Source organism: Cibotium barometz, chromosome 1, assembly GCF_041138505.1.
Source record: "Cibotium barometz isolate CiBa-2024 chromosome 1, ASM4113850v1, whole genome shotgun sequence".
In the NCBI taxonomy this organism is placed as follows: Eukaryota; Viridiplantae; Streptophyta; class Polypodiopsida; order Cyatheales; family Cibotiaceae; genus Cibotium; species Cibotium barometz.
In genome coordinates this window covers 12,395,830-12,603,925 of record NC_141046.1, presented here as the reverse complement: position 1 = coordinate 12,603,925, position 208,096 = coordinate 12,395,830, and the positions used below count along the sequence as shown (strand labels likewise).

The 208,096-nt window shown below is 44.5% G+C and overlaps 2 protein-coding genes and 1 pseudogene across 3 annotated transcripts; 2 read left to right on the top strand and 1 right to left on the bottom strand.

Annotated features, from left to right (window-relative positions):
* The first annotated feature begins 38,165 nt into the window (after positions 1 to 38,165).
* LOC147641611 (uncharacterized) lies at positions 38,166 to 42,097 on the top strand. The gene is made up of 5 exons (XM_086799793.1): positions 38,166 to 38,177; positions 38,298 to 38,434; positions 38,595 to 38,684; positions 38,769 to 38,949; positions 42,044 to 42,097. The coding sequence occupies exons 1-5, from the start codon at positions 38,166 to 38,168 to the stop codon at positions 42,095 to 42,097; spliced, it is 474 nt and encodes a 157-aa protein (XP_086655919.1).
* An 18,264-nt stretch (positions 42,098 to 60,361) lies between these two features.
* EMB3129 (GTP-binding family protein) lies at positions 60,362 to 160,065 on the bottom strand. 2 transcript variants are annotated; one of them, XM_086793917.1, is made up of 9 exons: positions 159,929 to 160,065; positions 158,892 to 159,044; positions 158,672 to 158,788; positions 143,489 to 143,632; positions 143,319 to 143,405; positions 133,886 to 134,001; positions 66,793 to 66,974; positions 61,715 to 61,772; positions 60,362 to 61,560 (listed from the first exon to the last, which is right to left on the bottom strand). In XM_086793917.1, the coding sequence occupies exons 1-9, from the start codon at positions 160,001 to 160,003 to the stop codon at positions 61,434 to 61,436; spliced, it is 1,059 nt and encodes a 352-aa protein (XP_086650043.1). In that variant the 5' UTR covers positions 160,004 to 160,065; the 3' UTR covers positions 60,362 to 61,433. The 2 variants fall into 2 exon arrangements, with proteins under 2 accessions (XP_086650043.1, XP_086650119.1); XM_086793993.1 differs by having other exon boundaries at positions 158,892 to 159,035.
* LOC147641610 (uncharacterized) lies at positions 111,468 to 113,303 on the top strand (annotated as a pseudogene).
* Positions 160,066 to 208,096: the final 48,031 nt, after the last annotated feature.

Genomic DNA, 208,096 nt, shown 5'->3' with positions numbered 1-208,096 from the left:
AACTCCGTGCGGTCCAAGGGATCTTGCCAATTCAAGGGGTTTGGTGGAGGGTCAACTTCCTCGTGCTCAAATGGTGGCGGTGGATGGATCTCGCCTTCTTAGAGTGGTGGAGGGGATGTCGATGATGATGGAGGTTGGGTGGTGAGGCTCGTGTCGAGGAACAGTGGGGGTCTAGCAGAGGTGGAGGGAATATCCCTGAATGCTGAGTGCAGACCTAAGTGAAGGGATAGTGAAGGTGGCAAGGGGGGTGTGGTTGATAGGGGTGGAATGGGAAAGTGAAGGGGGGGAGAAGAAGTTGAAGCACCAAAAAGTGGAAGTGTGGTGGTCCTCGAGGGGAGTGGTGGGGTTGGTGGTTGTTTGTGAGGGGATGCGGATGAGGGTCCTGATGGTGGAGGAGGGGGCGGTGGTGAAAGCCTTAGGGGTTTGAAGGTGGCAAGCTGACCTGCTCATCTGTGCAATCATTGTTATCATCGGCAAGGCCAACTGTAGCGGCAAGCTGAGGACCATGGGCGTAGACGAAGGTAACTGCAAGGGCCACCTCAGCTTCGCTGAAATCCCATGGAAAGACGATGTGCGTGTCATCAAATTGGCATATGCCAGTGGCCTCCATAACCTCGATTTGGGTGAAGCAACATTGGTAGAGAATGAGGAGGCCGAGTGCGGAGTAGGGAGGTAGAGAATCGTTGAGGGGAGGGAGAGGCAGGAGTCATGTATGAGGTGCGAGCCAGCGGTGCGGAGGTACTATAGTGCTTGGCTTGAGAGGAGGGGGAGATAAGGGTAAGGGCAAACACCATTTGGTAAGGATAACTCAATGAGGCTAGATGGGGCTGAGGTAGGGAAACCATAATGAAGTAACAGGCTTCAAGCGGTTAGGGTGGCTTGCAGGGGGTGGAAGGGGAGTTTAAAGAAGTCATGAGGGTGTTGGAAAGTGATCAGCCCCTAGAAGAAAAAATGGGGAATGATGCTTAGGGTATCGAGGGGGACTTTGGAGAGAGCATAGGTGAATTGTTGGCAGGAGAGGGACTCCTCAATATAAATATCATGCTGGAGGAGGTTGAGGCGGATGACTTGATACTGCAATTCGAGGAGCTGACTAGGGATTTGAGGGGGGAATGCCAAAATAGGGAGCTCAGCTGCAGTCTCCATAAGGGCGTCCACCTTATGATCGATCGAGCTATATGAAGGGGGGAATGGGGTGGTTGTCGGCTAGGTATCTCGGGCCTCTGCCTTGCCGAGCTATTCGCTAAGGTGATAAAGGGTGGCCTTTATCAAGTTACGGTGCCTTGCAAAATCCTCGGTTGTGTGGGTGAGTGCTTGCTTTGCAGTTTGGGCCGCCCAGCTCATTGCTCCTTGTTGATGCAATCCTTCGAGGACGGGCAACTCTTGGTGGGCTATCGCTCGCGGCCGTTGCATGGGCCTGGGTAACTTGTTACAAGGGCGATGCCCAGCTGTTATGTTTGTTGATCAAACTTTGCAGTTTGGGCCGCCCAGCTCATTGCTCCTTGATGCAATCCTTCGAGGACGGGCAACTCTTGGTGGGCTATCGCTCACGGCCGTTGCATGGGCCTGGGTAACTTGTTACAAGGGCGATGCCCAGCTGTTATGTTTGTTGATCAAACTTTGTTTGGAGCTCCATAAACTACACGTTTGTCTGGTATAACTCCTCAGACATTGTGTGCTCCTGGGCTTTAGCTAATAACATTTCCCTTTGTAACATTTGGGCCACTTCTTGTTGTTGCTAGGAGATGCAGTCGGTCATCTGTTGGATGAGCTATCGGGCCATTTTAGCAAAACCCTGGGCAAAATTGGGCACTTCTCCTTTTTGCGTAATTCTGGCTAGAGATGAAACTGCCACTAGCTCAGGCCCAACGGTGAGTGTTGACAGTGTTTTGGGTGTCAGTGGGGGAGAAGTGACCATGAGGGGGGGCATTTTGGTGAACTTGTCAGGGGATGGGGTCTCATAAAGACTTCTGTTTAAGAAATCCTGCCTCTGGCGATCTTCCTCAATTTCTACAGCCTTCTTGGCGGCTTCTACAGCTGCCTATGGTAGTAATCTCTTCTTGTGTGGGCTTAGGGCTTGGTGGTAGCTACGCCTGTTCAGGAGGTGCGGGTTCATGGTGGGGCCTTTTGGCTAGTGGGGAAAGAGAGGTGGATGGAAGGTATAAGTGTGGCATCTAGTTCGCTCAACTGGATGGCTCGTGGTGGCAGTTCTTCTTAGCCCACTGCATAATATAGAACCATGGTGAGTAAAGTGGTGACTGCCAACTTGCCTTGGGGGTTGGAGTAGACGGCATGGAGCTCCCAGAAGAGATAGTCGGCCAAATTAATCTACTGGCCCTGGTGCACACGAGCCAAGGTTATCAGACTACACCTGCTAAACTTGTTGGTCCACCTTGTCATGAGGAGAAATTGCAGGGCGCATGCTGGCACCACAAGGTCTTCCTAGGCAATGTTCCCCCACTCAACTCTATCCTTGTTGATATCGGCCACAAGTGAGCTTAAGGGCATTGACAAGGAGGACATATGGCTGCTCCACTTGTGCTAATGCCTCCCGCACAAGGCCTATGCTGAGCTAGACTGGATGGTGTCTTTCCTTGATATCCAAGATGATACATGTATGATAGTTTACACCATAAGTCTCTGGGAAGTGTAAGGTGTTGTACAAATCTGGCCCCCAAGGCTCCAGTGTGGGTAGTCAGCCGAGTTCGAGTAGCTCTAACTTTTGGACCACGACTGGGTTAGTAACAAGAGCTCCATAGCACGGCCCCCGGTGTAGTAAAGGATCTTGTGCTCAACTTTACAATGGTTCTTCATCAGGGAATGGACGGTGTGTCCATTAATCTGCTTCATCAAGGCTTCACCTAGATGGGAGATCAGGATGGGGTGCTTCACGTACTCCTCGAATCAACCCCGCAGTGGTAGGCCTCTTCCTCCACAAGGAAGTATGGTGAAGCACCATACTTCATCAGGGAATGGACAGTGTGTCCATTAACCTGCTTCATCAAGGCTTCACCTAGATGGGAGATCTGGATGGGGGGTGCTTCATGTACTCCTCAAATCAACCCCGCTGGTAGGCCTCTTCCTCCACAAGGAAGTATGGTGAAGCACCTCTAGGGAGTCGGAAGCTTCAGACATTGTGAAGGATGACTGGGAGGGTAAGGGTGTGTGAATTTTTTTTGCAAGAGTTTGGCTAGGCTAAGAGTGAAAAGTGAGATAGTGTGAGGAGGGGGCCCATATTTATAGCACTGTGAAGAAGACACGGCCATGGCAAGTTTAGGGAACAGGCATGCGAATGTAAGCGAATGGGCTTGGCAAGTGGGGTTGAAAGCGAACGGGCATGGTAGGAGGATCAAACGGCCACGACAAGATTATCGAACAGCCATGGGATTGGTTGGAGCAGCCATTCACTTTGCATAAAGAGTCCACACTGCATGGCCATCGCAAGGTGCGGAGTAGGGAACGACTGTTCCAAACTGGGAACGTCCGTGTGGCAAGTTAGATGTTGAGAAGGGAATGGTTGGGAACGGCCGCGGGCTTTGGGTTGAGAATGGAACAGCCATGGCACTTTGATTCTGAGACAGGAATGGCCATGGCACTCTTTTTTTTTGGGTGTGTACCCTCACAGGAGGTTTTGTACACTACTGACGCTATACTATCAACACCCCATTGCGGGTTTTGTACTGACCGCGTGCAGAGTTCGCCAAACAAAGGAGTTTATGCCAATTGGGTGATGGTGAAGTAGCACTTCTTGAAGAGATTCTGATGCAATTGGCAAGGAAGTAGCTGGGGCTGAGGGAGTTGAAGGGAGTTTCATAGTCCTGTCAAGCCTCTTAATGATAGTCGGAGGAATTGCTAACGTTGAAGGTATATCTGTAATGAAATTTGTCAGTGGTGGCTTGGGGGTGACTGTGTCACATAGGACTTTTTCCTTCCCTTTTTCTTGAGTGATCTTAAAGGCAGATGTTGAAGGGTAGGTGACTGAGGCATCACATGAGGTAGGGGTTTAGGTTGGAGAGGTTTGGGGATCCATAGGATATGATTGCCTTCATAGTAATGTTGAGCAAGAAGAAGAGATTTTGGGATCCACCGAAGGGTTACGTGCGTGGGTTTAGGGTTCGATCGAGGGTCAGAGTGCCTCTAGGAGGGCGCATAGATTTGTGTTGATCATGTACCTTGTAGGCTTGAGGTTGGCGAGAATGAGGGGCCTACGCTAGGGGTGAGACACTATGGATTCCCATTAGCGATGAGGGGGATGGTGGGACCTTTTGGGGATCCACAATGGAGATGTTCCCTCGTAGTAGCCTTGTCGTACAAGAAATTGCTTGGGCACCTAGTAGTGAGATACTAGTAGTGAGATATCGAACCTTGTGAAGATTTGTTAGGATGGTTTAGCAGTGTTAGTTTGGTTAGTATAAGGTGGTATGGCAGCAGCTGCTTGTGATTTGACCATGTGAGAGCATGCTGCCACCGTGTGTGGTGGTTGTGTGGGTGCGAGAGGCATTGGTGTGGATGGCATGTTGAGAGGCCTCTTTTTTGCGGGAACGAAATGATAAGAGTGGGGTGTTGGGGTATTTGTGGTTGGTGGGAGTGGGAGTGGGATTTCGTGGCATGGGGAAGTGACAGGAACTAGTTCTTCATCTGTTATTAGGATAATAACATGGCCAGAAGCCAATGGTAGGGTGGCCATCTGTGTATCCTAGCCGATGTTGCATCTCTTATGGCCCATCCATCCCCTAATGAGGATGATCTCTTTACTCATAGTTCGTGCAAGAATCACATAAAACTTCCCTTCTAGGGGATTATTTCCACTATGGAACCAAAGTGTGATTGTGCCGATGCAATGAATGTGTAGTGAGGTAACTGTGGTGACCACGGTGGTAGGTGTTTCTTTCAATGTGGGTCCCCTAAGGAATCACCATGTTTCATAAGACAATAAATTGTAACTAGCCCCTGTATCAACAAGAGCTAATTTTTGGGCAAAGATGGTTGATGTGGTCATTCCTAACCACAACCAAGCTAGCTTCACCTCCCAGTCTTCCTCTTCTAAGTCGATTACTTGGGCCATGTTAACTATGACATGTTTTTGCCTCCAGCTTGGCTTGCCTCACCTTGGCCTCTTCTCGCACAGTTTTTTATATATCCTCATGGTCTTGTTTTTGTTGTTTTTTATCATGGATAGCCTTCAAGGTGGCCTCAATGAGAGGGCCATAGTAGCATTTAAGTTTGCTACCATTGAAGTATCATGCCATCTCGACAGACACCATCAAGGGTTTCAATGTGCACAGAGCCCTCCTGTGGTGTGATTTCAAAGACTAGAAAAGGTTCTAACCCCCGAAGTTAAGCTTTTTCTTATGTGTTTTTGTGCTGAATAAAAGGACCATGTCGCCCTCATTCATCTTTTTATCCTTGAGCTAGCATCGAACCACTATTTATGCCTAAGCTTTTCAATAATCATGTTGTAGACTACAAGGAGGCAGGTTTCATCGAGCCTTTCAATTTCAAACCAGTAACAGCTTAAGGCATTTTCGATGAGTTTTTGGTGCACTACGACATGTAGGCTTGGGACTAAGAACTCCATGGGCATGACTGCTTCAGTGCCATAGGTTAAACTAAAGGGGGTAGCGTTAGTTTGTTGCTACCTTATATGAAGTTCTATAAGCCCAAAGTGCAACCGGCAACTTATGTTCCCAATCGTTGCAGCTGGCCTCCACTGTTTTGGTGAGAATGGCACACAAGATTTTGTTTGTACTTTCAAATTGGCCATTTGCTTGAGGATAGTAAGGGGAGGAATTCCTATGGGTGACGAGGAACTCTTGTAGAAGGAATTTGATTACTTTGTTGATGAAATGCACTCCATTGTATCTAACAAGCTCGAGAGGACACCTGAAGTGTGTGATTATAGACTCATAGAGAAATTTGGTCGTTGATCAAGCATCGAGACCTTGCGGGTGGTGTGAGCCTCTACCCACTTGGTGCAGTAGTTCGTGGCAGCAATTATATATCTAGCTTGGCTGTATTTGGCTATCGGACTGATGGGTCCTATAAAAACTATGCCCATTTTTTAAATAGCTGTAAGGACACAATGGGGTTTAGGGGCATGTGATCCATAAAACGAGGGATTGCTACGTGCTGGCATTCATCACATCGTTTGACATACTCAACCACGTTGGCCATTAAGGTGGGCCGCCATAACCCAGCTGTGAGAACCTTGCGAGCAGTGATGTCTGCTGGCAAAGTGCTCACTAGCACAAGAAGAGTGAGCCTGTTCAAGGATGAAAACATATTCGTCTTCCCAAACACCAACATCTTAGGATTTTGTCCTTACCCTGTTTGTAAAGTTGACCCACCGATTAGTTGGTACAGGGCTGCTTTTTTGATTAAGCAATGGGCACGGTCCTTGTTGAGGAGAGGATCGATGCAGACTATATCGCATCTCATTGAACCCTCTTAAATGCCAATTCTGGGTTTGACACGAAGTGATCCTAGGACATATCGTCTCTAGGCAAGGAATATCAACTGACGATAGTAAGGTGCTGCTCATAATCGAGCTGTCGCCACACCTACCAACTTCAAAGGCGTCCAGCACTTCAAAGGCATCCAGCGCTTCATGGGACATGTTGGCGATTATCGACGATTCATTTTTATGTGTGCCGATATTGCTAGACCCCTTTACAGACTCCTTATAGTTTTTGAGTGGACAGAAGAATGCCATAGAGCTTACATTACACTCAAAAAAGCCTTGGCAAGTGCGCCAATCCTTAGATCCCCCAACTGGGTTCTCATCTTCCATGTTTATATTGACGCCTCAGCATTTTCCATAGGGTGTGTGCTGGCCCACCAACCTAACCTAGCGAACACAAGATGGACTTTCCCATTAGTTTTGTTAGCCGCCAACTCAATGAAGCTGAGAGGAATTACACCACAATCAAGAGAGAAGGATTAGCTATGGTTTATACGGTTAAGAAGTTTTGCCATTATCTTTTGGTGACCAAGTTCGTCTTCTTCGTAGACCAGCAAGGCCTCTATACTTGGTTAATAAACCATGTATGACAAGCACAATCACCAAGTGGCTGCTTATCTTGCTAGAGTTCAATCTCATCATTATGGTGAGAAAAGGCCCTGAGTATGTTCTAGCAGACCACATGTCAAGGATTCCCACCAATGGTGAACAACCAATGGGAATAGATGATGATTTACCAGATGCTGCCTTATTGCAACTTTGCATAATTCTTGAATGGGGTGAAGAAGTGGCTCACTTTTTAGGCCCCACTGGCTTACCAGTTGCTCTCTTAACACCTTACGCAAACATACGAGATGCTCCTTCCAAGAAGAATTAACACATAGGTTGTCCATGAAGACTTCTAGGAATTTTCAAAGATATTCCTTGTAAGTAGTACACATTAAGCGTTGGAAGGTTTCAGGGGCATTGGTCAATCCAAAGGGCATGACTTTGTATGCGTATGTACCCCATTCAATAGCAAAAGAAGTTTTGTGCTGGTCTTTAGGGTCGATCGACACCTGGTTGTATCCTGAGAATCCATCTAGGAAGTTGTAGGCTTCCTTTCCTTCTACTCTTTCTAACACGTGTTCAATGAATGGTAAAGGATAGTGGTCCTTTATGGTGGTGGCATAAATCCAACATCAATGAGTCTTTTAATCTCTTCACGGACCATCTTGGAATATTTGGGTTTCATTGGGTAAGCTTGTTGCTTGAATGGCCTAGCTCCATCAACCATGGGGATGGTGTGATGTACCACTTCTAGAGGCATGCCCTTCATATCCATGTACTTCCAAGCAAAGCAGTTCGGGAATTCAATTAGGAGAGCAATGAGCTTTGCTTCTTCTTCCTTTGTAATATCTTCTGCAATGAACACGTGCCTCGGGTCTTTGCCTGGGCTTGCCAAGTTTACTTCCTTAGACCGTCATAGGAGGTCCTGGGTTGCCCACTATTAGACCTTTGAGCCGAATAATATTGAACAAAGTGGTCGGCCATTTTGAAGGTCTTAAAGTGCTTGGGCACTTGCCGTGTTTCTTCCACTTTAGCACTTTCCTCTTCAATTAGCCTTTTGGCTTCTTTTTCTATGAGTGCTAACTTTTTGTTATGTGCCTTGCATGCAAAGCAGCAAAGCTTTTTAGGGACTAGTTCTGGTTGAGTGGGTTCAATCGGTTGTGGGATAGTAATGTGGAACAGAAGAGAGTTGTTTGTAAACTCTTTTTGCCATACGTCATTTAAATGCTCATGGGCTTCCACGGCTCCCACATATTTCAACCAATAGGTTTCAGAGCTGTCTGGGAAGATGTACTACTTTGGCCCAAGAAATCCTTCAGGCTTATGAGTCTTATGTGAGCGTGTACTCTTGATGGCTTAGCTCGAACAACCTGATCCAACTCTTGCGTAGCTATATTGGGCAAATATGCTGAACTAAGCATATATAATGATGTAAGCTCTTGCCCATCTGTCATGGCAAATCTCATACGAGTTTTTCTAGGCAAAATGTCCAGTGTAGCAAGGATATGCATCCAGTTCTCAGGTCTTCTGGCTCTGGGAGTGGTGCACAATCCTCACTCTCCTTATCATCTTCTAGTGTTTTATGGCATGTCTGGCGCATATGGACTTCTGTAGTTTGTGTAGTTGTGACTGAGTCCTCCACAAATGGTCTGCCACTCATGGGGTGCACCTTTCGTGTGTGTGGATTGATCTTGAAGGTGAGATCTTTTCTCCGAATGTGGATATGGTCAGTATCCTAGTCGTGGAGATTTTGGATTCTCACATAAAGGGTCTACCAAGGATGTGGTCATATGAAATTGGTTGACGTTAAAAATTCATCACCACAAAAGTGTGGCGGTATGTGGTTCCTAGAATCTTAATTTAATATCCCATTTTTCCCAGCATTGTTTGGTCACAATGCTCACTCCGGCTCCTCCATGGTTCAAGGTATGCAGTAGGGGGGGTCAGCTTCCAGTTGAGCTTGGCACTCACGAACTAACTCTTGGGTGGCTTGGAGCATCTCTTTTTCCTCAATAGGATTTGGATATTCCTTAAGACTTTTAGATAGCTGACGAGGGTTAATGGGTTCTTGGGCGTGGGCGATTGCACGTAGCATACCTTCTTCTTCGAATGAAGAAGTTGAAGGATGAGTTGTTGTGCTTGAGTTGGAACCGCTTTTGATAAATAATCACTCACCTCTCTCCCTTCTCAACCTTGGCGGCCTTCTTTCATGAGCACCAAGTTATTCGGGCTTGTTCAAAGGTTCTTGACTTTGAGAGGTTAATGCCTCTACAAAGCATATACGCTACAGCCCTTTGCCTATCCTGCAATCTGGTTACTGCGTTAAGGGGGACCGCTTAAATGAAACCATCTCACACACTCAGCCCTTTGCCTATTCTGCAGTCTGGTTACTGCGTTAAGGGGGACCGCTTAAATGAAACCATCTCACACACTCAGCAGGTTAAGGCTGGTGCTGGGATTTGCTTCAAGACAATCACTTCTCTACTTGCAAGCTAGTGCCGCCCCACGGGTGTTCCTTCCAAGGTTGGCACGGGCATTCGCTTTAGGTTCAGGAAGGAACATACATGCAAGTTTATGAGCCGGTTTGAACGGGCATGGCAAGGTGGAAAGGGAAACTCAAATGGGCGTTCGCTTCTGGTGAGAGAAGGAACGGACGTTTAGGATGAGATTGATTGAAACGGGTGCAGCAAGGTGGTGCCGTAGGCATTCACTTTAAGGTTGGCACGGGCGTTCTCCTTCCGGCTCAGGAAGGAATGGGCGTGCAAGAGTTGGAACAAATGTGCGCTTGTGAGCGAATGACCGTGGCACTATCAGGCGGCAGAGTTTTTTTTCAAATTTGATTGGCTTATTGTGCAAGTCTGGCAGCCAGCTTGACAATACAAAATTCTCCTTATTTAATTGCACTTTAATGCACATGAGGCCTAATTAAATGCAATTAAACTCATTTTAATGCTCGCAAGAAGTCTAACAGATTTGGGTTACATGTAGAAGGAACGGGCGTGGCAGAGTTGGAACGAGCATTCCTTAAAGTTGCAACAGACGTTCGACTCTCAGAGATGCTTGGTTGAATGGAATTTCATTTGGGAACCTCTCCAATCAGCAAGCTGATTCAGGCACCTTCCCAAGGTCTTTTGATGTTTTTGTTTTTACAAGGAGCTAGAGCTAGTCTCTAGCTACTTATTGATGACTATAATGCATGTTTTATGCTAATGGATTGAGATTAAGTGAATGATTAAACAAAAGTGCAAACATGATGAAAAATGCAAAAACTAAAAAATGCTTGAATGTTGAGGGCAAATAGGGACACTTACTTGCTTCTTCCCTACTCTTGGTGAAGACTTAAATGCTCCGATGCTCAACCAACGATCCAATCTCCGACAAAACACAAAACAAACAATGTTAATCAACCAACCGGTGGGTTTGCATCCTAACTGGGCAAAATCAAGCTCTAGCTAATGAATCAAATAAAGGACCCTAAGCCAAATGCCAATACCCCAACAATGACACCAAAGATGTTAATGGTTTAACATGCTATCTCACAAATACAATAGAGAAGAAGAAGAGGGTTGAATCCGGTGACTTGCACTTGGCCAACCCTATTAGGGTTAACTTCCCAATGTGAGGCCGCTAGGAGCTCACTCTACACTCTCTTTGTGTCACCCAAAGAGAGATCCAAACAAGCTAGGTAGGAGCTATGGAGAGCTCAACCTCTACCTCATGCCAATCATTTGCGAACAAGACAAGGTGGAGAGCAATGAGAAGGGAGTGAAGGAGAGAAGGGAGAGCAACACCATTCCTATTCACATACACCAACAATCACAAGCAAGCAAGCATCACAAGCAAGCAAGTAAACTACCATAAACTCAAGAGAGAGTTAGAGAGAGAATGCAAAAATCAATTGAGACAAATGGGCTTGTCCCTTTTCATATTTCATAAAATGTCTTATTTACATGAGCTCACTTTTTACAATGTCCGGCCGCCCAATTATAAATGGGGGCCCAAAATTAGTCTTCCCAGTTTAACTAGCTCTACGTACATAAATTCCTTATGACCGGCATTACATAAGGCATAAGCTCGATCATCCCTTATCTCATTTACAATTGGCGCTTAGCGCGGTTACAAAAAAAAGATGGATTACAAGAGTAATGTGGTAGCCGCGCGAAAGGTCATGTTAACCGGAGTGGTTAACACTAAACTGTACCTTGGATCATATACATATGCAGCCATTGTTGTCCATCCTTACAAAAAAAAGATGGATTACAAGAGTAATGTGGTAGCCGCACGAAAGGTCATGTTAACCGGAGTGGTTAACACTAAACTGTACCTTGGATCATATACATATGCAGCCATTGTTGTCCATCCTTACACATGCTTAACGTAATCAAAACAAACCCAAGCCCTCCTCAAATCACCGTCTCCTATTTGGCGCATACGGTTCACAAAACCTCCAAGCCCTGTGGGTTGACATTTTAAACACGTAACACCGCTTTAACTCCTCCAAAGCTTGCCCATGAAAACGACTACCATGGAAGAACTCAAAAGCAAATTGTCTCTTCAATTCTAGGATACTTGACTCTACTCTTTACATTGAACCGTTGATTCTAGAAGCACGTAGCATCCTCCTAAATCTACAAGTGTGAGGTCCCTATCCCCACCGCGCAACGAGTTCAGGGGTTCTAGCAGTGGAAGTAGCACTTCTTGCGTAGGGCCTCGCCCACACTCGGGGCCTCGCCCACACGGATATCCGGAAAAGAGACTAATCCATCGGTTCTTCCAAAATCAAACCCGAAAAAACTTCCCTTGCCTGGAAAACACGGGCGATTCCTCCAGGATAAACTTTTCTCTAACGTAGTCAAAAGCCTTAACTAACTGAACTAATCTGACCGAACCCATAAGTCCCAAATCAGATCAAGGAAAAGATTGCACTTGGATCATAGAGACCAACGCTTTTTTCCTCATTAAGAGGCACAGCCGTTGATTCTTTTCCATAGAACAATTTTTGTCTTGGATTTACTTCATCTACATACCATAACAGAATTGAGTCTCAATTTAAGGATCCATCAATCCAGCCCCGTGGGTTAGCCAACCGCCCAACCACTGTAGTGATGGGATCCAATTAAGAATTTGGTTAGGTTTTGTCTTGGGTACTAGGGAAAAGAGTTCCCAGGCCCCCTAGCCGGATATTCATGCAAACTTAAAACTAGTCACATCACTTACACACCCAATATGAAATTGCCTTTTCTCAGCTATCTTTAAAACAATCATTTAATGAAACCATTGTGTTATTGATCACAATCCTCAAAATCTCTGGTTGAATCCTTATTTCCAATCATTCCTTCATCAGTGTACCTATGGCATCATTGGCAACTAGAATGCTCACCACCTGTTCACTCAGGGACCTTTTCTCGATAGTTTCTAGCTCATAGTAACCGACAATATATTCACATATCAAAATGGAATCTCCGTTGAAGATCAGTAAGATCAACCAACAGATCCATATAAAAGAGCCATGGACTCATCCGTTGAGGACCAGCAAGGTCAACCAACCAGATCCATGCCCGAATTCAGAAAACAACTCTTATTCCTTGTTCCAATATCTTCCCCGACATACGTGTGGGTATCTTCGGCGACCTAGAGCCCGAGCACCGTATGGTCAGCACCCTCTAGGATCCTTCACATGTCACCTAGCGCTTCACTCATAGGCCGCTTCCTTGGTCCCTCATCCAGTGTACCGGAAGCTCACCATCAAACCGAGGCTGGTCAAAACCTCGACCGACCTTGTTACGCAAGACGTCCTCCATTGACTCTCCGTCCAGCAATTGCAACTTTAACAGATAGGTCTCACGACCTCATTCACAAGACGGTCAAAATGCTTCCCCAGCATTCTTGACATAAAACAGTCATTTAAAAACAGATATCACTTACAAATACAATCCCAACAATATTTCCATCTTTTCTCATCACTCCACATCCTTTCACATTAGTCCCCATCTTTTCTCATCTTCTCACAATTTTTTTTCTTCATCGATCCCTATCACATCACATCATTCCCACATCAAATCGCATCATCCACACATCAATCCACATCATCCATACATCCATCCACATCATCCACACCAATCCACATCATCCATACATCCATCCACATCAATCCACATTATTCACATATCCATCCACATCTTTCATACATCCATCCACATCAATCCACACGTCAATCCACATCATCCATACATCCATCCACATCAATCCACATCATCCATACATTCATCCACATCAATGCACATTATCCACTCATCCATCTACATCAATCCACATTATCCACACATCAATCCACATCGTCCATACATCCATTCACGTCAATCCACATTACCCACACATCAATCCACATCATCCATACATCCATCCACATCATCCACATCATCCACATCATCCACATCAATCCATATTATCCACTCATCCATCCACATCAATCCACATTATCCACACATCAATCCACATCATCCATACATCCATTCACGTCAATCCACATTACCCACACATAAATCCACATCATCCATACGTCCATCCACATCAATCCACATTATCCACACATCAATCCAAATCATCCATACATCCATTCACGTCAATCCACATTACCCACACATCAATCCACATCATCCATACATCCATCCACATCAATCCACATTATCCACTCATTCATCCTCCACATCAATCCACATTACCCACACATCAATCCACATCAATCCACATTCATTTCATAAGTATTCCCATTCTCATCTAATCATATCTTTTTCTATCTCATCACTTATTTTCTCATTTATCCTCATCAGATCACATCTACTTGCATCTATGTATACATCTCATCACTTTACATACATTAACATTTATCCAGTTTACATCGCATCTTATCACATCCAATTCACATCACATCTCATTCATTCACATCCCGATTCACATGCTAACACATTCATTCACGTCTCTTATCGTTCATTCACATCCCGATTCACATGTTATCACAATCATTCACATCCTATATCATTCACTTACATCCTGATTCACATGACATCACATCTCATCTATTCATTCACATTTATCTGATTGGCATCACATATCATCACATCTATTTACCTTTCATTCTCATCACTTCTATTCTCATTCACTTACATCCTGATTCACATGACATCACATCTCATCTATTCATTCACATTTATCTGATTGGCATCACATATCATCACATCTATTTACCTTTCATTCTCATCACTTCTATTCTCATCACATCCATCCATCCATTCTTTCCCATCTATTTGATTCGCTTTACATCTCATCACATCTATTCACCTCACATTCTCGTCACTCCTATTCTCATCGCATCCATCCATCCATTCAATCCCATCTATCTGATTCGCATCACATATCATCACATCTATTTACCTTTCATTCTCATCACATCTATTTACCTTTCATTCTCATCACGTCTATTCTCATCACATCCATCCATCCATTCTTTCCCATCTATCTGATTCGCATTACATCTCATTACATCTATTCACCTCACATTCTCATCACTCCTATTCTCATCGCATCCATCCATCCATCCATTCATTCCCATCTATCTGATTCGCATCACATATCATCACATCTATTTACCTCTCATTCTCATCACTTCTATTCTCATCACATCCATCCACCCATTCTTTCCGATCTATCTGATTCGCATCCCATCTCATCACATCTATTTACCTCTCATTCTCATCACTTCTATTCTCATCACATCACATCCATCCATCCATCCATTCATCCCCATCTATCTGATTTACATCCCATCTCATCACATCTATTTACCTCTCATTCTCAAGACTTCTGTTCTCATCACATCCATCCATCCATCCATTCCCATCTATCTGATTCCCTTTACATCTCATCACATCTATTCACGTCACATTCTCGTCACTCCTATTCTCATCGCATCCATTTAATCCCATCTATCTGATTCGCATCACATATCATCACATCTATTTACCTCTCATTCTTATCACTTCTATTCTCATCACATCCATCCATCCATTCTTTCCCATCTATCTGATTCGCATCCCATCTCATCACATCTATTTACCTCTCATTCTCATCACTTCTATTCTCATCACATCCATCCATCCATTCATTCCCATCTATCTGATTCGCATCCCATCTCATCACATCTATTTATAGAATGTAAGAGAATTCTTATTTTTTATATAAAGATTCTTTACGCACCTATTTATGCATCAGAACAACTTCAGTGGGAAATAACACTTTTATAAAAATCCGTTTATGCATCTATTTATGCATAAATTAAATTTTAAGGAGAATAACACTTTCGAAATAAAAATAAATCTTTTATGCATCTTTCTATGCATAAATTCAATTTTAATGAGAATAACTCTTTTGAAATAAAAATAAATTTCTTTATGCATCTTTCTATGCATAAAATAAAAATTAATGAGAATAACTCTTTTGAAATAAAAATAAATTTCTTATTGCATCTTTCTATGCATAAAATCAAAATTTGATGAAAGTAACGTTTTTATAATAAAAAATTTCTTTTATGCATAAATTCAATTTTAATGAAAGTAACACTTTTATAATAAAAAAATTCTTTTATGCATCTATTTATGCATAAAAATCAATTTTGATGAAAGTAACACTTTTATAATAAAAAAAGCTTTTATGCATAAAAATCAATTTTGATGAAAGTATCACTTTTATAATCAAAATATTCCCAATATGCATCTTTCTATGCATTGAAATTAATTCTAATGAAAATAACACTTTTATTATAAAAATATTTCTAATATGCTTCTATGCATAGAATAAAAATAACACTTTTAGAATACACAAGCGATGGGGATTACTCTTTTTGAATAATAAAAGATAAAACTTATTTCACAAAATTTAAGAAAATTTTGCCATAACCTCCTTTGTATGGCTGACCATTTTTTAATTTTTTTCATTCTCAAGTTACTTAGAAATTATCCCAAATGGTTTAAAGCCTTCTAAACTAATCAAATTTCACTTTTTAAAGAGAAACAATATGAAAAGTTTAATTCTAACAATTTGATTACACATCTAGGATAAAGAAAGGATGAATTCAAGAATGAGGAGAGGGGAAAAGCCTTTCCAACAAGGCATAGCACCATTTTTCATTTTAAAGAAAACAGAAATTAGAAAACCATTAAATGGAATAAAGAAAAAGTAGGATTTCTAGCTTACATGAATTTTTGTGAGCTTTTCTTTGGCTTGATGGTTTGAGGGATCTACTCTTGTTTGCAACAAGAGTGGCCACCAATTCTTTTGAAGAGGAAATGGTCAAAAACTAATGAATTATCAATAAATTCACTGTTTTTGGCTCTGGGGAGGAGTAGAGTAACAGTGCATAAAACACTATTAACCATTTACAAAGGGGGAGGCTTCATTTATAGGAAAAAGTGAGCCTCTAACCAGGCAAACTGATTCTAGAATTTTTCAGATCAGTTTAGTCAATTTTTGACCATTTTTAGGTCAGTTTAGCTTACTTTTTGGATCTAGTTGAAGCAGGAGAGAGGAGATATGAAAATATCTCATTATTTGTGAGTTTAAAACTCAACCACACATCTGAAATAGGTGCCTCCTTCATGAGGGGAATTCCCCCACATTGAGGTGTCAAAAATACATCATTTCTTCTAAATATCTCTTCTTTTTTAACTAATAACCTTGTCCTTAGTCAACTCTTCATCTTATGTGAGTATTTACTCATTTTTGGGGGGATTTTCTTTTATTCTTCAATTTATCTCCTCCCTACATTTGGATTAATCTAATTGGTCTATAGGAACCTTAATTCAAAAATTTCAGAAAATCTGGATCCTTAGGCTAAGGTCCTTTTTACCTGATTTGAGTTTATTCCAATTGCACATTGAAAATTTCTTTTAAATATCTGTTTTTCAGGGGAAACCATTTTAGACACTAGGAGGATTTTTATATCCAAAAATATCTCAATTTTGAATTACCTCCCTTTAGACATTTTCTCTCTCTAGGCCAAAACAGGGTAAAACAGGAACTTTCTTTTATTTCAGAGAGGGGAATAATTATAAGATTATAAGGGGAGGTTTTTACACCTGCACACCTCAAAAGCCGGAGGGAGGAATCTTACATCCTACCCCACTTTAAAAACACGAGACGTCCTCATCTCACAAAATTAGAGGAGAACTTTTTTCCTTAAGATCCAACTGATTGTGGGGTTCCTTATAGTCTGGTGAACCCAACAGAATCCTGGGATAAATATCCCTTATATAAAGCAGTGGAAGTAGCACTTCTTGCGCGGAGTAGGGTCCCACGCTCGGGGCCTCGCCCACGAATATCCGGACAAGAGACTAATCCATGGGTTCTTCCAAAACCGAACCCGGAAAAACTTCCCTTGCCCGGAAAGCACGGGTGATTCCTCTAGGATAAACTTTTCTCTAACGTAGTCAAAAGACTTAACTAACTGAACTGATCTGACTGAACCCGTAAGTCCCAAATCAGATTAGGGAAAAGATTGCACTTGGATCATAGAGACCAACGCTTTTTTCCTCATTGAGATGCACAGCATGATTCTTTTCCATAGAACAATTTTTGTTCGGGATTTACTTCATCTACGTACCATAACAGAATTGAGTCTCAATTTAAGGATCCATCACTCCAACCTAACCCCATCCAGTCCCGTGGGTTAGCCAACCGCCCAACCATTGTAGTGATGGGATCCAATTAAGAATTTGGTTAGGTTTTGTCCCGAGAACCAGGGAAAAGAGTTCCCAGGCCCCCTAGCCGGATATTCATGCAAACTTAAAACTAGTCACACCACTTACACACCCACCAATATGAAATTGCTTTTTTCTCAGCATCAGCTAGCTTTAAAACAATCATTTAATGAAACCATTGTGTTACTGATCACAATCCTCAAAATCTGTGGTTGAATCCTTATTTCCAATCATTCCTTCATCGGTGTACCTATGGCATCATTGGCAACTAGAATGCTCACCACCTGTTCACTCAGGGACCTTTTCTCGATAGTTCCTAGCTCATAGTAACCGGCAATATATTCACATATCAAAATGGAATCTCCATTGAAGATCAGCAAGATCAACCAACGGATCCATATAAAAGAGCCATGGACTCATTCGTTGATGAGGACCAGCAAGGTCAACCAACCAGATCCATGCCCGAATTCAGAAAACAACTCTTACTCCTTGTTCCAATATCTTCCTCGACGTACGTGTGGGTATCTTCGGTGACCCAGAGCCTGAGCACCGTATGGTCAGCACCCTCTAGGATCCTTCACAAGTCACCTAGCGCTTCACTCATAGGCCGCTTCCTTGGTCCCTCATCCACTGTACCGAGGCTGGTCAAGACCTCAGCTGGCCTTGCTACACGCAAGACATCCTCCGTTGACTCTCCGTCTCAGCAGTTGCAACTTTAACACAGATAGGTCTCCACGACCTCATTCACAAGACGATCAAAATGCTTCCCTAGCATTCTTGACATAAAACAATCATTTAAAAACAGATTTCATATAGAAATACAGTTCCAACAATATTTCTATCTTTTCTCATCACTCCACATCCTTTCACCTTAGTCCCCATCTTTTCTCATCTTTCCACAATTTTTTTTTCTTCATCGATCCCTATCACATCACATCATTCCCACATCAAATCACATCCAATCGCATCATCCACACATCAATCCACATCATCCATACATCCATCCACATCATCCACATCATCCATACATCCATCCACATCAATCCACATTATCCACACATCCATCCACATCTTCCATACATCCATCCACATCCATCCACACGTCAATCCACATCATCTATACATCCATCCACATCAATCCACATCATCCATACATCCATCCACATTATCCACTCATCCATCCACATCAATCTACATTATATACACATCAATCCACATCGTCCATACATCCATTCACGTCAATCCACATTACCCACACATCAATCCACATCATCCATACATCCATCCACATCATCCACATCAATCCACATTATCCACTCATCCATCCACATCAATCCACATTACCCACACATCAATCCACATCATCCATACATCCATTCACGTCAATCCACATTACCCACACATCAATCCACATCATCCATACATCCATCCACATCAATCCACATTATCTACACATCCACATCATCCATACATCCATTCACGTTAATCCACATTACCCACACATCAATCCACATCATCCATACATCCATCCACATCAATCCACATTATCCACTCATCCATCCACATCAGTCCACATTACCCACACATCAATCCACATTCATTTCATAAGTATTCTTATTCTCATCTAATCATATCTTTTTCTATCTTATCACTTATTTCCTCATTTATCCTCATCAGATCACATGTACTTGCATCTACGTATACATCTCATCACTTTACATACATTAACATTTATCCAGTTTACATCGCATCTTATCACATCCAATTCACATCACATCTCATTCATTCACATCCCAATTCACATGCTAACACATTCATTCACATCCCTTATCGTTCATTCACATCTCGATTCACATGTTATCACATTCATTCACATCCTATATCATTCATTTACATCTTGATTCACATGACATCACATCTCATTCACATCCTATATCATTCATTTACATCTTGATTCACATGACATCACATCTCATTCACATCCTTTATCATTCATTTGCATCCTGATTCACATGACATCACATCTCATCTATTCATTCACATTTATCTAATTCGCATCACATATCATCACATCTATTTATCTTTCATTCTCATCACTTCTATTCTCATCACATCCATCCATCCATTCTTTCCCATCTATCTGATTCGCTTTACATCTCATCACATCTATTCACCTCACATTCTCATCGCTCCTATTCTCATCGCATCCATCCGTCCATTCAATCCCATCTATCTAATTCACATCACATCATCACTCCTATTCTCATCGCATCCATCCTTCCATTCAATCCCATCTATCTAATTCACATCACATATCATCACATCTATTTACCTCTCATTCTCATCACTTCTATTCTCATCACATCCATCCATCCATTCTTTCTTACATCTATTTACCTCTCATTCTCATCACTTCTATTCTCATCACATCCATCCATCCATTCTTTCTTACATCTATTTACCTCTCATTCTCATCACTTCTATTCTAATCACATCCATCCATCCATTCTTTCCCATCTATCTGATTCGCATCACATATCATCACACCTATTTACCTTTCATTCTCATCACTTCTATTCTCATCACATCCATCCATCCATTCTTTCCCATCTATCTGATTCCATCTATCTGATTCGCATTACATCTCATCACATATATTCACCTCACATTCTCGTCACTCCTATTCTCATCGCATCCATCCATTCATTCCCATCTATCTGATTCGCATCCATCCATCCATCCATTCATTCCCATCTATCTGATTCGCATCACATATCATCACATCTATTTACCTCTCATCACATCCATCCACCATCCATTCTTTCCCATCTATCTTATTCGCATCCCATCTCATCACATATCATCACATCTATTTACCTCTCATTCTCATCACTTCTATTCTCGTCACATCCATTCGTCCATTCTTTCCCATCTATCTGTTTCGCATCCCATCTCATCACATCTATTTACCTCTCATTCTCATCACATCCATCCATCCATTCATTCCCATCACATCCATCCATCCATTCATTCTCATCACATCCATCCATCCATTCATTCCTATCTATCTGATTCGCATCCCATCTCATCACATCTATTTACCTCTCATTCTCATCACTTCTATTCTCATCACATCCATCCATCCATTCATTCCCATCTATCTGATTCGCATTACATCTCATCACATCTATTCACCTCACATTCTCGTCACTCCTATTCTCGTCGCATCCATCAATCTATTCAATCCCATCTATCTGATTTGCATCACATATCATCACATCTATTTACCTCTCATTCTCATCACTTCTATTCTCACTACATCCATCCATCCATTCTTTCCCATCTATCTGATTCGCATTACATATCATCACATCTATTTACCTTTCATTCTCATCACTTCTATTCTCATCACATCCATCCTCTATTCATTCCCATCTATCTGATTCATATCACATCTTATCACATCTATTTATAGAATGTAAGAGAATTCTTGTTTTTGATATAAAGATTCTTTACGCATCTATTTATGCATAAGAACAACTTCAGTGGAAAATAACACTTTTATAAAAATCCATTTATACATCTATTTATGCATAAATTCAGTTTTAAGGAGAATAACACTTTCGAAATAAAAAAAAGTCTTTTATGCATCTTTCTATGCATAAATTCAATTTTAATGAGAATAACTCTTTTGAAATAAAAATAAATTTCTTTATGCATCTTTCTATGCATAAAATCAAAATTAATGAGAATAACTCTTTTGAAATAAAAATAAATTTCTTTATGCATCTTTCTATGCATAAAATCAAAATTTGATGAAAGTAACGCTTTTATAATAAAAAAATTCTTTTATGCATAAATTCAATTTTAATGAAAGTAACACTTTTATAATAAAAAAAATTCTTTTATGCATCTATTTATGCATAAAAATCAATTTTGATGAAAGTAACACTTTTATAATAAAAAAAAATCTTTTATGCATAAAAATCAATTTTGATGAAAGTATCACTTTTATAATCAAAATATTCCCAATATGCATCTTTCTATACATAGAAATTAATTCTAATGAAAATAACACTTTTATTATAAAAATATTTCTAATATGCATTTTTCTATGTATAGAATAAAAATAACACTTTTAGAATACACAAGCGATGGGGATTACTCTTTTTGAATAATAAAAGATAAAACTTATTTCATAAAATTTAAGAAAATTTTACCATAACCTCCTTTGTATTGCTGACCATTTTTTAATTTTTTTCATTCTTAAGTTACTTAGAAATTATCCCAAATGGTTTAAAGCATTCTAAACTAATCAAATTTCACTTTTTAAAAAGAAACAATATGAAAAGTTTAATTCTAACAATTTGATTACACACCTAGGATAAAGAAAGGCTGAATTCAAGAATGAAGAGAGGGGGAAAGCCTTTCCAACAAGGCATAGCACCATTTTTCATTTTAAAGAAAACAGAAATTAGAAAACCATTAAATGGAATAAAGAAAGAGTAGGCTTTCTAGCTTACATGAATTTTTATGAGCTTTCCTTTGGCTTGATGGTTTGAGGGATCTACTCTTGTTTGCAACAAGAGTGGCCACCAATTCTTTTGAAGAGAAAATGGTCAAAAACTAATGAATTATCAATAAATTCACTGTTTTTGGCTCTGGGGAGGAGTAGAGTAACAGTGCTTAAAACACTATTAGCCATTTACAAAGAGGGAGGCTTCATTTATAGGAAAAAGTGAGCCTCTAACCAAGCAAACTGATTCTAGAATTTTCCAGATCAGTTTGGTCAATTTTTAACCATTTTTAGGTCAGTTTAGTTTACTTTTTGGATATAGTTGAAGCAGGAGAGAGGAGAGATAAAAATATCTCATTATTTGTGAGTTTAAACCTCAACCACACATGTGAAATAGGTGCCTCCTTCATGAGGGGATATTCCCACACACTGAGGTGTCAAAAATGTATCATTTCTTCTAAATATCTCTTCTTTTTTAACTAATAACCTTGTCCTTAGTCAACTCTTCATCTTATGTGAGTATTTACTCATTTTTGGGGGATTTCCTTTTATTCTTCAATTTATCTCCTCCCTTTATTTGGATTAATCTAATTGGTCCATAGGAACCTTAATTCAAAAATTTTAAAAAATCTAAACCCTTAGGCTAAGGTCCTTTTTACCTGATTTCAGTTTATTCCAATTGCACATTGAAAATTTCTTTTTGAATATCTGTTTTAGGGGAAACCATTTCAGACACTAGGAGGATTTTTATATCCAAAAATATATCAATTTTGAATTCCCTCCCTCTAGACATTTTCTCTCTAGGCCAAAACAGGGTAAAACAGGATCTTTCTTTTATTTCAGAGAGGGGAATAATTATAAGATCAGAAGGGGAGGTTTTTACACTTGCACACCTCAAAAGCCGGAAAAGCAATATGGAATTAACATTACCTTTGACATTGAATTAGGGGATGCATGTATTCCAATATTAATGACAACTCCATGATTTTTTGATTCATTCTTCGTATGCTTCCTAACAACTACATCCAATACGAGTTGTTTGGTAATATCCATTTGTATCTTCCTTGGACCACTTGTAGCCACCTCTGAAACTGCCTCTTACACAAGATCTCTTTTCTTTTGCAATGCCTGCCTTGATGTGCGCCTTTGCACCTCATGCAAATGTTCCCCTTGTGATGTATCATCAATCTTGTCATATGCGGGTCAGCAGGCATACAATAGTACATTGTAACACCACACATTCTTTTACATACAGGTTTGTTCTTGCAGTAGAAACAAGCTAGTGATCCATATCTATCCGTTGTTAAGCCCAACTATTATGTGAAAAATTACAAAGTTCCAATAAATACTCTTATTAATCAAAGTTTATTGACATTGAGCCACGAAAATAAGCTTACCAATCTATGATGTATTTGGTGTGTTGTTCATAATTCTGCTTCCACACAAAGCATAAGTGTACTCAAAATAAGTCTCCATAGGAACTCTTTCATACAACTCCAGGAAACTTCACGTGACTCTCCGCAAGTTTCACCCAACAATGGCCATCGTCGTGTGCTTGCTCCATTCCTTGTATTGGAGAGGTTGAAGGATCACGTACATTCGGCAACTCAACAGCCACATTGCCATTATAGATTTGAGGAATCTCTTCTAGTTTCTCAATATGTGTGCTTGCTAATAACATTCTATGAAGAACACCAGCATATGATATTCCTTAGACAATAAGTATTTCACCACACCCTTCTGAAGTGGTGTACCTGTGGAAAAATCTTCTATTATAAGGTCAATGACTTCTTTTGGGGTGCTTGCTGTAGTGTTGCTAGACTCTCATATTATTGGAATAACAAGGTATTCTGTTGTTATATCTTTATCAAAGATATAACATAGTTCCTCTCTAGCGGGTCTAGTGACTAGTGGATAGATATAAGATGCTCTACACCATCATCTTGTGACTAGTGGATAGTCTAGTGACTAGTGGATAGATATAAGATGCTCTACACCATCATCTTGTGGTTTGATTACAAAAACCTTCAATCCAGAATGAGATTGCATCAAAATCATCAGCTTTAGTAATATAAAAACAACCCTATATAGGATCATTCTCCAAACTTCCTACAAAAATGTGAAAAGAAGTGTTCTCCATAGCAAGAAAAGCTCTTAGAAAACCAGCTCACAAACACACAAGCTCTCAGAAAACTAGCTCTTAAACACACAACAAACTAATGAGAATGAATTCATTATCTAAACACTAATTATATACACATTAGAAAATAAAGTTAAAAAAATATTTTAAAAAGTAATTATTATTTTAACAAACATAAAAACATTCTTCAATCATTATAAACAGTGTCATTAATATTAACCAACATAAATACGTTCTTCAATCCCATTTAATGATTATTCCATAACTAACTCCCATTTAATGATTATTCCTTTTTATGATTTCATCCATTTTTATTTCAAGTAAAGAGTACATGCCCTTGTATAGTTCTTAAGCCATTGATTTTAACCCGAAGTGCCATGTCCCACCCCCCAATTATAGTTCTTAATTGATTTGTTTTAATCCCTTGTATCTTTGTATAGTACTTAATCCATTCATTTTAATCCTAAGTAAAAAGTATAGACCCTTGTGTGGTTTTTAAGTGTCCATTACAAGTCTAATTTTTTACATTACTAAGATTACTTTTGTACTACTGAATAGAGGTAATTAAATGAAAGAGAAGATAAAGAGAGAGTAGGCCAATAACACACCAAATGAAGAGGATGACTTAAAGTGGAATTAAGAGGATGACTTCTCCACTGGGGATTGATCAAGGCTAGGTCCTCGTGCCTGGATGGAACTCATGTGTAGACTCATTGTAAAGAATACTAGACTGCTACATCATGCCACGTTTATGGTCATCCCCCAAGGAGTGGATGGTCAACTACGTCCCCACATGGTAAACAAGGCTAGTGCTCCTCTCATTAGGGGAAAAAGGAAGGGGCGGGGTTTGTCCTAATTTGGGGGGGTGTGTGTGACCAAGACAAAATGTGTGATCGAGGGGGGGGTGTGCCACCCATCACCCTCACTAAGGGCGACCGTCACACTTAGTGAGGGACCTTACGAAGGGCCCTCACCAAGGGCAATAGTAAAGGGCCCTCACTAACTAAGGGCCCTTACGAGGACCCTTACTAGGACCCTTACTAAGGGGCGACGGTCACCATTTTAATTGGTAGGGCGACCTTAGCCTTGCCCTCACTAAGGGTGACTATCACCCATAGTGAGGGTGAGGGGTGGCACACCCTCCACCCCCACTAAGGGCTATCATCGCCCCCACTAAGGGCAATGGTCGCCCTTAGTGGGGGTGGGGGGTGTGCCACCCCCCACTAAGAGAGACTGTCGCCCTTAGTGAGGGTGAGGGGGCGACCGTCGCCCTTAGTGGGGGGTGGGGACTATAGGGAGCCCCCCTCCCCCCCTCTTAAAATGCAAACGCGTCCCCCCCCTTAGGTGTTCAAACGCGTACATCTCCCCCTACTCAAACGCGTACATCTCCCCCTACTCAAACGCGAACGGCTCTCCCCCCTACTCAAACGCCATATGCCAAATGCCATTGCTTAAATGTGTGCGTCTCCCCCCCCCTTAAATGCAAACAATTGGTGCTTTATCTCTCCCTCCTTAAATGCAAACAATTGGTGCTTTATCTCTCCCTCCTCCTTAAATGTCCTCCTTAAATGCCAAATGCTTTTCTCCCTCCCTCAACTAAAATGACATCCCCTCCCTCCCTCCCTCTCTCTCTCCCTCCCTCTCTCCCTCCCTACCTCTACTAAAACGACAGCCTCTCTCTCTCTCTCTCGGATCCCTCCCTCCCTCCCTCCCTCTCTCTCTCTCTCTCTCTCTCTCTCTCTCTCTCTCTCTCTGACCAACCCTTTCTTCACTCTCTTTATCTTTTTCCTCTCGGATCCCTCCCTCCCTCCCTCTCTCTCTCTCTCTCTCTCTCTCTCTCTCTCTCTCTCTCTCTCTCTCTCTCTCTCTCTCTCTCTCTCTCTCTCTCTCTCTCTCTCTCTCTCTCTCTTTCTTTTCTTCGGTGTTTCTTCCCTCTCCTCTCTTCTTCTTCAAAACCCTTTTTTTTTAACATTTATCTTTTTTCCCTTCATTTATATCTCCTCTATTTTTATCTTTTGCTCTATTTATATCACCTCTTCTCTTTCTTATATCTTTTAGGACTTCTTTTGCCTTGTTCATCTCCTTCCAAGTGATTGTATTCGGCAATCTATTTCTTCTATCTCGTGCTACTTGTTCGTCCTCTTCTTTACATGGCGTCTCCTCAATTCCAAAGAGGGACACAAGTGTCCTTGATGTTTAACGGTACCAAGGCAACTACAAGGACCGTTTTGCATGTAGACCCCACTGTGGATACTGTCTATGAAATTGATTTGCCACTTGGTCATGTTGGCGTGTCGATAGAAGATGTTGAAGTGGGAGAAGTACCTCTTCCTTTTCCCCTAGAAGATGGTGATATTGACAAGTTAAATCAAACCAAAAGATACATCATTGTGTGGCCAACCAGAGATTGCGTAAGTGTTATTTCATCTCTCTCCTCCTTTCCAATTATGCTATTTTTTAGTGGTTTTTTTGAGAGCAATATGTCTTGTATATGCCAATGTGTTTAGATTGTTGCAAGCACATCAAAGAAAACCCCACATCTAAAGCGTGCAAAATGCGTAAAGAGCACACCTACAAGACAAGCAAGCCAAGAAGTGACAAGTACGAAAGAGAGGAAGAAAGTGCAAGAGGAAGATGACGATGATTGGACTCCTCCTCGAAGGAATCCAAGTAGAGTTGCTAAGTCTTCGAAGAAAGGTGCTTCTTAAAAATCCATTAAAGAAACTAAGGAAGTAGGAGAGGTGGACGAGGGAATTGAAAAAGAAGGTGAGAATGAAGAGGGTTTCATGTGGTGACGAATGCAACTCACTTGCGATTCGAACTCCTACAAGACAGTCTTAACAGAGTGAAGGTAGTTGTTAACCACTTTTTATTCAAGCTTACATAAGATATTTTTTGAATTACCAAGCATAACGTGTGTGTGTGTGTGTGTGTGTGTGTGTGTGTGTGTGTGTGTGTGTGTACATTGCAGATGGTGAAATTTACTCTTTTTCCACCTATTCCCTTGTGCAGACTTGTGCCTAACCCCTCTATACGAAGAGTGCAAGTTAGGTACAAGAATCTGGCAAAGGAATTTTCTACGAATGGCTATGTTGCCGATAGATGCAGGTTCATTTGCTTTATCTCCTCATCCCATAATCCTATTAGAGAAGTGACTCAAGATGATGTTATTGCATGTAATGAAATCTGGTGAGACTGAAAAACGAGGAGTTTTTGAATATGATCAAAGTGAAGGAGTGGGGGAATTCATGAGCAACAAGCTGTTGTATGTGTGGGATGGTAATTATCAAGTTGTGGCATAGATGGAGGAGATTAATAAATGTTAGTCTACTTAAATTGCCTACTTTTTGAATGTGGTCTTTTGTTTTATAAAATAGTTTTGAGACTAATTAGATTTGCACTATTTGATTGTCGCATTCAAGAATGTTGTATCAAGATATTCTTGTGTTGACGCTATCCTTATTCAATGAGGATAGCGAGGGGAAGGTTCTCATAGTGATAGCTTGCTTAAATAAGTAAGAGAATATATGTCTTAAGTCTCTTTGAATTTGGAATATTCGACATACTATATTTCAATCTTTCATCATAACCTTAAATTTTTTACCATAGGATGAATGAAGTGGGCTATGTTTCTTCGTCTCTTGTGGGGACAAAGCGTGCCTCATTAGAGCACTTGGGCTAGCAAACAAAGAAACAATTATGAAGCACACTAGAGAGATGAAAAAGGCATGGATGGACAAGCATACCTTGACACGGGAAAAAAGGGCCACCCATCATGGTATAACTACAAGCTTTCGGAATGTTCCCATATAGTATTCCAGGTAAACCTTCAATCTTTTGACACTTGCAAAATATATGATAAACATTTGCATATTATCCACTAATGTTGTAATTCGTGTGAATAATAGGATGAGTACCTCCTCACAGTCACGCGAGATATTGACCCCCTAGTAGGTAGCTTGCCTGCATATGAGTTTGAAGAGAAATGGAGAACTCCATTTTATAAAGATGAAAGAAAGTGGAGGCATGCTACAAGGTGGCTAGCGGTGATTGTAAAACCTGCACAAGGGGAAAGTTTCTTTGAGTAAGAAATCCTACACTCTTTCCTCTGTTTATTTTGTAGGCAACAACATTTTATGGTTTTAATGTTACGGTTTAATTTTAGTGTCATGTTGTAGACGACTAGTGCAAGTTAATTGGGACAAGAAACCGGATTATTGGACACAGGATAGGCTAAACAGCTTGGCAGCTAGCTTGTTGCCAAATGACCACAAAGCACAAATTTTGGATATTTTGATTGATGGCAATTTGCAAAGGCTAAAGGATTCACAAATCCCTAAACATAAGTTTATTCAAGGATTGTCTTCGAAGAGATGTCATATGGCATGAGATTGGAGCACAGGGTGTAGCTGTCCTTGCAAAAATATCAAAAAAGTACAAGGTAATTTTTTCAGCTATATTTCTGGAGAACCTTGTCGACCTTTAAGAGACTGTATTTTGGGAAGCTATTTGAGAAAATCGTGGGATACCTAAAGAAACAAGGTGCGGTAGCTTCAAACCCTGCTACTATCATCTCAAGGTTACCAAAAAGCGTGCTGTGTTCAGGTGCATAACATCCTACAAAGCTTACTTACTACTTAGTTGTACTCTTATATTCATAAAATGAACGAAAATAATAATGTGTAGATGGATTTGTAAGTGCCATGCAGAGAGATATATTGTAGATGGGTCTGCAATCTTAAAATATTGGCGCAATCCAAAACATGAGAGCACTATGTCATTAGGGAAAATTTGGACTCAAAAAGGGGCCTTGTAAGAGATCCCTTGGGATGGTGATGTGGACAAAGCAAGCCAATAAATCCACATATAATATTGGAGGGCACGTGCGTCGTTTTTGAGTTCTTTATTCCATTAACTGACATGTAGGGTGTTTTTTAATTCAAAACAATGCATCTTGAGTATAGTTTTTTATTCCCACTATGGTGCCTTATTTTATTGAAAAAAGACACCACTCTCTTTCTTCATTACACTTTTGAATGTAACGAAGCCAACTCTGCTAACCGAACTTAGTCCCTGCAACCCATCATCTTGCATTGTCTCCCTCATTGTCTTCCCGATTGCACAACCACTACCACTCCAAATCCGAGTTTTTTTGAGCGGGAGGTTTTTGATTTTCTCTTCTTCTCAAGGCGGCAAGTTTTGAAAAAGGATGGAAAAGTATTTGTTTTTCATGCGCCATACCTGCATGTGCATGAATAACAATTCCATTTCTTACCTTTTTCAAGTGAGGGTTGTGCTTACAAGTACTCTGTACATTTGGGTTCATCCAGGATACCAACAAGTTTGTTTGATGGACAAGGAGGTATTATTTAGTGATGTTGTCTTTTGGTTTTAATGAAGCAATCTTCTTCACGGGAGATAAGTGTAATATCTATGGTTTTTTTTGGTTAAAGTGTGAGTTCATTATGCTTTTTGGTGTTGTTAAAGCACAGAACAATGCAATGGAACCTGTGCAGCAAAAGAGGAAAAAGGTGGACATCCACTTCCAAGTAGAACCCGATTATGCTCCCTGCTGTAAAAGAAATTGGTCTAGGCCAGCATGCGAAGCCCGCATTACTGAGCTTCGAAATGAAGGAAAGAAAAACATGGACCTTTGGTTGGATGGTAGTATTTACCCACCAGATCCAACCTCCTCTCAATCTCCATCATTCTTTGGGTTGACAAGTTTCTTCAAGTTTGTGTGTGAGGGTGAAAATGGATTGCTTGGGTATTGCAAAAGACTGTTTGGCCAATGTCAAAGTATCTTTGAAAGACATTTGAGTGATAGAGATGCCAGGATAAAAATGCTTGAAGGTGCGAATTTTTACTTGGCATCGATCACAACAGCTTTGCAAGCTTCAAACGAGGACAAGGCAAAAGTTTGTGCTGGGTTACAAAAAGAGTTTGATCATTTGCAGCAGACTATTTGTAAGATGCAGGACACTATAAAGGAGAAGAATGAAATTTTGGCAGTTCGAGAAATCAACAATTTCACATTGGAGAGTGAGAATGCACACCTTCGAAAACAACTTGAAAAGTTCAACAGAAAATTGCAATATTTGAAAGACACGCCATTAGGTGCTCGATTACGCAAGAGAAAGATCAAACCATTGGAAGAACTCAATGTTGGAGGTGGCCAATGGAAGCGTCGTGTAAAAGCTTGCAGGTATTGGGATCTATAATTTCTTTGAGCTTAAATTTCTTTGAGCACTCACTTTCATTTTCATCTTTAGTTCCTTTCTTGGAGATGAGGGATTGGGTGTGGGGGTGGTATAGTTAGATGAATGGTGGACTGAAATAGCTATCGTTGTTGCTTCAGGATGGTAACAGATGTTGTGGGTCCAAAAGAGCAAGGTTCTGATATATTTGGCAAAGTTCTGACAAGAGACATCATGGAGTCAGCAATACAGCATCCTAAGTTTGCAAGACTTCGATCAGACATAGCAAAGCAATCCTTGCAAGAGGTGAGTGAAGCATTCACGCCTGCAGATGCACAAGGTATATGTGACATGGCTGGTATAAGCACAAAGTCTTACAGGATGTTGTTTAATAAAGTAAAAGAGGGTTTCAATTGCAAGCTTGGAAAAAAGACAGTAATTCCCATTCCAAAACCATTTCACGTAAACAAAGCTCGAAATATTCTCAACTTGGGAATGGTCGAACTTGTTGGAGAGCCTTGTCACGTGTCTAGCACATTGACAGTGACTAAAAAGAGCGGGGAACAGAAAATTATAGAGCTTACAGAGTTCAACAATTTCATCATGGATGTTCGTAAATTACAAATGGCTATGGTGAAATTTTATGACATCAGTGTACATGAGTGCAATGGAAGGCTGAAATTTGTTTTGAAACTTGATGAGAGTGAGGTGATCAAAGGACAGAAGCTGGAAAGGGTTAGCATTACTTTAATGAATAGAGCTTTGGATGCAAGTATCAGTAATGCTGATGAGAAGCACTTTAGTGTACAATCCGAAAATGAGATTTGGTGGCTGGCTGCATTTGAGGTGACGTGCTATCCATTTTTAAATAAAGAATATTATGTTGCTATCCTCTTGTTATGATGTTGTAGACAATCTAATAGTTGTTGTTAACAGGTTCCAACAGAGACCCATGAAATTCTGAAGTGGTACTTCAACCAGACTGAGCTTCCTTCCACTATCCAGCAGCAGTCGAATGGCGAAAAGCTTTATGTAGAAGGATATGGTGAATATGAGGTTGAATGGCACCTGGCTGCAGATCTTAAAACCTTGAAATGCATGTTTGGTATTTCCCAAGGAGCAATGGCCAAGTATCCTTGCCTGTATTGTATGACCGAACGAGGTGTCTCCAAAGGAGGAAAAGAGAGAGAATGGAAATGCCCAAATGCAATCAGTAATAGGCGTGAACCCCCAAATCGTGATGCTCCAGGAGTGGATCCTACTTGGGATCCAATTCTTCCTATCCCTTTGATCAGAGTTCATATTTGTGTTTTGCATGCGCTGGTTAGAATAATTGAGAAACTAGTCTACATGTACATCGAATTTTCATGGAATATGAAACCAGCAGTAGAGAGTGAAAGAACTATTAAAAAAATAGAGCAAGTGCTTTCAGATGCAGGTTTACATTGTGGTCAAGTGAAGATTGAGAAGGACTTGAGAAGATCAGGGAAGACCGGAAATGTTCCTAGCAAACCATGTTTTGGAGGTGCAAAAGCCAGAAAGTTCTTATCTAATCATACCCAGAGAGGTCATCTGGGTACAGATTTTGAGGTGTGGAGGAAGCTTCATGCAGCTGTACCTGACCGAGGCTCTTCAGGACAAGCAAGGGTGGCAAAGGCCAAAGCGTGGTTGGCGCTTGATCGCCTAGCACCTTTGTTGCAAAAAGCAAGGTTTGAAGATGGGGATGTTGAGAAATTTGAGGCAGTTGTGACAGAGTTCTACACTAGCTATGAAAAGGCATGGGGTGCGACAAACTTGACACAATACATGGTTATTACTTGAAAACCTACAGCTTTGAGTATTTTTTGTTGTTCAAAAAATATTGTACGATACTAAATGTCTTGTTGTTGTTGAGCATTTGTAGCACATTTTGCATGCACATGGAACCTTCTTTGCGGAAGAGTTTGGAAGCCTTGGGATTTGGTCTACCCAAGGCATGGAAAGATCTCATTGGCAAGCACGTTGTGCCTATCAAAGGGCCACTCAACATGGAGGAGGAATAAAGAAAAGTAATCCCATGAAGCAACTATGTCAGTGGTGGTATAGGCGGATTCAAGTGAGGGCTCGTGTGAAGATCAAACATGCTGAATCAGCTGTGTCATGTGCAATAAGAAAGGTTCAGGCTGAACGGAGACGTTCAATATATGTCTCCTCACAGGGAAAGCAGAATCATGCTGAATGGCTAAGACAACGACAAAGACAGGGCAGAGTGTGGAAGAAAATTGATCATTGAAATATATATTGTAAAACAGTGATGTAACTGAGAAAGATTTTAAAAGAACAAGAGCTTTCATCTATGTCCCATATAAATGTTTCCAATATATATACATTTCATAGTTTGCAATGGTAAACAAGAAGAGTATTGAGAAATATGACGAAACTTCTGAGAAACTGGAACAATCTAAATTTGTTAATCTTGATCAGAGACTTCCCCCAGCCGAGCCTTTTTTGTTGACGTTTCTGCATCATCTTCTTCATCCTCTATTAATGGCACAAGAGGGACCATTGGTCTTGCTGTTCTAAGAAGATGCTTCTTCCCGCAATCACTCAACAGATTGGGATCTGTGATTCCACATGCCAACCCGTAAGCAGCATATGTTAAATAATATTTACATCTTAACGAATATACTCCAGGTCCCTCTCCAAAAATTCGAACAGCTGCTTGCCGCTCCAGAAGTATTGCCTTGTTTGCATTCAGCCTTACGTGGTAGCCACCTAAATACCTGGATAAAGTCTTTATCGCCATCAGAGGAAAACTGGCGTTGTCCTTCGAGTAGCTAGCGTGGAATATCACAATTTGAGGGAATTTTAGGCGGTGTATATATGTTCCTAGTGTCGAATCGTGGCCCAATCCCGCCATACGCTTGCCTGAAGCACGTTTGAGGAATGTGTCTTCATATATTTCTAACTGAAAAAATAAAGGAGCATTAGCCAGAAACAACATCACCAAACATTTCAGGACAAAGTTGATAAAGCCAAATCCAGAACAAAAAAAAACTAACCTCTTGGTTCTCATCTGCTTCAAGCAAGGCGTCTTGCCATAAATTAGTGCTCGAACTAGGAACGTTTTCCGCTGACTTGTTTGGCACATCCCTACACCCTCCCATGTTGGTGATATTCAATCTGTCCCTTGCTTCTTGTAGCTCTTCCTCTGTGGCATCTTTTCCTTCATATCTAAGGGCATCAGCATAGATCATATTTAGTGTTGCTGCAGCAGAAAGGAACTCAGTGTCTTTTATATGGCTATCCACTAGTAGGTACTTGTCTATACCATCATCATCTACAAAATTGTCATCGACCTCCAGATTCTGGGCTATGAAAGCTATGCACTGATCTTCCCTTAAGTTAAATACACGTTGTATGTCTGTCAGCAATATATATTCTGAATCTCCTACTTGGTAGGAGGGGAGTAATGGCGTTGGAATGGGGGAGGAGTCATCTGATTCAATCACAAGCTGACCTACATCACTGTTTTGTTCTCTAACTGCCTCAATATCAACCACCGAACTAAGCTTCCTCTCTTCTTCAACATTGAACTCCTCAATGACATGAGGAGTGTCCTCCTCTTCAGCAGCATCCTCAGCGGTGGGACTTGCCTGACGAGAAATCGTGTCTTCACTTTCAATTTTTGCAAGCGGCTCTGTACCTTCTTCATCTGTTAATTGCACGTTCATGTGCAAGAAGCATAAGAAGGCGTAGGAGTATTCCATCAAGCGGCACTTTCTTTTGTGAAAAGGGCAAAGCAAGGCTCTCTTCTTGTCACATGGCACCTTGTGCCAATCCCTGTTTAACCTCTGCTTCTTATCCGGCGAAACCTTGAGATTAAAATGAATGTGACTTTTCCCATCAATCATCATTGGTTCTTCATTTGTGAGCTCGTCAAACTCTTGCTTTGCCTCTTCGAAGTATCCATGATGGCTAGACAATGTTTCCTCCAGAGAAAAATCGCTATTGAACATCAACGAAATTGCAGGGTGCAAATCATGATGTCGACATTTGTACAGGAAGTCATATAATAGAGTTGCAGGAGTTTCTTTGATCTCTTCGTCCACATCAAATTCGACTTGAACTTGCGACATGGCTGAATTCAAGTCTGTAGAAAAGACATGGAAATTATTAGTGCAGGCAATGAATCAAGAGACAGTCGATCTTAAACAACAAATCTCTGTGGTGTAAATGGATTCAACATAACGCGAGAGGAGATGCCAGAGGAATGCAGGTATTCCTCCTCGCATTGTAGTGAATCTATTTTCCCTAACGCAAATAAAATCACAGCTAAGTCAAGGACCTCTTAATCGATTCACCATAATGCGAGGAGGAGTATTGTGCTTCCTATGGGACCTTCGCTCGCGTTGTGGTGAATTGATTCACCGCAATATGACGACTTTATCATCCTTTGGAAACGCCTCTAACGTTATGGTGAATTAAAAATAAAGATAGTTCTCCAGTACCCATACTGAGAGAGGAGGTGTCAAACGAATTAAAATACTCTTCTTCGCAGTCAATTCACCGAAAGGCGAGGAGTCATAGGTTTTCAATTCACCTTAACTCGATGAAAAGACAAAGCAAGTAGTTCTCCTCGACTGAAACCAAAACAACGAAATAACAAAAGAAGAAAATGTAAATGGATTCAACATAACGCGAGAGGAGATGCCAGAGGAATCCAGGTATTCCTCCTCGCGTTGTAGTGAATCTATTTTCCCTAACGCAAATAAAATTGCAGCTAAGTCAAGGACCTCTTCTCGCGTTATGGTGAATCGATTCACCATAATGCGAGGAGGAGTATTGTGCTTCCTATGGGACCTTCGCTCGCTTTGTGGTGAATTGATTCACCGCAATATGACGACTTTATCATCCTTTGGCAACGCCTCTAACGTTATGTTGAATTAAAAATAAAGATAGTTCTCCAGTACCCATACTGAGAGAGGAGGTGTCGAAAGAATTAAAATACTCTACTTCGCAGTCAATTCACCATAACGCGAGGAGTCATAGGTTTTCAATTCACCTTAACGCGATGAAAAGACAAAGCAAGAAGTTCTCCACGACTGAAACCAAAACAACGAAATAACAAAAGAAGAAAAAAGCACAAAGGAGATAAAAATACCAGGAAAACGAATTGTACACAATCGTCGCAGGAGATGGAGATGAAGGAGGTTGGAGGTTTGTCTTTGACGTTGGATACAGGAGGATGATTGATGAAGGAGGGTTGGAGGAGATAGTCAGTCGTTGATGGAGATGAAGGCCGTTGGTGGGATAAATGAGAGGCAATAAATGAGATGAGTATCCTAGAAAATCCGTCTTTAATGCTACGCAACACGTCAGCGCCGCGTTTTCAACCGCCATTCCATGACTGCCACGTGGCATCCCGCCGTGTACCTAGCAAAAGAGGCAATAAATGAGATGAGTATCCTACAAAATCCGCTTTTAATGCTACGCGACACGTCAGCGCCGCGTTTTCACCCGCCATTCCATGAATGCCACGTGGCATCCCGCCGTGTACCTAGCACGTGTACAAGGTATAAAGTTTAATCAAAGCCCTTTTTAATGCTATACGACACGTTAGCGCCGCCTAGTCGCCCTGGCAGCCCGCCAGCACGTGTGTTCGCTCTAAAGACTAATCAAAGCCGTTAATCACGCCACCTTTTCGTCCTCTTATCGATTTTGCCTTGTCCGTCCTCCTGCTTGCCTCCAGCTGACTTCCGACTACCGCCACAGTACTGAGCCGACTTTCCAACACCTGCACGACAATCTCCATCCATTCACAAGCAAGAAATGTAAGTTTTTGTATAATACTTGATTGTTTTGTAAGTTTCTTGTATATTGCTTGTTTGTTTTGTTTTTTCTTCGACTGTTTGCCCTGTGCCATTGTTTATTCTTCGACTGTTTGCCTTCTACCGTGGTGACTCGATTCACCTTAAAGCACACGACGGGCCATTAGAATCTCAATAAGCTCCATGTCTTATGGTGGATCGAATCACCAAGGGAGAAGGCAAACGTAAGAGATTCGCGAAAATCGATTCACTATAACGCGAGGAGGATTGTTTTGCTTTGACTGGCCCTTAGACTCGCGTTATGGTGAATTCACCACAACGCATGACCAAAGGGCAAAGGATTCACGATAATCCACCTCTTATTGGTGTCAATTAAATCACCTCCTACACGACAGTCTCCATCCATTCCCACTCATAGAATGTGATGAAAGTGTATTACTTGATTGTTTTGTGTTTCTTGTATAATACTTGATTGTTTCGTTTTTCCTTCGACTGTTTGCCCCTGCCGTTGTTTTCTCTTCGACTGTTTGCCCTCCGTCATGGTGATTCGATTCAGCGTAAAGCAGACGACGAGTCATTAGAATCTCAATACTATTCGGGAGAACCCTCCTCCCGTTGTAGTAGATCGATTCACTATAACGCGAGGAGGATTATTTTGATTTGACTGGCTCTTAGTCTCGCGTTATAGTGAATCAAATCACTTTATGGCAAGATCGAAGTTCAAAGAATGCACGATAATCCGCCTCTTATTGTTGTCAATGAATTCGCCATAATGCGAGAAAAATTATTGTGCTTCTGTGGACCTTCATCTCTCGTTATGGTGAATGGATTCACCATAACGCGAGGAAGTGCATATTGCTTTCTTGGCCCCCCTCTCTCGCTTTATGGTGAATTGTTAATCGTGTACTACTGAATAGCAAAGTTTTCTGCTTTTTCTTGCGTTTTCAGATGGCTCGTGTAAGGCATACAGCTAGACCCATTGATAATGCAGCTCCCTCATCTACTGGGAAGAAGATGGGCGTTCTGAAAGCCTCAAGATCAAGAAAATCAAGCAGTCCTTCCCGATTGTCCAAAACGCAGCCTAGACTCAGGCGTTTCGCAGAGCATTCGGCAGCCCTGCGAGAAATCAAAAAGTTTATGAAGCACCCGACAGCTGCTATTCCCAGATTGCCTTTCCAGAGGCTTGCCAGGAGAATTTGTGAGCAGAATGGAATTTTGTTTAGGTGGAAGGCATCGGCCTTGTTTTGCTTGCAAGAGGCCACAGAAGATTGGATGATCGAATTTTTTTTGGATAGTTACGTTCTTGCTGCCCACGCACACAGGGTGACAGTAATGGACAAAGATTTTTTCAGCCTTATAGCCCTTCGTTTCAGATACGATAAGTCACTTAGACCAGTTACGTTTACTGATGAACGAATGTTACAAATTTTGGATGTCCGGCCTGTACAAAAAGTGAGAATTGAAGAGGTGACCGAGGGAGGTCCAGATCATGAGCATCAGACTCGGGCAAATTTAATGACAAGCGCTCAAAGGGAACATCAAGCTGCAATGCTTGCATTGCAAGCAAAAAGGGAAAATGTTCGCGCACTCCACGCCATGAATCGGGAGGCGCTGCAATTTTTGTTGCCGGAGTTCTATGTACCCTTTAATATTAGAGGGCATAGATGTTATTTCCCGATTCATGCTGAAGAAATCAACATTTTGTTTGATCCCAAAACTGAAGTCAACGACAAAGTGCTCAGATGTATTTTAAGGTATACGCTTTTCTCTGTCCTCCCACAATTTTTCATTCTTGGCTCTTAAAGTTGATGCCTCACTCTTGATATGTTTCCTTGTAAAGTTTTGTTATTTCGCTATTGCCCGAGGATGTACAGCAACGAGTGTTCCAGATTGATTCACTGGTCTCAACACTGTTGGTAGTAGAGGCAGTTCCGTACCTCGATGTGCTGAACTGGTTTCGGGAGGTCCAGCTGGACGATGCCCGAGTATTTTTTTTGGCATATCATGAAAAGTGAGTTTGTCTCTCTCTCTCTCTCTCTCTCTCTCTCTCTCTCTCTCTCTCTCTCTCTCTCTCTCTCTCTCTCTCTCTCGCATGATGTTTATAGGAATCACCGTACACGAGTTATGTAGTGCTTCCTTTGGATTGAAACTAATAGAATTCTATTGTGCAGTTCCCATTGGAGTCTTCTACTAGTCGACGTGCAAGAAAATGTCATTTACCTTGCAAATTCGACATCTGGTGTCCATGGAAATGTTTTGCTGTAAGTAAAAATCATTAAGATACATATTATTGTTTGAGTTAGAAGTCCGGATTGATCAGGATAATGATTGGTCTCTGTTTACAGTGGAGTCAGGAAACTAATGGCAGCTTACGAGAGCCTCAGCATGGACATCGACACCCTGGATCGATCGACCATCCGTAGGGTTAGTGTCCCCAAACAAGAAGATGGCTACAGCTGTGGGTGGAGGGTTGCACTTAATGCAATGTTGCTGCTACGAAGCATTTTCCAGCTCCCTTCAGAGGATGTAAGCATTTTCAGCTCCCATACGCATTTGTGCGCTTGTTTATCTTCTTATATATTGTCATGTTGATCTTATTTATGCCTTGATGAATTGTGATGGCAGTTTCCATCAATGTCTCGCTACGTGGACCTAGACGTCCAAACGTTTAGGGAGGAAACGATTGCGAAATTGATCGAGGTCGCTGAAGTTATGCCTCCAGACGGGCCAGTGGACTTCATCCCGCCCAATCCACGAGGGGGGATAGGCCCGTCTGAGCCTCTTTCATGGGCTCCATACTTAGGAGAAGAGCCCTGGCTCCATCCTGAAGCCGATACCTATGGGTTCCAGCCATAAATAGTTTTTTCCTTCTTCCAACAAATGTACGTTCGTAAATATGCAGCTATACATGTATTGGAGGGAGAACATCAAATGTAAATACACTTATCATTTGAAAATCAGAGGATCAAATTTGCTACTGTGTTCCTTCACTGCTTGCTTTCTTACTTTAAGCCTTTTTTTGTGTACATAAAAATTCAATTGGGGAATTCTTGCCTTCATTACATTGTTTAAACAATAAAGCATTACAAAAGCAATGTTCTGAATAGATAAGTTTATTGCATATGGAAAATACATTGTCACCGTATACATGGTCACATCATATATCTTCTAGTGCCTCCAATTCATGTGGGGCTGCAACATCTTTACAAATGATCTGATGCTCTCTTCTTTTACTTAGCTTCCGACCATCGAGCTTGAAGCAAAATTGATCTGGAGGATTCTGAATAGCTACTTCTAATTCCTTCCTAACATATTCGAGAGTCCAATTCTCTTCCACTTCCAATGTCAAAGATGGGTGACCCTGTCGAATCATAACTATATCTATCAAGCAAGAGTGGCTGCCATCTCTTGTATCTTGGTCCATGCTTTCCCAGTTGTTGTTGATCCATCGCCACCTTCTATAAGTAAATGACATGCACAGATGTTGCCTGGCAATATAGTATCTGATTCCAAAATATCATTAGGATAATTTTCCGAGAATAATCAAATAAGCGTTGTAACTGTTTCACAAAAATACATTTTAATGTTTTAACACTCACCGAAATGCAATGTCGGAGGTGTTCAATCGACATTCGATCAAATCATCTCCCTTTGATGATTTCACTCTCCAACCTTTGTCAAACAAATGATCAAGCCAGACTTCATCTACATCTTTGCACACAAAAGTTGTTCTAGTTTTTCTCAATTGTTTACAATCAGAAAATAAATGAACAAAGCATGCAATTGGAACAAACAAACTTAAGTGCACATTTCTTGCACCAATGCTAGGCTTCATAGCACATTTAATATCATTAAACATTTTGGTCCTGTATGACTCTATCACTTCTGTGTCAAGCAATGGCCACTCCGGACTATCAAGTGCGGGCAACGGAATACGTTCCAACTTTCCATGTCGACTCGATTGAGTGGGCAAGGTATAAAATGAGTCATAGAAATATGTTCTACTTCTTGCGAGATCACTTGGTGCACGACCTTCATATTGAAGTTCCCCCACCTCACCATGTACGACATTCAAGAACCCCGTCAAGCATTGTGCAGGCTCCCACTCCTGAAGGTTGGATGGGTACAAATCTGTGCAAGGCAGAAAAATGTATATCAATCACCTTATTTGCAACGTTGAAATACAAAACACAAGCACTTACAATGTGGTCTGTGTCTTGGAAGTCCTTCCAATGGTCCCACGTTAATCTCTTTTTGCATGAATACATGCTGGATCAACACTTCTTTGACAGTTTTCCCTCCTGGTGCCATCTTAAAGTCAAGGATCCTTCCTTTCCAATGTTTGGCCAAGTCTTCAGATGCCTTTCCCTTCACTCGGTAGTGGCCTTGTTTTCCTGGCTGCATAGTGACCCAAGAGTACTTCCTGTATACTTGGGGAATCCATTCTTCGTTCTCGTCTTTTATGTTATACAACACAACAGATGAGATACTGCTCCTTGCTCGTTTCAGTCCACTTTCGGGTGCCATGATAGAATAACAGACGTATGAGAAAGAAGAAGTAGCAGAAAGTGGATGACTGGGCTAACCGCTTTTGTGGATCAAGGAGGGAGGATGAAATGAGGGACGGTGTGTTCTTTTTGGGCGCCAAAGATGTTTCAAGATTCAAAAGTGGAACCAAGTTGAGGGAATAACCGGGAGAATGTGTATCTAGCTATTCCAAGCATTCAAGCTTCATTAGTTGTAGGGGTGGTGGAAAGAATTTTTTAGTGCTCCACGTCTAACACAGGAATGTGGAAAACATTCTTTTATTGTGTTAGTTTCTGACAAAAAAACGGTTTTAAATATTTTAAGACAAGGTGATGGTTTTTTTTAATATTTCATGAAGATAAGAGTTTCTCCACGTTTTGGGTGGGTTTGTACAGAGGTCCCACCACCGGTGAATCTCGTTCGTAGATTACATGTCACTCAATCTATGTGTCTATTATTATATTATTGTTGAAACAGCCCTCTTTTGAGTCCAGAATTTTCCTAATGATACACAGTAGTAACTTTGAGACCTTTGGGATGCATGGATATACAAGGGATGCCTATTGTTCCTTGACTTTTCAAGTGGAAAATTTTCCAAGAGTGAGAAGGAGATGTATACTTGGGCCTGTAAAGCGAAGCAATCAACCATGGTATGAACTATGCAATTAGATATTTTAATTTATTTTAAATACTTTTTCTCATATCTTTTCGAAATCGTGAATTCTATTGTGAAGCCTAAAAGTCTACGTGATAAATCACATGTTCAAGGCAAGGGTAAAGGTCTTATGAAAGATGAAGGGGATGATAAAGATGAAGAGGATGATGATGATGATGATGATGAAGGGGAAAAAGTGCCAAAGAAGGATGCAACGAAGGTAAAGGGAAAAGGAAAGGCACTATAGGAAAAGGACAACTCTGATACATCTCCATCAAAATCTGACAAAAGCGATTCTGATAATAGCACTCGAGGCAACCCCAAAAGTTGAAGAAGTGGGTCATACAGCAACACAAGCAGGGCACTCTTTTACTTGTGCTTCATTGGTATTATTGCTACATTGTTTGAATACTAACATAGATTAAGTTATGGACTCAGATAAGCTTGGCAAGAGGTGAAGGGCCAAATGCACCATTGCAACATATTAATTAACCTAGCTTGGATGACCTGACCCCAATCCAAATGAAATTGCCATGTATGATTTTACTCATTGATAATGATGATGTAATGAATTTGTGTGGTGCATGCACTTACAAAATATACGCTTTATCAGAGTGTCTCGTCGTACCACAATAGTAGTCCTCGACGTTTTGAGTGAACGTTAAAGTACTAGTTCCTCTATCGTTATAGAAGCCTCGACGTTGACAAGTGTAATAATCAATTGTGACCACATGTGAAAGGATTGTAAAGGTGTGTCTTTTATATCCTGTAATGATAATTAATGTATTACTCTACTCAACATGGTGTGGCAGGACATCATCCTACAAAGATGATGGCATTTATTGCGGATCCTTTGAAGATAGCATGTGCACTTATGAACCAGGAGTGTCCACAAGAGCTAGAATATGTCTTTGATATGTTGCAGAAGGTCAACATGGGAGACAGGACCTTTACTGTTAAAGGTGTCAATACAAGCACATCATGTGATTGTATTGTAGTGAGGTTGCCCACATGAGGTTCTGTTTATGGCTACCTTGATGACATTGTCCCACCATGCAATCTCTACACATGTGGGTGATGAGATGATTTTCCCTTCATTAAGACCTTATATTTGTTGTGCATATGTTGCGTGTCATGCTTACATTTTTTGTGTATGTCATTCTGATGCCACGTAGATGGAGAGGAGCATGCATTGATTCAGATTTGTGAGACCATCTTAGAGATGACAATGGCTCTATTATTGTCATTGGTACTATGTATCAAGTGGCAATCATTATAGCTCACGTCGAGCTATCTGGCTTCTCCTTAGACACCTTGGTGAATGTGCGATGTACAATGCAGATTGGAAAGGCCTTTGGACAAGAGGTAAGCAACACTAACCATAGAGGTTGCCATTGAGCATCAATTTTTGCTACAAAAAATCATCTCATACTCTTGTGCAGATACATACCCTCGTCGGTGCTGCTACCTGCATGAGCATAGTTGGACAAAACCATACACAACCTTTCTAACCTAATTATATCATTAATCCTTGCAACATGATGCATTGGGGTAGACACCCAAATGGGACAGCATGGCGAGGTATAGAGTTAACATTTTTGTGCTCCAAAATAAGAGCGTTACATTTTTTGGTGGAATTAAGAGAGATGTTTTCTTTGCAGGTGGATCTCAGCGTGGATATGACTTTTGGGATAGCTTGTTGAAGCATCATGTAAAGAAAGGGCAAGTGATAGTAGAGCTTTATGCTAGATGTGGATATTGTGCTATGGTAGCACAAAAATTAGGCATGAACTTTGTTTGTATTGATCCCGAAATGGATGTAGTGGAGGGTGTCTTGATGAAGATTTCAGTAAAGTGCAGTAAACGTATTTATTTGTGAATATTCAAGTGACTGGGTTTAGCAATCGTTTATGATTGTGTCACGATATTTTTTTTCATATTAAAAAAGAGAGAAAGAGGGCAAGAGCAATGCATGTTAGGGTTTTGCAAGACATCATTTCCCTCTGCAAAACGATGATTTATGTACAACATGTCGTACAAACCAATAAAGAATCAACATTTTCTGTATTGTTGTGTGGATAAATAAGGTAGTGAAGCATTTGTAGACTTAAGGATCTATATGCAAAACATGAGTTAAGTATGCTGTGTTAAGAAATGAGAAAGAAATATAGAGAGAGTGAGCAAAGAGAAGGACAGAGAGAGAGAGAGAGAGAGAGAGAGAGAGAGAGAGAGAGGGAGCGAGATCAAAGAGAAGGGTAGAGAGAGTGAGGGAGGATAAAGAGAGTGAGCAAAGAAAAGGACTGAAAGAGAGAGAGAGAGAGAGAGTAAAGAGAAGGGTAGAGAGAGAGAGAGAGGGGGGGGGATGATAGAGAGAGTGAGCAAAGAGAAGGAAAAAAAGGGTGAGAAAGAGAGAGAACAAAGAATGATAGAATGCACAGTGGAAGAAGGGAAAGTGGAAAGAGAGAGAGAGAGAGAGAGAGAGTAAAGAGAAGGGTAGAGAGAGAGAGAGGGGGGGGGGACGATAGAGAGAGCGAGCAAAGAGAAGGAAAAAAAGGGTGAGAAAGAGAGAGAGCAAAGAATGATAGAATGCACAGTGGAAGAAGGGAAAGCGGAAACATAGGAGAGAGAGTGCGAGGAAGATGGAGAGGAAACACACATGTAAACCTACTCTCAATATCATCAACCAAGAATACATGTCCTGAGAAAGAGTGGAGAAGGCCTTGTATGTGAGGGATTGCAAGCAAACAATGCTAAGTAATGAAAAAGAGGGAGGGAGGGACCAGCGCACATGTAGGCAGCCGACCAGCTATATATATGCGCACATGTAGGCAGCCGACCAACTCACGACTAGGGAAAAAGTGCCCAAGACTCCATAAAATGGAGAATAAATATGCATAAATGGTGTGAGGGGTGACCAACCCCTCTAGCTAACATGGTCAGCCCTAAAGGCTAAAATAGGACACCAAACAGGAAGCCAGCAATAAGGAGTTGATGATGTCTAACAAAAAGAAGGGTATAGAGGGAGACAGGGAGATGATAGAGAGAGCGGGTAAAGAGAATGATAGAGAGAGTGAGACAGGGAAAGGCCATAGAGAGCTACAAAAGAGAGAGAAGTATAGAGAGAGTGAACAAAGAGAAGGAGAGAGAGAGAGAGAGAGAGAGAGAGAGAGAGAGAGAGAGAGAGAGAGAGAGAGAGATGCCACCATTAGTGCCAGTAAACATGATGGGTGTTATGCACTTGACTTCTAATGGCAAGAAAGTGGCAAACTCCCTTGACACAAAGTAGCGAAGACTCTGACCAATGCGACTCCGAGTCTGAATCTCAAGAAGAAACTGACTCTGAGCCTGATAGGGGGTATGAATTGAATATTCACCCAAGTGAGGGGGACACAAGTGAAGATCGATCAAGTGAGTCTAAATCTGATATAAACAAAAATCAAAAACTAGGTAAGAAGAAGACGAGACATAAGCGACAATGCTATCGAGCTAATGTACGAGCTAGAATAAACAAAGAGAGATCCACTGCAGAATGGCTTAGTTATGTAGGAGCATATGACGCTCATCGTCGGAAGTTAGTGGATAATTGGGGAGAACAACTCCAAAGTGTCATGTGGTGTAGTCCGCAACCTCATGACATCGCCCAATTAGAAATCGAAGAGAAGCCGAAACTAAGTCATACTGCAAGAAGGCGTCAAAACCGAGAGTTAGCTCAGCAACAAAAGAAAAAAGCATGGCACAACAAGAACCGGTAGACTTACACCCCGCACTTGAGCATTTCAAAATCTTTTACCACGGGGGAACGTAAAGTCGTCTACACAAAAGCCCAACGAATGCCTACCAATGGGAGTAGCGGTGTCTACGATGGCCCGGCGGTAGTTAAGGAAATAGAACTAGCAGATCCAGGTGAGGAGTCTAAACGAGCTTTTATTGCTCAAGACCTCACCAAGACGGAAGAAGCTACACTTAAGATGCTTCTTAAAGAATTCAAGGACATATTTGCTTGGACATACCATGATATGAAGGGTGTTTCACCCTCTACCCTCTACGGCGGTGGTGCAACACACAATTCCAATGATTAACACTGCTAAACCAGTCCAACAACGTCCCTACCCAATGAATCCTAAGTATGCAAAGATTGTATAAACACAAGAGGAAATTGAAAAGCTTATAAAATGTGGATTCATATATCCTATTGTGCACTCAGAATGGGTTTCTCCGATAGTCATTGTACCAAAGAAGAATGGGAAACTCAGAGTGTGCGGCGTTGATCTCAAAAAGGTTAATGCAGCCACTAGAAGAGATCATTACCCCTTGCCATATTCGGAACATGTGCTTGAAAGAGTTGCAGGCAAGGAGGCTTATAACTTTTTTGACGGGTACTCTGGTTATAATCAGATCACAATTGTAGTAGAGGACCAAGCTAAAACAGCTTTTATAACGGAGTTTGGAGTGTTTGCCTTTCGCATCATGGCCTTTGGCTTAACCAATTCACCTGCAACATTCTAACAATTGATAAACACAGCCTTTAAGGAATATCTAAGGGACTTTTGTGAAGCCTTCTTAGATGATCTTTGTGTTCATTCCTCTTGGGACGAGCACTTGATGTGTTTACGAAAAGTATTTGAAAGGTGTAGATTATATCGCATATCATTGAATCCTTTCAAATGCCAATTCTGGGTTAAACACGGAGTTATTCTAGGGCATATAGTGTCCAAAAATGGGATTTTCACCACAACAAAAGTAAAATCAAGGTCATTCCAGAATTGCCCCCACCCACCAACTATAAGGGAGTCCAGCGCTTTATGGGCCATGTTGGTTATTATCGAAGGTTTATTTTATTCTTCGCTGAGATAGCTTTACCATTGTACAAGCTTCTCATCGAGTTTATTTGGACTGAAGATTGTGACCATGCATATGAGTTATTAAAGAAGGCCCTGGCAAGTGCTCCAATCTTGCGAATGCCTAACTGGGATTTAATCTTCCATGTGCATATTAATGCATCAAACTTTGCTATTGGGTGTGTACTAACTCAACCTAGAGAACATAAACTAGAATACCCCATTAGCTTTGCCAGTCGCCACGACAACGATGCTGAAATGAACTACACCACTATGGAGCGAGAAGGGTTGGCAATGATATATGCAGTAAAGAAATTTTGTTATTACCTTCTTGCCACCAAGTTTGTTTTCTATGTGAATTATAGCATTGTTGTATCTGGTGAACAAACCACAGGAAGAATCACACGATGGTTGTTGATTCTTCTTGAGTTTGATTTCACTGTTGTTGTGAGACCTGGCAACAAAAAACATGTCATGGCTGATCATTTGTCTCGCATACCTAATCGTGAAGCTCCTACGGGAGTTGATGATGACTTACCTGACACTTCCTTGTTCATACAATGCCTGAATGGAGTGAGAAGATTGTTAACTTCTTGGTTAATGGTTTTCCACCCAAAGAGCTTCATAAAAAAGATCTAGCTCGAAAGCTGATTAAGGAATGTGCCCAATGGCTGGGACTCTTTATAAAAGAGGAAAGGATGACGTTCTTAGGTATTGTGCCCGAGAGGATGAGTATCTATATATTTTGCAAGAGGCACATATGGGCATAGCCGATGGTCACTTTTTAGGAGACTTAACTGCGGGAAAGATATTGCAATCAGGGTATTGGTGGCCCACTATGCTCCAAGATGCATCACTTTTTGTGAAGGGTTGTGATGAATGCCAACGCTACAAGAAACCCCACCGGAAAGATCAGATGCCCCTACATCCAATTAAAGTAAACCAACCGTTTGAAAAGTGGGGTTTAGACTTTGTAGGTCCAATTAGCCCAGCGGCCCATAACACACAATCTCACTATATTATTGTGGCCACCACTGACTATGTGACCAAATAGGCTGAAGCGAAAGCGACATGTAAGGCAAATGCAAGGACAACAGCCAAGTTCCTCTTTGAAAATATAATCACATGCTTCAGTTGTCCTTTTGAACTTGTGAGCGACAATGGTATGCATTTTATAAATGAAGTGATTAAGGAGCTCACAACAAATTTCATGATATCCCATTATAAATATACTCCTTATTATCCACAAGTGAATGGCCAAGCTGAGAGTACCAACAAGACCTTAATCTCTATTCTGACAAAGACAGTTGAGGCTCATCGCACGGATTGGGATCTAAAGCTTACGTCAGCTTTATGGGCCTCGCGTACAAAGTGGCTATTAATTGCACACCATTCAAGATGGTATATGGCCAAGAAGCAGTCATGCCATGGGAATTTGTCATTCCTAGTCTTCCTGTTGCTACTCAAGAGGGCTGGGATGGTAATCCCTTAGTAGAGCGTTTGTATATCCTTGAGTGGTTAGACAAAGAAAGACAATTGGCAGTGTGCCCTTGTAGAGAAGGATAGAAGGAAGAAATGGTTTGATCGCCACCTAAACATAAGTTGAATTCCTCTGCATCGCCTGTAAAATCTTGTAAGCCAAATGTTGCCACCCCAACGACAATTCAAGACCATGGTAAGGGAAAGGTAACGAAGTACTCCACACCACTCCTTCCAGAGCTAGTTTGGATTCCCAAACGATCGATACCACCTAGCTCAGGAAGGGCGGAGTCACAGCAGGAAGCTTCTAGCTCCTCAGGCCATTCACACATTGATATAGAAGTTTCTGCACACTCTACTCCTACCCTTGTCCATACCCACCAAGAAACCAATGAGTCTACATCTCCCCTTGTAAATGTATCGTCGGAAGCCATATCCTCCGTTCGTTTCATGGTAGCGTACACTACCATCTCTGCAACTTGATGTGGCCACAAGGGTCATAAAAGGCTATTTGCCCACATCACCACCTATAACCCACTGCACAAACTGGTTCCAAGGGGCTACAACATCATTGCAAAAATATATGATCTACCCAAGGAAGGGGGGAGCATGTACTCACGTTTGACCTTCTATTGCTTCCTCCCTAACCTTCTCCCCTAACCATGTAACCTCCAAATTCGAGGGAATGTATATATATAGCTTCATACACAAAAAGGAAAAAAAATAGTAAAAAAAAGCAAGAGCACATAAAGAGGAGATTTATCCGCACACAATTAGAAACAAGATTGACCTGTCTTCATGAACCTACTGATGCCATATCTGTGTTTGCAGATATGTGCTATCCTGTAATTAAAACCGAATTGGGTCATATAGATATACTATTACATCTTTCACATAAGAGCTTATACCCTTGCTACTTTCTAGGATTTGGACAATCTAGAGATATATGGCCCTTCTTCCCACACCTAAAGCATTTCACTTGACTCCTTTGATTTGTGTTTTGGACTCTTCCTCTATGAAAACCTTTTGGGTTTGAAATTGGAGCTAAATTCTTGGGGTTTAGGGCCAATATCCTGTGTCGTCATTTTTTATTCAAGCAAGATGAACCTTTGATCCTCCTCATTCTTTCTTCTTTCATGCATCTGCTTCAAAGAATAAATTTATTCAGTGTGGTTTTTTCTAAAGTAATAAGAACAAGGGCTCCTAGAATAGTCAGCTTCCTTATACATTTTGTGGCTAAGTGTCTTTCTTGGTGACATTTCTTGCACTAAGGACATGGCATTATTAACATTTACTAAATTCATTTGCTTTGTCATTGCATCCATTAGCTCCCTCTTCATGTTAGATAAGCACGTTGGTAAGTAATTCTTAATGATCTCCTATGGGGTATTGAGGATTAAACTTGGGGGTTTCCTAATATTATCACTGCATGGGGGCTGAGATGGAGGAGAGTTCCTTGGAATTTGACTTTTTTGGTTTGTAAGACTTACTGTTGATTCCATTATGGTTGTGAAGTTACTACATTAGGCTAAGGCTGGGATCAAGATGGGTTCTATTACGTGATGTTAAAAGAGGTTAGATTTGGCATTGGGGGTGCCAAGAGTTATTATTTCATTGGTAGGGGTGGGTAACACTCTTCTTCCTCTTGATTGGGAGATCCTTGTCTCTTAACTTCATTATATAGCAGAGTGACACTGCCTCCTAAAAGGTGCGAGGCCTTTTTAATTCTACTCCATTTTGGATTCCCTAATCAAGATTGTGGTTTCCCCATCTCTTGAAGATTGATTCCATGCTTAAGAGAAGATTCTACCCTTTCTTCTTATAGCTATAACAAGTTTATGAACTCATCCCTCATCCTATCCAACGAATCCTTTTGTCTGAAAGTGTGTTAAAAACTCATATTTTATATCATCCCAAATCTTCCATTATTATGTCTCTCATACCATTAAAATGCCATGCCTTTCAAGGTAGTGGGGAATATGGCTAACCAGTGCATAAGGGTCCTCACATTGTTGGCTATTCCTACTAACAAGAAATTATGCCATCATGTGAAGATCGGGTTCTTCATTGTACTCACCTTTGAAGATTGGTACTAGGACAATGATGATTCACAAGATAATCATTCACATTTCGAGCTATAATTTGGATAGGAATAGCTCCTATGGGTGTTCCTCGAGGGAGAGCCATGTTAGGAAATAACAAGGGCGGCAGGGCTTCTAATGCTCTTTCAACTCCCTCTTTTATTTCTAAAGATAACCTCAACCTTTCTCTTCTTTTCACTCTCTCCAATCTTTCCCTTTCTTAGTCAATGATTTGTTGAGTCATGAATTTCCCTCACATCATCTTCCTTCTTTCTCGTACTTATCTTCTGTTATAAGTGCGAGGCTCTTTCATTCCAAAGGGTTTCAAGATCTTCTAATTCATTCTTTATGTTTGGACATAACTCCACTTCCATACCACTACACAATGGAAGATACTTTTTAAAATGCTCAAAGTGAATTTTGCAAGGAATGGTAGTTATTGATTTTGGTCCTCTCCAATACCCTGAGCAAGTGTCAAAAGGATTGTTTTGAACTCTATTTTATTAATTATCCCCTAATAAGTAGCTAATTAGATTACTAACAAGTTATTGGGATTATCATTGGCATATTCAATTTCCCACAATTCAACCCAAAGGATCCACTTTATTCTTGATTTTTCTTTCTAACTTACTCCTCACTTATCTCTAAGGAAGTGGAGGCTTGATTTTCTTCTTTCTTCAGTGTCTCCTGTTGCTCAAAGCAAGCACTGTAACTATCAATCACTTATCTCTAAGGAAGTGGAGGCTTGATTTTATTCTTTCTTCACTGTCTCCTTTTTCTCAAAGCAAGCACTATAACTATCAATCAGCTTCTTTATTGTCAATATCTAAGCTTCAAGAGGTAGTTCATCAATCTAATAATGGTCCATTTAAGGAAGCTATGAGTAATATGTAAACAATTTGCCAGGAAAGTGAAAACTATAGCTCTTCCTTCTTTAGGGCTTCTTGTAAGGAAGCTATTAAGCTACGAGTAATCTGTACAATTTGCCAGGAAAGTGAAATCTGTAGCTCTTCCTTCTTTATGGCTTCTTGTAAGGAAGCTTCTTGTGAAATGAGGAATAAACCATTTATAATAGCTTAATTTACCCAAGAATATAAGCAAATCCTTCCTTGATTGGGGATAATGAGTAAATTCCATCTTGCATTGAGCATATTGTGGCACTTTATGTGAGAATAGGCACAGTGATTAGGGGACCTATCCCCACTATCGGACCCAAAAGGCTCAGTGATGCTCACATGTGCCTTTGATTATCCTAAGCTCTAATCCTAGGACACTAATTTAACTCTCTTTCAAGGTGTTTGCAAGAAGAAAGAATGTAAATAAATAAACAAAGGGTGAGCTTCAATGTAGATGGATCTTTGGAACTTGGATTTTGTTTCCATGATTATTTTAATATCTTGATGATAGCTTATTTCCCCGGTTGTTCACCAAAAATGGTACTCTTATGAGCGACATTTAAATAAGAAGTGATTGAATCATTTTAGTCATTTAAACTTTATTTAAAAAGATCACAACTTTTACTTTAGTCCCTCCCATGGATTTTATCACACTTTAAAGCATTTTGTATTTCATTGATTGGATTTTTTGATACAACGTTGGGATAATTCCAAAGGAATCATTCATCACTTTGATCCATTGGAAGATCTCCATATTTAAGACTTTGACTTTGACTTTGATTCTTCCAAGTTTTGTCTTTAAGAGGAAGATTAGCACATCACACATACGCATTTGCTGTGTTAAATGAGCTCTCCACCTTATCTATTTATAGGTTCTAAGGAGATACCAAGGGGTAAGTTACTTCTTGAGATGTGAAAAGACACTATGTTCAACTTGCACCTTTTTATAGCTCCACCATCACTATAGGATAATGTAAAGATTGTGCATCATTAGCTAATGTTTTTTACTCATCAAGTGTAAGAAAAATATGAATATATGCATATAAATAGTGAGTATAATAGGGAGTTATAAATAAGAACTATATTGAAGCATATAGGTAAAATATAAGGAGTATTTTACCAATATTCCTCAATATGGTTAAAATATTAAGGAATAGTGATGTGTTTGTATGGAATAGTATGTCTGGAGGTGGTCTAGGGTGGAAACAAGGATTTATATGCATAGAACAATGTGAATACAATGAGGATACAATGAGTTTGTAAAGGGAGGATGATTAGTTTACTACTATAATAGGGAGTAGTGACAATACAATAGAGTTTGTAAAGGGAGGATGATCACTATTAGTTTACTATAGTAGGGAATAGTGAGGAAAATATGTGGAATAGGGTGCTTAAAGGATGATTTTGAAGCTAAGTTTTTGGATGGAATACTAATGTGTCACTATATGCGAGAATATTTTGACTATAGGCGTAGTATAGTGTAACTATAGGGAAGGTTACAAGGAGTTTAAAATATAGAGAAAGTTTATAGTGAGGGTTATGGACTATAGTGGTTTTAGTATAGTGAGTTTATGAGAGGAATAGGGAGTTTGTGAATGTATTAGAATGCATTTGGCTAAGGATTGTGATTATAGTGATGACTATAGTGAGAAAATAGTGAAATAATAGTGCTCAAAAAGTTGAAGGAAAATTGGAAACCACTTCCTCTCCACCGAGATCCTACAACTTACCCTATGAGAGAGGGAAATTAGTGCTCCTATTGTTAAGGCAAGCACACTTGAAATGAGTGTCCATACAGAAGAGTATGGACAAGGTTGTAGTGTGGCTATTACAGAAGATATACTAATCATGATACCCAAATTTTTTGGTATAATCAAATAAATCATGGTATGCATGCTCCCAATTTGCCCATTGTCACCCAACATCTTACATTCCCCACTCCACCTAGAGTGGGTAGTGGAGAACCTAAGCCCCCTACTGTTAACCAATCCTCTATTAAAAATTTCATGACACACCTCCTCCCATTTTGGGACCTCAAGCTGCCACCCTTGGTGTGGCACACCCATGAGGATGGAGCAATATAATTTAGTAAATGTCAAAAATGCCACATCCTTGAACCCATCAAGAATAAGGCCAACACATGGTGCAAAAAATGTCACCAACAAGCAAGACACTTAGCCATAGAATGTATAAGGAAGCCGACTATTCTAGGAACTTTTTGTTCTTCTTATTACTTCAGAAAGAACCACACTAAGGAAATTTATTCTTTAAAGAAGATGTATGAATAAAGAAATAAGTAGGAAGAACAAAGGTTTAACTTACTTGAACAAAAAATGATGACATAGGATATTGGCCCCAAACCCAAGACTTTAGCTCCAATTTTGGACCCAAAGGTTTCCACCATCACAACAATTAGAGGAAGAATCCATAACACGAATCAAAGGAGTCGAGTGGAATGCTTTAAGTGTGGGAAGAAGGGTCAAACATCTCCAAATTAAATCCCAAAAAGCAGCAAGGCTATAAGCTCTAATGTGGAAGATACAAACAGAAAAGATTACCCCCACCCCCTGAACTTCCATTGATGAACCAAAGGAGAAAAAGACTTTTCTTGAAGCACCAACTTGGTGGAGGCAGCAGTTACTCGGACTAATAGGAAAGACACGTCCAATCTTAGGGTGGAATCCTCCCCAAAGAAAGTAAATTTCACGTTATACCTCCTTAAGGGAAAGGAGAAGTTAGTACACTCAAAGAACCAATAATAATAGGAGAAGTAGTGAATAAAGAGAAGGTACCCTCAAACCCCAAGATAAAGGAGGCTCGCACCTCAATCTCATGTCTAGGAGGATCTTATGCGCAAGAAGAACATCTCTTCCTTCTAAAGAGGATCCTGCCTTTATTTCACCCTTGCAAAACCCCAAAGTCATCAAAGTAAGATTGGCTCCCTTTCCAAAAAAAGGTTACAGAAGCCTACAAAGTTAGTTAAAGATTATGATCTTATGAAAGACTTGGATACTTTCCAGCCCAACATCACCTTTAGGAAACTCCTCATCTTATCTCCACCTTGTAGGAACAGGTTCAAAGCTCTTCTCTCCAAATGGAGAGGTTTGAGACCAACCATGACCTCACCTCTAGAGAACCCTTCTAAGATGGACAAAGAAGTTCATGAAGTTGATGCCTTCATTGACCTAGGCACTCCAAAAGTGGGAGTGTGGATTGAAGGGTGTTACGTTCTAGATCCCCTAGTGGATGGAGAGCCAACAGTAAACAAAATGACAAATGAGGTAATGAAAGATTTGGGTTTAGAAGCATTATATCCAACCAATTGCCTTATTCGAATGGCTAACCAAAGCAGAGTAATACCCCTAAGTATCCTACCTAATGTAAAAACCACCACCGCAAGAAAGGATTATTAGCTCATATATTTGGTGGTTCATCCAATATCATATGATGGTACTTCCTATCCTCTCCTTTTGGGAGGACTGTGACTATTCCAAGTAAGATCAAGGAAGGCATACTTACCATTGGAAAAGGAGTATAAAGAGTGGTCTTAAAACTTTATAGATGAGGGAAAAGGTTCCACAACCTTGGAAGATTCAAAAGATGTTGACCAAGATGTCACCCCAAGTGACACCTCCAATGAAGCTCAAAGAGAGAAGTGGTTGCTACCCAAACTCCATTCACAAGTGAGAGATGGTCTCTTATTTGATTCAAAGATTCAAATTAACTCCACCTTCCTAGGGGAGTGCCTTGCCCTCCATGTTCCTATGGGAGTGCCTTGCCCCCATATAGCAAGAAACAATGAAAACTTTGAAGTAGCATGAGACCAAGACATTGAGGAGTGGATGAATTACAAAGATTCTTGGAAGAGAGCTGCACTCAAGATGATTCCTCTCCTCCCTTACCATAAGCAAACCGTCACTAATTAAAGGTGGTACCTTCATTAAGGAAGTAGAAGGGCACCAAGAGCTGACTTTAAAGACCAAAGATAGGTAAGAAAGAATTCTCATGGTGGGTAAGTCTCTAACTCAAGAAGAAACACAAGGGTTCAAGGAACTCTTAGAAAAAAACCTAGATGTGGTTTCAAGGGTACCAGGAGCTAATTTTAAAGACCAAAGATGGGCAAGAAAGAGGTGGATAAGTCTCTAACTGAAGAAGAAACACAAGGGCTCAAGGAACTCTTAGAAAGAAAGCTAGATGTGTTTGCTTGGTTATATGGAGATTTGAAAGGAATATCCCCAAAAATATGCCAAAACCATATTGACTTAGAGGTAGATACCAACCCAATAAGGTAGAAACAAAGAAGGATGAACCCTAACTACTCAACCTTCATCAAATTTGAACTCCTTAAGCTACTAGATGCAAGTTTTACATATCCACAAGTGGTGGCCATAGGGAGTGCCTATTGTGGTAGTACCAAATAAGAATGGAAAGCTAAGAATATGTGAAGATTTTTAGAAGCTAAATGCTAAGATAAACAAGGGTCACTTCCCAATACCCTTAACAATGACCATACTGTGGCTAGTTATGAAATATATTCCTTCTTAGATGGATTTACTGGGTACAACCAAGTCCAATAGTTGAAGAAGATAGAGCCAAGACCACCTTCACCACTAAATGGAGCACTTATGCTTACAAGGTGATGCCTTTTGGCTTATACAATGCTCTAGCAACCTTCCATAGAGTAATGATAGCTACCTTCCAAACCTTTCTCCATCATTTTATTGAAGTTTACTTGGATGATTTTTGCATCTTTGGTAAGAAATAAAATCATTTTAAATCTTTGCAACAATGCTTTGACAAGTGTAGGGATTATGGGATCACTCTTAACCCAGAGAAGTATGTTTTTAGAGCATCCTTGAGAATCCTTTTAGGTCATGTGGTCTCTAATCAAGGCATAGCAAACTACAAGGGAGAACAATTTGCAAATAAGGCCACTCCTCTTCATAAGTTGTTAAGAAAGGAAGCCCAATATGTGTGGACACCTAAATGTGAGGAAGCTTTCTTGGAACTTAAAGAATGCATAGCCAAGGCACCTATGTTTGTACCCCCAGATTAGACTAAGGAATTCCATGTACGTATATAGATGTATCCATTGAAAGACTAAGAACAGTCCTTTGTTAGTCGGCACTTTCTAAGATACATCGACCTTTCTATGATACCAAAACAAAAGAGTCTCTGACGGTGAATTACACCATTACTGAGCTAGAGTGCCTAGCCATGGTATTTTCCCCATGGCGAAGTTCTTCCATTACCTTCTTGCTCGCCACCCACCACTTCAAGTTTCTTGTGGATCAGTAATCTTTCTCCTCAATAAACCAAATATGTCAAGGGCTATGCAATAAGATGGATACTCTTATTTCAATAGTTTGACTTTGAAGTGGTCACAAAGCTAGGAAAAGCTCACATTCTTGTTGACCACTTATCTCTCAAATTCCCCAAGATGAAGAAGAGGCAATTATGAATCTTGACTTTCCAAATGTCACCCTCTTCTTGAAACCAGCATCCCATGGTATGTCGATATTTCCAACTTACTTGTTACCCAACAATTCCCCCTAGGATTCTCAACAAAGAGGGAAAAGAAGAAGCTATTGTTGGAATCAACCCTCTATACTCTCCTTAGTGGTGTAGTCTATAAGCAAGGCAAAGATGGAGTCCTAAGACAATGTATCCACAAAATTGAAACCTCAATTATCTTAAAGCCATGATGAACCTTGTGGTGGACACTTTACAAGAGAAGCAACTTCCAAGAAGGTTCTTCTTCTTGTTGTGGGATATTGGTGGTAATGGGGGCAAATCCTTCACAAAGATTTATTCAAATATTGCAAGAGATGTGATGCTTGCCAACAAAGAATGGGTAAGCAAGCCAAGACATGAGATATGCCACTTAACCCCATTCTTGCCTTGAAGCTATTTGAAAAAGTAAGGTATTGGTTTTGTGGGTCCGTTTGAGCCCATAAAGGAGAAGGTAAAACCAATACATCGTGGTATGCACGAATTATGTGACAAAGTGGTGTGAAGCAAAGGTAATAAAGACTGCCGATGGAAAGAATATAGCCTTGTTCCTATACTAGAACATCATTAGTGTAAGGTTTGGGAGCCCCTTGGAATTGGTAAGTGACCAAGGATCCCACTTCATTAACCAAGTCATTAAAGAACTTTTTGAGATGTATAAAATCCATCATCACAAGTCCACCCCTTATTACCCTCCAGCAAACGGACAAGTCGAGGTCACCAACAAGATCTTATGTTGTGGTGAAAGCATTATGGGCCTATAGCATTGCACACACGGTCATAATAGGCCAAACCCCTTTCCAGCTCTTGTATGGAATCAAAGCAATCTTCCTAGTGAAGCTAGAGTTACCATCCCTTAGAGTAGCTTCCTAGTGGAGCTAGAGTTACCATCCCTTAGAGTAGATTCAACCAGAAGACTAGAAGAACAAGACTCAGTGAATCAAAGGCTAGTTCATTTGGAATGTTTGGATGTAGGCTATTTTTTGCTTTGGTTTCCACACCATATAAATATTTTGGGCTCCTTGAGTTGAAGTTGATGATGAAACCTGATTAATCTGGATAATTTTAGGTACCCTTGTGATGGTATTACTCTCATAGTATCCGTAAGCCTGAAGTAGGTTTATGGGTACCCATCTTTGATGAATTCTTGGGTGTCGAGCATGGTACCTTGGTTTTTGTTGGGTTATTTGTTTTGGTGCAAACTTCTTCTTGGGTGTATACCTCTTCTATTTTGGGACCATGGTTTGCCTTTTTGGGATCCAAACTCAAGTTGCACCTTCATGATAACCCTTGGGCTTACAATATTACCTTTGGAATCCGTACTTTATTTATTGGCATTTTCTTGTGTTAAGGCTATCTTATTTTCTTCTTCTTGTTAGGCCTTTGAATTTATTTATGTGAATGTAGCTTGGTTTGACTAGGTAGCCAAATAAGACTACTACCCTCATAGAATCCTTGTGCATGAAGCAGTCACTTTTTCACCCACCTTTTGATGCTTTGGAAATATCTTGATGGTCTTATTGGTGGTAGAGAACAAGCTTTCCTTGCTAGAATTGAAGCGTTTGTACCTCTTTTGATAGAACGATGGCATGGGTTCACATTTGATTCTACATGAGGCCAACCTCGAGATGAGTTTATTTGGCTCTCATGGGGTGTCTACATGATCCTATGATCTTTGGAGTTAGGATATTCATCTTTGGGTGCATTCTATGCCACTTGGGATGTATGGTGGATATTATGTAGCACGACACTCAGCTACACCTGCAACACACCTTTGTCTTGGCCTACACGGTGATTCTTTTGCGCGCCAGGACCATTTTTCATTTCGACCATGTGTGATGGTTACATTCGGTGGACTCTACGGATGTCATATTTACATTATGGTCATGAGGATGGACTTACGAGTTTTCTTTACGACCCAGGAGCTACTACATCGACATCGGAGATCCATGATGTGCACCATATCTATCTGTTTGACCCAGGAGAGTTTACCAACCACGTCATCGACATTTCCTCTTCACATTTTTCATTCTATCCAGGTGGTTCAAGGGCCATTGCTTTAGAGTCTACATGGCTTGGGTTTCCCTTTTATCTAGGCGGATGCGGTTGTATGGATTACTTCATCTTCGGAGTGACATTCGTATCTTTTCCATTTAACCCTGGAGGATGCCCGACTAGCCTCATCATCGCGACAGGAGTCCTTTATTTTTTCAATTTGACCCAGGGGGTCATGAGATTCATGTATTGGTTTTGGTGCTCTGCCATGGTGACATTTGGTCATGTATTTGGTTCACTATATATAGCCTTTGTATTTGTTTTGTGCACAACCACCCTTGGATTTCAAGGACAAAATCGTTGTAGGAGAGAATGGTTTGTAATGAAGTAGATTTGATTGCACATGCACCGGCCTAGGCACTTAGGTTTAAGGTCATTTACATGTGTACTTTTGGGGGACCTTGGGCTATATTAAGCATAGGGCTCATAGGCATTGTACCTTTTTTATCATATTCACTCTATAGACATCTACATCTTCTTGGTGCTCATGCCCAAGCTTTCATGGCCTTCTTGGCTATTGCCTTAGGATGGTGACCCACACCCATGTTGTCACTCCATGCTTTGAATGGCCAATCCTAGTTTGCAGATCTTTTATCAGAATTTAGAATTCTATTTATGTTAGTCTCACGAACCTACTAGGTCTTTACACACTGTAAAATTGATCTATTGTAGCTATTAAACATTTGTCAAATTTGGAGCGGAATAATCATAGTGGTATGTAACAGCTACGACATTGAGAAAATTCGACAATCACCATATTTGTATGCACCAGTTATATACTTGATCATATTCCTATACTAGATTTATTTATAAACTAATTGATACTAAACTTGTGATTCCATACTTGAACAAGAATCATCCTAGAGAAGATACTCAAGGAAAGCTTGAGCGGTGTTATTGCACTTGCCCATACCTCATTCGCTCATATAAACAAATATGCAACTGAGGTGGGTTGCTAACTCACGAAAGAAAGAATGTTAGATATTTTACCCTCTATGGTTCTTTCCCGGACGCCTGGGTGATGACCATTGTACCATACTGAGATGAGTTGGTATCATGGGTGGGACCACTTATTAATATTAACTCAATGCATTATTGGTATATATATTTGGGGCCATTCTAATGTTATTAGTATTGCACGCGACCCCGTGTTAAATATTAAGCTATTGTATTACTAGTGTATGTGTTTGTGTCTATTTTGCATTATCATGTCAAGATTAATTATGTGGATTCCAATTAATTGTTTTAATCGACATGATTGACATTGGTGAGATTAGTGATGAGTAGCGTGATGGTGCCCTGAAGTGCTGCATTGATAATGGTTTGTGTACAACATGAGAATACCGTTTGCAGTGTCGAACATAGCATTATTATATTTAAGTTGACTATGTGTCAATCTTAGTAATCTGTTAGGTTTCATGCCTTATTTTCATTTGAGGACATGCGTTGAATGTGTAATGGTGGTGTTATGCGTTGTATGTAATATTATTTTAATTATTTGGGGTGCTAAAGCAGTGTGCTTGGCACTAAGGTTATTATTATAAAGATGAAAACCCAATTTTGGAGAATTGCTTTTATCCATATGATTTAAATACCCATGTGTGGAAGGTTGGAGCCACTCACATTGGGGAGAGGGAGGGATTGTACCCAATACTTGTCTGTCTTTTTGTTGTGTTGTACACTACATCTTCTTATTTCTTTCTTTTCACCTTGAGTAAACTAATTTATACTAAGGTCTATGAGTGATTTTGTTACATGGTTAAATTCAATCATATATGTGTGTGCCCTCTGTACTTTAATGTTTCACATTAGCAAAAGACTATGGAACTTGATCTTCTTTTTCTTGATATCTAGTAGGGTTGATTTCAAACCCTCATTTGGGTTAATAAGTTGCATTGCCTCCTTGAAGGTTTCAATATCTATTTATCTTTTTAACCTTATGATAAGCATGATTCATAAGCATTCTCCTTCCCATGCAACTCCATCTTATTTGCTATGCCTACTACAACTTCTTGTTAAGCTTGTAATAAATGGCCCATAGCTGACATTCTTGGTGGCATTTTCCATGCCCCGTGTCTCCAAACATAATCTGTCTTTGGCAATAGCCAATGCCATGTGCAGTGTGTCTCCAAACATAATCTGTCTTTGGCAATAACCAATGCCATGCACTGTCTCCAAACATAAATTACTCTTTGGCGATAACCAATGTAGCCTTCTCTCCAATTTCCAACAAAAGAAATAAAGCTTGCCATATTCTCAAATGGAGAACTTCTCAGATGGAGTCCATATTGATGGACCACGAGAGAGCAACAAATGAGCACTTCCCAAGCTTGCGGCATCTGGCACCACACTCATGGAATCCTCCAAGAGAGAGCACATGCCCTCTACCAAGAGAGAGCACATGCCCTGGTAGAGGCCACATGCCCCTTCCCCACAGACCCAGACCCTTTACTCATCAACTCTGGAACAATGACATTTTTTAACACCAAACCCCCCGGCGACGGTCCACGTTACACAGAGTGGTAGGAGAGGATGGCACATGACAAGTTCAGCCACGTGAGGTTTTTATGCAAATCCAATACACACAGCGCCAACATTGTATTGGGTTTTGTTTTTTTCATGTTACCTTGACATCTATTGACAACTCTACAAAACCCAAAGGATACCCATGCTACATCAATTCGACCGTACATGCATTGTGCTATATACTCTGAAGGCCAACCTTGCATATTGGCTCTGAAAAGAAGGCTTCAAACAAGGTTGTTGGCATGAGAATGGCCACAGTGCTTTCACGACTTCGTCATCTTCAATGAGCTACCATTGGGTGTGAAGTGGGGACAAAGCAACACCTTGTCCATAAGCACAGTAAGATTTTACCCCGTGTTCAATAATTGTTAAGCATTGCCAAGACAGATGTAAATTACAAGGTGTGCTTCCCAGGCAGTGTTTTGCATGTACATACATGACGCTAACCACGAGGCGGCCGCTCCAGGCCCATCCAACCCAACCCACCCCTGCGATAATCTTGCAAAAGCCTCTGCGCTGCTTGATTTGCATCCCCAGCAAACAACTTTTGGGCAAGCTCCTCTACAAAACTGTGCAAAACAATATCGAAAGAGAGAGATGAGTTAACGACATGATTTCTGACATGGCACATCAACCGTGATTTTTGACGTGGCTATCATGATTTTGCAATCACTCAGCATTTAACACAATCTTCACACGCAATCAGGAGTAAAAGGAACTTACACTTCCCCCGACATGCCATTAGCATCAATTTTATAGCGATCTTGAAGTACCTCCGCACCTACATCCACCAATAATTTCTAGTCTTTATGGACTACCAACCATCCACACAAAAACTATCACTATTTATATAAAGAAACTGTCACTAATTATTACATGTATTCATGCCTTTCCTATTAATTCCTAGTATCTCTGGAAAAACTACCCATGCACATTGATCAATTTATCATCAATGAAGCCAAAATTAATGATTAGCCAATGTTCAAAACTAGAAGAATTTAAAAGAATACATAAATACTTAAACAAAATACATTAATATTAAATATATTGTTGCACTCTCAAGTCACTCTCTTTATTGATTAACTACCACAACTTATGACTACCACTTAAGTCTAGGGTCTTGAACTGCTTTAAAGTGTGCCTAATGAGGGTGTGTCATAAGCTCCTAAACTCACATGATTTTCAAAAAATTTCAGTGTCCAATCCCTCCCCTCAGTGCCCATACACGATCTCCCAACCAACAAACCTACGCATCAGAGATGAATCACTAGTAAAGACCATAGCCAGCCATATCCCTTACAAGCACTTCCCAAGATCAGAGCTTTTCACCTAAACCCTGGCATCCCATACTGCCATAGCCCACTATCTGGGTGTATGGCTAGAGGCTTAGCTAAGGTATGATCCAGGTCCATGTCCATGATGAAAACAAGAGAGAAACACAAGGTGCACATGACTACATCTTAGGCAAAAATTGACAACAACGATTGTACTCATCCTTAATATAAAATTAAAGATTATAAAGCCAAAGTCCATATACCAATGAAAAAACCACATTATTTCCCAGACTTAACGAAAGTAAATGTGATCTTGACTCCATGAAAGTCTACTCACAAAGATTTGAATCACCACTCAATCATGCATAGCATACATTGCGTGCTATGACATCCCCACTCACCACTCGTGGCATCAGCACCTAACTGTAGGTGTAGATTCATCCATATTTGTGGACAAATCTTCATGGATGAATCGTCATATTGAAAATCTATCACTTCTCTGCATGTGAAGGGCAGATTCAGCCATCATGAAGGCTAGAAATAAAGAGAGAGAGAGAGAGAGATATTAAGCGTCTAATAAAGACCCAATGGGCCTATGAGACCAAAGTGATATGCGCTCAGCTCCAACCATCTCCACTCTGAGGCGATGGGATGAAACCCGTATCTGGCCAATCGCAATCAGCATGGCATCCATAGTTGCCTGAAACGGCGTTTCGGCCCTGCCCGAAACGCCGTACCGTTTCCCTGCCGTTTCTGAAAACCGAAACGCCGTTTCGTGACCCTGTGTTTTTTTGCAGACCAGAAAATTTTTCCCCTCCTCAAAACTTCTTCGCGTACCGATTTCGCCCATTCTTCCAAGGTTCCCTGCGCGATTTCTCTCTCACCTGTGTACACTGCCACCCCTCTCTCTTGAGTCTCTCACCCCCCCCCCCACACACACCCCTCCTGAGTCTTGACTCTTCACCCTCAGCCCCTCTTCACACTCTTTACCTGAGTCTACCGTCTCTCTCGAGTCTCACACATACACACTCAAGAGTCAACATACAGCATACCTCGTGCAGTGTGCGGCGTGACAGATGACAAGTGTTCATTGTTCATTTTACTCTATAGTATGTACTTTGTTTCATTGTGAGCTTCATATTTGGGTCTAGACTCTGGAGTCTTAAGTCTTGAAAGTTGTCTATTCGCGAATCGCAAGTAAACCAATGTGAAAACTTAAAAGTGATGGTTTCAGTTTTCAGATGGTGGCAAGTGCACATTGCATGTTTTGGCATATTGTTTAAGGTTTCTAATGATATATGCATCATATATATATTATATATTTATTTGTATAGCCGTTTCCCGTTTCCCCGTTTCTTCTCGAGACTGAAACTCCGTTTCTGCCGTTTCCGTTTCGCCGTTTCCGAAACTCCAGTCAACTATGATGGCATGGGACATTTGAACACTCAAGTAGCCTGGTTGCTGGATGAATCCATCCTCAGTGAGTGTCAAGAAGTGATCTCTGTAGAAGTGCATCTTCGTGGAGAGCTCCGAAGGTGTGATCCATGTGCAATGGGTGTAGAGGCTGAGAAGATCTAACCGGATAACCCGGTTGGTATCCTCGTGAGAGAGCCGGAGAAAAGGTGAGTCCAAACTGTACTGAAGGGGGGATAGGCGGTCCATGCGGAGCCCATATAGTAAGAACCAAGTGAAAACTAGTGCATACCATACTCCAGAGTGGCCCTCAAGTGCTAGCTATCTTGATGACTCCAGGGCAAGCCTCGGGTACCTGTGGGGATCCATGTGACTAATGCGATGGAGGTATATGACTGTCTGGAAGAGTGCATCCACTACCATCGGGGTTGCAGCAAACTCTGCCTGGATAATCTAGTGTGCGACTGATGGTTTGCTGCGGATCATACAGGAGAACATGACTTGGGGCCTCTCAACTAGCCTGCCAATCCTCATCGGATAAATCTCGCCCCCAGAAGGCAGAAAGCTAGCCCTTCGTCCTGGGCTCCTGGAAATGTGCCTGGAAGCACTGCCGCTCAAGTAAGCTCATGACTACATAACCCCATGTCACTATGGCATGTGCTGCGGGAAGCATGGTGAAGCGTGGGCCACTGAAAGTGACACCAAGGTAGACATAGGATGAGACAATCTCCACAAGATCCCCTCTATATGTGAAGCTCAATCTGGATGTGAAGGGGCGAGAGGTATTGAAGACCATTACCTTGGTTTTACCAAGGTTAACAAAGAGGTCCCGTTGAGTGCAAAAGTCCTGTAAGGCATCCAACTGTCTCTAAAGCCCCTCGGCTGAGTCTAAGAGGAGGACGTCATTTGCATACAGTAGTATGGGGATCAATATGCCTGCCAATCTGGGACCAACCCCACCTAATCTATCAATGAAGCTCAAGATCTCATCAATGAAGATGCCAAAAAGAGTGGGTGACAAAGGGCAGCCTTGTTTCACCCCAGTACTGCTAGAAATCTCCTGTGATGTACCTCTTGGGGCTCTCACTCGTCCGGTGACGGACTCATAGAGCGCGCTGCGCGATGATGCTCCAAACAATGTCAGATGGGACTCCTAACTCCTATAGACGGTGTAGAAGGCAGACTTGGGGTACAATATCAAAAGCTTTGCGGAAATCCACAAAGCAGCAGTAAATCCTCTGATGTCCTGCTCTACTCTCCTCGATGATGGCACGCAGAGAGAGAGAAACGTCTTCAAAAGACCCAAAGGGTCTATGAGACCAAAATGATGTGTACATAGAGAGAGAGAAATGAAATGATATATTAACATCCTCAAAAGGCCAAAACATAGCTATCTCATTGGGGTGATACAAAACTGTCCATGGAAACTAGTCATGGAATACTAAGAACATAAAAACATGGGAGCAACATCAGCTCCGAGTAGATGGTATACCACTCTCCAAAATGTCAAGCATGGGGTTGACGAGTATGGCCGAGAGGTCTCCCTCAGCTATGTCACGTGGAAAGGTAGCTCGATGGCGGTGGAGCATGTCTTGGATCTGGAGCTGATGAGGTGATCGTGGCCGACGGGGGGGGGTCGAGGGCGTCGGGCACGCTGGAGTGCATAGGCTCAGTCCGAGGTAACTCCTCTCGGGCGGGGTAGGTCCAGGGCAGCTCATGGAGGGTCCACAAGATCCACTATGTCGGTGTCCTCCACCTCCTAGGTCCGGAAGAAACTCGTGATGGTTGGCTGCCGAAGGAGGGGGCGGGGTGGCTGGGGCCCGTGTCTCAAGAAGGTGTCCCTGTGTCTGCGGAGCTCAAGCAGGAAGAGGCCCAGGCAACGTTGGTCTTGGAAGTCAATGATCCTGGAGAGTGGACCGAATCCCTCACGAAATAGACAGTGAAACCTCCCGCGGATCTCATAGTATATTGGGCAGCGGCATATGTAATGCTCCTCTGTCTCAACCTCTGTGTGGCATAATTGGCAGATCCTCTCCTCTCTGGGTGTCCGTACGAGCTTCCCGGCTCTGAAGATGCGCTCAGCTCTACCTGTCTCCACTCTGAGGCGGAGGGAAGAAACCCATATTTGGCCAATCGCAATCCGCATGGCATGGGACATGTGAACACTCAAGTAGCCCGGCTGCTGGATGAATCCATCCTCAGTGAGTGTGAGGAAGTGGTCTCTGTAAAAGTGCATCTTCGTGGGGAGCTCCGGGGGTGTGATCCATGTGCAATGTGTGTAGAGGCTAAGAAGATCTGACCGGATAACCCGGTTGGTATCCTCGTGAGACAGCTGGAAAAAAGGGGAGTCCAAACTGTACTGAAGGGAGGGTAGGCAGGTCCATGCAAAGCCCATATACTGAGAACCAAGTGGAAACTAGTGCATACTAAGAGAGAGAGATATTAAGCGTCTACTGAAGACCCAATGGGCCTATGAGACCAAGATACAATAATGTCCATGGCATATCTCATCATGGAATGGAAAACAAAACAGAAAGAAAACATAAACATAGCTTTCTCACTGGGGTGATACGAAACTATCCATGGAAACTCATCGTGGAATACTAAGAACATAGAAACATGAGAGCAACATCAGCTCCGAGTAGATGGTATACCACTCTCCAAAATATCAAGCATGGGGCTAATGAGTATGGCCGAGAGGTCTCCCTCAGCTATGTCATGTGGAAAGCTAGCTCAAAAGTGTTCAAAAGATCCAATGGGTCTACGAGACCAAAAATGGTACAAGAGTTCCATGTGGTACTAGGCCATGGAAAAGACTAACGAAACTGAGAGAGAGAAGCACACACACAGGGTAGCTGGTTGGGTAATTGCACTGCTCAAGTACATGCATGAGAGTCTTCTAAGACTTTGAATCTTTTTACCCGGGTGTCCCCTCCATGCATATACTCTCGCTTTCTACACTTGTAGTATAATTAACCTTGATACTAGACTTTCAAGGAGGGACCCCCTTTGGCTATTTGTTTAGACGCACAAGATAATAGCCTGTCCAAGTACTTGCTTATCTAGATAATTAAAAGTACAAAAGAATTTACGCATACAAATGTGATCTCATACCTGCATTTGGCATCCGCTTCACCATCTCCACAAAGACCGCAGCAACACCTGCAACTGCATATGATGATTCTCCAATATCATGGCATATTGCTAGTCGTGTTGCTGCAGCCTGGTCTTGAAGTCTCATGGGTAAGATTCCAGGGGCATCAAGCAAGTCCAGATCTTCTCCAATCCGAGCCCATCTGTACATTACCATGACATTAGTATCTCTATTTTGAAAACCCATAGCTTGACAATGACTTATATGCAAAAAGCAGTCTGGCAATCATCATGTACATTCATCAAATTTAATGATGTTGTGAACGAAGCAGGGGCTGCTTGCCATGGGACCAGAATCTTTGACACACTCTTTATACACCATCAATGCGTAGCATTATCAAATGCAGCCATGTTCATTATCACCACAAAATTCAACATAACTGAAAGTAGAAATTTTCACAATGCTGAAAATAGAGATATGCGCAGGGACACCACATTGGGGCCGGAATGGGCCCGACCCCCTCAGAATATTGTATTACGAAGGAGCATTTGATAGTACAAGATTTAGGGGCTTCTCCTAGAAAGATAACGCTACATTATCCAAGTGCATACTCCAATGTAAACAACCCAAGTGGCCAGCCGAGTTTGCTAATGGCTCCTCTTCGAAGAATTTGATTTCAACATCCTGCTCTGACCAAGCAAGCATCATGTTATGGCAGATCACCTTTCCCGCATAGACAGTGGTGACCCTGCCAACCCTGCAGGTATTGATGATAAACTCCCTGACAATGTGCTTTTCAAAGTAGATGTTGCTCCTGCTTGGTATGGCGATGTGCTTGCCCTGCTCTCTACAGGTTCCTTTCCAATAGGTATATCCCCAAAGGACAAAAGGCAGCTGCTCCTCAAGAGCCAGCCATACCAACTTGTGGGTGGGCAACTCTACAAAAGCCGATCATGATGACATTCTCCAGCAATGTGCCAGTCCTGAGGCCCAACGCCTGGTAGAGGACGCTCATGTTGGACCTTCCAGTGGTCACTACCCAGGGCACATCACGACAGAGCACATATTTCACTCTGGCATTTGGTGGCCCAGCATGTTTAAAGACAGCAAAGCACACGTTCAGCGCTGCAACATTTGCCAATGATGTGGATCGAAGCCGACCTGCCAATCCAACCGTCCACTACAGGTCTCCCTTGCTTGGTCTCCGTTCGAGCGATGGGTGTGGGCCCCATTGATCCCATGGCTTATCCCAGCAGATGCCGCTACATCCTTGTCGCCACTAACTATGCCACCAAATGGGCAGAAGCACAAGCCACCAAAGATGCCAATTCCTCTACTGTCACCCGATTCCTTTATGAACACATCCTCATCCGCTTTGGTTGTCCCTTGGAGCTGACCAGTTATCAAGGCTCTCATTTTGTCAATGAAATCATCACCAACCTCCTTGCCAATTACCAAAGTATTTTACCGCAAATCTTGTGCCTACTACCCTCATCCCAATGGCTAGGCCAAGAGCACCAACAAACTGCTATGCCACCTTCTCAACAGTTGGCCTTTGAGCTTGACGCCATCTCCCCTTTCGAATTCAACCATGGCTCCTATCGGGTGGGCACCCTCTGTGTCTCCTGTCTCAGTGCCTCTTGTTCTTCCTACATCAACCGTCTCCCCGTCTTGGAAGAAACCCATGCCCTTGCCAACCTCGCCTGGAAGCTGAGCAGCACAGACACAAGGCATGGCGCGACCGACACGTTACCCTCACTTTTCTCAAGGTGGCTTGGTGCTCCTTTATCAGGCTTGGTACCTTAAACGTGCCAAGAAGATGGTACCTGCATGGGCAGGACCTTACAAGGTTCAAGAAATCCTACCACAAGGCACAGTGCAATTGTGCTCTTTCTCCGATGAATCCTCAGGTGATGGATCCAGACTCAAGCTCTGCCACCAACATAGGCCTGAAAACCATCCCTTGGCAGGCCCAAGCTGATGAACGTAAAAAATTTCTCTCGTCCTCTCTTCACCAACCACATATCTTTCCCTCTTTTTTCTTCACTTGCACACACCCCATCCCATTAACATTTTTTTTCCATTATTCTCTCTCCTCACCAGTACCCTCTTCTCTCTCCTTGACACCATCGTCCTTCATTCCCCACCATAGGGTGGCATCCCCACTCCTTCCTGCCATCAACAATCCCCCGCTTGGTGCCCTCATTAGGCTTTTCTCTCTCCTTGACCGCCCCTACTCCTCTTTTTCGACCTCAAGTACCCATTCTCTTTCTTCGACAAACCATTGTACAAAACATATCTTTCTCTCTCTTCAACCAAAAAGTGCCGCGGGGATTTGGGGGGGGGGGGGGGGGGGGGGGGTGGGGTTGAACCTGTTCTCTCTATTCAACACAACACGTGTCTACCTCTCTCTCCTCGCTAACCTGTGCCGCTTCTCTCTCCTCGACACACATGCCATATACTCTCTCTCCTCGACACACATACCACTCCAGCCATATACTGTTGTACTCACTGTCACTTTTGTACTCCCCCATATTCATGTATTCATGTATCCATGTACTCATGTACCCCATTTTGACTAGTAGCATTAGCTTCCCACTCTCCCTAGTTGCTGCTTCCGGATGCTCCCTACTAGTGTATTGTAGGGCTAGATACTTACCTTTAGTTCTTTCTTTTCTTTTCCAGACAGTGTATCAGATGTCACATGGTTGTAACTTTGGTCTCATAGGTCACTTTGGCCCTTTGAAGACGTTAATATAACATTTCAGTGAAGATCCATCGAATCTCTGGTGCCCAAGTGCCCCCTGCTGGGGGAGCCCGAGCCTGCAGCCGTTGCAAGAGAAGCTCTTTCCATGGCTCAGCGCCTGGAAGCAGCCCCCGAACAATAAGCTTCCCCAATAAGGCTCTACTCTGATCGACTGGATCTATAATGCCCAAGCCTCCCTGAGCCAGCGGAAGTGTAATAACTGCCCATGCAACCTTTGCCCGAGCTGGCTGACCGTCCCGCCCACACCAAAGAAAGTTCCTGATCAGCCTCTGTACCTGGCTGATGCAAGAGCTCGAGAAGATCCAGCAAGACGTAATGTACCACATGGTCGCTAACAGCACCTGATTTGCCACCACCACCCTCCCGGCCAAGGATAGTCGAGCTGTACTCCAATACAAAAGCTTCTTCCGAATGCTCAGAAGAAGCGGGGCAATCTGCTGCTCAGGTGACAAATCTAGTCCAACCTGGCATCCCAAATACCGCACTGCTGTGCTAGGAGGAATCCATCTAAAACCGGGATCCGGGCTCCATGCCGGAGTGGGAGCGCTACTGATCCAAAAGGCCACTGTCTTGCGCCAATTGATCAATGCTCCTGAAAGCTGCACTAAAAACCTGGAGCGAGTGCTTTGCCCGAAGAAGATTGGCCTCCTGGCCATGCAAAAATAAGCCCGTGTCGTCAGCAAACTCAGCATCGAGCAGGTCCTCCCCCTGAACTGGGAGCTGGAGTGCTCTCAAACCAACCTCCTCTGCCGTCAAATACATGCTCATAACCTCCGCAAAGAAGAGAAAAAGAAAAGGGGCGAGGGGACACCCCTGACGGACTGATCTGGTCAGCTCAAAACTCGGCCCCCGTCCTCCTGCAATCAACACCTGGCTGCGAGCTGTGGAATACAGAGCTGCCACCCCTCTAATCCAACCTGGCTCAAAGCCCAGGCGAAGCATAGTGCCCTCTAAGAAACCCCAATCGACTCTATCGTATGCCTTCTCAAAATCGAGAAGCATCACGACCAAGTCCTCACCAAGAAATCTAGCTCGGGCCGTCGCCTCCCAGAAGGTGAAAATGTTGTCAAGGATACTACGCTCCTTGACGAATCCTGTCTGGGTAGCATGAATCAACTCCCCCAAGAAGGGCTGGATCCTCAAACTCAAGGCCTTTGCTAAGACCTTGTAGATAGTACTAAGGATCGTAATAGGTCTCCAATGCCGAATATCATCTGATACTCCCTCCCCCTTGGGGATAAGAAAGATCAAGCCCTCTGAAAAGCTCTGTGGCATCACCCCAGTGTCCAAAACATACTGAAAGCCCCTGCGGAGGCCTGGTCCCAAAAGGTCCCAATAGCGCATAAAAAAGGCAGGCGTCAACCCGTCCTCCCCTGGGCAACTATGGCGCGGCAGGACCCTCAAGGCCTCAGCAAGCTCAACCTCTGAGAGAGGCGCACCAAGGACTGTACGCATACGATCTGTGACCCTCCTCTGCACATGGGCCCACACCGTCTGTCTGCAAGCATCCCGAGCCTCAGTGGCTGGCTCCGCTGAAAGCAGGTCTCTATAGAACCCAGTGGCAATGGCTCTGATCTCCCCGGGCTCGGTAGCTATAGACCCGTCCGGCCTCCCAAGCTGACGGACTCGTGCTCGAGCATGGCGGGGTCCAGTAATCTCAAAAAACTCCCCAGTCACTCTATCTCCAAGCTGCGTCCACTAAGAGGCCTGACGACGATAGTAAAACTCATGTCTCTGCTCCTCTGCCTCTCTAACCTCCTGGCGTGCCTGGCTCAGCTGGGACGCCACCCACTCACATGCTGGCTGCTGCTCCTGAAGGCGCTGAAGCGAAGCAAGGCTGCGTCTCAGCCGCTGCTCCCGCTCGCGAATCTCTCCCAGCCGTGTCAAAGCTGTAGCGTGCAGAAAAGAGCTAAGCTCTATGAGTCCCTGGGCACACTGGCCTGCTGCATCCTGGTCAGAGCACTGACTATCATGCCAGATCCTCTCAATGTCCTCTGCGAGACTAGGATCTGTAAGTACCCTCTCTGGGATCCTCAACTGCAAGCTGGGCTCCCGTGTCCTCTCCTCAAGTGTCAAAATGACTGGCGCATGATCTGAAAATGAGGTGCCAGCGAGAATGCCAACGGAGCCCCCTCGCTCCCCTAACCAATCGCCCACATAAAAGCGATCAATCCGTGATAGATTAGTCCCTCCCTGCCGGCGATCCGACCGAGAGAAACTAAGACTGTCCTGAGAGCGGGAGACGCTGCCATGCATCAGTGATCCTCAGTGACATGCAAAATCGCTCCCAAGCTGCAAGCTCCGTGCCGTGCACTGTAACATGACTGCCTCCCACCCTATCAGCCGGGTCCTCAAGCATGTTGAAGTCACCCCCGACACACCAATGTGCGGCCTCTGGCAATGCATCCGTAACCTGGATCCAGAACTCTGCTCTGGCACTAGCATGGTTGGGCGCATAGACGTTGAGCACGCCCACTAGCTCATCATGAATCCTCAGAATGACATACTGTGCTCTACCAGGCACAATGATCCCTCGATCCACAATGGCCTGCTGCCATACATCTGCAATGACCATGCATACTCCTCCCTGTCCACCCAAAGGACCAAACCCTGTAGACCAAAAGGTGTCCCATCTACCAGGCATCACCGAACCATATCTCCGGATCCTCCTCTCACCCAAGTGGTGCTCCTACATCATCAAAATATCAATGCTGCCACCAACCAGGCATCTCTGAAGCTCCTGCCTCAAGCAACTACGATAGCGTATATAATGTGCTCCGCCAAGGCCCTGTACATTCCATGAGATGATCCTCGTGGATGACCTGCTGAGGTGGATGCTGTCTCAGCCGTACGGCGGGCCTTCCCAAGCGGCTTGGATGGAGAATAGTCCCCATCCGAGCGGCTGCGAATCTGCCCACCCGGTGTACTGCAAGAATCACGGATCAAGCGCCAGTGGCTGTGTCCCATGGCGACTGCCTCCCGCTCAGACAGAGCAACCTCGTGTATACATACATATCCAGGGTCGCGTGCTAAGTCTGCCACTATGCGAACGACCAAATGACGAATCCCTGAGGCATCCACACTCCCGGAATCCAAGAAAAAATGAGCCAGCTCCCATAGTCGGCCTATCACATCTGTCACCTCCAGATCGCTCACATGATGAGAAAACTCAACTGCCTGAGTCTTCAAAGTGCTAAGAGCGAGCTCTAGAGTCCACTCCCGGTCGCATGGGCCACATAGAGGGAACGAGAAGGCCACCGCTGAATCAAGTGCCTCCTCCCCGCGGGCCGGAGGAATCACTACATGAACTCTGATGGGTGTTGGCTCATGGGGGCCCTCTGCTCCAAAAAGCTGTGTGAAGGCGTAATCAAAAGCCTCCGAGCGCTGTCTAGTGCCGAGGCAACTCATCTGACTGCGGATAGATGATATCCGTGAAGCCCGAATCGGCATGGTAAGTCTCCTCTGTGGTGCTCGAGCAAGGTCGGTGCTCAGCACCCTCCGGACTACAGGTGAACGCCAGGGGACTACCAGGGCCTCCTGGGGAGGTGAGGCGGGCAGGGGGGGGGCGAGGGGGGTGGAGAGGGAGCCGCTGCCGAAACCGGAGCGGGGACGGGAGGAGGCGAAGGTGGAAGCGAGGCGGTGGGGGGGGGGACAGGGGTGGTGAGTCTGAAGGAGGGGGTGCTAGCATCTCCTGGTCCTCAGTCGTTCACAGGGGTCTCCTCCTGGAGGGGAGCAAAGCTGTTCCTCACGGGAACCCAGTGATGCTGAGACTGTGGCTGCTGCTGCAGCGGTCTCTGGGCGTGCTGCTGTGGCTGTCTCCCTTGACGGCGCCCCTGTCCAGGCTGCCACTCCGAGGTCTCTGTGGCCTGAGCAGGTGTCCCGGAGGCTGCCTGCCGAGCCGCATCTGTGGGCGGGCCATCAGGGGCCTGCTGCTGCGGTGAGCGTCGGGGTCTCCTGCGAGGGCAGGCCTTGGCCAGAAGACCGACCTACTTGCAAATGAAGCACTGGTTCGGGAGCCCCGAGAACTCCACTCTCTGATCAATCCATCCCCCCCCTATCCTAGGTAGCTGAATGACCTTCGGAAGGGAGGAGATGTCAGACACCAAAACTCTGACCGAAGGTAGCCCAGCTACTCTGGCCACCACTGAAGCTGCTGTGGGGCCAGTCTCTAGTACCGAACCCACCAATGCTCCTAGCCTAGAGAGGAGCGGAAGATACTCCCGGCGGAGTCCAGGGAAGCAAACTGTAACATGGAAAAGGCGCTCTCCCTGCTCGGCCGCTGCTGGGTCAAAGCCATGCTGCCAAGGTCTGAAGAAAGCCCGAGCACCCCTGATGTCAACGGGACTCATGGCTAGGACCTTGGCCATGCTCTGGGCGGTCTCGAACATGATCTGGTAATGTCCACGGCCCAGTAGCTGAACGTCCAGGATCTTGCCCACATCTGCAAGAAGGCGGGCCTGGAGAAGATCCCGGATCTCCCCTCTGCTGGGGCGAGTGCCGACTATACGGCAGATGGTGGAATGAGCCTGGAGGCGTTCCACCTCTGCGGTGAGGCTCGCTTCCTCTTTTGGTGAAAGAGAAAGCCTGATGGGGGTGTCCTCAGGGGCGGGCGAGGGGGCTGCGGGGGAGTCCCTCTGAGGGGCGGGAGGAGCCTCCATCAGAGTCTGAAGTAGTGTCGAAGGCGGAGCGAATGCGGAGAGCCTGCTGGAACCGAGCTGCACACAAAGAACGGAGGGGGAAGGCGGAAGGCAAAAAGTGAAGAAAACCCCAGGGAGAACGAAAAATCAGAAAAGGAAAAGAGGCGGGGGGAAGGCAGCGAGGACAAAAACCCTAGGGGGAGGCGGCTGCAGCGCGAAGAAGGGGGGGCAGGGGGAAGAAGAGGCGACGGCGGCTGAAAGGGGGAGCGGGGCGTTGAAGACAGACGGGGGGGCGAAGAAGGGGAGCTGGAGCAAGGGGCGGCTGCGCAGTAGCGCTGGGGCGCGCAAAACAGCCAGGCGGGGGAGGGGGGGGGCAAGCGCGATGGCAGGCGGGGGAGGGGGGAGCAGCGCGAAGGCGGAAAAAACAGGGGGGGTCGTGCAGTGAGCGCGAGCAGGGGGGAGCGAGCCTGATTCTATCTTACCATGTCCCTCTTGATTCAAAACAGCCCCCAAACAATCTCCACATGCATCACACTTAATCACAAAAGGTCTATGCAAATCTGGAATAATAAGAACAGACCCTGAGATGATGGCATCCTTTAACTTTTGAAAAGCTGTCTTTTCGGTATCCGACCAATGGAATGCCACTTTCTTCTTTGTTAGATCATGTAATGGAGAAGCCAAGAAGGCAAAGTGTCGAATAAATCGACGATATTAAGAGCATAAACCAATAAAGCTCCTAACTTGATGTACATTCTGTAGTTCTGGCCAATCCTTGATAGCTTAAATCTTTGCGGGATCCATGCGTACTCTATCTTTGGACACAATACTACCCATCAGAATCCGCCAACTTCCCCTTGTCGTACGCAATCATCCTCGACATCAACCACTGCCATCAACATTGCCAATATGGTCTTCTACGCATTCCAATCAGAAGCCACCACTTCCACATCCATGTCGTCCTCTCGCTGTCTCCGTCTCTATCACTCTCTCTTCTCCCTCTTCAATCACACGCTTTCAGGTGTTACATTCTCTCTCTTCGACAATAAATGTTCCCTTTCACCTCCTCAAGCGTCCCTTTTCTCTCTTCGACCCAATGTCCAAAAAGTGTCTATTCTCTCTCTTTGCCAAACAACCCCAAAAAGTGTCCCCCTTTCTCTCTCTTCGACAAAAAAGTGTCCCCTTTCTCTCTCCTGAATGTTCCCTCTCTCTCTTTGCCACTATATGCTTCCCCCTCTCTCTTTGACATATGTACTCCCCTACTCTCTGTCCTTGCCAAAGTCGTCCCCTTCTCCCTCTTCGACACATAAGTGTCCACAACGTATCCCTTCTCTCTCCGCACAAAATTGCCTACACCATCTCTTTTCTCTCTTCGACACCAAGTGACCAAACACTGTCTCCTCTCTCTTGGACACAAACATCCGTGACTTCCCCTTTCTCTCTCTTCGACACTTTTCTCTCTCCTAGACACCATCGCTCTATGTCCTCGACCATCTGCTCCCTCACAGAGGGTAAAAATAATATCAAGCTAGATGCTCCGGACGAAGTTTTTGCTGGCGGGGTGAGGGTGCCCTTAGTGGCCACGCTGCATTGAGCTCTCCAGATGTGCCACGCGGTAGTACTACTGCAACTCTCCCATCTCTGGCTACAACTTGGAGTCCAATGATCAGTGGATGGAGCGACTTGCCACTACAGAAATACGAAGGTGAGAGACCTGAAGGGTGAATCCCCCACTCTCCTCCTCATATGCCATGATGGCCTTGGCCTCAGACGCCCAAGCAACAATGCCCCACATAACTGTGCGGAAGGGGGCTTGGTCCATAGTGAAGATGCAGAGAATCCACTGCTAAACTTGCTAGGCCTTCCGAAAATCCCAAAGACAATGACGTTGTGACTCTTGGGAATGGCCACACCTTGAATAGTGCTGGCCTACCTCCTATGGCCAGCCAAGTGCCAACTGCCAGGCTCCGATGTGCCAACTACCACAGAAAGAGGGTGATCTTTCGCAGCCAAAACTACCCCACAACCATTTCCACAATCCTAAGAGAAACTGAGGGGGGAGACCCTCATACTACCAGCACTCAACCTCTGGCATCTAAATCCTGCAACCCAACCATGCAGTGTAGGCAAAGAAGGGGGTACCAAGAGTCTCCTCCCCGTCATCTGGATCATGCCATGTCCACTCCTCGGGTCCCACTAGAGTCACGTGAGAGGATGACCATCCCAAAGCCACAAACGCCAGAATCTTTCTCTTGCCACCTTGGCTGGAGGGTCTATGCCACTCATGCACATGAAAACCAATCACCCTCACCCTCCGTAAGGTGCATCCACGAAAATCCTGCATAGGGAGCTCTACTCTCTCAAGTTTGCCATGAGGTCCGATCAAGAAGGTGAGTAAGGCGGAGCTCTCATCAATGCCATGGACGACCAAAGGTATGTCATGCTTGGTGAACACTCCTAACCACTACAAGCGGAGGGTCCAAGATCAGTGCCAGCCACTCTCGGGGGATGGAAGAATCGATGTGGAGGCTAAGTCTTTCCCTACCCCATATCCCAATGAGGCTCCTCTCCTGAGCCTCTAGGGGCAACTGCCTAAAAATAAGCCAATCTCCAAGTGACTGAGAAGGACACATACTCAAAGCTCCCCACGATGAGTGCAGGCGAGCCCCTAACATGTGACCACTAGGAAAATGAACGAGGGGCTTCGAGATTAGAGGTTGTTGGAGACGCTCCTCGGAAGCAACTGGAGTGGACTGCAGAATGGCAGGCCTGAGATGATCCCAAGCACGCAAGAGGCTGGCTGCAAATCTGTCCTCAAATGCAAGGTTAAAGCCACAAGCCTGCATGCCACGATCTATCAACTTGCCCAAAAGGCGCCGCTCTGAATGGAGGGGTCGATGATGTCAAGGCGCGCCCCACCCCCCCCCCCTCCCCCCAGGGCCCTGTGACACAGCTGAATGATCACTCTCCAGGCTACCTTGGCCCGGGCAAGCTTCCCGTCTAGCTGCCAACCCAAAGAAAGTTGTGGAGGATGAGCCGCTCAACCTGACGAATGCAAGCCCAGGAGAAGGCCCAGCAGGAGGTACTGTACCACATGGAGAGAAGAACCTAATTCGCCACCATGAACTAGCCAGCTAGGGAAAGCCAAGCTGAACTCCAATGTAACAGCTTCTTCCGTATGCTTAGAAGATGAGGGGCTAGTTGACGCTCACGGCTCCGGGGAGATATTGATACCGACCTGGCATTCAAGATAACGAACTAGAGTGCCACTCATGCTCCACTGAAAAGCCTCAATTGGACTCCAAGTAGGGGCGGGTGATGAGCCAACATAGAATCCACATAACTTGTGCCAGTTCATCTACGCTCTAGATGCACGGCAAAATATCTCTATCGCCTCGACGAATCTCTGTAGGTTCCCCTCATCTTCAGAAAGGTATGCTGCTGTGTCATCGGCTAACTCTGAATCAAGCAGTTCCTTGAAATCCAGAACAATAAGATCTTTCTCCCTCATCCTAGCCAAAGCGGTCGCCTCCCAGAAAGTGAAGACGTTGTCCAGAATGCTCCAATCTTGGACGAAACCTGTCTACATGCCATGGATCAAATCCGAGAGGAAAGGCTCTAGTCACCAGTTGATGGCCTTGGCTAGAATTTTGTAGGCGGTCCCTAGGAGGGTGATGGCCCTCCACTGTCAGATCTCCAATCTGTCACCACCCTCCTTGAGAATCAAATGGTTAAATCCCTTTGACAATCTCTCTGGCATGGCACCCGTGATCATAATCTCATTGAAAGCAGCTTTAAAGCCGCCTTTCATGAGATCCGAGTGTCGGAGAAATAAGGAAATTGGAAGCCCGTCTTCTCTTGGGCATTTGCCCCTAGGGAGTGCCATCACAGCCTCCGTAAGCTCCTCTCTGCAGTAAAGGGTGTCAACAGGAAAGTCTAGAGAGCCGGAGGAACCACCTCCCTCGCATGCAGCCAGACCTGCACACGTGCGTCTAGCATCTGAGAGGATAGGGGGGCACATGTGAGGACAGAGCGGAAATAATATGTGACAATGGCTCGCATATGGGGGGGATCCGCAACTATGGATTCATCCTCGCATCTCAACCCCAGGATACCATCCCCCCGCCTATGTGGGCCTGTTATCTCAAAGAGATCTCCGGTGACCCTGTCTCTCACCTAGGTCCAAAAGGAAGCTCTAGCATGGTACTTGTACTGTACCCTTCGCTCCTCGATGGAGCTAAGCTCTTACGGATTGCAGCCAACTAGGCCTCAATCCACAGACTATCTGAGGTACTCTCTTGAAGCCGTTGCAAGGAGGCCAGGCTCCGACGGATGCTCCTCTCCTGCTCTCGGAAGCAACCCAATCTGCTCTGCGCTGCCTCCTAGAATACACTATTGATCTCTCCATGGCTTGCATCCAAGGCTCCTACGGTTGAACCAGAGTGAAAATCCATACCCTCCCAGATCTCCTCTATCCTGCTACATATATTGGAATCCTGAATGAGGTTGTCTGGGATCCGGGTGCTCAAATGTTTGTCCTACCTCCACAGGTTCTCCAAGGATAAAATGATGGGTGCATGATCGAAGAAAGTAGTGCCTGCGAGAATACCAATCATGCTACAAAGTCCACAAGCCCACTCATCTACATAAAAGCAGTGTAATATATGGACAAGATATGGCCTATACTCCTCCTATTGGATCTCTAGACGCGCAGACTCCTAAGGCTATGTTGAAACTCTGATAAATGCCAAGGTTCCTCGCCCCTCAAAGCCAAAAGCAACTCCTAGGCCGAGTACTTTGCGCTTGAAACTATCGCCATGCCACCTCCGAGATTGTCCTCTACCAACTCTTAACATGTTGAAATCCCCACCCATGCACCAAAAATCCGCCTATGGGAAGGACTGGCAAACTGTACTCCAAAAAGTGGTTCTACCTACTGTGGCATTCGGCGCATATATGTTAAGAAATCCCACTGTCCTCTCCAATCTTGATGGTCACCCACTGAGGTCTCCCTGTGTGACAATGGTGCCTGAGTCAACCATTGCGGGTAATAGTTTCTCGCTGACAGATATGCATACCCCACCCTAGGTCCCGGAGGGGCCAAAAGCATGGGACCAAAAGGTGTGACTCCCTCCTTGAAGGATCTTCCCACAACGGCAGGAAAGATGATGCTCCTATAGGAGGAGAATGTCAATGGGCCCACCAACTACAGCTCTGTGAAGCTCCTCTCTAAGGACCCCGCACCTTTGGAAGTACTGCGGTCCTCCCAAACCCTAAATAATCCATGAGACAATTCGCATAACTAAGATTGGTGGAGGCAAAACTATTGGAACGACCCTCCGGTTGAAGAGCCTTGGGCATGGGTTTAGACGGAGAGTATTTGCTAGGGCACGAATCTTGCCCTCCATGTGGAGCCACTCTGTCCGAGCCCTGGAATATGCATACTTTGGGCTCCACCTATCACAATGAAGGTAGCTCTAGGAGAGAGGAGGAGGTACTGCCACTGAAACATGAAGAAACACAAAGAGCAACACCTCTAGGCTGGAGGATACCATCTGGGTCACTATGGCCAAAACCACCCACCTCCATCCGTGCCAATGGCCAGAAGTGGGTGAGCATGTCGGTGATACACAGATCATGCAGATGATGTGAGAGCTCTATGGCTTTCCCGTGGATAGCGACAGACACCGACACCATACTCCAGTTCGTCCCCAACGCTGCACTCAGGGAGAACGAGAAGATCATCGCGCCACTCTCTAAGGTGGAAGACCTGGAGTGATGCAAAACCACACAGATACCAATGGGAGCCACGATCTCCTTAAAAATACCTGCTCCCATGCTAGGGAGGCATCGGAAGAAGTTGTAGTCAACTGGCTACTCCAGCACTCCACAGGGGGGTGTGCGCCAAGCAACTCCCGAGTCCCTACTCCAATCTGTCCTAGTGTTGCACTTAGGGAGAAGGAGAAGATCATTGCACCACTCTCTAAGGTGGAAGGTCTGGAGTGATGCAAAACCACACAGATACCAACACCATCTCCTCAAAAATACTGGCTCCCATGCCATGGAAGCATCAAAAGAAGTTGTAGTCAATTGGCTACCCCAGCACTCCACCCGGCGGGGGGGGGGGGGGGGGGGGGGGAGGGGGGGGTGCCAGGTGACTCTAGAGGAAGAGCACGCACCAGAGAGGCAGCAATGGTCATCACTACAAGCTCCGTGAACCAGTGGATCAAGCAGCAAACCGAACTAGCCCGTTGCCTCCTCTAGGTCAGGTGTGGCTAGAGGGCAGCGGGAGTGCTCCGAGGGGGGGAGGGGGGGGGGGTTGTGTTTGTGTTTGGGGTTGGTGAGGTGGGAGGTGGGAGGTCGGAGGAAGAACAGCTTGCCTGCGAGAGAGGGGAGGCAAGGGCTGCAATGTCGGGCCAACCGAAGGTTCTGAAGGGTAAAGGAGCCCCATGGAAATCTGGGTGCTTGGAGCAAGATCATGACAAGGCAACAGTCTCCAGGAAGGAGAGGCTGGTGACAGGTTCCTCGAAGGTACTGAGGGGGGCCCATCACCATCGGGGGGGCTGTTGAGATAAGTGCTCGTAACAGTTCTCTGACAAACTGTATCCTCCTGTGGCCTGGCAAACTGTCACGCCTAGCGGCGTAGCTCGGCTCTGGAAGTCCAACGGTGGCTCTACCTCGAACCAACGATCTACCACTCTCCTCCAGCGGGATCCTCTGAGTCCTGGCCTTGGTGCTCTGATGCCTGTGGGCCGGTATCCCCCCCTCCCCCTTGACGAGCGGTTGTCTCCCGAAAAGTGAATATCTTGTCTAGAATATGCTCTAATCTTGGACGTAACCCATATGTGTGCCATGAATCAAATCGAAGAGCAAGCACCAGCTGATGGCTTTGGCTAGGATTTTGCAAGCGGTCCCTAGGAGGGTGATGGGCCTCCACTGCCGAATCTTCAATCTGTCACCACCCTCCTCGGGAATCAAATGAATCAATCCTCTGATAGCATGAGCCCATGGTCATAATCTCATTGAAGGAAGCTTTTAAGCTACCTTCCATGAGATCCCAATGCCAAAGAAATAAGAAACCAGAAGCCCATCTTTGTTAGGGTTAGGGCTGCACACAGATAGAGACACAGAGAATGAACAGCAACAAGCACTCTCAAGAGAGAGGTGGTGATTGATGCTCACACAAAGATAATAGCATAGAATGTGTGGAGCTTGGGGGTTGACTCCACAATATCAAAATACAATAAATGTGGTGTCCTTTCACACCTAATATCCTAGGGGAAAAACCCAGAGGGAGAAAAGTGCCCTTGGTTTAGCCCATGTTCACATGTGGCACTAATCATAGCATATATGCCTTCAAACTTCTCTCGAGGCAACGCCTTCAATCTGCAACATTATCCTGTGTAGCGCATTAAGATAATGAGATCTCCCCTCCATAAATCCTCTCCCTGACATAATGATAATGAATCTCTATGTGCTTAGTACGTGTATGAAACACTCGGTTTCATGCCACGGCTATAGCACTCTAACTGTCAATGAGTATGGTGGTGGGTGTTTGCTGACACTCACGAAGATCCATCATCAACCTCCTCACCAATACAAAATCTATTGTGGCTGTAAGTACTCAGCCTCACAAGTAGATGTGGCAAGCTGCTTTTTACTCAACCATGATATGCATGAATGCCCCAAAAAGAAACAATTCCCACTGGTGGAATTTTGTGTATCAATAGTCACCAGCCCGGTCGGAATCACTGTAAGCATGTAACTCCAAGTTGTCCCCCCTGGGATATACCAACGCAAGATCTAGGGAACCCTGAAGATGACGGAAGATCTACTTCATTGCTTGCCAATGCTTTGTACCTGTGCTCTGCATAAATTTGCTACACTAGGAAACCCAAAACTGAATATCCGGGCGTATGTTGCGTAAGTATATGAAGCAGCCCACGGCTTGGCTGTAAACACTCATATCAAAAGGCTCTCCAAATTCATACATGCTCAATTTCAGCCCTTGCTCCATCGGAGTAGAGATGAGCTTACAATCTTGAAATCCAAATTTATGCAACAGCTTTTGAATGTACTTTGATTGGTGTACATAAATCCCAACATCTGTCTGCACAAATTGTTTGCCCAAATAATAATGCATCAATCCCAAATCTATCATCTCAAATGACATTTGCAATTCAGCTTTGAATTCTGAAATTTTATCCATATCATTCCCAGTTAGCAACATGTCATCCACATAAAGAATGAGCATAATCAAAGTGCCATGATCCTCTTTCACATAGAGGGTGCTCTTCTCATACCAAGCTCCAGGAGCTTGTTTGACACCATAAAGTGCTTTTCGAAGCTCACATACTTTGTTTTCATGACCATGCATCACAAAAACAATGGACTGATTTACATACACTTCTTGCAAATCCCCATTGAGAAAAGCTGATTTTATGTCCAACTAATGCACTTTCCATCCATGATGGATAGCCAATGCAACAACACATCTAACTGTGGCCATACGAGAAGTAAGAGCGGAAGTCGCATCATAATCAATGCCCTTTTGTCTGGGCATAACCTTTGGCCACCAGCCAGGCCTTGTACCTGTCAGTGGTACCATCAGACTTTCTTTTCAACTTGTATACCCACTTTGTGCCAATGGGCTTCTTGCCTACAAGCAAGTCTACCAAATCCCATGTGCTGTTTTTATGGATAGAATCTGTCTCATTTTGCATGGCTTGCATCCAATGCTCATCCTCATGAGCCTTTTCAAATGAATCTGGCTCATCTGCATCACAAAGTGTACTCATGCAAGCAACATCCGTCTATTCTCTTGCATTTCATAAACCATCCCGAGTCTTGCTACCAAGTGGAGCGGAAAGTTTTCTCTCCTGTAGAGTACAGAGCAGCCAATGAGGCACAACTCTAGCCTCTTCTGTTGCTGTCCACTCTTGCTCCACTGCTTCCTCCACATTTTGAGATGTAATGAGCTCATCCATTGGCTGATTTTGAGCACCCAAATGCTGTCCATTATGGAAAGTTGATGGCTGATCTATTGTGCCATCAATTCCCAACGGGAGATGTCCTTCAAACATGTTATGTGGGCCTTAAGGTGGCGGTCCAAAAAATTCAGCCAATGGCTGGTCTGAATTTTCAGCAAATACAACATCTCTGATGTCTAAAATCCTTTTGTGTGGAAGGATTAAAGAGACGGTAGCCTTTACTGCCATTGTCGTAACCCACAAATATGCACTTAGCTGCTTTGTCATCAAGCTTACCTCTCAATTGTTGAGGTACATGTGCATAAGCTATACATCCAAAAACTCTAAAGTGATCAACTTTAGGTTTCCTTTCGTGTCGCGCCTCATATGGCGTTATGGTTTTCAATGCTTTGGTAGGACATCTATTCAACACACATGTATCACACATTATTGCCTCCATCCAGAAGTTGTGAGGCAAGCCTTTGCCTTTAACCATGCATCTAGCCATTTCCATCAAAGACCTGTTCTTTCTCTCAGCAACACCATTTTGCTGACAAGAATATGGCATCGTGCATTGATGCTTTATGCCCTTTTCTGCCATAAAAGCTTTGAAAGCAATGGACATGTATTCCCCCCCTCGATCTGTACGGAGGGTCTGTACTTCGCAACCTATTTAATTTTCAGCTTCTGCCACAAAATGCTGAAAACATGCAAATTCATCAGATTTTTCGTTCAAGAGATACACCCAAGCAAATCTGGAGTAGTCATCGATAAAGGTTACAAAGTATAGATGCTTTCCACTAGATGGTGTCCGCATAGAACCTGGTTACACACATCACTGGGCACAAGCTACAATTTCCAAACAGTCCTTGATGATCCATCTTTTGGGAATGCATTTATGTGCATCTTACCCAATATGCACCCTTCACATATATGTTTTGGTGGCAGTTCTACATGAGGCATATCTTGTACCATGTTATGCCTTTGCAATAGCATCAAACTGCCATAATTCACATGTCCAAACCTAGCATGCCACAATTATGCCTCGTGCATGGCAGGTGTAAGAGTGGTAACCACATGAGCATCATGCTCTCTCCCGTCAAACATGTCAAGAGGATTTAACCCATGGTAGAATGTGCCGGAAGTGACCAATGCATAGCCACCTTCACAGTCTTTGGCTGTGCATCTGTCATCCTCAAAGTTCACTACATATCCTCCTTTAGCAAAAGAGGAGACGGACATCAAGTTCTACTTAATCCCTGGCACATACAATACATCTGGAAGACATAAGTTTGTACCATATACTGTTGTGAGGATCACCTCACAAACACCCTGAACTAGATAAAAAGAATTGTTTGCACATGTTACCCGCTTGCCTTCAGGGGCAGCCATAAGCTTCTTAAACAAATCCCTACGTGAGGTAATGTGTTCAGAAGCACCACTGTCAAAGTACCATGTGTCGTGCCTTTCATTGACACTAAGAGACATATGCCCCAATGATGCATCATAACTGCAAGGAAAGCCCACTCATCCTACACAAGATTTACTGATGCATCATCTTTCCCTGCAGGTGATGAAGAAGAATCTACAGCCATGCCGCTCTCTTTTTTCTTCTCCTTTGCAAGTCTTTTTCTGCACTTATTCAAGTAATGACCTGGCTTCTTGTAGTAGTGACATTTTCCCTTTTTCTTGGGCTTGCCTACATCATTTTTAGCCTTTTGTGAAGACTGTCCTGAATCAACCTTTGGCTGAAAACTGTGTTTGGCTTTTCCCTTGCCCTTGTCTTGGGCAACAAAAGCCCCATCACTACCACGCATGCTGGAATAGATAAAGTGAGCGATGTGTGGAAGTTCAAGTAGGTTTTTGGCAAAGATGATAGTCTTCTAGAAACCAGCTCCTTTTCAGAAATGACCTCATCAATATTTATTGAGCAGTTGCTCCCGAAGATCCTGGATCTTTGTAAGATGATCAGCCATACTATCACCATCATTCATGTCCAAGTTCTCAAGCCCTTTCTTGAGAAATGCAACCTTGGCCTCATTTTTTGCCTAATACATGGTTTCAAGTACATCCTAAGCTCGTCGTGAGGTCCTGCAAGACCAAGTATGCAGTATGATTGATTGCTTTACTGACAAAGCAATCAAAGGCATCACTTGGGCATCGTGAGTATTCCATCTCCTCTGCTCCTGTGAGGAAGGAGTGGGTATTGCAACTTGTTGAGCACCACGGCCAGGCGTGTTAGGTGCTATGTCAACAGGGCGTACATCTTAACTTGACACATAACCCCATAATCCTTTGGCCACAAGGCTCGCTCGCTCGCTGAAGCTCCCGCCTCCACCCTGCTCTGCGCACCCTCGCTCCCCCCCCCTCTCCTCGCGCCTTTTTCCTTCCACCCCCCGCTTGCTCCCCTCTGCTCGCCGCTGCGCCCCCCCTCTCCTTCCTCGGTGCTGCGCTGCCCCCCCCTCCTTCCTCGCCGTTGCGCCTTCCCCCCCCTCTTCGCCGGTTCGCCCCCCTCCCCTCTTCGCCATTTCGCCATCCACCCCCGCTGCCGCCTGTTCGCCATCCCCCCCGCTGCCGCCTGTTCGTCTTACCCCCCCCCCCCGCTGCCGCCTGTTCGCCCCCCCGCCTCTTCGCCTCCTCACGCCCGCCTCCATTCAGCAGCGCCCCGCCCCCCTCCTTCTCGCTTTGTCGCCGCCCCCCCCCCCTCTGGGCCTCTCCTCCCCTTTTTTTTTTTTTTTTTTTGGCGCCGCCCCCCCCCCCCTCCCTCCTCTGTCGTGCTGCTTTTCACCCCTTGGTTGTTTTTGGTGTTTTTTCCTCATCGTCATCCGTCCTTCCTCCTCTTGGTGTGCAGCCCGCTTCTTGCAGGTTTTTCCGCTTTCGCCTCGCCTTCGCTTGAGCTTCAGACTCTGATGGAGACTCCTCCCGCCTCGCCTCAGAGGGACTCTTCCGCAGCCCCCTCGCCCGCCCCCGAGGTCATCCCCATCAGGCTTTCTCTTTCGCCGGAAGAGGAAGCGAGCCTCACCGCAGAGGTGGAACGCCTTCAGGCTCACTCCACCATCTGCCGTATAGTCGGCACTCGCCCCAGCAGAGGGGAGATCAGGGATCTACTTCAGGCTCGCCTTCTTGCAGATGTGGGCAAGATCCTTGATGTACAGCTCTTGGGCCGGGGACATTATCAGATCGAGTTCGAGGCCGCCCAGAGCGTTGCCAAGGTTCTTGCCATGAGTCCTCTGGATATCAGGGGTGCTCGGGCTTTCTTCAGGCCTTGGCAGCATGGATTTGACCCAGCTGCGGCGGAGCAGGGAGAGCGCCTCTTCCATATTACAGTTTGTTTCCCTGGTCTCCGCCGGGAGTATCTTCCGCTCCTCTCCAGGCTCGGAGCATTGGTGGGCTCGGTTCTTGAGACGGGCCCCTCAGCAGCTTCAGTGGTGGCCAGAGCAGCTGGGCTACCTTCGGTCAGAGTGTTGGTATCTGACATCTCTTCCCTTCCTAAGGTCATTCAGCTACCTAGGATAGGGGGGGGGTGGATAGATCAGAGAGTGGAGTTCTCGGGGCTCCCGAACCAGTGCTTCATTTACAGGCAGGTCGGTCATTTGGCCAAGGCGTGCCCTCGCAGGAGACCTCGGCCCTCACCACAGCAGCAGGCCACGGATGGCCCGCCCACAGATTCGGCTCGGCAGGCTGCCTCAGGGACACCTGCTCAGGCCACAGAGACCTCGGAGTGGCAGCCTGGACAGGGGCGCCGTCGAGGGAGACAGCCACAGCAGCACGCCCAGGTACCGCTGCAGCAGCAGCCAGTCTCAGCCTCACTGGGTTCCCGTGAGGAACAGATTTGCTCCCCTTCAGGAGGAGACCCCTGCAGCGACCGAGGACCAGGAGATGCCAGCTCCCCCTCCTTCACCTCCCCCACACCCATCCTCTCCCACCGCCTCGCTTCCACCATCGCCTCCTCCCGCCCCCGCTCCGGTCTCGGCAGCGGCTCCCTCTCCTCCTCCCTCGCCTCCCCCTCCTCCCCCTCCGCCCGCCTCGCCTTCCCGGGAGGTCCTGGCAGCTCCCTGGCGCTCACCTGCAGTCCGGAGGGCGCTGAGCACTGACCTCGCTCGAGCATCACAGAGGAGACCTATGCCGATTAGGGCCTCACGGATTTCATCTATCCGCAGTCGGCTGAGTCGCCTCGGCATTCGACAGCGCTCGGCGGCGTTTGATTATACCTTCACACGGCTTTTTGGAGCAGAGGGCCCCCATGAGCCAGCACCCATCCGAGTGCATGTAGTGATACCTCCGGCCCGCGGGGAGGAGGCACTAGACTCAGCGGTGGCCTTCTCGTTCCCTCTATGTGGACCTTGTGACCGGGAGTGGACTCTAGAGCTTGCTCTCAGCACGTTGAAGACTCAGGCAGTTGAGTTTTCTCATCACATGAGCGATTTGGAGGTTACAGATGTGCTAGGCCGACTTTGGGAGTTGGCTCATTTTGTCTTGGATCCCGGGGGTGTGGATACATCCGGGATTCGGCATTTGGTCGTGCGCATAGTTGCAGATTTGGCACGCGACCCAGGATATGTGAGTATTCACGAGGTTACTATGTCAGAGCAGGAGGCAGTCGCCATGGGTCACAGCCACTGGCGCCTGATCCGGGATTCTTGCAGTACACCGGGTGGGCAGACTCGCAGCCGTTCGGATGGGGACTACTCTCCATCCAAGCCGCTTGCGAAGGCCCGCCGCACGGCTGAGACAGCATCCACCTCAGTAGGACATCCATGAGGATCATCTCATGGAATGTACAGGGCCTTGGCGGAGCACACTTTATACGCTATCGAGGCTGCTTGAGGCAGGAGCTACAGAGATGCCTGGTTGGTGGCAGCATTGACATTCTGATGATGCAGGAGCACCACTTGGGTGAGAGCAGGATCCGGAGATATGGTTCGGTGATGCCTGGTAGATGGGACACTTTCTGGTCTGCAGGGTTTGGTCCTTTGGGTGGACAGGGAGGAGTATGCATGGTTATTGCAGATGCATGGCGGCAGGCCATTGTGGATCGAGGGATCATTGTGCCTGGTAGAGCACAGTATGTCATTCTGAGGATGCATGATGAGCTATTGGGTGTGCTCAACATCTATGCGCCCAATCATGCTAGTGCCAGAGCAGAGTTCTGGACTCAGGTTACAGATGCATTGCCAGAGGCCGCACATTGGTGTGTTGGGGGAGACTTCAACATGCTTGAGGACCCGGCAGATAGGGTGGGAGGCAGTCATGTTACAGTGCACGGCACGGAGCTTGCAGCTTGGGACCGGTTTTGTATGACACTGAGGATCACTGATGCATGGCAGCATGGGGCTTTCTCCCGGTCTCAGGACAGTCTTAGTTTCTCTCGGTCGGATCGCCGGCAGGGAGGGACTAATCTATCTCGGATTGATCGCTTTTATGTGGGCGATTGGTTGGGGGAGCGAGGGGGCTCCGTCGGCATTCTTGCTGGCACCTCATTTTCAGATCATGCGCCAGTTATACTGACTTTGGAGGAGGGGACACGGGAGCCCAGCTTGCAGTTGAGGATCCCAGAGAGGGTACTTGCAGACCCCAGTCTCGCTGAGGACATTGAGAGGATCTGGCATGATAGTCAGTGCTCTGACCAGGATGCAGCGGGCCAGTGTGCCCAGGGACTCATTGATCTTAGCTCTTTTCTACACGCTGCAGCTTTGACACGACTGGGAGAGATTCGCGAGCGGGAGCAACGGCTGAGACGCAGCCTTGCTTCGCTACAGCGCCTTCAGGAGCAGCAGCCTGCATGTGAGTGGGTGGCGTCCCAGTTGAGCCAGGCACGCCAGGAGGTTAGAGAGGCAGAGGAGCAGAGACATGAGTTTTACTATCGTCGTCAGGCCTCTCAGTGGACGCAGCTTGGTGATAGAGTGACTGGGGAGTTTTTTGAGATCACTGGACCCCGTCATGCGCGAGCAGGGGTTCGCCAGCTTGGTAGACCGGATGGATCGATAGCTACTGAGCTCGGGGAGATCAGAGCCATTGCCACTGCTTTTTATCGTGACTTGCTTTCAGCGGAGCCAGCCACTGAGGATCGAGATGTATGCAGACAGACTGTGTGGGCCCATGTGCAGAGGAGGGTCACAGACCATATGCGCACAGTTCTAGGTGCGCCTCTATCAGAGATTGAGCTTGCCGAGGCCTTGAGGGTCCTGCCGCGACATAGTTGCCCAGGGGAGGACGGACTGACGCCGGCCTTTTTTATGCGCTATTGGGACCTTTTGGGGCCAGGCCTCCGCAGGGGCTTTCAGCATGTTTTGGACACTGGGGTGATGCCGCAGAGCTTTTCAGAGGGCTTGATCTATCTTATCCCCAAGGGGGAGGGAGTATCGGATGACATTCGGCATTGGAGGCCTATTACGATCCTCAATACTGTATACAAGGTCTTGGCAAAGGCCTTGAGTTTGAGGATCCAGCCCTTCCTGGGGGAGTTGATTCATGCTACTCAGACAGGATTTGTCAAGGAGCGCAGTATCCTTGACAACATCTTTACTTTCTGGGAGGCGACGGCCCGAGCTAGGTTTCTTGGCGAGGACTTGGTCGTGATGCTTCTCGATTTTGAGAAGGCATACGATAGAGTTGATTGGGGATTCTTAGAGGGCACTATGCTACGCCTGGGCTTTGAGCCAGGATGGATCAGAGGGGTGGCAGCTTTGTATTCCACAGCTCGCAGCCAGGTGCTGATTGCAGGAGGTCGGGGGCCGAGTTTTGAGCTGACCAGATCAGTCCGTCAGGGGTGTCCTCTCGCCCCTTTCCTTTTTCTCTTCTTTGCGGAGGCTATGAGTATGTATTTGACGGCAGAGGAGGTTGGTTTGAGAGGACTTCAGCTCCCAGTCCGGGGGGAGGATTTGCTTGATGCTGAGTTTGCAGACGACACGGGCTTATTTTTGCATGGCCAAGAGGCCAATCTTATTCGGGCAGAGCAGTCGCTCCAGGTTTTTAGTGCAGCTTCGGGAGCATTGATCAATTGGCGCAAGACAGTGGCCTTTTGGATCAGTAGTGCTCCCACTCCGGCATGGAGTCCGGACCCCGGTTTTAGATGGATTCCTCCCGGCACAGCAGTGCGGTATTTGGGATGCCAGATTGGCCTCGATTTGTCACCTGAGCAGCAGATTGCCCCGCTTCTTCTGAGCATTCGGAAGAAGCTATTGTATTGGAGTACAGCTCGACTATCCTTGGCTGGGAGGGTGGTGGTGGCAAATCAGGTGCTGTTAGCGACTATGTGGTACATTACGTCTTGCTGGATTTTCTCGAGCTCTTGCATCAGCCAGGTACAGAGGCTGATCAGGAACTTTCTGTGGTCTGGGCGGGACGGTCAGCCAGCTCGGGCAAAGGTTGCATGGGCAGTTATTACACTTCCGCTGGCTCAGGGCGGTTTGGGCATTATAGATCCAGTCGATCAGAGTAGAGCCTTATTGGGGAAGCTTATTGTTCGGGGGTTGCTTCCAGGCGCTGAGCCTTGGAAAGAGCTCCTCTTGCAGCGACTGCAGGCTCGGGCGCCCCCTGCAGGGGGTACTTGGGCACCAGAGATTCGCTGGATCTTCATAGAGATGAGGAGGACAGGCCTCAGTAGAGGATGGGAGGACAGATTTGCTTTGAGTATCCTGAGAGCTTGGGAGCTGCTGAGACCGGGGCTCTCTCAGCGGCCTCCTTCTTGTGTTGAGGAGCGGGCCAGGCAGCCGCTCATCTGGAGCCCAGCGGTTCGCACGGAGCAGGGTCATATGCTGGGTTCTCGGCCTCGTCTAGCCTGGGGACCTTTAGCGGCAGGCCCAGCTCGTAGTTTTGGAGACTGGCAGGCTTTCTGCAGTCTACCAGAGGAGATCCAGGTGGAGAGGCTGAGTCACTTCAGAGGGGGGTTGATTATGAGGGATGATATTCAGGAGGCACTCACAGAGGAGTGGTTCACGCCTCTCGAGCCAGTGGCCCCACGGTGGATGGGAGCCTTTACACAGTTGGAGATCCTGATTGCTGTCAGAGCTAGCACTGAGGATGGCAGATGCCTCTACTATGAGATTCAGGATGAGGGCAGACTCCAGAGAGTGGAGGTGGAGTCGCCTTTGGTTGCAGAGTGCACCTTTCAGAGGATTCGGGTAGTGGCTGCCGCTTCTCGGAAGTGGCATATTGACCCCGACCCTGCTGACGTGCTCCCGGATTGGCGTATATGGGCATATGCAGCGCGCCCCTTGGCCCGGCTACAGTGGGACCCCGGAGAGTACGAGTGGCATGATCCTTATGCATCCCTTGAGGCCACAGAGATCACATTTTTCCAGTATACTGTTCGGCTGGGACGGCATATTTTGACGGCGAGGAGGACGGTTTCTCCAGCGGCAGCGGGGCATTGGCGATTGCAGGGACTATCACAGGAGTTCCTGGAGGATTTCTGGGCTCGGCTCTGGGCTAGTCGACAGGCCCGCAGGATCTCGGCTTTTCAGTGGCTGGTCGCCCACAGGGGCTCAGCAGTTGGCACTTGGCTTGTTTACAGCGGTCTTTCGGCGGCCTGCGTCCGATGCGGCCACCCTATGGAGACACAGAGACATTGCCTTTGGGACTGCCCTCAGGCACAGCAGATTTGGCTGCGGATGCTGCGTATTCTAGCCCCCCTCTCTCCAGAGGGTATGTTTACGTGGGGTGCCGCTGCTTGGTCGACTTCGTCAGGGCCTGCTATGGGCTATGAGATGGAGCAGGGCAGTCAGGCCATCAGATTTATTAGGGGCCAGCCTCGCCTGGTTCCGGCACCGGATTTCTCGTCCGCCAGCTGGACACAGGAGAGGGATTTACGATGGGAGCTCCTCAGCAGCCTCACCATCTGGTTCACCTGGAGGGCCCGATGCTTCACGGCCTTTGAGGGGAGATTAGAGCCACCAGCAGAGACTGTTCGGGGGATTTGGCAGGAGTTGATCCACACCTTGCGAGGACAGTACGACCGCATCCGGGGAGACTCGGATGAGGCGATTTTACGGCGCCAGGCCTTTCATACCACTTGGCGCTGCGGCCCGTTCTACACCCTACACACGGGATCCCCCCGTTGGCACTACAGGCCACCTGTTTGGCTCTTTCCCCCCCCCATTGTATGATTTAGCCGCTCAGTCCTTTAGACTGATGCTTGTATTCTGCAGCACCTAGGGATAGTCTCCCGGGCTGCCATGTTGTTTTCACTGCTCTTCTCTCTGTTAGGAGCAGGAGAGATCTCTTTTGTAGCCCTACGGGCGTTTTTTACATAACTAATGAAAGGATCTTTTCTCAGAAAAAAAAAAAAAATCCTTTGGCCACAAGAAGATTTCGGACCATGAAACTCCAAAGGGAGTAATTACTGCCATGCAATTTGTCCTCTTGGGACAAAACCCCGAATATATCCGTCGTATTTCCAGCCATTTGCTGAAATCTCTTTACCAAGAGATATGCAAACACATGCAACTAAATATGTTGTAAAAAGCACCTACAGTCACAATCCCAAACGCACCGGAGTACAATGCTAGGCAACCACAAGGTCTTGCACAAATGTTTTGCCCTGAATTCAAGGCTGCAGATAATTGCAATGCTGAAAATCCCCAAATTTATGAGCACCAATGGGTTGATTTATGTGTCAATTGCACATAATTCACAAAAGCCCCAAAAATCTGACCAATGAACTTTAATTGTGCGATTAAGCACTGATTTTAGGAAAGCCCCAAATTTCCCTGTGCCCTGTAACTGCAATTGTGCAATTAACCACAAATTCTGAAAAATCCTCAAATTTTCTCTGAGTCCAGCACCCAAGTGTTGCCCTGCGCTACTGCTAGTACCTGATTTTTGCAATGAAGCAAGAAATGCACAAAAGCCCCTTGACGTGAACCAAAAACCAATTACTTGAATGGTTGGAATGTTGATTTTGCAAACTCGCAATGGCGGATTGTAGACAGAGAACAGGCGGACAAGCTCGATGATGGCGGGCTGGAGACAGCGAGCTTCAAATGACGGCAAGCTTCAAATGGCGGCAGGCCTCAAACGACAGGTACGACCCCGGCGGGCAACCGATGGGTCACTTCAAACAGCGTGCAAACACCAATCGGCAGGTCGTTGCACGCGGTGCGACGGCGAGGGCGTCGGCCTGGACTGTGTGGGCGACGGCACGGCGAGGCGAAAAGAACTCCGGCAAACGGCGGCTAGTTGCTGGACGGAGTCTCACGGCTAGGTCGACGGAGCCGAACAACGAAGTTGCCAGCCGGATTAGACCACAATTTTTTGGAAAATATGGCCTCTGTCACGTAAGCCACAAGTATGGCAGGGCTCAGCCAACCACTGCCTAGTGGTGGGCGGCGGTGGAGCCCTTGGCAGTAGTGGCGCCCAAACTGGTGGTTGAATCGGGCGGTGTAGAGGCGACCGTGATAGAGAAAGCAACCGGCGACGAAAGCAGACAGCCGACGGAAGCTCACAGAAGGTGGGCGACGGAACTCCGCGAAGAGAAACTTTGTGCAGAAGTGGGCCAACCTTGCTCTAATACCGCCGTTAGGGTTAGGACTGCACGCAGACAGAGACACACAGAGAATGAACATCAGCAAGCACTCTCAAGAGAGAGATGGTGATTGATGCTCACACAAAGATGATAGTACAGAATGTGTGGAGCTTGGGGGTTGACTCCACAATATCAAATTACAATAAATGTGGTGTCCTTTCACACCTAATATCCAAGGGGAAAAAACCCAAAGGGAGAAACGTGTCCTTGGTTAGCCCATGTTCACATGTGGCACTACTAATAGCATATATGCCAATAATCTTCTCCCAGGCGTTCGCCCCTAGGGAGTGCTGCCAAAGCCTCCACAAGCTCCTGTGAAGTGAAGGGCATCAACAAGAAAGTCCGGAGATTGGGAGGGACCACCTCTCTCATGTGCCAAACCCGCTCGCGTGCATCCAACACTTGAGAGGATATGGGGGCACCCTTGAGAAGAGAGCGGAAGAAGTCTATGGCAATGGCTCGCAACTACGGACTATGGTTCCATCCTTGCCTAGCAACCTACGGATACCATCCCTCTGCCCCCGTGTGCCAGAAATCTCCGATGACCCCATCGCCCTCCTGGGTCCAAAAGGAGACTCTAGCATAGTATCTATACTCCACCCTCCGTTCCTCGATGGAACTAAGCTATGTACGGCCTGCAACTAACTATGCCTTAATCCACGGGCTATCCTGGGTACTCTCTTGAAGCCGCTGCAAGGATGCTGGGCTCCGACAGGTGCTCCTCTCTTGCTCTCGGGGAATGTCAACCAATCAGCTCTAGGCGGCCTCCTATAATAAATTGTTGAACTCTCCAAGCTCTTGCGAGCTAAATCAATGTCAAAATCCACTTCGCATTCCCCCCCCCCCCCCCAATCTCCTCTACCCTGTTGCAAATCTCAAAATCTTGAACGAGGTTGTCTGGGATTAGAGTGCTCAAATGTATGTGCTACCATGGGTCCTCTACGAATAGAATGATGGGTGTGATCGGTGCCTGCGAAAAGCGCAGATTCCCGGAATGCGTCCGAGCTCCGGTAAATGCCAAGGGTCCTATCCCCTCCCAACCAAAATCAACTCCTCCCAGGCCGAGTACTCTACCTAAAACTGCACCCAACTTATCAACGCAAAGGACTGCCAGCAGTGTCCCGAAAGCATGTGCTGCTGATAATACAAAATATGGAGTAGTCACTGCCTCCCTTTTGATACTTTGGTTATTTTTGTACATTTATCCTTGTTTGAAAGCAAAGTAATACCTTAACTAGTCCTAAAATCAAGGGTAAGGGTAAAGCCTGGATAAGCTCATCAATTATCCGCAAATCATCAAGTGAACCCCATTTCTAGGACTTTCTTTTCTTTTTTGCAATGTTGGTTTTTCATTATGCTTATTGTTCGGTCACTATGCATTCAAGGTCATGCCTTTTGAATCAACTAATGCTTCAACTACTTTTAATAGATTGAGGGAGACAGAGGAGAAGGGTGGGCGGACAACCTAAGGCGACAACAAATGGGTGGAGGCAGCAGCAGTGTGAAAGAAAGGGGGTGATCGGGGGGGCCACGAAGGGGGGGAGAGAGAGAGAAAGAAAGAAAGAAAGAAAGAAAGATTTTATTAACGTCTTCCAAAAGACCGAACTCGGCCTATGAGACAAATCGGAGTACCTGTATGGGGTATTCTCTGTCATCCCAACAAAATGAAAAAGTACTGAATAAAAAAGCTGAATCTGGGTGTGCAGGGGATGGAGCTCTATTACTAGGAGAATGCAAAGCTATATGCATGGAGTATACAATCATGATATGCAACCTAGCTAGCTCCATCCTGTACCATACTGGGGGTATAAAATGGTATACATCAGTGAAGGGGGTGTCCACAGCTCCCTGAAGAACATGCCTGGGTGTGCTCTGAAGCGAGCCAGTCGCTCCGCACCCTCTCTGTGAAACTGAGCTCTGATCTCTGTCATCTCTCTCTGGTATAGGCGTGGTGTCCGAAAGCCAGGTGTCCTCTGTCTCCTGCGGGCTCTAAGTGTCTCTGCTCTCTGGAGAGTAATCCCCTGCCGTGTAGGGGCTGGGAGGGGTATGGATCTCTGGAAAAATGTAGTAATCTGTGTCTGTCGCCCCCCCTCTGGAGCTGTCTGAGCCTGTAATAATGTCTCTCTGTGGCGCTGTATGTCTAGAATGTATCTCCCTAGTATGCGCTGGTCTGTTGTCTCAAAGATCTGGCGTAGGGAATGTGGCTCTCTGAATAAAATGGGATATCTCTCTCTGATGGCTGTATATGCTCTGCATCTGCATACATAATGCTCCTCACTCTCCACCTCCTCTCTGCACAATCTGCATACCCTCTCCTCTCGGGGAATCCGTGCTGCTCTGCCAGTCTCAATCTCCAATCGGTGTGATGAAACTCTGAGCTGACCAATAGCCACTCGGGAGCCGTGTGGTAAAAAGCCCTCCATGTATCTAGGCCTCTCTATAAATCCATCATCAGTGATACTCATGAAGTGGTCTCTGTAGTATAGCATCTTCGGTGGAAGAGGCTGTGTAGGCGATATCCATGTCTCTCGTGTATAGAGCTGCCATAGATCCTGTCTCAATACTCTGTTCCTCTCACTATGAGAGAGACGGATATGTGGTGCATCCCTGTCATACTGGAATGGTGGTAGATGATCCATGTCTAGGCCATGCTGTGAGAACCAATGTGTGACCTGTGCATACCATGATCCTCTGTCTCCTGCCTCAGCCAACTGTCTAGATGCCTGAAAAGCTCTGTATGATAATCTGTCATGTGGCATCTCTCTGAATCTGTCTAGCAGGCATATAGTCTGAAATATGGCCTCTACCATCATAGGAGGCGCAGCAAACTCTGCTCGGATAATGTCATGAGGTACTGACGGTTTGCTGCGTATCATGCGTGCCATCATGAGGGCCTGTGGTCTCTCTATCTGTGTCCACCAATGAGTAGCAAGGCCTGGCGCCCATACTGCTGCTCCATACATCAATGCCGGTGTGACTAATGTGTCAAATAGCCACCCCTTCGTCCGGGGCTCCTGAAAATGCGCCTGGTGGCACTGTCTCTCTAGCATAGCCAATGCTGCATATCCCCGTGTCAATCTAGCTCTGGCTGCTGAACCCATGGTAAAGCGTGTGGCTGCTGCAGAGAAGGTAACCCCTAGGTACACGTATGATGTCACCACCTCCACCTGGCATCCTGCGAGAGTGAATGTCAGCTGACTCCTGCCCTGTCTCGATGTATGAAAGACCATAACCTTGGTTTTCCCAAGGTTCACAGTAAGACCCCTCTGCGTGCAGAAATCATGGAGTGCATGTAGATGCTGCTGTAGACCACCTGGGGACTCAGACACTAATACAATATCATCAGCATATAGCATAATATGTACTGAGGTACCTGCTAAATCCACTCCATCTCCGCCTCCCCGTTAATGAAGTCAGCCACCTCATCAATGTATAACCCAAATAGCGTGGGGGAAAGTGGGCATCCTTGCTTCACACCAATGGTGCTAGCAATAGTCTCGGACATACCTCCTGGACATCTGACTCGCCCAAAAACCTGCTCATATAATGCATAGATGCCCCATGTCATATCTGCTGGTATGCCAAGAGACTGCAGGCGCTGAAAGAGCCTCTCTCGTGGTACTGTGTCAAATGCCTTGCGGAAATCCACAAAGCAGCAATAGAGCTTTCTCTTCCTCACTCTGGCCTGATCAATCATACATCTCAAAGTGAATACATGGTCAGTGGTAGAGAAAGCTCTCCTGAAGCCTGCCTGCCCTGATGAGCGTAAGCCTGCTCGCTCAGCATATAAGCTAAGCTCCTGCTCCAGCACTGCACCATAGAGTTTGGCTAGCACGTGGCCAACCATAACCGTCCTGTAGTTGCTCGGATCGAGCATATCCCCTGTTTTGTGAATCGGCACAATGGTGTGCATCGTCCACTCCGCAGGCAAACCCTCTGCTAGTGCCCTGTTAAACAGGTGTGCAAGAAAAGGAGCTAAAGAATCTACTGCATATATGAGATGCTCACCCTGCAGGCCCATATGGTCGGCGGCCCGTCCATGCTGTAGGCGGCGGATAGCTTCCTGTACCATCGAGTGGGTAAAGAAGCTAGCTGTGGTAGGTCGAGGCTCCTGTGGCTGAGGTATAGGTGGCTGCTGTGGGGCATGGTATAGACCCTCTGCATATGTGTGCCATGTCTGTGGGTCTGCAATAGGCGTCGGGGTCCGGGGCTCTCTGAAGTGCCGCCATGAGACAGGGCTATCTCTACTCATGAAGAAATGAAAGATCTCTAGCTCCTGTATCTCTGCGAAGGCCCGCCTTTTGCGGCGAGTAAGTCTCCTCATCTCTCTCCTCGACTCCTGCTCTGTGATGGCTCCCAAGGCTCTCTGTATGCGGAGTCGTGAGTATAGGGCTCTGCACTCGTCATCATACCATCTGTTCTGGGGCATAGTCCCAGGTCTCGCAGGCTCTCCTGAGTGTACACGATGTGGGAAGCTCTGTAATGCAGCCGTGTGTAGGAGTGATGCGAGCTGGGCTGTAATGGTATCCATAGATGCCAGGGGATCCATGAGTAGGAGTCCATCCTCTACTCTGCCAGTGTATATGTCTGCCATGTCATGTGTGAAGTAGATGGTAGTGTGTGGCGTCGGTATGTGGGGGGCTGGTGATACTGGTGATCCGGCTAGTGAAAATGCCAAGTATGTATGATCTGCTCCAATAGGACGAGGTGGAATGGAGAATGAGGTGACAAGCTGTGATGCCTCCAAAGACCCCATAATGTAGTCTACCACCGTGCCTCCGGTCCGTGTATGACCCCCATGTGGGAAGCATGTCAGCCCTCCTGACCCCGGCCACTGTAGCATCCCGTTATAAATAACGAGACGATGCCTGGCTCCCAACTCTAGTAAGTGGTCCCCATAATGCCCTCTGTCTGGTCCAGTGTCCTCTGATGCCCGACTAGCCCCTATCTCCTCTGGATCCACAGGGTGGAGGATCTCCATGTCATCATAGTCATACACCTCACACTGTCTGCTCTGTGTGTGGGCATTGAAGTCGCCCGTAAGAAATACTTCCCCTAGTGTAGAATAATGCATAATCTCCTCTGACAGACAAGTGTATGGCGAGGCTCCTATCTCCTCCTCCTGTGGCATGTCCTCTGTAATGACGTAGGAGGATCCTGATGGAGAAAAGTAACATAGAGCTATGTATATAACCCTGTCCTGTGAGAGCTGTAAGCTGATCCACATGTATCTGGCCTCTGGATCCTGTGCTACCACTCTCAGTCTCCCCTGTAGCTCCCGTCTGAATAGGACTGCTACTCCCCCCGACCCTCTCGAGGTACCCTGGCGTGTGGTCCTCCTGTATGCTGACTCCCACTGGAATCCCTCTACTCGAGGTAGCCCTCTCTCTGGGCTCTGATGTGTCTCTGTCATAAGTATGATGTCTCTCCCCACCATAACATGCTCCAGTCGTCCAGGCTGCACCCATAGTGAACCATTACAGTTCCATACTGCTATGTGTATCTCTGTCAGTGGCCTGGTCTGTGTCCCATAGGCCCCAAACCGCTAATCCATGGGCCGGCCATCAATGATGACCCGACCATCTCGATAGAAGGCCTTCTTGCCTTCTCTCCTCGCGTGTAAGACTCGTGGCATGCAAGTTCTCCTATGCTCAAGCTGCATCCTCGTGAGATCATCATCCAAGAAAATAGGAGCTCCCTCTAAACCCCGTAGTATGACCCTCTTCCTCATGAAGGTGACCCTCTCCGTCTCTCCTGCAAACTGTAGGATGAGGGCTCGCTTGCGTGTTGAGTCTTTCCCGGCTCTCCATGCTTTGGTGAAGGGGAGAGGGTGCTCTTCCTTGTAACCGAGCTTCATGCATAGAAGCTGTCCATCTTTCTCGGGAGTGGAGTCGGGTGTCTCAGCTATACCTGTGACTCGAATGTTGAGGCGGCGGGCATGCCTCATCTTCTCCTCCTCAATGGTGGTGTGAATGATTTGGTTTTCTTCCCTTTGAGTTTCCTCCCTCACTTCTTTACGGATGTTCTTCTTCACCACCTCGACCCATCCTGACTGCTTGGCTTCGAGCTTTCCCTCCATGTCCTTTGTGATCTCCTTGGAGATCTCTTCTTTGATGGCCGTGAGAGTGTTGTCATTGATCTCCCCTTCTTCCTTCTCAGCATTCTTGATGGCTACCATTTCCACTTTCAATGCACTCACCTCCTCCTTGAGTGCCGTGTTCTCTTGTTCGAGGTTCGTGACCCGTGCTTCGAGAGCTATGATGTGCTTGTGTAGTTTGTTTTCCACCTCATTGAGGTTGGAATCGGATGTCTTCTTGTTCTCCTTGATTAATGCCTTCATTGCCATCTCGAGGGCCTCGAGTTTCTCTTGGAGACTCGGGGCCATTCCTCCAAATCACTCTGCAGTCCTTCCCACAGGCAGGGAGGAGAGAGAGAGAGAGAGAGTTATGTTGCTGCCTTGGGGGCCTGAGCAAGGGTGGGTGGGGAAGGGGCAGCGAAGGGGCGAAAGAGAGGCAAACTGGCAGGCGAGCTGGGGGGAAAGCGGGCAGAGAGGCAAATAGGCGAATGGGCGAACTGGGCAGCGAATGGGCGAACTGGGCAGAACTGGGCAGCGAAGGGGCGAAAGAGAGGCAAACTGGCAGGCGAGCTGGGGGGAAAGCGGGCAGAGAGGCAAATAGGCGAATGGGCGAACTGGGCAGCGAATGGGCGAACTGGGCGAATGGGCGAACTGGGCAGCGAAGGGGCGAAAGAGAGGCAAACTGGCAGGCGAGCTGGGGGGAAAGCGGGCAGAGAGGCAAATAGGCGAATGGGGAACTGGGCAGCGAATGGGCGAACTGGGCGAATGGGCGAACTGGGCAGCGAATGGGCAGAACTGGGCAGCGAAGCGGGCGAAAGAGAGAGAGAGAGAGAGAGAGAGCTGTATTAACGTCTACTAGAGGCCGAACTCGACCTATGAGACAAATCAGTGTACAACTGTCAATGTCTTCTGGATGTCCAGAAAAAAAAAGGACAAAATGAACATGAAATAAACTATGAAAGTACTGAGCTAGTGGGGGGGTGTGATGGATGGAGCACTATTGCTAGAGGCTCAGTATGCAACCTATATGCGCAGGGTATACAAGAATGCAATGCAGACCTGTCTAGCTCCAGCCAGTACCATAATGGGGATGTAATATGTGATACACACGCGATGGTGAGGCAAAAATACCTCGGAGCATGATCTCCGGGTGTGAGTGTAAGTGAGCTAGCCGCTCCTGGATATGGTGCTGATGTCGAGCCCGTATCTCTGTGATCTCCCTCTGATGTAGTCTGGGAGTCTGGTAGCCTGGTGCTCTCAGTCTCTGTCTGGCTCGGAGGTCCGCAGCGCGCTGAAGTGTAACCCCCTCCTGTGTCAGGATAGGCACTGGGATAGACCACCGGAAGAAATCAGTAAGCTGGAGCTGTCGCCCACCTCTCCCTATGGTATGAGTCCATCTATGGCGTTGTGTCTCTAGCAAGAACTGGCCAAATCTGCACTGGTCTCCGGACTCCATGATCTGGTGGAGTGAGGGATGTCCACTAAAGATGGTGGTGTATCTCTCTCTGATGACACTATATGCTCTGCATCTGCATACATAATGTTCCTCATTCTCAACCTCCTCCTGGCATAGTCTACATATTGAAAAGATGCAGGGGGGAAGAGAGCTTGAGCTCTTGCAAGCACACACACACACTCACAAAACCCTAATAGAGAACACACAAGGTGAGAGGCTGAAAATCTTCTCCTTCTCTACTCAACACTCAACACACCATATACAAGAATAAGAGTACACACAATATGAAAGGTACTCAACCAAATACATACACGGGTTCTCTATAGTGTGAACCCGACTAAATGAGCTGGCGCTATAACTATGCCAGTCTCTAGAATGGCTGTCACACAGCCTGTCATCCCACTGGCCGCATATCACCCAAGATCTCACCAACCATGCCAGTGGTGTAAGAGTGGGGCCTATCCCCCAGGCGGGTCATCAGTGTCCATCGCCTCACTAGATGAGCTCGATATCTCAACACTCCCCCTCGAGCTCAACTCCATCTCATGTACACCAAGCGAAGCCCTGAATCTGCGGAGCTTCTCGGTACCCAATGCTTTGGTGAAGATGTCAGCTACCTGATCCTCTGTGCTGACATAAACAAGGTCAAGGTCTCCTGCCAAGACCTTCTCTCTGACGAAGTGGTAGTGGACCTCTATGTGCTTCGTACGAGCATGAAAGACTGGGTTCCTGGCCAACTGTATACTGCTAATGTTGTCACAGAAAATGACAACTTGTCTATCCACTGATAGACCCAAATCTGCAAGTAGCTTCCTCAACCAAGCTACCTCACATGCTGCCATAGCAGCTCCTCTGTACTCGGCCTCTGTACTCGATAGAGCAACCGTAGGCTGCTTCTTGCTGCTCCAAGTCACAGCAGCACTCCCCAAAGAAAACATGAATCCACTAGTAGATCTTCTATCTGAGATACTACCAGCCCAATCAGCATCTGTGTACCCATGTACACATATCTCTGTCCCAGTCTCATAGAATAGTCCACAATGCAAAGTAGACTTCACATACCTCAGTATGCGTCTCACTGGATCCAAATGCGGTTTCCGTGGAACCTGCATAAACTGACTCACCAACCCAACAGCATAGCTCAAATCTGGTCTGGTGATCGTCATGTAGATCAAACTTCCTACTATGCTCCTGTACATAGTAGGATCCTCCAAGATCTCTCCTGAATCTGCACTCAACTTGCCATTCTGATCCAATGGCACAGAAATAGGCTTACAGCCTGTCATACCATACTTGGACAACATGTCCAAGCCATACTGTCTCTGCAGTAATCCAATACCATGTGGTGACCTAATCACCTCAATGCCCAAGAAATATCTGAGCTCCCCCAGATCCTTCATCCCGAACTTCTGTCTAAGCAAGATCTTTACATCAAAGATCTTTGCATCATGGTCCCCCGTAATGATCAAGTCATCTACATAGATGACAACAAGCACAACCCCTCTATCACCATGTCTCACATACAATGAGAAATCTGCATTGGCTACATGAAAGCCAATAGTGACAAGATATTCAGAAATCTTGTCAGACCATGCTCTTGGTGCTTGCTTTAAGCCATACAAGGCTTTCTTCAACCTGCAAACATGCTCGGGGTGACCCACATCCTCATAACCAGGTGGCTGCAACATATACACCTCTTCTTGCAAATCCCCATGCAAGAATGCATTCTTTACATCCATCTGATGTAAAGACCATTGCTTTGACGCAGCCACTGCTATCACAACTCTCACCGTTGCCATCTTGGCAACTGGGCTGAAAGTTTCCTCATAATCAATCCCATATGTCTGCGCATATCCTTTGGCTACCAATCTAGCCTTGTACCTGTTTATGCTTCCATCACTGTTATGTTTAACTTTGTACACCCACTTGCATCCAATGGCTTTCTTGCCTTCAGGCAATTGCACTAAATCCCAAGTTTCATTTCCATATAGTGCATCCATCTCCTCATCCATAGCTTTCTCCCAACACACATTTCCAATAGCCTCATCAATGCATGTGGGCTCTACAACCTGCACAACCTTTGCCATATATGCATAGTGATGTGCCACATAACCATCATAGGTAAATCTCTGCACAGGATTTTTCACTCTCCCAGATCTTCGCAGCTTTTCATTCATGGCTTCCATAGCCTTCTTTACACCAGGTGTTCTCATAGCTGGGATCCCAAGCTCCTCATCAAGGCTCATATCTGAGCCACTAGACTCTCCATCAACATGAGAATGCCCTGCAGAAATGTCGGGCATACCAAGGGACTCAACCACTTTCTCTTTTCCTTTACGTGATGTAGTAATCACGTTTGCAGGGCTGGTATTATGACGCAGCCTGCCACTCCATGGTCTATCAACAGACCCACTAGATGAGGACTCTCCTGGTCCACTCAAAGACTGTGATTGCTGACCTGCATTCTGTGCAACCACACTTCCACTCACATCAGCCCCGACAGCTTCTTTTTCAACAGCATACCAGCTGCTCATCTCATCAAAAACAACATCCCTGCTTACCCTCAACTCACGTGTAGCAGGGTTATAACACCTGTATCCCTTTTGCTCAAGGGAATATCCAATAAACACACATTTTTCAGCTTTTGGATCCAGCTTAGTTCTCAGCTCATTTGGCACATGCACATATGCAATGCATCCAAAAACTTTCAGATGAGACAAATCTGGTTTTCTGCCAGTAAACCTCTCCTCTGGAGTTACATCATGTATGGCTGCAGTTGGAGTCCTGTTCATGATGTATACTGCTGTAGAAACAGCCTCAGCCCAATAGCAATGCGGCATATTCTTCTCTTCCATCAATGCTCGCGCAATCTCAACAATGTGCCTATTTTTCCGCTCAGCAACTCCATTTTGCTGCGGAGTGTATCTGCATGTAAACTGTCTCCGAATACCATTCTTCTTCAAAAATTCAGAGAACTCATTGGAGAAGTACTCTCCCCCTCCATCTGACCTTAGGCACTTGACATATTTCCCTGTTTGCTTTTCAACCAAAACTCTGAAATTCTGAAAGTGAGTGAACACCTCACTCTTCTCTTTCATGAAATATACCCACACTTTCCTTGTGTGGTCATCAATGAAAGTCACATAATACCTGCAGCCTCCCATAGATATGGTCTTCGTAGGACCCCATACATCTGAATGCACAACATCTAGTGCATTTCTGCTCACGTATCTGTTACGTGGAAACACATGCTTTGTTTGCTTCCCAAATTGGCATGCTTCACATATTTTCTGCATACCTTCCACTTTAAATTTTGGAAGCCCTGTCACAATTCCTTTTGTCTGCATAGACTTCAATCTCTGCACATTTACATGTCCAATTCTTTTATGCCATATGTCTGTGTCTGTAACAACTCCTGAACCATTTGCAAACATCGCAGCACTCATTTCAGGCATGTCTACATTCAATGTAAACATTCTGCCCACTCTGTTGCCTTTTGCAACCAACCTGCACTTGTCTTTAAAATCTTCAACATAACACCCATCAGGGTTAAACCGAACCTGCAAACCCTGCTCAATCATCTGGCCAACTGAAACCAGATTCTTTGTTATGTTTGGTACATGAAGTACATCTGCAAGGTACTTCACTTTGCCATCCTGCATAGACAATGGCACATCTCCAACATGGGCAATTGGATGAGCAGTGTCATCCCCTGTTTCCACAAAACCTGGTCTTTCCGGGTTTTTCATCTCCTTGAACCACTCTCCATGACTCGTCATGTGGTTCGAAGCGCCTGAATCCACATACCATACATTATCTTTTTGTGCTGCATCAACATTTTCAGACATGGCATTCACAACATGCTGCATAACAAACAACCTTTCATTATCCTCATTATTTCTGCTTGAGGATGCATAGTTGTTTTGCTGCACTTTCCCATTTTGCATGTCAGCCTGCTTCTTATAACATTCTGACTGCACATGTCCAGGCTTACCACAATAATAGCATTCACGTGTATCATTATATTGCCTTTGCCAATTGCCTCTTTGACTCCCCCTGCCTCTGAATTTGCCTCTTCCACCTGCGTGTTGTTGTTGTTGTTGTTGATTCTGGGACTGTTGTTGTTGCTGCTGCTGCTGGCCATAATTCTGATTACCTGTTCGGCCACCTCCTTGACCGCGTCCACGGCCTCCTCTACCTCGTCCTCTTCCTGAACTCGTGTAGAAGGCCTGTTGCTCTGAACTGTTTTTGCTTACATATTCATGTACAAGGTTATGTATCAAGATCTTATAAAATAATGATAGCTTCTCATCTCTTCCTCCTATTTGAGCCTCATACTACAAATATAGAGCTTTCTAAATACCCATAGATTCAAAAAACCTCCACCCACCATCAAACCATCCAATTGTTCTTCATTTATTGTATCCTCAAATCATTGTCAATGCATATTGTTGAGCTTGAATTCTAAATTAACAGAGGTGACATAAACAAAGGTGTAGGAAGTTGTCCACTCTTTACTATTGAATATTAGCAAAGAAAGGTGACATAAACAAAGCAGTAGGAAGTTATCCACACTTTAATATTGAATATTAACATAGGTGGCATAAATAATGGTGTAGAAAGTTATCCATTCTTTACTATTGAATATTAGCAAAGAAAAAACTTTAATAGATTCAAGAGAGACATCCTTGGAAGATATATACATATGATGCAAGGGATTCCACAATACCCTTTATCTTCAGCGCATAGTCATTCACAGACATGCTCTTTTTCTTCACAGTATGAAGTTCATTCTTCAACTGTATCTTACGTGCCTTGGTGTTTGTTTCATAAAGCTTTACCAAGGTGTCCCACGCCTCCTTGGGGGACTTGGCATCCTGAATGTGCCCAATCATGGTGTCCTGTATACTAATGGAAAGCCAATACATAACCTTCCTGGCTCCTTGGTTCCAGTCTTTAAACTCTTTCACATCTGCAGCAGTCGGATTTATATCCGGTATCTCCGGTGCCTCTTCATGCTCACCTTCTATGTAGTCCCAATAGCCTTTTCCCATCAGGAAATTCGTCAACCTGAACCTCCAAGCATGGAAGTTATTCTTATCCAGCTTCTCAGCCACAATCTGTGTTATGCCATCATTAGACATCTTGCCAAACACACAATTTTACCAGAAAATGCACTCTGGTTTTTCCTGCACAAATGCTGTATTTTCTGCACAGCAGCACTGTAGTACTCTCAAATGTCACAACCAGTGACTTCAATGTGCATACATACACCCAATGGCAACTGTAGACCTTTTTGCAGCACCCACAGTGTCTGCACAGTCAATCTGTCTTCCTGCAGTTCTTAAAACAGAGTTCTGCAGAGAATCGATGACTTACCCGCAGTGCTCGAAATCGCCTGCTTTCTGGAAAACGGAGGTCCAGACGCGCCCAAAACGTGTTTTCGGCCCGGAAATTTCAGTCCGAAGGACTATATAGTTGCCCTATAGCTTTACTCCCGCGAAGAAAGCTCCTCAATCAGAGATCGTTTGCAGGTGCCTCCCGTAGAGCTCCCGACAAGGGTGTAGTCACCAACACAATAGGGAAGAGTAGTTGAAGCTCTTACCCTCGTACCGCTTCCTGTGGTTCTCTTGCTTGCAGCTCAGCCCTTAGCACGAACCAGGCTCTGATACCATGAAAAGATGCAGGGGGGAAGAGAGCTTGAGCTCTTGCAAGCACACACACACACTCACAAAACCCTAATAGAGAACACACAAGGTGAGAGGCTGAAAATCTTCTCCTTCTCTACTCAACACTCAACACACCATATACAAGAATAAGAGTACACACAATATGAAAGGTACTCAACCAAATACATACACGGGTTCTCTATAGTGTGAACCCGACTAAATGAGCTGGTGCTATAACTATGCCAGTCTCTAGAATGGCTGTCACACAGCCTGTCATCCCACTGGCCGCATATCACCCAAGATCTCACCAACCATGCCAGTGGTGTAAGAGTGGGGCCTATCCCCCAGGCGGGTCATCAGTGTCCATCGCCTCACTAGATGAGCTCGATATCTCAACACATATCCTCTCTGCTCTGGGGATCCGTGCTGCCCTACCTGCCTCAATCTCAAGCTGGTGTGATGACACTCTGGGCTGGCCAATCACCACTCGGGCACTATGAGGCATGTACACATCCATGTATCCAGGTCTCTGTATGAATCCATCCGTTGAGATACGCATAAACTGCTCTCTGTAGTAGTATAGCATCTTCGGCAGTAGAGGCTAACTAGGTGTAATCCAAGTCTCTTGAGTGTATCGCTGCCATAAATCCTGCCGAAGGACTCTGTTCCTCTAACTGTGAGAGAGCTGGATGTGTGGTGCATGTATATCATACTGGAAAGGTGGCAGGTGATCTATGTCAAGACCATGCTAAGTGAGCCACTGTATCATCTGTGAATACCATGATCTCCTATCTCCACTCTCTGCGAGCTACCTGGACGCCTCAAAAGCTCTATGTGAGAATCGATCTGATGGCATATCTCTGATCCTCTGTATGAAGCAGATCGTCTAGAAGAGGGCCTCTACTAGCATAGGAGGTGCAGCAAACTCCGTCCGGACAATGTCATGTGGGACGAAAGGTTTGCTGCGGATCATCCGTGAGAACATGAGAATCTGAGGCCTCTCTATCTGAGACCATGTGGAGGTGGCGAGCCCAGGTGCCCATACTGCTGCAGCATACATCAAAGCAGGGGTGACTAGTGTGTCAAACAACCACCCCTTCGTGCGGGGCTCCTGCAAGTGTGCGTGGTGACACTCTCTCTCTAGCATGGCCAGAGCTGCATACCCTCGTGTGAGTCTATCCCTGGCTGCTTGTGCCATAGTAAATCTTCCTAGCGGAGTCGTAAATGTAATCCCCAGGTACACATATGAGTCTACCACCTCTACCTGTCCTACTAGTTTGAAGATGGCCTGTCGTCGACGATTCGCCCTGAGGTGTGGAAAATCATGGCCTTGGTTTTCCCAAGGTTCACTGTAAGCCCCCTCTATGTGCAGAAGTCATCGAGTGCATGGAGATGGTGCTGTAGTCCCATCCGCGACTCACAGACCAGAATAATATCATCTGCATATAGCATAGTGTGGACTATGGTACCTGAGATGTCTACCCCGTCCCCACCACCGTGACCAATGAGAGAGGGAGAGAGAGCCAACGACGAAGGAAAGGAAGTGCAAGGGGCAATGGGGAGAGAGAGAGAGGCGGGCACTGGTGAGGAAAAAGCACGTGCGCAATCGGAGGGAGCTCTAGCTTCATGACAATTTTCTTTTCTGCTATGTTAGGAGTAAGCCTCTTGGTCCAGGTCCACACCACAATTAATCGATAATAACCCAAGACTCGCTTATATAGTGCTTATTGCTGCTATAAATAACAATGCAATCATAAATAGCCAATAACCTTGGTTTTATTAAATTTGAACCTTAGCAAATTGAATCTGCCAGCTTTTCCTAATCTCAAGGCTCCCCTAACCCTGTTCGATTGCTTCCTAGTGTCCAGGGTTAGAGCTAGGTACGTAACATTCCTCCCCGCTTTTAGAACATTTGCAGTACCCATCCTTTTCAAGATCTCGTAAATCCTTGTACATAGGGGATAGCATACCTCCCTCTCAGAGACTCCTAAAACTATTAGGCACCACAATTGTCTCCTTCAAGCTATCAAAATCTAAGGGAATCTAGGTTTTAACCCAACTCCTACCAAATATATTCTAGCTATTGCCAAAACCATATGCTCAATACCAGTACAGGCAAACTCGATCATATGGATTTACCCCTCCCAATAAAACAGTTGCTTGGAGCCGTATGTACAAAGCATAACCTCCCAAAACCTAATCCCACCCTCTCTGTTTGACCATCTGACTGAGGATGATCAAATCTCCCGATGACCTGCTATAGAAGTGCTACAACTCTCCCCTAATCTCTCAACACAATCCGGCGCACAAACTGCATCATCACGAAACAACAACCGGTTCTGAATATGGTACTGACTACCTGTTGAAATATGCAAGTGAATGGGTGTGTGCGGGAATAAGCTCTTCGCTAGAGATTGTAAAAGGGAGTCAATAATTGAGTGGGTAGCAGTGAAAAGATGAGAAGAATCTACTGGATGAGAGAATCAAGGGTAGCATGAGTGAATATAGAGATGTGGAAAGATTCTAGAAAAAGGTGTCCCCAAATGTAAGGGAGGTGGCACAAATCAAGGAGAAATCAATGGGAATGGGTGCTTGGCACCTTGTGGATGTAAAAGCTATAAATGGAGGCATTGGCCTAATGAGAATTTGTTGGTTTTTGAGTATCCATGCCTACATTATACTATTAGATTAATTATGCACTAATCTTACCTTAATCACTTTCTAATTACTTGCTAATCATCATGTTGATTCTTGCATTTGATCCACCATAGCTCATCACATTGCTACAAATTCAACATGGTATCAAAGCCTAGCTTAGGATTCAGCTAATTTTAAAGCCTAATTATCCCGCTAATCATGGATTAGAAGTTAATCTTTGTTTTTAGTTATTTTTCAACTAATCTTCTACACTGCTAGCTGGTGGAGAGACTTGATCTCCCTCAAATCCTCAAATTAGCTAAAAAACTCTTAGCCACATCCCCACACATCAACCTGCTATGACAGTTCTTCAAACCGCCGACGCATGCTGCCGATTTTCACTAATTTATAAGCGTCTTTTTTCTAGAGCAAACCATAGATCTACACCTCTATTGATGGAATTAACCTAATTCCTCTCAGCCCGAAGGATTTTCAAGGGTACTCTACACGCCTATGATCTCAGATTTACGCAATTCATCACAGAGAACTGGCATCAAGCTCTGGATCAAATCTGTAAGTGACTTTGATATAGTAGAGATTAAGCATTCATTATTTGGTCAAATCTTATGTTTTTGGGCTTGATTCTCTACTAGACTAACTGCTATTGATACCCTTGAAAGGATTTGAGCTCATTTGAACTCCAAGGCACCAAATCTGGCCTCCCTATATACTCTATTTTTTGCACACAAAACAGGAGATTAATCTCACTAATTAGTGATGAATTAGCACCAATCATTGTATTTTTGGTGCAATTGATGGTTCAAACTTAGGGTATCTGATACAGATCTCTATCACTTTATATTGCAATTTGAAGTTGGTTTGATGTCCCAACCATCCAGTACAAAACCAACTATCCTAGGCTTTATGCAAGTTTTGATGTATTCATGCTTGTTAACTTGTTGTAATCATCATTAAACACCAAATTGGAGTTGTAAAAGGGTAGAGACTGCCCTTGAATCTTGAATTGGATCAAGAGGTAAGACCCTCTTCACATCATCATGAGCATTGCACAAGAAGTAGCTAAATTCAACGGGGAGCAATTTCATACATGGCAAACAAAGACCATGTATTTGCTCATGAGGAAGAATCTATGGGGGCTAGTTGAGGGAAGAGATGAATGTCCAAAGGAGAATGGAAAGAATGAGTGGAAGAGCAAAAATGAGAAAGCATTAGGACTCATTGCACTTAGCTTAAATGATGAAATCATTCACCACATTGCAGAGATACAACAAGCTAAAGATGCATGGGATGAATTTAACAAATTATTTAGCACTCAAGCAAAGAACTCAAAGATAAATCTGCTAATATAATTCTACAAACTTGACATGAAGGAAAGTGAACCTCTAACCACACACTTGAACGAATACAAGAGCATCAAACAACTTCTTGCAGCCATTGGGAAGAAAGTAGAAGATGAGAAGGCACTAGCAGTGCTTCTAAAGAGTGTGGTCAAGGGAGAGTATGAGAACATTGTGGCAACCTTAAAGAATGTACCAGATTTGAAGTTACATGAGATAGAAGGAGCTCTACTATAGTAAGAGAACAAGGTCAAAGAGAAGAAAGGATTGGATCCAACAACTGGAGAGGAGAAAGCACTCTACACCCGATGAGGCCTCGCCAGAGTCACACGGGGACGCGGGGACGGCCCTTAGGGACGCGGGGCGCGGGGACGGGTGGGACGCGCAGGGGACGCCGTGCAGCCTGGGGACGCATGAGGTCGTCCCGGGGACGCGTTCCCGAAACGCGGGACGGGCAGGGGACGCGGTGAGGGGACGCCTCCAACGGCCAGAACGGCCAGAAACGGGCAGAAACGGGCAGATTTCCAGCTATAAAAAAAGGCACACTTTAGGACTTTTCTCCACACTCATTTCTCAAGCCTCAAGCTTCCAAAGTTCCAAGTTCCATTGTCCAAGCCTCAAGGCCCAAGTGGCAAGTTAGCCCTCTCTCTCTCTCTATACTATCTACATTGTGCCAACTTCCAAGCCATCTCTCTCTCTCTCTCTCTCTCTCTCTCTCTCCAAGTTCCATGATCCATCCCTCTTGAGACTTGCAAGCCTCAAGAGTCAAGCGGCAACTTGCAACTCTCTATTGCACCCTTCTTCCCTCTCTCTCACACTATCATCATTCATGGCATCTCAAGGTGAAGGCGCCGCCGCCACATCTTCCGTTGCGGGCTCTTCACGAAGGAGGCCGACGGTGCACACATGGTCATGGTGGGATGAGGTCCACTACACTAGTCGTGGAGTGGGCGGTGGTTCAAGGGCATGGAATTGCAAGCTTTGTTCCTACAAGAGAAGTGGCGGCGCCAACAAAGTGCGAGCTCACTTTTTGCACGAGGCCGGTCATCAAGTGCAATTTTGCGCACGCGTTACTCCTGAGAAGCGAGCGGAGCTTCTTGAGAAGCTCAAGGTTTATGAGGCGGCCGAGGCGGCAAAGAGAGGGCGACATGTTGCCGTTGATCCTCATGATGTGGTGAGAGCACGAGAGCAACCGACGCGAATGGAGGTGGAGAGGAACCCAAATCTTGCTTCAAGCTCTCAACCATTCAAGTCCACTCCATCCACATCGGGTGCCTCCATTCCCATCCGCCGTCAATCCACTCTTAACGAGAATTGGAACCCAAAATTGAAGGATGAGGTGGATAGGTCGGTGGCTAGGTTCTTCTACCACGACCACATTGCGTTTCAAGCGGCACGGTGAGAGTCGAGACTCAATTCTCTTCACTCTTTTTTTTTTTAATGTCTCATGCTTCAAAGCATTTGTCATATTGCCAAAAAAAGCTAACATGCTACATGGTTTTCCTTACTTGAAATAGGTCTCCTTACTTCCGTGAGATGGCCACAAAGATCGGGGAATATGGCCCCTCTTATGTGCCACCTTCATCGGAAAAGATTCGCACCACTTTGCTTGATAGGGAGAAGTTGGCCGTTGAGCACGCGGCGGCGGATACAAAGGCAACGTGGGAGACTAACGGAGTCTCTCTCATTGTAGACGGATGGAGTGACACGCGCAAGCGCTCCATCCATGGAGTGGTGGCCTACTCAAGGGGCAAAGTGTACTTCATCGAGTCACATGATGCGAGTGGCACTGGGAAGGCCGTGGATGTGCTTGCCGCGGAATGGGTGTCCACGATCGAGGTCATTGGGCCGGAGCTTGTGGTCGGCATGGTGGCGGATGGAGAGGCGTCAAATAGGGCAGCCGGGACCATTATTGAGTCAATGTATCCATCCATCACAGTTTCTTTTTGCATGGCCCATTGTCTCAACAACCTCCTCAAAGACATAGGTGCCTTGCCATGGATTGCACCCACCATTGAGGAGGCTAACCAGCTTGTATCCTTTGTCCTCAACCACCAAAGGCTGCGACATGAGTTCTCTAAAACGAGCACTCTTTCCCTCCTCAAGTATTCTGAGACAAGGTTTGCATACAACTTCCTCATGCTAGGCCGCTTGTCTACATGTGGCAGAGCCCTAAGAGGGCTTTTCCTTAGTGATGAATTTTCTGCCATGCCGCAGTCAAAATCGGCAACAGGGAGAACGTGCCGAGATCGCGCCGACGATGCCGCTTGGTGGGAGAAGGTGAAGACACTCGACGCCTTGGTCAAGCCTATTGTTCACCTTCTACGAGTCATTGACGGCCGTGAACCATGTATCGGAAAGGTCTATGAGGCCATGGATCGCATGATCGAGTCACTCTAGCAGCTTGTGCCAGACAGGGCCGAGTTTGAGGAGATCCACTCATTATGTGAGTCGAGGTGGAACTCCTACTACTCCCCTCTTCATGCGGCTGCCTTTGTGGTTGATCCAGAGTTCCAGGGCAGAAAGTAAGAGGCCGACAAGGAAGTAAGCAGGGGATGGCGGATCATTTTGGAGCGCTTAGAGCCCGACCCTACCATCAGGCGGAAGATCAGAGACCAGCTATTTCAGTACAGGACGCGGCAGGGATCTTTTGGATGTTTAGATGCACAGCTTGACCGCCTCAAGATTGGGTCTCCTCTTTGGTGGGAGGATTACGGATCAGATGGGCCGGAGTTGCAACGCTTGGCTATTCGCATCCTTAGCCAGGCTGTGAGCTCTAGTTGCTTGGAGCAACTTTGGAGCGTTTACAGTCACATTGCCTCTAAGAAGAGGCAATGTGATTTGGTTTTTGTGAGCGCTAACTTGCGCATGCTATGTGCGACAGCAACAGGGAAGGCGGATCCCTTCACTGAATGGGAGATGGCACAGCAGGATCCTGCAGCTCAGGAGCATCTTGAGGAGGTAGAGGAGGAGCTACAGCCTGAGGGGGAGGAGGAGGCTTCAAATGGCATCGACGACTTCGACTTCCAAAGCCTCCCGCGAGGCTAGCACTTCAGGAGCTTGAGGCTTGACTCTTGAGCCTTGAGCCATCTCACCTTTTTTGTGCCCACTGCCAATGGCCATGATCTATTGTGATCTATCTAGTATCTCTATTTTGTACCCACTCTTTTTTGTAACCCTCACTGCCCATGAGGCATGTACTTATCTCTTTGTATCTATCAGACTATCAATCACATAATCAGTGTGCCATCGATGTTTTATTAGCGCATTTTGCTCAAAATGACTCTTGTTTTTTTGTCTATTCGGTGTAAAATTTTGTTCAAAGTGTGTCTCTATATGTATGTCATGCATACAACTCCTAAATTGCTTTTAAAAAAGAGGTTTTTTTTGCCGTTCCCGACCCCGTCCCCGGGACGGCACTTCCCCGTCCCCGTCCCCATGTGACTCTGGGCCTCGCACCTGGATGAGGACGAGGAAGAGGCAGAGGAGGAGGAAGGACCTGCACTTGCCACAACTATGGGGAGCCAGGACACATGGCTATAGACTGCTACAGTAGACCAAATGAAGAAGGATTGGCATCGGCAAACTTCATGGAGACTCCTAAGGTAGAGGAGTCAGAATATCTTCTCTAAGAGAGAAAGAGAGAAACCCCACAACCCAATGTAACCTGCCCCAATAAGAGTAAAACCACCTCTTAGCCACCGACCATGTGGTAGATGTATGTGTGAGCACTTTAGTTAAAGTTACGGGTACTTGTAGTAGAGCCTTGGACAAATAGAGAGAGAGTGTTAAGGACTATGAGTTACTTAAGGCACTGGTCGCGAGCTACCAAGTAAGAGGGAAACTCGGTATAAAGTCCAGGTGTGCTAGAATTATTCACTTGAGGGGAGGTGTTGAAATATGCAAGTGAATGGGTGTGTGCGGGAACAAGCCCTTAGCTAGCGATTGTAAAAGGGAGTCAGTAATTGAGTGGGTAGTAGTGGAAAGGTGAGAAGAATCTACTGAATGAGAGAATCAAGAGTAGCATGACTGAATATAGGGGTGTGGAAAGATTCTAGGAAAAGGTGTCCCCATATGTAGGGAAGGTGGCACAAATGAAGGAGAAATTAGTGGGAATGGATGCTTGGCACCTTGTGCATATAAAAGCTATAAATTGAGGCATTGGCCTAATGAGAATTTGCTGGTTTTTTAGTATCCATGCTTACATTATACTATTAGATTACTTGTGTACTAATCTTACCTTAATCACTTTCTAATTACTTGTTAATCATGTTGATTCTTGCATTTGATCCACCATAGCTCATCACATTGCTGCAAATTCAACACTACCTTCCATCCCTAACAAGTGGAATGATCCTCGAGTCCTGGTCTAAATCAATGGAGCTCCCCGCCTGGACCTACTGCCAATACCGAATGAAATGCTCATTAACCTGACATAGACCTCTCAAGGAATCATACAAGTGAGCACAAAATTGGGTAAAAGATTCACCCACCCAATCCTAGTAACCCAATTCAAATTACCCTTTCGATTTCCTTGTCAAGTCTTGTGTAACTCTGTCTACTATAGGGTAACTACCCCCCACGAGGATAGGACATAGTAAGGTTAGAAAATATAGATACACCAAGAAATTCGACATGCTATAGATCCTAGCGCTCCATACCACTAGGATACACACCATACAAAATTTCCTTGAGAATTTTAAAGCACAATCATGGTGATCCATCCTTATTAAGTCTTGTTGATCAATTCTTTCCCAACTAAGTCTTGACGCACTACACCTCCACCCCATGTCATGGTCCACCCTACAAGTGAACTTTTGGAATAACACTGAAATAATTCACGCATGTCCACACATCATCCGACAACTCTCGTCCTAATGGAGCTCTCACAAAAGGAAATATACCCATGTGATCTGTTCCAATCCTGAGATATTCCGACTACTGTTAGGCAATCTCACCCTTCCCCAACTTGCTCATCCCCACAGGCTGAGACCCTGGGATCCAAACAATCATGTGATCAACCAACCATCCAGCTAGAAGACAACAACCTAACTCAACAGAGAAAACATATGTGAAACCCCGCATTGATGCTTTCTAGTCCAGTGTTCCCCAAACATCTATATATGCAAATGACAAGGTTAATTTCATGCTTAGTGAGGTCTAGAACTAGGGCATCTAAGCTGTACTGACATAAGGGGAGTGGGTCTATCTAGATGACCTATGAAGAGGACCAATGGGAAATGTTGGAGTACCAAACACGACTCTACCCTTGCTCTGCCAATAGTGTTAAGAACTCTGATGCCTACCATGGGAGATGGTCTCTATCTAAAGTCTAGAAATGACGTATGGAGGTGACCATCCAGAAGAGAGCCTCAAGCCTCAACAAGGTAGCACCAAACTCTGAAAAGGCAATCTTATGAGGCACCAATATCTTGCTCCAGAGCATGCATGAGAACAATATCTCCTCCAGTTAGGTTTCCAAAATGAAGCTCCATACCCCTCCTGTGTTCTGCTACTTGCGCCTCTTCCCCATTCGCCTTCGCCGGCGTCCCCCCCCCCCGGGCACCTCTCTACCCAGCCTCCTCACCGCATGCTTGCAACCCTCCCCGCTCTCTTCCAGTTTCCGCTTGCGCCCCCTCCATCCGCCACAATGCCCACCCCCCCCCCTTCCCCCGCTACCTACTCCAACTGTGCCCGCCCCGCCGCCCCACCACCCTCTCTCAAAGATTGTGGGGGTGTACATTTGAAGGCAATTGCATAGCTCAGAAACCCAGAACAATGAAGTAGAGGGAAGCCATTATATGCTATGAAATTGGGAAGGTCTTAACAGAGGAATGTATCCAATGTCAGTGTCTAATCCCATACAAATAATGCCCAGAAATTAGGGTTTCCAAAAAAAATAGGGTTTTCCATAAAAGAGAAAATGATGCTATAGCAGGCTATAGCAACACTTGAATTTTCGATATATACCCTCAATTTTGAAAAAAGATGAAATATTTAGGATTGATGCTCTAATTAAGCTGGATTGGCAGAATTTCAAAAAGCCCCAAAATTTATCTGATGAATGCTTTGTACCTTCTGTCTGAAAGTGCTCCTCATCGATTTTTGTCATGGAGGCTCCCTCTTCTTTTTTCGAAATGCTTGCTTGGCATTGTCTTTGCCACCCGTTGCTTTGACTATTGAGCTGTAGTCGGCCGTTTTGCTTGATGACGATGTGCCCTTTTGTAAGGTTATTGAAAACCTTTGATAAGCAACGAAACATTGCTTATGAAAGCGGTAAACTGGTAGGCAACAGTGACAAGGCAGCAGTAGTGTTGCAGCAAGTGTGTTGGCAGCAGCAATGACAGGCGCCGGGCGTAGCAGCGTTGGCGAAGCAGTAAGCACCGGCTTTGATACCATTTGTTAAAAGCAACTAGGGTTAGGGCTTGCAAGTAGAGTGCTCCGCTATGGTGGCTTCATGTCATATGTGTGTGTGCAAAGAAAAGAGAGAGAACAAAGCTCTTACAAGGAGAGTAAAGTACACGACTGAATGATGTGATTGTTGCTTGATTGATTCAATGAAGTACAAGTACCTTTATAGGTTACAAAGGTTGACCTTCTAACATCATTGCTTATGTCAAAGTATACATAAATATCTAGATATTATTTTTACCCCTCTAGGAGGTGGTTCACACACAAACACACTACCACACTCATTAGAGTGGGTTCACACACAAGTAAGATCTTGATTCCCAAAACACTCCCCATTCAACGATCGCAAGCATGTCTGAGCTCCCCTTGGCTTGCGGTTCTCCTACGCCCCCCCTCCCCCACCCCCCACCCCCCCTCTTTTTCCTTCACGCATCCCCTCCCCCCTCCCCCCCCCCCCCTCCCCCGCCCTTCGCGTTTCTTTTTTTTTTCGTGAAATGGTGTTTTATATTATATGTAAAAATGTACATCAGCCACAGGGCTCACACAGAACCTATGGCCGCAAAAAAACCCCCACAAAAGATCCTCTAAAGGATCATGACCATGCAAACCTGTACACTAATAAGAAAGCCTCCTAGCCAAATAAGCATCCCAGATAAAAGCATCAAAGATGAGCCAGCCGAGCCGCCGTAGACCATAACGAAATAACATCCGCATCCAGTAGCTGAGCTGAGAGAAGAGAAGAAAACTGCCAAAGCAGCAAACCGCGGATACGTAGAATGTGCCCATGTATTCTAGACAAGGAATCAAAGATGAACCCATTCCGTGTAGTCCAAATATGCCAAAGTCCTGTCCATCTAAGGAAATGGAATATCACAAGGTGGCTGTCCGAAGTAATGACTTGAGGACAAATCCCAAATATCCACTGATGAGCCGAAACGGTAGACCTCTCTACTGCCTCCCAAACGCGAGAGACAAAAGACCAAATCTGACGGGCCACTAGACAACTCATGAACAGATGCATAACTGTTTCAGTGCATGTCATGCAGAAGAAGCAAAGAGGCCAATGTAATTTTACGACGGCTGAGCTGATCCCGTGTAGGTAACCCTCCCACCAACATCCTCCAAATGAAAACCTTACCTTGGTAAGGGAGTTTAGACTGCCAACCACGCATAAGAGTTTTCTGCCACCATGATTTAGACTTGTGCAATCCCCACACCTTATTGGCCTTGGCTGAAACCTAATCTTTCTCTGATACGAGCTTATGATAGACCTGGTTAGCTGAAAGTGATATCAAGTGACCAGATTTACATAGTGCCCAATCAAGCCAAGGCTGATCTGCAGATGGCCGAGGCAATGGAGTAAAAGGCTCATCTGCATGCATGATGTCAACCCATAGTGGCTGAAATGTCCGAGGAACCCTAAAGTGCTGCCGAATACGACGAAACAAATATGGCCTATCACGACCAGGTATCACAGCATCTCGGATTCTAACCAAGCCTAACCTGACCATGCGGTTGAGTTGTATGCGTGAAGCATCTCTGTCTGGTCAAACAATGACACACGACTCCACAAATGTTTCGAACTGCAAAGAGTGCAAAAGTAGCTCATCCTGTCCGTATTCGCTCATCTCACATTTTATCGCATATTCTCCTTTCTTGGCATGAAGTTCTACTATTGGCTCGGTGGGATCCTGGTCATGAAAGACCGCATTCACAATGTCCCACCATGAAGCCTGCACACGTGTCCGTCCATGTGACAATCCCTCCAACTCAATCAAGTCACGAGCCATGAATACCCAAGGTTGCTCCTGCAAACACATATCCTGAAAAAGCGCCCACCTACGCGCCACCATATGCAAGCGGACATCTAGTAAAGCAGCCCCACCCATTCTTTTGGGCGTCGTAATGTGATTCCAAGCTATCCATGTTTGACCCATAATATTTCCTTGCCTCTTCCACAGCATAAACCGAATGGGAGCAACCAAACGGAGAAGAGATTTGTGCGTCCAAGGTAGCAAAGGCAAAAAATAGGAAATCATGCTAAGCATAATAACCTGAGCTACCTTAACCCTCACGTGCATAGGCCACCCTTGAGCTTTCCAACACACAAATTTATCCGAGATCCGAGTAGAAATCCAAGCAAGAAGCGCTTGGGGGTCCACATCCACACCCACTGGATACCCAAGATGACGAACAATGTCTCCTGTATGCACCACACGGCCTTGCCACCCTAATGCCTCAAGATCAAATTCCATGCATACAATGAGGGCTGATTTTGTTGAATTTATTTTCAGCCCAGAAGCCAATGCAAAATTATTCCAAGCTTCCATTGCTCGATCTATATTGGCTTTTTCGGCCCTGACAAACATAAAAGTGTCATCCGCAAGGGCTTGAGCAACCAATTGCTTGCCATGAGGGAGATGCAAACCAACCACTTCACCATGCGATGCCATAGCATCTAGGCGAGATAACATACGATGAGTGGCAATGGCAAAGAAAAGAGGGCTAAGAGGACAGCCCTGCCGGAGAGAACGGGTGAGAGAAATACCATCCGAAAGTCCTCCATTGAGCATAATCCGCGTGATAGAGCCAGAGCCAAGTAAATGCACCAAATTAGCCATTTTGGGACCAAAGCCCATGGTGTCATTAACTGAGAAAGAAAAGACCAGCTGACATGATCAAAAGCTTTTTCAAGATCCAGCTGCACCATCACAATCTCTTGCTTCTTTGCCTTGGCATAATCCACTCCAATTCGAACATTAAGAATATTATGCAAAATATTCCTGCCATGCACAAATCCATATTGATATGGATGAATAAGAGTAGGAAGCACCTTCTGCAAGCGATTGGCGAAAATCTTTGTAAAGATTTTATACATAATACCCATAAGTGAGATCGGGCACCATTGAGCCAAAGAAGTAGGCGAAGGGACTTTGGGCAACAAACGAAGTATGCCCAACTTCCAATCGGCAGGCATATATCCCTCATCCCAAACCCTTTGACAAATAAGCGTCAAAGGCTCTGCAAGCTGATCAGCATATTTTCGGAAAAACTCATTTGTCAAACCATCCCAACCAGGGCTCTTTCCCATGGGAAGTTTGGAGAGAACAGCTTCCACTTCCCCTTGAGTAACAGGAGCATCAAGTTGAACCACCACATCAGGGTCAACTTGATATCGTACTTCAGCAAACAATGACTCCCTTGCAACCAGGACAGCCGGCGAGACATCCTCTCGAGGGGCAAGCAAATCTTCATAAAACCTGATGCAATGCTGAATAACCTCAGAAGGTTGAGTAACAAGGTTGCCTTGGGCATCCATCAGCCTAACAATATTCTCATGCATATGTTTTTGATGCAACTTATCATAGAAGCGATAAGATTGACAGTTAGCATCCCGCAAAGCATCAAGACGTGCAAGTAGTTTAAAGCGAACATATTGTGCTTCCTGCACCCTAGATAGCTCCTTTTTCAGCCATTCTATGGCATCCACAACTTCAGCATCCATAGAGTCAGTAAACATGAACGCCTGCAAGCCCTTTAAAAGCGACTCAAGAAGGGCCACATGCTGTTTTTGTATAGAGGCATTAGCAAGACCATAATGCCACGCTAATTTCCGAGTGTTGGTAAGGAACACTCGCCAAGCATGATAATCAGCCATGGACACTCTTGTGGAGAAATGTCGTATCAACTGACGCATATAAACATCAAAAACTTCATGCTCCAAAAAAGTGTGATTTAAGCGCAAAGGCAAGCGTCCCAACAAGCCTTTATATGCATCCACAGGATGATAGACCATTTCAAATACAAGCGGCCAATGATCCGACAAAACCTGTTGGCTGATCAACCATCATAGTAAGAACCTCTGGCAAAAAGAGATCTTGATGTAAAATATACATCCTATCCAATCTAGCATAAGTGCCCCGAAACTATTGTGAGGCATAAGTGTAACCCCTTTCATCTGGATGCAACCAAGACCACATGTCTTGTTTCAGCGACCTTGCTGCAAAAGCTTCCCACGCCATTCTCTCCGGGCCATCCATTACAGAATGAGGCGACGTGGCTTGCTCCCTGGAGACACAATATTAAAGTCTCCCATCACAAAGCCAAGATGAGAGATTGAAAGAGCACACAAGTCATTCCACAGCAAACGGCGTGCACGAGCATTATTTGGAGCATACACCCCTAACAACCATAAAGGCGTATCATCCCAAACAATCTGTATCACTAGAAATCTTCCATGAACATCTTGAATCACAAGAGATGGCTGAAACTGCGAACGAACACCAAACATAACACCTGACTGTGAAGCAGGATGTCCGCTGTAGAAAACATGAAACACCTTATATACATAGGCTTTGCCAGCCAACTTATGCTGCTTATGTTCAACTGCACACAAAACATCCCAACCATGACAAAAAGTTGTACGCCAAAGCCTGAACTGCTTTTGGCGCGAAGAAATACCCTTTACATTCCATTGTACAATTTTCATAAGCCTTCCCAGAAAAGGAATCAACAAGGCCGTGTACTAAGCCCAGGACAATATGCCAAATCACGAACCTTTTGAAGCATTGCATTTTTAGACATGGTATTTGTGATCTCAGACTGCCCTTGGAGTTCCCGAGCATATGCCGAAGGGTAATGACCATCCCATGGCGAGATGACCTCACCCTTCGAACCAAACACAAGAGGCAATTGTTGTTGTGCTTCTTTTGTTAGGCGACTTCTAATAGGATAGCGTTCTACTCTATCCACCCCAAGAGCCCCTGTACCCTGAGAAAGTTGGCCTCCCGGCCTCTCAATCCTGGTCTGTTGGCTGGGCACTTGAACCCAAAGGGCGACGAGCATATGTATGTAAGGGCCCCTAATGAGTACGCAAAGGCCCCCGCCAAACAGCATCTGAGAAGTCCCCCCGCGGGGCAACAAATCGTGTCTTTTTACCACGTACTTCCACCCATGGCTACTCAACCTCATTCTGAACATCCACATGTACATCCATGTGCTGGGCATCATGTAAAGGAGCGTCATGCTCATCTTCCACGGACAACTGCCCATCAACGATATCCTTGGTAGCAACAACTTGTTCTTTCTTAGGACATTCGGAGACAAAGTGGCCCATCTCACCACATTTGAAACAGTGGCCAGCAAATGTATCCCACCTCAATTCATACAGCATAGACGATTTCGGTTTCTAGATGTCATTCGAGGCACCACCAAGACATCACCGATACCTCGCATGAGACCTGGTAAAACACGCCAAAACATTGGTGGGAATTGTTTCACTTCAACCCAAACTGGGCAAGCCTGGCGCAACATATCTTGGTACTCTGCCGTAGGCTTCCACGGAACCACATGAACCAACTGCCCATCCAAAAAGAGTGGCACCTGCTCCAAGACTGCCCTACGGGCTTCCGAAGTGCGAAAAAGTATTTCATAAAAGCCTCTTGGACCATCATAAATCTCCTCAAGTGCCTCAGGCGACACCAAGCGGCCCAACCATGCTCTAAGACGAGGCAACAACGGAATACGCCCAGTAAAGAAGAAGATAGCAGCACGATCATGAAAATCTCCTAGCTGTTGTAGCAACAAAGGAGTCTCCATGCATACATCAGCCACACCACCATTATCTACTGCAGCCATTTGCACGCTATTTGCCTTCACATATTCTTGCAGAAGCTCACCAGTGATCTGCAGTAAACGTGCAAACTCCGGAGAAGGTACCTGAGAACTTTCCTCTGCATTCTCTCCAACATTCACCGGAGTGTAGCTTGCATCAACATCAAGCCTTTGACGTTTTTGTTGCTCCGAGGCATCTCAAGCATAACCCACATCCTTCTCGATCATCTCCTCAATAAGATCCATGTTAAGGCTATTGGCAGCCATGCCACCAACAGCAGCAGCCGGATCATCCAAATCCATGTACAAAAGCAAAGAAAACCCGTTCTCTCAAACCCTAATTCAGCACCTGAAAACCCTAATTCAGCACCTGCAAACCCTAATTCAGCAGTCTGCAAAGACCTTGAGGATAGTTTTCCTCTCTATCATGGTCCTCTCACTTTAACTCAAAATGTCTTTTCTTGGTTTCTTGATTTCTTTTCCTTTCATAAAGGACCGCAAAAATTGCAGAGATCACTGTACAAAGACCCCCTCACACACTCACACACACACACACTCAGAAAGGGATGTACAGAGAAGAGAGAGGACGGGATAAGCTGCAGATCATAGGGGACGCTAGACAAAAGATACACGCGCACACATCAAACGCAGAGAACACAGCAGAACAGGTCGCAGGTCACAGCTTGGCAGGACGCATGCGCACAGATCATGAGACACTGGCGCGAGCAGGTCGCACAAACATGCATGTCACAGAGGCGCACAACAAGCAGGTCGCAGAGGCGCACAAGCGTGCAGGTCGCAATTCGCACAGGTCATGCAGGTCGCACAAGACGCTTTCTATGTTCCCCCCCCTTCGCGTTTCTATGTTCCCCCCCTCTTTGCATTTTTGCACTACACCCCCTATTCCGCCCTGCCCGCCTCCCCTCACCCCTTCGCCTCTGTTTCCTCCCGCCCCCATCCCTCTTTCGCCCCCCTTGCCTACCCTGCTTCCTATCAACACCGCCCGCGCACACCCTTTGCCTCCCCCCCTTGCCTGCCATGCCTCCTATCAGCACCGCCCGCGCACACCCCCCCGGGCGCAATTCGCACAGGTCATGCAGGTCGCACAAGACGCTTTCTATGTTCCCCCCCCTTCGCGTTTCTATGTTCCCCCCCTCTTTGCATTTTTGCACTACACCCCCTATTCCGCCCTGCCCGCCTCCCCTCACCCCTTCGCCTCTGTTTCCTCCCGCCCCCATCCCTCTTTCGCCCCCCTTGCCTACCCTGCTTCCTATCAACACCGCCCGCGCACACCCTTTGCCTCCCCCCCTTGCCTGCCATGCCTCCTATCAGCACCGCCCGCGCACACCCCCCCGGGCGTTTTAGCGCCGCCCCCACCCCCCCCCTCCCTCGCGTTTCTATGTTCCCCCCGTCTTTGCATTTTTGCACTACCCCCCCTCTTCCGCCCCACCTGCCTCCCCTCTCCCCTTCGCCTCTGTTTCCTCCCGCCCCCATCCCTCTTTCGCCCCCCTTGCCTACCCTGTCTCCTGTCAACACCGCCTGCGCACACCCCCCCTTCCCCCTAGGGCTTCCATCCTCCTTAACTTTCAGCCTTTCTTCCTTTCTCCCCTACCATGCAGGCTAAGATTTCAGTTTCTTCAGGGTTCTAAGCTCATTTCGGAAAGTTTCGGCCTATTCTGGTCTTCACCATCAAGAGGACTCCATGGCAGCCGCTCCATCATCCCGGACCGAGGCCGGCATTGCTTGCATTTCCTTCTCCAAAGAGGATCTTCAGATTCTCACCATGACTGCTGCCTCATTAGAGGCCTCCACCCTAGTTTGCAAAATTGTTGGTAGCCGCCCTGCACGCAAACAGCTCAGGGATCTTTTCCAGGCGAGCCTACAAAGATCACTGATATCCACCCTCTGGGGCGCGGATACTACCAGGTGGAGTTCGACTCGCCAACAACGTCAGACCAAGTCATGTAGCTAGCCCCCTTGCACTGCGTACGGCGCGGGCCTTCTTTGCACGGTGGCAGCACAACTTGGATCCTGCGTCTGACCTCTGGCTAGCATGTCGGGCTTCCCAGTGACAGTTTGTTTCCCAAGCCTTAGAAAGGAATACCTTCCACTTCTCTCGGTGATTGGTGGTGTCATCGGGAGAGTGATGGAGTTCCCTGCCCCCCCCCCCCCGCCCCCCCGCCTCGACCCTCGTATGGGCAGCTAGGATTCCATCTCTCCGCATATGTGCTGCCTTGCCGGATACTATAACACATTGTGTATCTATTCCTAGCCTCCAGGGCGACCCCATCCAACAGCGCGTGGAGTATTCAGGCCTTCCAGGTCAATGCTTCATTTGCATGTGAATGGTTTAGCGAGAGCTTGCCCTCGACGGCAGTCCCAAAGACCGCCTCCGACGGTTCCTCCCCCCGTTTCTCATTCAGATCATCACCAGGAGGCACGGAGAGAGGCAAGTTCTCAAGTAGTGGAGCATCAAGCTATTAAAAGACTAAGGTCATGTAAAAGGGGAAGAGAAGGGTGTGTGTGTGAAGGGACTTAAGGTCCACTAGCTCACCTATTTAAAGGTGGAGCTAGAAGGCTTCTATGTATAGAGCAAGGCCTAGTTGTATTCATAAACAACTTAATAAGCAAGATATTTTTCTTGTATTTTGTGAGTCCCTCTCCTCCACATACTTGATCTAGCATGAGCACCACGAATTCTAACATGGTATCTAGAGCTTTGGTTGAGTAGGTCACATTTGTGGTGTAGAATAGGTCATCTTCCTTATCTTTTCATTTGTGGAGCTCAACCCCCTGCTGGTGGAGGACCTTTAGCTATTCGTGGAGGCAATATCTTGGGGAGACTTCAACTAGAGAAGTGAAGAGGAGGCCTGGGCGTTCATACTCGTACGGCCGACTGACGGAAATGCTGCTGCGCTGTTGCGGCATTGCTCACTGAGGGAGCCAGCGCCGATTTTTTGCTACGCTGGAGGCCGTACAACGATTCGCCGCCTGTAGGCCATTATAAGCTACATGTGTTGAGGGCTTTTGAAGCCCAATGTCTCAAGCATCTACAGCTGTAATCTCAGCTTCAATGGTGCATCAACGCGCATGCTACAGCAAAAAAACCAAGTCCCCCTGTGAGGTTTCCATGAAAGCTTCGTAATTTTTTCTTTTCTTGCTCTAATCCTCTCCACTTTGCTCTAATCACCTAAGTGATCTTGTGAGGGCTTGTTGCTGATCCTAGTCTTGATTTTGAAGCGGTGGCCAACCACATGAGGCATTCATAAGTCTCATTCATCAAAACGTCATCAAGCTTCCTCATCATCTTCAAGTTCTCAAAGCTCTTCAAAGTGTGCTTATGAGCACTAATAGTGTTGATTAACACTAATGAGGCTTCTAATCCAGCAAAGGAGAGTTATTCCAAAGTGTTTTTAAACACTAAGAGTGTTATTAAACACTAATGGTGAATCTAATCGCCAATACAAGTGTCATTAGACGCTAGAAATATGCTCTTAAGCACTAATCGTGTTTTTAAACACTAATGGTGATCTTAATCATCAAACAAAGTGTTGCTTAACACTAATGTGGTCTTAACCATCAAAGGAGGAGGTCTTTAACACTAAGGAGGCTCTTCTTCATCAACATTGGAGGCCGGGCACACACCATAAGTGCCACATTATAAGTCTTCATCGTCAACCCGCTTCTATGCTTACCTTGGCAAGCTTTCAAGGAGAAATGGTTCAACCATAAGCCATTGTCTTCATCCCATAAGCCAAAGAGGTTGAATTTTTCTGGTTTTTTCATCAACAAACTCAGTTTTTGAGTGGTTTAAAGTTGGGCACATGTACACTAACTGTTCATCTTTAATGTTGTTGTGTATCACCCTTGAGGCTCTTGTTTGTAAGAGGCATAGGCAAGTCATAAGCCATATGCTCTCATTTCCCAAGCCCAAGGCATGTTATTCCACTGCATATTCAACATTTTCATCCTCTAAGATGAGTTGTAAGGTTGAGCATAGCATCACTAAGTGCTCTACCTTGTTGTTTGTCATGTTTTTAAGCATCTCTTGGCATTGTCTTTGTAAGAGGCATAGGCAACATTATGAGCCATGCCCTCACCTCCTTGAGCCAAGAATGATGTACCTTATTGGTTTGAGCATTTACCTCAACCACTTACTCACTTTCATTAAGCTTGTACCTTTAAACCCTAATGGGTATCATGTAACCAACATGCACAAAAGCTTTTGTTGTAATTGTGGAGTAGACACTGCCCTTGACCAATCCATAAGACAAGTGGTAAGACCCTCCCTTTCCCTTTTCCATATAAATCTACCTCATAACCATTACTCTAAGAAGGAAGGCCCTCATTGCCCATGGAGGAGGTAAAGCATCAAGCATGTTGAAGGAACATCTATGTGCAAACCACTTAAGCAAGAGTGGCAGCCTTGTTTTGATCATTATGTGAGAATGGTCAAGGTGGAAAGCATGTGGAAGCAATGGCATGTATGTCTAAAGCATGTCAACTACAAGAGGTCAAGCAAGCACAAAGAGTGGGGTGCACCATCATTAAGGTGTACATCTTCATCGACATCAAATAAAGACTTAGATGGCATCATTGTATTAGCCTCTAAGGCTCTAGGAACATAGTTGTAAGTCCTAGATAACCACACCACCATGACATCCTTGTACGCCTAATGTTATAAAGGCAACCTATGTCCAATACGACCTATTCCAATTCTTTCATAGTTGGTATTGAGGGAGGGTATTAAAAGACTAAGGTCATGTACAAGGAGAAGAGAAGGGTGTGTGTGTGTGAAGGGACTTAAGGTCCACTAGCTCACCTATTTAAAGGTGGAGCTAGAAGGCTTTTATGTATAGAGCAAGGCCTAGTTGTATTCATAAACAACTTAATAAGCAAGATATTTTTCTTGTATTTTGTGAGTCCCTCTCCTCCACATACTTGATCTAGCATGAGCACCACGAATTCTAATACAAGCTGCCGGTGAGAGTGGCGGATGGTTGGCCACGCCCGGGCCACCAGCCAAGCGTCACCGCTGCGCGTGCCAAGCTGGCAGAGCTCAGGAGGATTCGGTTCTATCAGAGAACCGTTTTGAGCACTTATTTCAGCACCTTCCCGTTGATCACGCGCCCTCTCCAGTCATATAGAGCGGGCCCTTCCGGTCCCACCAGTATGGTAGCCGGTACCTCGTCGAGACCCCCCCCCCCCCCCTCCGGCCACCCCCCCCGACACTCAGTGCTCTGTGACGTCGGCGGCTGACCTCTCAGCGCCCCCGAACGGCCCCTCCCCGCAGCCTACCTCTCCGATGGATCTCTCACAGCAGCACCCCTCTCCAGCCTCTCCACCCCTCCGCCCTTCCTCGCCGCCTCCTCCCCCCCATCCTCCTCCATCCTCCACACCGACTATACCTGCAGCCGTTCACTCTACCCTGTCCTCATCATCCGAGCCCTCCCTCTGCTTCTCGTCGCCCCCCAGCAGCCCCCGACGCAGAGAGGAGGCAGTCGGGCAGCCGGCGAGTTCCATCTACCGATTGATTCACCGCTTTTCTAAGCCGGTTGAGATGACTAGTGCCACCTCCCCGGTGAGAGCTCTCCCACCAGAGTCCCCAAGTGGGGCTGTCTTTGGCACCTTACCTCTTCTTATTAATCATCGAGGCCATGAGTAGTTTTCTCTCAGCCCAAGAGACCGGACTTCAGAGATTGCGTCTTCTCTTCCGCACATATCTTCCACCTCTCTGGTGTTCGGGCATGGATTTCATCATGTGAAATAGAGCTAGGAGGGCCAAATAGTTACATTCCCTTCCTCTTACATCGCAGTTGTCCTCAACTGCGGACCGCAAGTGTTCCAAGCATGTCCATATTCTCCCAAGTACATCCATGTCCTTGGTATATTCATATGTTCCTGGTATATCCATATGTTTCAAGGTACATCGAGTACATCCATATGCTTCAAGGTACTAGCCCCATTTGGTGAGCTTGTGCATCTAGTCTTTCCTCATATCCAGGTGTCATCTGCTCATCGGGCAACATCTCAATGTCTTTTCTTTGACCGATGTCCTTGTTCTTGATAGTACATCTTCATGGCCTGTCATATGTGTTAGATATAATAACTGCATACTTACCTCTTGCAAAAACTAGACACAAGCTAGTCAACAAGTATGCATCATTCGCATCTACTAGGTATTCCAGGTACTGGCTAGGTAGTCTGGAGCCCAGTGGAATCCAAGAATTTTCCATACATCAAAAACAGCACACAAAGTCAAAGAAATTCAAATATACATCAGTATGCAGTGCACAAGTAATGATCCTCTTGTTCATGGATTTTCCTGTCTGGTTTCATCGAAACCCTGCTGAGCCATCTGACCACTAGGACCGCTCAGACTATCCTCAAGGCCATCTGGCCACTAGGACCGCTCAGACTATCCTCAAGGCCCCCTGGTCACTAGGACCACCCGAGAGTTCTCCCATAGTCATCTAGTCGCATTGACCACTCGACTATGAGATCCAATACAGTCATATAGGCCATCTGGACGCAATGACTGCCCGACTGCGAAATCCAATACAGTCATCTGGGCCATCTGGTCGCAATGACCGCCCGACTGTGAAGTCCAATATATCTGGCATTGTTGCCGTCCAATGGGTCATCTGGCATCGTTGCCCCCCATATACAAATCTCGTTCTAGCATCGTTGTTGTCCAATGGGTCATCTAGCATCATTGCCTCCCATATACAAATCTCACTCCTTGGGCTATCGGGCATCATTGCCACCCAAACTAGAGCATGTCCAAATAATCATTATATAAGTAGAATAATGATCAATTCCAGTCCAATATATATACAATGAGGGCTAGAAGTACAATCCCCCCCCCCTTGAATATGTCTTGATCGCAAGACGTCGATATACCTGTACTTCAAATATATCTGAACCAGCCACTTCCTCATAAACTCGAAGTATATCTGGATAGTTCTTGAAGTACTTCTCTGGCCATCCATTTCACATCCAATAGCGAATAATTCTCGAGGTCCAAGAGAAACTTTCTGACCTCTATCTTTCCTCTTTTTCTCATAGAATGAAACACAATCTATTCTGGCTTTTCCATCCCTGATGGATCCTTCAATTCAAGCTCCTCTGGGGATAACCTTGTACATGGTTTCCATAAACTGTCATGTAAGGCATTATATATCCTCCAATGATCAGAAAGGTCCAACCAATCACATGTATGGTTGATCTTCTTGGTATCATGAAAAAGATCCATATACCATCATCCCTGTCTTTGGCAATCCAAAGATAAAATCCATAACAATACTCTTCCATATAACATTCAATGGGTGCAATAATCCTGCTAGCTTTTGTCGATCAAACTTTGACCTTCTAACAAAACATTCTCGAACATAAAGTTTAATGTCCTTTCTCATAGTAGGCCAATAGAGGTAGCTCTCCAAAGCTTGAAGTATAGTCAAGGTGTGTCTATCCCCCATGTAGGAAGGAGCACGGCACTCTTCCATTACCTTGGCCTCAATTCCTTGTGTCACACATAACCTGGGTTTGCATCATAAGAAAACCCTACTTGATGACATAAAAAGTCACCAAATCTCTAATCTACAATCTGTTCCAAAACATCTATGAAATCCTCGTTGGTAGCATAAGGATCCTTCATCAAAGTGAAATCCATATGGTAACCCATAGAAACCGCATGGCTCAGGGATCTTCGAGATAATGCATCTGCTACCTTGTTGTCTTTGACGGCCATAGGCCACAACATGGCCTTCTTGGTTCAAGAGTGCTCCAATGTAACTCATCATGTTCAACCACAAAAAGGTATAGAATAACCAACACCGGTCCTTTGCTAGCATAAAGTCTCAATCCTTCAAAAGGGTTTTGTTTCAGCTTTGGTCCCCAAAGATCTCATGGCTTTCTTTGTAAGAACTTCAATGGTCTAGCATCCTCTGCAATCCTCTTGATGATGTCAATCTGATGATCTTCCGATCTCTCTAGCTTCTTGCACTAGCTTATCAGAAAAATCTATAGCCATATGTCCCTTCTTTCCCTTACATGTTCCAGACAAGCGGCATCTGAGATAGCAGACCTATGAGTAGCCTCCTCGTCTCCTCCACGAGAAATAGACCAAGTAGCTCTAGATCCTTCTAAGATAAGCTTGACCAGCTTCAACTCCCTTGGCTTTGGTGGCTCGATCCTTGATGAAATCTTCAAACATTTGAGCCCTTCTTTGATCTTGTTCCCTCTTTGGTTCTCTAAGCAAGGACTTCTTCGTCCCTGAGAAATCACCTGAACTGCTGAAAGTCATGATACTCTTCAGATGACCCTAGTTCCCATCCTCAAGTCTTGGATCGTCCTCTTAGTTATTCCCTTCATGAGGCCCTTGGTCTCCCTCTGCTCTCGACATGGCTCTATCACCCCAAGAAAGTTTCTTCAAGAGATTTCCTGCTCTGATACCACTGTAAGCCCAGCGGGACATGCTGTGATAGACTCAACCATGTATCCAAGAGATAAAGATATATATAGAGAGAGAGAGGGGGGGAGAGAGAGAAGGGATAGGAATCTTGCATAGTATATACCACATTGAGCGGGAAACAGGCCCCGCCCCCTTTCTGGAATTTATTCAAGAACAATCTATGGGCACGCTGGCTAGGATCAATACAATCAATGAATACAAAACAGACAGATATGTCGATGTACGATATCCAAGTTGATGTCAAGGCATGAGATCTCTGATGCCGTGCACACCACGAGGATGACCCACAAGTATGTCTCACCGGGCTAGTACCAAATCCAATATCCAAATCCAAATCCAATGAATCCAAGTCCAAATCAAATCCAAAACCAAGTCCAGATCAACTCCAAGTCCAAATCCATGTCCAAGCCACATGTCTAAGTTCCATGTTCATGTCCAAGTTCCATGCCCAAGCTCTATGTCCAAGTTCTCCATGTGTATGCTCCATGTCCAAGCTCTATGTCCAAGCTCTATGTCCAAGTTCATATCCAAGTTCAAGTAGTCAAAGTTCCCATGAGTATCTCCACTACTCCTACTGTCCTACAACCTTGTCAATGAAGAAAACCATGGAAAAGCTCTTTCTAGCCAGAAAACTAATATAAAACCTCTTTTAATGGTTTTTGGGCGATAAAAACATCCAAAAAGCAGTTTTAAGGATTTTTGGAGCAGTTTTAGGGTTTTGAAATTTATGACCGTACATGTCCGTACACGTGTCCATATCGCCCATGCATATGCCCATACAAGTCTAGGGCTGACCGTACATCTGAAAAGCAAGTTGCAGAAGGTGTTGATGGCGAAATAGAAGCTCTCCATGATCATAATGATGCCCACACACACTCCATGATCTCCTTCGTGATGCTACAAGAGAGGTTCAAGCCTTTTTATACTTGAAAAGGGCTCTGCTTTTTGCCAAAATCTTGTCCATGCTTTTGCTTTGCTTTTTAAAGCTTTGCTTTTTCCTTTTTGCCTTTGCTTTTGCTCTTTTTACTTTTATTACTAAAATATTACTCAACTTTTGGTGCTTTGCTTTTCTGGCTTTAAGGCCTTGCTTTTTGGCCTTAGAGCTGCTTTTTGAGAAAGTGCCTTTTAGCTTTTTGGTCCGGCTCAGTCTCCTCGTTCAATGGTGCCCTTGGCTTCCGGTCAACCCTAATTGACTTTTTGCTTTTTCTTGCTTTTTGACCAAGAATGGTGCTTTTTCTTAATCAAACCTTATGGACCCTGTCCCCATGTCTTCTTCCACCTCTCTGGTGTCCAGGCATGGATTTCATCATGTGAAATAGAGCTAGGAGGGCCAAATAGTTACACCCCTAGTATGGCTAGGCGTGTTTACCAGACACGATATTCTCGTGGCTGTCTACGGAGCAGATGAGGGCAATGGTCTGCTCACTTTTCTATTGGATCCCATGGCAGACTAGATAGATCCGAGCTCCCGTTAGAGGATTTCAGTGGTTGCACCTTGCAAAGGGTGAGGGTGATTGGTTTTCGGGCATGAGAGTGGCAGAGTGGACCTTGCATGACCCTGCAGATTGGGAGCAGACTCTGGATGCCCCCTTCTTTGCATACACAGCGCGGTTAGGCCACAGGATCCAGATGCCAGAGATAGATGGCACACCGGCAACAGCAGCACATTGGCAGTCATAGGGCCTCTCATAGCGCTTCGTTTCAGATTTCTAGAAGAGCATGTTTGTCTAATTGGGATCAGAAATCAAAATTCGGAGTCAGATTTCAGACAGTTGAAGCGGGAATTCCCTAGGGAAAAAGGTGTAATTGGGTGTCTAAAGGGCTTAGCCAATGCTTGGGGTGGCCTATGTGAATTGAAAGGCCTAAGGGATGGCTAGAGGCATTAGTTGAAGGATTAAGGTGAAAGCCACAAAGGGGTTTATACCTTAGAGAAGTAATTGGCCACATGGCAAGCACTCGGCAAGGAGATGTGTGACTTATCACATGAAAATAGCCCAAATTTTCATAGTCAACTTTTATTTCTAGGTAGACATTTAAAAACACGTCGCATGTATCTAGCCCCACCACCTCTGTGTTGCTACATTTGACTAAAAGATGATTTCATGAGAAACAATCTAAAGCCACTTCCTTGGAAAAATCAACCCTTTTTCCCGGTAACAAGCTTTGCAACAAAAATCAAGAAGTACCCTATTTCATTTCAGTTTGTTAATTTTTGCATTTTTTTAAGTGCAAGAATGGCTTTTCCAAGAGAGAGGGAAACACGCTCTGTCTGCATCATTCAGATCCACTTGGAAAGAAGTAGGCCAAGAAGTAGAAGCTAGAAATGCTGTAAATAGAGAGCAAGAACTGAGGATTGAGAGACGTAAATCTCCTCTGGAGGGTGACAAAGAAGGGAGTTGGAAAGAGGCATGAAAAATGTCTTACAAAGTTAAATGCATTCCAAAAATTACTAATAACTTGAGATGCTGCTGTAAATTAATTACAAATATTTCAACCAGATTGAGATAGGGTGAAGGAAGTACTTCAATTCTCGAGTTACTCCTGGCCTAGGGGCAGCTTCACACTTCTTGCGCTTAAGCAGCCGGTTTATGAGTGAGGACTTTCCAACATTGGGATAGCCAACAACCACAGCCCGAACCTATAAGAGAGAGCACTCAAAGTCAGAAAATGCACTTAAAGGTTCTCGTGTTTTCAGCCAGGTATATAAGTCCTATTGGTCACATGTATGCATGTAGGTATGTATGTATGAAGGAAGGAAGGTAGGTAGGTAGGTATTTTCCAGGAAAATTTGATTAAAGTTAGTGCAGGAACACTTTGATTAATGGGATTAAGCATGGGTGAAGGAGAGAAAAAAAGAGCCTTCAAACTGAGCAAACCTTATGTTGCCATTTCTGGGATTTACCGGATTTGCAAGCATTTATCAGTAATTTAGTGGATTTATGGACTTTTGGACATTCTTTGGGGATGGGAATTATCCAAATATGGGTTCCTGGCACCCTGGACATCTTGACAAGCACCCAAGAGCAGGACACAGGCCTTGGATTATGGAGAGTGTGCCCCTTGTGTAGAAAACAGGCTTAAAACAAGCGCTATGTGCATTCAAATCATTATCTATAATGATGGACATGTTTATTACTAAAGGCCAGTCTTTTTTATTAATTGGGCCCCTCGTGAGTAAAAGCATTCACGCTCATTATTTTCAGCACCCAGGAGGTTTTGGACATTACACATTATTAAGGTTTTAAACCTTGGTGCATGTAAATGATGCACATGTATATATATATGAGTGATTCCTCTTGTGCACAGGAGGATCATCATCATTATTGGAGCACTTCATCACCACCATCGCCATGGCGTTCTCCTAACAGCTGATTCTCTTGATGTTGTACGACCAAATCCTGATCCTAACTGTACGGGCATATACAGACGTGCTGTGCGGAATGTTGTGCAAATTATACGAACAAAACTGCTTTCTGGAAGATTCAATCACCCTAAATCAGTAGAACAGATTTTATATCAGTTTTATTGCTAAAAACATCCTTCTCATGGCCTTCATCAACATCACAGCCACGTGAAGAGTGGAGGTTATCCATATGTACTTGTTGTGACTATTTTCTGACCTAGTCTTGGCCATTTGCTTGGGATTGTTTCCGTGCCTCTCAGATAGACTTCCGTGGCTCTTTGGCTTCAAGCCGGGCGTGCTTATTCGCGTTGCACGCTAGGTGTAGCATGCAAGTGGTTGATCGTCGTAACACGCAACAAAGCCTTCTTTATACCCGTGAGTCTGTTCAATTCCACTTAGAGAATTCCACTTAGAGAGGGAGAGTAGGAAAGAGAGAGAAAGCAAATAAGAGTCGACAAAGTATTGGGTCCCAATTTACCCACTAAAAGCGCCACCCCCCCCCCCTCTGCAAGCAGGAGTATTTGCTTATATTAATCTTTGGAGAACTTACAATGAGAATAAAGGATGACTGCGCAAGGACGATGTAGACCCAATGCAAGCTGATCCAAATGCTGTCCAAGCTCCTTTGAATGGCACTTCAATGACAACTATGCAACTCCAAAACTGAGGGATGCAGGTCCATGTATCAACACCGACCTGCGAGCTCCCCGAACCCCCGCCTCTGTCGACTGTGTCGCCCCCCATTCTGGAAGAGGCTTCAGAGCCTCACCGAGGTGCAAAGATTGGATTTTACGCAGCATTTGAGAGGCTCTAGCCAGAGGATTGCATAGATTGATGCAGCCATTCCCAACCACTGGATTACTGGATCTTTCTAGGCCATCATCATTGTTGGTTTGGGGTTTTTTCTGGGACAGGTGTTCCTCTTCAGGTTATGGGTCTCCCCTTGCCTAGGGAGAATAGGAAGCCACAAATTTCCTCCTTTATTTGGGTTTCTCTTCATGGTGGTCTAGCCACCAATCAGTGGAGGTCTGTTACTGGTGCTTGCCCAGTATGCCCTAGACGTGCAGGAGTTTCGGAGTCAGTTTACCATTGTTTATGGGAATGCAGGGAAGCACAAAGGGTTTGGTCTGCGATTCCACACCTCTTTGGTAGGATTAAGAGGGATGCTATCATTTCTTTTGGCTCTATCATTTGGTTGACACAGTTTGGGCCTCAGCTGGGATTCGAGGGGACTAACAGGAGGAGCTTGGCCATTATGGTTAGGCAAGGAGTTGCTCGGCAGTGTTGTCTTCAGGATTTGCCACTTTCACACTCCCTCCGGCACAGAGGTTAGACAACTCTTGGGAGATTATTGCTAGCATCTCAGCCTGGAATATCTGGAAGGCTAGATGCACTGAGGCCATTGAGGGTACTCCCGTTCTTGTTTCTCACTATCTTTGTAGGATTTGGAGTGATATTATTCACACCATTATGGCTACCTAGGCTAGAATCCAAGAATCTTCGAGGGCTGCGGAGAGGAAGCGCGGCCAGTTTATGAGAGAGTGGGACTTTTTTATCTTTTTCACATCCTCTCATTCAGGACCCTATTTGCAGCACCGGGCTCCTGATTGGTTGAGATCTCCACCTTGCTTGGTGTGAAATCTCCATTTTGTAAAACTTTTTCATACTTAATAGAAGTCTCCTTTCTGGAAAAAAAAAAAACTGAGGGATGCACATAGGCTGGCTGAATGCTGAAGTTAGCCCTTCGAGGAGACCTGGCAATGCTTGGAACTGGTCCTGGCTGCTGATTTTATGCTGAATACCTGAATGTTTTAATGAAGGACGGAAGCGCTTCATTTATATGCTCCAAGGCTGCTGGTCGGCTAGCAGATGCTGTCGGCCAGTAGCAATTGGACAAAAGTTAGCATTAAATGCTAATTTAAATGCTGCACTAAACATTAAATGTTAAGTGTGATGCCAACCAACTGAAGGGCTGCCAGACCACCTGTTGATGCACATATTATGCTGGCCGACTGAGATTCCTGCTGGCCAACTGTAGCAATGAAGCTTCAGAAGCTGTCGGCTGAATCCTTGTCATGGCCAGGTGTGCTACTGCTGTCGGCTGAGCCCTTGTGGCCATGGGCTGGCCCATAGGCCTGTATACTAAGCAACTAAATGCCCTAATGCAACTCCACAACTACGGCTGGACTTCTACATGCACTATATAATAGATTCTCCAAGTGGGTTAAGAGGACTGACACTTGAATAATCCTAAAAAAGGTAATTCCTACTGATGAATGGTGCACTGATGTAAAGCCAGTTTGTCACTAGCACTCCAGTGCAGGGTGCATGTGACATTCCCTCTTGCTTAGCTTGGCGGCAGGTTCATCGTTTCCAAGGAGCTAGGGGTGCTCGAGGAAAAATTCTTCGTCGAGCCATACTGCTTCATGGCTACCTCGGTCTCGAAACTTCGTGTCATTGTCTTCGACTGGATCCATGCTTCCACCTGTGGAGGAGAATCTGTTCAGGCTCAATTACTTCAGCTTCATCTACCACGTCCGGTTGTTGCTCACTTGTAATATCCTACAAAGCTGGACCAATATACGGCTTCAACCAAGAAACATGGAAAACATTATGCATAGTCCAACTATCAAGAAGCTTAAGCTTCATAGAGACATCATTGATCTTCTTAATGATAGGAAAGGGTCCGAAGCTGCGAAAGGATAATTTTCGACAATGTTTGCCCACTTGTTTCAGTCTTTACTTCATAATCGGAAGATATACCCAGTCCCCTTCCTTAAAGTTGACATCTCTTCTTGATTTGTTGGCTTGCCTGGTGTATGCTTCTTGTGCTTTGGAAAGGCGCTCTTTGACAGACTCAATTATCTTTGAAAATGTTTCGGTGGTCTTGTTGGCCTCCAAGGAAGGTGATACTATTCTTGTCGGAAGTGACGAGAAACGACGACCAAATGCTGTCTATGGAGTTCGACCAATGCTAGATGAATGAGTGTCGTTGACGATGGCCTAAACCAAAGGAAGATAATGCTCCCACTTTGACTACCTGTCATGGCAATACGATTTGAGAACATCAAAAGCCACCTGATTGTATATTTCTGTCTGGCCGTCTGTTTGTGGATGGAGTGCATATCCTCTCCTCATGAGGTAACTGCATGGCTCTCCCTGTCTCTATTCTCAAACGGTGCGATGACGCCCGCAACTGGCCCACCGCAATCCGCATAGCGTGTGACATGTATATGTCAAGATATCTAGCCCTCAGTATGAAACCATCCTCCATAAGCTTCATGAAAGTATCCATGTAGTACAGTCGTATTATGTGTGAGAGTGGCTCAAGTGTTGTGATCTAGGTATCCTATATGTATACTCCCAATAAATCATATCTGATCACCCGATTCCTGTCATCCTGAGAGAGCCTGATAAATGGGGAGTCTGGGTCATACTCCAGTGGGGGGAGGCAATCCGTTTTGAGTCCCGACTCTGTACCTCGTGAACCAGGTGCATACTCGGCTATACCATCACTCATGCCCATCTGCTGGCTGCTAGGAGGACTGTAGGGCGAGCCTCGGGAGTCTTGAGGAGGGCATGGCATTGATCCTATGAATGTATGTGACTGTCAGGAAGAGTGCCTCTACTACCATGGGTGTTGCCACAAACTCTACCAGGATAATATCATGTGGGACCGATGATTTGTTGCGCATCATACGGGAGAGCATCATGACCTGAGGCCTCTCTATCCTCGGCCATTTGGCTGTTGTAAGATCAAGTGCCCAAAAGGGTGCTCCATACATCAATGCTGGAGTGACCAAGGTATCAAATAGCCACATCTTAGTCCTCGGCTGTTGGAAGTGGGCTTGGAAGCATTGTCTCTCCATGAAAGCAAGAGAAGCATACCCTCGTATCAGTCTAGACTCTGCAACATGGCTCATCGAGAAGACCGGTCCTGTAAAAGTGACTCACAAGTACATATATGAGTATGGAATCTCCACTCGGCTGCCCATATAGGTTAAACTCAGTCAAGATGTGAAAAGAGGGGATGTGTTGAAGACCATAACCTTGGTTTTCCCAAGGTTCACTGTGAGATCCCGATGTGCACAAAAGTCCGGAACGTGCCAAGATGCCTCTGGAGAGCCTCTCGAGAGTCTGCAATAAGCACAATACCATCAGCATAAAGTAGTATGGAAACAAGGATGCCTCCTAGTGATACGCCTCCTCCCCCTCCTCTATCAATGAAGGCTAAGATCTCATCGATGTAGAGGCCAAAGAGAGTGGGGGACAGTGGGCATCCTTGCTTCACTCCAATGGTACTAGAGACCTCCTTTGATAATCCTCCTGGGCATCTCACCCGCCCTATGACCGACTCGTATGATGCCATGATCCCCCAAATCATGTCTGATGGTACCCCCAAATCCTGGAGTCTCTGCCTGTTACGACCCTGTGTTTTTCCCTCTAGGCAACAAGCAGGTGGGCACGGGCACGAGACGCACAGTGTGGACAAGCATCAGCTGAATGTGAAAAGGAAACCCATGTTAGTGGCCAGCCCAAGTGTGAAAGGGGACAAAAGGGATTTTGAGGTTATAAGGTTTTTTTTAAAAAAACCTTATAATGATAAAAATAAATATTATTTGAAAAGCATGCGTTTTTAATCCTTGGCTTTTGGCGTTTTTGAGAAAAAGCGCATCGTTTTCCTTATAAATTGAAGGGTGGCGGATTCTGAAGCGTGGAGTCATGTGGCGCTTCTCCTTAGACATGGCTTCCTCCCACGCATGTGTGTGCGAGCAGTTACGTATGGGTGGTCGCCGTATGGAACTTTAAGGGTGGTCGGGTGGTTTACGTGGCGCTGTTGCTGCCGCCACACTGGACAGATGCAACTTGGTTCCAAAATTATCGAACAATGCTCTCCAAAAATTTGAAGAAAACTTGGGATCCTTGTCTGATGTTATTGTCCTCGGCAAACCTTTGATGGGATACCAATGGCAGATGAACAGGCGAGCAATGTCTTCAGCTGTGGCCGTTTGCTTGCATGGGATCAACATGCAGAATTTACTGAACCGGTCCACAATGGTCATGCACTGTGTGTTCCGAGATCTAAATGCAACGGGGAGAGGTCCAACAAATTCCATACTAATATCTTGGAAAGGGCCCTCTAGAACTGGCAGGGGTTGACTTGAATGAATACGATGGGGGGGAGGAGTGAACCCTTTTGATAGCCCACTACAGACATAGGCCAAAAGTACCCGCCACGCGGAATAACCCTGCCTGTTTCATATGAGGTACCTTCACTTTTTGTCATATTTGACATGATTGGATATACTGATAGACATCCCATCTCATCTTTGGCCAATAGAATGATCGCTCAAGTTTCTCCAATGTATTGTTGATACCACAATGCCCTCCAACGAGAGAATCATGAGCATCATGGAGAAGTGCTCGTCGCTTTTCCCTAAGAATGAATGCATAGCCAGTTCTTGTAAAATAACCAGCCATTATGAATGGTGTAGTGACTTGGTTCTGACTGCAGGGCCAAACTAAATTGAGTCCCGAATTCCAAAGAATCCTCGTATTGTGCCTTCATACTGTCAAGATCTTTGCCCTATATTTCAAGCACAGTGAACTCAAGCAAATTTTGAATTGTGCCTTTTCAACTGAGAGCATCGGCAACGGGGTTTTTTAAGCCAGGAATGTATTCAATCATACCTCCAAATTATTGGAAGGTCTAACTCCATCTAGCTTGTCTGTCACTCTAGTGGGCACTAGGCATGGTTTGTAACCATTTCAGTGCTTGGTGATCTGTCTTAACGGTAAACTCTCTCCCGTAAAGGAAGTGTTTCCAATGTTTAAGTGTTGCCATCACCCCAATAACTCCTTGTCATACATAGAATAATTCTTTTCTACATGATTTAATTTCCGGCTGTAATAAGCCACTAGGTGCCCTTCCTGTTGGAGGACAGCTCCTATGACTAAATTGTTGGCATTGGTGATTACCTCCATACTTTTTGACGACGCGTCTTCACGCCCTTGAGCAAATCGGTGAGAGAAGCTGCAACGTTGGAAAATTTGTCCATATGGATACTGTATGCTTGGCAGAGGTCCACAAAAGAGCGGATCTCTTGCGCATTCTTGGGAACATCCCATTCGAGAATTTTCCTTACCTTTTCAGGGTCTAGGCTAATCCTGTCTGAACTGATGACATATCCCAAATAATGGATTTCTTCTACCCCAAATTTGCTCTTTTTTGCATTGATGCAAAGCGCATTGTCTTGCAAAAGTTGCAAGACCTTTTCGACATCTTGCACATGCTGCTCTGCAGTTGCAAAAAAAATGAGTATATCATCTAAAAAGATGAATATGTACTTTCTTATGAGCTCCACAAATACCCGCGACATCATCTTGTTAAACGTCATAGGTGCATTGGTGAGACCAAATGGCATCACCACAAGCTCATAATGGCCGCATTCAGTTCTGAAGGCTGTTTTTGGAATGTCAGTCATAAAAATCCGAATCTGATGATAGCCACTTTTGAGAACTATCTTTGAAAAGAACTTTGGGTCACTCAAGGATATACTCAATCCTCGGCATTGGAAACCTATTCTTCACTGTGAGTTTGTTAAAAGCCATGTAGTCCACGCATAATCGTGCGGACTTGTCTTTCTTCTGCACAAACAAGATAGGTGCAACAAAGGGTGAGGATGACGGCCGGATAAATCCAGTGCGGAGTCGCTGGGAAAGCTGTTGTTCCAGTTTGCTCTCCAGTGCCTTAGAAAGGCGATAAGGAAACTTCCCGGGGACCAACTCAATGCGATGATCCTCAAGACGACTGGGTGGGAGCCGCAGTGGAAGATCATCCTTTAGCATGATGTCTTGAAACTGTGCTAGGAGACCCTCCAACTTTAGCGTTAATGGGGTTGCTGACTGAACAGCAAACTGCTGGCTACAGACATATATCAATGCACACTCGGCTCCTTTTTTGATAGCTCGTTGGGCCTGGATGTGTGAAATTAGGGGAATACCTAGAATGCTCCTATCCCCGCGAATTAGGACAGGCTCAGGAACACCATCAACAATTGTGAAAGTGTCCTGCCTCCAATCAAGAATGAGTGCATAGTCCCTAAAACACTAAATGCCAATAATCATATCACACCCCAAAGGGGTGAGACAATGAAGTCTCGTTGAAATGTGGTCTTTTGAACCATGAATGAGAATTGTTGAGCCTTATGAGAGATGTGTGTGCGAAGACCGGATGTGAACCCGTCTACGTCCAGATAATGGGGTACAAGAGTACAACTCATCTTTTTAGCCAATTGAGGAGAAATGGCATCCTCAAAGCTGCCCATATCAAAGAGAACAATGAATTGTTGTCCCTTTGCTGTGCCATAAGCACGAATGAGGGCTTTCTTTTGCTCGTCAACCTGCCCTCCTGTTTATCGTCAAATACCATTGTGTGTACGGTGTTTAAGGTGGGCAAGAGCTGGATTGCATTGGTGGCCAATGCGGCAGGTGTAGCTATAGATGTTGCGGTGGCTACTGTGGAAGCAGAGGCTTTGGCTGCCTGCGCAACTTGCCACTAGGTACAATCTTTCTTACCATGCCCCATGGTGTGGCAGAAGAAACATCTATTCTCCCCCTTATACCGCGTTTGCTCTTCTGGTTGGAGATATCCACCAGTAATGCCCTCTTAGGTGCAAAGGGTTTATCCTTCCCAAACCTGCAACAGGCTGGCAGAACGCACCCAGGAAGTCCTCCAAGAGGCAAGGCCTGCTTTAGCAAAATAGAGAGAGAGCTCCATGGTGGTAGATATTGAGGCTAGGTACATGGTTCATGAGGACGACACATTATGAGTCCGGACACATGAGGTTCATCTGCTGCCTAGCTTATCGTGTGTACACACAGGGTCTACATAGTACATTGACCCTATCTACCCTTACAGCAGCTAGTCTTTTCATGTTGTCTTGACATCCAGTTTACTCATGGATCGCATGTAACAGCTTTTTGGTCTTACAGACCCTTCAGGTCTTCTGAGACGTTAGTAATCTTTCTTTTTTTCTGTACTTCTGTAAACCCTAGCACATAGGCACAAGTACTCTACATACTACCATGTCTTCATGCTCACACCCTCGCTCATAATTACATCCCATCTCTCGCCACCTAATTAGCCCACTAGTTTTTCTAACTCTCTTCCCAATTCCTCTTTCTTCTATAAATAAAAAAGGCTAATTAGATCTTCCATAATACATAGGAGCTGGAAATTTTCCTTGACCGGACCATCCATTCAAAATCCCTTTTCCCAAGTGGAAGTGTTGTCGCCTAAGGATTTTCTAGCAAAACAGATGTTGAATTCTCATTGGAGAAAGCTTTTGAAGGGATAGGTAGGTAGGTATGTGTGGGTGTATGTATGCATGTATGTATGTATTGAATGTCAAGGTCCTAACCCACGACCCCCTGCTGGGAGACCTAGTATGATAGTTGGGGCCTGCCAACAAGTCATAACAAGTATCATGTATCCCTAATCTTTATAATAATAGGCAACATCAAAGAAAAATTTTGAAGCCACTACATACAGCGCGGGGAAGAAGACCCTTTGCCTGGCGCTTTTCATTGATAACTTTGGCTACAGACTTTACTGTCCTTCCAAGCTTCATTATCCCCTGCAAGACAACCAAACTAAGGTGTGAGCACCACCTCCACACCACACGCAACAGGGAAGAATAGAATGATTTTTTCAACTTACCGAGCCATGCCTTCCATCAGTGAAAAGGACTGTGATTCCTTGGAGGGCAAAGTAGTTAGCCCACGCGTTTTTATCTGGAGATGAAATCATGTCTACACGATTCAACACTACAACCTTCTTTTTGTCCCCTATCCATGTATCCATCTAGATATACAAATCCAATCCATGTAAGTTAACTTGCAGGGAAAGCACGTGTATTAGACTAGTTAAAAAAGTGGTAGGGAAAGAGAGAAGCCAGCACATAACATTTAGAGGTATAGTGCATCCCCAAAGCAACCTTTAAAGCCAACAAAATTCAACCAAAAGTAAAGAATTGATTGCTTGCTTAAACACTTCGACAAAAAAAATTTAAAAGCAATTATACGCGCACAGACTCAGCAATGAGAAACAGAGAGAGAGGACAGCGCAGTAGGCCAAAGCCACACCACCTAATGGACCTGATCATGCATTCACTACATCATGTTCTCCTCCAGCACCCCACCCAGGCCCTCTTATCTTTACTTTTACCTGCATTCACTTTTACCATGACCTTTGACTCAGTATGGTTGAAAATTATAGTAATGGATTTTGTGTTATTGAGGGGGGGTATGCACCTTGATTATTTGGGAATGATTCATGTATTCGAGGTTGCTTTTTTTGGTCAAATGCAAAAAGGAAAAAGATGATAGAAAAGTTGAAGGATCACACATGATGGGCCTTGTTCATTCATTGTACATGTGAGGCCACGTAGTACGTGGACCATTTTCTTTTTATTAGCACTTTGTTGTTTCCATGTTTACAAATTGAATATATGCAACACTTTTTGGTCTCGTAGACCGATTGGGTCTGTAGGACCAGAGATGCCTAAGTCTGTACGTACTAGAGCTTCGCCGCCACCAGGAGACCATGCTCAAACCACACCTAGGGAGTCAGCACCAACAAGATGCCTCTCAGATATGCATTACACTTCTTCAGATTGCATTCGCCCACGCTGGAGAGTTACCATCCAGGCTTCACATGGTCTGAGGGATCATTCAGGTACCCGCTAGCGGGATCCTTTGGGCCCACACACCCGTGGCATCACTAGTGAGAGAGCACAATCCCTCCTGAGAGCCAGATACCCCTACATCCCAGGATCCAAGCCTTCAGCTGCAGATCCAGCACATACTCCGCTGCCATGCAGAGGCCACACAGATTTTCAATACCACATGTACATGGGAGGCCCGCGTAGTACACAGTTCTTCTGTTCATTTACTTTTTGTTTCAATGTTTACAGTTTACACAGGAACTTTTGTAACACATATTGGTCTCATAGACCCATGGGGTCTTTTGTAACACATGTTGGTCGCATAAACCTAGAGCGCTAGGTGGAGAGGAGAGCGTCTGAGCGCAGCCGCCTGCAAAGTGGAGAGGTGCGAAGTTTGTGCGCAGCCGCCATTAAAGTGGAGAGGAGAGCGTCTGAGCCCAGCCGTCAGCAAGTGGAGAGGTGTCCGGCGCAGCCGCCTGTGTCTGGGCGCAGCCGCCTGCTGGCCAGAGTATGGCGTGTCTGTGCGCAGCCGCCTGTGTCTGGGTGCGGTCGCCTGTTGGCCAGAGAAAGGTGAGGTCCTGCACACAGTCGAATGCCCCCAAGCTGATGAAGTGGTCGCCTATATGTAAGTGTTGGAGAGGGCACACGTCCAACAGCTGGCCGGCCCCCCCTAGCTTGCATGGAGGCGGCCAGTTCCAAGGTGGAGGGTGGGTAGGTGGCCATGCACCCACCCCCACACACCAGAGGTTCCCTTTTACCCTCCATGACCCAAACGTGGGTGCCCAAAAATGGGTGCCCACCCTACAAGGACACCAAGAAATATTTGGGGAGGGTGTCCACTCATTAATGAGTGTGAACCTACAACCTTATAAAAACAAAGGTTAAAAAGAATGCTATAAGATAAACAAGTGTAATACACTTACCACCTGTTCACACACAACAAAACTCGTCAGAAGACAGAGCAAACTTCACGACTCACTGGCAGGCGTCCCCGCTCAGTAGTGGCATGTCAAACAGGCAAACACAAGAATACAAGACATGCGAAAACAGTTCCAAACATGCAAAACATGAATGCATGTGCAAACAGTATCATGGACATATCTCCCGTTCATGGAACAAGTACTAAACATTTCTGTCGGGCACAATGATGGCACGATAGAAAACATAAACCCCGGTCTTCCTATGGAGTGACAATCCCATAGGTAAGACATAGATCCAGGCACGAGCCTCCCTATGGAGTGACAATCCCATAAGCAAGACACGGCACAAATACTGGCTCTTCCATGGCGTGACAATCCCATGGATAGAACACAGTCCAGGTCATACATGGGTGGCACCAGTCTGGCTCCCGTCCATACGACACCATTATGCTAACACATGGGTGGCACCAGTCTGGCTCCTGTCCATGTTATGCAAAAATACTAGCCCTTTCACATGAGACACCGGCCTGGCCTCAAGTGAACGAGACACAAATCTGGAGATGGACCAAATGGTCGGCCAATTGGTGACAATGTCAATAAAAGACACGACACTTTGACAGTGGTACTTCTAAACACATTACCTCACAAAGGAATTTGTTTAAGAAGCTTATGGCTGCCCCTAAAGGCAAACGGGTAACATGTGCAAACGATTCTTCTTATCCAGTTCGGGGTGTTGGTGACGTGATTCTCACAACAACAGATGGTGTACACTTATGTCTTCCAGATGTATTGTATTTGCTTGGGACTAAGAAGAATTTGTTGTCCGTCTCCTCTTTTGCTAAAAGAGGATATGCAATGAACTTTGAGGATGACGGCTATGCATTAGTCACTTTTGGCACATTGTACCATGGGTTATATCAGCTTGACAAGCTTGACACGAGAGAGCATGATGCTCATGTGGTTACCACTCTTACACCTGCCATGCTAGAGGTAGAATTGTGGCATGCCAAGTTTGGGCATGTAAATTATGGCAGTTTGATGCTATTGCAAAGGCATCAAATGGTGCAGGACATGCCTCATGTAGAACTGCCACCAAAACATGTATGTGAAGGGTGCATATTGGGTAAGATGCATAGAAATGCATTTCCAAAAGATGGATCAACAAGGGCTATCCAGAAATTTCAGCTTGTGCACAGTGATGTGTGGTCCTATGCGGATAGCATCTATACTTTGTAACCTTTATCGATGACTACTACAAATTTTCTTGGGTGTATCCCTTGAAAGAAAAATCAGATGTATGTGCATGTTTTCAGCATTTTGTGGCACAATCTCAAAATCAAACAGGTTGCCAAGCGCAGACCGGGGACCCTCCGTTAAGATCGAGGAAGGGAATACATGTCCATTGCTTTCAAAGCTTTTATCGCAGAAAAGGGCATAAAGCATCAATGCACGATGCCATATTCTCCTCAGCAAAAATGGTGTTGCTAAGAGAAAGAACAGGTCATTGATGGAAATGGCTAGATGCATGGTTAAAGGCAAAGGCTTGCCTCACAAATTTTGGATGGAGGCAATCATGTGTGCTACACATGTGTTGAATAGATGTCCTACCAAAGCATTAAAAACCATAACACCATATGAGGCCTGGCAAGAAAGAAAACCTAAAGTTGATCACTTTAGAATTTTTGGATGTATAACTTATGCACATAATTGCGAGGTAAGCTTGATGACAAAGCAGACAGTGGTAATAAAGGCTACCGTCTCTTTAATCCTTCCACACATAGGATTTTGCACAGCACAGATGTGTTTGCTGAAAATTCAGACCAGCCATTGGCTAAATTTTTGGACAGCCACCTTCAGGCCCACTTAACATGTTTGAAGGACTTCTCCCGTTTGGGAATTGATGGCACAACAGATCAGCCATCAGCTTTGCCTAAATGGACAGCATTTGGGTGCTCAAATTCAGCCCATAAATGAGCTCATTACACCTCAAAATGTAGAGGAAACAGTGGAGCAAGAGTGGACAGCAACGGAAGAGGCTAGAGTTGTGCCTCGTTGACTGCTCCGTACATTACAGGAGAGCAAGCTTTCAGCTCCACTTGGTAGCAGGACACGGGCTAGTTCACGTAATGCAACAGAACATGCAAATGTTGCTTGCATAAGTACACTTTGGGATCAAGATCAGCTAGATTCATTTGAAGAGGCTCATGAGGATGAGCATTGGGTAAAAGCCATGCTAAATGAGAGAGATTCTATCCATAAAAACAACAAATGGGATTTGGTAGACTTGCCTGCTGGCAAGAAGCCCATTGGCACAAAGTGGGTATACAAGTTCAAAAGAAAGTCTGATGGTACCATTGACATGTACAAGGCCAGGCTAGTGGCCAAAGGATATGCCCAGAAAGGACATTGATTATGATGGAACTTTCACACCTACTTCTCGTATGTCCACAGTTAGATGTGTTGTTGCATTGGTTGCCCATCATGGATGGAAAGTGCATCAATTGGACATAAAGGCAACTTTTCTCAATGGGTATTTGCAGGAAGAAGTTTATGTAAATCAGCCCATTGGTTTTGTGATGCATGGTCGTGAAAACAAAGTATGCAAGCTTCAAAAAGCACTTTATGGTCTCAAGCAAGCTTTCCCAACTTGGTATGAGAAGGTACATACTTATTTGACCAGGCAGGGTTTTCGCAATAGTCCAACAGAGAGCACCCTCATTGTGAAAGACGACCTTGGCACTTTGATTATGCTCATTCTTTATGTGGATGATATATTACTAACTCTGAATGATATGGAGAGCTAAATTGCAAACGTCATTTGGGATTGTTGCATTATTATTTGGACATACAATTTGTGCAGACAGATGTTGAGATTTATGTACATTAAAAAAAGTACATTCAAAAGCTGTTGCACAAACTTGGGTTTCAAGATTGTAAGCCCATCTCTACTCCGATGGAGCCAAGGCTGAAATTGAGCATGTATGATGTTGAAGAGCCTTTGGATATGAGTGTTTACAGCCAAGCAATGAGCTGCCTGATATACTTATGCAACACACACCTGGATATTCAATTTGGGGTTTCCCAGTGTAGCAAATTTATGCACAGCCTAGGTACAAAGCATTGGCAAGCAGTGAAGTGGATCTTCCGCTATCTTCAAGGCTCTCTGGATTTTGCTTTGGTATATCCCAAGTGGGGCAACTTGCAACTACATGCTTACAGTGATTCAGACTGGGCCGGTGACTATGATACACAACAATCCACCAGTGGAAATTGTTTCTTTTTGGGGCATGCATGCATATCATGGTTGAGCAAAAAGCAACCCACTGTTACGACATCTACTTGTGAGGCTAAGTACAGGGCAGCCTTTACAGCGACAGTAGATTGTGTATGGCTGAGGAGATTGATGGCTGATCTTCATGAGTGTCAAAACAGACACCCATCACCATACTCACCAACAGTCAGAGTGCTATAGTCGTGGCTCGAAACCCAATGTTTCATGCACATACTAAGCACATAGAGATTCATTATCATTCTGTCAAGGAGAGGATACATGCAGGGGAGCTCTCATTATCTTAGTGCTCTACACAATACAATGTTGCAAATCTGTTCACGAAGGCATTGCCTCGAGAGAACTTGGAAGCTTTCCGTAAAGCTTTAGGCTTACTCTCCTACAGACAATGATCTGCTGCCAACCTTGTATAGGTTCACATTGCCACTACAGGGGGGATTTATTGGCATATATGCTATGAGTAGTGCCACATGTGAACATGGGCTAACCAAGGACACTTTTCACCCTTTGGGTTTTTCCCCTTGGATATCTGGTATGAAAGGACACCACCACTTTTATTGTATTTTGATATTATGGAGCTGACTCTCAAACTCCACTCATTTCAATGCATGGTCACCATGAAACTCGTTTCGGTGGCTTTGAAACTCGTTTCACGTTTCAATGTTGAAACGTTTCATGTGCACATTGAAACCATATCTTTTCATGTGGGGAAAAAGGTGGTGATTTTATGTGCTTTTTAGCTTTTATAATTCTCTCTTTCATTCTATTTGTTCTTTTCTCTTCTCTTTTGTATGTCTTCTTTGTTTACTGATGATAAATATTCTAATCTTCACATTTTATGTATATGATTATTTCGGTCCAACATTTCATTGTCCACCTACCTGGTGTTGAAACGTTTTCTTCGAAAATAAATCGTTTCAGCATCGTTTCGTTTCGATAGTGAAACGTTTCGCAGTGACCTTGTTCCAATGCAATCTTCTTTTGCATCACTCATCCTCTTCATACTGTGTGCGTGGTGTTGTGCCAAACCCCAGTTCAGCAACCAACAACTCAAGCATAGGTTGATGCTTGGGAGGTAAATGATCATCGTGTTTTCTCCTTTCTCATGCTGAATTGTAAAGATTTTGTACTCTCTCTTGTGTGTACAACAGATGCGGCACATGAAGTTTCGAAGGCCCTTGCAGATCTTTACGAGATTAAGTCTCCAAGAGAGATTTTGGCTTTCGAAAAGAAGCTTAGGTTTGATGCTCATTATTGGTCTCTTGTTTCTTCTCCTCAGGCTATTTCAGTTACTTGGGAGGAAGTCCTTCCCTCCATTATGCAAATTGAGTCTCACTTTGAGGAGCGGACCGGCACCTCTGGTGGTTCTAACTTCTGATGGAACTTTGGCTACTCGAGATAAAGGGAAGAATTGACAAAAGCAAGGAAAAGGGGGTTCTAACAAGAGCTCCAAGGACAATGACAAAGACAAAGACAAATCTTCTAAAAACAAGGACATGGAGTGTCACTATTGTGGCAAAAAGGGTCATAAACAGCCCCAATGTTATAAGAAGAAGCGGGATGAAGAAGAAAAGGAATCTACCTCTATAGCGATGTCCCAAACCAAGAAGGATGATGGTATTCTCCTATTAGCCGCTACTATTAGCCGCTACTATTAGCCGGTACTTCTCGCACACTGGCACTTGTGAGCTCTCAGTCCAGGTCTTGGATTGTGGATACCGGTGCTACTACTCACATGACACCTCACCGAGATTGGTTGGAGGAATTTACTGCCAAAGCAGGCACTATCACCCTGGGTGATTCTTCTTCCGTGCCACTTCATGGACATGGCACCATTCCCATCTTCCGCTCCTCTAATGACAAGAGGCACTTCTCTAATGTTCTTTACATTCCGGATTTCGCATTTAACCTTTTGTCAATGAGTGCTCTTATAGCTCAAGGTATGAAGGTGATCTTCTCTGCTCATGAGATTACTATTCGTGATGATAAGGAGACTGATAGTATCTTGGCTCAGGGAGTCCAGGATAGTAGCTTATACAAATTGACCTATTTGCTCTCTCATGGTTCTTCTTTAGCTCTTTGGCATGCTCGGTTTGGCCATTTGAGCTATCAACTTCTTCAGCGAGCTTCAAAGGATGGGTTGGTCAAAGGTTTCCTGACGATCAAGGCTCCAACTTCTGTATGTTCCTCTTGCTCACAAGGGAAGCAACACCGAACCGCCTTTTCGAACACAAGTCTTCGACATCACTTGCTCTTGTTCATGCACACTTGTGTGGTCCAATCAGTACCGCATCTTTGAGTAAGGCATTGTACATGCTTGTGATGGTGGATGCCTTCTCCAAATTTACTTGGGCTTTCTTCTTAAAGACCAAGGATGAGGTCTTTCAGCACTTTCGTGATTGGAAGACCGAGGTGGAAAAAGAGACCGGTTCTTCGCTCAAGGTTATCCGGATTGACAGAGGGGATGAGTTTACACCCAAGAGTTTCAGCAGTATTGCAAGGATCAAGGCATTCGAAGACGGCTAACTACAGCATATCACAGAATGGAGTTGCAGAGAGGAAGAATCAGACTATCATGGAGATGGCCCGTGCCTATACTCAAGCACTCCTCTTTACCTTGGCGTTTCTGGGTTGAGACAGCTTCTACTGTTGCCTATATTTAGAACAGGTCTCCTACCGCTGCTCTTCCAGATAAAACTCCGAATGAGGCTTTCCATGGTGAGAAGCCCTCTGTTGTTCATTTGCAAGGGTATTTGGTTGTTCGGTGTATGTACATGTGCCCAGGGAGCATCGCTCCAAGTTGGACTCGAAGTCTCAGCGTATGACTTTTCTTGGATATAGGTCCATGTCCAAGGCATATCGTCTTTATGATCAGCAGGCCGGCAAAGTTGTTGTGAGCCGCGATGTGGTGTTTGACGAGACTCTACATCTTAAAAGGGGGGTGGTGAGCTTCTTCTTCCTCCGCCTCCTCCTCCTCCTCCCCTTGCTTTTGTTACAACTCCAGCTCTAGATTCTGAATGCCAACACCAGCGGGGAAAAAACATGGGTTGGGTGGGAGGGTTTTGTGATTATGGTTGTGCAGTATTCCAAAACACACTGGAGCAGGATTAGACAGTGAACCAAAGCAGAAAACAGTGTTACCTCCTTGTACACCAATAGTCTAGGAGCGTATGTTGCTCCTTGACCCTCTTCTATTTGGGTTCACATTACTCCAGGGATTGAGGGTAGTTGTTGGTACCGCATGTTAAACCTATGCTACAGAAGTGGGCACCCAAGTAGTATTAGGAACATAAGCATTCAAAGGTACATATGAACCTAACGCGGTCTCCGAGCTGAGTTGATGACAATGGATCTCCGCATGACCATGGTCCCTGAGAGAAAGAAACCAACCGAAGTCCAGGCTGTCGGCTAGACTGCGCAACAAGGCTTTCGAGATTGGGCTGAATACTGGGTCCAGTACTAGCACACTGGCTGTAGGCATGTATCCTCCTCTGGAAGCGAAGTCTGATAAGCTCAGAGAGGAAGGTCGTGATGCCAAAGATGTAGAGGGTGAGTAGGTGTAGACACACTGATCGTCTCCCAATGTAAGACCTCGAACAGGGCTCTCCAATGAGTAAGAAGTCCCATCCTCTGTGTGGTCTAGTTCTAAGTAAGGAGAATCAACTTCTGGTGAGAAAGCTTGGTCCTCCGAAATCATGGGTAGACGATCCATGATGTGCTCTCGAGGTCTTCAACCCCTTTGCTCACGATAGCTCTGATACCATGTGGGGGCAAAAGGCAAAAGGACCAGATGTGCGAGAGATCAGAGCAAATCAACACAGCATGAAATGGATGAATGTGCATGTATAATGATGAAGTAATCCAGTACAAGAGGCCCTTTGATGTGAGGTGACTGTGGTAGTAGACCGAGCATGCTGAGCGGCCCATTCCGTTACCACATCCTCCATGTGGCCCCGCTGTCAAACAAGACAACGACCCTCTGGCCACCTATGTAGCCAAACGTCTTGAGCAGTTCGCTGCGCTCATACTCCTGAGTCCTGGTCTTGAGCACCCTTCTGCTCATCTTCGAGCTCCCGGCCAACGATTGCACCAACCAAAGAACTCTGGTGTCCGAAGATCTAGGGATGACCGCTGGGATCTGTGTGGGAGCGGGACTCACCACAGAAGCCATGGAGACTAGGGTGGGTAGTCTGCGGAGTGGTAGTCTTCTTTGGTTAATCCTTAGAAGTGTGTCCTTTTGTGTAACAAAAGAAACAACTATCCTCTTCTTTCTACTGAGCTGTCTCTTCGACATTCAGTTTCCCACTAGTCTTGCATGCCTGAGCTTTCTGGTCTAGAGTAAGCTTGGATGCGTTAGTGGAGTTCTTGGAGCCAGAGGCTCCCGTGCTCTATCCTGGGGAAGACCCAGTCTGGTTTTGGCCTTTTTCCCCCATGGCGGATGCATTGGAAGTGGAAGGTTGCCGCCATCATACTTCATTTCAACACTCTGCGCAAGCGAGAGTGCATCTTCGAAGGTGGCTGGCCGAAACATACGCACTTCCCACTGGATTTGCGTGTCAAGGCCATAAAGGAATTGCCCTTTCTTGTCCTTATTAGATATGCCTAATTGCAAAAATAAGTTTGAAATTTTGTTGGCAAACTATAGGACTGGTTGTGCGTTTTGACGTGCCCACTGAACTTGTCTTCAAGTCACTCAAGGTAATAGGGCGGTAGAAACCACCGCTTGAGATTTAAGACAAACTCATCTCAGACATAAGCTGACATACCTAATCTTGTGTGGGCATGAGCCCACTAGATCCAACGTGGAATGACCTCACCTTCTAAATACCTGCTAGCCAAGATTACTCTGTTAGTATCATATTTTCTTACAACAACAAAATAAGCTGAATGTTGCTGCGTTTGCTGAAGATGAATGCTGATGATGACCTCTTCCCAAACTCGGATCGAAGGTATGTGTGATTGTTGATGAAGGTCACAATTGCACATGCATCATCAATCACTGATTCAATCCATGATAATTTCCCAATACTGCCCTATTTGTTGCCTCACCATCCGTGACGAAACCGATCACACATTCGGGGCCGATAATCTCGACAGCGCTACTCCACTCAGCAGCAAGTACATTCGCACTCTTTCCCGTCCCTGAAGCATCATGTGAGGAGACAAAGTACATCTCCCCCTGTGAGTATGCCACAAGGCCATGGATAGACCTTTTCCGCGTGTCACTCCATCCGTCTGCAATCAAAGAGACTCCATTGCGAGCCCATTGTCTCTTTGTGTTTGCTGCCACTTGCTCAACAAGGCGTTTCTCCTTGTCAAGCATAGTGGTCCGCAAGGTTTCGGAGAATGGAGGTGTGTAGTGAGGACCATACTCGCCAATCTTCTTCACCATCGTTTTGAAGTAGTCGGACCTATTTATCATTTCAAAAAAAAAGAGGGTAAGTAATTAGAATGGCAAAATGGTGACCCGTGAATCGTGACTCGTGAGACATGATGATGAAATCATGTGAGTGAAATACATACCGTGCCACACGAAAAGCAATGTGGTCATGGAAAAAGAAGCGGGCCACCGCGGCATCAACCTCCTTCTTTTTGGGATCCCAACTCCCCTCAAGAGTACTTTGCCGACGAAAGAGAGAGAGGGTGGACTAGGTTGCGGCATTGAGAAGGCGGTTTGTGTGAAGCCTCGAGTAGTGCCACGAGGAGGACGTGATGGAGGGGTAGATGAAGATGCACCACCACCCGATGTAGAACCTGATGTTTGGGTTTTACGACTCACTGGCAGGCGTCCCCACTCAGTAAGTGACGCGTCAAGCAGGCAAACACAAAAATACAAGTCATGCGAAAACAGTTTCAAACATGCAGAACATGAGTGCATGTGCAAACAGTAACATGGACATATCTCCCATTCATGGAACAAGTACAAAATATCTGTCGGCACAAAAACTGGCACGACGTAAAACATAAAAACCTGGTCTTCCTATGGAGTGACAGTCCCATAGGTAAGACACAGTTCCAGGCACGAGCCTCCCTATGGAGTGACAGTCCCATAGGCAAAACACAGCACGAATACTGGTTCTTCCATGGGGTGACAATCCCATGGGTCGAACACAGTCCAGGTCATACACGGGTGGCACCAGTCTGGCTCCCGTCCATACGACACCATCCTGCTAACACACAGGTGGCACCAGTCTGGCTCCCGTCCATGTCAGCAAAATACTGGCCTCTTCACATGAGACACCGGCCAGGCCTCAAATGAACGAGACTCAAAATCTAGAGATGGACCAAATGGTCGGCCAATTGGTGACAGCATCATACATGAGACTCTCGAGGAGGAGAAACGCAAGAAGGATAGGGCCCTCCATGTTCGAGTACACGGGCTACGGGCGGGGGCTTCCCCAAAGGAGGATGCCATGACACTTTGCCAGATGCTAGGAGTGGACGGGATCGCCCCCCCCTTTGCAGACAAACACAAGGAGGACAAGAAAGGATATGACACGAGAGCAACCCCTCATCATTAGATTCCCTGATGCCACCAGCAGACAGGCCTTCTTAGACAGGCGGGCTGCCCTCAAGGGCACACAGGTGTACATGGGAGATGATCTCACTCCAGCACAGGTGGCACACCGGCATGAGGCGATGGTGACTGTTCATGAGGCCCACAGAGCAGGCAAGTGGGCTATCTACAGAGATGGTAGAGTCATTATCACAGAGCGCCGTCCCAAATAGGGAGGCGGGGTCTATGAGACCAAACACCTGGGGTTGGCAGTGTGGAACTGCAATGGCATGCTGTGGTCGAATCCAGGAGGCTTGAGCGAGATTCTCACAAGCAGGATGTCATTTTTTTTACAAAGACTCATCAGAGCCCTGAGAGGGGCTTACCATACATAGCCAGGTATGAGTGGGAGTCAGCTTTTCGAGGTGAGACCCGCACATCAGCAGGAGTACGTGGCTCTGGGGGGGTAGCTGTCCTTTTTAGATCCCATCTCCGATTCTTAGCATCGTCCGGAAGGAGGAGGATGCACGATATCTTTGGGTGCGGCTACAACTTAGCAGTGACAGAGTCATCCACATTGCTGTGTGTTATTTTGCACCACGCCACTCCCCTTACGCTGCACAGCATGGCCAATCACCGTACTTACCATTATATGAGGACATCATAGAGTTCTCACAGTTGAGGGAAGTCCTCCTACTCAGGGATTTCAACGCCAGGACGGGAAGTCAGCGGGTCCCACTACTCGATCTAGACGACCCTATCAGACTACAGGAGCTGGACATCACTGACACACGACTGCAACGATCATCACAGGACCGTGAGGACGTCATAGTGTCCGGGAGATATTTCTTAGAGCTAAGAGCTCCACATGGTCTCGTTATCTATAACGAGATGTACCGATGGCCCTCCTCCGGCGCCCTCACCTCCTTCCCTCGCTCAGGAGGTACTAGCACTGTGGACTACCTTATGGGATCTCCGGCTTTGGCACACCTTATCCCTGACTTCTCCATTCCGCCACCCCCTTTTGAAGCTGACCATGCCTACCTCTCTTTCACTCTTACGTGCACACCACCCGTCCCTCCACCACCTCCCCCCATCTCACATTACACTCAGGTCCTCTTTGATCACAAGCTTGACCCTGTTTACTCCAACCACATCTACCGCCAACTCCACGATGTGGAACCCTCACAACACAACTCACCACCATACTCCACACATCCGCCACAGCTTCTTTCATCTGCACGCGGCCAAGCCACCTTGCGGTTCCATGCCCCAAAACTGTTGGCATGACGACGAATGTCAGGCCACACGCTCCCGTCTTAAGCATGAGGTACGGATTGGGCAAATCATGTTGCGCCAAGCGCAACGGATTTCTCAACGGCTCACCCGACGCAAGAAACGGGAGTTCTATGCTCGAAAAGAGGATGAGTTATACCGACTTTTCTTAGGGCCGAACTACAAAGAGACATGGAGGAAACTCCGAGAACATCGCCCTCCCACACCTATTACCTGCCCAGACACATGGCACTCCTATGCACGCTCCCTCTTATCATATCCCCCATCAGCCACCCCTACCCCCACCACCAGACCCCGCCCCACCACCTCCACCGTCTTCACAAAGGGCATGGTCCTCAAGGCCATTCGTAGACTACGCAATGGGCGAGCCCAAGATCATGAGGGACTCACTGCCAAGTACATCTCGCATGCCCATGATACCCTAGCGCCCCTACTAGCCTACATGTTCAATAGAGCCCTTTGTGAAGGATTTCCACCCTCTTGGTCCACCAACACCATCACCCCCATCCTCAAAGCCAGAGATCCACTTGATCCTAATAACTACAAGACGATCATGATTGGCCAAACATTGGCCAAACTCTATGGATCAGTGCTAGAGGCGGAGCTCACACACCAGCCTTGATGTATGGAGCAGCTTTCTAAGGGCCAGATTTATCCGATGAGGATTGGCAACGAGTTGAGAGGCCCCAAGTCATGATGTTCTCCCGTATGATCTGCAGCAAACCATCAGTCCCATACCAGATTATCCAGGCAGAGTTTGCTACAGCCCCGATGGTAGTGGAGGCACTCTTCCAGACAGTCACGTACCTTCATCGCATCAGTCACATGGATCCCCACAGGTACCCGAGGCTTGCCCTGGAGTCCTCCAGACAGCTAGCACTTGAGGGGCACTCTGGAGTATGGTATGCACTAGTTTCCACTTGGTTCTCAGTATATGGGCTCTGCATGGACCGCCTACCCCCCCTTCAGTACAGTTTGGACTCCCCTTTTTTCGGCTGTGTAACAAGGATACCAACCGGGTTATCCGGTCAGATCTTCTTAGCCTCTACACACATTGCACATGGATCACACCCCTGGAGCTCCCCACACGAAGATGCACTTTTACAGAGACCACTTCCTCACACTCACTGAGGATGGATTCATCCAGCAGCCAGGCTACTTGAATGTTCACATGTCCCATGCCATGCGGATTGCGACTGGCCAGATATGGGTTTCTTCCCACCGTCTCAGAGTGGAGACAAGTAGAGCTGAGCGCATCTTCAGAGCCGGGAAGCTCGTACGGAAACCCAGAGAGGAGAGGATCTGCCGACTATGCCACACAGAGGTTGAGACGGAGGAGCATTACATATGTCGCTGCGCAGTATACTATGAGATCTGGGAGGTTTCACTGTCTATTTCGTGAGGGATTCGGTCCACTCTCTAGGATCATTGACTTCCAGGACAAGCGTTGCCTGGGCCTCTTCCTCCTTGAGCTCCGCAAACACAGGGACACCCCAGCCACCCCACCCCCTCCCTCGGCAGCCAACCATCACCAGTTTCTTCCGGACCCAGGAGGTGGAGGACACTGACACAGTGGATCTTGTGGACCCTCCACGAGCTGCTCTGGACCTACCCCACCCGAGAGGAGTTACCTCGGACCGAACCTCTGCACTCCAGCGTGTCCAACACCCTCCACCCCCCCCGTCGGCCACGATCACCTCATCAGCTCCGGATCCAAGACATGCTCCACCGCCATCGAGCTACCTTTCCACATGACATAGCTGAGGGAGACCTCTCGGCCATACTTGTCAACCCCATGCTTGACATTTTGGAGAGTGGTATACCATCTTCTCGAAGCTGTATACCATCTACTCGAAGCTGATTGTTCTTAGTATTCCATGACGAGTTTCCATGGACAGTTTTGTATCACCCCAGTGAGATAGCTATATTATAGACCCTTTGGGTTTTTTTAAGACATTAATATAACTTTCTTTCTTTCTTTCTCTGCACTCACTCACACCATGGATCACTTTGATCCACGATAGCTTATGCTTGAACCTACATAACCCTAAACCTACAATCACTGCATAAGAGTTTGCTTGATAGACAGGAAACTGTTAATGCAGAATGTTAATGAGAAAAATTCCTAACTCAATCACCAGTGCACCATGGCATGTACCAAAACATCATAAATTACCTCTGGATGACTTGTTGCCAATGGTACTCTAGCATCTCTCACTTCAACAATGACATCCATTAACTTGATTTGTGCCTTCAATTCCTTTTCCGCCTTTGCAATATGCCCTGGATACCACTGCAAATCAATTTATATTAAAATCAACTTACGCAGTACCATCACGCAATGTCCTTGTTTTGATTAGAAAAAAGAATAGAAATCACTGGCAGGATTTTCATACTTGCACGAGCCTTGCATTACTAGCAAGATAATCAACATCTGATTCTAGCTGCTCCGAGAGTCCCTCTCTTGCCAATTTTTCAGTTGAGGCAGCTGACACGATGAATTTGTGACTTCCCACTCTTGGAATTGTTGTGTAGCAAGCCTGAGATGCCTAGAACCAATCCATGTGATTAATTGAAACAAAAAAAGTATAAATGCCTTAACCACACACACACACACACACACACACCAGCAGGCTCTTGCCTAATTGGCTATTTAAAGCAAGCTTCAAACAAGTGCTGTCAAGTTTGATCTCCCCAACATTGCAAATACAAAAAGGCATACATACATACATATGTGTGGGGTCATTTCTTACGTAGTTGCAACTTGCACCAGATTATACACACACACACACACATTCACAACATATGATAGGAAACCCTTCAAGACCAATCTGAATTAAGATCATAATGACACTTCTCACATGCATGTAACACAAGAAACTCTTTAAAACCCAACTGAATTAAAATCATATTGACACTTATCCGGTGCACATAGTTAGCTGTAATCCCAAGGTAAGAGGAATCAAGCCCCAAAAATCTATGGCTAACAGCCTGATAATGTATCAACCATAGGTATTCAGCTACTTCACAACTGCTACAGCATGTGATTGATCATTAGAACAGAATAATTAATACTAAAATACACACACACATTTATACCTAGTTAAATAATTAGCAGTTCACAACTACTAATTCTAAGGAGGGCCAGGGCTAATCAACCTACAGTTTGGCAGCTAATAAATCAAAAATGGATACCCTACTGGAAATTATCATCTAAAAAGCCTATGAGTGGATCCAAGAAGGGTACCTGCTTCAAATAGACTAAGTTTAAAATAAATGACGACACTGATCAAAATTAATGTAAACGGGTTGCTTACTAGACTTAAGGCATTATATTGCAGGATGTTTGAAAGCCGTGAGTGTGTGTGTGTGTGTGTGTGTGTGTGAGAGAGAGAGAGAGAGATTTAAAGAATGAACAGGAGAACTCGCTTACCTTTAATGAAGGGAAAAGCTCACATGAAATGAATGATGGAGTGTGTTGGGGAATTGGGCAATACAAAACTGCCATTGTTTTGTTTACTTCGGCGCCTCGTGGTCTCTCTCGCTTGATTTCATGGAAAACACATTCGCAATATGTGTGTGTATATATATATATATATGTATGTTAAAAACTTCAGAATGTATTTTTGATGCATTTTATGGGCCTCCACCAACGTCAATTTTAGACAAATATGCACCCCAAACCTTTTTGGTCGTTGCATTAATTATTCTTTAATGGTCTTGAGCTCAAATATGCCTCTCTTTTTCCCTCTTTTTTTTTTTGCATGTTCTTCGCTTCGTTGTATTGGTGGCATGCTTCTGATGGTTTCTGGTCGGTGTTTCTTGGATCTTCGATTCCTTCTTCAAGGACAGTAAGGTCAAATATGCCCCCTTTTTTTTCATCATGTTCGCTTGGTCGTGTTGGTGGCATGCTTCTGGATGGCTTGCGGTCGCTGCTTCTTCGATCTTCACCGAGTATGGATGTTCGTCTGGTTGCATAAATTATTATTTTTTAATTAATTTATGTAACTTTAGCATGATCACCATGTGTAAGTGGTGCAAGTATTTCTACAATGGTCGTAAGCTCAAATATGCCTCTCTTTTTCCCTTTTTTTTGCATGTTCTTCGATTCGTTATGTTGGTGGCGTTTTTCTAGATGGTTTATATGCCTCTATTTTTTCCTTTTTTTTTGCATGTTCTTCACTTGGTCGTGTTCATGGCGTGCTTCTGGATGGCTTGCAGTCGCTGCTTCTTGGATCTTCGCCAGGTATGGATGTTCGTCTCTACTTCTCGGATATTCATCCGAGATTTGCCATCTGCCTACATGCACGTGCTTCTGGATGTTCGTTGGGTGTGGATATTCGTCGTTGCTTCTCGGATATTCGTCTGAGATGTGCCATCTGCCAACATGCATGTCATCTTCCGTGTAATATTATGTTCTCGAATCTATTTCGTGTCTTTGCATAATAGGTTCTGTGCAGTATGGGTTGCCATCTTCAGCATGTTTCTCGAATTCTTAGCATGTTCTCAAATCTGTTTCGTGTCTTTCCATAATAGGTTCTCTGCAGTATTTAATGAACGTTGCTTAGAGTTGTCAATTCAATTCAATCGAGTGTTTTTTCACCTTTTGTATCGAGTGGTTCTGATGCCTCCGAGGAGGAAACCTTTCCATGATATTACTAATATCATGAAGGTTGATCGTTGTCCATCTTCTTACTTGTTGCTTCATTCTCATGGTCATGAATCTCCATCTATTTCACCATTCCTCTGTCATGAAGCATCTGTCATGAAGCAGAACCTTCCACTTCCACTATTCCTAGAGCATGTCCTCGAATTGAGACTCCTTTGGAAGGTCCCTATACCATTCGTAGCCTCCGTGTAGTGAAAAATAAAGCACAGTCTTTTGGTAACAATTCTCTTTTTTATTCCTGCTAAAACAGTCGTTTTTTTTCATATTTGCTTGCATGCATGTTATTTCATTGTATTGCAATATCTAATTTTTTTATTTGTTTGTGTTACAGCTCTTACTTGTGTTACAGTTCTTGTTTTCCAATATGGCGTCCATAATATATTAAATACAGTGTTTCCATATAAAAGAAGCCTTGCTGTCAGATGTGCTTCTGTTTCCATCATGCTTTTGTTTCTGTCCATATTATTTAGAGTCTTTGTATATGATATTAACCGAAGATGTATATTTTAATTGCGAACAATATATTATATACAATATATTATTTGATTTTTATTACCGTTTTGCAGGTTTTGTATTCCTAGACGCTAATTTATGTTCCTATATTCAAGTTAATTCAAAGTAATTACTAAAATTAATCTTAAAAATTCATAAATAAATAATAAAATTAAACATATAATATGGGTGCATTTATCTTCCATTAATTATATGGTAATAAACTTTTTAAAAATAATGTATGTGTTGCTTCTGATTTTAAAACTTGATTAGCATTCTGAGAGTTCATTTTTCTTTTAATTTTAGCTCAAGATTCGTTTTACTATAAATTTTTAAATTCTTCATGTGCTGCAATTCTTAATGATTTATTTTCTTGAAGGTTTAAGCAAATTAGACGCAAAAGGAAAAAAGCCAATGCAAAGCGAGAAAAATGCAGATTCAGAACCTTCTGTACACAAGATCCCTTCTTTTCCACCAGAAAAAAAACCAAGCTCTTCAAAGTATCTATTACAATTGCAATCGGCAATAGAGATATTCACTTATCTTGCTGGGAACCCTTGGAGTAATTCGTCAAAATGGAGTGTTTAAAAGGTCTCTTTGCACTTAAGAAAGGAGGAACCTTAAATCACTTGCACTTTCAAATGGTCGCTAGTTTGATGGCACCATCCTTGATGAGCATAGGACAAACCATAAAGAGATATTTAAGATGGGATTTGTTCAAACCTGAGGGAGCATTAGTTATGTGTAGAGGTCTTAGATAGGTTAAGATGCATACCCTAGAAGGCATGGTGGGTTATTACATGAAAGATTTACATAAACCACACTTTAAATTTTTCTCGCACAAACATATCTACAGAGGAAATTACTAGAGGTTGCCAAGTATATGCCTTATATGGCCAGGGAGACTTAAAAAATAAAGTGTTTGTCACCTATCAATCTTTTCGAAAGAGCACATGTCTATCTAGATAATTATATATCCAATAAACTGGGTGCATCTTTACAAAGCACACTTTTGAAAATGATCTGCACTGTAAAGTACTACTCGGCAACCTCATAGATTATTCCAAAAACAGGCTCCGGTATGAGCAAAAAAAGATCAGCAGCAGCAATGTGGAAGGTAATGAAACTCTCGCATCTCACACAATGCATAAATATAGAAGAGATTTTCTTTGTGGTGGATACTCCTCCTCCCAGGTAGTTTGACCCCTACAATGCAAGAGGAGGCGGAGATTATGAAGAAGAGGAGAATGATGATGGTAATGAACTGCAAGGCAACAATAACATTGCACTAGGAAGTAGATCAAATCCGATAGTCATTGACGATGATTCAGCAACCCCAGTCACCACATGATTACAGTACATCTTATCTATCTGTATGTGAGAGAGCATATAAATTCAAAAAAAGGATTGTAGATGGTGATGAATGTGTCCCTCTCTCCCCTGAAATCTGTAAGTTTATTTGTCTTATAGAAGAAGAAGCATGTTTTGTTTAGTATCAAGTTTTGCTCCTTTCCAAATATAATTACACCACCTTTCTTTGTAAGCTTTCAAGATAATATGTTTTGTTGTTATATATTTCTTGGCTTTTTAAAAACAAAATCCTATTTCGAAAAAAAAATTTGGGGTGCGTATTCGAATTTTTCATGTGTTTTGAATTATATAATTGCTCTATGTTATATTTCAAATTAATTAATTTATTATTATTATTTTAAAACATTTATTATATCTGGATACTTAGAACGTTAATATTAAATTTTTTTTCTTAAACATTAAGGTCTTAATACCTTATTGTTCAAGTTGTCAACCTTAGTATATCTTCAATTTTTTCATAAATTTGAAGATCCACCCATTTAAAAATAATAATAATAATTAATACTAAAGAGTGAATATCCACCCACAAAAAAAATCATTACTTTGATATTTATTATTTTACAATATTAAATTTTGATCAACTTCATTTATTAGCTAACATAGATTTATTGCTTATCTAGTGACCTTTTTTGTTGCTTTAATTAATGCCCCCTACTAGCGGGCATTAATTAATGGCAACCCTAAGGTGAGCAATGAAGTTGTTGTAAAGTACCGAGCCGACAGTCCTCTCCCTCGCTCTTTCTCTGTGTCAGGGCGAGGTGTACGCTAGCGAGCACGAGGAGGAGGAGGCCTACGAGATGGAGCGATGCGTGCATCCGCCTCTCCTCACGCAAGTACACATACCATGAAAGAAGGAGCAGGTCTTTGATGCATGCACCCAACCTACACTTATGCAAGTAGAGACCATCTATCCCTTGTTGGGAGACACGATTTAGGAGAGGAAGCAGACCTACCCTCATGCAAGTAGGCAGACAGGGAAACAAACAGACCATCTATCCCTTGTTGGGAGACACGATTTAATCAAGGAGGAGCGAATATACAACCGATATGCGGCCACGAGCAAGCCTAGGATGCAGCCACGAGCTAGCCTACCATTCAACCACAAGCACGTACTCGAGAAATCGCACAAATCTCTGTACTTTCTAAAAAGAGCGATCCAAATTGTTGAAGTTTAAAGCTCAACAACTCAAATCAAAACCATAGCGGCCATAGAAAATTGAGTGGTCGATTAATTAATGGCTAAAAATAGGATTTTGGTCGTCTATTAGCTAGCTAACATAGATTTGTTACTTTTATTCACGTGTGATTTTGACACTTTTTATTCAAGTGTGCATTAATTCATTGCCCGTTTTCAACGGGCACCGAATTTTACTGAGCCTAAACTTTAGCAAAACAAAAGCCATCCTTTCGCAACTTCTTGTAGTGGCTTGTTGCAAAGTGTAGAGGTTAGATTTAGTGCCTCTGCAGAGGGACAATCGAGCTCCACATGCGGCTTGATTTGGGTTTGAGCTTTGCTCATGGCCACCTGTACCTCGTTATAGACGAGCCTGAGGTCTAAAAGCTTGGGGGCCATGGACCGCACCACATCAGGCAGCACAACCTTAGCAGCCTCCAATTGCTCCTTCACCACAGGAACTCCACACCCAGGAGTAGCTGGCAAAGATAATGGAGGAGCTAACAACTCAGCTTCTACAGCTTGTAAAAAACGTATAGGTGCTGCCTGAACTTTGACCTTGCTGGGCTTCCTTCATCATACGATTCATGAATATACACAAATGGAGAGACAGTTGTAGTCCACATGGCCACCATGCCTTCGAAGAAAATCAAACCTTCCGAGTCTCAAACCTGATAAGCTTGAGTGATGGTGATAGAGAGAGACGCATGCGTACCACGTATAACTACACGAAAATCAAGTCTTTCTAATTATAGGAATAACCAAAATCAACTCTTTCTAATTATGTCTTTAAGAAAAACTCACTCATAAAACCTTAGCTACTATCAGCCCTTAATGCACCTTAGAAAAAAGCTTTCCTCCTATGGTTCACGAGCCGAAACTAATTAATTAATGAGAAAAAAACATTTTGGGTGCTTATTAGCTAACATAGATTTGTTACTTTTATCACACATTTTTTTTTGCTTGCTTTTGAAGAAGCTATAGGTTTTTTTGGTCTTCGGGAAACAAAAAAATCCTTTTACTGGCTCTCTCTCTCTCTCTCTCTCTCTCTCTCTCTCTCTCTCTCTCTCTCTCTCTCTCTCACACACACACACACACACACAAAGACAAGTCCATTGAAGAGAAACTTTTCCCTTGTTTCTTTTATTTGTATTAATAAAGAGATAAAGAGATCATTATTACCACATACATTTATAAATAAAATATATTTTTTAATTATTTTAAAATTATATATAATAATCACAAAGCCACAATTAACGATAGTTAAAGTAGACCCTACATTATTGCCGCCCGTCGTAGCTTCCAATCCCATCTGAAAAAACTATCTAGGTGCATGACCTCTCTAAACATGACACGAAAGGTAAAGTCCATTATGGGTCTAAGCTAGCATATAGGCTATTTGCCAGTGTGTCAAATTTTAGCCATCTCTACCAGTGGCCTCCTAAACCACCATCTCGTGTAAACATGGCGAATCTAGGTGCCAAGCTCACTCAACCTCATAATAGAAGTTATACATACATTAGTTAATTGGTTCCCTGACTTTACTATATGAATGTGGTAGATATTGCCAATAACAGTAAAGAGTGAGTCCAAAGAAGATCGTTGTTTCCATCTCTATGCCCTCATTTCCAAATGTGAGTGACAAACTCGATGATTACCACACAAGTTTTAGGTAAACAACAACGGACCCATTTAAAAACAATCCAATATAAAAAGCCAACAAGGTGTTCTTCACAATGTTGATTGTTGTAAGGACAAAGATCTCTTTGTTTCAAATTGCCCACATGGTGATAGCACCTACAATTTGCCAAGTCGTTTGGTGTGAGGACGGATTGAAAGAAACATATGATGAAGTGTATGGACCACTATGTAGAGCAAGCAGATCTAAAATGCCTAATGAGAGCTTCCCAACTACATGTTGTAGGTGGACAATTATTGAGGTGGTGGTTAATGTCCACCTATGATCATTATGTTGTAGGTGGAAAATTATTGAGAAGGTGGTTAATGTCCACCTATGATAATCATGTTGATCAATAAGACTGATATGCTTAGATTTTGAATTTGTAAAGGAGCTAGAGAAAGATTTTGAGCTCGGAAGGACATGGGATCTTCCACAAGTCAATGTAAATCTCGATATAACTCGTTTGAATAGTATCTCCTCCTCCACTTGACCTAGGACCCTCTCCTCCTCCAGAGCTAGATTTAGGTGTTGCTGTATCTCTAAGTGTGGTGAAAGTAGAGTATAACAATGATGGGAATGTTCTCATAGATGGTGACTTCTCTCTTTAAGATTGCATGATGATCCCAATGTGAAGTGAATCTGGAGTGATTATATTTAGTGATTGTCAGGCTTATGGATACATCATTCAATACCTAGTATACTTGTAGACTAAGGAACTTTTCATCTTTTAGTATGTTGTTGACACACGAGTCATGACTCTTAACATTTATTATTGATTTATGTGGATTCTATATTATTGTCTTTGTCATTTTATGTTGATTGTAGAGAATAGGCCAGTAGCCACATGTGGAAATTTGATGCCTTTTGATTTTTCTTGATATTTGTAAATGTAAATCATGAATGATAAATATGTCAATTTTTTTAAAGTATGTACCTTATCCAAAGTTGGTTAAAAAACCCACCATAAAAAAATCATTCTAATCAATAATAATTAACCAATTTGAAATTATCATGATTTACATGTCAATCCAGATTTACTCAAGCACAAAGAGCAACTTGAGGTTGAGTCCAACACGGTTTGAGATGAGCAAGAGGAGTTGTACATACATCTCCATCATAGAGAGTTGAAGAGTGTTGATAGGCGAGTCACTAGAGCTCGCACCATAGAGAGTTGAAGAGTGTTGATAGAGCTCACTATCGTGCCTATGCAATCACTCCTTTGAAACCAAGGAACATCCTTGAAGTTTGAGAAATTGCCAAAGAGGTGGTAGAGGGAGTACATGATCCCAAGGTAGAGGATCAAAGAGGCATGAGGACTAGCCCCACATACTATTAAGAAGGGTGAACTAGGACCCTCTCCTCCTCCAAGGCCAGATTAAGTGTTGATGTAATTCTAAGTGTGGTGGAGCTAAAGTATAAAAATGGCGCAAACGTCCTCATAGATGGTGACAACTCCTCATCAATCTCATCCTCAAGACTGCATGATGATCCTGATCTGGGAGTGAATCTACAGTGATGGGGACTTCTCATCAATCTCATCTTCAAGATTGCATGATGATCCTGATGTGAAGTGAATCTAGAGTGATGGTGACTTCTCATTAATCCCATCTTCAAGATTGCATGATGATCCCATTGTGGAGTGAATCTAGAGTGATGGTGTTTAGTGATTGTCCAGGCTTATGGATGCATCATTGAGTACCTAGTAGAGCTTTAGGTCAAGCACTTTTCATCTTTTAGTTTGTCTTTATACGTTATTTTATGTTGATTGTAGAGCATAGGCTAATAGCCATATGTGGAAATTTGATGCCTTACTAAGTTTTCTTTATATTTGTAAATGTAGGTCATATGTTGATTTTTTTTAAAAATATGTACCTTATCCTAATGCATACTTTTCATGCCTACAATCTCAAAAACATGGACAAACCAAAGTAAGTTAAAAAACCCACCATGAAAAACACCATTCTATTCAGTAATAATACTTTTTGTACCCGCAATCTCAAAAACATGGACAAACCAAAGTAGGTTAAAAAACCCACCATGAAAGACACCATTCTATTCACCATTCCATTCAGTAATAATTAGCTAATTTTGAACTTCTCATGATTTACATGACAAGTTCAGTAATAATTATCCAATTTGAACTTATCATGATTTACATGAAAAATTCAGTAAATAATTAGCCAATTTGAACTTCTCATGATTTACGTGTCAATCCAAATTTACTCAAGCATAAAGAGCAACTTGAGGTTGACTCTGATAGGGTTTGCGATAAATAAGAGGAGTTGCGCATACATCTCCATAGAGAGTTGCGCATACATCTCCATAGAGAGTTAAAGGAGAGTTGAAGAGTGTTGATAGGCGAGGTACTAGAGCTCATACCATAGAGAGTTGAAGAGTTTGGATAGAACTTGTACCTTAGAGAGTTGAAGAGTGTTGATAGAGCTCACTCTCATGCCTACGTAATCCCTATTTTGAAACCAAGGAACATCCTTAAAGTTCAAGAAATTGCCTATACGAGAATGTTCTCATAGATGGTGATTTCTCATCAATCTCATCTTCAAGATTACATGATGATCCTGATGTGGAGTGAATCACTTCTCATCTTCAAGATTGGATGATCTCGATGTGAAGTGAATATGAAATAATGATGTATTGTCCAGGCTTACGAATACATCATTGAGTACCTAGTAAAGATGTAGGCCATGCACTTTTCATCTTTATGTTAACGACGCATGAGTCATGACTTAACATTTATTATTGATGAATTATATGCATTCTATAAATATTATTGTCTTTGTATGTTTTATTTTATGTTGATTATAGAGCATTGGCAAGTAGCCATATGTGGAAATTTAATGCCTTACTGATTTTTCTAAATATGTTGCTTGCATACTTTCTGTAACCGTACTAAACACGTTTCGAATCTAACATACTTATGTTTCTATCCACCTTCATATATGTGTACACATGTGTGTGTGTGGTGTGTGTGTGTGTGTGTGTGTGTGTGTGTGTGTGTGTGTGTATATATATATATATATATATGCATACATATTATATATATATATATATATATATGCATACATATTATATATATATATATATATATATGTATATATATATATATATATATGTGTGTGTGTGTGTGTGTGTGTGTGTGTGTATATATATATATATATATATGCATACATATTATATATATATATATATATATATATATATGTATATATATATATATATATATATAATATGTATGCATATATATATATATATATATATATATATATATATATATATATAATATGTATGCATATACATATATATATATATACACACACACACACACACACACACACACACATATATATATATATATATATATATATATATATATGCATATAGATAGATATCTATATGCATATATAGATATCTATATGCATATATATATATATATATGCATATAGATATCTATATATGCATATAGATAGATATCTATATGCATATATAGATATCTATATGCATATATATATATATATATATATATATATATTCATACATACATATATACATTTATACATTTATACATGTGTATATATATGCATGCATGTGCATATGCATGTATGTGCATGTGCATGTGCATGTATGTATGTATATCTATGTATATATAAATAATAGATCTCTCTCTCTCTCCCTCTCCTCTCCTTATCTCTCCATGTAAATATAAATATGTGTGTGAATGTGTATAAAATGAATTTCTAAGAGAAGATAAAGGAACCAATGTATGTAGAGGATAAATGTTTTTTTTTTTGTGTGTGTGAGTGTGTGATAATGTAAGTTATGAATCAATCACTAAGAAAATCAAAAGGAAAAAAGATGATACCAATGATATTATACATCCATATTGATGAGAGTGTAACTTATTACATCATATCAAAATAAAAAGAATGTTGATCATGTGTTACTTAAAAATGATATGTGTGGCATATTACATTGTTATTTTAGTACATGAAAATATAAGTGTGTTGCTTATATAATAATGTGTGTGGTAAATTTTAGTATGTGACAATACAAGATTACATGTTAGCTACACCATAGTGAGACGATAGTGTAAGCCAACACATTGGAGTCTCAAGCGCATTGTGGCTCAAAAGGAATTGTGCAATCCATGAGCGGGTACTCAAAAAGTATCTAGATTCATGATGAAATAGGAGCAGGATGTGGCGTAAGTTAAGCCCATCCATTATGCGTCCACAACTAAGGTAATAAAGATCCAAAAGCCCACATCTCTTTCAGATGTGCAAAAGAACCCACAATTAGTGGAGGATGTATAGACAAAGTATGACTCCATTTGTAATAATTCTTGTGGGTTGACCAAAAAAACACAAGGTTATTGGTGGGTCCAAGTCTATCTAATGGAGCATTTGACAAGTATAAGAGAAGGTACAGGTGACTAGCGTAACAAGTATAGGAGCACAAAAATGGGCAGTACCATATAATGTGTTTATCGAAATAGATGGGGCATAAAAAAATAACCAAAGAAAAAGCATATTGGGCTCTTTTTATTGGAAAAAGTTGAACTTATCATTTTGTATACAAGTAAACATCTCTACTTTCTAAGTGAACTTTTACATGTTTAAGATTACTTTGAGACCTCATTCCTCTTACCCTTTTGATGTTGATTCTTGCTACCCTTGGTATTTGTTATGGCTCACCCTACCCCCCCTTGAAACACATCCAACAAGAGCTTACCTGGTGAACCGCAACTGTCGTGAGGATCTTTCCAATGGCCAAGCTCGTAAACCTTGAGGTCTCCAAGCTTTACAACTCCTTGAGAAGCAATTCCACTGCGTCTCCCGCGAGCGTTGTCACACCGCCGTGTTGCACTACGTGTACTCATCCCTCCTCTCACCTCACATCACTCACACACACTCACTGTAAGAGGATTAGCAAGAGCAAGACTCCATTGCACAATGGGAGAGTATCATGTATTATGAGAGAAATTCACTTATATACATGGCCATAATTGTTCACGCTCACTTAAACTGTAGGCACTTTAGGCTCATAATTGTTCACTTAAACTGTAGGCACTTTAGGCTCATAATAAGAGACCTAATGCTATTACAATGACTACTCTCATAATATATCCATGAAGTACATCACTTGGGACTTCATTCTAACTTGCTACGACATGCTCTTGAAGCGGGAATCACCATAAGTATTCCGTCAAACCATTACGGACGCCTGTCCAAGTTGTAGATTTGGACGCCATTGCTTCATATCTTGAATGTATGACCTTTTGGTGTATTTACCTTGACTCCTTGATATAAGATAATGGTAGTATCTCTTGTTAACCCTAGGAATGGGTTAACATTCCCCCTTCCTAATGCCGATCGTATCCTCATGATTGCGTTGAAGACCTTTGTGTGGGGAGAATTGACAAGCTTTGTTGATGGCTTTTGATGTTAATTTACGTTCAATGGTCGTTGTTTCTCCAAAAGGAATAAGAAAGGCGAGTTAGTAAATGAAAAGGCTAGTAGTTTATTGGAAATTTCTAAAGGGGTGGGGAGGTGGGGTTTTTTTCGAATGATTGCATTTTTATAATTGTGTGAATAATTTTTTGGGGTTTTTTTTGCTCACTTTGTTTTTGGTAATCATAATCAAGGTTACATGTGATTTGTGTTAGTGGGGACACTAAGAGATGTTAATAATGGGAGAAAAGAGGGAAGGATCCGGAGGAACATAGACATAATCATCAGAACGAGTGGTGATTCTCAATTCCTCATTTGATTCATTGAAGCGACATTCATCATTTGAAGAAATTGGCCTTCGTTCATGTCCCTTTGTGTGGCAGGATTCTTGTCAAATATTATTGAGTAGGACCTGTTCCTACATGCTTCTTCCCATGTACTTTTTATGATTTTATGTATATTTAAGTGCTCTAATGAAGCAGATATATATGAAGTACAAGAATTAAGTCTAATAGACTCTGATTAAGCTGCTGCTTTCTGTTGAAGTAGCCACTCATTGGTGAAACTTGAAAGAATTATGTCGACTTACGAGGCTAAGATATTTTCACTAAGGATTTGAGACCCATTCATTGTGAAGACTTGTGTTTGTAGAGGTTTGCACTTTGAAGTAAAGTTCCAGACGATGGGTTGTACCATTGACCAGGATTTCGCCCACCATGGCTCCCCATCTTGAGATGTATGTGGAAAGTTGTCGATGATGAAACCTTGGTGCAAATGTCCTGTAGTGCATGAGTATGGAAATGTACTCATGGAGTAGCTGCTACTTTTACTTAGCCAAAAGAATAGTAAGCTATAAGCTTAAATTGTATTGGCTATTGAAGATTGTTGGGAGGTGCTTCTGATATTCTGCCTTTTTTAGGTAGATCATATGTGTGACTCCTTGGTGTTTGTCTTATTATTTTTTTGCTATCACCTTGCCATCAACGGTTCTTGTGTCTATTCCCTATTTTAGAGAATAGGTGCTTATGTCTACCGCGTAGCTTCTGCACTTATACTTCACATCCAAAGGGGTGAATCGAGCATTGTGAGTTTGTCTTTGATACGCTCATAAGTCTCCGTTGCAGACGTGGGAATTGATTATTGATTTTTTTTCTCAAATGTTGTCGAGGCAGTAGGTAATACTGATGGTTGGTTACCATTGGGGTTGCTTGAACACACAAGCTCTTGTGTAGGTGCTGAATGTATGAGAGTGGTTGAGTGACTTGCTTGGTGTTGCTTGGGCCTCCATTCTTGTCGAACTTTAGGTGAAGCTGTTGGGGCTAAAGTTGATAGCAAGGTTGTCTTCACTTTGTACGATCTTGGCAACCATATGATGGGATTACCATCATAGTATCCTTGTTGTTGAAGCACGTGCATAGGCACCCATCTTTGATGAACATTATAAATTGGTGGGCTGATGCCTTTGGTGCTGAGGTTTGTTTCTTTGAACAAGCTTAGGGGACTTTTTGATGTGCTTAGGAATCCAAGCTTTGGTATTATCTTGGTAGTACCCTTGTGCATGTAGTAATCTTTTTAGTACCCACACTTGTTGACTTGGTGGAGTTCTTTGAGAAACTCACATAGGCTTTTATGGACGGCGTTGTGGAGTACTTTTATTTTTCCTTGGCCTCTGAGTGCTATGTTTAGGAAGAGGCTTTGATTGGATTGGTGCCTTTGTAGTAGCCTTGGGCTACAAGTAGCTTCTTTTCCACCCACCTTTTGATACCATTAAGATACCTTGATCTTGGCTGTCTTGGTGGAGTTTTCTTTTTGGTTGTAGTGGAAGGTTGTGGGATCTCCGTCACATTGGTTTGGCACTAAGGTTACGGTTTTGAGACTCATGGTTGTTGTTGATGATGAGGCTAGTCTGTTGTGGAGTGGCTGTCGATGTTGAGGATTTGGAGCATATTGCCGTCTCCTTTGGTGAGGATTGTCGATAAAGAGGCATTGGTTTTAGGGCTTTTCCTTTTAGTTCCTTGTTAGGGATAGATGGATGTGTGTAGGAAACTTTTTCAGGAATAGTTGCCGACTGTAAGGTTTTGGAATTGAACTTCGTTGGGTGAGGATGGAGTTGAAGGAGTAGATGCTTTATCAAAGTCTGTCATTGATGTAGATGGTAGGCCATTGTGTAGAGAGGCTTCTGTGGAAGAGGCTAATAAATTTTGGATTCAACATCATAGAAATCCATTAAGATTGGATCCTCTTCCTTGCGGTATGGTATTGTCAACTTTGTGTCGTTGACCATCATGACGACCCTATCGCTAGCAAAGCACAGTGGTGCTTGGGCAGTAATAGTCCATTTATGCCCCAAGATCAAATCTACGAGGGTTAGTTTCAATATACATTGTATGTTCAAATTACCCCAAACATGGCATGTTCAAGTCTTGTGTAAATGGTTTCAGGATGAGCTGTGAGTGTTGGTTAACCTAACAAATCTCATAACTCAAGGGTCATGAGATTGTGCTCTTATGTTGAATAAAGCTGTGCTTTAATTGTGGTGATTTTATTGGAAAGTTTCAATCCAACCATAATTCTTAGGATATTCTTAGTAAGATAGATTGTAAGTTCCAGCTTCTCCAAGTGTCTTCCTCCCATAAGAGCAATTGCACAATGCGTGCAGGAGTGTTCAAGGTGACTGTTTGCATGGATTCATTAAGTGAATACAAGTCACATATCCAAGTTCCACCAAGGACGATATCAAACTCAAGGGGATCTGGGGTAACATGGAAACAAGGGACATTCATATACCTTTTTCCTTTACATTAATTCCTTTCAATATTTGAGACTAAAATTTCCCTATCTTTTGGTTTTACTTCAATTGATTTTGTAATGAAGTAGATTTGGTTGCACATACACATGGAAAATAGAACCTATGCACTTAGGCTTAGGATCATTTACATGTGTACTTTTGAGGGACCTTGGGCTATATTAGGCATAGGGCTTATAGGCATTATACATTTTTTTATCATATTCACTCTATAGATATCTAAGTCTTCTTGGTGCTCATGCCCAAGCTTTCATAGCCTTCTTGGCTATTGCCTTAGGATGGTGACCCACACCCATGTTGTCACTCCATGTTTTGAGTGGTCAACCCTAGTTTCTTGCATTGGTATCAAAGCTCTTAGCTTAGATCCTTGCTTAGGGAGTGATTAGATGATTTTTAAATTATTCTTAATCTAATTTTAAGAATGTATTTTCTTGATCATGATTAGTGATAATCATTTTTGTATTATTGTTAATCCAATTTTCTAAAATCCATTTCTTTGATCAAAAATGATTAGTGTTAATCATTTTTAGATTAAGAGTTTCCACAGTTTTCAAAATGTATTTGTTAGAAGTCATCTCCTGTCTATACATATACACCAGGGCCTGTGTTGTGGGTGTGCTGCCCTTATTAGGTGTTTTCTCATTTTTCCCCACTCTCCGTATTTTTCTCCCATTTTTTCCTATTTTTCTTGGCATGGGTGTCTACCCTGTGATGGCAGCCTATGATGGCAGGAGGACCCACCAGTTGTTGCTGGCCGACTGCATCAACATGTTTGTGTTCTCATGTTGGAGCTAGCCGACTGGACTGGACAGGTCGTGGACCTTCTATGTTGGCCGACTGTTGTTTGCAAGTCGTGGGTGTCCTATCGGCTACCCTAGAGCAGGCCGACTGCTGTTGGGGGGCCATATAAAATGGCCCCCAGCCCCCTTGTCATTGTTGTATCATTTTCGGGATTCTCTCTCTCTCTCTCTCTCTCTCTCTCTCTCTCTCTCTCTCTCTCTCTCTCTCTCTCTCTCTCTCTCTCTCTCTCTCTCTCTCCCACCCAGTTCGCCTCTCTGCCCAGTTCGCGTTAGGCCAGTTCGCCATTCCGGCTGTGCGCGTCTCTGCTCACCCAGTTCGCCCCTTGTCCCCGCCAGTTCGCCTGTGCCCCCTTTCCCCACCCAGTTCGCCTCTCTGCCCAGTTCGCGTTAGGCCAGTTCGCCATTCCGGCTGTGCGCGTCTCTGCCTGCCCTTTCGCCATTTCGCCTGTGCGCCTCTCTGCCCGCCATTTCCCCCGCTTCAGCACTGTTCACCATCGCCTGCCCATTTCGCCCCTTGTCCCCGCCAGTTCGCCTGTGCCCCCTTTCCCCACCCAGTTCGCGTTAGGCCAATTCGCCATTCCGGATGTGCGCGTCTCTGCTCACCCAGTTCGCCATTCCGGCTGTGCCCTTTCCCCACCCACCCCATCGCCTGCCCATTTCGCCCCTTGTCCCCGCCAGTTCGCCTGTGCCCCCTTTCCCCACCCAGTTCGCCTCTCTGCCCAGTTCGCGTTAGGCCAGTTTGCCATTCCGGCTGTGCGCGTCTCTGCTCACCCAGTTCGCCATTCCGGCTGTGCCCTTTCCCCACCCACCCTTGCTCAGGCCCCCAAGGCAGCAACATAACTCTCTCTCTCTCTCTCTCCTCCCTGCTTGTGGGAAGGACTGCAGAGTGATTTGGAGGAATGGCCCCGAGCCTCCAAGAGAAACTCGAGGCCCTCGAGATGGCAATGAAGGCACTAATCAAGGAGAACAAGAAGACATCCGATTCCAACCTCAATGAGGTGGAAAACAAACTACATAGGCACATCATAGCTCTCGAAGCACGGGTCACGAACCTCGAACAAGAGAACACGGCACTCAAGGAGGAGGTGAGTGCATTGAAAGTGGAAATGGTAGCCATCAAGAATGCTGAGAAGGAAGAAGGGGAGATCAATGACAACACTCTCACGGCCATCAAAGAAGAGATCTCCAAGGAGATCACAAAGGACATGGAGGGAAAGCTCGAAGCCAAGCAGTCAGGATGGGTCGAGGTGGTGAAGAAGAACATCCGTAAAGAAGTGAGGGAGGAGACTCAAAGGGAAGAAAACCAAATCATTCACACCACCATTGAGGAGGAGGAGATGAGGCATGCCCGCCGCCTCAACATTCGAGTCACAGGTATAGCCGAGACACCCGATTCCACTCCCGAGAAAGATGGACAGCTTCTATGCATGAAGCTCGGCTACAAGGAAGAGCACCCTCTCCACTTCACCAAAGCATGGAGAGCCGGGAAAGACTCAACACGCAAGCGAGCCCTCATCCTACAGTTTGCAGGAGAGACGGAGAGGGTCACCTTCATGAGGAAGAGGGTCATACTACGGGGTTTAGAGGGAGCTCCTATTTTCTTGGATGATGATCTCACGAGGATGCAGCTTGAGCATAGGAGAACTTGCATGCCACGAGTCTTACACGCGAGGAGAGAAGGCAAGAAGGCCTTCTATCGAGATGGTCGGGTCATCATTGATGGCCGGCCCATGGATTAGCGGTTTGGGGCCTATGGGACACAGACCAGGCCACTGACAGAGATACACATAGCAGTATGGAACTGTAATGGTTCACTATGGGTGCAGCCTGGACGACTGGAGCATGTTATGGTGGGGAGAGACATCATAGTTCTGACAGAGACACATCAGAGCCCAGAGAGAGGGCTACCTCGAGTAGAGGGATTCCAGTGGGAGTCAGCATACAGGAGGACCACACGCCAGGGTACCTCGAGAGGGTCGGGGGGAGTAGCAGTCCTATTCAGACGAGAGCTACAGGGGAGACTGAGAGTGGTAGCACAAGATCCAGAGGCCAGATACATGTGGATCAGCTTACAGCTCTCACAGGACAGGGTTATATACATAGCTCTATGTTACTTTTCTCCATCAGGATCCTCCTATGTCATTACAGAGGACATGCCACAGGAGGAGGAGATAGGAGCCTCGCCATACACTTGTCTGTCAGAGGAGATTATGCATTATTCTACACTAGGGGAAGTATTTCTTACGGGCGACTTCAATGCCCACACACAGAGCAGACAGTGTGAGGTGTATGACTATGATGACATGGAGATCCTCCACCCTGTGGATCCAGAGGAGATAGGGGCTAGTCGGGCATCAGAGGACACTGGACCAGACAGAGGACATTATGGGGACCACTTACTAGAGTTGGGAGCCAGGCATCGTCTCGTTATTTATAACGGGATGCTACAGTGGCCGGGATCAGGAGGGCTGACATGCTTCCCACATGGGGGTCATACACGGACCAGAGGCACAGTGGTAGACTACATTATGGGGTCTTTGGAGGCATCACAGCTTGTCACCTCATTCTCCATTCCACCTCGTCCTATTGGGGCAGATCATACATACTTGGCATTTTCACTAGCCGGATCACCAGTATCACCAGCCCCCCACATACCGACGCCACACACTACCATCTACTTCACACATGACATGGCAGACATATACACTGGCAGAGTAGAGGATGGGCTCCTACTCATGGATCCCCTGGCATCTATGGATACCATTACAGCCCAGCTCGCATCACTCCTACACACGGCTGCATTACAGAGCTTCCCACATCGTGTACACTCAGGAGAGCCTGCGAGACCTGGGACTATGCCCCAGAACAGATGGTATGATGACGAGTGCAGAGCCCTATACTCACGACTCCGTATACAGAGAGCTTTGGGAGCCATCACAGAGCAGGAGTCGAGGAGAGAGTTGAGGAGACTTACTCGCCGCAAAAGGCGGGCCTTCGCAGAGATACAGGAGCTAGAGATCTTTCATTTCTTCATGAGTAGAGATAGCCCTGTCTCATGGCGGCACTTCAGGGAGCCCCGGACCCCGACACCTATTGCAGACCCACAGACATGGCACACATATGCAGAGGGTCTATACCATGCTCCACAGCAGCCACCTATACCTCAGCCAGAGGAGCCTCGACCTACCACAGCTAGCTTCTTTACCCACTCGATGGTACAGGAAGCTATCCGCCGCCTACAGCATGGACGGGCCGCCGACCATATGGGCCTGCAGGGTGAGCATCTCATATATGCAGTAGATTCTTTAGCTCCTTTTCTTGCACACCTGTTTAACAGGGCACTAGCAGAGGGTTTGCCTGCGGAGTGGACGATGCACACCATTGTGCCGATTCACAAAACAGGGGATATGCTCGATCCGAGCAACTACAGGACGGTTATGGTTGGCCACGTGCTGGCCAAACTCTATGGTGCAGTGCTGGAGCAAGAGCTTAGCTTATATGCTGAGCGAGCAGGTTTACGCTCATCAGGGCAGGCAGGCTTCAGGAGAGCTTTCTCTACCACTGACCATGTATTCACTTTGAGATGTATGATTGATCAGGCCAGAGTAGGAAGAGAAAGCTCTATTGCTGCTTTGTGGATTTCCGCAAGGCATTTGACACAGTACCACGAGAGAGGCTCTTTCAGCGCCTGCAGTCTCTTGGCATACCAGCAGATATGACATGGGGCATCTATGCATTATATGAGCAGGTTTTTGGGCGAGTCAGATGTCCAGGAGGTATGTCCGAGACTATTGCTAGCACCATTGGTGTGAAGCAAGGATGCCCACTTTCCCCCACGCTATGTGGGTTATACATTGATGAGGTGGCTGACTTCATTACACGGGGAGGCGGAGATGGAGTTGATTTAGCAGGTACCTCAGTACATATTATGCTCTATGCTGATGATATTGTATTAGTGTCGGAGTCCCCAGGTGGTCTACAGCAGCATCTACATGCACTCGATGATTTCTGCACACAGAGGGGTCTTACTGTGAACCTTGGGAAAACCAAGGTTATGGTCTTTCATACATCGAGACAGGGCAGGAGTCAGCTGACATTCACTCTCGCAGGATGCCAGGTGGAGGTGGTGACATCATACGTGTACCTAGGGGTTACCTTCTCTGCAGCAGCCACACGCTTTACCATGGGTTCAGCAGCCAGAGCTAGATTGACACGGGGATATGCAGCATTGGCTATGCTAGAGAGACAGTGCCACCAGGCGCATTTTCAGGAGCCCCGGACGAAGGGGTGGCTATTTGACACATTAGTCACACCGGCATTGATGTATGGAGCAGCAGTATGGGCGCCAGGCCTTGCTACTCATTGGTGGACACAGATAGAGAGACCACAGGCCCTCATGATGGCACGCATGATACGCAGCAAACCGTCAGTACCTCATGACATTATCCGAGCAGAGTTTGCTGTGCCTCCTATGATGGTAGAGGCCATATTTCAGACTATATGCCTGCTAGACAGATTCAGAGAGATGCCACAGGACAGATTATCATACAGAGCTTTTCAGGCATCTAGACAGTTGGCTGAGGCAGGAGACAGAGGATCATGGTATGCACAGGTCACACATTGGTTCTCACAGCATGGCCTAGACATGGATCATCTACCACCATTCCAGTATGACAGGGATGCACCACATATCCGTCTCTCTCATAGTGAGAGGAACAGAGTATTGAGACAGGATCTATGGCAGCTCTATACACGAGAGACATGGATATCGCCTACACAGCCTCTTCCACCGAAGATGCTATACTACAGAGATCACTTCATGAGTATCACTGATGATGGATTTATAGAGAGGCCTAGATACATGGAGGGCTTTTTACCACACGGCTCTCGAGTGGCTATTGGTCAGCTCAGAGTTTCATCACACCGATTGGAGATTGAGACTGGCAGAGCAGCACGGATCCCCCGAGAGGAGAGGGTATGCAGATTGTGCAGAGAGGAGGTGGAGAGTGAGGAGCATTATGTATGCAGATGCAGAGCATATACAGCCATCACAGAGAGATATCCCATTTTATTTAGAGAGCCACATTCCCTACGCCAGATCTTTGAGACAACAGACCAGCGCATACTCGGGAGATACATTCTAGACATACAGCGCCACAGAGAGACATTATTACAGGCTCAGACAGCTCCAGAGGGGGGGCGACAGACACAGATTACTACATTTTTTCAGAGATCCATACCCCTCCTAGCCCCTACACGGCAGGGAATTACTCTCCAGAGAGCAGAGACACTTAGAGCCCGCAGGAGACAGAGGACACCTGGCTTTCGGACACCACGCCTATACCAGAGAGAGATGACAGAGATCAGAGCTCAGTTTCACAGAGAGGGTGCGGAGCGACTGGCTCGCTTCAGAGCACACCCAGGCATGTTCTTCAGGGAGCTGTGGACACCCCCTTCACTGATGTATACCATTTTATACCCCCAGTATGGTACAGGATGGAGCTAGCTAGGTTGCATATCATGATTGTATACTCCATGCATATAGCTTTGCATTCTCCTAGTAATAGAGCTCCATCCCCTGCACACCCAGATTCAGCTTTTTTTTACTCAGTACTTTTTCATTTTGTTGGGATGACAGAGGATACCCCATACAGGTACTCCGATTTGTCTCATAGGCCGAGTTCGGTCTTTTGGAAGACGTTAATAAAATCTTTCTTTCTTTCTTTCTTTCTTTCTCTCTCTCTCTCTCTCTCTCTTGTGCTGTGATTTTTTGCATTGCGTTTTGCTCGTGTTCCCAGATCTGGTCATCATCTCCGCTGCGTATTCTGACATGTGTACGAGACTATTCAGGAAGAGGAGAAGCAAGAGGACGGCGGGCTGATTTGCTGGACAGCCACTTGCAGGTGTTAGTTCTTCTTTGTTCCCACCACCCACCCACCCTTTTTTAGTGTACATCCCTGCAATGGCATCCTGCAATGGCAGATCTGTTAAAGATGGCCGAGAGACATGTGAAGATCCCGACACTCCCCACGTTCCCGGTGGACTGTCAGTTGGACGGGAACAACTACAGCATATGGAAAGTTATGATGGAATCTGTTCTGGAGTCTTATGACCTCGTTGATTTTGTCGTTATTGGGGTTCCACGGCCGGAAGTAGAGAAAGGGGAGTTACCGTCAATCCGAAAGGACCGGGAGGCACATACACAATTGTGGGATCGTGTCAATGCCAGGTATTAGGAGTTTTTCTGAAAGGTGTTTTGGGCTTGTGTACATATGGAATGCATGGCGTGTAAAAAAACTTTGCCCTGGCAGATGTATAGAGTGAGTGGTTTTGTAGTGAGCTGGTATGCGTGTTGTTTTTTTTTGGGAGCAGAATTTTTTATTGCAGCAATATGGTGTGCAGGTGGTTGCCAAATTCAGGGCACCGACTCATTCGGAAGAGAGGCCGCCTTTGGAGCATGGGGTAATGATCGTATTTTGGTAAGTTATGATGCTGATGATTCTGGGTTTGTGGGCAGCTTTTGTTTTGGAAGGTTGTGGGCGCCGTTGGTTCAGGGAAAATACAAGGAAAGGAAGGGCCCTTGTAGCATTGTGATGGCCATCTTTGAGGCTTGAGGCTTTAAAAATAAAAAAAACATACACTAATTAAGTGGCCACCTTATAAGGGTCCACGTGGGGGTTTTGTTTGCTGCCACCTCCCTCGCCAACATGAAAGAACACGCTAGAAGGTTGGCGAGGAGGTGTGAAGAGTTGGATGGGCCGCCGGATAGATAAAGGAAGACCGCCTTGCAGAAAGGGAGAGCAGAGAGAGGCGAGGAAAGAAGGTGACCGCCTCTGGCAAGAAAAAGAAAGTGTGTTACGTGGAGAGTGGCTGGGGGGCAGCAGAGAAGACAGAGGGGCTTTGGCCACTGTGCGGTTGCTACTCGCGACACACTAAAGGCGAAGAGACGCGGGTGAGCAAGGCCCTGGTCAGTCTGCAGAAACAGACACGTGGAAGAAGGGTGGCCGCCAAGGAGACGTGCTGGTTCTGTTTTGCAGGCGAAGACGGTTGGGCTGTTGGTAAGGGTACTGGACTGTAGAGGTTGGCACAGAGGCGACTGGGAGAGCAGCCAAGAGAAAAGGCAAGAGAGGTGCTCTTGCTGGGAGGTCGCCAAAAAGTGAGGTGGGCGGCTCTGCAGAGAGACGGGCTGCCTGTACAAACTGGAGGGAGCCGCGGTGGTTAGCGACCAGACGGACAGTCGCTAGGAGAGCTGCTTGGGCGCTGACCAGAGAAGGTGGCCTTGTTTGTTTGTGTGTGGCGAAGGCTGTAGTAGCTGAGGTGCTATAGAAAGGAAGGCTTGCTGCTGCTGGTGGCGACTGGGAAACACCAACACACAAGGGGGCTGAAGGTGTTTGTGGCTGCTGCTGAAGATAAGGTGGCAACGTCGACAGGCTTGAAGTGTAGAGGCTGGTGTGTACTGAAGTCGGGCGACTGGTGCAGCCAACAGCGAGAGTGTTGGTTTTTTTCTCAGTGGCTTGGTGTTGCTATCAGGGTGGTAGAGGCCGGTAGCATGCATGCAAAGAAGAAGCTGGTGTGAGGGTGGCCACCTTTAGGATGCAAAAGGAGACCACTAGCCGAAGGGAGTGAAGGAAGCCGAGTGGAGCCAGCTGGATTGTGAAAGAGGGATTTTTTTTGCATTATTGTGGATAAGTGTGCGGGCTTTGATTATCTTGTGGAATACAGAGTTTGAGGTATCTTTGGGTGGTGTTTTGAGAGATTTCTGTTCATCGTGCTGGTGGTGCCCCTTGTGTTTGTTGTGTCTTCCAAGGCTGCTGGGTAGGTAGCTATAGAGGCATTTCTCCTTTTCCTAGTCTCCCGATAGTTTTTTGGTGCCCCCACTGAGGATCTTTCTTCAGGTCCCTTCAGTTTACAGGTTGCAACCATGGCATTTGCTTATCCTGAATTTCACGGTGATAAGAATGAGGATGTAGAGGATTTCTTGGAGAAAATGGAGGTGGCATGTATTACCAACCATGTGGATAATCCGGATCAAATTTTAAGGCTCTTCCAGATCTTTTTGAAGGGCACAGCGGGTACATGGCTTCGAGGGTTTGAAGCAAAAAGAACGATTGGTAGCCCATCTCGAATGACGATGGTGGAAAACCTGAGAGAAGCCCTTACAAAGGAGTTTCAGAGAAGAGAAGATCCCAATGATGTTTGGCAGGAGCTCCAGCACAGCTGAAGTAAGGTGAAAGCCAGAGTGTGGCAAGTTATGTTACAATTTTTAGTGAGCTATGGACAAGATGGTGTTTAGCTCTTGAAACAGAAGTTCCCCCCATGTTTGTGAAGAAGAAGCGATTCATAGCAGGTTTGAAACAAAGTTTGTTGGTAAAATTGGACTTGAAGCAACCTTCTACTTATGAAGAGGCGGTGAGGATTGCGAAAGAGAAAGAATGGAAGCTGAAGAAAATGGCGGATTATGGGATGATCAAGGAAGACGAAGTGGTCAAGAATGGTTGTCTTGATGTGAATATGGTCCAGGTTGATTTTGTGCAACACACCTACTATGTACCAACAAATTGGTAGGGGAATGTACCAGGTAAATCCTAAGGCAGTCACCAAGGATTTTGGGCAGTTTAATGAGAGCACTGTGAAGTCTATAGCGGTGGATGTTATGCCAGCTTATGGTTATGAGAATTACCAGATTTCTGATGATGTTTCCACTAGTCATTCTAAGTAATGTTATTTATGCTTCTAAAGTTCAAGCAGAGAAAATTCTTACAGAGAATAAGGTTTTGCCAATCATAGGCAGGGATTTAGATGTCGGCAGATGCTTCTCTTGGCTTAAAGAGCCAGTTCAGGAACCTAAGGTGGACAGGGGAGAGACAGAAGATGGTCTACAAGAAGAGGATGGAGTGGAAGAGCAAGTAGACGAAGAGATTGAAGGAGATGGATTGCAAATGGAGGATCTAGCACGATTTGACACGAGGGGTGAGACAAGGGAAAATCTTGAGCCTAAAGAAGAACCAAAGGTGGTTGGCAATGAGGAAGTAGAGGACAAGATGATGCTTGAAGCACCTTCGGAAATGAGTCTCTCTTCCAAAGAGGATAGTGGAAGTGGAAAGCTGGTCACGGATGATCCTGCGAGTGAGAGCAATGCTTATCTGCTGGATTCTGGGAATTTTCTTATTGAACCGGTTGAAGAAGAACTAATGCTTGAGCAACCCGGCATGTGGGAGCCAGAGTCAGGTGAATTTGGGGTTATGAGGTCTGGGAATGCTATGCTGGAAAAAGACGGAAATTTTTCCACAACAGTGAATGCTTATGAGCCAGGTAATCAAAAGCCCAAGGATTTGGGTTGTAAAATGTTAATGCATATGCTTTTAACTGTGACTGTGCAGTGGGCAAGTGAGGCCCAAGTATGTTTGGGATTGACCCAAGGAGAAAAAGATGTGGATGAGGGTTATGCAGACCCAGTTTTTGGTGATGCTAACAGTGTGCATGAAGAGGATAGTCAGAATGGTGTGATGCCATTAGTTTTGAATGAAAGGAACTCCCAATTGGTATATCACCTAAATGAACTAGATGGGCAGGCGTGTATAATTGGAAGAGACATGCAACAGTGGCCTTTTGACCCTGGTGGAGGCTGACAGTTTATGGATACTAACTGCTAGGACATAAATGTCCTGCAGGCTAGGTGGTTGGCAAAGTATGTTAGGAGTTTTTCTGAAAGGTGTTTTGGGCTTGTGTACATATGGAATGCATGGCGTGTAAAAAAACTTTGCCCTGAATGCCCTGGCAGATGTATAGAGTGAGTGGTTTTGTAGTGAGCTGGTATGCGTGTTGTTTTTTTTTGGGAGCAGATGCTGGAGATTTTGGAAGTTTTTATTGCAGCGGTATGGTTTGCAGGTGGTTGCCAAATGCAGGGCAACGACTCATTCGGAAGAGAGGCCGCCTTTGGAGCATGGGATAATGATCGTATTTTGGTAAGTTATGATGCTTATGATTCTGAGTTTGTGGGCAGCTTTTGTTTTGGAAGGTTGTGGGCACCGTTGGTTCAGGGAAAATACAAGGAAAGGAAGAGCCCTTGTAGCATTGTGGTGGCCATCTTTGAGGCTTGAGGCTTTAAAAATAAAAAAAACATACACTAATTAAGTGGCCACCTTATAAGGGTCCACGTGGGGGTTTTGTTTGCTGCCACCTCCCTCGCCACGTGAAAGAACACGCTAGAAGGTTGGCGAGGAGGTGTGAAGAGTTGGATGGGCCGCCGGATAGATAAAGGAAGACCGCCTTGCAGAAAGGGAGAGCAGAGAGAGGCGAGGAAAGAAGGTGACCGCCTCTGGCAAGAAAAAGAAAGTGTGTTACGTGGAGAGTGGCTGGGGGGCCGCAGAGAAGACAGAGGGGCTTTGGCCACTGTGCGGTTGCTGCTCGCGACACACTAAAGGCGAAGAGACATGGGTGAGCAAGGCCCTGGTTAGTCTGCAGAAATAGACGCGTGGAAGAAGGGTGGCCGCCAAGGAGACGTGCTGGTTCTGTTTTGTAGGCAAAGACGGTTGGGCTGTTGGTAAGGGTACTGGACTGTAGAGGTTGGCACAGAGGCGACTGGGAGAGCAGCCAAGAGAAAAGGCAAGAGAGGTGCTCTTGCTGGGAGGTCGCCAAAAAGTGAGGTGGGCGGCTCTGCAGAGAGACGGGCTGCCTGTACAAACTGGAGGGAGCCGCGGTGGTTAGCAACCAGACGGACAGACGCTAGGAGAGCTGCTGGGGCGCGCAGACCAGAGAAGGTGGCCTTGTTTGTTTGTGTGTGGTGAAGCAGTAGCTGGGGTGCTGTAGAAAGGAAGGCTTGCTGCTGTGCTGCTGCTGGTGGTGACTGGGAAACACCGACACACAAGGGGGCTGAAGGTGTTTGTGGCTGCCTGCTGAAGATAAGGTGGCAATGTCGACAGGCTTGAAGTGTAGAGGCTGGTGGGTACTGAAGTCGGGCAACTGGTGCAGCCGACAGCGAGAGTGTTGGTTTTTTTCTCGATGGCTTGGTGTTGCTATCAAGGTGGTAGAGGCCGGTAGCATGCATGCAGAGAAGAAGCTGGTGTGAGGGTGGCCACCTTTAGGATGCAAAAGGAGACCACTAGCCGAAGAGAGTGAAGGAAGCCGAGTGGAGCCAGCTGGATTGTGAAAGAGGGATTTTTTTTTGCATTATTGTGGATAAGTGTGCGGGCTTTGATTATCTTGTGGAATAATACAGAGTTTGAGGTATCTTTGTGTGGTGTTTTGAGAGATTTGTGTTTCCAGCATCGTGCTGGTGGTGCCCCTTGTGTTTGTTGTGTCTTCCAAGGCTGCTGGGTAGGTAGCTATAGAGGCATTTCTCCTTTTCCTAGCCTCCCGACACCAGGGTCCGTTCGTTTATCTTCCTCAACTACACACCGCAGGTAATCAATCATGTAAAGCATATGACGCTGGCCAGAGGTATATGGCAGCATTTGGCTTCTCTTTACAACAGCGTATCGCCCATGAAGAGGATTTCCTTGGAAGTATAGATGCGGGTTATGAGCCCTGCAAAGCCGTCGACGATGCGGGAGCATATTAACAAGCTGCAGGCTCTTCAGCAAGAAGTTCTTTAGGCTGGGAAGGAGATATCGTCAGAGGACATGGCCATAACATTGCTATCACACTTGCCCTCTCAGTACTCAACATTTTACTCGTCTTTGATTACCAGTGGCATGCTCAGCACCATCACGTGGGAGGAGCTTATGCCCATGGTCCTGGACCAGGAGGAACGATTCACGAACCCTCCTCAGGGTGGAGGTTCGGAGGCCTTAATAGGCCAACGGTAGTCGAAAGGCCGTAACACGGGCAAAGGGAAGGCTTCAGCAGAGAAGTCTTCTGAGAAGAAGTCCATTACGGACCGCGAGAAACTAAAGGCAGAGAGGACATGTAATGATTGTGGCGAGAAAGGCCACTATTGGAGGCAGTGTCCCAAGCGGAAGACCGAGAAGGGTGAAGATTCCTCGACAGCAATCATGAAGACTCTGGCTTTTGTGCACCTGGAGGTGGTAGACACCGATGTTTCATTCTCTTCAGGCAGGGAGGAGATTAGAGGACTCTCCGCAATGGATACTCAGGAGTGGATTCTAGATAGTTCCAGGCACATGACTCCTTCCCGTTCTGATTTACAAGATCTCTGCAGGTGTTCTAGTCACATTTTTACTACTGGGATACGTCCACTATCCGAGTTCACAGTGAGGGCAAGATGGAGATAGTTCCCGATGGCAGAGGGGGGAAGCATTCCTCCCAGGTGTTGTATGTTCCGTCACTTGGTTTTTATCTGTTGTCAGTGCATCAGGTTTGCAAGACTGACGTACGGGTGGAGTTTGATGAGCATTTTGTTGCTCTCCGGGACAAAGTAACAAGCCAGGTAGTTTGGGAAGGCGGAGTGGAGAATGGAGTTTACAAGCTTTCAGCACTCTCTCTCCCAGGACCTCAGGTTTGTGATGAGTGGCAGTCTGGTAATGACCACTTAAGTGTGGACACGCTGCAGGTGGAGGCTTTCCGGGACCAGATGGTGGATAGCTTGCCAGTTGATGGGCAGCAGTTGGCAGGAACTTTCCAGTACTGATGTTGGTGGTTTTTGTGTTCGTCAATCAGAGGAAACTGAACAGGTAACTTATGCTCTGATGTCTCGTAGTATTCAGGACAAAGAAACTCCTGTAGATGAGGATGTTCTTTCCACGGGGACCTTTCAGAAAGCCAGGCAGGTGGCAGTTTATTACTTGCAGAAGGAGGTGGTTTCTGCAGGCTTTGTGGTTTCGAATTCAGAGGGGTAGTTGACAGGTTTCAGAAGGCCTTGCATGGTCTTCAGCAGGTTTCGAGGACTTGGTTTTGCACCGTAATAGGTGTTGTATGATGCCTCTTTGACTCAGGAAGCAGAATGGTTCATTGATCTGGTTGATGGACACCAGATTGGACGAGAGCTTCCTGATGAGGCAGTTGACTCTTTGGGAGACAGGATTGCGTTTTTTGTGGTTTCTGCGGCATGCGAAGGATCATGGACTCTTGTACACAAGAGGGGGATTGATTGATGGAGTTCGACTCCACGGTTGGAGTGACTCAATTTGGGGAGGAGATCCGGACACACGAGGAGATCTACTTCAGGTCCACGAGCTATTTTTTGGAGCAGTAAGAGGCAGTCATCTTTTGCCTTGTCGCGACGACAGAGGCAGAGCACCGGGCTGCTTGTGATGCTGCTTGTGAGGTGGTGAGGATGCAGAGGTCGCATTGCAGGATTGGGCTTCCCCCTGGAGGAACCCATGGTCATTCAGAGGCACTTTGTTCTGTTTGCTGATGACATCTTGCTAGAATTCTGTTTGACGGAGGATAATGCGGTGGACCTCTTCACGAAGTCGCTATCTCAAAATTTGCTCAGGCAGGCAGCACCCCAGCTCCGTGTGGTTGGTTTCACAGCCCAAGAGCTGAGAGGGGGTGTTAGAAGTCATCTCCTGTCTATGCATATACACCAGGGCCTGTGTTGTGGGTGTGCCCGCCCTTATTAGGTGTTTTCTCATTTTTCCCCACTCTCTGTATTTTTCCCCCATTTTTTCCTATTTTTCTTGGCATGGGTGGCTACCCTGTGATGGCAGGAGGACCCCAGTTGTTGCTGGCCGATTGCATCAGCATGTTTGTGTTTTCATGTTAGAGTTGGCCGACTAGACTAGATAGGTCGTGGACCTTCTATGCTAGCCGACTGCTATTTGCAAGTCGTGGGTGTTCTGTCGGCGGGCTGCCCTACAGCAGGCCGCCGACTGCTGTTGGGGGGCATATAAAATGGCCCCCAGCCCCCTTGTCATTGTTGTATCATTTTCGAAATTCTTTTGTGTATATAGAGCAGAGTTACACGCCTCTCTCTCTCTCTCTCTCTCTCTCTCTCTCTCTCTCTCTTGTGCTGTGATTTTCTGCATTCAATTTACGTTTTGCTCTTGTGTTCCCAGTTCTGGTCATCATCTCCGCTGCGTATTCTGCTGACAGTATTTTCTTGAATTTCTTACATTTCTTGATGTTCTTGAAAATCTTCTTGATTTTCTTGAATTTTCTTTTTTTTTTGCTTGAATTAGAGTCTATTTTCATCAAATTTTCTCACAAACCCTAGTCTCTTTACACAAATGATCGTTTCCTGCTATCATTCGCAAGATCCTTTAAGTTCTTTACATTTTGGAGAGATTCTTGGTTATTGTGGAGTTTTTCGTGAAAGATTAATCCATCAAGAAAGATGGTTATCACAAATACTGGAGATAGACTACAAATGTTACAATTTTTGTTACAGTTTTAAACAACAGTCAACAAAGTGAAGATCTATTGCAAAGTTATTAAAGTTATCTTGCAGATTTGAGTGCAAAAAAATACTCTTGTGGAGTTTTCAGATTACTGTGCAGAATATCAAGGTTGATGTGCAGAGTTTTTTGTGCAAAATATTCAAATTTTTGTGTGCAAAGTTCTTATATTACTATTACAGAGTTGTACAGTGCTATACTGAATGCAGATTCATTGCAATTTTGAACAGATTTCAATGCAAATTGTTGAAAATAACTTTTCTTGGCCAAGATTGACATACAACAGCAAAGCTCAACAACACCAAACCAAGAAAGTCATCAAGTTTTAGCTCTATTAATGTTTTGTAAGCATTTTTAAGACTATTGATGATTAATAAGATACATCTATCATACTGAAAATGCAGCATGCATGTTGACATGGTGAAAGATTTAATGTTTACACACATGTTAAAACTATTATACATAAAAAATGCTGTAAAACTGATACAATCTCTCTCAAATTTGAACTGAGAACTATGGTTAGACCAATGTGCTTCCATTACGGGTGTTCTTACACAAAAGAGCTATTAGGAAATAGTTATGATTGCAAACTTAACAAGTTTGTGTGCAATACTTCCTTTGACAAGTACAAGGTGAAGTCAATGTCAAAAGCAAACATATCAAGTCTAAAGAAAACAAGAGATTTTGGCATGTAGTAACACCAATGTTCGACAATACTTGAGAGAGCTTAGCAAGCACAGGGTCACAGCAAAAGGCTGCAAATAGAAGGCTCATTGACTAGTTTGTAAGTGCGTAGTATGAGAGCAAGCTGCAAACAAAAGGCTCATTGTAGCTGGCTTCACTTCAGAATAGAGCATCTTCACTCTGCTGCTCATGGTGGCTGATCTGTTAAGCGTATATATCTCGCAAGGCGAAGCACAGCAGCACAGCAGAGCACTAACATGTACAAATCGCTCTAGGGGGAAAACCTATGCAGGAGTAACATGTGTAGATTGCTCTAGGAAAACCCTATATACCTGTTGGCATACGACCAAAAGTTGCTGCAAAGATCGCACAAAACAACCCACTTTTGCAGGAGGCGTTTCTCTTGTTCTCTTTCTTGGTTTCACCTCAGCAGGGCTTCATTGGCAGTAGGCGTTGCTTCATTTCTCTTGATTCTCTTTCTTCGTTTTACCTAAACAATGCTTCGGCGGTAAAGCATGCATTTATGCTTCATCGCCTTTCTTGTTAAGGCTTAGCCAACGTAACATCAGCGAAAGTGTTGCTTCATTTCTCTTGTTTTTTTTTGTAGTGTTAAAGAAAAAGACACAGAATGGAGTTGAATGTGAATGATGCTTTTTTTCTAAAGGAAAGCAAGCTGGAGCCTTAAACATTTAGGGTTTTCTTTCCCTCTTTTCACACAACCTTTATTTAGTCCATCCACAACTTTCACACTCTCTTGTCCCCATAGACCCTTGCCCATTCTTTTAACCTTTGACCACACTTTCCTTGATCCTCCTCTTATTAATAATTCCCTTTCACATTACCTTGCTACCTTGTCTCATTTTTTGTGGGTTCACTTGTGGGAATTGTTGGAGCATGTTTGTGCGCATTAGTGCATTGTGAATCTTACTCATACACCTTGGATTTCATTGATGAATTTTTTTTTCACACGTGTGAGGTGTGATTCATGCACAGCATTTGTGGAGTGTGTTCACACATTTTCTTTTAGGTTTATTGGGTTTTTTTTGCACATGCTTTTATGCATTGTGAGACTGGTTCACACATGAGTACATTTGTGTGAGATGTTTGCACATTTTAAGCTTACATTGGGGATTATTCACGTGCATTGTGTGAGATCTTGGTACGATGTTTGCACATTTTAAGCTTACATTGGGGATTATTCACGTGCATTGTGTGAGATCTTGGTACATTGTTCACACGTTTGGAGACTTCGTGATTTTATTCACACGCCTCATACATTTGTGTGAGATGTTTGCACATTTTAAGCTTACATTGGGGATTATTCACGTGCATTGTGTGAGATCTTGGTACATTGTTCACACGTTTGGAGACTTGGTGATTTTATTCACACGCCTCATACTTTGGGTATTTTAGATGTTTGTATGGCGCCGAGATGCAGCATCGTGTATGTATGCCATACAAGCAAGCTATATGCATATCATGCAAGCAAGCTATATGCATATCATGATTATCATATGTTTAGCTCGGATGAGCAAGAAGCATTATCATGTTATTCTGATGAGCACACCGCTATGTACATTTGTGCGTCTCTCCATTCCTTTTTTTGTATGGGATCAGGCGAGGAGCTATGCGGTCTACTTGGATTTCATTGATCGATTTGGGACCCTTTACACATACTAGCTGTTAGATCACCGTAACAGCACTACGGGCGTTACCACCCAACAGGAGGGGACGGCCTTTGGCTCACCACCCAGCCATAGAGGAAGAATGAGGATTGCCCCTCATCCACCAGGCTATATAGTGTGTGGCCTGTCGTCCACACTAACCTGGCCGCCCATGACTCCGCATGGGCGTCCTCTCCCATTGAACCCCGGATGGCCACGTCCTCGGTGCTCCGGCCAAGGCGTTGACGCTAAAGCCCCGTTTGGCCATCCGGTCTGCCGCCGTCGGTCTCACAGGCGTTACAGCCTACGTGACATTACCCCCCTTAAGAAGAGTTTTCGAAACCTCTTGGAAATTGCACTACGGCGTTCCCAAGTAGCTGTCTCCTCATCCCTGCCTGTCCATTTAACAAGTACCTCTTGGTACACTTTATGTCGGGTTTGTCTGTCACGATACTCTAGAATAAGTACTCTTCCCAATTAGATTGCTTCTTACTAACATAAGAACGCAACATATCCTCTAGAATTTGGTTCTCTTTCAGTTTGACCATCAGACTCTGGATGATCTGCCGTACTCATACTCAGAGTAGTATCCAACTTTTTGAAGACTTCCCTCCAAAAATGACTGTTGAACTTTCTATCTCTATCCGACACTATATCAAGTTCCAGGTCAATAAACACGAACGTCTTAAGGTTGGAGGACTACTCCATCCGCTGGAGATTCCTCAGGGGAAATGGGAAAGCATTTCCATGGATTTCATTACCGGTTTACCTAAGACGAGTCGAGGGAATGACTCGGTGTGGGTGGTAGTGGACAGGTTAACTAAAATGGCAAAGTTTATCGCCACGAAGAAAACTGTTAAAACGCCAGACTTGGCAAAACTCTTTATTGAACATCTCTACAAGCTATATGGCCTGCCCACCGCATTGTAATGTCTTGTGTCATGATAGCTGTGAGGTCTTGGATCTCTCTAGCGGGATCATCAAACATGGAAGAGCGCTTTGCCACTGCCAACAAGAAAGTAGAACCATGAAGCAGCCATTAAATTGTTTTCAATCAAACAAAATAAGCTGTAGCAAAACTTGCTTTCGTTTACATCTCCAATAAGTTCAACAAGAAAAAAGCTGAACAGTAGCTCTAGCAATCAAAAAGATCAAACCATGCAAGACAACTACAGCATGCAAATGAGAAGGGTTAAGAGAAAAAACGTGTTCACTCTTGCTTTTCTTGTTTATAAAGAGCTCCCTCATGGGATCCTCAAAAAGGGTTGATGAATAAACTTACCTCCAAATGGATAATCATTCCTTAGCACATAAGTCTGGACGTCCTTAAACAAACTAGGCCAATAAAACTATCTTTTCACTAGTGCATAGGTCTTCTGAATCCCGGGATGACCCGCACTTGGACTATCATGACTTTCTTTAAGAATTTGGGCCCGAAAGTCATCAATAGTTGGTACACATACTCTACCCTTGTAGAGTAAGTACCCGTTCGTCAATGGAGTAATTAGCATATTTCTCCCCCCGACAAAGTTTATCACCCCCCTTTGAAGTCGTGGCAGTCAAAGGTGATGAAGGGCCTACATCAGAGCTCTTCGGCTCCAAACTATACCCGGAAGACACGGCTAGTCTCTCCGGACTAACTCTCGCTTCTGCATTGGTAAGTATCCTATGACATTTGTGATCTATTGCTCATCCTTTAGGTGAATGTGTAGAGTTCCCTCTTGGAGGTGTGGTAGTCCATAACATTTTTGGCGCCATTGCCGGGGAAATACCTTTGTTTCTTCCATCCTCTTGGAGTTTAAGCTCTCATTACATAGGATTCATTATTGCCCTTACATTATGGTAGTCCATTGTGTGGAAAATGAATGGATAAGATATGGATTCCCCTGAAACAGAAGTTCAAAATGAACTTTCCAATGTGCATTAGGAATTAACTGAAAATGGTATTGATTTTTATGCATAAAAGAACTTTTTTTATCAAAATAAGAGTTCACTTTAATCCTAAACAGTGAAGTTTTATCCTAAAACCACTCCACCACAAACATACACAACATCACAACCAACTTCTCACAATTTCTTACCACCTCTGCTATCTGGTCTCTGCGGACCACTGTGCACAGCTCCATGGAGGAAATAAGTGGTGTGGCGGGGACAGTACGGTCACCCTGCAGGGTAATGACTCTACCTCCATGCTCAAAACGTAGCGTATTATGTAGGTAACTCCGAGCTAGACTAGGGCCCAAGCCATACAGCCACTCCCTGCCTAGATATACGTCTGCTCTGGCTAAGTGCATGACTTGAAAGTCAAACGGAGCCTCGTAGTCTTGCATAGATAATGGGACCCCCAATACTACCGTATTCCATACCGTTTTGTCATACCCATTGCTAGGCCAACAGTATACTCATGATCGCTCTAGGTCTCAGTCATCCCCAACTTCTTGACTAACGAGTAGTTCAAGAAGTTGTGGCTAGCACCATCATCGATAAAAACTATGACTACGGCCACCTATGGTGCCATACATGCGCACCATGTCATGCGGACCTACAGTAGGTTGCCACATCGCTGGTGTCACTGAACAAGCGTGATGCTCATCACAATGACACACTGTCACCTCTCTAAACTCTGCGGAACTGAGAGGGAGTCTCTGCACGCACTGTATGCAACTGCCTAGAGGATTTACCATCTCTTTTGGGCTCCTTGCCACTCGTGCTGGCTTTAGGCTTTGGACACTCAGCCTTCGTGTGCCCTATATCGTTGCAATTAAAGCAGGATTTTCCTTTCGCGCTTTAATATACTGCTCTTTCTTTTGGATTTCGCTATCTCTTTTCTTCCTGGATGGTCACGGTTTTTTAGACCAATGACCACCCTGTCCTTCCTGGTCCATCCTATCCCCCTGCTTATCTCACTGCGGAACCCTTTTCTTTTAAGGCCTGACCTCCTCTTCTCACCACCCTCGGCCCTGCTCGAACCACCACGTGCACTATGGTGCTTGATGTCATCAAATATCTGCGCATACTTAATTGCCTCTGCTAAGTCTTTAGGCTGTAAGGGCTCTACGTACTCAAGGTAATCATCTTTGAGGCCTCTTTTAAAGCCTCGCAATGTCTGGAATACATCGATCCCCTTTAGCTTGAGTACTATCTCCCTATACTCTGAGATGTACTGAGTCAGGGATTTGTTCTCCATCGAGCACTTGTCCCATAACTCCCAGCTTCTCTCCACCTCATTAACAGGCAAAAACTCTTTTCAAAACATCGTTTCAAACTCCGTCCAAGTGGCAGGATGAGTTGTCAAACTCATCCACCACCACTTGTATGCTTTGTCGGTTAATGAGAGGCTAGCCTCTACGGGCTGAATCCGACTAGGCTGCTGTCGCAGCACGTGCAAATCTGACCACTTCGCTAGAAACATGTTGACCGAGTCCTTGTTTCTTTCCTTCTCCTCGCCACCAAAACTAGGCGGCTTCAAGTCTTTCAATAACGACGGAGCTGTCTCTACGGACGGCCCCACAGGTGCATCGGCCTGAACTCCTGCAACCACTGGTGAGGCTACGCTCACCCATGCCGCAGAAGCTCGTCTATCACGAGGAGTCGGAGTACTAGCCGAGGCGGCTGTCAGTGCATCTAACCGTGTGGAGATGCTCTGTAGCATCGTGACTAAGTCAGCCTGGACTTTACCCATATTGTTCAGTTTTGCATTAAGATATTTAAAAAGTCCACTAGAGAGCTCTGTCTCTGCCAGGACGTCAGCAGGGTCCAATAGGTCATAATCGTCGTCGTCATATTCCAAGAGGTCCTCCTCGGTCCCCTCGGCGACGTCGGTGTTCATGTCAAACACGAACCGGAGCTCTGATACCATTAAGACAATGTGTGGGAGAGAGAGAGAGCTTGAGTTCCTTGCAAGCAAACACACACACACACACACACACACACACACACACACACACACACAAGAGAGTGCAAGACACAAGAGAGAGACGGATGACTAAATTTTCTTCTATCTTCTTCTCTTCTCTATAACCATATAACTAAAAGATAAGATTGCATACATAAAGGGAAAGTACTCTTTTTAAACAGCATACAAAGTGAAAGGTCTATAGTGTGAACCAGAGAATATGAGCTGCGCTATAAGTATGCCATAACTCTAGCACTCCAAAGTGGCTGTCACACAGCCTGTCATCCACTTCTTTCCATTAGCTTTTATAGAATCCTTCGCTGGTGTATACCAACTACTGATCACACAACATCCTTTCTTACACACATACTGGGGATATAGCACACAACATCCTTGCTCACATGCATCTCACATGCATAATGGGGTTATAGCATCTATAACCTTTTTGCTTAGGGAATAAGAAATATACAATTTTTCTTCCTTGGGATCCAACTTACTTTTCACTCATCTAGCATATGTACATAAGCAATGCATGCAAACACTTTCAGTTGTGCTAAATCTAGTTCTCTAATATTAAACTTTCTTTATGCGTATGCCATTAAATGTTATAGTAGGCATCCTATCCATGAAATAAACTACAGTTGATCTACTTTAACAGCTTTTCTTTTATGCGTTATGCATTTAACTATTATAGTGGGCATCCTATTCATGAAATAAACTATAGTTGCTACTACTTTAACAACTTTTGCCATATGCATGTTTTTTATGTAAGCAACCCCATTTTGCTATGGGGTGTACCTGTATGTAAATTGCTTACTTCTTTATCCCATGCTCTCTCAAATAGTCGCTGGAGAAATATTCTTCCTCCCTGCCATCTAACCTTAGGCATTTTATGTGCATACATTTCTCTTTCTCTAATATAGCTTTAAAACTATGAAAGTGAGTAAATACTTCACTTTTCTCTTCCATGAAATACACCCACAATCTCCTAGCGTGGTCATCAAAGAAGGATATGTAATAATGGCATCCTTTGATTAATAATGTCTTTGTTGGTCTCTACACATCTAAATGCACCACATTCAAAGGTCTTTGACTTATATTCCTTTATCGTGCAAAAATACATGCTTGGCTTGACACACTTCACATACTCTATGCATTCCATCCATTTTGAACTTTGGCAAAACCTATAACAATACCTTGGGCCTGTATATTCTTCAGCCCGCCATAGCTAATTATTGACTTGTCCAATGCATTTATGCCAAATATCAATGTTAAGAAATAACACCTATATACCATGTGCAAACATTATAGTCTCTTCACTTTAGGCATTCTTACATCCAACGTACTATTCTGCCAATTCTATTTTTCTTTGCAACAAGCAGCACGAGTTATTGAAATCTTCCATATAGCATCCATGAGGATTACAAACCCTAATCGATTCATTTTCCTTATAGAAAACTCGGTTCTTTGCTATATTTGGCACATGAAGCGAATCAGCAAAGTACTTCATTTGCCATCCTACATAGATAAAGGGACTTTCCCAACTTGCCCAATAGGGTACATTGTATCATCACATGTTTCTACATAACTTCAATTTTCTAAATCCCTTAATTCTCTAAATTTATCATGGTTAGTCATATGGTAGTCAACATACAATACATCACTTGAGTTTTGATACATCTACAATCATGAAACTAAGCATATCTACATCATAAAAAGTTCCTCACTTCTACCTTCAACCTTCCTGCTATGCCTTCTATTTTGATGTCCCTCACTAGCAGCTACCTATAGAGATTTTCTTGTAAGTCAAAGGGAAAGAGATAGAATTACGGTTACCCATGTACCGCTTCTTGTTGATCTCATTACAAAAACCAATGCTCCGATACCATGAGAAATGGTTCACCTGCATCCTAGAGACTAAGCTTACCACCTGTCTCTCTACATGGTATAGTACTAAGCTTATAGTCTTCAAGACCAAATCGTGTAAGCAATCACTCTATGTACTTGGATTATAATATCACAATACCATCATCAAGCTACATAAATTGTAGCCCAAATAACAATGCAACTATCCCAAATCTATCATTTTAAATGAGAGATTTAAAACGAGCCCAAATCTCTCATTTTAAACGAGAGATTTAAAATGAGCCCAAATATCTCATTTTAAATGAGAGATATTATAAGTTCATGACGCATTATGATGTAGATTGGCGCTGTTGAATAGATTTAAAATTCCAATAGGTTAAGAATTAATAATGGCACTATTGTTAAATAAATTAATAACACATTAGCATGCAGATTGGCATGCACTGTTGGCTACTAACCAATACATAGGCCGAAATCTACCCGTGCGACCAGGCCATTGGTGGTGGAAGCGAGTTGGTAGAAGCAATTCTCCACAGCTTGCCATTGGATTGTAGCATCCACTGCGGCTTTATTGATGAAACGGAGGCCCTCAAGGGCGAACTCTGCATTGGACTTACATCTGGTGTGAGGAATGCCTTCTGCGAGTGATTAGAAAAGAACCGAATTGCATGGAAGAAGGCACACAGGAACTGGAAGAATAACCTTCATTTGAGGAGCTATTTCTTGCTCGTTCTGTCTTGCCCTCAGCGCTCAGCTTGTGCCTGCAAGCCCTCGTCCACCACCCCACTCTTGCCCAGCGCGAGCCTAAATCTCTCATTTTAAATGAAACATGTAATTTGGCCTTAAGGCTTAAATCTTCTCCTCATTAGGGCCTGTGAGCAACATGTCATCACCATATAAAACAATAACAAAAAACAATCTTTAATGCTCTTTACATAAAGGGTACTCTCAGTTGGGGACTGTTGCAAAACCCTTTGCAACCAAGTATGAGTTTATCTTCGCATACCATGCTCTAGGAGCCTAATGAAGGCCATATAAATATTTTCTTAAAATCAAGTTCCTCTTTATTGTGCATATACTAGCAATGAGAGCATGATTCACAAAAGAATAAGATGCATGATAAGAACTTGCATGTGTTCTGCTCGTAGGTAAAGGAGTAGCTAAGTTACTATCTCACAATGTCTACATAACCATTTTGGCATACTATTGGATGCTTGTACGACTGCCCTTTCCTCATCTATTGCATCATCCATAATTTCCTCATCAATATAGGTTGATCTATGGGCTAAAATTTGAGTTGATTTTCAGCTAATATGGGTTGATTTGCACCACCTTTTTGAGCATTCATTTTGCTTCACGTATGGCTACTCGACATTATTATACAAAGCTAGGAGTGTATCAAAGATGTTCTATGAGCATAAATTTTGTTTTTTCTTGCATAAAAGCATGGGATAAACTGAGTTCTTAACAAAGACATATCTACTCACAAAAATCCGCTTTGTGGCTAAATGGTAGAGTTTATACCCCTTGCTTTATGAGTTGTATCCCATAAAAATACATTTTACCGCCTTATCATCTAGCTTGTTGCGTTGTTGCTCAAGCACAAGAGCATAAGAAAGATAACCAAAAACACGTAAATGAGCCACATAGGGCTTCCTACCATTCCTAGCTTCATAAGGGGTTAATTGTCTACAAGACCTCGGTGTGGTATCTGTTTAGCACATAAATGGCACATATAACTGCCTCTAACCAAAAAACATGAGGTGAATCCTAGCCTTTAATCATGCAATGTGCCATCTCCACCATGAGAGATTTTTTCTTCCTCTCAGCCACACCATTTTGTTGAGGTGTATAAGGTACCATGCATATTGATGTTTTATACCTCTTTTAGCCATATATACATGTAACTCCTTTGACATATACTCCCCCCCCTGATCTATACGAATGGTGCCAACTTTACATACAAACACATTTTTTCTCATAGAAACAAAGTGTCTAAAGCGTGTAAAAACCTCTGACTACTAGCGAGGTATGCCTAGAGTAGTCATCAATAAAAGTCACAAAGTAGAGATATCCCCCGATCGAAAGTGTTCTCATATGGGACCACGTACATCAATATGTATAAGCTATAATTTTTGGATAGCCCTAACTAATTCATTTTTTGGGAATGATGACTGTTAATATCTTGTCTAAAATGTACCCCTCACATACATGTTTGAAAGGGGCCTCAAGGTTTGGCAACTTTAATACCATTTCTTACCCTTTAAGATGCAACAAACTACCAAAATTCAAGTGATCAAAGCGGGCATGCCATAGCTCTACATCACTCATAACACGTGTGGCGATAAGTAAACAAGCATTATGTGCCAATATCTCATACCTGTCCAACATGTAAAGCCCATGGTTTAGAGTACCAATTAGCACACTAATATCTCCATCACTCCAGTCTCATGAACTGTACACCTATTGTCTCAACAAATATGACCACTAGGCTTGCCCTAGCAATGGCACACACTAAGAGCATGTTCTTTTCTATGCCTCGCATAAACAAGACTTATGAGAGAGTGATTGTCCCACCATTTGTAGTAGTGAGAACAACCTCACCAACTCCTTTTACTAGATACAAGGAGTTGTTTGCACATATGATTGCTCATCTTTGAGGAGTAGAATCAAGTAAGGAAAATAAATCACATTGAGAAGAAATGTGCTTTCTAGCACCACACACATATGCTAACTCACATCAAGAAGTGGCGCTTGCTAGCACCATTTTATCAAAGTACCGCACACATGCTGATCTGCCACACTAACATGCATATAGCATGGACATAAGGATCATAACTACAGTGTACAAAAATCCTGTGCATAGTTTGTTGACTCCTCCTTTTCAGTACTTGACAACCATGCTTGAATCTTTCTTCTTCTCATTCTCTACCCTATTTCTACACTCATCTCACTAATGTAATGGCCTAGCTTCCGATAGTAGTTGCATTTTCCTTTCTTTATTAAACTTATTACCCTCATTCTCGGTATCCTTTCTTCAAAAATTTACTGATATTCTGCCCTTTAGCTTACAGCCACCTTGAGAAAAGGCTTTACCTATACCTTTTTCACTGGCAACAAATGCATGATCTCCCACACGCATACTAGATCAATTTTTTTGAGATTGTTGTTCTTGCAAGAGCACTACAACCAAATCATCAAAAGTAAGGGCATTGGGCTTACCCTTCATCATTGGCCAAAGTGTAGATGCAAAACCCTAGTATGACTCTAATATAGAGCTATAAGAATAGTAGACACCAAAGTGTAGATGCAAAACCCTAGTATGAATCCAATAAAGCTATAAGAATAGTAAACACCAAAGAATTTTCCATATATGCCTTATCAATACATTTCAGCTATTCCTTGAGATCTTTAATCTTTGTGAGGAACTCATCCATTAAAATCTCCCCTCTCACATACTCAAACTCTAACTCCTTGTGCAAGTAAGCCACTCAGACCTCGTTAGGTACCCGATAAAGCATAGCAAGTGTATCCCAAGCATGCTTTACAATGTTGCATGAGCGAATATGAGAAATAACGCTCTTTTTCACTGAAAGTGCCACTAATACATGTGCCTATGCATCGGAGGAGCGGAGGTGGATGTCGTAGGTACATCAAAACTCGTATCACCATCCAAAGTACATGTACTATGCTTTTGTTCTAGCCAGATAGGGCATATCTTAATGCCAATCAACAACATTTTAAATCCCTTTGGCAACACCAATACATAGCACATCGTATAGGACCACAATGGGTAGTTGGTCCCATCAAGCTTATCCTTAATGGAAAGTATTCCAAACACATCACAGCCTACCATTTAGCCCATTTAGCTTTTAAATAACTATTCTCTCACATAGAATGCAAATATCCTAACAACCTACAGCAGAGGTACTGTCAATGCCCATTGAGTGCAACCAATATACTACTCTGCCAATAGATCACTCATGATGATGGAAACCTACAAAGTGTATAAAAAATCATAGAGTGTATAGGTGGAAATAATACTTAGTAAGGAATGGAAAAATTGACGATAATTTTGATGATACTGTTGAAGCTGAGCTTGAAGATGCGATATCAAAGATGATGACAGCCCTTTCTACACACCAAATGTTGATTCTGCTATGAAGAATACCCAAAATCAAACAAAAATAGTTAGAACTAATGCTCCCCTAGGATGCTTGCAAAAATCATATAATCTGCAAATGAGCCCCAAAACACGCCCGAAACATGCAACAAATTTGTTAGCATAGTTAACAATACCTTCTTCTCCACCTAAGAGAATAGCTCAATCTTAGACAATCAAAAGAGCAACTCTAGGAGAAGATGACAAAGGGGTGAGAGCTAAGAGAACCTGCTCTGTAATAATTATTGGAGTGGAGATCAAAGTAACAACACACATATAGATGCAACAAGCAAGAAGAGATAGATGGAAGCACAACATTCAAAGTAGACTGATAAGAATGAGTGAAGTGCAAGTGAAGGGACCTGATAAGGTCACTTACCCACACTCATAAGAGTGCATACATATGCTCCAGGGAAAAACCTCATAAAGACGAAAAAAGTACCCCGACCCATTATTAGCCTACGTCCACACATCACTACCATATAAATGGCTACATAGATCAGTTTCCCACTACTTCGTTTAGGCCTCATGTGAGAAGGTCTATCTCCACAAGGAGTTTCCTTTGGGATAAGTGATCGTGGGTAATGCAAAAGTGGCTTCTTCCATGGAGGAGATGAGTCACTAGCTACCCCTAGTTCAAAGTCAATATTAGCTCCCAAAAGAGATGCTGCACTAAGGAGATTATCTCCATTCCATCTAGTCTTGTTGTAAAACTTGTTCCAAGCTTTTATGGAAGAGTGTCTAGTCTTCCAAACTTGTTCCAAGCTTTTATGGAAGAGTGTCTAGTCTTCCAAACTTTGTTCCAAAATTCTACGGAAGAGTGTCCATGGGTCGTGCAAACCTTGTTCCACGCTTTTATGGAAGCGTATCCATGCCAAGATATGAATCCAATCCTCATAGTTGTAACGCTCTCGAAGAGGCTTATAATCTTGATTATCATCTTCATTATCCAACAACTTATTACAACGTTTGTAAATTTTGACCAAATTGGTTCACACAGTTGTGTCGTCAAACTTATTGTTGAGAATGCCTCAATCAAAGTAGTTTGGACGATTGTGTCATCGAACCCATTGGCAAGAATGCCTTGACCCATGGCATGTATTTTCCATGTTTTTAAATGCAAACCAAATCAATTTGGATGGTTGTGTTGTTAAACTCATTTGGCGAGAATGCCTCGACCAAATCAGTTCTCGAACGATTGTATCACCAAACTCTGTTTACTGAGAATGCCTTCACCCATTGGATAAGTCTTCCCTGTTTTTAAGCCTACTTTCAAGAACTCTTTACCTTTGCGTATGTAAATGTGATTAGTTTCCCAACCATGAACTAGCCTTGTGTTTGGAATATACGAAGGCCTTTTGAGGACAATAGTATCTGACCCTCTTCTTTGGAAATCCATCACGTCAAATGAAACTTATCATAAAGGTTAAAGTAACCATAAATATTTACACAATTTATTCCTCTTTTTAATTATATATGTATAGATATAATCACTAGGCCAACAAAACTTTAAAATGGCACAACCTCTATTACTAGTCTTAAGCAACTATGTACGTGGAGTCTGTAGACTTTCCCTACTTGACATTAAGGTAAGTTCGCATAATATGTTCCAGTGCCTCTTACAACAAAGAATAAGTGCCACTTTGAGTGGGTAAGATTGTAAAGCACCTTATGGTAGGTCAGGCGGGTGAAACCATGTTAACCTATAGAGTGGTTTAACAAGATCTTTGTAAATATATTAATGAAACTTTATAATGTCATGTAAGGGTTATAGAGTACTTCATGAATTTTAAGATATAATTGCATACCCATGTGTTTGTACCATTCTAAACTAACCTGGATTATATTTAATATATGGTGGGCACTCATGGAAGGAAATATAAAGTTCTAAGAAATCTTCCCTATCCTCCAAAATGGTAGAGTCTTATAGTACTCTACACTAAGATAAAAAAGTGAGTACTATTGAATGAAGGGTAAAAAATGATAAATAGCTATAGGGTCAAAAAGTTATAGGTCAGCATGGGTTAGAAATTGTGGAGTCTTATAGTACTGTACACTAAGATCGAAAACTGGATGAAGGGTAGTATAGGTTAGCATGAAAAATATACATAATTATTGTAGGATTAGCATACCTCTTCGTATTTTACCCTATTTTAAGGCTATATCCTTAGGGGTTAGGTCCTCGGCAATGTTAAAGTTAAATTGTACAAGTGAGAGGGTTAGTGAAGCAAAGTACAAGGAGAAGGAGGTTTGTGGAGGGGTATTTACCCCTTCCTCAATAGCTCAGGCACACATTTAAGAAATAATTATAAACATACTAATCACCTATTAAACAAGAGATAGAAGGAAATGAACAAATATATTGTAGGGATTATGCGATGGCTATCCATGTGGAGCTTCCCCAAAGGGTGGCTTTCCAACTATATTTGATGTAGCGAGCTCATCTTGTAGCTCCCATAGTTGTCACCTACCGTGTTGGTTGTAGCTCTCCAAGGTCATACCCCTCATAGCTAAGCAGCCAAAATAATGGAAACAAGTATCTGTGCAAACCACACTCTCACTCGCTCAACTTTTCATTCTTATTATAGTAGTTGAGTTATCTTTTATACACAATGCCCAACACCTCGACTTGGGCTATTGGGCTTACTCTAAACTGTGTATATGTGTGTCCTAGGCTTACTAATTTACATCCCATTGATGTTGGCATTACATTTAACTTGTTCACCCCTTATTTACATTAGTATGAGGGCATTAGAGCAAAAAAGAAGAAGAAGATATACATTAAATGCTAAAACATTACTCAACCGGCTAATTTACAAAGTGATGTTAAATGAAAGATTTTAAGATGGCAAATCACTTAAATACTCCGTTTTCCTTTTAAAAAAATTTGGTGGGACCCATCAGAGTCATCCACCCCGTTAATCACCATAATGGGGTCAATTGTGTGTGTGTGTGTGTGTGTGTGTGTGTGTGTGTGTGTGTGTGTGAGAGAGAGAGAGAGAGAGAGAGAGAGAGAGAGAGAGAGAGAGAGAGAGAGAGTCCTTTTATAAATTATAATTTTCTTTCTATTAGTGATGATGTAAAAGAGGTAAGTATATACATTATATTTTGCTTTCTCATTGATTTGTGTGTTGTTCATACACTTTTTTTAGGTGGAAAAAAGTGTGTTGGTGTGATATGGAATGGGCAGAAAAGAGAGCAATTTGTACCTTGTTATTTACCCTTTTCAAACTTTCATGGTCACTCAATCAATTAACATGTGGATCCTCTTTTTAAAAAAAGAGACAAGCTTGAAATCTAAGCACATCAACCTATTCAAGCTTGTTTTTATTTAGCATGTCCCGTTACTATAGCCAAAAGAAAAAAACTATTGAACACAATGTTTTTTAAGTACAATAATGCTCATTTTCATAACTTTTTCATGTTGTTAAGACTTTTTAGCACATTACTATAGCACCAAGGATGCCTATCATACGAAGGATTAATGACACAAAAAAGATTGGTGTCTTTCTCTTTAAGAAAAAGCGAGTAGTGTATATGATGGCATCCTTTACTTGCTTATAAGGAAGAAGATTTCTAGCTTGAAATGGAATGACGTAAAAAAGAGAGCATTTGTACTGCATTCTTTACCCTTTAAAAAACTTGCTTTTATAGTTTATTCGATCAGCGTGTGGTGGGCCTTCACTAAAAAAATATATATGAGCAACATAATACTCATGTTTCTTCACTTTTCATGGTGCCAAGGCTTTAGCACATAGTTTTTTTTAGTATACAATAAGTATGAATTTAAAGATATTATTGACATACACGACTAGGATGTCTCCTTGTTGAGATCATGATTGGATAACAAGCCTTTGTAATTAACACCAAGATTTAGAAAAAGTCTCAATTTTTGTGTTTACAGGAGAAACTTTTATCATGTATGTTCTATTAAGTATAACCTAATGAGTATACATGTCTAAAACTATACAAAACAAGTGAGCTATTGAAATGAGCTTTACAAACATCTAAGAATCCTAACACAAGTTAATACCATCATGAACATAGGTTAAGACCATTATACTAAGTTTATAACAACTATATTTAATCAAATAGTGACACTCCAAGATGATAGCCAAGCGTGAAAAATGTGAAAGGGACTCCTAGCTTAATATTTATTTTAAACAAGGCATAAAGTAACTATACCACAAAGATACCTCACTTATTTCATATTAAGCAGAGGTGAACATGGTTTCATCCAAGAGCGAGTGTGAGTGGAAGGAGAGATGGAGAGATCAAGCCATGGTGACTTTGGTGCATAGACATGGAGAGAGAGAGAGAGAGAGAGAGAGAGAGAGAGAGAGAGAGAGAGGGGAGAGATGTTGCACATCACAAGAATCATTATATTATGATAATACTTCCACTATTTACGATGCTTTCTATAGGCACCAAGGCCCTCTATTATTTTCTCTTAATAAGAGGGTGTTTACACCTAAAGTGTTCACATGCCACTACACACTTACTAGACTCCAACATATCAAAAAAAAACCCCTAAAGTGTTTACACCTAAAGTGTTCGCATGTCACTACACACTTACTAGACTCCAAACTATCCAAAAGAACCCCTTCAAAGTGAAGGAATGTCATTTAAGAGAGAGATACCTTCAGTATGATGATTGGTGCTCTGAATTGTGTGATACAAAAGAACACAATGATGCCAACACCAAGAACTCTCATGTCAGGCCTGAAACAAGAGCTTGACCATACATAATGCCTACATCAATCTATCCATAGGCAACCCCCTTGGCTCTAAGTAGGAAAAGTAAGATAAAAAGGATTCGAGCATTTTATTGAAACAAGGCTTACAAAAAAGGCATCCAAAATATTCAAACTTTGGGGGACTTCTCAAGTAGAGGACCCATGAGTACAAAATATTTAGATTTTGGGGGCCTTCTCGGGTAGAGAACCCATGATTCATACATAACAAGAAGATGATTTTAAAAGTTTGCAAAACTCCTGAGAGTACAATGTCGATGAAGATCTTCTTTCCACGTCTTTTCCAAGTGGTGGTTGACACTTGGTCCATCGTTTTAGGCTCATAGGCCAAGGCATAGTACTCATTAATGCTCGATTTGGAGGCTGTAATAAAGAATCCCCAAAATTTTATTGATGTAGCATGGTCAATTTGATGTAGAAGTATTTCTTGTGAAAAAGCCCCAAAAATTTATTGGTGTGTATGTTCTTTAATTTCATGATTTTTTTTAACATTTGAGAAAAGCCCATAATTCTTGATGGGGTAGAAGCTATAATTACGCCACGTTTGTGATAAATTAAAGTGGAAGGAGAGATCAAGCCATGGTGACTTGGAGCATAGACATGCATAGGTGTGTGTGTGTGTGTGTGTGTGTGTCTGAGAGAGAGAGAGAGAGAGAGAGAGAGAGAGAGAGAGAGAGAGAGAGTTATTGCACAAGAATAATTGTATTACGATGATGACAATACTTCCACCATTTATAATGCTTTATATAGGCACCGAGGCCCTATCTTATGTTCTTTTATAGGCACCGAGGCCCTATCTTATGTTCTTTTACTACACACACACACACACACACACACACACCACTCAACACTGACTACTTTGAAATATCCAACAATGGACATGTACTATATAGGGGTTAGTGAAAACAACAATCGTATAACCTTATCCCAAAGTTAAAAAAATTTAACATCTTTTCCCTAATCTTAGAACATTAATAATAAATAAAACATCTTTTCCCTAATCTTAGAACATTAATAATAAATAAAACTCATCTTTTTCCTAATCTTAGAACATTAATAATAAATAAAACTCACATTATTTGACTAAATAAGTTTTTGTAAAAAAAAGGTGGTCCATGCTAAAGCATGTTAATGAAGATTGTAAATTATTTTCCCTAAACATGTAAACAACACTTCACCCTAGTCTTGGAACATTAGTAATAAATCAAAACTAGGCTTTTTAATTGAATAAGTTTTTGTTTAAAAAAATCATGGCCCTTGCTAAAGTATGTGAATGTAAATTGCAATACCCCATTGTGGAGTAGTTTTTTCTTAAAACAATAATTGTGGCCCCTATTAAAGCAACTTAACATTAATTGTGGTACTCCACTACTCACACAAAAGAAACTTGTACACAATAACATTATAAAAGACACATCACAAAATCATATAATTACCCTCTATTAAAAAAAAATATTTACTTCCATCTTCAGACTTGCAAAGGGTGTTATATATAATAAAGGAGTTAAAGTGAGGTTCAATCTACAACATAGATTGAATATATTTAACATGAACGATGATAATTAAAACTTTAGTTTTTTCTGCTTCTTACTTTTCAATAATCCTATGCTTTTTTGCTTTCCAATTTCCTTAAACTACCCATGTTAATATTATTTCTCCTTTTTTAAAATAACGGCTAAATATGACACTCCAAGATAATGGTTGAGCTTGAAACACCGAGTTAGATGTTTTTTTAATAGGGCATGATAGAATTGAGACAACAAGCTACCTTACATCTTTTCCCCTGACCTTGGAACACTATTGGTGAGGCTAGTTTATTAA

What these genes read in the sequence shown, in the direction of transcription:
- LOC147641611 (XM_086799793.1), top strand. An exon ending in TTTTTGGCATATCATGAAAA is followed by an intron (nt 38,435 to 38,594) that starts GTGAGTTTGTCT and finishes TCTATTGTGCAG; the next exon opens with TTCCCATTGGAGTCTTCTAC. An exon ending in GTCCATGGAAATGTTTTGCT is followed by an intron (nt 38,685 to 38,768) that starts GTAAGTAAAAAT and finishes CTCTGTTTACAG; the next exon opens with TGGAGTCAGGAAACTAATGG.
- EMB3129 (XM_086793917.1), bottom strand. Translation starts at nt 160,003, where the DNA reads ATGGCAGTTTTGTATTGCCCAATTCCCCAACACACTCCATCATTCATT. An exon ending in TGGCAACAAGTCATCCAGAG is followed by an intron (nt 143,633 to 158,671) that starts GTAATTTATGAT and finishes TTGTATATCTAG; the next exon opens with ATGGATACATGGATAGGGGA. An exon ending in GAAGCGGATGCCAAATGCAG is followed by an intron (nt 61,773 to 66,792) that starts GTATGAGATCAC and finishes TGGTGGATGTAG; the next exon opens with GTGCGGAGGTACTTCAAGAT.